The sequence below is a fragment of the Microtus pennsylvanicus genome, chromosome X (assembly GCF_037038515.1).
Source record: "Microtus pennsylvanicus isolate mMicPen1 chromosome X, mMicPen1.hap1, whole genome shotgun sequence".
Taxonomy (NCBI): Eukaryota; Metazoa; Chordata; class Mammalia; order Rodentia; family Cricetidae; genus Microtus; species Microtus pennsylvanicus.
The window spans coordinates 83470408-83733718 of NC_134601.1; the positions used below are offsets into that span (position 1 = coordinate 83470408).

A 263311-nucleotide genomic window follows, 5' to 3' on the forward strand; every position below is an offset into this window, starting at 1 on the left:
GCAGGTCAAATTTAATATCCAATCCTCTATTTGTTATATCAGATTCCTGCATAAGTAGCAAACATTTGGAAAATTTGTGGAGAAATTTGCTAAAATAATTGTCCTATTGGTAGTGCCCTCCCCACAATATATACCTCTGGCCATGTACCAGATATAGTGTCTAGTGGGAGCAGATAATACAGGCTAAACTTGGGTGAAATACAGATTCTATTTGTTGAGGTAACAACCAGACATCGGTATCTAATTAACAGTCTAAAAGAGAAATATAGTGCCATTGGATCTTTCTTCATAGGATTGCCACAATGTTCTAAGTACATCACTCAAGTATTCTGAATAATCTTTCCAATCATATGACTACACTATCAGGAAGCCCCCTTTAAACATGGAATATAGACAGTTAGGGTGCAGAAGGATAAAATACTGCTGTGAGAAGTTCTCTTCTAGAGAGAGTGTTCTATACTTGGTAATACAATTTTGTTTTCTTTTGTGTTTTTAGATTTGGCCTCAATATAAAGAAGATAAACCTGTTTTTCTAACTTATAGATAGACACTGCAGGGCTGAAGGAGCCAAGATCTTGTCCTATATTTGGACAATGCATAATTTTAAAGAGATGTTTTAAACCCTTTCAATGTCCTAAAAGACTACTTTTGGTATCTAACTGATTTGACTCTCACTTTGGAAACATGTTTCTTTGTTCTTGGTACCTACAGGTCAGTCTCAGAGCCTAGTTCTGGCTAGCCTGGAACTCACTCTGCAGACCAGGCTGGTCTCAAACTCACAGAAATCCACCTGCCTCTGCTTCCCAAATGTTGGGATTAAAGGTATGTGGGGCCACACCCAGCTTTGAAATCCTCTTGAAAATGAGTCTCTTGTGGAGAACATGCAATTGAATCTATTCAGACCATGACTATCTTTAATTGAAGTTTAATACATTAATAAGTAAAGTAATTAATAACAGGAAAGGATTTATTATTGCCAATTTGTTGTTTTTAAATATACATTATAACTTGTATCTACCCTCTTTCCTTTTGTTAAAGAAGGTTTTTTATTTGTATTTTTATTGATTCTTTGGGAATTTTACATTATACACCTGGATCACACTTATTTTCCAGTTATTCCACGTCCATAACTCCACCCTTGTGACCTCGCCCCCCCAAAAAAATTTAAATTTAGAAAAAGAAAGATAAAAAGAACAACAAAGTCTAATTTGTATTATTTATACACTAACTGAAGCATCTTCAAACTCTCGTCAGCCTGTCCCTTAAATAGAAGTGAGTTATTCCTCTATAGTACCCCCACCAGAAGCCATCAGTTGTGGAGAACTAACTTCAGCATCCTTATCACGCTTTTTAAGAGTTATCTCTTAATTATCTGTAGTTTTCTTAATTATCTTAGTTATTTGTAAATGGAGGTGGAGCTTTTCTGTCCAGACCACCTGGCCCTAAATAAATACACAGAATATTAAATTAATTACAAATGCTTGACCTATAGCTCAGTCTTATTACTAACTAAATCTTACAACTTAAATTAACCCATTTCTTTTAATTTGCCACATGGCTCATGTCCTCTAGCATGTCTTGTTTCACTGGCAGCTGGATCACATTTCCCCTAACTCGGCCCTTCTTCCTCTGTGTATTTTTAGTTTGGTTTTCCCACCTAGTCTTATTCTGCCTTGCTATAGGCCAAATCAGCTTTTTTATTAACCAATGAGGGTAAAACATATTTGCAGTGTACAGAAGGATTATCTCACAGCAAGAACCATGGGCCAAGACAAGGCCCTTGGAGGCAACCTGGATGATGGTTCCATAGTGTAGTGAGGAGCTGCGGGCTGCGGTCCAGGGCCCGGCCGCCCTCATGGCTAGCTTATGCCCCGAAATAATTACACGGAAACTGTATTCTTTTTTTTTTTAGTATTTGTTCTTTTTTTAAGATTTATTTATTTATTATGTACACAACATTCCTTCCATCTATGCTTGCATGCCAGAAGATGGCACCAGATCTCACCATAGACAGCCGCAAGCCACCATGTGGTTGCTGGGAATTGAACTCAGGACCTCTAGAAGAGCAGTCAGTGCTCTTATACTCTGAACCATCTCTCCAGCCCGGAAACTGTATTCTTTTAAACACTGCTTGGCCCATTAGTTTTAACCTCTTATTGGCTAGCTCTTACACATTGATCTAACCCATTTCTAATATTCTGTGTAGCACCACGAGCTGGCTTACCAGGAAAGATCTTAACTTGCATCTGTCTGGAGTGGGAGAATCATGGCGACTGACTTGACTCGGCTTCTTTCTCCCAGCATTCTGTTCTGTTTTCTCTGCCTACCTAAGTTTCTGTCCTATCAAAGGTCAACCAGTTTCTTTGTTAATTAACCAATGAAAGCAACAGATAGATAAAGACCCACCTCCATCACCATAGCAACAGCTTGGTCTATGGATGTCAACATAGCTTCAGGCTGCAGTACAGATCACAAGGCCTTCTGTGGTAGCATAGGCTACAGACACCAACACAGACCCTAGTTGCAGTTGAACTATGGTCACAGACACAGACCTGGGCAGCAGTAGAAATCTGGACATCCATGGACTCAGGTGGCAGTATTTATTGCCCATGGACATCAATATGGATTCCCGCTGCAGCACAGATCATGGACAACCAAATGGCCTTAGGTGTTATCACAGTCCATTGATATCAGCACAGATCCCAGCTGCAGCAGGACGTCAGTTCCAGAAATATCCCTTGGAGGCAGCTCAGACCTGGACATAACCAGGGGCTCAGGTGGCAGCCCAGGCCACTCACACTAGCCTGGAACCACTCTGCTTCCCTGTCGCTCCCAGCTCTCCACCATATACTTGCTCATCATAGGTGGCCTGGCTCTCTTCCCTTCTTTCTTCTTTCATTGCTCTCCTTTGTGATACACTAAATTTTCTTTATAAGTTACAGACTTTGTTTCCTTTTATGTTTTATAAATCCAACAGAATAAATTTACATCTTGACATTTAAATTCTATACACCAAAATTATAATAATAGATGTGTCAGAACATGGTCCAAAAATGTAGTTGTGTGAGGAGATTTCTGAGTGCTTGTGAGAAAATTCCAAGAAATCAAGACAGGAGTCTTTTGACCTCAGTTTCTTCAAAAAGTTGGAACTTTTCTCAGTCTATGTTTTCTTGCCCCTCCCAGATGTAGCAGATAGAAGCAAGTTTACTACAGATAATTCATTACAACTGGCTCTTGCTATTTGTTTATATACCTCTATGGAAAAACATGGTTTTGCCCCATGTGGCTTACCTTTGTGAATGGACACTTTACTCATGTGACTCCTCTTAACCTCAGAGAATAAATTGTTTGATGCTCTGAATAAAGATGGCTGTTGCATGGGACCTTATTCCACCTCATTAATAAGGCTTCATTTACCAATGTACCATCACCTCTAAAACAGAAAACATAGGTGTTGATCTATTTGTCCATGTATTTGACTTTCCCAAGGAACTTTATGTTTTGTACTGTAGTAACTTCTACCTAGTATGTGGGTTGTTTTTTATTGTATTGAGGTTAAGTTGTTTCAGTGCCTGTTTTTCTGTAGCATGTTGACAAGCCTCTTCTCGCTATGTCTTTTGGTAGTCTTCCTTTACTATGTAACTGTGACCTAAAATATCCTCTTTCTTTAAAAGTACTAGTCATTTTGGATTAGGTTACTGCCCAACGATGTCATCTGAACTTAACTACCTTGTAACTACTGTTTTCAAATGCCGTCACATATTGAGATGCTGGAAGTTAGTACTTCTTCTATTTTTCTTTTTGATTTAAAAAAATATTCTTTGAGAATTTCATATAGTATATCTTTTTAGTTATTTTTAAATTCTAGATACTAACATTCTATCAGGTATATAACTGATAAAGACTTTTTTCCTCATTCTAGAGTTGCCTGTTTTCTCAGTTGATGGTGTTTTTTTGCTGTACAGAAGCTTTTTAATTTCATGAGGTCTCATTTATTTATTGTTATCTTAATCTCCATACTACTGGGGTACTGTTCAGAAAGTCAATATCATTCTATATGGAGAGAAACTCAAAGTACTTCTACTGAAATCAGAATGTCTACTCTCTGATATCTATTCAATATAGTACTTGAAATTCTAGAACAATAAGGCAATCAAAGGAGATCAAGGATATACAAATAAAAAAAAAAAGAAATCAAAGTATTCTTATTTGTATTTGAAATTACTTTATACATAAAATACCCTAAAGACTTCCCCAGGAAACATCTACAACTAATAAATACTTTCAGCAAAGTCACTGGATGCAAAAATTAACACACACACACACACAATCAGTAGCCATTCTATACATAAATGACAAATAGACTGAGAAAGAAATTAGGAAAACAATACCTTTCACAAGAGCCTCAAAAATAATCTTTGGATAACTCTAACCAAGCAAGTGAAAGACTTGTATGATAAAAATTTAAGATATTGAAGAAATAAGTTGAAGAAGACACCAGAAGATGGAATAGCCACCCATGCTCGTAGATCAGGAGAATAAATATTGTGAAAGTGACCGTCCTACTAAAAGTAACATACAGCTTCAAGACAGTTCCCATAAAAATTCCAACATAATTCTTCACAGCAAATGAAGAGCAATTTCCAGATTCGTATGGAAATACAGAGAGAGGGAGAGACTGGAGAGAGGGGGAGGGAGGAAGGGAGGGAGGGAAAGAGGGAGGGAGGGAGAGAGAGAGAAAGAGAGAGAGATAAAATACATAAAACAATCATTAATAATAAAAAAAAACTGCTGGAGGTATCACCATCCATATCTCAAATCGAAGACCCAGGCATAAATCCACACACATATGGACACCTGATTTTTGATAAAGAGCCCAGAAATACACATTGGAAAACAAGATGGTATCTTCAACAAATGGTGCTGGTCAAACTCAATAACTTTATGTAGAAGAATGCAAATAGTTCATATCTACCACCCTGCACAAAACTCAACTCCAAATGGATCAAAGACCTCAGCATAAAATGGGTGCATTCAGAACACTGCTTACTGCTGTGACTATATAATTGGATTGATATTTACAGTATTTGTTTCTCTTTTCTATTTCTTACTCTTGTTCTTTTTTGTTTCCTTTTTCACTATATTTCTGACTTGATTCATTTCATCATATCCTCTCTCACTCTCCCCTGCACATGCCACAGTACACACATGGAAGAGGAAAACATTTGTTTAGGATTCAGTTATTGCCTTCTACCACGGATTTCCGTGACCATACTTTAGTGGCAGGCTTGCTTGGCAAGTTCATTTATCTGATGAGCCATTCTGACATTCCTCAATCAATATTTTGTGATTCTGTTCATATTCCTTTCTTAGCATAGCTTCCCTCCACCCTCCATTTTAATGGTTTCTCTAGGGGAAGCTATCAGTGACATGTTAAGGTGTACTAAGGACTATAATAGGAAAAAGTAGTTTTGCCAAAAAGAAGTCTAATTCAAGCAAAAGGATGGAAATTTTTTAAAAGCTAGAAACATGCTGTAATAAAAATGAATGATGTGTTTAATGAGCTCAATAGTAGACTGTACATGAATGAAAAGAGTCAGTAGCCTGAAGGTACATCACCAGAAGTTTCCCAAGCTTAAAACTGAAGAGAAATTTACTTAAAAAAAAATAGAATGGATTAACTGTGAAGTGTGGGACACTTACATACTTATATATTCATAATGGGGACCCTAGAAGAAGAACAAAAGGAAAGTTACCAAGAGAAATAATAATGACTGGAAAACTCCCCTAAATGTATACCATCAAACCACAGACCCAGGAAGCTCAGAGAATACCAATTCAGATCAATAGCACAGGTTAGCGCCATTTTCAAACTCGACCAGAGACACTTCTTCTGCAGTTCACAGCAGTTAATGCAGCCACTCATAACTGACCAGAGTGCTGAGAATACCTGACTGTTGAGTACTTGGCCTTAAATGGAACATCTATATCAACTTCCCTCTGCAAAGCTCAGGAAACATTATGGAAGATGGGGGAGGGGGGAAGATGTAAGGGTCAGAGGATTGGAAGAAGTGCTGTGAAATGCTGTCTTCTAGACATGAAATGGCCACTGTATTCATTAACTCACTGTAGCTGTGGATGCCCACACAGACCTGCACATGATCCAGTCAACAAGATCAGTCAACATTCCATCAGGCATCAGTAATTACACTACATGGATTTCAAAAAAATGAAGGAATATATGAAAGTGAGAGGGGGATGTGTAGAGGTCTGTTGGGGGTAAGTGGGAGAGAGGAACTGGGTTGGTCAGGATCAAGATATATTATATATGTATGTATAAAATTGACTAAGAATAAATAAATATAGTATGTGTCAATAAAGAAAATATCTGGGAAAAAAGTAAAAAAGAAAAACCTGAATCTTTATACCTACAGAAGAGCAAAGACAATAACTACATCAGATTTTCCTTTAGGAACTATATAAGCAATAAGAGTGGGGTTAAAATGGGGATGTTCTATCAGGAACTCACCAAGGCCAGCTGGCTTGGGTCTGAAAAAGCCTGGGATAAAACCGGACTCTCTGAACGTAGCGGACAATGAGGACTGCTGAGAAGTCAAGAACAATGGCACTGGGTTTTGATCCTACTGAACGTACTGGCTTTGGGGGAGCCTAGGCAGTTTGGATGCTCACCTTACTAGACCTGGATGGAGGTGGGTGGTCCTTGGACTTCCCACAGGTCGGGGAACCCTGATTGCTCTTCGGGTTGATGAGGGAGGGGGAGTTGGCTGGGGGAGGGAGAGGGAAATGGGTGACGGTGGTGGGGAGGAGGCATAAATCTTTAATAAAAAAGAGTGGGGTTAAATATTTTGTGTTCCTGTAAGAAAAAAATTCAGAGCCTCAAATTCTGTATGTAGTAAAATCATCCTTCAAACGTGAAAAAAAGGAGAAATGAAAAATTTCTCTGACAAACAAAACTTGGGAAATTTTATTTCAAATAGACTTTATTGAGAAAGAGAATAATATGAGTTAGAAGCCTGGATCTATTTTTTTAAAGGAATAACATTAAAGAGGTAATGAGCAAGACTAAAATAAAAACAGTTCTTTTTCTTAATTAATGTAATATAGAAGGGTGCTTAAGATAATAATAAATAAATATTCAGTGTTTATATCCTTTGCATAAGTAAGATGAGTGACAAAGATGTAGAAGAAACTCTAAGTGACAGAACTGATGTTATAAAGGACTTACCAATAGATTTGCTTAGATGACATTGAGTCAAATAAGTGGAATTTAGCTGAAGAACCAGTGCCTCTGAAATACCCCAAGGAAAACTAGTCTTCTAAGTGTGGAAGGAGCTGCAGGCAGGCCTGCTTTTCATTCTGCCCGGCTCCCGCATGGTTAGCTTTATACCTGAAATAACAACACACAAACTGTATTCATATAAATACTGCCTGGCCCATTATATCTAGCCTCTTCTTGGCTAACTCTCATATCTTGCTTAACCCATTTCTAATAATCTGTGTAGCACCACGAGGTGGTGTCTTACCGGGAAATATTCAGCATGTTTGACCTGCATCCATCTTGGGCCGGAGCTTCATCGCATCTGGCTCAGAGAGGAGAGGCATGGCAATTGCTTCACTTCCTCCCAGCATTTTGTTCTGTTTACTCTGCCTACCTAATTTTCTGTCCTATCAAGGGCCAAGGCAGTTTCTTTATTAACCAATGAAATCAACTCAAAACAGAAGAACCTCCCACATCAGCTAAGGAGGCCTGTTAGAGACAAGGAAAATTGAGTCTAGGATGTTGTGGTGGTTTGAATGATAATGGACCCACAAGGGAAGTGGCACTATTAGGGGGTATGACTTTATTGGAGGAGGTGTAGCCTTTTTGGAAGAAGTGTCACTGTGGAGATGGGCTTTGAGTTCTATGCTCAAGATACTCCTAATGTCTTAGTCCACTCTCCGTTGCCTTCTGATCAAGATGTAGCCAGCATCATGTCTGCCTTCTAGCTACCATACTCCCTGCCATGATGATAACAGACTGAACCTCTGAAACTGTAAGTGAACCACCCCAATTAAATGTTTTCCTTATAAGAGTTGCCATGGTCATGGTGTCTCTTCACAACAATAGAAACACTAGCTAAAACAAAAGCAAATATCTATTCACCAGGATTGATCAGCCATGACGCTCCATTGCCCTGACAAAGGAGACAGCCCTAACTTGCAACCAGTCATTAGGCCATAACTCCCAACCCTAGGGACATAGTTCCAGTGGGCAGTCCTGCGTGGCAGCATAGAGTCACAATCATCATTTAAGTCTGGTTTGGCTTTAAGTCTCCTGTGCTCTTACCAGAAAAATTTAATTCTGCCACGTGGGTAGGATAAATCTGGGTAGCAACTATGTGAAAAAGAACAATACTGATGTCCTCAAAAATAATTCTTGTAATATCTATTTTCTTTGCCATGAACATCTATCTGCCTAAGTAGTGAGATTTATGGTCTCTGTTTAAATTGTTCAAAGTGTAACCTGGAGCTGGGACCTAAAATAGATTTAGGGATGACAGCGTATATAAAATGCATTCACCTAACATTCAGATAAGCTTAAGAAATCTTGTGTCAGAAGTTGATTCTGATTTGGGCATTAGCCGTGGTTGGGCAGGAGCTTAAGTAAAGAGTTTTTCTTTTATCTCCACGTATGTGGGGTGACTTCTCACAGAGAAGGCATGCTATTTCTATAACAATGGCATCATAACTCTGCCTTAGCTTTCATATCCTACATATATGGAGCCTACAAGCTAGATAGTAGCTTTGGATGGTCTTAGAGCCTTCTACGAATGTATTCTGTGCTACGAGTGCATATAACTATATTGCTTCCCAGAATCCACAAGAGATTTTAAAATCATTTCTACACATATCTCCTATCCCATCCTCTTTTATGGGTATCTATGGCTGTCTAATTTTTTATCTTCATTGCTGTCTTTTCTATCATTGTGCCCAAAGCTGTAGCAGCCTTTAAACACTGTTAAGAACAACCTCCCTCAAGGCCACTCAAGGCCTATAAATATCTGAGTCACACACACAAAAAGAAAGCCTTTGTGCCAGTTCTTGAGGGAGCCTGCAGGCAGGTTGAGGCCCATACCATAATTTTTTGACAGTAAGGTCTGAATTACTCAGGCACGAGCAATTTGAGCAATTTGTGGCAGTAAAAATTTAGGGCACCATGACATAGGTGATTGAAACAGCAAAAACACTGGCTTAGCAGAAAGCAATGTTTATTTTCTTCATCATCTTTCCCTCGCTGCAAGATTTTTTTATTAGTTAATTTTTTTCTTTTTTTATTGATTTTTATTGAGCTCTACATTTTTCTCTGCTCCCCTCCCTGCCCCTTCCCTCCCTTTCAACCCTCTCCCAAGGTCCCCATGCTCTCAATTTACTCAGGAGATCTTGTCTTTTTTAATTCCCATGTAGGTTAGATCTATGTAAGTCTCTCTTAGAGTCCTCATTGTTGTCTAGGTTCTCTGGGATTGTGATTTGTAGGCTGGTTTTCTTTGCTTTATATTTAAAAACTACTTATGAGTGAGTAGATGTGATAACTGTCGTTTTGTGTCTGGGTTACCTCACTCAAAATAATGTTTTCTAGCTCCATCCATTTGTCTGCAAAATTCAAGCTGCCATTATTTTTTTTTCTGCTGTGTAGTACTCCATTGTGTAAATGTACCATATTTTCCTTATCCATTCTTTGGTCAAGGGGCATTTAGATTGTTTCCAGGTTCTGGATATGACAAATAATCCTGCTATAAACATAGTTGTGTACATGTCCTTATGGCACGATTGAGCATCCGTTGGATATATACCCAAAAGTGCTATTACTGGGTCTTTCACTGCAAGCTTCTTAGCACAGTCCATAGTTCTTCAAATGCCGGTTCTAACAGTTTTGCTAGTTCATCAGCTCATGGAGAAATGTAGATCTATCTCATTATTTTCAGTGACCAACGCATCCTAATTTTAAAAACATTACATTCTCCTGGTGATGGTGGCACACACCTTTAATCCCAGCACTCGGGAGGCAGAGGCAGGCGGATCTCTGTGAGTTCGAGGCCAGCCTGGTCTAAAAGAGCTAGTTCCAGGACAGGCTCCAAAGCTACAGAGAAACCCTGTCTCGAAAAACCAAACAAAACAACAACAGAAAAAAAAAACCATTATATTCACCCAATTACATGAAAGTCTTGTTGTTCTTTTGCGGAACTACAGTTCCCAGCGTCCTCCTGGATACGGACATATTCCCAGAAGCCTTTGTATTCCTCGTTAAAAAGCAAGGGTCCTACGACCCCGCTCTCTCTCTCTCCTCTTCTCCTCTCTTCCCCCGCCTTTCCTACTGTATTGGCACGCCCTTACCTGCCTGTTACCCCTCCCCCACTAAAGTGCACCCACGTGGGACCGCCGCGTGTCTGTGTCTTTTTCTCGCGTAACGTCTTTACCCTCTAACCTGCAGCCAGCCAGAAATTAAGAACAAGTCTGAAGGTTAAGATGGCTTCAGAATACATAGGGAGACTGGTTGAAAAGGACTGGGGGATTCCTTTTCAAGCTTCATTTGCAAACATATTACATAAACTTGAGAAAATGCCAACTGTTAATACCATGGATGTGTGAGAATGGATGGAAGTTTTGAGAGGAGGTGGTAAAACCTTCCTGGGATCCTTTCAGACACTGTGTCTAAGACTGTATGGGAAGATGAACTTTACGGACAATCTTTACTCCCCTCTCCTTTCTTTTCTTTTTGTCAGAGACAATTGAGTAGGGGACTTGCACATACTAGCCAAGAGCTCTATCTTTGAATTACATCCTTGGTCCCCAAAAGTCCCATCTAGAGAGGACTTGCAAGTGAAAATGAAAAGAAAATACTGGTCTGAATTTTGGGTGAAGCTAAGGTTTGCCGAACTCTTTTCTCTCATTCTGCTATTGGGATAAAGAAAGTACCTAGCTGAGTTAGTGTAAAGACCAAATTTAAACAGTGTTCTTAGGCAGGGCATAGTGGCACACACCTTTTGTTCCAGTACTTGGGAGTTGGAAGCAGGCAGGTCTCTATGAGTTTGAGGTCCACATGGTCTACATAATGAGTCCCAAGGCAGCCAGGGATGTGTAGTGAGATCCGTGTTCCCATGGTCTCCCCTTCTCCCAGCCTCCAACATCAGGAAACATTCCCCCTTGAGCACATCAACCAAACAGGCCAGTAAAAGAGGCAACACACAGACAACACACTCTGAAAATCCAGAGCAGAAACAGAAACTAAGGAACAAAAAACCAACCCAACAAAGACAAACCCAGAAATCAGCACCTAGACCTCTTATCACTCCAAACCCAGATGCCTAGATATCAGCATGACATGAGAACACAGTCAATAATAGTCAGGGCAATGTGACTCCATCAGAGTCCAGCTATTATATCACAGTGGGCCCTGAATATCCCAGCATAGCTGAAGCACAAAAAAGACCTCAAAACAGCTATAGGAAGATGACAGACATCCTTGAAGAGGAAATTAATAAATCCCTTAAAGAAAGCCAAGAGAAAACAAAGTTAAAGGAAATGAATAAAACTGTTTGAGACTTGAAAGTGGAAACAAAAGCAATAAAGAAACCAGAAGCAGAGAGAATTCTGAAAATGAACATTTTAGAAATTTGAACAGGAACTAGAGAGGCAAACTTCACCAACAGAATGCAAAAGAAGAAAGAGAGAATCAGATATAACGATAGAAGCAATAGATACATTAATCAAAGAAAACCTTAAATGGAAAAATTCCTGGCACAGAACACCCAGGAAATCTGGGGCACTATGAAAAGACCAAACCTAAGAATAACAAGACTAGAGGAAGAAGAAAAATTCCAACTTAAATCCCAGAAAATATTTTCAACAAAATCATAGAAGGAAATTTTCCTAATCTAAAGAAAGAGATACCTATCAATATACAAGAAGCATACAGACAACCAAATAAATTGGACAATAAAAGAAAACACCCTTTCCACATAATAATCAAAACACTAAACATACAAAGCAAAGAAAAAATTATAAGGAGAAAAGAGTAAGTAACATATTAAATCCAGACCTATTAGAATTGCACCTGACTTCTCAATGGAGAGTCTACAAGCCAGAATGACCTGGAAAGATGTGCTTCCTACTGTAAGAGACCAAAGTTGCCAGGCCATATTACTATGTCCAGCAAATTTCTCAATAACTATAGGTAGAGAAAATAAGATATTTTGTGATAAAGTCAAATTTAAACATCTATAAATCAAGTCTTACAGAATGTGTTAACCAAACAGGTTAACTACACCCATGAAAACACATGAAACCACCTCACACCAGCAATACAAGGCAGAAATAAAGATATTAAAGACTTCCCAGAATTTAGTGAAAATGAATGCACAACATACCCAAACTTACGGAATACAAGGAAAGTGGTGCTAAGAGGAAAATTTATAGCACTATGTGTCTACACAAAAGAAATTGGAGAGATCTCACACTAACAACTTAAGAGCCTACCTGAAAGCTTAGAACAAAAAGAAGCAAACACATCCAAAAGGGGTAGATGGCAGGAAATATTCAAATTGAGGGCTAGAATCTATAAGATGGAAACAAAGAGAACATTACAAAGAACTAATAAAACAAAGAATTGGCTATTTGAGAAAATCAACAAGATACACAACCCCTTATCCAAGCTAACTAAAAAGCAGAAAGAAAACATTCAAATTAATAAAATCAGAAATGAAAAGAGGGACATAACAATAGACACTGAGGAAATTCAGAGAATCATAAGAACATACTTTAAAAACCTGTACTCCACAAAATTGGAAAATCTAAAATATATGTACAATTTTCTCAATAACTTACCAAAGTTGAATCAAGATCAGATAAACAATTTAAATAGATTTATAATCCCCAAGGAAATAGAAGCAGTCATTTAGAACAAAACAGCATAGGGGCCCTAGAATTTCCACACAGACTTCTACCAGGCTTTCAAAGAGCTAATGCCAATACTCTTCAAATTATTCCACAAAATAGAAGCAGAAAGAACATGACCAAATCATTTTTATGAGGCTGCAGTTGCCCTGATACCTATATCACACAAGAACACATCAAAGAAATAGGATTACAGACCAGCTTCCATTATGAACATATATGCAAAAATCCTCAATGAAATATTCACAAACTGAATTCAAGAACACATCAAAAATATCATCCACCATAATCAAGTAGGCTTCATCCCAGAGATTCAGGGATGGCTCACCATATGAAAATCAGTAAATGCAATTCACCATAAAATTAAACTGAAAGAAAAAAACCACATGATCATTTCATTAGATGTCTAAAAACCCCTTGAAAAAAATCCAATACCAGAACCTCTACTGGAGCAGGCCCAAGGCAATGACCACCACAGGAGCAGGCACAAGGGAGTGAGCACCAATGGAGCAGGCCTGAGCCAGAGACCCCTGTGGAACAGGCCCAAGAAAGGAACCTCTGTGGGAGTAAGTCAGAACAAGGGAGATCAGCAAGGAGAGGCCTAAGTCAGCAAGCTCTGCCTGAGCAGGCCTGAGCAAGTGACCTCCATCAGAGCAGGCCCAAGCCAGGAACATCTGCGGGAACAGGCAGAAGCCAATGACCTCTGCTAGAGCAGGCCTGTGTTAGTGACCTCTGCAGGAGCAGGCCCAAGCAAGTGATCTCCACAGGAGCATACCTCATGCAGCCACCTCTGTGGGATCAGAGCAGAGCCAGTGGCCTCAACAAGAGCAGGCCCAAGAAAGCAACCTTTGTGGGAGCAGGCCCGAACCACCTTTGGGATTGCAGAGCAACCCTCAGGAGTGCTGAGCGACCTCCAGGAACACTGAGTGACCTCTGGGGTGACTGGAACTGTAGCCCCAACTGCACCATGAGAAGCAACTATCTGAGCCTTGGATCCACTGGCACCTGAAAGATTGATCACCAGAGATATGGCCCCAACTACATCAATCAGAGAAAAAGATGGGTAGACAAGATAAGAGGACATGCAACACCACAAAGAACAACACAGCACTAAAAAACTAGTGGCTCTACAACAGCAAGACTTGAACACCCTAATATAGATGAAGTAGAAGAAAATTACATAAAAATAACTTTAGGAGAATATTTGAGGCCATTAAAGAGGAAATTAAAAATTCCCTCAAAGAAATAGAGGAAAAGAAAAACAAAAAAAATTAGAAGAAATCAACAAATCCCTTAAAGAAAACCAAGAAAAAGCAAACAGATGAAAGAAACAATTCAAGACTTAAAAACCTAAATATAGACAATAAAGAAAACACAAACCAAGGTAATTCTGGACATGGAAAATATGGGAAAATAATCAGAAACCACAAATGTAAGCATAAACATCAGAAGACAAGAGATAGATGAGAAAATCTCAAGCACTGAAGATACAATAGAGAAAACAGACTCACCAGTCAAAGAAAACATTAAATCTAACAAAAGCTTAACACAAAATATTCAGGAAATAAGGGACACCATAGAAAAATCAAGCTTAGGAATAATAGGGATAGAAGTCCAACTCAAAAACACATCAAAATATATTCAACGAAATCATAGAAGAAAACTTTCCCAAAGTAAAAAGAATGCATATGAAGATACAAGAAGCTTACAGAACACCATATAGACTGGATCAAAAAAAATCCCCTCACCACATGCATAATAATCAAACACTAAGCATACAGAATAAAGAAAGAATATTAAGAGCTGGAAGAAAACAGGCCAGGTAACACATAAAGGCAGACTTTCAGAACTACACCTGACTTCTTAATGAAAATGATGAAAGCCAGAAGGTCCTGGTCAAGCATTATGCAGACATTAAGAGACTACGGATGCCGGCCCAGACTACTATATATAGCAAAGCTTTCAATCACCATGGGCGAACAGAACAAGATATTCTATGACAGAACCATATTTAACCAATATCTAGCCACAAACACAGCCCTACACAAAGTAGTAGAAGGAAAACTCCAACCCAAGGAAGTTAGCTATATCAACAAAAACACAGACAATTGATGGTCTCATAGCAGCAAATCCCAAAGAAGGGAAAAACACACAAATTAACATCACCAACAACAAAAACTAAATTAACAGGAAACAGCAATCACTGGTCATTAATATCCCTTAGTATAAACGGATTCAACACACCTATAAAAAGACACAGGCTAACAGATTGATTACAAAAACAGAGTCCATCCTTCTGCTGAATACAAGAAACATACCTCAACCTCAAAGACAGATATCACCTCACAGTTAAGGGTTAGGAAAGGATTTTCCAATCAAATGGACCTAAGAAACAATCTGGTGTAGCTGTCCTAATATCTAACAAAATAGACTTCAAACTAAAATCAATCAAAAGAGACAAAGAAGGACATTTTGTATTAGTCACAGGAAAAATCCATCAAGAGAAAGTCTCAATGCTGAACATCTATGCCCCAAATACAAGTACACCCTCAAATGTAAAAGAAACACTTCTAAAGCTTAAATCATCTATTAAACCCCAGACACTAATAGTGGGAGACTTCAATACTCCCCTATCACCACTGGACAGGTCAATCAGACCAAAAATTAACAGAGAAATAAGGGAACAAACAAACGTTATGACTCAAATGGACTTAATAGACATCTATAGAATATTCCATCCAAACATAAACAAATAGACCTTCTTCTCAGAACCTTATGAAACCTTCTCAAAAACTGACCACATACTCGGATACAAAACCAACCTCAACAGATACAAAAAAAGGGGGGGGGAATATTCCATGTATCTTATTGGATCACCATGGCTTAAAATTAGAATTCAATGGCAGCAGTAATTTCAGAAAGCCCACAAACACATGGAAATTAAACAGTGCTCACCTGAATCACAAATGGGTCAAGGAAGAAACAAAGGAAGAAATTAAGGACATCCTAAAATTCAATGACAATGATGACACAATATATCAAAATTTATGAGACACAATGAAAGCAGTGTTTTGGGGGGTTCTTTTGGATTTTTTGAGACAGGGTTTCTCTGTAGCTTTAGAGCCTGTCCTAGAACTAGCTCTTGTAGAGCAGGCTGGCCTCGAACTCATAGAGATCCACAGAGCTCTGCCTCCGAAGTGCTGGGATTAAAGGCATGCGCCACCACTGCTCAGCGAAAGCAGTGTTAAGAGGAAGGTTTGCAGCACTAAATGTCTGCATTGAAAAAATTGCAAAAATCCCATGCTACTGAGTTAACAAAACACCTGAAAACTCTAGAATATATATGCATTAGAGTACTACTCAACGGTAAAATACAATGACATCTTGAATTTTGCATGCAAATGGATGGAAATAGAAAACACTATCCTGAGTGAGGCAACCCAGACCCAAAAAGATGAATATGGTATGTACTCACTCATAAGTGGAGTCTAGCCATAAATAAAGGCTATTGAGCCTATAATTCATGATCCTAGAGAAGCTAATTAAGGTGAACCCAAAGAAAAACATATAGTTATCCTCCTGGATATTGGAAGTAGACAAGATTGCCAGGCAAAAATTGGGAGCTTGAGGGTGGGGGTGGGGTGGGGATAAGGAGAGATGGGGAGAGAGAAGTGAGAAGGGGAAGATGGGGAGAGCTTGGGGTAATGGGAGGGTTGGGAATGGAGGAAGGGTGGATATGGGAGCAGGGAAGTGTATATCTTAATTAAGGGAGCCATTTTAGGTTTGGCAAGAGACTTGACTCTAGAGTGGTTCCCAGGTGTCCAAGATGTTCCCAGCTAGTTCCTTGGGCAGTTGAGGAGAGGGCACCTGAACTGACCCTATTCTATAGCCACACTGATGAATATCTTGCATATCACCATAGAACCATCTGGCGATGATTGGAGATAAAGACGGAGACCCACATTGGAGCATCGGAATGAGCTCCCAAGGTCCAAATGAGGAACAGAAACAGGGAGAACATGAGCAAGGAAGTCAGGACCGTGAGGGGTGCACCCACCCACTGTGATGGTGGAGCTGATCTAATGGGAGATCACCAAGGCCAGCTGGACTGGGACTGACAGAGCATGTGATCAAACCGGACTCTCTGTATGTGACTGACAATGAGGGCTGACTGAGAAGCCAAGGACAATGGCACTGGATTTTTATTCTACTGCATGTACTGGCTTTGTGGGAGCCTAGTCTGTTTGGATGTTCACCTTACTAGACCTAGATGGAGGGGGGTGGACCTTGGACTTCCCACAGGGCAGGGAACCCTGACTGCTTTTTGGACTGGAGAGGGAGGGGGAGGGGAGAGGGAAGGGGGGAAATGGGAGGAGGGGAGGAGATGAAAATTTTTAATAATAAATAAATAAGAAAGAAAGAAAGAAAGAAAAGAAAGAAATCAATGAAATGATTCCTAATGATATTCTGTTATACTCCTAGATCCATGCCTTGTTTAGTCATCATCAGAGAGACTTTCTTCAACAGAGATGGGAATGCATGCAGAGACCAGACATTATGCAGATAGAGATAGTCTAAATGGTAGTTCTTTATCAGGTCCCTCCTCTCAGAGATCAGAGAACCCTACAGAAAAGGGGGTGAAAAGATTGTAGAAGTCAGAGGAGATGGAGGACACCAGGAGAATATGGCCTACTGAATCAACTAAGCAGGGCTCACGTGGGCTCACAGAGACTGAAGGGGCAAGCATGGGACCTACATGGGTCTGCACCCAGTGATGTGGGATGTCCTTCTGTATATGTGTTCCTTTTATTGATTGATGAATAAAGCTGTTTTGGCCAATGGCTTAGCAGAGTAAAACCAGGTTGGAAATCTGAACAGAAATATATAGAGAGAAAGTAGGCAGAGTCAAAAAGATGCCATGTAGCTGCCAAAGGAGAAAGATGCCAGAACATTACTGGTAAGCCACCATCTTGTGGTGATATACAGATTAATAGAAATGGTCTAATTTAAGATGTAAGAGCTAGCTAGGAATATGCCTGAACCATTGCCCAAACAGTGTTTTAATTAATATAGTTTCTGTGTGGTTATGCAGGTCTGGGAGGCGGGGATATGAAAGTGCAGTCTCCTTTTATAGTCCTCTGTGTATGTTATGATTGTCAGTTTAGAGTGTTTATGGGACTCCTAACAGAGGGAGTTGGGGTGTCTCTGACTCTTTTGTCTGTTCTTGGTACTCCTTTTGTCCTACTGGGTTGCCTAGACTGGCCTTAATATGAGGTCTTTTACCTTCTCTTATTTTATCGTGTTTTTTGTCATGTTTAGTTGTCTCTTGGAGGCCTGCTCTTTTCTGAAGGGAAATGGAAGGGGATTGGACATGGGGGAGAGGGAAAGTTGGGGGAGCTTGGTGGAGTGGAGTGAAATTGTGGTCGGGATGTTATTGTATGAGAGAAGAATCTATTTTCAATTTTAAAAAAGCAACAACAATGACAAAAGCAAAAACAAATAAACAGAAGTCTGTTCTTAGGTTCATCTACATCTTTTTCCCTCATGCCTCATCCATACTCTCTGAGCCATGTTGAGAACAATGTCCTTTGTAACAGGAAGCCCTGCATGGATGCCAACCCATGACAAAAAGAACATTCTATCCAAGCCCATTAATGCCCATGACCACCAGGTGGCAGCTAGACTCTGGAGACTATTACCCCAGGCACAGCTCTTAGACTAATTTTGAGAGAAAGTTTTTTAATTTCTCTTTATAACATTGTCCTGGAACTTGGAGTGTGCTACAGAAGAAGAAGAAGCAGTTTTTCAAATTGACTGACTAAACAGAATCATGAAGTTGTCTCTTAAGCCAAAGGAACAGCCAATAGCTTCAGGGTTTGTTTCCTAGGTGAGAGGAGGGTGAGGGTCATACTGTATCACTTTGGATCCCAGGTTAGACTTAAGATAATCATCCTCTTTTCTTGTCTTTTGGATGCTAAGGTTACAAATTTAATCACCACAGCCAATGGGATCTAGTAGTTTTGATATAAAGGGATCTTGGAAATTATTTAGGGGAATCTTTAAGTTATATTTTGTGTTATATGGAAGGGGGCTATTAAGATTGTTTTCTTCATATTAAAAGTACAACCCTAGGTCATGCACCAGCCCAGCCTGGTGTTTTCCTCAGAACCTTGTCTAGCTGAGCCATCTCCACACTTCCAGGCAGTCTAAGAACAGCAAGTACTCTCGACGGTTGAGCCATCTCTCCAGCCACAACCAGTGTCTTTTAATTAAAAAGATAAGGCTGTTAATATTTAAGGTTCTTTTTGAAAGGAAGGTGTTGATTGCTATCTTTTTTGTTTTGCTGCTTTTATACTTAGTGCCAATTTGTGTTTTAGTAATAGTAGTCTTTTGTATTTTCTTTCTGTTGCCTCTTCGCTATTCCCATTCCTCTCTTCAGTGTGAAGTATTGCTTTTAGTACTCTCTGTAGAGCTGGTTTGATGGGCATGAATTCTTTTAGACTACTTGTGTCATGGAAAGTTTTTCTTTCTCCTTCTACTATGACAGAAAGTTTTGCAGAATGCAGTAGTCTGGGTTGGCATCTGTGCTCTTTTAGAAATTGGAGTACATTGTTCCAGGTTCTCCTGGTTTTATGTTTCCATAGAGAAGTCAGCTGTTATTTGGATGAATTTTCCTTTGTCTGTGAATTGTGATTTTTATTTTGCAGCTTTCAATACTCACTCCTGGTTCTGTATACTTAGTATTTTAACAATAGTACACCATGAGAACTGTCATTTAGGGTCCTGTCTAATTGGTGTCCACGGTCTTTCTTGTATCTCTCTTGTATCACATCATGGGTATTGTCTTTGTTGGGGTTTCTATTGCTGTGATGAAACACCTTGATCAAAAGCAACTCTGGAAGGAAAGGGTTTATTTGGCCTACACCTGCACATCAAAGAAGTCAGGACAGGACTCAAACAGGGCAAAACTTGGAGACAGAAGCTAATTCAGAGACCACAGAGGTGTGTTGCTTACACAGCTTCTTCAGCCTGCTTTCTTCTAGACCTTCAGAATATGCCATTTAAAATGCTTAAGAACTTAGGACTTTTCATGACAATGAGATACATCTTCTCCTGGCAGCACTAATCTGCTTCAAGAGGAAGATGGGCATTGAAGAGGCCCCTTATAGAATTTATAGCCATTTAGGCAAGAAACTGCTCTTTCCTGAAATGCTTGATGCTATGCTATATGAACTTGACATGCAGGACCCATGGAGAAATGACTGCTGAACTTGCTAGATATTCTGCAGGACACAGAAGAAAACAACTGATGGACTTTGACATTACAAGGCAGAACAGATCTTCAAATTTCCTGCTTCATGGGAAATTCTTCTGGATACTATGGGCCTATAGGCTGAAGATAGATGCTCCAAAGATACAGAAAAACTTTGGATGACTGTCCAGGCAGCAAGATGTCTCTGTCAATTCTAGAGTTTTGGAAGTTGCTTACAATGCATTTCCTGTTTACTTAGGTAATATTATATTCTTCTGGTGTCTTTGATGCAGTTGAAGAATATATAGTTATAATAATAGTTTGCCTTAGTTATGATAAAAGATAAAGTAGATATAAATATTGTAACTGTAATTATTGCTTGATACCTGTTTTGTTATATGTAATTTTGCTATGTTAAATTTAAAGCCTTTCTTTTTATTTAAATAGAAAATGGGAGGTAATGTGGGATTCCATTCTGTATGCTGTGAATGCCATTGGTTAACAAATAAACTTCTTGAGCCTATGACAGGGTAAAATAGAGTTAGGTGGGGAAAAATAAACTGAACACTGGGAGAAAGAAGGTGGAGTCAGGAGAAACCATTGAACCACCAGAGGAGAAAGACGCAAGCCACCAGCCAGAACCTTGTCAGTAGGCCATTAGCCTTGTGGTAAAATATAAAATAATAGAGATGGGTTAACTTAATATGTAAGAGCTTTCTGGGAACATGCTATAGTGATTGGCCAAGCAGTGATTTAAATAATACAGTTTCTGTGTTGTTATTTCAGGTCTGAGCATCCAGGAACAAGTAAGCAGCCTCCTACAACAGATGATGGTACATGTAAGCCAAGTTCTGAGGAACTCACAAGGCTGGGTTTGTGCACAGACTACATGATCCCTGCTAGGTCTGGGAATGTGGAGTTAGCATGGGTATGTGAGGTTCTATGTGACTTGTCATACTGGGACAGTACACAGGTTGCATGGACCCAGGTAGGTCCAGGAATGTGAGAATGGCCTGGGCTGGTACAGTTCTTGGGAACTCACCAGGATTGACTATTGTGCAAGCCACATGATCTGAATTAGGTTGAAGAATATAGTGACAATGTGGCCAAGCGAGAGTCTGGAGAACTCACCCAGGTTCAGTTCCCAGCACCCATGTTGTGGTTCACAACCGCCTGTTACACCAGCTCAAAGCGATCCAATGCCCTTAAGAGCTCTGACTGCTCCTCTAGAGGACCCAGATTTAGTGCCCAGCATCTATATGGCTGTTCAAAACTGTTTGTCTCTCCAGTTTAATGGGAATCAACACCCTCGTTGAGCCTCTGAGCATACGAGACATGCCTGTGGTACAGAGACATTGATTCAGGCAAAATACTCAGACATATAAAATAAAAAATTACAAGAAATAAATGCTTTTAAAGGCACAAGTTAGTTGAATGGATTAAGAAGCATCTTTTTAATGTTTAGAAGAAACTCATCTAACCTTCAAGGATAGGCATCTCTGTAGAGTAGAAAAATAGATTCTAAGCAAATGAGATCAAGAAAGAAGCATGTGTTGCTATTCTAATATCTGACAAAAAATAGGCTTCAAACTAAAACTAATAGGAAGGGATAAAGAAGGAAACTTCACTCTGTTCATGGGAATAATTAAGAAAGAAGACATTACAATTCTAAACATTTGTGCACCAAACTCTGGTGTACCTCATTTCATATAAAACATACTACTAAACTTAAAGGAACATATTAATCACAACTAAGTAGCAGTAGGTGATTTATTCTGCTTTCTCCAATAAACGTCATTTAGATTAAAATGTCAACAAAGAAACAATGAGCATTAAGTGATATCATAAATCAGATGAACCTAATAGATATCTACAGAATATTCCACCCAAACATGAAGAAATGTGCATTCTACTCAGCAACCCATTGATGCTTCTGTAAAATAGACCACATATTGGATACAGAACAAATCCCCCCCCAAAAAAACCCTGAAATCACCCCATGTATCCTATATGATCACAATCTTCGTTGTTGTTCTATTGCTGTGAGAAGACACATTTAATTTAGGTCAGATTTAGGAGGTCAGTCCGTAACCCTCATGGCAGGAAGAAGATGAGCATGGAGCTGAAGCTGCAGTAGTCACTGATAGTTTTACATTCTGATTCACAGGTGGCAGACAGACACTGAACTTGATGTGGACTTTTGAAACCTTAAAGGCCACCCCAATGACACACTTCCTTCACCAAGGGCATATCTACTTCAACAAGGCCACACCTCCTAATCTTTCTAATCCTTCCCAAACAGATCCACTTCCTGGGGACTAAATGTTCAAATATATAACCCTATAGAGAACATTCTCTTTCTAACACCACTGCAATAAAGTTTAAAATAAACAGTAAATAAATCTCTAATAAGTACACAAACTCATCGAGGTTAAAGAACACACTACTAAATGATGAATGAATCATAAAAGAAATCAAGAAAGAAATTTTAAAATTCCTGTAACTGCCCAAGGAACTAGCTGGGGACATCTCCTTGGACACCTGGGAACCCCTCTAGAGTCAAGTCTCTTGCCAAACCTAAAATGGCTCCCTTAATTAAGATATACAATTCCCTGCTCCAATATCTACCCTTCCTCCATCCCAACCCTCCCATTCCCCCAAGCTCTCCCCATCCTCCCCTTCTCACTTCTCTCTCCCCATTTCCCCTTACCCCCACCCCACCCCACCCTCAAGCTCCCAATTTTTGCCTGGCAATCTTGTCTACTTCCAATATCCAGGAGGATAACTATATGTTTTTCTTTGGGTTCACCTTCTGATTTAGATTCTCTAGGATCATGAATTATAGGCTCAATGTCCTTTATTTATGGCTAGAATCCACTTATGAGTGAGTACATACCATATTCATCTTTTTGGGTCTGGGTTACCTCACTCAGAATAGTGTTTTCTATTTCCATCCATTTGCATGCAAAGTTCAAGATATCATTGTTTTTTACCACTGAGTAGTACTCTAACTAGAGGGAGCCTGCAATGGCCCTATCCTATTGCCATACTTGCATAATCTTGCATATTACCTTAAAACCTTCATCTGGCGATGGATGGAGATAGAGAAAGAGACCCACATTGGAGCACTGGACTGAGCTCCCAAGGTCCAAATGAGGAGCAGAAGGAGGGAGAACATGAGCAAGGAAGTCAGGACCACGAGGGGTGCACCCACCCACTGAGACAGTGGAGGTGATCTATTGGGAGCTCACCAAGGCCAGCTGGACTGTGACTGAAAAAGCATGGGATAAAACCAGACTCGCTGAACATAGCGGACAATGAGGACTACTGAAAACTCAAGAACAATGGCAATGGGTTTTTGATCCTACTGCACGTACTGGCTTTGTGGGAGCCTAGGCAGTTTGGATGTTCACCTTACTATACCTGGATGGAGGTGGGTGGTCTTTGAACTTACCACAGGGCAAGGAACCCTGATTGCTCTTTGGGCTGACGAGGGAGGGGGACTTGATTAGGGGAGGGGGAGGGAAATGGGAAGCGGTGGCGGGGAGGAGGCAGAAATCTTTAATCAATAATTAATAAATAAATAAATAAAAAGAAATAAAAATCAGAGCAGGCACTACTAAAATTTAAATGAAGAAGATAGCATAAAGAATCAACAAATCTAAGAGCTGGTTCTTTGAGAAGATAAACAAGGTAAGACCCTTGGCCCAACTAAGTAACTAATGAACTAAAGAGATGATTCAAATTAACAGAATGATAAATGAACAGCAAAACCAAGTTTGGTGGTTAGGGAGGCAGGGACAAGCAGATCTCTTAGTCTAGTCTGTAGAGTGAGTACCAGGACACTCAGAACTACTCAAAGAGATGCTGCCTCAAAATAAAATGAAATGAAATAAGCAACAACAACAAGAAGAAATGAACAGAGGGTTCCTTACAATGGACAGAAAGAAATCCAGACTATTGTAAGGGAATGTTTTGAAAACTTGTACTCCATTAAGTTAGAAAGCCTAAAAGAAATGGATGAATTTCAGATTCATCTGAATCACTAAAAGTAAACCCAAATAGATCAACAACTTATACAGACCCATGACAAATAAGGACATTAAAAGAATACTACTAAGCCCCTGACCACCCCTCCTCTCCCCCCAAAGAAAATTGCAGGTCCAGGTGGATTCACTGCAAAATTCTGAAATTATTTTAATTCATTAATTTTTTATCTATTTTACATTCCAAAGACAATCACCCCTCCCTCCTTTCCTCCCCTCTCCTCCCCCATCTCCCCTCTGCTCTCCCATCCACTTCTCTGTTTCTGTTCAGAAGGGGGAAAGCCTCCCATGGGGGTCAACAGAGTATGTCATATGAAGTTGCAGTAAACCAAGCACCTCTCTTGTGTTAAGACTGGGCAAGGTGACCCAGTACAAGGAACAGAGTCCCAAAAGCTGGCAAAAGAGTTGGGGACAGCCCCTGTTCCACTCTTGAGTGCCACTGGAAAACCAAACTACACAACTGTCACACATATGTAGAGGGCCTAGATCGGTCCTATGCAGGTCCCTAGGTGTCTTCCAGAGTCTGTCAGCTCCTAAAAGCCCAGGTTAGATGTATCTGTGGGGTCACTTATGCTAACCTTAAACCCCCACCCTCCCAACTCCTACCATCCTTCCTCTCTTCAACAGGTCTCCGGAGCTCAGCCCAGTGCTTGACTGAGGATGTCTGTATTTCTTCCTGTCAGTTACTGCATGAAGGCTCGCTGTTGACAACTAGTGTGGTCATCATTCTGACTACTGGGAAAGGCACCCTCTTCACTACTGCTAGAAGTCTTAGCTGGACTCATCCTTGTATATTCCTAGGAGTTTCCCTTGCACCAAGTTTCTCCCTAACCCTGAAATGTCAGCCCTCAAGATATCTCTTTCATTATTCTCTACCTCCATCCCACCCACTCCAACCCATCCAATGTGATCCCTCATGCTCCCATCCTCCACCTCTTTCCCCAACCCCCAGTTTACACAGGAGATCTCTTCTACTCCACCTTCCAAAGGCAATCTATGCATCCCTCTTTGTGACCTCCTTGTACCCTAGCCTCTCTGGGGCTATGGATTGCAACCTGGTTATCCTTTATTATACAACTAATATCCACTTATGAGTGAATATATAGCATGTGTGTCTTTCTGGGTCTGGGTTACCTCACTCAGAGTGATTTTTTTTCTAGTTTCATCCATTTGGCTGCAAATTTGTCGATGTCATTTTTTTTTTATAGCTGAGCAATACTCCATTGTGTAAATGTACCACATTTTCTTTATCCATTCTTCAGTTGATGGGTTGTTTCCAGGGTCTGGTTATTACAAATAATGCTTCTATAAACATGGTTGAGCAAGTGTCCTTGTGGTATGATTGAGCATCCTTTAGGTATATGCCCAAGATTGATATAGTTGGGTCTTGAGGTATATTGATTCCCAATTTTCTGAAAAACTGCCATATTTGTTTTTAAAGTGGCTATCCAAGTTTGCACTCCACCAGCAGTAGAGGAGTATTGCCCTTGCTCCACATCTTCTCTAACATAAGCTGTCATTAATGGTTTTTAATCTTAGATAGTCTGACAGGCATAGATGGTATCTCAGAGTTGTTTTGATTTGCATTTCCCTCACGGCTAAGGATGCTGAACATTTTTTAAGTGCATCTCAACCATTTGAGATTCTTCTGTTGATAATTCTGTTTAAATCAGTATTCCATTTTAAAATTGGATATTTTTTTGGATGTCTAGTTTCTTGAGTTCTCCATATATTTTGGAAATCAGTTCTCTGTCAGATGTGGGGTTTATGAAGATCTTTTCCCATTCTATAGGCTGTCATTTTGTCTTATCAACAGTGTCCTTTGCTTCATAGAAGCTTTTCAGTTTCATGAGGTTCTATTTATTAATTATTGATTGAGTGTCTATGTTTCTGGTTTTCAATTCAAGAAGTTGTCTCCTGTGCCAATGTGTTCAAGACTACATCCTACTTTCTCTTTTATCAGGTTCAGTGTAACTGTATTTATGTTGAGGTCTCTGACCAACTTGGACTTGAGTTTTGTGCAGGAAGATGGACATGGATCTACTTGCATTCTTCCACGTTCCAATATCCAGTTATGCCAGCAGTATCAATTGTTGAATATGCTTTCTTTTTTCCACTGTGTAATTTGGTTTCTTTGTCAAAAATTGGGTGTTCATAGGTTAGATTTATGTCAGGATCTTTGATTAAATTCCATTGATCCACCTGTCTTTATGGCAATATGATGCTGTTTTTATTACTATAGCTTTATAGTAGAGATTGAAAATCAGGGATGATGATACCTCCAGAAGTCCTTTTATTGTACAGGATAATTTTAGCTATCCTGGGTTTTTTGTTTTTCCATATGAAGTTGAGTATTGTTCTTTCAAGGTCTGTGAAGAATTGTGTTGGAATTTTGAAGGGTATTGCATTGAATCTATAGATAGCTTTCAATAAGGTTGTCATTCTTACTATACTAATCCTGCCAATCCATGAGCATTGGAATCTTTCCATTTTATGATATCTTATCCAATTTCTTTCTTCAAAGACTTAAAATTCTTGTCTTGCAGGTGTAACATGAGGGCCTGCTTATGGGGTTTCTGTCCTGCCCAGTTCCCACAGCCAGTAAGCCCCAAAGAAAATCACACAGAGAGTCTATATTAATGATAAACTGATTGACCCATTAGCTTAGGCTTCTTATTAACTCTTATAACTTGTATTAACCCATTATTCTTGTCTATGTTAGCCACATGGCTGAGTACCTTTATCAGTGGGGTACGTCACATCTTGCTTCTTCCGTGATCTGGGCAGGACTTACTTCTTCCCAGAATACTCCTGTTCTCCTTGCCCCACCTCTAGTTCCTGTCTGGTTGTCCCACCTATACTTCTTGCCTGGCGACTAACCAATCAGTGTTTATTTAAAACATAATTGACAGAATACAGAAGTGTCCCATATCATGCAGGTCTTTCACTTGTTTGATTAGAATTTCCCCCAAGATATTTTACAGTATTTGTGGCTATTGTAAAGGGTATTATTCATTGGGGTCCTCTGAGTACCAGCCATAGTGCTCCCTCAGGGTTCAGACTGGATGCTTAGAGCAAGCTCAAAGGAGTCTGAGGGTGAATGAATCAGCTTATACACATCTCCTCATGTCTTTTTAGTCTTCAAAAAATGTCCTCTCTCAATGTTCCTCTTCCAATGTTCTCCCTTCGTCCCACAAGGTTTTCAATTTATACACACACAAACACACACACACACAAAATTAGCAATTCTTTGGCAATAACAAGGATACATAGGCATGAATGTTTCAGGGCCAAGAAGACAAATAAGTCTGACAAAGCAGGCATCTGTTATCTTATTTATATGTCAGAGGGGTGTGGCTGTGAAGCACCCAGGCATATCTGAAAAGGGTAAATAGAGGAAGGTGCTTTGATTTCTAAGAGGGGGGAGGGAGTTTGTGTGTTAACTACATTTGTGTGGTTAGGTAAGATTGAAGGTTGTAATTGATAAATGTAGGACAAAAGGAGAAGATGTAGTAGTGCTGTGTGCCCTCTGAGCATTTCCATTCCTGTGGTACCTGGGAATATAGCATTGTGGTAGTCATGGCAACCAGAATAAGCTGTGAAAGGAAAACGAATGGTGCTTGGTCCACGTTAGTATTTTTGCCGAATGTTAGCTGATTCAAGGGAATCTCTTAGCAGTAGGTTAACGTGAAAAGCTGTGACTATGTAAAATCTAGAGACTGCTGCTTCCAGTCCCGGGCTAAGTGGTGGGGTGCTCATACCTGCTAATGCTCAGATGAGAAGGAATTCCTTTCTCTGGGACTTGTTTCATGTAGATTTGACTATGAGAACAAAGTTTTCTTTGACTGAGTGAATACTTGCACACCAGGGCCTCACAGTGTGGGAGAAAGGCTATCACGTTACCAGTACAGAAGGAAGTTTTGCCCAATAATTGATTAATACACTGCTGGGTTTTTGGTATGAATCCCACTATAGAAATGGAGAGCACTATGGTTTCACAAAGATTTTACAGAAATGACAATGACTATTCAAAAGGCAGGTATCCCCAGTGCTTTGCAAATTGGGTTTCCTGCAATGGAATACTTGCAATTCCTGTGGGTCAGCCTAGAGACTTTGTCAACTGCACTCTCACTGTATACTGTTGTGGACTGCAGCAGCTGTTTCCTGATTTCTTTCTCAGCCCATGTTTATCATTAGTATATAGGAAGATTACTGATTTTTTGAGCTAATTTTATATCCTGTCACATTACTGAAGGTGTTTATCAGCTGTTGGAGTTCCCTGGTAGAACTTTTTGGGTCACTTATGTGTACTATCATATCATCTTCAAATAGTGAAAGTTTGACTTCTTCCCTTCCAATTTGAATCCCGTTGATCTTCTTTTACTGTCTTATTGCTCTAGCTAGAACTTCAGGTACTATACTGAATAGATATGGAAAGAATGAACAGCCTTGTCTTGTTCTTGATTTTAATGGAATTACTTTGAGTGTCTCTTTAATTTGGTATTGGATATAGGCTTGTTGTAAATTTCCTTAACCATGTTTAGATATGTTCCTTGTATCCCTGATCTCTCCAAGACCTCTATCATGAAGGGGTGTTGAATTTTGTTGAAGGCTTACTTTTTCAGCATCTAATGAGATGATCGTGTGGTTGTCTTCTTTCAGTTTATTTATAAGGTGGATTACATTGATAGATTTTGTATGTTGAACCAGCCCTGCATCTCTGGGATGAAGCCTACTTGCTCATGGTGGATTTTTTAATGTGTTCTTGGATTCAATTTGCCAGTATTTAATGAGTATTTTTGCATCAATGTTCATGAGGGAAATTGATCTGTAGTTCTCTTTCTTTGTTGCATCTTTGTGTGGTTGGGTATCAGGGTAACTATAGTCTCATAAAAAGAAATTGGCAATATTCCTTCTGCTTCTATTTTGTGGAACAATTTGAGAAGTATTGGTATTAACTCTTCTTTTAAAGTCTGGTAGAATTCCTCACTGAAACCATTTGGCCCTGGACTTTTATTGGTTGGGAGACTTTTAATGTCTGCTTCTATTTCCTTAGGGGTTATAGGTCTATTTAAATTGTTTATCTGGTATAGGTCTAATTTTGGTATGGGTTACCTATCAAGAAAATTGTACATTTCTTTTAGATTTTCTAATTTGATGGAGTAAAGATTTTTGAAGTATGACCTAATGACTGTCTGCATTTCCTGAATGTCTGTTGTTATGTCCCCCCTTTCATTTCATTTCATTTTGTTAATTTAGATACTCTTTTTCTGACTTTTAGTAAATTTGGATAAGGGTTTGTCTAGCTTGTTAATTTTCTCAAAAAAAAACTCTTTGTTTCCTTGATTCTTTGTATCATTCTGTTTTTTCTATTTTATTGATTTCAGCCCTGAGTTTGATTATATTCCTCCTGAGTGTGTTTGTTTCTTTTTGTTATAGAATTTTCAGGTGTGCTGTTAAGTTACTAGTATGAGATTTCTCCAAATTCTTTATGTAGGCACTTAGTGCTATGAACTTTCCTTTTAGCTCTGTTTTCATAGTGTCCCATAAATTCAAGTATGTTGTGCATTCATTTTCTTTGAATTCTAGGAAGTCTTTAATTTCTTTACTTATTTCTTTCTTTACTCAGTGGTAATTTAGTTGAGAGTTGTTCAGTTTCCATGAATTTATAGCCTTTCTATAGTTTGTGTTGTTGTTGAACTCTAACTTTAACCCACGGTGATCTGATAAGATACAAGGGGTTATACCAATTTTTTGTATCTGTTGAGATTTGCTTTTGTGACCAAGAATGTGGTCAGTTTTAGAGAAGGTTCCATGAGGTGCAGAGAAGAAAGTATGCTCTTTTGTGTTTGGATGGAATGTTCTATAGATGTCTGTTAAGTCCACTTGAGTCATAACTTCTCTTACTCCTATCATTTCTCTGTTTAGCCTCTGACCACACCTCCCTCCCCAAAACATTGCAAGTCCAGATGGATTCACAGCAGAATTCTTAATTCTTGGTTTTGGTTTAATCCCAGAACTCCGGAGGCAGAAGCAGGTGGATCTTTGTGAGTTCAAGGCCTGCAGAGCAAGTTCCAGGACAGGTTCCAAAGCTACACAGAGAAACTCTGTCTAAAAACAAACAAACAAACACTTCCCATCTTTTGAACAGCATTCTAGCCTTCCTGGGTCCTAATAACAATGCCTTAATTTCAGATAAGAAGCAGTTACAGGAGAGATTAAGTTGGTTCCACATCATTAACAACAACTACTCAGATGTAAAGTAATCAATAGACCTACTCAGATGTAAAGCCTATGACCCACAACAATGACTGGCCTGGCAAGCTGTCACTAATGGTGAAATAGTGGCACTTTTATATGCCTAGTTTACCTTATGGTTCACTCAATAAGAGACTTGTCCAGCTACTCATGACCAAAGAGATCATAAATACTAGAGGAAACCCTAATATTGCCATTTTCCTAAACCAGTCTAATTTCTGTTTTCTAAATACTTAACCTTTTTACCTGTAAATATAGTTTTCACACCTCATCAAAGAAGCTTCTTTTTGCAGCAGATGGAGATTATTACTTAGATCCACAACTGGTCAAAATGCAGAGAAGTGATCATGGGCTCCACAACCCCAATTGGTGCATCTACCAATGAAATTCCTACAGTTAAGGCTCAAGGGAAATTGTGAAAGAGGGGGTAGAAAGATTTGAAGAGCCAGAGGACCAGGATACTTGCTGCTACATAGTGTCTTCTGGACATGGTAAGGAAGCTGTACCCCATGAAATATTAATAATATAGCTGCATAAACAAGACCTGCAAAATGATAACACCAATTCACATACCAAGGTGTATGGGGGAAATTTTACAAGGCTCCACTCCTGATGAGGAACAATAGGCAATCAATGGCTGCTAAAAGAAGGAGAATCAGTTTTCTCCAGGGATGTGTCCACTGATAGTTTGTCCAGTCCCAAGTGGTCAGCCTTAAATGCACATGTACATGCATGAGGAACACTAACTGAACTCACTATAAATATATACTTAATAAATACATAATATGTGTAAATAACAATAATTAAAGAAAACGAGGCCATAAATTTAAGAGGAAGTTGGTGGAGATATGGGAGGGGATGGAGGGTGTAAAAGGAAGGATGGTAATGATGTAAATGCAGTACTTGTGAATGAAGTTCTCTAAAACATAAAAAATCTGCAACTTTTGGTTAAAGGGTGAAAGTGGTCATTTCAGTGGAAAGTCCTGGTCTCAGCTCTGTTCTTAATAGTGCCTTAGAGTTCTGGGGCAGTGTTCAACCTTCGGTATGACTCATAGATACCATATAATTTTCACCATATTAGGAAACCACTGTGATGATATTATTTAATACACATCCTTAAATTGTCCTACTTTTTTATTAAGAATTCAGTCACATTCTTTATTGTAGGTGGAGTTTTCCATCTAGACTGCCGATCAGCTCTGTCCCACCAACTATTCCCCAAATAACAAAGACTTATTATTAATTCTAAATGCCTAGTTGAAAGCTTAGGCTTGTCTCCAGCCAGATCTTACAACTTAAATTTACCTATTTCTATTAATCTATGTGTTGCCCCAAGGCTCATTTACCTTATCTATGAATTTCCCATGTTACTTCTTCAGAAGTCTGGCTTGCAACTCCTCCAACTCCATCCCACTTCTTCCCAGCATTCTCTCTACCCCAAAAATCCTGCCTAGCTATCTGCCATTTAGCTTTTTATTAACAATGGGAGTAAGACATCTTCATAGTACACAGAATGATTAATCTACAGCATTTATCCCGTTTTGTCTAATTAAAAGCAAGGTTTTAACTTTAACATAATTAAAGTATATATAACAAAAACAGTTATGAAGTAAGAATTACAGTTACAATATCCAGTCCATTTGTATTTGACAAAATTAGAGAAAATACTCAATTATTTATCTTATCTTTGTGAGTCTAAAGTTTTATACCCATTTTATCTTTTATTGAAACAAAAGAAAACTATAAGTTTAACTATTTAGTCTTCAACTCTATCAAAGACCCCAGAAGGATATAATATTAGCTGATGACAGTGACATTAGGCTGCCTGGACAGTCACCCAAAGTTCTTATGTAATGTTAGAGCATCCATCATTGGCCCACAGACCTAGTATATATGACAGACATTTTTGAGACACAGGAAACTTTAAAGGACTGTCCTACCTTGTCTTCATGATGTTTGACAGTTGTTTTTTTTCTGGCTTGCTGGTCCAGTTTGGACAGTATTCTGTCAGCAGTTGAGGCAAGGGCAGTTTCTTTGCTCAAATGGCTAGCTTCTGCCTTAAAGAAAACAAAGTCCATACAGAGGTTCTTTGATATTCATCATCCTTTTTTGAAGTAGATAAGTGCTGTCAGGAGTAGACATGTCTCACTGTAACAAAAAGCTTTAGGTTAATAAAAATATTAAATCCTATAGTCTGTAGGTCTTTAAAGTGTTTGAAGACCATCGAACTATCTAAATAATTTGCTTAAACTTGAAAACATACCTAATACGACAAGTTTGATTATTATAGATGACTAATTACAAATCTGTATTTTTAATTATATATGTTTTTATGTGATCTGCACAAGCACAATACCCCAAACAGGAGTACAAACATACACATAGCATAATAAAATTAACCTTAAATTTGTATCAATTAACCAAAATCTATACCACTGTAAAATATTTTGAGATTAGTAGTTGTTTTCTTGGATTAAAGTAGATTCAATAATCTACCCTTTTATCTCATCATTTTCATATAATATCACCCTTTTTTTCCTTTAGAAGAAAATTTTTGAATTTAACTATTTTGTCTAGTTTTTTTCCAGACTATGATCAATATCAACAACAACTAACTCCCCTTAAATGATTACAAACACCAATAACGCAACTTTTGGGAATATGGGCATTGTTTTTTCTAAACTGCTTCCTGTTGCTTGGGGGTACTGGCATCTATGGGGAAGACTTAAGAACATCAGGATAATTAAGTCTTGGCTGGTGTATTCTGTGAGGCTGGACCATCTCAATTAGTATCCCTGAAGCTGTTTTGGATGCTGGATCACCTGAACCATCTGTTTTTATTGGTGTCTTGTCCACTTGCTCTGAAAATACATAAACTTTAAAGGTAACATACATTAACGTATTAATACAAGTATAGACTGTGTGTTGTACACAAGTTAGTCAAAGATGATATTTTGTTTTATGTTTGAGTATGTAAAATATACATTATGTGTTTTGTAGGTTTTCTGGGTTTATTTCTTTATGTCTATAACCAGAATTTTCAAGGCATCTTCCTTGATCAAACCTGATTCATATCAACCTAGAATGAATCCATAGCCTCTCATTTCCTGTGGAAATAAAAGCATAATCTCTACCCCAAAACAATACACCTTTCTACTTCTATTTTGAAGTATATTTTAAATATATAAATTGGCTTCATCTAGCAACTTTCATAATCCAGTCTCTTAGCAGCTACCACTCATTCATCAGCAGTCAAAAAGTTCAAAGACAGCACAATAACATGCAGAATCCAGACTCTCTGTGTATTTCCCATCTATGTGGCTTATTATAATTTTTATTATTTTATTACTTTTTAATGCTTTATTTTATTTTATTATTTTAAAACTATGTACATTTTTAAGTACACTGTAATCTGTTTAGAGGCTTTTTCCATCTGGATCTGTCTTTTCTTTTTTTTTTCCTTTTTGTTTTTTGAAACAGGGTTTTTATGTGTAGCTTTGGAGCCTGTCCTGGAATGCACTCTGTAGACCAGGCTGGCCTCAAACTCACAGAGATCCGCCTGCCTCTGCCTTCTGAGTGCTGAGATTAAAGGTGTGTGCCACCACTGCCCAGCTTGAATCTGTCCTTTCTGTGTATCTGTAACCTTTTATGTCTCCATGAGCAAAACTTAAACATGCCATAGGGCTTAGTTCATGGTGTTCTGGCAGGGCTCACTCTGGTGGCTCAAGCCAGCAGGCAGCAGCTAGGAGATGCCTCTCAGCACCATAGCCCATGTGAGAGATTGTGGGACTAGGAAACTATGTTTGGCTCTGCTTTTGTGTGTTTGGAAACTTTTCTTAAGCTTTTTTAGGTTTTATGTAGATATACATGGCCTCACCCCATGTTGGAACACCATTTGTAGGTGGACTTTTCTGTATCACCAACAAGTTCCCAAATAACCACATGGAGATTTATTATAAATGCTTACCAATAGTCTTCTTTTTATCTAGCTCTTACAACTTAGATTAACCCATAATTCTTATCTATGTTCTACCACCTAGTGGTACCTTTTTATCAGCAAGACGTGTTCATCTCCTTTTTTGTTTACATCTCCTGGTGACTCCACCCTTCTTCTTCCCAGAGTTCTCCTATTCTGGATCTCCCACCCAATCTCTTCCTACCCAGCTATAGGCCAGTCAGCTCTTTATCAACCAATGAGAGTAATATTTACAGTGTACAAAGATTGTTCTACAACATCATAGATTTGATGCCCTATGTTTGTTTCTCTAATTAATATTAATATATATCTGCAGCTATTAAAATTGAAGATTTACTTATGACAATGCCTAAAATTGCCTCATACCCTTATATTAAAAAATTATACTCCATTGAACTAAATAACTTGGAAAGTATTCATACTTATTCATTCTACTGTAAAGTGAAGCTATTAAGAAAACCAAAAGAGATAAAAGTTGCCATTCAACGGTGACAGCACTGGGACATATACCCTTGTTAACTGATTCTGAGTCCTTTAGTTCTTTCCAGAATCTCCTACTGAAAGGGAAGAAAAAGGGAATGGGAGGTGGGGAAAAAGAACTGTTTACTGAGCTGGGATTGGCACTGAAGCTGTAGCTCAGGAGGACCAGAGCTTATTGGGTGGAATGATTTCCCTTGTCTCTTTGGGCCAAAATCCATGTGATGCTCATCTTTCAAAGCCCAAAACCTTTTGTTCTTACATTCAACAGGAACTTAGAGAGTGTTTATCATGTCCTCAGAGACACAGAAAGGAGCTCCTGTCCAGTGGAACAAATAGGTCAATATATAGTTGATGATAGTGCTTCTAGAACACAGAAGAGGGCTTGTTTCGGTTGAAGATGGAGAGGAGAATAGGCACAAACTCTGCCCTATAAAAGTTCATCAAAACTCATTGCAAGTTTACTGCTCTCTTCTCCCAGTCATGGGATATGATGTTAAATACTTTTCAAAGTCTAGAGCTGGCAACTCACTGCCATTCAGAGGCCATGATGATGGTCAAGAACTCCACTTAAAAAAAAAAACACTGGCAAGATGGGTGGTAGTGGTACACACCTTTAGTCCCAACACTCAGGAAACAGAGGCAGATCTCTGAGTTTGAGGCCAGGCAGGTCTACAGAGTTCCAGCACAGCCAGGGCTACACAAAGAAGCCCTATCTTGGAAAACAAAAACAAAAAAATCATTGGCAATTGTAACTAATTTTATCTAATTGTAACTAATGTATCCTCTTTTTTCTCAATCCTTCCGCTCACAAGCAAACATTGAACCTTCTATAAAAAGGAGAAAGGCTACAATTTAGCTCAGTTGGTAGAGGGCTTTTTCCTGGTGAGCATGAAGCCCTGGTCTCAATGACCAGCACATTATAAATCAGAAAGCGGCATGTAACAATAGACTGTAATTCCAGCACTTGGGAGGTAAGGGCAATCTGGGCTACATGAGACCCAGTCTCAAAAGAAAAAAAGGAAGAAAATGAGGAAGGAAGGAAGGAAGGAAGGAAGGAAGGAAGGAAGGAAGGAAGGAAGGAAGGAAGGAGGGAGGGAGGGAGGGAGAGACGGAGGAAGGAAGGAAGGAAGGAAGGAAGGAAGGAAGGAAGGAAGGAAGGAAGGAAGGGAGGGAGGGAGGGAGGGAGGGAGGGAGGGAGGGAGGGAGGGAGGGAGGAAGGAAGGAAGGAAGGAAGGAAGGAAGGAAGGAAGGAAGGAAGGAAGGAAGGAAGGAGAGATTTGGTCAGAAGAGACTTAATTCCAACAATATTGGGTTGTGAGCTGCATTCCTTCCAACCTCCTCCTTGATGAACTTATTCATTCTTTAAATACTTTTTAAAGGAAGTGTTGCATAAGGGTCTTAGCACCACTAATTGCCATTCCATTTGACTTTTCTTAGTTGGGTGAGAAGTTGGTGACCTGATTCCATTTCCTTATTTGTGATTTTTCCTTAGAAATTGTGGCCACAGGGATCATGTTGTTGGTTTGCTGCTGTTTGTAAGGTCCTGAAAGCCCCCTTTTTATTCCCATCCCCGACTGAAAACACCAAACAATCAAAAATTTACAAGCCTTTCAAAGTAAACTTTAGAATAGAAATACGCCCTTAAATATTGTTTCTTTCCCAACTACTCCTTGGATTGGACTTCTCCAGAAAGTGTTTACCCTAAGGCAACTTGACTGACTTAGGTACAAGGTTTGCCCTCCACCTGCCCAAACTGAAACTCCTGAGTCAATGACCATGGGAAGAAATCAACAAGCCATAGAACCAGACCCACCTTCAACTCTTCGCATAGTCCTACTTGCTTTTAATATTCTTTATTAATGCTCCATCTCCATTCTCAGGATTCTCAAGTACACCTTGCCCTCGCCAATGCAATAAATTTATTTGTAAGGGTAAAAGTTCTAGAAGGAGGAAAGAAAATCAAGGTTTACAACTTGACTTCTCCCATGGTCCGTGCTGCAACTGAGGGCCATGTGGATGTCCATGACTGTGCTCCCACAGGAGGCATTGTTGATGTCCATGGTCGTGTTGCCACCAAGGGCCTTGATGGTGTCTATGATCCATGCTACAGCCAAGGACCATGTTAATATCCATGGTCTGTACCATACTGCTGCCATAGGCCATGTGCAAGTCCATGATCCATGCTGCAACTGACTATAAAGAGCAAGGAAGCTTCTTTTGCAGTGGTAGCAATGACTACAGATTCGCAGGTGAGATTGAAAGATACAAAAGACTTCTGTGACAACCTCCCCCATCCCCAAAAATCAAACAATCTTGACAGGAAGCCGTTGAAGAGAACTCTTAAAAAATTGTGATAGGGAGCCAGCCAGTGGTGGGACACGCCTTTAATCCCAGCACTCAGGAGGCAGAAGCAGGTGTATCTCTGTGAGTTCAAGGCTAACCTGGTCTACAGAGATAGTACCAGGACAGCTGGGTCTATACAGAGAAACCCTGTCTCGAAAAAGCAAGACAAAAAACAAAATGTGTAATAGTGTAGCTCATCATTTTTCTTTAAGAAGATGGCCACTCAAAAACTAGGAACTTGGGGGTGAGATGGCATGGGGCTAAGGGGAAATGGGGTGAGAAATGTGAGAAGGGGAGGATGGGAGGAGCTTGGGGGAATGGGATGGTTGGGATAAAGGAAGCGTGGATACAGGAGCAGAGAAATATATATCCTAATTAAGGGAGCCATCTTAGGGTTGGCAAGAGACTTGACTCTAGAGGGGCTCACGGGTGTCCAGGGAGATGTCCCCAGCTAGTACCTTGGGCAACTGAGGAGAGGGAACCTGAAATGACCCTATCCTATAGCCATACTGATGAATATCTTACATATCACCTTAGAACCTTCATCTGGCGATGGATCAAGATAGAGACAGAGACCCAAATTGGAGCACCGGATTGAGCTCTTAAGATCCAAATGAGGAGCAAAAGGAGGGAGAACATGAGCAAGGAAGTCAGGACCACGAGGGGTGCACCCACCCACTGTGACAGTGGAACTGATCTATTGGGAGCTCACCAAGGCCAGCGGTACTGGGACTGAATAAGCATGGCATGAAACCGGACTTTCTGAACATGGCGGACAATGAAGGCTGATGAGAAGCCAAGGATAATGGCACTAGGTTTCGATCCTAATACATGAACTGGCATTGTGGGAGCCTAGCCTGTTTGGATGCTCGCCTTCCTGGTCCTGGATAGAAGTGGGAGGACCTTGGACTTCCCGCAGGGCAGAGAATATGGACTGCTCTTCATTCTCGAGAGGGAGGGGGAATGGAGTGGGGGGAGGGGGAAAGGGGGAGGGTAGTGGGGGAGGGGGCGATGTGTGGAAGGAGAGGGAGGGAAATGGGAAACGGGGAGTAGGCAGAAATTTTTTTTCAACAACTAAAAAAAATAAAAAAAAGAAGATGGCCACTGGGAGTTTGATCATGCTCCAGTGAGTATAAAGGCAACACAAATTAAACTTAATATATATTTTTCTTCTTTTTTTAAGGGGAGGTTACAAGGGTGGAGGGTGGGCCTGGAAAGGCTAGGAAGTGAGTGTGATCAAGGTGCTTGATGTGAAATCCCAAAATCAATACAAAAATGTGTGAAAAAAAGATAAAACAAATTGAAAATATGTGTATGTAGTACCTTTGTTTCTCTGAATGAAGGAGGCAGATTTAAGTTACTTTTAAAATAATTAATTTTTCTAGTGTAAAGGATGGGGGCCGCGTGCATGGGACTGACCTAGGCACTCTGCGTGCATGTTACAGTTCTGTAGATTGGTCCTATTGTGGAACTCATAACAGTGTAGCAGGGGCTGACACTGGCTCATTTTACAGGCTTTTGGGACCCTATTCCTCATACTGGGTTGCCTTGCCCAGCCTTGATACGTGGGGAGGTGCTTAGTCTCACTGAACTTGATATGCCATGTTTTATTGATATCTCTGGGATATGTGCCCTTTCCTGAACAGAAACAGAGGAAGAGTGGATTGGGGGTGGGAACAGAGTGTGTGTGGGGGGGACTTAAGGAGAGGAGGGAGGGGAGACTTCAGCCACGATGTGAAAAAAAGAAAGAAAGAAAGAAAGAAAGAATAGAGGTTGTGAACTATTTTCCCCCATGCTTGGTAATTTGCATATAGAACAAATATGAATAAAAGTGCACAATGTTTTTTTGTTAAAAAAAACTTGGCTTCTCCACTCACTAGTTGAGCAACTTGGAGAAAATAATTTTACTTTTTTGATATTCAATTGAAGAATGGGGATGATAATTCCTAACCTAATAGCCTTAGAAAACTGATGTAGAAATAAAATAAGATACCTACTATGAAGCTATTTTGTGAAGAGTCACTCGTAACGCACATGTGAATAGTGAGTTTTACCTCTCATTGGATACTGGTATTCTGAAAGCACATCTCTTAAAAGAAGGCCATAACAAGCTGGCCTTGGTGGGAAAACAATGGGGAGAGCACAAAGGTGTATAGGAAGGGAAGAGTTTGAGTACAGGAAGAGTTGTGGAAGGGAGGGTGAATATGATATAATAATAATAATAATAATAAGAAGAAGAAGAAGAAGAAGAAGAAGAAGAAGAAGAAGAAGAAGAAGAAGAAGAAGAAAGCTGTGTGATGAGAGTTCTGGGGAAGCATTTATGTGGCTTAGGGTGTGAAGAAAGCTTCACTACTGGGGCAACATTCGAGCTACACCTTGAAGAGATGTGATATTTTTATGACGTAAAAAGGGAGATGAATCATCTGTCAGAATGGCCACAAGTAAAAGATAACAGTTCTTAAAGGATAATGAAATGTTTGGTAAACCTGAGAAAAAGTAATCAATCTTTTAATCAGGAAATGAACTAGAAGCACAGTGTCCTTTGCTCCATGTATCAGTTTCTTTTCTTGTTGCTGGGATTACACCTGGCAAAAGCAACTCAATAAGTGTTTCTTTCCTGCTCCTAGTTTGGAGGTGTAGTCGGTGATGCCAGGGAAGTCATGCGGCAAGAGTGTAAGGAAACTAGTCATATTGTATCTTCAGGAAGGAAGCAAAAAGAGACATAGTGCTGCTTGATTCCCTTTCTCCCCTTATTCAGTCTGGGGCTCCAACCTGTGGGGTGATGCCTCTGAAATTAGAGTGGGTTACCCCTCTTCAAGTGAACCTTTTTAGGAACACCTATATAGACAGACTCGGAGGTGTTTCTATAGTGATCTATCCAGTCGAGATGGCAATGGAAATTAACTATCACAACTCCATCCTTGATACAAGTGCATGACTTTAAATTATAGAATTTCACCTTTAATCCCTGAAATATCATTTTCACTTTATAATGCAAAATGCATTTAGTCTTTCTTCCATAGTCTTTAACAGTCTCACATAGTTCAAAAGTCCAATGTCTCTTTTAAGACTTGGGGCAATCTTTTTGACTGTGAGGTTCTGTAAAATAAAAAAGTTACATGTTTCCAACAAATAGTGGTACTGAATAAATATTGCCATTGCAAAAAAAGGAAATGGAAGGGTGGCATGGGAAGACCATGCTACTATATGACCATTATAGTCATTATAACTCTGATGGAGGAGGGTCTTCTGTCTATGTGTTACTTTCATTGGTTAATAAAGAAACTGCCTTGGCCTTTTGATAGGCCAGCCCTTATGTGGGTGGAGTAGGCAGAACAGAATTCTGGGAGGAAGAAAGCAGAGTCAGGCAGACGCCATGCTTCTCCTACCCAAGACGGACAGTGGTTAGAATCTTTCTGGTAAGCCACCACTTCGTGGTGGTACACAGATTATTAGAAATGGGTTAATCAAGATGTGAGAGTTAGCCAATAAGAGGCTAGAACTAATGGGCCAGGCAGTGTTTAAATGAATACAGTTTTGATGTAATTATTTCGGGTGTAAACTAGCCAGAGAGCTGGGTGGTGGGATGCAGCTCCTCGCTCCAATCACTATATAGCTCCATTACAACTATTTTTATGTATGCATGTGTACATAATTTCAAGCGGATTCTATAAGTAGTTTTCCATGTAGCATATTTCAAAGTCTTTAATGTCAGTTAACTCTCCCTATATTTCCTCTTCTAACTACCCTTCCATTCTCCCAGCCCCATTTAATTATTCCTATTTCATTAATCTACTTTTCCCACTTATATCATTGTATTCTATTTTCCATCCCTGAAAAGATCCCATTGTTCCCCTTAGCCCCTTATTAGTTTCCTAATCTCTATGAATATTCCAAATGAAATACACATATCTGAGTATTGAAAGCTAACACCCACATAGGAGGGAGGAAATATGTGTTGATTTTCTGGGAATAGGTTGCCTCACTTATGGTGATAGTTTCCAGTTTCATCCATTTTTCTGTGAATTTCATAATTTTATTCTTCTCAATTGCTGAATAGAATTTTGTCATATAAATGTACAGCATTTACTTTGTCCATTAGTCATTGGATGGACATCTAGGCTGTTTCTATTTCATGACTAATATGAGAATATCAGCAGTAAACATGGTAAAACAAATGGAATCCATACCTGGCACTGTTAATGGGGTCAACAACCTATAGCTAGACATGTCATAGGCCCTAGGGAAGAACCTAATATTGTTATTCTGCAAAATGTATATATATATATATATATGTATATAGTATTAAAATGACTTCTATTGACTTCTTCCTATACCCATAAATTGAGACACAGGCTGGCTTAATGAATCAAGAAACAAAACCATCTATTTACCATCTACCAGAAATTCAGCTTTAAAGATAGGCACTGCCTTTGATGGAAAGAATGAACAAAATATTACAATCAAATGGGACCAGGAAATAAGCAGATGTTACTGTCTTAATATATGACAAAGTAGACTTCAAATGAAAACCAAGCAGATGGATAAATAAGGAAATCCCACTCTAATCAAGGGAACAGTTAAATAAGAATAAATTACAATTTTAAACATATATGCATTAAACTCTGATGGATCTATTTTCACAAAAAGTGAACTTAGTAGAATTAAAGATAAAGAGTAGCATCAACCTATTAATGTTAGTTGATTTCAATATCCTACTTTCTCCAATAAACAGATCATATGTACATAAAAACAGGCAGAGAGACATCAGAATGATGTCATATATCAGATGATATCATACATCAAGTGGACTTAACAGATACATACAGAATATTCCACCAAAACCCCAAGGAATTCACATTCTACTCAAAATCCATGGAAGTTTCTGTAAAATAGAACACATCCTGTAACACAAAACAAATATTTACAAAATCAGAAAGATTGAAATAACTCCACGAATCCTATCTGACAATAATGCAATAAAACTTAAAATTAGCAACAAATAAATATCTAGTAAATATACAAACACGTAAAGATTGAACAACTTGTTATGGAATGGATCAAAAAAACTTCAAGAAATAAATTAAAATTTCCTGAAACTAAATGAAAATGAAGCACAACACAGGAAAAAGAAACCTATGACACATTAAAAGCAGTTCTATGGGAAAAAATATAAAGCTTTAAGTGACTACAATTTTTATTAAGAATTTTTTAATACAATCTTTTCTCATTTTACATAGCTATCCCCGATCCCACTCCCTCCCCTTCTCCTGCCCCACCCTTCCCCATAGCCCCCATCCACTCCTCAGAAAGAAGTCAACAAAGTCTGGCATTACATGCCTACATTTAAAAATCAGAAAGAACCCAAATAAAAGACTTAATGGTGAAAGAAAACTTTTGGAACAACAAAAACAAGTAAAACCCAAGCACAGTAGATTGCAAGAATTAAGTAAAAATTAGAGTAGAAATGAATGAAATAGAAGCAATACAAAGAATCAATGAATCAAAGAGCTGGTTGTTTGAGAACATAAACAAAATTGATAGATCCTTGATTCAACTAACCAACAGAAAAAAAGAGAGGACCCAAATCAACAGATTCGAAAATAAATAGGGAAACATTTTTACCAATGAATTTTTAAATTAATTCAAACTACAAAAGTTAAAGCAAGAAGAGATCAGCCACCTAAACAGACTCATAGCAAATGAGGAGATTGAAACAATAATAAAAAGGCTTCCAACTAAAGAGTCCAAGCTCTTAGATTCGTAGTCGAATTCTATCAGACTTTTGAAGAAGATCTCCAGCCAATTCTTTTAAAATTATACAAACAAAACAGAAGGAATCAGTCTAGTAGCAAACCCAGGTAAGGATATAACAAAAAAGAAAACTACAGGCCAGTATCCCTTATTGAGTATGGATTTAAAATAATAGAAGACAGGGTGGTATAGAGGCATGTCCTTGGATAGAAACTAAGAGACTAAGAACTAAACTGGGTCCCATTCACACTATGACCTTGGGCAAGCGGATTAACATCTCAGGAAGTTTCAACAAAATACTCCCTTTGACTCCTCCTCCATCCAGAAAGAGGCCCCAGGAAAAGTGCATTTAATCAGGAACAGAGGGAACTCTGTAAATATGTACTGAAGGAGAAAAATAAACCAACTCTTCTATGTCCTTCCACTCTAGCCAACTCCCTCACCTCTGCCCCTTGTACCCTTGCCCCTGCTCCATTTGAGTGATTTTTTTTCACAGTCCTTTTAACTAGCTTCCCTTATCTGCAGGGTCAGCAAGTTGCACTTGAAACTTGGCCCCTGGGCCAGAGCATACTGGTCACTGTCTTCCAACTTGGCTGCTGACACCTGATTCTGGTCCAAAGCCCAACACTCTCACTTCTCTATCTTATGCTATGTAGAATCTTCCTTGGGCAGCAGACGTTGAGGCTTTTATGAGCCTGGGATTGTGGCTATCTTGGAGTCTGGGAACTCCTTCTCAAGGTAATACATGCACTGTTGGAGAATACAAACAACAAAAACTCTACCCCAGCCCTCTCTCTGCTACCCTGAGCCTCACCCAGCACTAACTACTCCTAGGTCTCCCTCATTGCCCTCCTGAGCCTTTGTAGCAGTATGTTCACTAGCTAGTGCTAGAAGAATTCACCTTCTAGATGTGTGTGAGTCATCTTTTTATCTAGACTGAGAACACTTAATCCCTAAAGGGCTAAATTTAAGAGAACCAGGTAAAGAGATACTATAAGGGAAAATATTTCCTAAATTGACCAAAACAAAATAAAAATCTATCAAGTACAATGCTCCCAAAGCCTCAGTTAAAGGAAGCTCCAGCAGGCGGTGAGGAGCATTTCTCTCCTCCTGTCTCTGACACTTCACTTGCTTCACAAGGTTTGCCATTTTTTCATTATCATTGTATAGCCCAACCACTGTAAAACAATGGTCCTACCTCAGACGTTTGCGTGTTACTTTATGTTACTTTCTATAGCTATTTGCGGTAATTAGAATGGAAACTGGGTAATTTAGATGTCCCTTAAGTAAATCTTTTATTCTCCTCAGGCTTTAGTTTTCTTTATAAAATAAGGAGCTTGGAGCTAGGTGTGCTGTTAAGTGGCTATAATCCCAACACTTGGGAGGCTAAGGCAGAAGCATCATGAGTTCAAAGCTAGCCTGGGCTATACAGCAAGTTCTAGACCAACCTGAGCTACAGCGTGAAACTCCAGTAGATGTCCCCACATCTCTGAAGAAAACTGATTCTCCCTTCACCAGGAACCAATAGGGGTGCAACTTCATGAGTCCCTCCCACATCCACGCTGATCTTGTGCCAGTCTTGTGCATCCAGTCCCACCTACTGGGAGTTTATGTGTGCAACTATACTGTTGTGTCTGGCAAACACTGGTTTGCTACTGATATCTGCTTTCTTGGAGTCTTACAATCTGCCTACTCCTTCTTGCATGATGACCCCCAAGTCGGCTGTGGGGGGCGGGGTGATATAGATATCTCATTTAGAGGCAAGATTCTCAGTCAGTACCAACTTGTTTTTTCTATATCTTACGGCTCAGGTATGTGTTGTCTTCAGCAATAGGGTCTTACCATCAAGTTATAGAGGGTAACCAAAAGTAATAATGGCAATATTCCATAATGTTTGGGGGCCCCTATAGGACTCCATTGATCAACAACTCAAAAAGAGGTAACTCGTATGTGGTACCAGGAATTTTATTCATGGTGGGAATGCCAAACAGGTGCAACCCACTGTGAAAGCCAGTGTAACAATTTCTCAAAAAGCTATAAATAAAACTACATATGATCCAGCTATATCACTCTTTGGTCTAAAGCCAAATGTCTCTATCTTCTGCTACAGAGATACTTACTCATTCATGCTCATTGCTGCTCTGTTTACAATAGCCGGGAAATGTAAACAGTCTAGATGTCCATCGATACATGAATGGTTAATGAAAATGTGCTTTATATACACACTGGAATAGTCTTCCACTGTGAATAAAATGGAACTATGAAATTCACAAGTAAATGGATGGAACTAGAAAGAATTCTAAGTGAGTTAACCCAGACCCAGAAAGAAAAACACCACATGTTCTCTCTCATGTATGGATGCTAGTTTTGAATCTTTAGAAATGTATTTAAGTTAAAATATCTATAGAGAGCAGGAAACCAGAAAGGAGCCAAGGAAGTGTTCAGTGAAAGGGGATAGAATGAAGGTACTATGAAGGGGAAAGAGAAGTAACAGAACAGAAAGGGCTAGGTAGGGGTGGAAGGGGAAAGTAGAGGAAGAAATACGGTAAATGATAGCTAGCACTAAAGACTTGAAAACCTACTACTGTAGAAGCTTCCTGAAACATATGCTTATATAGGGTCTAAACAGAGATAATAATTATTTTTTTAGTGAATAGAAGACATAAGTTAGCAAAAGGTTAAAGAACCCCATCTTTCCATTTCTTCCTCAATCAATAAATTAGTCCACCATTTCACTCTTTCACTTCAGGCTTTGCTCATGCTAGCCCTGATGGGGTTAAGTATTTCCTACTTCTTTCTTCTCATAATGCCCCTGCTGCTTCTGCTTCTATTATCTTTTCCCCTCCATAGCTACTCTAATAATAGCCTCACTATTGAGCAGACTGCCTCTCCTTGGCATTCAGGAAGCAGGCTCCGTGCATATGGTCAATTGATTCGTTTTTAATGCACCTATTATTATGAATTGCCTTCTGGCTCGAACTGAAACCAAACTATGCCCAGTATCTTTTCTCTTCCATACTTCCACTTTGGCCATCAGAAGGTGTCAACATTCAAATTCATTTCCCAGTAATATGGGTTCCCATCAATACCCTTCTTGATTATGGACAATGAAACCAAAGCCTTTGGATGTGTTGTTGTTGTTGTTGTTACTGACACTACTAAAGAACCCAAGCTCCTTTTCACAATCGATCCTATTTGGCTATTAGACCCAAGGTAGTGCGGCATCATCAGAACACTCAGAGCCTTAAGTTATCCTTACAAAGATGAATACGGAAGAGTGAAGGAGGGAAAGACAATGCGCTTGCCTTCTTGAGAATAATCTCAATGTACCATCCGCTCTCAAGTACTTAGTACGATGACTTGGACACGGGGCACAGGGATGATATGAAAGGCCCACTGAGTTCTATTTTAGCCAGAAAAACTCTGTTGGAGAATAAAAAAAACTTAAGGCAAAGGGGTGTCTTTGACCAAAATAAAAAGCTTGAGCAACAGAAAGGTTTCTCGGGAGCTGTTATTTAGTCCAGGGATCCAAAACATCCATCTCCATGCCCATGACAGTCTGACATTCTGTACTTACTGGTGCACAGAACAAAAATGCTATCAACTGACTTCTTTTAAGACTTCTCTCATTAAAGACTATGCTTTTTGTACAGTGCTATATTCTGATGCTAAAATATCATTTCATTAATGTCATACTAGTGATGATATGTGTTTCCATGTGACATTAAAAGTTGGCATTATGTTGGGGACTTAGACATTAGACAGAATTTTACTAGTCTTTACGATCTAAATGTTGGGGGACCATTGTTTTGGTTCTGTGGTTTCTATACTTGACAGTACATCAGTATTACTAGAAGCCTTGGTAAAACCATCTGTTTGTAAGCTCCATGTCTAGATATTATGTTCAGAAGCTATTGACTGCAGGGGATTTAGAAGTCAATATTTTACAAAGCCTTCTAAGTGATTCTAATGTAGCTCTGACTTAGGAAAACACCACTCTGTTTTTTCCTCTCTTAAAGGAATGAAAGGCGTAACTGTTTGGAATGATTCCATTGTGGGCTTGAATCTGTTAAGAACAGAAGGGAAACGTGTTGTCTCACTTGGAATAACACTGAAAACCTTCCCTTAGGCTTTTCCATGGTCCATAGCTAGACAAGTCAAATAAAGAGCTCCAAGGGCTATTGGCTACTTACTCATGAACCTGGGCAAAAGAGATGATTCTACAAATAGTAAATATTCATTGAAGATCTGTTACCCTGATGTTTGTTAGTCAGGTCTGATTTAGAGATTTGCAGGAAAAATCACATGCATTTGATGCTTGTTTTCTATACCTCTAACCAATCCAAACCACTTTATAGACATACTATCACCACAGTTTTCTCTCAGAATTGCACCTGTGATGTTACTCACGGACTCAAAAATCTTCACTGGCATTCTTGGGTTAACTTTCTGTTATGCATGGTGAATATTCAAGGATCATCAACTCTTAAGGAAGGAAGGGTTCCTGCAGCCCAAAGTTTCTGAGATTTTACTTCATAGTCATGTGATCCCACTGCCTTTGGCCTGTGTCATTATAGTAGATCCTAGAATAAGCACATGGCAGAAAAGATGTTTACAGTAGCCAGAAAGCAAAAAGACAAGGAGAAGTCACAGTCCCAATATCCACCTCAAGGGCATGCTCCCAATGACTTAAATAGTGCCACAAGCTGGCAACCAGGTCTTTAGCATACTTGCTTTTAGAGGATACTAATCATAGCACTTACATATCCCAAGTAAAATCTATAATTCCCAGGATGACGTTTACTAATTCTGTAGAGTAGATAGAACTTCATATTGAAGATAAAGAAACAAATTGTTTAAGGTCACACATGCTGGAATAGTATAACCATCATTAGAATCCAGGTCTCCACATACCAGTGCTCTAGCCGTTAAAAAAAATACCTGTGACTTCTAAAGAGGGGAGGACTGCTTTGCACCTCATGTATTGCTAGAATGATAGGTTACATAACCCTGTCTCCTGGGTGGGGCACATACTTTGAAATCACACAAATGGGCAAAGATACCTGTTCTACCTCTTACTGGCTTTGTAAACTTAACTGACTTAACCTCTTGGGCCCTGTTTCCTCATTGCTGTGAATATTATATGAGATCATGTATGTAAAGGGCCTAGCATGGTGCTAGGCTTACAGGAGATTCTCGGTGAGTGTCACCACCTCCTCCACCCACCACATTCTATTGTAGTAACCTGAAGAAGCCATTAAAACTAAAAGGGACAGAATTTAGACACCGGGAATGGAGATGAGGGGCAGAACTCTAGGTTTTACTCCATCCTGGGATTGGAAACTCCTTTCAGGGTCTCAGTCAGGTTCTTTCCAAGTGGATCCCAAGTCTAGATCTCTCCTGGGGGAGCAGCTGGCAATGTGAGCGGTAAGCCCTCCCTGGCTGTAAAGCAGACCTTAAGACCCAGTGCTCAGCATGTCTATCATTTCTCATTCTTCATGGCTGAAGCCTTGTGGGGTTTTATTAAAATGCAAGTGTTCCCTGGGAGAAGCATCATACATATTAACTTTTTGGCCTGATTAACTTTCACTTTCCTCTTTCTATGAGTAGATTCTGTGTCCCTGTACCTTGGGGTCAGGGCATGCTCTAAGGAAACCACCTCCATGCCACTTGTTAAAAATCCCACTGAATGTTCAAGGCCCATGTCGTACATAGCCTTCCCCCAGAACCCTTCAATAGTTTGGTTAGCTCATTTCTCTTCCCCATCCCAGCAACAAGTTCTAGATCCCTGTGCTGAATCATAGGGAACCCCTGACTTTTCTATGTGAAGACTCACTTTAAATTTTACCTTGTATTTGCCTTGTCCCATGACCTTAGGGCAATAAATGGCTGACCTTAGTTTTGCTTCAGTTTGGAGGCCACAAGAAGCAGGTAATAATATTTGCTACCCGTCAATAGGGGACCTGCTTTACTCATTTGCAAAACGATATTCCGCAGGCTGGCATGACCCCGTGATCTGTGAGTTTGGTTGATTCCTTCATGGAACCACAAGCCACAGGACATCTCTATCCTGACACCCAATTGCGCCTCTCTCATGTGCTTAAAGACTGCATTCATTAGCATCAGAGGAAGCCCAGGAGCCCTGAGCTGCGTTTCCACCTAACAGACAGTTTTTCATCTAGCAGAAAGGTTAATCAGATGCAAGGTAAAAAGGGATTGGCGTTCACCTCTTGCTAGTGCAAGTGAACACCCTTAGAAAAAGAGAGTTGCTTGGAATTACCGCGTGGATGAGAGTTGAGCTGGGCACCACTGCTCACCAGCAAGACAGAGTCCCCTTTCCCTTTTTTAGGACTCAGGCCCTCCCTTGAGAACAAACCCTCCCTTCCAAGGTAGGGCTGAGGTCTGAGTCTTGGACATTAAGTGGGACTCAGAGGTTTGTGCCTGAAGTGTGGTGGGAAAGGGAACTGGGTGGTTAGCAGACATCCCTTTGCATTGGGGGCTTTTCAGAGTACAAGGCACTCGAAAAGCGAAAAGCGGAGGTCCAGGCCCCCTGAACAGGATGTCAGGGGCCGAAAAGCCCTTGACCAAACTAGCAGCTCCATCTGGACCTCATTTCTTGCTCCTGAGTATGGAACAGAGAGCCAAGAGGAACCTGAACTGAGCTCTGTGTCCTGCAGGGGGCCTGAGCTGGGCCCCCTCGGGTGCCACTGTACTTCCCTCCTTTCCTGGCCCGGCCCCTGGCCCAGAGTCTGCCCTGGCCAAGCCTAGACCCGGCCCTCTGTGGCTCCTCTGGGCTCCAGGTTGGCGCAAACAAAGCCCTGATTGACTGCCCGGAGGGGCGGGCCTCGCTGCGGGGCCGCCTCCTCCCCTCAGTCCCGCCAGGGATTTGCCGGGAAGCGCGGGGGTAGGGGGCCCGACTCTGAGGGGTGCGCAGGTCAGTGGAGTGTCTGAGTTCCAGGCTCGAGAAGATTATGTGCACCCTCTGTCCTAAGTCCAGGCTGTACCCTCTAGGTCACCCGTCTCGAGTCCAAGTGGGAACACAAGGACTCCCGAGGACAGGGTGGGGTCTGTCACTGACTAGCTCTTGTCTTGGGGTTCCCAGGACCAGTCTAGTTGCAGGTTGCTTGTAAGCAAGGAGGACGTGAACTCGAAGAACAGACAGGGTCTTCCTTTTGAGGCTGGAGCTTGATCAATGTGGGTTCTGGGACCTGCGGGGAGAAGAGGGCAAGGTTGTTTCTGCTCTTTTTGCTAATTTAACTCTTCTTCTAAGCATCTAAACAAGAATAGGATTCAGTAATTTGAAAGAGGAGTTTGGGGGTGGCAGCAGCGCCTAGAGTAGGTAGGCGAGTAAGAAGAGGAGGAAGGGCCGGGAGAAGAGCGAGGTTGTAGCGGCTGCCTGTTGAGGAAGAGGTGGGAGGGAGGAGGAGGGGGAGGAGAGAGAGATGACGTGGGGAGAGGAGGAGGGGGGTTGGACGGGGGAGGAGAAGGAGAGGGCTCGAGGGACCGTCTGTCGCGGGACGGGCTGGCCAGCTTAGGCGCTGGGAGGAGGAGGAGGTAGGGGCTGAGGCAGCGGCGGCAGCAGTGCTCGGAGCGGCAGCAGCAGCAGTAGCGGCAGAAACAAGTACCAGACAGACAACAGCTCCTCCGGCTCCAGCAAGCCACAGTCAGTCCCCTGGCCGCGATGGCGCTGCCAAGCCCGGCGAGCGAGGAAGCTGAGGGGCCCTGTCAGGAGGCAAACCAGGAATATCAGGAGCCTGTGTGTAGTCCGGTGCCCGAGCCGGAGCCAGAGCCGGAGCCAGAGCCTGAGCCCGAGCCGGTGCCTGTGCCCCCGCCCGAGCCTCAGCCTGAGCCTGAGCCTCAGCCCCTACCCGATCCTGCACCCCTGCCTGAGCTGGGGTTTGAGGCTGAGCCCGTGCAAGAACCCGAGCCCACGCCCACAGTGGAGACCCGAGGCACTGCGCGTGGCTTCCAGCCTCCCGAAGGTGGCTTCGGCTGGATAGTGGTGTTTGCAGCCACCTGGTGCAACGGCTCCATCTTCGGCATCCATAACTCTGTTGGGATCCTCTACTCCATGCTACTAGAAGAGGAAAAAGAGAAAAATCGCCAAGTGGAGTTCCAAGCAGGTGAGTGGTCCCACGTGCCCCACCTGGCATTGTGGGCAAGGATGTCTGCCCCCATCGTCACCCCCATACCTCTTGGTCTAAGGCGCCCTTTCAAAGCGCCTTTCTTATTCCTTACCCATGTCCTGCTAGGGCATGAATTGCAGGGCTCTGGGCAGCCTGGGCAGTGGAGGGTTCAAGCAGTACCAAGGGTGAGAGCTGGGGCATTCATTGGTTACAGGCAAAGTAATGAACTTTTTGCCCTGGGACAAATCCAGACTCACCTTTTAGATTGTTTAAAGTACTTTGCCCATGTGTGCTGGGGAAAATATTTGCAGGATTTGGGGGCGGAGGTGGGGAGCGAAGTCGTGTAGACACTAGAGAGTAAGAAGATTGAAGAATTCCAAGAGAAGCACGGAACAGCGGGTCTCTGCAGCAGCCCCTGTTCCTTCCGGGGACCAGAGCGGGTTTTCTGTGAAAACCACTTCAGGAATCCTGATGACTCTTCGCTCAGAGTCAAACACATGGTAGGCGTGTGTGTCTGCAGAAGAGAAAGGGAGGAGTGCGAGGAGGAGGGGGGGCGTGTGCGCGCGTCTCTGCCTGCTGTGGGTATGGCCCAGCCAGGCCAGGCGGTCGCCTGCTGTTCCCAGGCAGCAAGCAGCTCGCTGTTCACTGGAAGTCGAGCCCCAAAAGAGGCAGGGAGGCGGCAGGAAGAATGGGTCTTGTGGCTCTCTCCACACCTCAGCTGCGCGGTCTCTGGTGCCCCAGCACCTCTGTTATCCGATGGGGGCCTCTTTCCTTCCGAAGTTAGAATTTTTTTTGGCCCCGCCACTCCAGTTTTGGCTTGGGAATGACTTGGTCATCCCTAAGATTGGGCAGGGTTGGAGACAGAGCCCTCGCTTTCCAGGCACTTGGGTATGGGACCCTGTGTGTGCAGACTCCTTAGCAGGGAGACCCTTCAGCGATCTGGGGAAACAGACTCATTCTCTCTGCAGAAGCCCCTCGGCCGTTGTGATGAGAGTGTTTCTGGAGCTGGCTGGGGCTTGCCATACCCTTTCATGAAAATCCGTCCCTCTCTTTGGGCTGTCAGGACAGCCAGAAGTGCCCTCACCACCTCCTCAAGTTCCCTACTTGGAAAAAAAAGTCGAAAACACAGTGTTCTCCTGGAGCTGCGAGGGTCCTCTCTTGCCAACCTCAAAAAGAGGGGACGTGAGGATTATCAAGTGAAATGGAAACCTTGAATTCCGGGATGCCCACTTGAGGGTTGCTTTTAGCCACGCCTCTCCCACAGCCTTCAGTTGAGGCCGTGTATTGTTTGCTGCTTTGCTAGACTGTCTGGCAGAAGGGGCTTTGGGACTCTTGTGCCTCAGACCTTGTGACCCATTGGCACAGCTGCAGTGTACAGGCCCCACTTGAGGAGATCTCGAGTGTGCTCAGCGACTGTAAATGGCAGTCTCACAACAGCCTAGGAAATTCCATAGCGGAGTGGAGGGGTCCCCGGATTCCATGGAACAACTCCTGCTTGGAAGGCTGTGTCTACACTCCCTGGGACCACCTTTGTCCTGCGTTGATGCAGATCAGGGGCTCTTGGGAAAGCAGCCAAGTTAGGCCCACAGGCTGTTGCCTAGGTTACTGGGGGGGGCACCTGCTGAGAGTTGCCTTGTGGTTGAAGGGAGGCTAGTGGCCTTCAGGGTCAGTGGCAAAGTTTAGGCGAAACTTAAAGGGAAGCAGTGGAGGCTGAGCTGAAGTTAAGCCCCTGCATTTATGTGATGTGATCTAGAGCTGGGGCCTTAGGAATACGCAATAAAACTTGGAAAACCCACTATTTTACCAGGAAGAGGTTCTCTGCTGCGGAACAGACTTCAAAGTAGGTGATCATAGGAGACTCAGGGGGAGGGCTGCTAGGGACTTTCCGGTCAATACCTCACAGTGCAGCTGGAGGGGGTGGTGGTTCTGTGGTCTTCCCAGAGGTGTGGCTAGCATGTATGCTAACACAGACTAGGTCCTCTGAGGAGCTGGAGTTATTGGTTTAAACTATAGAGAGTATAGGTCAGGAAGAGACAGAAAGGAATTTGGTATGTCCCAAGGGTCTGAGAATACTTTGGCGTGGGTCCTTGCTGTCGTATATTGTGATTTCACTGAGGTTCTTTTTGATACTGGGCCTCTCAGGAAAGCCTCGGTTTTATTTTGGAAGTCAGTAACACCCTACTACATTCTGTATTTTACAAGTGCTAGGATTATAGGCAAGTGCCACCATGTCTGTCCCAAGCCACTGTTTAAACCTTGAGATTCCAATTGTCTTTGCCTTTATACACTTTCTTCAGTCTTTCAAAATTCCCTGGCCACCTATGTCACTCACAGCCCTGGTGTTTCAAATAAATAGGGAAAGCTTAATATTTTGCTACTATCTTTATTAGCAATTATTTGCCCAATAACCAGTCGGGGGGGGAGCACTTAAGGAAATTGATGCATTGTCCGGTTCTACAACTGGAGGTATTCTGCAATCCAAACTGTTTTTGCTTAGGCCTGACACTGACTTCGCCATGAAGCTGTGTTGAATGGCTTAATAGGTCCAAGGTTCTGCAGTGCTGAAAGTCCCAGAAAAAGGTAATTTTGATGTCTGATAGAAAATTCCAAACACGGGTTCTCTGGGCACAGGCCAATGAATAGGTAGAAGGAAAGTGGAATTTAGGTTGTCCTAGAGCAGGTAATATACAATCTGTGGATTCTGTGGTTTTGAGGTTCTGGTGTGCCTCCAGCTATATATTTTGTGTATTGCTTCAGCTCATTTAAGGGATGCCAGCTCTCCCTAGGACCTAGGCCTGGGATTCTGGCAGATAAAGGGTTCCTGGAATCTACTAATGAGTGAGTACATACCATATTCATATTTTTGGGTCTGGATTATCTCACTCAGGATATTGTTTTCTACTTCCAACCATTTGCATGCAAAATTCAAGATGTCATTGTTTTTTACCACTGAGTAATACTCTAATGTATATATGTGCCACACCTTTATCCATTCTTCCATTGAGGGGCATCTAGGTTGGTTCCAAGTTCTGGCTATTAAAAATAATGAACATAGTTGAACAAATGCTTTTGTAGTATGGTTGAGCACCTTGTGGGTATATTCCTAAGAGTGGTATTGCTGGATCCTGAAGTAGGTTGACTGCCAATTTTCTGAGAAACCGCCACATTGATTTCCAAAGTGGTTGCACAAGTTTGCATTCCCACCAGCAATGGATGAGTGTTCCCCTTACTCCACATCCTCTCCAGCACAAGCTATCATTGGTGTTTTTATGGCACTGGGATCTGTCTCTACTACATGTATTAACTTTTTGGGATCCTTTTTTCTTTGGATGCATACCTTCCTAAGCCTGGATGTAGCGGGGAGGGCCTTGGACTTCCCACAGGGTAGGGTGCTTTGCCCTCTCTTAGGACTGGAGGGGGTGGGGGTGAGGGGGTGAGGGAGAGTGGGAGGAAAGTGGGAGGAGGGGAGGAAGCGGGAATTTTGATTGGTATTATTTATAAAGTAATTTTTAAAAAGAGGGGGAAAGGGTTTCTGGGAGCATTACAAATAACCGAGATTGGTTTAGGGGTAAAAAGGGAAAAAGATTAAGAGAGACAGGAGCATAGGCTTTTGTAGAAGTAATGGAAACTAGGGCTTTCTCCTGCCCAGAAAATGCATCAGATAGGCCAGGAAGTAGCCAGACATTTGGGGTGGAATATATAGAGCAAACATGGTTTCTTGTGACAATAGCTGAGTTTTATGATGAGAAAGAAAAGAGATTATTGGTTCCTAGTCCCAACTCACTCTTGAAATCCTAAGTAGAGGCAAGGTTGGGGTTTAAGTTCAACAGATAAGGCAGAATTATCCAGAGTTGCTCACTGAAGTCAAACTGAAGTCTGTTTTAAAGTGCTTCAGAGTAGCCCAGACCTTGCCCTTTCAACCTTGACTTCCAGTCTACCACAAAGATATGCATGATGAGAAACACTTTTATTGGAGAGTTTATAAGCATAGTCCTTGAAAATTTCTGTGAGAGGCAAGGGCCAGGGCTCTCACTACTAAAGAAGGTGGCAATAGTAAGGAAGGCTCACTACTGGTACAAGTTGGTTTGGGTTGGTGGTCTACCCTGACGGAGACAGAACTTTCTAGGCATAAGAAAGATTAGTTTACTATGGAAACTAGGGATTTCTCCTACCCAGAAAATGCACCAGATAGGACAGTGGTTCCGAATCCCCCAAATGAGTGGGGACAGAGGCCGAGCACGCTGTCATTCTCCTCATTGTAGGGTTTCTAACTCCTTCCTTCAGTGTCTCACTGGGTTTCCTGGGAAGTAGTTAACTTTGAGATTGAGGTATCTTTTAAATAAATCTGTCAATCTTCTGATTTTGCGTGAAGATTTGTGCCTACTGTCCAGAAGAACAAGATCCTGTAGGCTCAGCAATGACCATGGTGCTTCAGGCCACAGGTCCATTGGCTAGACGTCTTTCAAATCCTTCCTCTGCCTCCTCCCCAAACAAAGTAGTTCCCAATTTGTGACTTTGATTCATGCTGTGAAGAATGAAGATGAGAGGCTAGGACACTGGAAAACCGAACAAGAAAATGCTCGTTGGAGCTGCTAGCTGAGAGAATCCAGAGCCTTGGTTCACTGTCCAGTGGCCTCAAGTGATCATTGTAAACAACTTCTCCTACTCCTCTCCTCTCCTCTCCTCTCCTCTCCTCTCCTCTCCTCTCCTCTCCTCTCCTCTCCTCTCCTCTCCTCTCCTCCTCCTAGTGGTGTTGGGGAGCGAAACTTATTCTAAGTCTAAAAAAAGCAATACCTCAAGCCAAATCTGAACCCCCTCAAAGCTGGGGTTCCCAATGATAGCAGTGGCAATAACTAGGAGTTACATAACCTGTGTTCCCAGCCTGCTCGGTAATTCAGTTATCTATGTATAAAACGAGAAAAGTCAGCTATGTGAACTTTGTAACCCCAACATTATATCCTTCTAGAATTATGGGATGGCTTATGCTTTACTATTCACCTAGCATATGTTTCGACACATTCAGGCAGACAGAACTTTGTTAAGCTTCCTGAAAGATCTGTTAGGTAGGGTTGGGAGTATATTAGGAAAGCCAAGAAAACCACACAGACATCATTCTCCTATCTTGTTTGTTTTTAAGGACTATTGGACTACCCGTGTACCATTAAAAAGACCCACTTCTTTTTTGTTCAGTGTGCAAAAGCTACTTGGAGCCTACATATATTTTTCCTAAAATGTCCTGCTCAGCAGAGAACTGAGTTTCCAAAAGAATTCTCTCAACTTGGCCTGCTGTTAGCAGGGTAGATCTGTATGATGCTCTTTCCAAGTAATTGACTCTGTTCCTCAAAGGCATTGTGCTGAAAGCACTCCCCCAGGCCTCAGCTTGGACCCCTCTCTTTTAAAAAAAATAGATTTATTTTTATTATTTTATGTGTATGAGTGTTTTGCCTGCATGCATGTCTAAGCATCATATGTGTGCCTGATGCCCTGATGCCCAAAGGGGTATTTGGCCTTATGCGGGTGCTGGTAATAGAACCTGGGTCTTTGCAACAAGCAGAAGCGCTCTCAGCCACTGGGCTCACTCTCCAGCCCCAGATCCCTTTCTTAAAATTTAATTTCCTACAGCTCATTTCTCAGAAATGCTTGGTCAGTGTGACCTTGGTTTGCTGTTACTTCAGGCTAGAAGTGGAAAACAAGATTTCTGAATGTGATACAGAGCTTTCCATTAGGGGGCTTCAGACAGGGCGTCTTTGTAGCTGGCTTGGGGCTCCCCTAGCAGAGAGTGGCTGCTGCTTAAGATCATAGAGAAGGCTGTGATTGCATTCATGTCATTCCTGGTTACCGGTAGCTTTGCTCTGGGTTTGGCTGAGAGTGTGCCTAATGAGGCAGCAGGCATGGAGTGTTCACAAAATTTTTATTTTCTTGGCATTTGGCAATGTTTCTGTGAAGAATAAGCAAGCAGCCAGATTACCAACATTTGCAGAAGTATGTAAGGGATGCTACCTCAACCTTTTGAGAAGACCAGTTTCTCAGGAGGGTGCCCTGCTCCTTCCATCAACATCTTTGGAGTTTACTTTGTTTTGTTGTCTGTTAAAAGGAAAGAATTGCTTGATGGATTTGTTTGTTTGTTTGTTTTCGATTGTGTGCATGGTGGAATGGGTTCTTTTGTCTTGAAAGGAACTCTCACTTGGGATTGGATGTATAAACCCTAGAGAAAATGACTTGTTTTGTTTGTTTGCTTGCTTGCTTGTTTGATCGATTGTCTTTTGAGACAAGATCTCACTACACAGAGAAGGCTGCCCACAAACTTGCAGTAATCCTCCTGTCTCTACCTCCTGAGTACTCAGATTACAAGCATGCATAACCATATGTGGCATCCAGGCCTTGTTCTTAAAACATGAATGTGTGTGTACATGTATACCCTCAGGCAGGCATTTGTGAGCGTTCTATCTGAAAGAAGTCTTTCCCCATCTTTCTACAGGGTTGAACTCATTGTGAAAGAGATGCGAAGTATCCAGCCTAGAAAACATGCTAGGAAAAGGTGGGGAGTATGGTCAGCCTTCTCATGGCTCATACTTCTTGGCTAAGACCCATTTGCTACTCCCCAATTGTGAAACTATGAGACATTTATTTCAGGTTCCACTCTGAATTCGCATTTGCCCTTTTTCTGCATGCCACCTAGTATTCAGATATTGCGGAGAAGGGAGTTTTGGCCATTCCAGACATCTCTGGCTTCAGGGATGATAAAAGACCTAAGGGACATGTAGCCACCTGCTGTGAAAGTGGGTACATTAGCTGCTTATTTGAAATCACTTAGCATCCACGTGTGGGTGGAGACCTTGTACCATTTGGGTTGCCTTGAAAGCATGAAGCCTCTTCATCTCAGCAGTCATGTCCTCCTCTATTCTCCACTTTGTTCTGGGCTTGATAAGGGAGAGAAGTGTGAGATTAGCTGCCCCGACCACAGTGGCTCAGCTCCCCTCACTTTTCATCATGTACTTTTATCACATTTCCTAGATATGTCGTCTTCCTCCCTCCCCCATATTGTTTTCTCTCTGCTTTTGTTCTCCATGGCTTAGGTCGAAAAGCAGTTGGGGTTTGAGGTGTTACACAAGCTCAACTGCAACTGGGGAGTCTCAAGACCACCAATACAGATCCTACAGAGAGCCCTCTTTCCTTCTTCTTTTCTCCCCGCTCTTCTTTTCCACTCTGAGTGAAGAGTGACATTCTACAGAGTGCTCAGGGGTACAGAAACCATCACCTCTGGAATTTTGTGGTAGAATAGCTGCTATGAAACACTTTTGGTCATTTCCATGCCTTCTCTTTTCACAAGCCTAGGCGCCTAGCCCAGGAGGTAATGTAATTGAGTCTTAATAAAATTCATGGAATCTCTCCACTTTTTGCTTTAAATCCTCAACATCATTGTTCTCCATCTTCTAGGACTCCAGAACTCCAGATTGCGTTTAGCTTCAGGGTTCTGGTTCATATTATATTAAACTCCCACCATCTCTCCTTTTGTCAGCAAAATATAGATGATTTTAGAGAGATTATAGAATGGAGAAAACAAATACTCAAACCCTCAAGAATAAAAGAACACAGGCACTTTAGGAAGGGCAGAAAGAGGAGAGGGTAGTTCCTGAGTTAGTTTTCTACCTGTTTCTACGAGGCTGAAGAGAAACAGGGAAAGGAGAGGTTGCTAAATAAGCAGTCCCCAGAAAGACTGTTGCCTAGCGTATCCTGTGGATCTGCCCACCTACCATTTTACCTCCACTGCAATGGTATGCACATGCGCCCGTGTGCTCAGACCTGTGTGTATGTGTGTACAGCTAGGTGGATGATGTCCATCTGGGCCAATTAGCCAAGTTCCTTTTGACAAGGTGTCTATGTGATGGATGTCACGGGTTCAGCCACTTCTTCGAGTTACTGAACACACAAGCAAAAGAATTCTTCTGTTAATGGCCCATGTCCTTCCTTCGAGTGTGAAAGAACTGGGTAGAAGATAGAAAATGATGTCTTACCAGCCCTCCTCTACTACTAGGGGAAAATATGAAGCACAGAGCCTATGTAGTTGCCCGCCTTTGCTGCATTTCACCATTGGATTTGTCTTTTAGCTCCGTACTTATGCTGAGCACGCTAATAAGGGTAGTAACATAGCAGTGATAATAAGCAATGTTTATTTAACAGCAATTATTTCTATGTAAAGTGCCATCTTGAACACTTGAATAGACCAATGCATTTAATTCTCAACAGTTTGATCATGTAGATACCACCACTCCCTCCAATTTGTAGATAAATCAAGGCACAGCGATATCATTTTCAAGTTCATGTGGCAAAAGCCAGGGTTTTTATATCAAAAGTCTAAGTCCAGAAATCCTGCCTTTTTTTTTTTTACCGTGACTTAACACATAGTACAGCTGTGGGAGCAGCTACCGCAGGACGCTACTGTGGAGTTTTCTCATTCTTGCATCTTCTGGGCATCCTTATGACTAGGGAAGCTAGGGCTTAGTAAACAAAGGATGGACAGTCTTGGGATGCAGGGCACCATTTTCTCACTACGCATGTCACCCTACCCAGAGTCTATGTGCAAAAATTCATAATTCTTGAGCCCAAAAAAGTGTCAGAGAAACTGTCATGTCTTTGTCTTTTAGTCCTGAGCAAACCAGATAACCTTTCTAGGATTCAGCAGTCCCCACGTACAAAGGCCTCAAAGCTACCCTCAGAAATTAATATTTAATTTGCTAGTTCTGTCAGGGTGGGATGTGACTGTATGTTTGTAAAAGGTCTTTGTCAATCGTGGTCATTGTTGTTATGATCCCTGTCTAGGTCCTGAAAACGGAGTCATTGTGCTTTTGTCTAAATGTTTCTCTAAATATCTCTTCCTTCCCTCTCACTCTCCACCCCGGTTTTGCACCATCTTTCCTCCATATTCTTCTGCAGTTTGATCTGACATCCAAAAGCTAAGGACTGGACTCGTTGTGTGTGTTTTTTTTTGTTCCTCAGCTCTAGGAGACCTGGGGGGGGGGCAGTTCCCAGGTCCTATACATTCAAGGAAAACAAAGGCATGTGGAAATATTTACAGCACTTGGCAGGAGCTCACAAAGCTCACTCTGTCAAGGGCTGAGTTTTTCAGTAGGAATTGCTAGGGGTGGGGTGTTAGATGGTGGGTGGAATTAGAGCGTCACTTCCTCCCGAGGGTACCTCATGGAGCCTCCTCGTATTCTTGCAGGTAGTAAGGAAGAAGGAAAGGGATATTTAAGGTCAGAAGGTCCGGGCAAGGGGACATTAAGTTTAGAAGGAGCCTTGCTCTTTTGTAATCAGCTTTTGAGTGGGCCAGTTTCCTTATGTTTTAAACAGGATAGTGCTAGGAGAACAGAGGCCACAGGATTGTGGCCTTCACAAGAAAGGACTGCAGTAGTAGTTTTGAGCTTGCATTTCAGTGGCCACTGAGGAAGCCCTCTCTAAGGCCACTTAGTTGTCTAAGGAAATGGCTTTTGCTTTATTGTTATTTTGTTTTAAGACAGGGCCTTACTCTGTAGCCCAGGCTATCTTCAAACTCATGATGATTCTCCTGCCTCAGACTTTAAATGCTGGAATTATATGCATCTGCCACCATTTTCTTTCAGAGCTGGTAACAAAATGCAATCCACAAGCCCTTCGTTAAAATAAGAATTTTAAATACACTGCAAGTAAACATCTTGATTTTCTGTTATTCAAATGTCTGAACTGAATGAAGGCCTAAAGTTATAGGTCAATGGCCTAGCGTAACAATGGTCCTGAGGTCTGTCCCCAATCTGCCCCCAACCAAGTAATGGTGGAAGTATGGAAAGACACACACACACACACACACAGAGAGAGAGAGAGAGAGAGAGAGAGAGAGAGAGAGAGAGAGAGAGTAATCAACCCATTTGTAGTGGAGGTTAGTGTGCAAAGAGGTTGAGCAGTGAGTGAAATGAATGAGTTGCTACACACGTCTCAATCACTGGCTACTTTGTGAAAACAGACTGGGATAAAATTCAAAAGGTACAAAAGTGGAAAGTCTTTCCCTCCTGTCTCCCTGCTACCCTGTTTCTCTCCCCGAGGCTGCCAGTGCTTCCTAGGGTGTCCTTGCAGAATTCTGTGTCTCTACTGGCATTTGAGCATATAGCCTACTTTCAAAGTGCAAATGATGGACCATAGTCCACATTATCTTCTAACTTGCCTTCAAACTTGAAAGTGTACCATTAAGTCCATAAAGCAAACCCTCATTCTTTGCTGCAGCAATATCATATTCTATTAAATGGGTATATCATAATTTATTTAATCAATGTCCTACTGATGGACATTCAGCTGTCTCCTTTTTTTTTTACTATGGGCTTTATAATAAAGCAGCATTAGAACCAGATGCCTTACCATATGGTTCCTGGACAAATTTTCCAATATCTTAGATAATTTATTAGTTTTCTAATACCTAAAGTAACATCATCACTGATGTGGAGGTTAAGCGAGACAATGCATGTTCAGCATCTAACATACAGTTTGGCACCTACTAAGTAAGTATGGGTTCTTTCCTGGCTCACAAGACCTCCCCATCCATTCCCTTCCAATTGCATAATTGTGTGTTTAATCCAAGTGAATAGGTCTTTACTGTGTGCCGGGCTGACCTCCAGATGAGCCAGAGAAGTGTCCCTTAAGAAGTTTACAATTTCTTTGAAAAGATACAATATTCAAAATAGCTATGGTTATTGCCAAGTAGAAAAACATAAACTATGTGTGCACTGAACTGAATGTTGTTGACATTTTCTTGTGGTGATATGGGCAAAGAGAGAAGAATGTGGACTGAGGGGGAAACTTGACATAGGATTTAGCTGTGTGGGGACTTGGCAAAGGGAACAGTATAGGAGTTGAGAATTAGACAATTTTTCAAAACCAGGTTGGGCTACATAGCACTACTCTGTCTCAAACAAAGCAAAACAAAAACTAGAACAAAAATTAAACAATTTGGTTGTGTCTCAAACTCTGGGTTTGTTTGTTTGTTTCTATTTTTTTGTGGGGGGTTACTCTCTGGAAGCCTAGGGAGTCATTGTTCCCCATTATGCCCTACCCAGCAGGTAGAATGGGGTGGGGGAGAAGGATGGGGGAAGAAAAACTACTGAGGACATTTAGAAAGTAGGGCACAGGGTGGGGGGATGTCTGGGCATCGGGTCACAAAAAGAGATGTCTGAAAACGGCTTGTGGCACAGCAGTCTGGCCACACCACCTGCTTTTCTGTGTCAGCGGCCCAGACATTTTTTCCTAAACACTCTGGGGCCAAGAAGAGCACAGTGGCAGAAGCTCTCAGCCGCTCAGTCCAGGTCCCAAATGGTCTCCAGATCCTGTGAGTCCCAGGAGAAAAGAATCTTATTGAGTTACAATAGTCATCTCTTACTGGGCACATTGTAGGTTAACATCTCACTTTTTCTTTCTTTTTTTTAAATTATTGATTAAAGATTTCTGCCTCCTCCCCGCCACCGCCTTCCATTTCCCTCCCCCTCCCCCGGTCAAGTCCCCCTCCCTCATCAGCCCAAAGAGCAATCAGGGTTCCCTGCCCTGTGGGAAATCCAAGGACCACCCACCTCCATCCAGGTCTAGTAAGTTGAGCATCCAAACTGCCTAGGCTCCCACAAAGCCAGTACGTGCAGTAGGATCAAAACCCCATTGCCATTGTTCTTGAGTTCTCAGTAGTCCTCATTGTCCGCTATGTTCAGCGAGTCTGGTTTTATCCCATGCTTTTTCAGACCCAGTCCAGCTGGCCTTGGTGAGTTCCCGATAGAACATCCCCATTGTCTCAGTGACATCTCACTTTTTCTACATCCTTGGACCAGACAGTTACATGAAATCGTTTAAGCTCATCATGTAACAGCGTCTTTGGTCACATCAAGCACTACATTGATGGGATCTAGTAAATAACAACTTAATAGGATTCACATCTATTAGGGGGAAATTCATTGTATGGAAGGGCTGGAGAGAATTTGTTACCCTTTTCTAGGGGCAAAAAAATAGCAGACTGGGGGCAAATATTTAACAGAGCTGAGAGTAGACAGTCTCCCAATTGCATGTTCCACAGGAGTAAAAATGCAGGATTTTTCAGAAAGCTGTGACAGAAATTTTGCTAAACTTGGTAACAGTATAAAGTTTAATTGTATGGTTAAGGGGCTGGAGAGTTGGCTCAGTGGTTAGGAGCATGTGTTCTTTTAAAAAAAAAACCCCAGTTTGATTCCCAGCACCCGCATGGAGTCTCGCCTCTTCCTTGGGCACTGGGCATGCATGTAGTGCACAGACATGGGTGCAGGCAAAGCAAATTACAAAAACTGTAAATAAACAAATAAATCTTTTTGAAAAGTGTATGAGTAAGAAGCAATATATGTAGTATGACAAAAGAAGCAATCAGGAGTCGTGCCATTAAAGGCATAGAAACAAGATTCAGGCATAATTGAGATCTTGTGGCTGGGATCCAGAAAGGTACTGCCACCAGTGAGGAGAGAGGGGGAAGGGGAGGGAAAAGGAAAAAGTGGTTGAAGGGAAGGAGAGGAGAGGAGAAGAGAGGAGAGGAGAGGAGCGGAGAAGGGAGGGGAGGGGAGGAGAGGAGAGGAGAGGGGAGGAGTTCTGTTAGTGAGTGCTTTGTGACATTGCTAAGCCGCTTTTCCTTTCCGGACTTCAAATTTCTCTCCTTGTGAAATGAGAAACATGGAGCAATGCACAGCTTCCCAAGGAGCCCTTGGGCATGATGATGATGGGCATGGTGAAGTGGTAAACAAGAGAACTACTCTGATGAAAATGGAAAGTTGGTCTCACAGATTTGAGTAACTATCACATAGTCTCAGTCTTATATCCTTGAAGAATTCCATCAAGTAAAGTAAAGAGGGATTGCAAGATGGTTTGGTATGTAAAAACACTTGCCACCAAGCCCAGCAGTCTTTTAGTGAGAAAAGAACAATTTTTATTAACATTTGTTAGCACCCACATGGTGGCTCACAACCACTTGCCAGTCCATCCTTAGTGGATCCGAATCCCTTTTATGACATCCACAGGCACTGCGTGTAACAGGTGCTAAACACAAATAAAATAAAGTATGTTTATTATTTCTTTGAGAACTTTTTGCAATGTGTTCTGATCATATTAAACCTTCCCCAAAGGCTTTTGAGACTCAATTTCTTTCAACCAACCCCAATTTATGGCTTCTTTTCTTCCTTCCTTCCTTTTTTTAAAAAATTTATTTTTGTTATTATTATTAAATTTATTTTCTAAAAACAATCTTTTCTCATTTTACATACCTAACCCAGTTCCCACTCCCTTTGCTTCTTCTGCTCCCCCCATCTTTCCCCCACCCTAGCACCCTAAGCGTAACAGTCTTAAGTTCCACCCTCAAGACCTACATGGTGGAAGGAGAGAAGTTATTTCCTGTGTTATCCTTTGATTTCCACACATAGCATGGCGTGACAGCAAATTCATGTGCACACATGCACACACACACACACACACAAATAAATAAATAAATAAATGTCATAATTTTAAAAGAGCAACCAGAGAAGCCTGTACATGTGCATGCATGTGTGGATACTCGTGCAAGTGAAAAAATACCTCAATGCATAGTTGGCATTTGCTAGAATCAATTATGACATACTGACTTAGCATTGTAGGAAATATTTCCTGAATAACCTCTGCTCTAAGACCACTTTTCACGGGCTAGAGAAATGGCTCAGTGGTTGAGAGCACTTGTTACTCTTACAGAGGATTCGGGTTCAGTTTCCAGCTTCCACATGGTAGTTCACAACCATCCGTAACTCCAGTTACAAGGCAGTGCCCTCTTCTGCCCCTTAAGATATACTCATGGTGAACAGACATATGTGTAAGCAAAACACATAAAACAAAATCAATAAATCTAAACAAACAAACAAACAAGAATATTGCTTTCCAGATATCAAGACAGTTTTATTATTTAAAAGAAGTTTGTGTTATGGGGGGGGGCTTTAATGGAGCCAGCTTAAATCAGTATTGACATGCAGCCAAACTGTTTGGATAAACCCTGAATTCACTATTCACTATCTGTTTGTCATTGCACACTGTATTTAACTTCTCTGCACTGCTATTTTCCTGTTTGTAAAAGGACAATAACAAAATCACTCACTACATATGGTTGTGACAAGCATTTTTAAACTGGTTTAGAAAAGCATCTGACATATTGCAGGAGTATATACATGTTTCTTGTTCTTGTCATCTAATAGTCTATGATTCGTGAATCTACACAGTGTGGCCTAAAAGAGTAAATGTGGAGCCTGGCAGTGATGGCACACATATTTAATCCCAGCACTTGGGAGGCAGAGGCAGGCAGATCTCTGTGAGTTCAAGGCCAGCCCGGTCTACAAGTGCTAGTTCCAGGGCAGGCTCCAAAGCTACAGAGAAACCCTGTCTCAAAAAACCAAAGGAAAGAAAGAAAAAAAGAAAGAAAGAAAGAAAGAGATCACCAAAGCAGCAGGATGTGATCTGCTCCACTGAAAAAAAGTGTTTGCTTCAGAATGTACACAGAAGGAGAAGCTAAGAAAATAGGAGTGGTTGGCTGAGTGAAGAACACAAGCAAAGGCACCGTGATGGGTCAAGTGCAGGGTCCCAAAGAAAGGGTGAATTCCATACACAGCACAGACGTGGCGGAAACGTGGCGCAGAGACACGATCTTATATTTCTTGATGGTCCAAGCTTGAAACAGTGAAGCCCACACTGAGAGCAGATCGTCCCACTACAACTAAATCAAGTAGGTTTTTTGGTGGCTGGCCCGCAGAGTGGTAGGTCTTTTGTTGGCGAGGTCCCTGGAGAACAGGGAGCCTGGTCCTGTCCCTGAAGACTCTCCTGTGCGGTGAGAGGGATCTTGACCGGCTGTGGGACCCAGGAAACGGAGTGGGGGGCATTTTGTAAGCGGGGCCCCTGGCCAGCAGGGAAATCTGATCCTGTTTTAGAAGATCCATTAGATAGCATTAGTAGGAGGAGATGGGCAGGTGCCAAGGCAAGAATTCACCCAACAATCTGAAAAACAACATGAAAACACCAGAACCCAATGATCTTACAACAGAAGGACTTGAACACCCTAGCACAGAAGAAGTGGAAAAAATTGACTTTATGAAAGCAATAGAGTCCCTTAAACAACAAGAAAGAAAGAAAGAAAGAGAGAGAGAGAGAGAGAGAGAGAGAGAGAGAGAGAGAGAGAAAGAAAGAAAAAATGTGTCCCAGGTTGCCCCAATTATGGTCAACAATTGGAAACTGGGTGCATTGTTAAAGGACCAGCTGGACTGCTCTCATGTTGCCCAAGCCCAGTACTAGATAAGGACCTTCAGAGTCCCTAAGGCTTATTTTTAGACTATTAATTGCTGGAGGTGGGCAGAGTAGATCTATACCTTTTCAATTTAGACTGTTAAATGCTGAAAGTGCAATTGATAAATGTCTACTTTTCTTATTTGGATATGGACAACTCATTGACACCTCAAATTATGCTTGCCTCTCATGTGGCATCATCCCACACCAGTTTTGCTAGTTCTGGAAAGAATCAATGATCATGAGTGGCCTACACACAGCAGTTCCCCACCCAAGCAGTTCCATCCACAGCAGGGTACTCTGTATCCTGCTCCCATGGGCTTATCCTGCCAAGCCTCATGAATTCTTTGCCAGCTGGGACCTCCCATATAGTACTTGGAAGGATGATTATCTTCTGGGAGCAGTGGAGAACATATAACTGGACGTCTCAATAAAAAACCAGGCAGGAAACTCTAACTATTACCAAGAGAAAATCCTGGTGTAGAGTTGGGATGCGAGAGAAGAATGATGAGGATCCTCTGCCTCCAGATAACTGGTAGACCAAACTCTCACAGCTCTGACTATCCCAGGGGCTTCAAGTCAGTGATTGTAGAAAGACTGATGTTGTTATCAGCCTCTGTGTTGCTCTGCACATCATCAGGTTCTAACAACCCAAGTGGTGAACAATAAGATAGGTGCATGCTTCAAGGGTCAAAATGGTTTGGCTTGTGGGGGGGGGGTTGTTGTTGTTATGTTTTTGTTTTTTTGTTTTGTTTTGGTTTTTTGCTTTGACCTACATTCTGCTTATGGGAAGAATAGCTCAAACAAAAACTAGAATTTCCATAGGCCTGCTAACTAAACAGATGGAGAGATACGGTATCACAGGTAAGGGAGGTATAGAGACCTTCATTTGCTGCCTTCCCTGGTGATGGCACCACTCACATTTAGGCCTGTGCTATCTGCCCTTTTCATAAAATGTCTCAAACATGGAAGACTCAGGTGGAACCGGTCAGACCGGATGTTGTGAGCCTACGCCTTGTAGAAAGGGAAAGATAGATATACACGCAGTCACAGGAGAGAATAAGGAGGAAACAAATCTATTGTTCCAGTCTCTAACCTGAAGAAACCACCCATAGCTTCCAGGATATCACCAATGAACACGGCTGAAGAAAGTTGTGGCTCACCTATGTCCCATGCATGGACTTGGCTGGTACCCCAGGCAGGAATAGAAACCTCAAGGCTACATTCCAGGCCATGGCTCAACGGAGATTAGCACTGGCCTTTTTTTTATGGTCTAAGTCTGACATTGAAATAAAAGATGCCTTGGGATGGGAGCTTACAATGACATTCCCAGAGCTGAACTCTTCTTTGTCTTACTTCTCTACATTCTATGTGGCATAAGATCAAGTAGTCTTTGTTGAAGCCCTGACTTTACTGTTTACCAGATCCACAATCTTGGCGAAGCCTGAGTCTCACTTTCCTTCTCTGTAGAAAAAGGGAGCAGTAGAAGTTGTAATCCCTGCCTCTCAGCTGTGTGATAAAGTTCAACTGATAGAATAAATATGATAACCCTTTGGAAAGTTCTTCCTACCTTCTACATGAATTATCATCATGGTCATATTAGTAAATTAATCTGCATATTTACATATGTACTCATGTGGGTAAGTGGACTGAGACTTTACCCACAATGCATGCATGTATAAGCAGCCCCATCTATGTATAAAATTATACATACATATCTGATTTCAAGCTTGAATTCATGACATTGACCATTAAAAGTGCATAGTTCCTCCCCCCCGCCCAAAAAATACTGTGCACGTATGTCCAGCCTCATAGCTGTGAAATGAGCAGCTCAAAGCATTGCACTTCTCTCCAGACTTGACTTCTAGGAGTCCAAAAAAGACGCTCCTCCTAAACTCCTCAACTTCGTCCTGATAGTTCCTCTTTTGCCCTTGCTGGGACTTCTTCCTGGCCTCCATCTTGTTTGCACGTTAGCACAGCTGCTGCTAAAACTCAGACTGCACTGTGTGGATCCACATGGCTGGAGAGCATGGGTCCTGCCCAGTTGCTCTGGGAATAGCTCTGCAACTCCTTCCCGCACAATGTATTTATAGCCATGTTTGCAAATAGCTGACAACATTTTCAGAGGTTTTTCAAAACACAGTTAATCCAGCCACAGGAATAGTCACTGGCCCAAACGCCCTAAAGCTAAAAAAAATTTTAGGCAGTAATCCTAATGAAAATTAGTCACAGAACCTAAAGGTAATTGAATCTCACTCACTCCATGCTTTCCTCTTTCTCTCCTGCCCATTTTCCCCCCTGTAACCCCTTTGGTCACTTCTGGTTCCAAAGATCTCTGAGAATAAGGTATCGGGATGTGGAACTATAGAGTAGATTTGCTTCAGAGAGAGCCTGAAGCATATCATCAGAGCAGAAAGCTTTAAGAGGAAGAAGGGAAAGGAAAAGGAAGGGGAAGGGAGAACATTGGGGAAGTGAGAGTATTGGGGATGAAGGGCAGAAATCACATAACTGGAGAATTAGTAATGAGCAGATCAAAAGGAAGAAGCCTAGTACCCACTTTGAACAAAAATTCAGTGGCTGGATACCTTTCAAGTCAAATGGTAGAACATCCCACCCTTCTCTCAGTCTATGCGATGTGGATCCACAAATTGCTTTGCTTATTTGCTTGGTTGAAACACTAAAGCAAATCCATCGTGGTGGAGTTGAAGAGGTAAACATGATTAGAGAATAAGGTAGTCTTTCATGAAGGGAATGGGCCTGAGGCTGTAGTGATAGGGGTATAAGTAGGGTTATTAGATCCTTACTATCAAAACTGGGGTGCTATTTTTATGGAAAAATAGGAATAAAAAAGGATTGTCACAGGCAGCCCAAAATGTGCATTCATTCTAGAATTAGGATGTGTTTGTTACAGTTTTCTGAGAAAGAGAACACTACAAGGGCTCCTCACAAGGTGCCTTGAGAATGTGAGTGTATGTTTGGGTGAATATCTATATGTGTGTGTGTGTGTGTGTGTGTGTGTGGTTTTCGCATTATATGTCCAGGCTAAATTTGTATGAATGTGAGTAAGAATGTAAGCATATCTCTGTGTGTATGTGTATGTATGTGTGTGAACACGGATGTAGTAAGAGTGGATAAGTATTTGTGCATGTGTGCACATGAAAGATAGCTAATCCTTTACTGAATTGCCGACTCAGTTTAAAGACAACAGCCACATAGTCCACTGCCATCTTATGTGTGAGGAAGCCAAAGCATGGGAAATAAGATTTATACACTTGTATCACTTGCTTGGCAATGGTAAAGGGTTGACTGGCAACAGTCACAGTAATCCTGATTGGGTGTCAGATGTCAGTCCTTATGCATTGAAGGGAAAGCCCAGTTATTTCTTAAAGGTTTTGCAAACAATGGGTACTTGGCAAGTGCAAAAAGAAGCTTCTTAAGTCACTTCGAAGTGCATGAAAGACAAAGCTTGGGTGCCAGGGGAATATTTAACTGATGGCTGCTTCCCTTGGACCTGTTTCTCTGAAGGATACTGTTAAGCAATGAAAGCTTTGAATATCATTTGATGTCATCCTTCTCATCCCTCAACAGTTGTCATTTGCCTTAGAGACAACCCTTGGTCTCCAAGAGAGAGACACTGAAAGTCTTCACAGGATTCTGGCTAGACAATTGCCCAGTCCGTCATTGGAGACAGGCCAGTCTTTCTCCCCTAGACCCTGATCTTACTCCTCTACTTTCACGCTATAGAGAAATGCTATAGATTTGCCAACAGGGTTAGGGATGGGAGCTAATAATGTATGCTCCAAGGACTGGGTGGGTAACCGCCTCATTAGTCCTGAATTGTTTGATCTGTATCTGAGAAAGAAATTGGCCATGCGAGTGAGGATAGCCCCATAATAAAGAAGCCAAACCACCAAGCCGTGGATCAGTTCTCATCTGAGCAAATTGAGCCTGCTTGCGTTTTCAGTCTCCTGCACAAAGGATGAGGCAAGACTATAGGATACTGCAGCAAAGGTCTGGAAAAACTGTTCAAGTTTTATGTCCTAGAGATACTCCAGTTCAGAGTTGGCCGGCAGGCCCTGGGCATTTACTGTGTCCCTAACATTAAGCTAGATGTTTACATATATGAATTAATCACTGCAGACTTACCGTAACCTTATAAAGACACTCTAAGAAATAATTACCACTGATGTGGTTAAAGTAAAATCACTAATAAAGGCAGAGTAAGAATTCAACTGCAACTTTCTTGACTAGAAAAAAAAATATTGATAGCCTACTGCTTGCCAGGCATTATGTTAAAATTTTTTCCAAGGATTATCTCACTTAATCCTCAAATTAACTCTGTGGGGGATGCTTCTCACTCCAATATTTTCCACATAAGGGTATTGAGGAGCAGAAATGTTAGGCCATTTATCCAAGGTCCGGTGCTAGCACTTACAGTAAAGCCAGGATTCAGACACAGTCCTGCTGCCTCTCGCGAGTTGCCTCTTCCTGCTTCTCTGTGGATACTAGTATATGCTTCTAGACAGTGTTCTCTGTCTTTCTCTCTCCCGCCTTCCCTCCCTTCATTACTTACTCCCTCCCTCTCTCCCCCTCCCTCTCTTTCCATTTCTCTCTAGTACTGGGTATTAAAACCTGGGGTTTTGAGCATGCTGGGCACATTCTTTACCACTGAGCCACAGCCCCCAGCTTTCAAATGACTCTTAAAGCAGCTCTGACAGCGTAGAGGTCAGCCAGCTCTATAGCAATCCTTGCCTTTTAACCCCAGCAGCTTGAGTCACTTGACTGTCTTCTCCTGTCACCCTTCTCTGCCCCGTTGGGTCTCCCGATGTGCCTGTACACCAGTAGACTGGGGAATGTCTCCTATCTAGCTTATTCGGAATTGCTCTGGGGCTCTAACTCAGCTCCCTCACTTCTCCATGTCCCAGGAGATTCCCTGGGACAAGCTGGCAAGCTAGACTAGGCAAAATTGGGGAGGCCCAGGTTCAGCTAGAGTCCCTGACTCAATAAATAAGCGGAGAGCAATAGAGAAGACCTGTATCTACCTCAGGTCTCCATATACATGCGGACACATGTGCATGCATGTCCACATATGCATGCAAAAACCCGAGTCCTGCCCCTCTTCTGCATGCTCCTCCCTGTGCGCTTTACTACCCTGCACATCAACTCCCTCACTGGTACAAATTAGTCTTTTTCACATTTTTTGTGGGGAGTAGGCACATGTCTGAAGGTTAGAGGACAACTTTCAGGAGTTTGGGGTTTTTTTTTCTTCCACTATGTGAGCCCTGGAAATCTCACTTGGGTCATCAGGCTTAGCAGAAAGTGCCTTTATCCACTGAGCCATCTCACAGGCCCAAATAGCAGCCTGCACTTAAAGGCATGAAACATTTAGATCTGTGTTACATGGTTTGAGGATCAGGTGAGAGAATGGCTCGGGAGTGTTTGGTGAGCCCTGCCATATTCCTCTCTTGGGAGGCTGTGGCTGCGAATATGTTCTGCTACCTGCCTGCCCTTCTGTACACACAAAAATTCAAATTTGCCCAGCCTAGCTAATATCCTGTCTCCCTGCCCTGTTTGTTCTGTGAACTAGGTGTCCATCTGCTTCCGAAATCTCTGTGACCAAGTCACAAGATCCTTTTACCTTTCCCAGAAGCAAATTTTGACAGGTTTTTATGTACAGAAGGGCTTTCTTGTTCCACCTATAAGAATAGTGCCAACCCTTTGTCCATGCAAATCAGTAGGACAGACATGTTTGGAAAATGGGGCTTGTCTTATGATGTTATTATTAATCCGTTATTGTGGATAAGGAAACAGGCCTCAGAGAAGTGACATAGATAATAAATAGTGAGCTCTAAGTTGTGTGTGCACATGGTAGGAAGTGTGTGCACTTGTAAGAAATTCATCTGAATGCCTGTGAGAGGTGAACAATCTGGATTTGCTTTTCAGATAACCATCAGTCTCCGGGAACAAAATAAAACTAGGCAGTAAATCTAATAAAAGTGTTAGACCAAAAAGATACTGACTATACAGTGCACTTCTTCATGTGAGTGTGTGCAGATACCTGTGTGTAGACATACATGTGAAGACCAGAGGTCAGCCTAAGGTGCCAATACTCAGAAGCTGTCTCCTTGCTTTTTGGCACAGGGTCTGTCACTGAAACCTGGGGCTCACTGTTTGGGCTAGGCCAGCTGGCATGAGAACTCCAGAGATCTATCTGTCTTCACCTCCTCACTGCCGGAATTGCAAGTGTGTACCACTGCACTTGGCTTTCAAACTTACTAGGTCCTCACTTTGCCAACTGAGCTTTTACCCCAGTGTGTGTTAACCTTTCTGCCTCCTTCGATTGCTTTGATTTTCTTCGGGAAGACTCATGTCATTTTGCTAAATACAGCATATTTTGCTGGGTGTTGTGATGAAAGAGGATTGAGGGGAGACACAGAATTAAGTTATGCACCTGTTTGAACAGAGAACTGTAAGAGCATCCGTGCTAGCAAGAAGAGCTAACAGTTGATGTAAGTTTTCATAAAGGCGAATCGGGGGAATTTTAGCACCTGTCTATGAAGTCTTGTTGGAACTGTGGAGCCCAAGCATTCTTTCTTCCTTTCTTTCCCTTGGGGCCGATCAGGTTTCTGGGCTCCAGGGAAGAGCTGCATGCTCGCTCGTCCTCTGACCAAGTCTGGAATTCCCAAAGCCCTCTCTGCCCCCTCTGTTTTCCAGGTGCACGAATATATGTGTGTGTGTGTGTATGTATATATATATATATATATATATATATATATATATATATGATTTATATCACTATAAATCATAAGTACTTGCTAAGTGCATTTTCAAATGAAGTGAGGGGCAAAGATGGGGCAATGCTTGAAGAAAGAATGTCCTGTCTTTCCTTTCAGGCATGTTAATCAAACCCAGATCCATACTGTCCTTTCAGGCCTTATATGCAAGGCTACATTAAAGGTATGATATGTTTAGACTTGTTTTCTAAATCATTCTTAGCAACCAAGGTCAGAATTTTTGGCTTTTGCTCTCACTAATGGCCATACCCCTAAGAAGGCCCACAGGAAGCCCCAAGCTTTACTTTGCTCCTGGACACCTGGCAAATGACGGTCCTATTTCCTTGTCCTGACTATGAATTCTCATGGGAACTGTGGAGGCCAAGCATTCTTTCTTCCTTTCTTTCCCTTGGGACCGATCAGGTTTCTGGGCTCCAGGGAAGAGCTGCATACTCGCTCGTCCTCTGACCAAGTCTGGAATTCCCAAAGCCCTCTCTGCGCCCTCTGTTTTCCAGGTGCAGCTGGACAGGACAGAGTTCCCACACATCTGTCCTGTCCTTCCGTTGGCAGCCTGGCCTCCCCACCTCCAGTTTCCAGATCCAACCTAAAGCAGTTCTCTTCAGGAAAAAAAGCAAACAAGTTCCTCTCTCGTCAGCCAATAATACTCTGAGTAGGGCCGGCAGATAGTGTCCTGAGTTCTACTGGATTCTGCCACATAACTATCCAGGAAATGGCGGCTGAAACTTGCTTACCTCATACACAGAAACGCTACCTAGGTGGTGAAGGAAACTCATATGTGTGTATGTATATTTGCATGAGTGTGCGTATATATACATAATATATATATATAAAATGTTTGAGGAAAAAACTTTTAACTTGGAATTCTAAGACACTTAGACGGATCCAGCTCTTCCTCAGCCTCTGGGCTCAGCCTCCTGTTCCAGCCGTGCCCCTAAGAAGAACTCAGTCTATTTTCTTGCTGTCGGAAGTGCAGATTTTGGCCCAAGGCCCAGGTGAGGATGAGGATGACAGGATGGCAGAGTTACCTAACTGTTTGCAACAAAGAATACATTCCTCCCCACCCGGTCCTGCCCTAACATGCCACTGAATGTCTCTCCCTGTGCCACCCCTCAATCAGCTTTTGCCCTTCTCTTCCTACACGAGGCTGTTATTGCTTATTCCGATAAAAGGTTATCCAATATGCAAGAGACCTTAGTTGTCCTTTGGGCCTGACCACATGGTCCTTTTCAGTCTTTGTGAGTTTTCAGAGGGGCCTGATAGCTTCTTTTAGGAAATATTCAGACCTGAGTCATATGCACGTAGTTACATAGAAAAATTGGAACCATGAGTAGTGGCGCACGCCTTTAATCCTTGCACTCAGGAGGCAGAGGCAGGCGGATCCCCGTGAATTAGAGGCCAGCCTGGTCTGCAGAGCAAGTTCCAGGACAGACTCAGTCTTGAAAGAAAAAAGAAAAGAAAGAAAAAAGGAAATGATAATGCTCCTTACCATGGCTAAGTACATATTCCAAACTTTACTCACATTCATAGAGGGGAGGGGCTGGATAGTTCCTTGTAGCAACCTCAGCTGACCAGTAGAATCACCCAGGAATTGTACTTAAAATAGTTTTTATGGTTAAAGATGAACTCACTGAATCAGAACTGCTGAAGTAAAGCCTTCAACTCATTATTTTAAGTAATTTCATTTGGCATTGGAGCTGGTGCCACAGGTCTTTAATCCCAGCTATCTGGGAGGCTGAAGCAGAAAGGTCACAAATTCAAAGACTTGCCTGGACAACTTAGACCCTGTATCAAATTTTTTAAATTGCAAAACTTGCTGAGGATGTGACTCAGAGCATGACACTTGCTTAACATGTGTAAGATTTTGGGGTTTGATCCCAAATATATATCACACATACACATGCGCACGCATGCGCACACACACACACTCCACTGGGTAATTCTGATATTAGGGGTTCATCTGTCAAGTTGAGAAGTTGAGTGTTTTGGTTGCTTCCTAGTTGAAGAAACTGAGGCTCAGGGAGGCCGTGACCTATGACAAAGTGGTTAGACAGGAAAATAAGAGCAAGGCACACCGGCTTGCATTCTCTTCAGCCCCCTCTTTACATAGAATACTCGTATTACATTTCCTCATCTTGCCTGATCAATTACTTGCCTTCCCATGCTTTCATAACTGGGTATCGTAACGGTGAAACCACATCAAACAATATCTTTGGACTCCAAGTCCTTGAGTTTGATCCCTGGAGCTGGGCTCTTCCTAGGCAGGTGGACATCCCTAGACCATTTGCCTCCGTTTTTCCAAAAGCAAAGGGTTTAAGCAGGAGAGATATGGTGGCCCTTTTTTACAAAGCAGAGCAGGCTGCAGGGTTCCAAGTGTGTGTACTGGTAGAGATCTGTTCAAAGCTCCGAATCCTAGGTCTTGGCTCAGGCGCTGAGAAAGCTGGAATGCCTAGTGGCAGCAGGTTACCCAAAGCTCAGGCTGACACTGGGTGTCTGTTTGTTTATCTCAGGGAATTTTGGCCTCATTCCTACTATTTTATTGCCGGCAGCCTCCTTAAGTACAAGGATAATGACATGTTTGAAAAATGCCTCAAACGTCAATTAGCCGGTATTGAGACAACCCCCGGGAGTTGTTTCTTCATGTCCTTATGTTAGCTGTGCTTATCACTCTCCAAATACTGCGCTTTATCCTGCTTAAGTCTGTAGAACTTCCCAGATCCCTGGCCTGCTTTCTTTAGGGGCGAGGGAGTAGAATGGAAAGAAGGCTAGTGGGAAGCAAGGCACGATTGACTTGTTGGCAATTTTCATTTGTGTGCATTGAGAGGAGCTTGGTGTCAAAGAAAAGACAGGACTGTGGACAAAGCACTGATAGTCATTAGACCTGGGTTCTAGCTTCATCAGTGTCGTGTTCACTTGCCATGTGGTTATAGACTAAGCCCTTACTCCACTATGCTTCCGTTTCCTCGCCTACACAAGGAGCAGGTTAGACTGGGAGCCTTTCACTTCTCACTGAGTGATGGTAATTCAGTTACTCAAGTTGTAGAATTGGGGTGGGAATCTAATGAGGGATGCTCATTCCCTACATTCATGGTTTTCCATTCATCTCATTATGAATCTATTCTTAGAGAAAGTCCTTACTTACCTCCAAAGGCTCACGAGATTACCTCCAGAGCAATTAGAAATGTTCTTCCCCCGTTGTGTTGACTTTAGTGGGCCACATCTCAGCTCAAGCTGGCTCCACCACACTCTGAATACTTCAGACACAACTAGCAGCTACTTTTCTTGCCATATGTGTGTTTCCAGGGACGTTGATAGTTCTACTTTCCATGACCTCCTCCGTGGTTCTCTCGTGTTCTGCTCTGCAACATCTGTTGGGTTTTTCAGAACATCGACTTCTTCAGCAACACACCCCTCTAACTAGGTCACCTGCTGGCACCGGCTCAGTGCCAGAAGCCTGTGGTTTCTATGACTGGAAAGGTCTTGATTCATCCTGTTGTGGGGAACTCTTTAGCTTGGCAGCTGTTTTGCTCGGAGGATTTCTTCTTTGCCTAACCCTTCTGTTGCCCACAACCATCCCCGTTCCTCCCAGCCCACTCCTCCACGCCTCGTCCCTCAGCCCTCAGGGATAAAGAGATGATCTTTGTCTTACAACAGGTCACTATAGACTACCAGGAAGGTCTAACCTTCTTCCATCAATGGTGTCATCAAAATCTAGTTTAGGAAACTTTAGCATCTCCCAAAACCACAACTAATGAGTACATGATCTGAGTAAAACTCATGTGCTTGCTGTGCCAGCAAGCATTAAAACAGGACCTCTAATCACCTCCATCCAACCAACTTCCTTCCCTAAGCCATTACTATTGAAAAACTATGTACTTCCCCATTATAAGCCCCAAAGCCTAGCACTGAGCCTACCTAGGACATAAGCAATACTAAGTAAATATTTGTTAAATGAATAATAATAGAATAAATGAAGGCTTAACAGACCCAAAAGCCAATGGAAATAGTACTGGCTGATCTAGGGGGCCCAAGTCTGCCATTACCACATACCACAACTTTGGATATTTCCTTTCTGTCACTTCTCTGGGTCTGAGTCCCGACATGCTGAACTGAATGGTCCCTTATGAAACTCCCATATTTGTAGTTCACGAATTAGATCTGTACTCCTGTGCCAAATACCACTCTAGCCCTGTCCCCAGAAAAAAACAGAAACCGTTGTCAGACAATATTGGGCTCATGCTGATGGAATAAATGGGAATGACTCTTAATTTGGGATCAACCTAATTTCAGAGAAGCCAGGGCCTCCAACCATGCCGCTGGGGTGGCTGATAGGGTGTCACGCTCATAGCTTAAAGGCAAAAACACCCAGGTTCCCATCTTGTACCCTCTTTTTCGATGCCTTGTGCAAAGCATGTTGATCAAACACAACTGTAATGCCAGCACTGCAGAGATTGAGGTAAAAGGATTGCGAATTTGAAGCCAACCTGGGCTACGTAGTGAAACTGTTTCTCAAGAAGTGCTTACTGGGCTCTGGTAGTGGTTGAGTGAGTAGGCTTCTGCAGATGTGGGAATTCCCTGGTCATGACAGAAAAAAATCCTTGTCCCCTAAAGTAAGCACATAAATCTCGATTTTAAAGTCTCACCCATAAGAATATTAGTTGACACGGGCCAGCCCTGCCTTGGGTGAAAAAGAGAACTTATATAGAAAACCAGAGATGATAGATTCACTCTTACTTGGCCATTCCTCTTTTGTTCCTCTGGATTGAGTTGCTGTGGGCTCTGTGGTTAAAGCACATGAACTTTGAAGGCTTAAAAAAATCTTGCTAAGAGAACTTCCAGTCCTGAAAATTTATGATCCTCTAATTCCAAATATGTAACAAAAAGAAAGATTTGTTCTGTGTGTGTTCTTGCAGGATTCTGAGCCAGGCTGCAGCTGGGCTTTGGATAATGGCTACATGGATATGTGCTGAGTTTCTAGGGGAGACAGGAGCTGCTTTGTAAGGAAAGGAAGAACATATTTATCTATCTGGCGAAAAAAAAAAGAAGAAGAAGAAGAACGCAGCCTAAAATGTTTTAATCAATCATTTGGAAGTGAATCACCCATACCTCTTTCCCTCACACAGCCCGGCTCCATGTTCCAACTTCAGATTTAGACTAGTCTGTGAAGTTTCTTCGGCATCAGATGCTCTTTCTCTGCATCTGAGATTACTCAGACTTACAATTGCTTCTCCAGTGACTCCTCTGTGGTGGCTTTCAGTGTTTGATTCGAAGCAAGGAACAAATGACTGAAAAGTGGCTAGACCTTGCTATGCCTGACTATACAGTGGCATAGGAGGGTGACAGAAACCTTTGGATCCCTAGGGCCAAGTAGCTCAAGAATGGACCATAAAAGAAGCATGTGGAAATTTATGAAGCAGAATTGCTTCTATAGCCGTACCTATTTGCATTGAAATGTCATCCCCTCAAGGGTCCTTCCCACCTGTTTATGGGACAATTGTCTCCTAGAAGGATGTTGACAGTAAATTGCCGCTCTGATCCAATAACTTTGGCCTACTTTAAGCTTTGCTGCTGTTATAAATAGGAGGGAATGCGCCTGGATTCAAATGCCTTATGCTGTTACACGGTAAAGAAATGTGCTGCCATTAGTAAAGGGCTTGAAGAATCCCGGAGTTGGGAAAAGGCCCAAAGGAGACCCTTTCCTTCAAGAAGGGAAAGACTCAGTATCCCTGTCTGCTGTCAGAACACTATCTTAGCTTGACCTCCTTAGATCGTGGTGTAATAATGAGAATACAGCTGACAAACCCCCTGGGCACCCTCCAGACTAGACATGCATTGAGGTGGGGTCAAGCAGTTCTCAACCCTTTTACAACTATCATTATACATTTTCCCTAAAGCATCATCTCTGCACTGGCCGGGAGAATGGTAGACCTTCCTTCTTTTCCTATGGGAAGTAGTCTTGTGAACGCCTAGTCTAGCAAAGTAAGATGGGATTGCCCTCAATTTTGAATTATGGAATGACAGGAATCAGTTCAGATGGGTGAAAGCCTATGACATGTTGGGACTTCAAAGGTTCTTTAGGACAATGGCTCTCCAAAATGTTCATTATAAGAGCCAAACATGATGGAAACCACCTTGTAATCCAATCTCTTGAGAGGCTGAGGCAGTTGAACCTCAACTTTGAGACCAGCCTGAGCTATGCAATAAGACTGTCTCAAAAAAAACTTCAGTTCATCATAACCCCTCATCTATCCTTCCTCTGTCTTGCTACCATGATGCCACCACTGCAACCAAGCCCATGTCAGTACAATTTTTCTCCCTAGAATCTTAGACATAATTCTATCTCTAGGCTTTTGACTATGTTAAGACCTCATCTATGATCTTTCACGTTTTAATACATCATTTATAGCACATTTTTAGTGATATTTTATCTGACAACTCTAGATCATCTTGGTCTATCTTGTTGAATGTCTGTTAAATTCCTTTCATGTTGTATCAGACTTTTTTTTATGTAAGAATATACATATGCCTCCAGTCAGACTGACAGTCAATCACCCAGAAAACAACTCAAATAATGATAAATTCTGATATTATTGTGGCCAAAATTGTATCCTTATACACTATTGCTGAGAATGTAAATTAGTCTAGCCACCATGAAAATCATTATGGAAGTTTCTTTAAAAACTAAGGACAGATCTACCATATAAACCAGCTATAACACTACTGGGTATTTACCCAGAGAATTCAAGTCAACATGTCACAGAGACCCTTACACAACACTGTAACACTATTATTTGCAGTAAAAAATTATGGAACCAACCTAGGTGCCCAACATCAGAAAACTTGAGAATGAAAATATGGTATATGTATACAATAGATTTTTTATCCATAAAGAATGGAGTTATATCATTCCTAGGAAAATTGAAGTATTTTGGAGATAATCTTATTTAGTGATTATTAATCAAATGATTAAAAGTCTTGGAAAGACAAATAGAGTGTTTTCTTTCATTTATGGATCCTGTACTTTATACAGATAAATAAGATCATGTGTATATGATATAAAAATAAAAGCGAGACTGTGTAAGGAAGCAAAGAAGACTAATAGGAGAGGGCAGGGTAAGAAAAGAAGGTGAGAGGATGTGTGTGATGGCCTATATGCTCAAAGTTTATGAAACCCAGTACCATGTGTAATGAACACACACAGCACACACACACATATAAATATCTTACTACATATATTACAGATATATATAAATATACACGTATCATACAAACAATCCAAAGTCTGAGTTCAAATCACACTCTACAGTTCTCTAACTTAGTAAGCTGTACGTCCTTGGAGGAAATTACTCAGTCTAATCAAGATCAAGATAATAATAGTATTACCGCATAGGGTTGCTGGTGGTTTCCGTGAATCAATATGTAGGAAGTATTTAAATTGCCTTCACATATAAATATTTGATAAGTCTTAACTATCATCATGATTATATGCTTCATATGCTATATACTTTAACATGTTTTGTCTCATTTTATCTGGGAGAAAACTAAAGAGAGAATTTTCTTTTCTTTTCTTTTAAGACGGTATCTTGGCCAGACTCTGAAACTCACTATGTAGCCCAAACTGTCGTTGAATTTATGATCCTCCTGCTCAAGCCTCCCACGCAGCTGAAATTCCAGGCCTCACTCCAGAGAAAGAATTGCCATCCTTATTTTAAAGATGAGTAATAAGCTTGAGGGGTTAGGTACCTTGTGTAAGGTCATACAAGTGAGATTTTTTTAATTATTACAGAATTGACTGTAATGTGGAGTAGAAAATTCTAATACTCCTGGCACTCTTCTGGCTGAGGAGAAGAGGGAGGTTTGCTGACAGTGATGAGGAAGCAATGAGAATGGGAAAGCATCTGACTGGCTGTGGTAAGGGTCTGTCCAGCCATTCCAGGCCAAGGATTAATGAACAAGATAAAGTGTACCTCCTACATGTTCCTTCTAGGGTCAAGAGCAGGAGGAGAAGGAAGTTGAAGAGGAAAATACCAGGACATGGGATCCATGTGAGATGCAACCAAGAGTAGTTCTGTGACATATGCAGGAGTGTGCTATATGGAAAAAGGAGGCAAGCCTACTCACAACACCACAAGATTAGGGGCCAGGGATGGTGGAACACACCTTTAATCCCAGCACGTGGGAGACAGAGGCCGGTGGATTTCTGTTGAGTTCAAGACCAGCCTGGTCTAGATTGTAATATGGAGCGAGGCCTGTTTGTTTGTGTTTTCTGTCCTCCCACCAGGTCCCCCACAACTGTTTATCCCCAAAGAAAATGACACATAGGTTTCCATAAATTATAAGCTGATTGGCCCATTAGCTCTATCCTGTCACTGGCTAACTCTTACATCTTGATTAACCCATTTTTCTGATCTATGTTAGCCATGTGGCTCAGTACCTTTTTTCAGGGGGGCAGATCACATCCAGCTGCTTCAGTGGTGTAGGCAGGAGTGGGAGGAATCAGCTTCCTCCTTTCCAGAATTCTCCCGTTCTCATTACATCATTTCTACTTCTTGTGTGGTTTTCCCGCCTATACCTCCTGCCTGGCCAATCAGCGTTTATTTATAACATGATTGACAGAATACAGACAATTCTCCTGCACCATTCCAGGACAGTCATAGATACATAGTAAGACCTGCCTCAAAATTAACTAATGAATAGATTCATGACTAGGGCAGGAGATATGACTCTTCATTTAAGAGCACTTGATGCTCTTGCAGAGAACCCAAGTTCCCTCCCATCACCCACATCTGTAACTTCCATTCTAGGTGAGCCAATAAACTGTTGTAACGTCCAAGAGCCCCAGGCATGAAGGTGGTACATAGGCAAACAAACACTCATCTTTTTCTTAATTTCACAACTGTTTAGGTACTACGCTGAACTTTTTATTTATTAGCCCTAGAAGCGTCATCAAATGAGCCAAATGGCCTCCTTGACACCAACTGGGTGCTCAGTCCAGTGGTAGGCTGTAGGGCACCACATCTTTTCCAGTAAGTTTCCCAGTTTAAGTAAGTGACCATACTGGGTCATGTGTGAATTGTGGGAACTGCATGATGACGTTGTTTTAAGTGAATTGTATCCTGTAATTCATAAGTAGGATGGGGCAGGGAACAGTAAAAGAGTGGCAAAGCAGGTGACAAAATTGTCATGTCACACAAGGACACTGATTGGGGAAGACAATGCAGAGAAGGGAGGTGAAGAGTTGGATTAGAAGTGGAGAAGACACTCTACTCCTTCCCCACTGGGCGGCAAGCTGGCCTTCGTGTGGAACGTGGTGGGCAAGAATCTTGGCCAGGCCTAAGCTTGGAAAAACAGTGAATTGAAATACAAGCCTTCCTCTTCCCAGAGAGAGAGAGAAAGGGAAGAAAAGAGAGAACAGCTGAGGAGCTTTCAGCTCAGATACTCTAGATACTCTTGAGATGTTCTTATATGGGATAGGAGGGCTGTATTTCAAATTAAAACCATTATTGCTCCTGCTGCTGCTGTTGCTGCTGCTGCACAGATGTGGCGCTGCCAATGCTACCACCATTATAAAGAGCCTACACTTGAGCCCTGACCTTTCCTGCTGGAGTCACAACTGAGGAGGACCTGAAGACTCCTACAGAACCTTCCATTCTGATATCTGGATAGGCAATTCCCTGGACCAGCCCTTCCCAATGGAGGTGGGAATTCATTTGCACCTCCCTGTAGGCCAAGCCTTGCCGCTTGTGCAGCAGGAACAACGGCTTTCATTGGTCCTTCTCCTACCTGGCAAATTCCGGAATGTTGAGAAATTCAAAAGGACCTTTCACTGAACTGGAAAAATGGCTCAGTGGTTAAGAGCACTGGCTGCTCTTCCAGAAGACCCAGGTTCAATTCCCAACAAGCACATGGCAGCTCACAGCTATCTATAAACTCCAGTTCCAGGGATCCAACACCCTCACACAGACAGACATGCAGGCCAAACACCAGTACACCTAAAAATTAAATCAATAAATAAACAAACAAATAAATAAAATAAATTCATAAAACAGAACATTTTTTTAAAAAAAAGAACCTTCACAGGCATTGAGTCTGATACTTCATCGTACTGGTAGAGGCATGGTGACTCCAAGAGAGACATGGGACCTGACAAGGATCACACAGCAGAGCAGTGGCAGAAATGTCCCAAATCCATTTCACCTAGTTTAGAGGCCAGTGTGCATTCCCCACCCCTTTACCTCCAAAAACATCCAGTCACTTGACCTGTGGCCCAAATGGCGTCACATTGAGCCTGCAGGCCTCCTCCAGAGCAGCAGGCCTCAACCTTAGCAGCCCATCAGAATTCCCTAGGGAGCATTAAAATTACTGGCATCCTGGCCCTATCTTACCAAGTGAGTCATCATCTTCAAAGGAGGGGCGCTATTTTTTTAAAGCTCCCTAGGTGATTCTAATATATAGTCAAGACAGAGAATCGTTGCTCTGGGAAAAGAAGCCTGACTCTAAGACAACTTGAAGGACAGACTCCCAGGCTTTCCAGACATGGCTCCTTTTGATCCAGAAAATCCTACACCTCAGCGTGTTCCTAAACTCCGGTATGTGGAAGGCCTATATGCTAAGGTCACATCTTCTTGTTATCTTTGTTATTCTTGTTGGTCTTGTTATTGTTCTCCCATCATTCCGTCTAAGAAATATTTTACTTCCAGACTTCTTTTTCTTCCTTTTTAACATCATAAAGGCTTCTTAAGAGATGCCTGCCTCTAGTGGGAATCCCATAAATAATTTGGCCTAATTTCTGGCTTTTCTCAGAGGTTCACTCACAAGGCATATCTCCCTAGTTCCCTTTAAGGGGCTAGTGTTGGGTACTTATAACTGCCAGTCGGCCCACACTCCCAATTACTTGCCATTCCCATACATAGAAACTGCTTACTAAGCACCAGACTGTTGGGGGGAACCAGTGAAAAGCAGAGAAAAGAAAGACCTTGAGCGTTTGGACCCCTCCCCCGCCCAAGCCTACCCAGCTCTCTCTACCTGATAATCATATTGGCTTCGAGATATAGTAATATGCAATGACTTGCCTAGGAAGAGAAAGCAGAGGTGTGTACTTTTTCCCACATCCACACAAAAGAAAGTAGCCTTTATTTTTTTAGAATCATTAGGTGAAGAATATACTGAGTGAGCGTACTTGCCTAGTATGTGTGAACACCTAGTTTCAATCTCCCAACAGTTAAAAAAAATAATTTTAGAAGAAAGAAAAGAAAAAAGATACATGCCACTAGTAAACCCAATCATTGGTGACAATAAGCAAGCAAAACAAAATAAAAAACTCACAGTGCACACACCTAGATGAAGAACTACAAGCAATTAATGACTGCTGACAGAGAATCAGTTTTATCCAGGGAGGAGCCTGTCCTTGAATCAGAAGGCAACACAAAATGAGCTTCTTTTCTGTAAATTTTTTTCTTCCATTTTGTTTTGTTGAGCATCTTTTGACTTACTGGTCTTTTGCATGTTTGTTTGATTTTGATTTTTGTTTTTTGTTTTTTGATTTGGTATCTGTTTTGGTATATGGACTTTTTTGAGAGAGCAAGGGTACATAAAGGTGGGTGGGTAGAGATGTGGGGAGGCTCTGGGAGGATTTGTGGGAGAGAAAAATGTGATCAAAATGTATTATATAATTTAATTAAATAAGGTTAAAAGCAAAAAAACTGGAAGGTATCGTTAATAATGTCTGACAACTTACAGTCACTTTATTTTTTTAAGTCTTTTATTCTCAGTTTTATTGATGATTAATTGACAAATAAAAACTGTAAATATGTGGGCTTTACAATGTGACGATACAAAGTATTTTTACATTGTGAAATGATTACCACAATCAACATAATTAGCACATCCATTACTTCACAGAGTTACTTTTGTCTGTGGTGAGATCAGTTAAGATTTATGTTCTTAGCAATTTTAAGTATATATTAAACTGTTATTAACTACATTCACCATGTATACATTAGGTCTCTAAAACTTACTCACCTTATAACAAGTTTTTACTGTTTGATCAACATCTCTCTATTTCTCCTACATGTTAGTCCCAGGAAACCACTATCCTACTCTTTGAATCAATGTTTCTAGATTTTACAGAGATATGAGAGCATATGGTAATTTGTCTTTTTGTGTCTGACTTATTTCTGTTAGTAGAATGTCCTCCATGATTATTCATGCTCTTGCCAATAGCAATATTTTCTTCATTTGTAAGGTTAAATAACATTCCATTGTGTATGCATACCATATATACACCCTCTGTTGTCTATCTTTTCTCTATCTGTTGACAGACAGCTTGATTCTGTGTCTTGGCTGTTATGAATAATTCTGCAGTGAGCATTGGAGTGTAGATAGCTCTTTGCATATATACTCAAAAGTAAGATTGCTGAATTATATGACAATTCCATTTGTATTTTTCTTTTTAGTTATAAACTGATTGCCCTAGTAGATCAGGCTTCTTATTAACTCTTATAACTTATATTAGCCCATTACTCTTATCTATGTTAGCCACGTGGCTTGATACCTTTTTCGGCAGGGCAGTCACATCTTGCTTGCTCTGTGTATGGATCATGACTGCAGACTGCAGAATCCTCTTCCCAGAATTCTCCTGTCCTCATTCCCCCACCGCTACTTTCTGCATGATATCCCTGCCTATTCTTCCTGCCTGTCTACTGGCAAATCAGCATTTTATTAAACAAGTAAAAGAAACAAATGTTTACAGGGTAAAGCCATTGTCCCACAGCAATCGCCCCCCTTTTTTTTAAGAACAAGAACGAACTCTAAATCTGGTATCCTTTGTTTAGCTTTTCTCCTGACCATTATCCATAACAACTTGTAACCAACATTTTAAACAAAGGAAAATATCCATAGTCCAACTTTTAGGAATGTGGTCATAGTTTTCCAGGCTACTTCCTGCTAAATTGGGGTGCTGATAATCTTATGGGGACCGAAAGAAAATTTAGAATTATGATAAAGTCATGACTGGAGTATACTGTGAGGCTTGATCATCTTAACCAGCAGTCTTGATGCTGTTCTGAATATAGAACTCAGACATCTGGTCCATCCACTCTTATTGGAGATTTCTCAGGGGGGTCTTTCTTGATCAAACCTTTTTTTTCTTACCCCAGAATAAATCCATAGCCTCTCATTTCCTGTGGAAACAGAAACAAAACCTCTTATCCAAAGTAATATATCTTTTGACTTCAATTTTGAAGTCAGGGCATTTATAAAATATTTATGTTTTATTAATTCAGCAGCATTTATATGTAAATGTCTTTTAACAACTGTCGCTCCTCCCTCAGCTGTCAAGCAATTCAAAGACAACATAATAATATACAGTATTCAGACTCTCTGTGTATTTTTCATCTCTATGTGGCTTTACTTTAAATACTATTCCTTTTATTTTTACTTTTAATTTTTGGCTTTTTGGGGCAGGGTTTCTCTGTGTATATTTGGCTGTTCTGGAATTCTCTCTGTAACATGAGGGCCTGCTTTTTGGAATTTCTGTCCTGCCTGGTTCTCGCAGCCTTTTAGCCCCAAAGAAAATCACACAGAGGTCTACATAAGTTATAAAGTGATAGGTCCATTAGCTCAGGCTTCTTATATTAACCCATTATTCTTATCTATGTTAGCCACATGGCTCAGTACCGTTTTCAATGGGATAAGTCACACCCTGCTTCTTCGGTGTCTGGACAGGACTAGGAAAAGAGCTTCCTTCTTCCCAGAATACTCCTGTTCTCATTGCCCCACCTCTACTTCCTGTCTGGTTGTCCTGCCTATACTTCCTACCTGGCTACTGGCCAATCAGCATTTATTTAAAACATAATTGATGGAAAAAAGAATTGTCCTGCACCATCCCTTTGTAGACCAGGCTGTCCTTGAACTCACAAAGATCTGCCTGCCTTTGCCTCCCAAGTGCTGGGATTAAAGGTATGTACCACCACATCTTGAGGTCACAGAAATCTGTCTGCCTCTGTCTCCCAAGTGTTGGGATTAATGTGTCTGCCACCACACCTTGAACTCATAGAAATCCATCTGCCTCTGCCTCCCAAGTGTTAGGATTAAAGGTGTGTGCAACTACACCCAACTACTCTCTTTTTTTTCTTTTTTCTTTTAAGTACTTTTTTTTTTCTCCCAAGCCTACATATATTTTTAAATACACAGTAAACCATTTAAAGATTTTTTCATCTTTGAATCTATCTTTACTGTATATCTCTTTTTCTGACCACATGAGTCTTTAATTTGCTAAGCAATATGGCTAGGATTAAAGCCATGGCTTTGATGGCTGGATTCAGCTCCATTCTTTAGCTTTCCGAGATTCCAGTCTCATGGCAGAGGTACCAGCCAGAACCATGTTATTGCCACAACTCTATGATGTTTAAAGGTCCTTGCCACCTCCAAAAAGCATGCAGTCAGCTTTTCATCGACACCATTTAAGTGTTTTGTGGTAGGACCTCTTAATGAGCTGCATGGTTTTGCAGCTAAAGCTGAGTCAAGAAGCCTCTCTTAAATGAGAGTGCTTGCCTCAAGCAAGCAGAGCCCATCCGAAAAAGTGCTGCTATCAATAAACTGTGCTTCACTCTATTTTTTGTCTAGAATTACTTCCCAAGCTCTCTCAGGCTTTATATGGATGTAGTTGTCCACATGGGTGCCATTCTGTTGACTGAGGTTTCTGTCCTGCCTGGTTCCTACAGTCGTTAAGTCCCAAAGAAATCACACAGAGATCGACATTAGTTACAAGCTGATTGGACTAGTAGCTCAGACTTCTTATTAACTCTTTTAACCTATATTACCCCATTATTCTTGTCTATGTCAGCCACGTGGCTCAATATCTTTTTTTAGCAAGGCAGTCACATCTTGCTTGCTCTGTGTCTGGATCACAACTCTATTTGTAATTTTTAAAATAAATTTCATACTGATTTACATAATGGTTGCAGTCATTTGCATACCCATCAGCAATGTACAAGTGTTTCCTTTTCTCCACACCTTCACCAGAGCTTGCTTTGTTTTTTAAAAGGCCATCCTAACAAATGTTAGCTTCATTGTGACTTAGCTTTTATTGGTCTTCTCTGTTGGTTTATGATGTTGAGCATGTTTTCTTAAACCTGTTGGCTATTTGTATAACTTCTTTGAAAATAGGTCTCTTCAAAATGACAGCCTACAGAATGGGAAAAGCTCTTCACTAATCCCATATCAGACAGAGGGCTGATCTCCAAAATATAGAAAAAAGCGCAAGAAATTGGTCATCAAAAGAAAAATAATCCAACAAAAAAAAATGGAGTACAGACTTAAACAGAGAACTCTCAGCAGAAGAATGTAAAATGGCTGAAGGACACTTAAGAAAATGCTCAACATCCTTAGTCATCAGAGAAATGCAAATCAAAACAACTCTGAGATTCCATCTTACACCTGTAAGAATGGCCAAAATCAAAAACACTGATGACAATTTATGCTGGAGAGGTTGTGGGGAAAAGGGAACACTTCTGCATTGCTGGTGGGAATGCAAGCTGGTACCACCCCTTTGGATATCATTGTTGCAATTTCTCAGAAAATTAGGAAACAACCTTCCTCAAGACCCAGTAATATCACTTGTGAATATATATCCAAAGGATGCTCAATTGTGCCACAAGGACATGTGCTCAACTATGTTCATAGCAGCATTGTTTGTCATAGCCAGAACCTGGAAACAACATAAATGCCCCTTGACCAAAGAATGGATAAGGAAAATGTGGTACATTTACACAATGGAGTACTACACAGTAGGAAAAAAAAGTAACGACAGCTTGAATTTTGCAGGAAAATGGATGGAGCTAGAAAACATTATTTTGAGTGAGGTAACCCAGACACAAAAAGACAAATATCACATGTACTCACACGTAAGTGGTTTTTAAACATAAAGCAAAGAAAACCAGCCTACAAATCACAATCCCAGAGAACCTAGACAACAATGAGGACCCTAAGAGAGACATACATGGATCTCATCTACATGGAAAGTAGAAAAAGAAAAGATATCCTGAGTAAATTGGGAGCATGGGGACCTTGGGAGACGGTTGAAGGGGAGGGGAGAGGTAGGGAGGGGAGCAGAGAAAAATGTAGAGCTCAATAAAAAATCAATAACATTTTAAAAAAGAAGAAAAAAACTAGATCTCTTGAGTTCCTTTGCCGGTTTTTAAATCCGATAATTTCTATTTTGCTATTGAATTATATGAAATCAGTTACAATAGTCACACATGCTTGTTTTTGCTTTTGTACTTTTTGCCAAGACCAACATTAAAGATCTTCCCCCTCCCCATCCTTTCTCTTAGAGTCTTCAGGCTTTATAGTTAATGCTTTAATCTATTTCAAGTTAATGTTGTATATGGTGTAAGTTGATGATCAAATTTCCTTTTCTTTCTCAGTGTTTGAGATTGAATACATGGTGGGCGAGTTCTCTGTCATTAAGCTATGCCCCCAGCCCTAATTTTATTCTCTTGCTGGTGCATTTCCAGCTTTCTCAGTATCATTTATCGAAGAGATTTTCATTTTCTTATTATGTATTCTTAGTATTATTGTCAGACTAGTTGACCGTGTGTGTATGTGTATCTGTGTGTGTGTGTGTGTGTGTGTGTGTGTTTGTAGTTTCTCTATTCTGTTCCATTATCTGGTTTTATTATATTATTTTACTACTTTGGTTACTATAGAATGTACTATGATTTGGAGACAAAAAGTGTAATGCCTCCAAGCTTGTTCCTTCTTGAAATTCCTTTAACTATTCAAAATCTTTTGCGACCTATTTTCTGTGACAAGTATCATTGGAATTTTCAAAACAATTTTGTTAAATATGAATATTACTTTGGGCAGTGTGAACTTTTTGACTATCAATTCTTCTATCCAATGAGCATAAAATGCTATTTATTTGTGTCTTTGATTTCTTTCATCAATGTCATAACAGCATACTGATCTCTCACATTCATGGCCAAATTATGCCTAGTAATTTTATGTTTTCATGTTATTGCTATTTATTTATTTAGTGTGCATTCATAATATATGTGTGTACATCCATGCTATGATGCATGTATGATTGTTAGACAATAACTTTACAGAGTTGATTTTCTCCTTCAACCTATGTGTGGATTCTGGAGACCAAACTGAGCTATCTCATTGACCCAGTTTTTGTTTTATTTTAAATGATATTTCTACAGCCTCTCTTCATCAGATTTCTACTCCTTCCTCTACCCCTTTCACCTAGAAATATACTTATTAAATCTGGACTGATACCCTGTGGGCATTTAAAATGTAAAATAAAATGTAGAGTAATAATGAAACCTCTTTGAAGTATTACTATAGAAAAAGAGTTTATTATATGCAGTGGTGATGGCTGCTGGGGAGAAAGTTTGACTGCCTCGCCATGCTCCTCCCAGTAGTCCTTTGTTGAACAATTGTTAAGCAGTTCTGGCCCTCTATCCTGCCTTCCACTTGTAATTGTTTCTTGACTTCTCTCAGGGCCTCAACTGAGAGATGTCCTTGAAGCGGTGGTGTGGGGGTGGATGAGGGAGGCTAAAGTAGGATTCACCCAGTTCTGTGGGCTGGAGCTGAGTCACTGGCATGTCAAGTCAGGGGCCAGGTGGTGATGGCCTCTAGTGGACAAGCTTGCAGAGAAACGCCAATCCTGCCCAGCCTCTGAGGTTTTGGAAGAGGAAGCACTCACTATGGGTGAAGTCCACCCTTCCCTCACCGAATTTCTGGCTCACTGTGAAATCTGCTCTTCTGCCCCCTTAAAGTTGAGTCACTGTGGACACGTGGCTTGTATGTAGTCTTAGTTTTCCCATCCAGCAAGCAGGTAGTCTACTACCTCTCCCTGCAATTGCGTAGATTAAAGCAGGTAAAAATACAGAGAAGAGGATTGTCTCTGAAAAGTCAGGATCTTTCTCTATCCAGGTCCCAATAGTAGTAGCCATTGTTGTAAGAGTTAAAGGCTTTATCTCACACTCTTAGCCCCTCCACTGACTCCACCTCCCAGATCCATGTTTTCCTGGCCTTGGTGGCTAAGATAATGCAGGAGTAAAGTTAAGGAGTCTGGTGCAGAGAAGATTTATACATTCACGATACCAAGAAGGACCATGGGAATGAGGTCATAGGATGAGGAATCTGTAAGGAAAGAGACAATGCTCAACCTAACCAATGTTAAAACTTAGATTTTAAGTAGAGGCTTTCTGTCCCCCTCTTTCTGAATTCTTCCCCTCTAAAAATTTTGGGTTCCAGGTGGGCCTGGGGGTACAGGGACACTGAAAACCGTCGCTGGAGGAAGAAAGGACATAGTACGCACTAAAAGCAGAGCTCTGTAGTAGAAGTCCAACTACAGAAAGCAGAACTGGCTCGAGACCTTGGCCCCAACACTATGAAATCTAGCTCTGCATTTGTGCTGAGGTCACAGTTGCTACATGGCAGAGTCACTAATATCAATCTATTCCTAGGAGACACAGAACTCCTCTGACTGCTGGCTGACCTTGGCTTCATAAAACCTTGGTGCCCCTGCCAAATCTTCCTTGGAGTACAGGGGAGGCCTAATTCTTCCATCCAGACTCTTCCCCCATCCCTCCACCCCTCTTGCGAGCTTTCACTCACTCTCAGGCTTACATTACAGTCCCTTGTCTCTCCCAGCATTCCTCTCTGTCTGATCTCATCTCTCTTAATAAATTCTCATTTACAATCCATTTGATTATATGCTTCTCTCAAGCCCAGACTACTACAAACTCTGATCAAGTTGAAATTAAGTATATTGGTTGGAGTCTGGGCCTGTACCTAGGGTTTTGTGTCATGAGAAGCCTTAGGCCAACTTTAGAAAGCAGTGGGTTTCTAGACATTGGAGAAGTAGTTTCTAATGTCATTTACTCCAAATTACTATCTCAGACAAATGAGTTTTATTTTTTAATATTTCTGACAAATTTTTTTACATGTATGGTTGTCTTGTCTGTGTGCACATCTCTACATACTGTGCGTGCCTGGGTCCTCAGAGGCCAGAAGAATGTGTCTGATTTCCCTGGGACTAGAGTTACAAGATGGTTGAGAGCCTACCTCACCTGGAAAAGCATCCAGTGTTCTTAACACCCGAGATATCTCTCCAGCCCCCATTTTTTAATGTCCCAATTTATTGTCTTATTGACTTCTTGTGGAAGAAGATTTTTTATAATTTAATTTTTCTTATACAGAAATAGCTTTGTTATAAAGAAATGACTTCACACATAAAGTTCTCATGTCAATTGCATTTAGAATTGCTCCTTTTAAAAGTTTAAATGTGACAGTATAGATATGCAGAAGGTATTTAAACAGGTAGCAGATGTCACAACTCATCTTGAAATAGACAGAACAACAGTGTTACTGATACTGAATCCCAAGTAAGTGCTCGCCAGCTGCTCCTTTATCTCCAGGAGCAAAGGACATCTTAACACAGGCATTACTGAGCCAGAGGTTCATAACTGGTCCTCGTTCTAACTGCTAAAGTTAGGTTCACATTGTTTACTTAGTGAGGAAACTGATGGCCATTGCCCTCCTTCTGTTGAGAGCTGTCATTCAAGGTACTCACATCATATCCACTTGATTCCAAAGAGATGAGGATTTCATCCTCCACAAAGCAAGCCACCTGGAACTTATGGATGCAATCCAAAGTTGCTCTCTAGTTAAGCTCAGATAATAGGAAAACATTTTCTTGGAACATAAATTTGTTGCTCCCACAAGAAACAACAGGATAAGAAAACCTATCGTCAAAGGTCAGCATCCTGGTTACAGACTGTTATTTCCCAGTTGTATGTCACCAATTCTAATTTCTGTGTTGTTACAAAGGATCTTTGCATTCTCACTATTAGCCAATCATCAAAACACACTGACATCATTGCTGGCTCAAGTCCAGAATTCCAAAACAATAGAAAAACAAGGGAAACCTGTCTAATAGCACAGTTAACTTCATTATGCCAAACTCAAAGATGCAGCAGCCACAGGGAATGGGAAATGGCCCTCCTTTCTTTCTTTCTTTCTTTCTTTCTTTCTTTCTTTCTTTCTCTCTTTCTTTCTTTTTTGAGGCAGGGTCTTCTGTATCTAAGACTCCTGGGTTCTTAGATTACAAGCATGCACCATCACACCTGGCCAAAAAAAAAATCTTTCTTTAATCCCTTTGTCATATTGTCTGAGAAATATTCATTTTCTCTTGTTTTCCACTTTAGATCAAAACTCAGAGAAATCGAGCTCTTGTTTTGCCACTAACAAACCCCATCATCTTTAAGGTTTATGATTTTCCCTACCTGGGCCTCAGGGTTGTTACTGTTTTTCTCTATAACTTCTTTGTGTTACCTTAGCTATCATCTTTCAAACTTGTGGGCTCAAGGGTTGCTAAAGAACAGTCAGAAAGAGGGGGGGAGAGAAAGAAATAGAGAAGAGAAGAGGGAAGTGGAGGGGAAGGGATAAGAGGGGAGGGGAGGGGAGGGGAGGGGAGGGGAGGAGAGGAGAGGAGAGGAGAGGAGAGGAGAGGAGAGGAGAGGAGAGGAGAGGAGAGGAGAGGAGAGGAGAGGAGAGGAGAGGAGAGGAGAGGAGAGGGCTCTGAAAAGACAGCCACCCTGTCTGGGTGTCTGGGTACCCTGCCTCCAGCTTCGCCAGGCCGTTCCCTCGCATGCAGTGCTAGGCAACACACATGGTGACCTACTTTTGCAAGAAAGCTCTTTCTGGAGTTGTGGTCTCCTTTACCTTGCTGCTCTGCGCATGACAGCTCTGGGATTGGATACCAGATACAGGTATAGGGAACAGATGATCTGTGGCTCCAGCATAGTGAGCCAAACCAAAGCGCTCGTACGATTGAAAGGCATTCTGATCCATGGCTTTGTATTTCCAGAAACCACCCCCAGAAATTTGAAAGTTAATCTGTTACAAGTCCTCCTAGAAGGGATTCCAGCTTAATTCCATTTTGAGGGAGATCAGGATGCTTTATTCCAAACCCCAACTCTTCTAAATCTAACTCTGTCCCCTACTGTAGCCTTCATTCTTTCCTATTTGCTCTTACGAAAGAGTGCCCCATCCTAAGCCTGTGAGCCTCACACACCCCCAACGTCCTTTCTGCCTCCTATAAGGAGCTCTCTAAAGATGGTTCTGAGATAACTTCCAAGCTTGAGCGAAAACCTTTCAGGCATCCAACAGTGAATAGGCATCATTGTTGGTTGAGCTTTCTAGTTCCCAGGCTCCTTTGGGGCTTTGGGTTTCTCTTCACAGAGGTGGCTCTGAGGTTTCTGTTTCTTGTTTTCACCTCCCAAGTGCTAACATTTCATCCAGAGTTTTTCAATCTGGTTTGGTATACTGATTCCAACATATTAAAACTCTTACTGAAACTTCTGCAGTCTCTGCACAACGAGAAAGTCTCACAGGCCTTGAAGACCACAACCAAAGAGAAACAGGATTGAGCAGGGGACAGAGAAGTGGTTGTGCTTAGAATTGCTGTGTGGTAGGGATCCCTTAGAGATTCAAAACACCCATGAAGAAACTAGAGCAAAGCTCCCATCAAAATAAAAAGCTATAAGAAATACCACCTACAGGCTCAGCAAGGGGATCTGACCTAGGACATCCAAAATACTTGGGTCAATTTTTCTTCTGCCATGTAAAGCAACAAGTGACAGTGTGGCAGGAGAGAGAAACCAGAACTGGTGTCAGTAGATAGCCTGAGGAGTTCCCTTCTCCTTTAAAGACCTCTACTTAGGTAAAGTGGGATCCTTGGCTTCACCATGGGGTGGGGAGAGTTTTAGGACAAGCCAGTATGAAGCAGTTAGAGTGTATTAAAAGATAAGAGAGGAACTCACGCATGGAATAAGATATACCCAAATGTGGGTATAGGCTTCTCACAGAGAATCATGATTGTCTTCATAGTAGCCATATGTATTGTCTTTTTTTTTTTAATGACTTCTAAGGCTACATCTCAAAAGGTTGCTAAGGAATGGTTTTGCTTTTGATAAATGAAGTCATACATTAGTTCTGATGTACACTGAATAGCATTGCAGCTGATAAAGTAAAACCCCAAGTCACAAGGTTTGTGAGGAAAGTCAAATATTTTTACACCTTAAACATCTTTATTTACCTTTGTAAGCAAAAGTTTAGCCTTATTTGTAAAATCCTAGAAAATATCTGGGAGAAAAGTAAAGCCATATTTGAAGATCATATTAGCTTAGGCTTTGTAGTAGCTTGCATGATAAATGTCTCCCATAGTCTTGAGCATTTGAATACTCGGTTTCCAGTTGTGGTATCATTTGGGTAGGTTTAGGAGTGTGACCTGGCTGGAAGACTGTGTTACTGGAGGGGAGGTGGCATAAGAGATTTCAAAGACTCCACCACTCACAGTTTGCACTCTCTCTACTTTATGCCTGTGGTTCAAGATGTGAACTTTAGCTGCTATACTCGCTGCTTGCTGCCACACTCCCCATCCTGACAGACTCTTAACCCTCTGGAATCACAAGTCCACAGAAACTCCTTCTACAAGTTGCCTTGGTCTTGGTGTTTTGTCACAGCAATAGAAAAATAACTAATACAAGCCTAAAGTATGGTTCATTGTCATTTTAACAGAAAACATCTCTTCATAAAGAAATGCTAGTTTTATGTCAGAAACTTTCACAGCAAATGTTGTTAGTTGTACTGAAATTCTTTGTGTGTATATGGATGTGTGTACATCTGTGTGTGCACACAAAGTTGTGCACATTTGTTTAGAGGGTAGAGGTTGACCTTAAATGTCTTCCTTTATAATTCTCCATCTTATTAGTTTGAGACAGAGTTGCTCACTGGCCTGGAACATGCCAATTTAGCTAGACTGGCCAGTGATTTCCCCCAGTAGCTCTCTGTCTCCATCTCCCCAAAACTGAGGTTATAAATGTGCTGCTACGTGTGTTACATGGATGTTGAAGATCTAACATCTTCATATTTATGAAGCATTTATGCCTACTGAGCCATTTCCCTGCCCACCCCCACAAAAATGCTTGATTCCTTTTCTCTTTTCATGTTCCCTTAGTTTTCCCTGTGTTTCTATTCTTCCTCAAAATGAGATGTAGGTCCCTTCATTTCTTTGTGGCACAATTCCCCCATATATAAAATGAGAGTTAGACTCTATCATCTCTTAGGATAGAAGCAAAACAGTTGTTATCCTGAAAAAGATAACTTGAAATTGTTCCGCATTTATGAGGGACCAATGTAGATGGGTAAGAAAAATACAAATGCAAAAAGTCAGCGGAGGTTCCACTAGACTGACAGCCCTCTCCCTCACACCAGAGTGTTCTTATTTTTCTATGATTTTTTTACTGAGAATTTCAGAGTGCAATTGGAAAGGGAAGGAGGTTCCACAGGTTTGAAAATGTTTAACCTTCCAACTTCCAGCTGTAAGGGAGGCTGAAAAGGTGTGCATTCACCTTTCCAGCTTTGGTAATAGTGTCAGGGGAGAAAAGAATTGGAACGACATGTCAAGTTACTTCAGCGTCACCTACTAGAATACTTTTGCTCTAAATCCAATTTTTTACAGTTCATTAAGATATAATTGATATGTAATAAGCAACACATCATATTTCTGTAATTTGGTAAATTTTGAAAACTATATTTACCCACTAATTCAATCCAGTAATACCTCCAAAAGATTCTCCATGCTCTCTGGCAGTCAGTCTTCCTGTGACTGCCATCCCATCCCGAAGCAACCACTGATTTGCTTCCATCACTATAGCTTAGCTGACTTCTTTAAGAATCTGATGTTTAAAAGAATCTTATTTATGTAAATGGAATAATATGGTATTTACTCTTTTATTTGGAGACTCACTTGACATAATTATTTTGAGATTCAGAATGTATATGGCAATGTTTTGTTTAGTTTTCTTGCTTGTTTGTTTTAAGTTTTAGAGAGAAGGCCTTGCTGTATAACCCAGGTTGGCCTAGAACTCACAATCCTTCTGCCTCAGATTTCCAAATGCTGGCATTACAGGAGTGTGTCACTATGTCCAGCTCTCAGGTTATTACAGAGGAACAGCCTCCGTTGTATGGCTAGCTCACAGTTTGTTTCGTATTCATCTGTCCATATGCATTTGTGCTGTTTCAAGTTCAGTGCTAGTAAAAATAAGGCTGCCTGGTCCATTTGCTTGCAGGTCACTTGCAGGCCTTTTTTTTTCCCAAAATGTTTTTAACAGAAACTGACTTGGCAAATGTTACCTTGCTGTTTCTCTTTTGTATTGAAGACTATTTTTGGCAGTTTTTGTTGTTGTTGATATTTTATTTCCTTTGATGTTGTTACGCATTGTTGTACCTCCCTGAACATTGTGAATGGATTTTTGAAAACCCATGGAAAAAGACGTTCACTTGAAAATTTAAGACTGTGTTTAAAGATTTTTTTCCAGGATGAAAATGAGAGAAAAAAAATTCTCTTTGCAAACATTTTATATTTCTTAAAATAAATCAGTAAATATAATGCCAAACTCAGAAGATAGTAATTTTTTTTCTCTTTAAGAACACTTTAAAACTATATTATTTACAGGAAACTCTGGCGTAAATTTAATGGAAGTTGGTGGCAAGTTGGCCTTTGCCTTTTCATCTTGCAATGAAAGCCATAGGTTTAGACCCAGAATGCTGTCTCCCCAGTGGCAACAGAGCTCATCATATCTATCACTGTAATTGGTCCTCCTAGCTTCCATCGGCTTAGCCAGAGCACCCTTGTCTTCCAAGTTAACCTGTGTGAAGGCAGCAGCAGTGAGTGTCTTCATGCATATCAGCCACCCCAGCCTGGCCTTCCCCTTGACGATGCTGTAGGGACCCCCATCAGTGACACAGAGCAGACAGGAAGAGCACCAGCTCAATAGGGTCTACACTGTGTGTGATAATCAGTCGCCAGCAGTCTTCATGTTCTCCGTGAAGGTAGTGACAATATTTGCCCCTGTGCAAGGGATAGGTGGTCTCTTCCCCTTTGCCAAAAGCTTTCTTCTCAGCACAGACCGACAGCCTCTGCTTCTCCTCCTGCTTTGTCTCTGGCCTACAGCTGTGAGAAAGCTTACAGAACTAGGCTTGCTGATTGACTGACCGGTGCCTAGATGAACATAGGAGGCAATTTCGGCTACTTATAATAGAGGAAGGCCCATTGCTGCTGCAGCCAGATGTAAGGCAATCATTTGACAAAGCAAGCGAGGTCTCTTTTGGCCTAGGTGTCTTGTCCAATGCCAAATTCTTAGGCCTTTTCTCAAACAGGATTTACCACCTTTTTGACCTCCTACTTCTGCACAACAGCAGAGGTGGGAGCCATCTTCTTCCATCTGACTTTCTTCCCACATCTTGCTTCAGTGGAGAAGAGCACTAGTAATTTCCTTTTAATGCCTTGACTTTGATAAAGAAACGGGACTTCACCTAACCCCAGAGACCGCAGAAGACCGTGAGTAGATGAGTGGCAATCTTAAGGCAGTTTTAGACCTATTATAAGGGGGAATATGGCGGTATGGAGAACTCTGGCCTGGGGCCAACAAAATGTTTTGTTTTAGGAAAATGGTTCAGACAAATTTTATACTGTAAAAACCGTTAACAGGATATGTGATCTATCTCATGTCTTCCTTCCAGGCTTCCCTGCGGAAATGGTCATACTTTTGTTCCACTCTCATTTCCTTAATAGATTTTAAAATGGCAACATGGGAGATTTGGAGATCAAAGGCGACTCTTTAGACCATGAGGCGAATGTGTCTCAAGATTTTGTCTCAGTGTGGGAAAAGGCAGCCTCAAATAGGGAATCCCAACAAAAAAAAAATCTTTGCCCTACCCTCTGGAGTCCCTACATAAATCCTTAAGAAATAGTTACTTAGAGAGAAAGTAGAGAAAGGCAAGAGTAGATACCATTAAGATTCATTGACCCATGAGCTTCTGTACCACCACAGGTTCTGGGTCCTTGCCCATCTTACAGACACTTGGCCTGGGCCTCAAGGCTGGCCTAAAATATATGTGTGTGTGTTGTGTGTGTGTGTGTGTGTGTGTGTGTAATAGTATATATACATATAATATATAATATTATATATTAGGACTGCCAGGGAAGGTGGAGGTGGAGCTCGGCCTGTTTGGTAGGTCCTAGACAACATTTATAGGGCAGTACAACCCCCTCTGGAAGGCAGGAGAGAGCTAGATGGTCAGAGGGAGGCCTAGTGAGAAGCACACTGTAGTTTTCTTCCTCAGCGAACCCTCGCATTAGGAAGATCTTTCTCCGCTTGCTGCAAGTTTCTAGGCGATGTACAAAGTAACCAAGTGGTCAATGAAGGAGCAAGATAAAGGTGGGGAGGGGAAAGAAGGCGATGGTGGTGGAGGATATGGGGACCAGGAGCCCCTGGAGCTGCCCAGGCCTCTAACTGATCTGCTTACAATCATCAGAACTTCCCCTCTCTGGGCCCTCCCAGCCTCCGGGGATTGCGAACTGCTTTGCTCTCCTGGATCAGGAAGAACAAGACTTCCTTATCTGGTGGGAGAGGACTGGTGAATACCACCTCCAAGTAGAGGGGAGAAGGGAGAGCAAGGAGCCAAGAGAACCATAGACCCAGCAGGCAGCACCATTCCTGGGGAAAGCCTAGGAAGAAGCGGGCAAACTCCATCCAAGGACCCCAGGGTTCCAGGAGCCCGGATGGGCGGTGGATCCAGAGTCCATACCCTCCCACCAATGCTTCAAAGCCCTGGTGCTTGTGGCTGGTGTGAAGTTTTTGCTTTCATTGTCCGCATGAGATTTTTCTAGACCTGCCTCCTACGGAGTAATGAAAGTCAATAGCTGCTCAAGTTAGAACCCAACTCCCTACTCGTACTCTCTCCTGGGTGTATTTTTAAACTTTTGGTACATTTTTGTTTATTTACTTATTTGTATGTGTTGCATGCGCGTGGATACACAAGTGCGACAGCATGCTCACAAAGGTCAGATGACAGCCTGCAGGAGTTGATGCCACCATGTGGGTCCCAGTAATTCAACTCAGGTGCTCAAGATTAGCGGCAAGTGCCTTAGTCTACTGAGTGAGCACACTGGCCCCCAAGTCTTTGTTTTGCTTACTCTTTTATTTATTTTACATAGGGTTTCAAGTAGCCAAAATTGACCTTGCATTCCTGATCCTTCGGCTCTGCCCCCTGAGTGGGGGAATTGCGGGCATGCACCACCACGCCTGTTTTTCCTGGACGTATTTTGTTTGGTGTCTCCAGCTGCTTTCGGTGCTCTCATTCCGTATGGCTTTCCTCACCACAGATCAGTTGCCCTCTTGTGCCCCACCAAAGTAAAGTTGCTGTTTCTCGAGATTCTTTGCAGAGCTCCACTTCTGCAACAAATACTCAGAGATTCCAGTTCAGAGATGCTAGAGGCGTGATAAAACACTTACCTAATCAAAGAGTTCTGGTTCATGTTAAAGCAGGATGTTATTCTAATGTGAGCGCTGTCATGGATTTAGCATGATCCAGAAGCCCAGCCTCTCTCATAGTAGTAGTCAGTGGTTCATAGCACAGGTGTGTTTCAGTCAAGGACCAGTATTTGAATATGGTTTATCCCTTTCAAAATTTGCATTGAACTTTGATTCCTGTGGTGCTGAATATTGCCAATTTGACAGATTCTAGACTCTAGGAGAGGCTAGTCCCTGGGCATGCCTGTGAGGGATTATCTAGATTAGGTAAATTAATTGGGGTGGGAAGTTACACTTTAATTGTGGGCAGAACACTTGCATGGACTCAAGTCCTTGGCTGAATGAAAAGGAGAAAGCAAGCAGAGCACTAACTAGCCTTCATCTCCTTTGGCCTCCTGACTGTAGTAGATGCAATGTGACCAACCACCTCGGGCTCCTGCCACCATGCCTTCACTATCACAGTAGACAATACACTGTAACAGTGAATCAAAGGAAACTTTCTCCCTTAAATTGTTCTTGTCCAGGTAATTCATTGTAATTCATTATATCAGCAAGGCCAGCAAATACTACAAGTCCCGATGTGGTATGCAGAGGTAATGGGGGAGATTGATGATGCTCTTGCGGAGCTGTGTTAATTCTCATGAACTGGATTGGCTACCATGACAGTAGTTGTTATAAAGTATGGCTCTATGCCTTTGATCTCTTTCAGACATGCTCATTTGCCCTTCTACCTTTCAGTTATGACACAAAGCAATACGAAATCCTCATCAAATGTTACTGCCATCTTCATGGGCTTTCCAGCCTCAGAACTATGAGCCCACATAAGTTTCTTTCCTTCATAAATTAGTCTTTCAGACATCTTGCTATACCAACAGAAAACAGGGATGCCCATTCTGCCAACCTACATCAGTTTATGGCCATGGAACCAGGCAACCAGACACGTCCTGGGCAAAACTCTGATGTATTTCATCCATTTCAACAGACTGTGCTCAAGAACCTACTTTCTTGGAGGAAAGTGGGCAATGCCAGGGCAGAGTGGAATATAGATAGAGGGAAACATCTGGCTGATGGGGCAAGTGATCTGAGTTCCAGCTTGAAAGGGAGCACCCAGTCACTCTGCGGCTTTAGACAAGCTACCTCTTGAGTCTTTGTTTCTTCCTGGGTAAAATACAAGCAATTTTTAAACTTTTCACTCCAGTATTTTCCCTCCTAGGTCCTATATTTTTTCATGAGTTTGTCCACTAATAAATACACCAATAGAAGGTTAATTCATTTCCTAGCTTTACTAACCAATGATAATTACAGCCATTCAGAATGCCTGGCTGTAAAAGATGATGACTAATATAGCCAGAAAGATGCTGCAATGTACTGAGCCTGTGCTGCTTCTCCTTAACCTGGCCTCTCGGTTTCCGCGGCATTGCCATGGCTGACGTCTAAGCTGTGGCTCCCTATTAGGCCTTCTTCTCTACAGTATGTCTGTAGTCACAGGAACTTACTGAAGTATGGACAGGAATTCAGAAGCCCTTTAAAGGCAGGCAAGAGAGACCAAGGTAACCATGCCCTGTATGGTTGAGTCAAGGCCCATCTCCAGCACCTTTTGGTCTTCTTGTCATTCATTGTTCAATGCTTGTTCAGTTGTTAATGAGGGACATACTTCCTATAGGTTCCTAGCTTACCCAAAACAACATGCTCTCCTGAGCAATAATCTCTTGGGAGATTTAGAGACACAGAAAACAAAGGAAAAAATGAAGCGCATTTTGGATTTGACAGTGGAAACTGTGAGTGGGATGCCAGTTTCAATGGTAAGCTTGTTTGACTCGATAACAACACTCACTCTTCCAGGCTGAATTAGGGTGCCATATACCCAGACAGCTCCCAGTGAGAGGGGTTAAAGACTCCTAAGAGTATGACACCCTCTCTTCCATCTTCCTAACTTTTTCCATTCTTCTGCCTTTCCACAACCTACGTAGGCTCAACTGCATCTAGAGAAAGCCAAGCTGGAAGGTGGCAAGAGATCTTAGAAATAATCTTTTCAGAACACCTCATTATATAAATAGAGAAGCCAAGACCCAGAAGACTAAGGAACTTGACTTTAGCTATATAGAAGATTAGTGGTAAAAATTCACCACTAGACTAGAAACGGAAGAGGAGCTTCTAAAACAAACAAGAAGGGTTGTATCCATGTAGCTCAGTAGTATGGTGTTTTCCTACTATGTGTGAAGCATGACTTCCATCTCCAGTACTGGAATAAATACGTAGATAAACCAATAAATCAAATATTATGGCCTTGGGTAACCACAACCTGGAATTTGCTACACCATCTAAAATAGTTCTGATGGCTCCCCCACTGACATTCAAAGTATCTCCCAATGCTACCTCTGAGGAACTGTTTTGCAACTTGAAGTCTGTTTGTATTTAATTTTCCAAAAATAAAATCCTACACTGGGTAAGGACCTGTGGGAAAAAGGCTCAGGGCAAGCCCTGAGGGAGGTAACTCGGAGATGACAGTTAAAAAGGCCCCCAACCACAGGCTTTGGAAACTCCACAGTTTATAAAACAGGCCGGTTTACACAAATCATTCTTCATTCTTTCCCAATGTTCTACATATGTTGTCATCCATATTCCATGGCATGGAAGTCTGGCTTTGTGGCTTCCCATCCCAGGAAACACTCACAAATCTCCATAGAGTTGCTAAGATTAGATTCAAGCTCCAAGCACACCATTCAAGTTCCCAGGTGACCATCCCAGCTTCACTTTTTTTCTACCCAGCCCTACCTAAACCACGCACAAGTGCTGAATTGACTCCCGTTGTATGGTTCACACCCCATGCTTCCAAGTCATTGTCTGTGCTATTCAATCAGCTTGGAATACCTTTCCGCTCTGATGGTAATTATGATGAACACTTGAAGAAATTGTTTCAAATGTTTTCTGTAACGGTTAAACCACCAGCAGTGCCTGTGGCTTTCAATTTCTCTACTTCTTCACCAATACTTGTTACTGTTTTCTTTATTTGCTATCCTAGTGAATGTGATGTGTTATCCCCCCCCTTTTTTTTTTCAATTTTCAACTTCTTAATGACTTGGCCATTTATATATTTTCTTTGGAGAAATGTCTATTGAAAGTATTTGGGTAGTATTGGTGCTGATGCTTTGAAGTTCTGTCTGTACTAAATACCTCTGGTTTTGCTTTGGCTTTTTTCTTAATTGGGAGATTTTTTTTGTTACTGTTTGAATTTCATTGCTAGTTACGGGTATGTTTAAATCATTTATTTGTTCTTGTGTGAACTTTGGTATATCTTAAGAATCTAGAAATGTATTCATTTCTTTTAGATTTTCTAATTTAGTAGAAAAAGGGGGGTTTTAAAGATATGTCCACATGATTTTATGAATTTCTTTGGTATCTGTTATAATGTTTCCCATTTTCCTCTAATTTTATTAATTTGGTTTGGCTGTCTTTTTCTTTTTGATTAACTTGGCTAAGAATTTGTCAGTCTTGTTTATATTTTCAATGAACCAGCTTTTTGTTTCGTTAGCTCTTGTATTGTTTTCATTTTTTTCTGTTTCATTAATTCTGTCCTGGTTCTGATGATTTATTCCCATCTACTGCTTTAGGGGTTGTTTTGTTCTTGTTCTGCAACCATTAAGTATTCATTTTGATGTAGGCTATAAAGTTTCCTCTTAGAACTGCCTTCACTGTGCCCCTTAAATTTTGATAAGTTGTTTGCTCATTTTGATTGTTGCTTGTTCATTCAATTCTAGGATTTGTTTTTTAAAGAAATTCCTTCTTTATTTTTTGAGTAATGCAATCGTCATTTGATAGTGTGTTGTTTAGTCTCCAGGTATTTGCATATTTTCTGGAGTTTCTATTGCTATTGATATTTTAACTTTATTCCATTGTGGTCAGATACAATAGAGGGAGTTATTTTAATTTTCCTGCATTTGTTGAGAGTTGCCTTGTGAGCAGTCAATTTTGGAGAAAGATCATGGGCTACTGAGAAGAATGTGCATACTTTAATGTTTGAAAGGTTCTGTAGATATCTATTAGCTCCATTTGGCTTGCTTTATTTTCATTTATAAAGTTATCTTCTTTATCGAAAATAGAGTCTTCTCTCATGCAATACATCCTGCCCGCAGCTTCCCCTCCCTCCTCTCCTCTCAGATCCCTCTCCTCACCTCACCTCCCCCCAGATCCATTCTCCCTTCAGAAGAGAGCAGCCTCCAAGAGACAACAAGCAAACATGACATAACAAAATGCAATAAGACAAGGCAAAAGCCCTCACACCAAGGCTGGACAAGGTGACCCAACAGGAGGGAAAGAGTCCCAAGAGAGGCAAACAAGTCAAAGACACACCAGCTCCCATAATTAGAAGTCCCACAAAAAAAAAAAACATCACGCTAACAGCCAAACATATAGGCAGAGGACCTGGTGCAGACCCATGCAGGCCCCATGTTTACTAGTTGTGTTGGTTCATGCTGGGATTTGCTGAAGGAGGTGGAGACAGGAGGGTTGTGAGTTTGAGGCCAGCCTGGGATGTACATAGGTATATTTGTTTTATGACATTTTTTATCTCTCTGTCTGCCTAGTTTATGTCTGGATGACCTGTCCATTGGCAAAAGTGAAATATCGCATTTACCCACTACCACTGTGCTGGGGGTTAATCTGTGATTTTAGATCTAATAGTGTTTCTTTTATGAAATTGGGTGCACCTATGTCTGGTGGGTAAATGTTTGGAACTGTAATATCTTGGTAGATTTCTCCTTTAATGAGTATTTAATGTCCCTCCCTGTCTCTTCTGATTAGTTTTGATTCATAGTCTATCTTGTCAGGTATTAAGACCTGCTTGATTCTTGGTTCCATTTGCTTGGAATATCTTTTTCCCATCCTTTTCTTTAAGATGGTGTCTGTACTTGATGGTAACATGTGTTTCCAGGAGGCAGCAAAAAGATGAATTCTGTTTTATTTTTTTTATAAATAAATCTTTTTTATATTTATTTATTTATTATGTATACAGTGTTCTGTCTGTGTGTATGTCTGCAGGCCAGAAATGGGCACCAGACCTTATTACAGATGGTTGTGAGCCACCATGTGGTTGCCGGGAATTGAACTCAGTACCTTTGGAAGAGCAGGCAATGCTCTTAACCACTGAGCCATCTCTCCAGCCCCCTGAATTCTGTTTTCTTTTTTTTTTTTCCTCTTATTGTCTTTATTTTTTTTTTATTTTTTATTAAGGATTTCTGCCTCCTCCCCGCAACCGCCTCCCATTTCCCTCCCCCTCCCCTGATCAAGTCACCCTCCCTAATCTGCTCGAAGAGCAATCAGGGTTCCCTGACCTGTGGGAAGCCCAAGGACCGCCCACCTCTATCCAGGAAGAGGCTTTGGGAGACCAGCGCGGCAGCAGACGCAAGCAGCAGAGTCAGGCTGAATTCTGTTTTCTAATTGAATCTGTTAGTCTATATCTTTTTTTGTTTGGTTGGGTTTCTTGTTTTGTTTTTTGAGACAAGGTTTCTCTGTGTATTTTTGGCTGTGCTGGAACTCACTCTGTAGACCAGACTGGCCTCGAACTCACAAAGACCTGCCTGCCCCTGCATTCCAAGTGCTGGAATTAAAGGCATGCGCCAACACTGTCTGTCAGTCTGTATCCTTTTATCGGGAAATTGAGACCACTAATATGGAGTTACTATTGAACAAACAATGTTTGCTAATTCATGTTATTTTGTTGTTGCGCTGTTATTTCCTTTGACTTCTTTGGGTTAACTGTTCTAGGATTGTTTATTCCTTATGTCCCCTTGGGTGTGGTTAATCTTCTCATTAGACTGAGGTGTTCTTTTTAGTATGCTCTGTAAGGCTGGATTGATGAGCAGATAAGGATTAGATGTTGTTTTCTTCTGTCATTTTTTTAGTCTCCTACAGTCTGTACTAATATGCAAACATCAGCACACCTCTCGCTGGTCTTCTCCTCCACTAGCTTCTAGTGTGGGTCTCTGGACCTGACTGCACTATCTTGAATTAGCTCCAGTTAACTGTAGGTAGCCCAGACTGGCCTCTAATTCACAGTAAAACTCTTGTTTCAGCCTCTCAATTTTGGGCACTATAGATGTGCCAGTAAGGTAAACACCTGGGTCCACAGTTTCTAGTTTATCTCTGGTGTGGATTTGGGGCAGACTTTGAATGATCTCTTTTCTTTTAAATCTGTTAAGGTATATTTTATGTTTCAGAATGTGGCTGATTTTGATTCATGTTTCATGTGAGCCTGAAAAGCAGCAATATCCTGTTGCTGCTGCTGTTGATTCCTTTGCTAATATGAGAACCAGCACTTCAGGCTCCACCTGTAGACTAGACTAAGGACCAGAGACTCTCCAGGAAACTTCCAACTTTTTTGGCACCAAATTGGAATTGCTGAGGCACCCAACCTTGCACTAAGCAACTAGTGGGTTGTTGGCTTCTCTGGTGTGAAACAATCACTGTGGGACTCCTTTAGCTGCTGAGACACCCAGCCTCAAGGCCAAGAACACCCAAGTCCTCAGCTTCTCAAGTGTGATACAGCTGTTGTTACTATTTTAAGTTATGTTAATAGCACGTGCGCACACACACACACCTACCCACCCCCCCACACACACAATTGTATTTATGTCAGCTCTGTTTCTTTAGAGAATCCCAATCAATACAGATAGAAACTCAAGGTAATTTTATTTTCTATGTTTACTGTCAGTTTGTATTTCATCTCTTACTAACTGTTCATTTCATTAGCTTATTCATCGGTTTGGTTATTAGATGTGGGGGGTTGGTCTTTTGTTTTGTTTTTTGTTATTTTTACATTCTAAATATTAATTCTTTGCCAGATACGTAGTTTTTCCCATTCTACAGACTATCACCACTCTATTAACTGTTTCTGCTGTTGTGTAGAACCCTTTTAATTTCATAATTCTCATTTATTAAATGTTGGCATTTTTCTGAGAGACTAGAATATTATTTAGAAAGTCCTTGCCAGTACCTATATCTTGAAGTATTTTTCCCTGATGCTTTCAGTTTTAAGGTTTACATTAAGGCCTTTATCTGTTTGGAGTTGTTTTTGTGCAGTGGGAACTAGTTTCAATCTTCTACGTGTAGCTAGCCAGCTTTCCCAGCAGCATTTGTTTAAGAGGTTGTCCTTTGTTCAATGTATATCTTTGACTGTGGCTGTGTAAACATATATCTGGGTCTTCTGTTCCACTATATTGATCTACATGTCTATTTTATGCCGACATCTGTGCTCGTTTTGTTACTATGGAAATCAGACATGGTGATGCTGTAGTTATTATGTTATTATGCTTTCTGCTAAGGATTGCCTTGGCTGGCCAAGGTCTCTTGTGTTTCCAGACAAATTTTGTTTCTTTTTCCTATTCATGTGTAGAATATTATTGGAATTTTTGTGAGTATTACATTGAATATTCAGGAGTTTTTTTGTAATATAGCCACTTTTACAAGTTTTCTAATCGGTAAGTTGGGAAGTTTTCCATTTTCTACTATCTTCAGTGTCTTACGGTTTTCACTGTGCATGTCTTTGACCTTCTTTGTAAGGTTTATTTTAAAGTGTTTTTAAGACAATTGTGAATGGAATTGTTTCTCAGGTTTCTTTCTCAGCATGTTATCACTGGTTAGGGAAACTACTGGGTTTGTATGTTTATTTTGTATCCTGCCACTTTGCTGATAATGTTTATCAGATCTAAGAATTTTCTAGTGGAGTCATTAGACTCTATTATAGAGAGAATCATATCATCTGAAAATAGCATTTTGACTTCCTTTTTATTTTTTTCTAGTATAAAAACTATGTGTACATTATTTCCACCCCTTTCTTTACCTCTACCAATTCCTCCAATGCCAACTTCCTCACAAATTCATAAAATCTTCTTTATTATTGCTACACAGAGACACAGACAGACAAGACAAGCAGGCAAGAAGACACACAGTTTTGTGGCCTACATAGCACCTCTGGCAATATACAAAAGCTAGCCTAACCAGCAAGGAGAGTTTTCTGACCAATTCTACCTTTATTTTTTAATGTCTCTCTTTCTTTTGGTTAGTTTAACTAAGGATTTGTCAACAAATCTTTGTTCTGTTGATTCTAGACAAATTCTCTACTACCAACTCAGCCACGTCTCCAGCTCTGTATTTTTACTTTAATACAGTCTGATAAGCCAGGCGATGGTGGCACACGCCTTTAATCCCAGCACTCGGGAGGCAGAGGCAGGAGGATCTCTGTGAGTTCAAGACCAGCCTGGTCTACAAGAGCTAGTTCCAGGGCAGGCTCCAAAACCACAGAGAAACCCTGTCTAGAAAAACCAATAATAATAATAATAATAATACAGTCTGATAGTTTGGGTCTTTTGACTGGGACATTGACACCATTAATATTTAGGATTATCATTAAAATGTATGTATTAATTATTGCCATTTTATTTATTTTGCCGTGCTTGAATTTTTTCCCTGTTTTTCATTTTTAAAACTACTGTTCTAGCATGATTTATTCTTTTCTATAACCTCATGGATGTGTTTATCTTTCTCTTTAATCTAAACACCTTCAGCTATCTTTTGTAGAACTGGTTTAGTGGTCATGATTTACTTTAGCTTCTTTGTGTTATGGACTGTTGTCTCTCCTCCAATTAGGACAGATGGCTTTCCTAGGCACAATAGTCTGGATTGACAGTTGCCTTTTGGAAATTAAAACACACCGTTTCAAACATTCCTGCATTTTAAAGTTCCTATTGAAAAATCTGTTATTCTGATGGGCTGCCTTCATATATGACTCGTTATTTCTCTCTTGTTTCAACATGCTTTTGTTGTTGTTCTATATATTCAGTGTTTTGATTATAGTATGACATTGGGAGTTTCCTTTCTGATCTTATCTGTCTGGTGTTCTAAATTTCTTCTGTCTATGGACAGGCATTTCTTTCCCTAGGCTTTGGAAATTTTCTATACTTTATTGTAAAAGCTTTCCATAGCATTGGTATGAATTCTTCTATATTCATAATGTGTAGGGTTTTTATAATGTTTGAATAGATCTTGTGTGTTCTATTTGTATTTTTAAAAATCTGTCTTTTCCATTATCTGAATATTTTAACTTCTCTACCTTTGTCTTCTCTCTGTTAGTCTGTCTTGCCCTTACTACATTCTATTGGCATCACTTTCCATGAGGTTTTCCATTCAATTTATTGAATTTTTTGTTCCCAATATTTCAGCTAGTTTTATTATCAGTATATCTGTTTCTTATTGAATTTCCCTCTCATATCTTGTACAGATTGCCTTATTTCATTCACCTGAATGTTTTTCAATATAAAATTCTTCCAAGAGTTTGTGTACTCTTTGATTTCTTTAAGCATATTTATAATGAGTCTCTTGAATCCTTTATCTGAGATTTAATCTAATTTTCTCTTGTTGAAGACCATTACTATGAGACTAGTAATTTTTGGAGGAGTCATGCTGCCTTAGGTTTTGTTGCTTGTTTTTCATGTTTCTTGTGGTTTTGTGTTGGGACTTGCACAACTGGGATTAGATCAGTGGTTGGGCTTTTATATATCTTACTGTTTCAGTGGAAATGTTTGCTGTTTTTGAGAGCGTGGGATGTAGTAAGTTTGAATGCCATTTTCCTCTGGAAGATTAATATTTGAGTGAGGCCCCAGCCTAAACCCCCAGCAATCAACAACAACAACAATAATAATAATAATAATAACAATAATAATAATCTGCTACAGCCAGCATGGCTTTGGGGTTGACCTGGCTAGGGAAACAGACACATGAGCAGAAAAGCTGGAATGAGATGGGCTTGCACTCTGATGGAAATGCACCAGCAGCCTGGAGACTCAGTGCATGTCTTGTATATGGCTGAAGAAGTAGGTCAGCTCTCTCAGTAGGGAGTCTCTGTAGGAGCACAGCTTCAGGCTTCAGTAGTCCAAGGGGAGGAAGCTGTAGTTGATATATTGTGTACACACTGTCAGCATCTGTACTCAGGCCAGGGGAAGAACTTGCCTTTCATATGGGTCTGAGGCACTGGTGTTCTTGACATGGCCATGTCATGAACGCTCATTCATACAGGGGTACACTATCTCTCCGTATCTCACTAATTTTATTTCTTATATGAGCCTAATGCAACTTGACATCTAGTTCTGCACAGTTTTGTGTAGTATCCGGGACCCAAGATGAGAAAGAATACAAAACACCATAGCCTCTGGCCTGAGTCATCCTGCTCAAAAACTGGAAAAAAAATTAAAAATTAGTAAGGTCCTCCCTCGGTCCCCCACTACATGCCTTTCTCAGGACTGCTTGTAATGGACTGATTGCTAGGGTGAATAGTCTTTGTTTAAGAGAAGTCTTAAATTGTAAGTCCTGCATTGCTGAAACTAATGCACGCAACTAAGACAAACGCACTTACCTCGAAATCTGTATCAGCCCTGGGACCCTCAGAGTCCACTCAGGTTGATAGATTCTGTGAGGGAAACTGAGCTCACAAAGGAGTGCAGAAAGGCCTGGATGCCACTCAGATGAAGTTACGCTTTTAGGTGCTAGTCTCTCCTATCCTTCAGACAGGGGCTTACACTGAGCCCTGTGACCTGGTTCTGAAGCAGACGAAGTATAATTTTTCTTATGAATAGGACATGGGCCAAGGCGATCTCAGATCATCAACCACGTTTTTTCTAGGCCTTCTGTCATGTACTAACCTCTCATTCTTTCTCCGACCTATCCCAGGTACTTAGATTTACCATCCTCTCTTTAGGAAACCATGGACAAGTCTCTTGTATGAAGAAGTCTAGGAAATGAGTAAGTGGCACATTTTTAACCTTGTTGCCCTGAGTTTTAAGTACAGCCTTTGGAGTCTGTGTATGCAAATACATTTCTCTAGACTCTATTTACCCCATGTCTGATGCCCATTAAATAAAATTCAGTCTCCCTTGGTTTATTTTTACACTTTTTACAGGAGCATTCACTTGCCTAACCAATGTGATTTCCTGTAGTCAGATTTCTTATTGAGACACCACTTGCCCCAACCTGCACAGCTTTGGGATTGACCTGACTGGAGCAACAGAGAGTAAAAAAAAGCAACAGGCATATGTACAGAAAAGCTGAGATTAGGCAGGACATGTGCTCTGATGGAAATACGCCAGCAGCCTGAAAGCTCTCCTACTCTTGAAAATGTTTGTTACTGAAAGTATTCCGTAGATTTTCTGGGGCTCTCTGACTCAAGCCATGACTCCCACTGTTGTTAATGCTCCATCTCACTAAACTAAACCAAACCACCAGGATGAACCTGCTCTCTTGCTTTATAAAGTTGTCTATTTTACTTTACTATAACTAGAGATACCCACATGTTGTTTACACTGTCTGATAGCTAATACCAAATTTTCCCTGTCAACTCCCTCGAGATTCTAGAAGACTTCACCTGTGTATCATCCACCAGCTTAGATCATGTTAGTGTTTCTTGCTTACTTCATATATTCTGATGCTTTGCTGTAAGGCAGAGACGTACTAAGAATGCTGTTTTCTTGGAGTATTGGTCCCTTTACCATTATATGGTGACCTTCACTGTAACATGGAGGGCCTGCTTGTTGGGGTTTCTGTCCCTCCCGATATCCCACAGCCAGCAAGCCCCAAAGAAAATCACACAGAGATCTCCATAAGTTATTAAACTGATTGGCCCATTAGCTCAGGCTTCTTGCTAACTCTTATAACGTATATTACCCCATTATTCTTAACTATGTTAGCCACATGGCTTGGTACCTTTCTCAGCCAGGCAGGTTACATCTTGCTTCTCGGTGGTCTGGGCAGGAATGGGAGAAATGGGCTTCCTCCTTCCTAGCATTCTCCTGTTCTCCTCGCCCTGCCTCTACTTCCTGTCTGGTTGACCCACCTATACTTCCTGCCTGGCCAATCAGCATTTATTTAAAACATGACTGACAGAATACAGACAATTCTCCCGCACCACTTCACTATCTCTTATAAATTTTCCTGTTCTGAAGATGACTCTTTCTAAGATTTTTAAATTCTTAATTAAAACATAGTAGCTGTACATATTTATGTGATACACTGTGTCATTTCCATACATGTATACAGTATGCGATGATCAGATCAGAGTAATTAGCCTGTTTTTCTCAAGTGTGTATTATTTCCTTGTGTTAGCTACATTCAAAATCCTCTACTATTTTGAGATAGTCATTTAATTTTTAATCATCATTATCCTATCATTGCATTCAGAAGTTATTCTTTGTATGAAGCTGCACACAAAGTACCCTCTTTCCACCATTACTGACACTCTTCTCAAGTGCTGTTAATTTTTACTCTATTATCTACCCCTTTTTGATCAACATTTTTGCTCCCAAATATAAGAACACGCAGTGTTTGTCTTTCCTTTCTTGACAAATTTCATTTCACATAATGCCATCCCATTCACCCATGTTGCTGAAAATGACAGAATTTTGTTCTGTGTATAACTAAATGAGCTATTACAAATATGTGTCTATCAGCCCTTGTTTGCTTCTCTGTTGCTGTGATAAGCACTGACCAAAAGCAACTTGGGGAGGAAGTGGTTTATTTAATTTTCAGCTTACAGTCTATCATGAAGGAAAGTTGGAAGAGGAACCCCAACAAGAGCAGAGATAGAAACCATGGAGGAGTGCTGCTTACTACCTTGCTCTCTGTGGTTTGCTCGGCCTGCTTTGTTACACAATCCAGGTTCCTCCTCTCCCTATATAGACTTAAAGGTTTCCCTTTTGCTTTGCAGTTTTGAGTACTGAAGCCAAGGACTCACACAGGGTAGGCGAGTGCACCCCTAACCACTTTATAAAAATGTATTTTGTTGACACAAATTATCATGCCCAGGATGGTCTCCAGTTTACACTCCTCCTGCCGCAGTCCTTAAGAGTAACCGGAATTTTGGGTTTACACCACTAAACACAACTTACACTCAAAATCTCTGATTTATATAATTTTTCTTTTCCCTGAAAAACTGTAATTGCCTGGCATTTGTACTGGCAACAAATTTCTTCCATTTTGATTTGGTCTAAGACAGTCTCTCTCCTTTTCTTGTTTGTAATGAATTGTATCACGTGGATAAAACGTTCTAGATTGGTAAGGTTTTCCTTTTGATGCCTTCAATATTCTACCCCACTCTCTTCTTGCTTTCATGGTTTCTGAAGAAAAAGTAGGCGTAATTCTTACCTCTGCTTTTTTACAGGTTATGTGGTTTCCTGCTTTGTCTTAATCATTTTCCCCTTATTTTTGATTTTTCTCCAGTTTGAATATGATATGCCTAAATGTAATTTTGTGCATTGAACCTGCTTGATTTTTTGTTGAGTTTTCTGGTTCTATTGTTTGGTGTCTGACATTAATTTGAGAAAATTCTTAAGTATCAGTTTTTCAGATCTTTTCTGTTTTTTTTCCCTTTTTATCCTTTTGTTTCTATTATTCGTTATACCTTTAGTGACTATCCTACAGTTCTTGGCCATTCTCCATCTTTCAAATTTAATCTTTAAATTAGCATACACAGAGTTAGATATCATGATATTTCAAACAAAGTGTGTTTTCATATATTCTCCTCATCCCTTCATCTCCCACCTTCCCATGTCCCCACTTGAACCCCTTTTTGGAAACACAGTCTTGTGATGTAGACCAGGAACTAACAGAGATCCACCTGCCTCTACCTTCAGAGTGCTGGGACTAAAAGCATGCAACCACAATTGGCCCCCTCCCCTTTTGTAGCCTCCTTGAACAGTGTCTTTTCCTCTTTCACGCCACATGTGTCCTTCTGCCCTCCCCAGCACCTAATTTCACCCCTCATGATCTATCAACAGATGGAGTAGATAAAGAAAATGTGTTACATAAACATAATGGAATTTTATTCCGCTGTACATAAAAAATAAACAATCAATTTGCGGTAAATGAGTGAATCTGGAAAGTATGATATTATGTGAGGTAATCCAAACACAGAAAGACAAACCTGCATGTTCTCTCTCACATGTGAATTCTAACCTGTAATGTATATGTATGTGGATAAAATCTGCTTCAATCTTTTATCTTTTCCTTTGCTTTTCCATTTTGGAAGTTTCTATTAGCTTTTCCTCAAGCTGGGACATTTTCTTTTTTTTTTCTTTTTTAAAGTTTATTTTTTTATTGGTTTTATTGAGCTCTACATTTTTCTCTGCTCCCCTCCCTGCCTCTCCCCTCCCCTTCAAGCCTCTCCCAAGGTCCGCATGCTCCCAATTTACTCCGGAGATCTTGTCTTTTTCTACTTCCTATGTAGAATAGATCCATGTATGTCTCTCTTAGTGTCCTCATTGTTGTCTAAAATCGCTGGGATTGTGGTTTGTACTTTCTTTTTCACCCATATCTGGTTTGCTTAGGAGCCCATCAAAGGCATCTTTCATTTCTGTTACATAGGGCTGTCATTTTGTTTTGTTTTTAGAGCTGGAGATCAAATCCCGTGCATTTCATATGCTAGACAAGTGCACACGCATGTACGCGCGCACACACACACACACACACAAGTAAAAATTGAAATAGTTCAAATTTTAAAGTTTAAAAATTGAAATAGTTCCTCTTGGTGAGCTGAGGAGATGGCTCAGTCAATAAAGCGCCTGCTGCACAAGCACAAGGAAGAACCTGAGTTCAGATCCCCAGCATCCATGTAAAAGCCTGGCATGATAATGAGTTCGGAACTGTGGGTGGATGATGCAATAGGAGACAGTAGATTCCTACAGCTTGCTAGCTAGCCAGCCGAAACAAATAGTAAGCTTGGAGTCAGTGAGACACCTTGTATCAGAATAAAAACAAAAACAAAACAAATGAATAAACAAAAACCAAAGTCGAAAACGATAGAGTAAGACGCACAGTGGGATTAGTAATAGGTGTTAGGTTGTTATATTGAAAGTAGAAATGAGAGACAAACTCTAACTTCTGACCTCCACACAAACATGCACGCCCAAGCACACTTGAACTCATAAACACAAAAAGTTTCTTTGTCATTCTTTCCTAAAGAAGCCCATACCCATTATTTAAGATGTCTTTCGCCTTGAATGCACCTTAACCCTCATGCCTAAGCTTATATTAAAACATCTTTATCAAACTCCAACTCAGCTTCAAAATCTTAGCTATGTTGGGAGCATACACTTAGTATTGAAACAGATGGATTACTGGAAGTTCAAAACCAGCCCAGGCAAAGTTCCACAGCAAGATCCTCTATTTAAAAACAAATGAGAGGGTAGTGATTAGTTGATTGTGTCTTTTGAATGTAGGCAGGCTTTGTAAGAACAAAATTCTCCAGTCTGATTTTTTTAATACAATTTTTTATTGATTTTTATTGATCTCCACATTTTTCTCTGCTTCCCTCCCTGCTTCTCCCCCGCCTCTTCAACCCTCTCCCAAGGTCTCCATGCTCCCAATTTACTCTGGAGATCTTTTCTTTTTCTACTTCCCATGTAGACTATATCCATGTATGTCTCTCTTACGGTCCTCATTGTTGTCTAGGTTCTCTGGGATTGTGATTTGTGGGCTGGTTTTCTTCGCTTTATGTTTAAAAACCACTTATGAGCGATTTCATTATGGTTAGTGCTAATTTCTTCTGATGGAGATACGAGGTTATTCTTTTCAGTCTTCACCATGAGAACCTGGTAGATCTCCGTGGTGTAGTTCGCATAAACACCGGGGTGCTCCTATGATTAGCAACCCCTTGGAGACTTTAAGTCTCTGATGATGTGCCATGAACTTCCAGCAATTTGTCAGTTATAGTTTGGGCTTTCCTGTTGGTTCTTACAGCGTTTTCTCCTGGTGGTGTGCTCCTCTGTGTTAGCTTGTCCATTTCTGTAACTGGTTTACCTGTGGACTTATTTCTGTTTGGTCGTTGCTTCTATGAACAGTTAGTTGTTGATGATTAAATTTTGTTTACATTTTTGTTGGTTGTTAGAACAGAGTGATGACTTCCAAACTCCATACCATACTTTTGCTTTTTTGTTTTGTTTTTAACGGTCCTGAAGGCTGATTCAAGGGCCTTATGAATGCTGGGCAAGCAGTCTACCACGGAGCTACATCCCCAGCCTCTTTTTCTTTCTTTTTTTTTGTGGTGCCATTTGTCTTTTTATTATTGAATTGTAAGAGGTTTTTTATTGTTTCGATATATGTGTGTGTTGTTGTTTTGCTTTTTAACAAATAGTCTTTCTGTGAAATTCAGAATGGCCTCAAGCTCACTATTTTTCTGCTTTTTTTTTTTTTGGCATCTTTTGTGCTGGGATCCCAGGCATGTGCCGCAACACCCAACTAGTTCTGTATATCTAGTTCTTAGCAATAAATGATTTACAAATATTTTGTCCCATTTTGTGGGTTGTCCTTTCTCTTTCTATTTTACTTTTTAATGTATATGTCTGTGTGTGCATGCGTGCATTCATGCCAGCGTCAGAGACTACATGAAGGCATCAGATCCCCTGGACCCTGGAATTAGGATTTCAGGCATTTTTAAACTGCCTGCTGTAGGTACTGGGAACAAAACTTGGATCCTCTGCAAGAGCAACACACATTTTTAACTGGCTAGCAGCTTTTAAAGCACAAAAATATGTAAGTTGTTTTGTTGTGGTAAGATACACATATCATAACGTTTAGAACTTCAGCCATTTTTAACATTTAATTTCCACGTGTGTGCACTTTTCTGTGCATGTCACAACATGTGTGTAGAACAATTTGGAGGAGTTCTCATTTTCCATCCTAGCAGTTGAGTTCAAGCCTTCAAGCTTGGTGGCTACCTTGTCCTTGCATGGCTTGGTCCTGCATCCTGACTAGGGGTAGTGAGAAAATGAAGAAAGGACATGGACGCAGAGATACAGAAAGGCTGGGAGTAGGGGGTCTAGGCTCTCAGATGGAGAAACTGCAGCACCCCAGACACTCAACGTGTTTGCTATATGCAATAGAACATGAAGGCAAGGCTACTGTATACAATGAACAAGGAGGTGGGGTTTATTGTATACAATGAATAAGGAGGCAGGGTTTGTAGACACAGCTGAATCAAGGAGGCAGCTTTAGCTCATCTTGGTCAGAGCAGTCTCTGTACAGGGGCAGTCTTCAATCCATAAACACCAAAGAGGGAAAAGCTACAGTGGACATTTTCTGCTCACAATATCAGCATTTAAGCTTGGACCTGAGGAAGGCTTTGCCACATTCATAGAACTGAGGCATTGGGGTCCTTGACTTCACTGGCTCCCTGAGGTGGTCAATGCCTTTACTCACTGAGCCATCTTGCCAATCCTATTTTCGCCATTTCAAGTGGACATTTCAGCAGCAGTCAATTCATTTGCATTGTTGTGCAAACATCACCATTAATCTATCTCCAGAACTTTTCATCTTCCCAAACTAAAACTGTGTACCCATTAAGTAATACCTGTTTACTTTCTCTTCCTCTCAACTCATGACTGCCAACATTTTAATGGACTGCCAATTGTATCTCGTTTGTCAATATGTACATTTTTATGCAAGTACCATGCTGTCTTGATGGCTGTAACTTGGTGATAGACAATAAATCAGGAACTGTAAACCTACATTGTTTGTCTATTCTCATTCTCTTACATTTGGAATAATTTCTGAAAAGAAAATTCAGCTAAGATTTTGATAAAAGTATTGATGAGTCTCTAGTAAGTTTAGCATGTGCCACTTTGCCAACAGGGAGTCTTCTTATTCATGATGGCAGGATGTTCCTATTTTACTAGATTTTCATTTCTTCCAGCAATATATTGTAGCTTTTAGAGTATCAGAATTGTTTCTTTGTTTGTTTTTTGATGACCTAGAATTCACATAAGTGAACTGTAATTTTTTGTACATTATGATATGATTATAGCTGAATTATTTTCTCAATTTCATTTTAAAATTGTTTATTGCTAGTGTATATAGAAATAATTGATCTTTGTATATTGAGATTAGTATTTGTTGCCTTCCTGGACTAATTGAATAGTTCTAACGGGTTTTTTTTGTGGCGTTCTTAGGGTTTTCTACATGATCTTAGCCTTGAGATTTAAAATCTTATTTATTTTTATTATTAATGTGCGTATATGCAGGCAAAGGCCTACCATGGCACACAGGTGAAGGTTAGAGGACAACTCTCTGGAGCCGATTCCAGAAAGTTGTTTGAGGCAAGATGTTGGTTATTGTTTCTGTCGATCTGCATAGTCTAAGCTAGTTGGCCTATATGCTCCCAGGCAATACTCCTATTTTCACCTCCCATCTTCCCAGAGGTGTGCTAGGGTTATAGGTACATGCTAACGCATCCAGCTTTTGCACACATAGTCTGAGGATAGAACTCAGGTGGTCAGCTTACATGGCAAATAAATATTATTCCTGGTTTATTGTGTTTTTTAAAACAAACAATGTTTTGCTAATTTCGTGCCTCTTATTGCTATACTACACTATATTAGTTTATTATCAGACATAGCCAATGTTGGTATCCCTAGAAAAGATCCGCATAGTCATATATATAATCTTTTACATATATAACCAGATTCAATTTGTCAGGGTTTGTTGAGTTTTTCATCAATACCCAAAAGAGATATGCCTGTGCTTCTCTTTTCTTGTTATATCTTTGATAGGTTTGGGATCTGGAAAAGTTTATGAAAATTGCTATTAATCTTTCTTTTAATTTTTTTTAAAAGTCACCAATGATATGAAGTTTAACGGCGAGCAGTGAAGTATTTAACTAATATTATTACATCTCTTACTATAATTCTATTCAGATTCTCTGGGTCTTGCATGGATTTTGGTTGTTTGTGACTTTCTAGAAATGTTTCCATTTCATCTAAGTAATTGAATTTAATGGCATTCCTTTATTTCCTTTTGTTTCTGTAAGGCCAATACTTATGTCTTCTCATTATTCTTAATTTTATTAATTTGTGTCTTCTCTCTTATTTCCTTAGTAAGTCTAGTTAAGTTTGTCCATTTTGTATGTAGAGCTTTTCAAAGAACTAATTTGTGGTTTCATTGATTTTTTTCCATTGTTTTTATTCTCTTATTTCTTTTGTGTCGACTGCTTGCTTCAGTTTACTCTGATCTTTTTGTATTTTTCTAGGCTTTTTTAGGTAGAAATTTATATTGTTGATTTAAGATTTAAAAGTTTTATGACAGCTTCTCACTATGTAGCCCAGGCCACCCTGAATCTAACAAAGTGGCCCTAGTCTGGCCTCAAGATCATGATTTTCCTGTCTCAGTCTCCAAATTACTGGAATTACAGACATGGACTTAAAAATTTATTCATCTTAAATTCCCAGACCAAGGAATTTATTCCTTTAAAGGATGTGATTCATTGTTTTTAATATATTTCTAATGAGATAGAACCATTACCACTATCTACTTCTCCAGGCCATAGTGACTCGCAATCTAGGTTGTGCCTCTACGTATTTACTCATGTAAATACGTAAAATTTAGTGTTGGCAGTTTTCTTTGCATATGTCACCCCACTGCCTTTGGCCTTTATTATTTATTAATCATAATGAATCATTTTCTCTTGCTTCTTTTCAGATGCCTCTTTGTGGCTTTCATCGTTTGTGGCATATCTGGGATGCCCCCTCTTGTGTTCACTCGTTTTGTTATTTGTAGAGCTTCTTAGCTATGTTGATTAATACTGCCTTTGAAATTTGGGGCATCCTTACTATTTTAAAATATTTAGTTTTTATCCCTGCCTCTCTGCTTTCCAGAGTTCCACTGGATGCACATATATGTGCTTCTAGTGGCCCATATTTCTCTAAGCTCTGCCCATTTTTCCATCATAGAGTTTGCTGAGTTTTCTTCTGCTGCCTCAAATGTACTGCTGAGCCCCGCAACCAATTTTTTGTTTCAGTTTTTATATTCTTCAGTATAGAATTTTTATTAGTTTTTTCTGTACCTCATATTTCTTTATTGGTGGTCTATTTGGAATGACATTGTCATCACACATTCTGTGGCTCCTTAGGCATAGTTTCCTTTAGTTCTTGAAACATTTATAACAACTGCTTTGTCTTCTGTGTGCACCATCTCCCCCCGTGAGACACTATTGCTTGCTATTTTCCTGTTTATCTGCCAACTTCCTGTTTCTTTGCATGTCTCATAAATGTTTTGAAAACTGGATATTTCAAATATCACACTGTAGCAACTACTGGTATTATTACTGGCTTTGCTACATGAGTACAGAGAAGTCTACTTCCCTGCATTGCGCAGCCTTTGTGCTGCCCTTTGGAGATCCCAATCTTAGTCATGTGTGAAGCTTCTGCCACCCCTGTTACTGTGATTTTAGTGGGTTCTGCCTCTTTCCCTGAGATTCCTTTTTAGCTTCTGGATAATCTATCTCTAGTGATATCACACCCACCTATTAGCCTGCACTAATTGCTTCATAATTCCACTATTGCATTTTTAACAATGCCCTAGAGTATAAATTATTCTACAATCTCATCCAATTAAAGTCGAGGCCATTACAAGGGCAGGACTTCATCTGTCTCTGAGGCTTATTCAGACCGTAAGAAGGCTTTTCTTAGCTTTTGCTCTGGTTCTTTCTATTAAACTTATATCTTGTCTAAGCATTCTGTAATTGCTACTAGACGCCTCTTAATTATTCAACAATGACCGCCTTAGGTAACAATTTCACCACTTTTTTCTTTTAGAAAAAAAAAAGCCAAGCTGACCTTGTTTTTTTCCCCCTACAAGTGGCACTAGAAGTCAGTCCTCAGGTTTTGAAGATGTGGCAAATGCTGTACCACCATTATCCAGAAACTCTCTAGTCTTTCTTTTCTTTTTGTTGTTGTTTTTCATTTTGTTATTGTTGTTTGTTTTTTGTTTTTTGAGACAGGGTTTCTCTGTAGCTTTGGAGCCTGTCCTGGAACTAGCTCTTGTAGATCAGGCTGGCCTCGAACTCACAGAGATCTGCCTGCCTCTGCCTCCCGAGTGCTGGGTTTAAAGGCGTACACCACCGCCGCCTGGTGAAACTGTCTATTCTTAAAGTTTGTATCTCCTTCTGGACACAGCCTCTGCTCTGGTACATTAAATCTGGAAGCAGGGCAAGAGTGACACTTGTGTTGTGAACAGGCTGCTGCACAAGAGTGGAAGGCACCTTTTTCCTCCACATTTCTCTTTTAGCATAGACCCCTCTTCCAATGAGTGAGCTGGAGTAGAGATGATCTGAACACAGTACTACTGGCCTGTCATTTTTGAAGTAGAGAGTTCCACCCTTACTAATGGAAGCTCAGAGGGAAAGGGACTCCCTAGACCTCATGCCCCACCCCTAGAAGTAGCATAAAGCTTCAGAGATTTAAAAAAAATGGAAGAGAATTCCCACACCCTAGTCCTTCTGAATCAAACTGCTGCCCTTTAGCAAGAGCTACAAGAAAAAGAAACACCATGTACTGACTATACCCAACTCCAGAATAAAACTTCCATAGATAATGAGCTGGGGGTTAGGAATGTGTCTTAGAAAGGGTGTTGATTGCTTTAATTAAAACCATGACCAAAAGCTTAGTTTCATATCACAGTCCATCACAGAAGGAAGTAAAGAAAACCTCAAGGCAGGAATCTGGAGGCAGAAACTGTCGAAGATACCATGGAGGAGCGCTCCTTACGGGCTTGCTCAGTCTGCCTTCTAAAGGCACCCAGAACCACAAGCCCAAAGGCAGCACCACCCACAGTGAACTACACCCTCCCACAAAAATCACCAATCAAGAACATGTATCACAGGCTTGCCCACAGGCCAATCCAGTGGCATCATTTTCTCCTTAACAGTCCCTCTTTCAAAATTACACTAATTTGTACTAATTTGAATGGGAGTAGATGGGGGCACAAGTACCATAGACTAGTGTGATTCTTACCAAGATTTACTACAGTTTTGTTGTAGACAATTGAGGTAATTTTCAGAGATCTTCGGTGAACTTTTCTCTTGAAACAGGGTCTCAAACTCACTATGTAGCTAAAGATGACCTTGAATTTCTGATACTCCTGTCTCTGCCTCTCCAGTGCTGGGATTTACAAGCATGTTCCACCATGCCCAGTTTATGCAGTAAGGGGATCGAATCCAGGGCCTTGTACATGCTAGAAAGGCACTCTACTGAGTACATCTCCAACCTCCTTAAGTAGGTGATCTTTAGACGAAACTTCAGCAGACAGACTTGCTTCTCTAGGATTCTCAAGCTTTTCACACATCTAATTCTTGAACAGAGATCTTCTATGTAAGTCTGTGATGCTCATGCACATACATGTTTTTTCCCTATGACCCACACCTTTGGTCTAGGCCAAGAGGTCCTCATCTAAGTAGTACAACAGGAGAAGCCTAGAAATTGAGAAAGGAATTGGATGCTGGATACAGCCAATGGATGCACCCAAAGGACTCATCCTTTGAGAAGACTATATAAAATGGGAATTGGAAGATAAAAATAGAACAATTGAGACCACCTCCTCGTAGTCTCTAACCCTAGCCTGTCCCCTAAAAAATGAATAAGAGTGGAGGAAGAAGTTCAAAGAATAGAGGGCTATAGGCCTCTACAGAGAAGGGGATTGGAATTTCTTAAACCTCACAGGAAAGAGCCACAGAAACAATGACACGGTCCAGAGGACAGAGATTTGCTTAATGAGAAAAAGAGCATCTTATCCTCATTGAGATTTGTTTGGTTTGATTTTTAAATTTTTAAAGTTTATTTTATGTGTTCTGCCTAAATATATGTATTTGCACCACGTGCATGCCTGGTGCCCGCAGAGGTCAAAAGAGGGTGCAAGATGCCCTAAAATTAGAGATAAAAATGATCGTGGCTTACCATGTGGGTTCTAGGAACGAAACCCAGGTTCTCTACAAGAACAAATTCTCTGAATTACCAAGCCGTGTCTCCAGCCCCTTCACTAGGATTATTATCTCAGCAAATGGCAGACAGATATATGCTCAACGGTTCCTGCCATGCACCTGGACTTTAATTCCAGGACTATTGAGAACATGTAGACCCTAAATAGCTCCAATCTCTTCTTTAGAAGAAAATCTATGTTCAGTCCAAGCTGGACCAATCAGATCATGAAGACCTGAGGGACTGGTAGCCTTCCCTAGAGGCTCACAGAGGAGCAGCGGGAGCACCCATTAGTGCTCTAATCAGCGCCTTCATTGCCAGAATCTTTCTAGGCCTTGGTACTGGGTGCTTGTGTGGGGCACAGTCACCCTCCTCATCTTCCAGCAAGGATACCAGGCAGCAAAGATCTTCCCCAAGGCATCTGCATTCCATCTTCTCTCCCTCCCCCTTTCAGTGAGCTCAGGAAATTGATTTTAATCCGCCAGCCTCCTGTTGCTTAGCAACAGAAGCGCCTGCTCCTAGCAACCAGGAGCCACAAGGATGCTGCAGAAAGAGGGGGCTGTCTGGGCCCTAATCTCACTCAGCTATCAACTGCTTCCCCAGTGCTTTTGTTGTCAAGCCATTACACCCTTCCTCTCTCACATGCTGAAGCTTGAAAGGCTGATTGCTGGACTGCTCAATGACCTCACCCACCACCAGAGTGCCTACCAGAAGGCCCTTTCAATCAAATTGCCCAGGACAGTGGGAAGCAAATCATGATGAAAAAGAGTGGCTCTAGCTATGAAAAAACCTTCCCTGAGAGGGACAGAAGTCACTGACAATGTGTTGATTCTTCCACTGTGACATTGCAGGTGGGAATAGGCCCTTGTAACCCTGAGAACAATTCCTGCCCAAAGTGTGTATGAGACACTCACAGCCCATTGGGGCTAAAACGAAACTGGAACTCCACAAAAAAAAAATCACTACTAGAGATCACCAAGCTGATTTTCTAGAATGGCCTAGGCTCACACCGTTAAAATTGTATCAGTGACACAACACAGGATCCCTGAGATGTTTAGACTCCTTGAGACTGATAAGCCAACAGATAACACAAGAGGCTTCGACTTTCTCACCTAAACAATAGCAAGAAAAAGTTGCCCACCGTTGAAGGAGTCTCCTGCCTTATGAGAAGGTCTTGGCACAGGTGGTCACCTAGGAAGAATTACTACTTGGTGAACAGCTTCCCCAGAATGAGAGGCACCAGGAGTGGCCTTTCCAGACAGACATTTTCCCAGAGTTCCCATATCTTCAGAGAATCAGCAGTTGAAGGCAGCCCCAGGAGTGGAGAGGGTCCCGGCAGCAACAACAACAAAGGAGACACAGGAAGCTAACATCAGGAGACTGATAGCCACCTCTTCCCCCAGGTTCAGCTCAGGCTCCTTCCTGCCTCTCAGCACCTTTCTTGCTTCTCTCCCTCCCTCTCTCCTGAGGGAAGGGCTTTGACCTCTCTCTTCCACTGCCCGGCACACCAGCCTACCTCCACGGGCTGGGAGAGTCAACATGGATGCCACCAGAATGAGGGGACTGAAGTGAGGGGCAGGCCAGTGCTCTCCAGGCACGAGCTGTTGCCTGCGCACCCACAGTGCTGTTAGTGCACACAGACACACAGAGAGCTCTGGTCACCTCTGTGGAGGCTAATCGCCATACCAAATGCCTGCTCAAGGGGCTGAGGTAAGTCACACTTGGGTAAACACCTTCCTTGAGAACTTTCTGTATTCCACATGTAAAGCTGGCTGTTATGGAAAACGGCAAACCTAACACAAGAACTTTGTGATGAGCGCTCCTGTACACATCACCCAGCCTTAGAGATGGTCAGCTCCCAACCATTTATCTGAGCAGTGGATCCCTAGGAAGTTCAGGATGCAGTTCAGAACTCCTGCCACTCAGCTTTGCTGTCATTATATGGCCTAAGATGAGTGTGACTTTATAACACCATCAAATACTGTGTCAAATGTCTGACATCTCATCAATATGGCCTACGATGAGTGTGACCCTATAGCATCATCAAATACTGTGTCAAATGTCCGACATCTCATCAATGTCATAAAATGCACTGCTGTGCTTTTTCCAGTGGGCAGCACTAGAAGACTCTGTCTCCACCCCCAAGCAACACCAAGAAAACATGGCACAGCCTGGAAGTACATACCTTTAATCCCAGCACTCTGGAGGCAGAGGCAGGTGGATCTCTATGAGTTCGAGGCCATCCTGGCCTATGTAGTGAATTCCAGGACAGCCAGGACTATATAATAGAGAAACCAACTCTTTAAAAAAAGAAAAAGAAGTGCGGGTCCCAGAACAGGATAGCCACCTGTGGAGAATTTCCACAGTGCACACATTTTTCCATAGGTGTCCCCCCAGAATACACTGAGTGACAGGAACCACTGATCCACTCCTCCTGAGACCTGCAGAAGCTTGAATAGACTGAATGACAGGAACCATTGGTTGACAGGCTCCTCCCGAGACCTGTGGGAGCTGTGCCTTGTACTACTTAAGGCCATGCTTCCTCCTCAGTTCCAAGACGGCACTGAGAGTCAAAGCTGTGAAATGAAGAGCTGCATGTCCTGACAGATGCTAGAGTTGGGGTAACTTATGTCGACCTTAAAAGAAGCCTTTGAGAAAGAGTAGGGAAGGCCTCTACCCCACCTAGGCCTCTCTGGGTCTTCCCTAGTATACATCAAAGATCAACATTGTCCCCTTTCCTCTGACCTCATGTCTGGTTCACCTCTCTCCTCCTAGGGGTTTGTCCTTGGGTACATATGCCTTACTCTCCCCTGAAGACTACGGGGACCTTGACTCTTAGGTAGCTGTGCCCCCAGTCCAGTGAGAACCCCAGAGGCATTAGGAAGATGTTTCCCAAATGAGGGCCAACAGCATGTTTGCCTGAGTGAGGGGTCCCCTTGGGAGAGAGGTGGCTGCAATCACAAGCCAGCTTTGGGGAGAAAATCCAGTCTTTATGCAAGACTAACCATCAGACACTCCAGAGTGATCGACAATGGTCTCTCTTATTCCCAGAAGAGGCCAGGAGAGTCCATTGAACAGCCTGGACCTAGGTGTCTTGGAGAAAATACCTTTGGCTTCCTCTGAGGGCCACAGGAAGTCATTACTCATTCCGGAAGACACTGTCAAGTCAGCTCTCTATCCCGGGGGTGAGGGACTTTCTCAGCTTGGAGGACAGGAGTCTGCTCTGGCTGAAGAGGCCCAGCAACAGGTCCTGATCTCTGCTCTAACAGTATGCTGCTTTGGGACCCTGGATGGGCCGCCTCCCCTCCCAGGGTCTGTTTCCTTATCTTTACAGTAAAGAGATCAGAGAATCTCTAAAACCCTTATTGGAGCTTTAAAGTCTCTGCAATCTCAGCCAAAAAGCCATACACCGTCTCTGGTGTATAAATGGTGCCTGGGTTTCAATCCCACCTTCCTGCCTGGGAGGCTCTTCCTGCCTGCTTTCTACTGTCTCTGAGCCTTGTTTCCTCTGGCCAAGTCGTGTGTCTAGATAAGGATATTGATGGTCTGCAAAATGGCTGCATTGGTCACAGGCATTTTCTCCAGCACAACAGTCCCTTGCTCTTGAGCCCCATGTTTCGGGAGAAGCAGCCTCCAGGAAGCATGTAGGTGAGTCATCATGGGGCAGGCTGGCTACTTGCCATTCAACTAGAAGGTGAAGGCAGGAAAATAGAGTTCGCAGTCATCCGCAGATACATAGCTAGTTTGTGACAGCCTGGGATATATGAGAAGCTGTCTCAAAATCAAGAACAAAAATTGTAAAACCCACCTCAGGAATCTCCAGATGCAAGAAAGGAGTCACACACACACACACACACACACACACACACACGGGGGGGGGGGGGAGCACACAAACACAGGCATACATACACAGCACAGCAGGAGAACAGGCTATCAGCATATGAGATACGGATACCAGGTGCCTGAGCTGGAACTCTAGCTTGACTCTGGCAGCTTCATTTATTCATCAGGGACTGAGTTGCTGGGCAGTGCACAGTGGGCAAGAGGTAGGCCTTCTCAGAGCCTGAGGCCGCCTAGGGAGGAGCCTGCAAACCAAGTTGCTCCCCAGGCTTAAGAAAGGCACCAGGCAGTGGGAACCCAGAAGAGCCCGTCTCAGGGCTCTGGGACAGTCCTGTGCTGTGGACACCACCCAGGATATGGCCATCTCTGGAAGAGTCAGTTCTGAATTAATTGTCAGGAAATTAGTCTTGGGGAGCATTTGGTCTCCCGTATCCAGGTCAGACAAGAGAAGCCAAGGATGTGGGTGATCTTCAGAGACTGACATGTCTGTGAGAACTGGGCTGCTTCTGGGTCTTGGGGGACAAGGCAAATATCCTCATATTTGTGCCTGCACTTTTCCAAGTAGTAGGTTTGTGCCCTCTAAGGTCACTTTTGAGGTCTCTGTGGTTTTTGGAAGCAGAAATAACCCCTTCTCTTCTTTACCCCCTCCCCTTTCTTCCCCTTCTCTTACATCCTCTCCTGCCTTCTTTCCTCGCCTTCCCCCTTCCCTCCCTTCTTGGATACACTCTAGAGCCTTCTGTGTGCTAGTCAAGTGCCCCCCAATGCCTGTACTTCCAGTCCTACTAGTTTTCTGTGAACTTGATCCCCCCCCCCACTCTCTTTCTCTCTAGTTGTGTAATGTGAACTCAGGAGCCAAATAAACGGCAAAAGTTCAGTGAGTGGTTCGATACTGAGGCCGAGAATTTTTTCTCCCTCACACCTGTGTCTGTGGTTTAGCTTCCATTGATCTAGGCATCTAACCTACAGGTGTTCAGGCACTGGGTTGTGTTGCCCCTCCCTGGACTCTTTGCCCGCGTGGGTTATGGAAAGTTTGTCTTGCAGATTCTGTTTTTACTAAACCCTGTGACACAGAGGTGTTTTACTGAATCTTTCATTGAAATAAAACCCTAAACAACTGTCTCCTTTCAACTGCCAGGTGACTGCCGGTACTCGGCCTCTGAGTCGTTTTTATCAGGCTGCTTTGTAAACACTTCGATGTGACATTGTGTTTTCTTGGGAGAAGGCACTGGATCTGCCCTGTCCCCATCTACCCCATTGCCGAACTTCGCTGCTGACCCTAGCAAAAACCCCTCTTTTGTGGAGCAAAGTGATCCCGCCACATCTCTAGAGCTTCAGGACCTGGGTTTCAACTTCTCACATGACAAGCCTACCTCTGTCACATCTTGAGCGATGGAGAGTTCTGAATGAGCCTCCAGCTTCTTCTTTCTCATTGCATGAAGCTGAGGACCAGAGAATACCAGGCTCTTGTCCTTGTTCTAGGTACTCGGGGACTGGAAACCCTTATTGTACCCAGTCACCAGTAATTGAAAACAGTGCTCATTGGAATAAATTCAAGTCCTAATGAACCTTAATGAACCAACTATCAACTTTTATGCCTTTGTGTGTGCTCCTAGGGAGTGCACCCAGCACCTCTTCCCAACTGAGAGAAATAGTCCTCTGGGCTTTGTCTCCAGTCCTTTAAACACTTTGGCTGTTGTTTCAAGCCAGAATCTAAGTTGCCCATGCTGACCTTGAATTCAAGATCTTCCTGCCTCAGCCTCCACAGCAGCTAAAATTGCAGGCCTGTGCCAAGAGGTCTGGCTTAAACCCCATTCAATTCCCAGCCTATTCCTTGCATTCTATTTCCTCTTTAGTGAAGATGGACAAAATGAGCTCCAGGGGAGGCATTTGTACCAAGTTCCGTAGAAATCTATTGCAGAAATCAAATCTATGTTTCCTCAAGGGGAAAAACAAACGTGTAAATAGAGGGACTGGATTTTCCACTTTATGGCCCTTGTCCTGTTCAAATTGTTAAAATTAAAATTTCCTATCAAAACTGGCAGACTTTGGATGATAAATTATGTGGTCCTGCCACTAACTCCATCCTGTGATGTGACTATTTCTCTTATTTTTTCACAGCAGAAAAGTAAGTGTAAAGGGGTTAAGTTACTCAGCTGAAGGGATGTAGATGGTTGGTGGTGGAGCTAGCCTTCAGGTTCAGTTTGTGTGGACCTTCATCTGGGTACGCAATTGTCATAGTGTTCTTCAGTGTCTCCATGCCCATCTCTCACCAGAGTGGCCAGGGTAGCGCACTAAACAGTTTGCTTGGTCTTCAATGATGCCATTTTGCTGGGCTTGGCAGGCAATTGCAGAGAGCAAGCAGCCCAGGGCGAGGGGACAGAGGAATTCTTTTCCTAGGACTCATAGTGAAGAGTGCTGTCGTGGGAGCTGAAGATAACAATACAAGCCAGTGGAGTGGAGAAGTTGGGGGTCAGCTTTAGCCCTTGAATAAGTAGGTGCACGGGCAAGACTCAGTGCTGCTGCTATCATCTCTGATGAGCCCCACCCCTAGTCTGAAGCAGCTCAGCTTTTGTAAAATGGACTCCTTCTAAGTAGAAGGTGGTGCTGGAGGTACTGACAGCTACTTCTGATCCTGAAGTGCCATTCCTCCATCTCATTCATTCCCTTCTATAGCCTGATATTACCGACTGCAAAACTTCATCCAGAATAGCTCCATATTCTTTTCTTTCGGACCTCAAACTCAAATGCATAGTTAATTTGTTGTGCAAAATATTATTTTTCTGAAAGTTTTTCTTGCCCCAGAGTCCAGTCCTTCCAAAGAACATGCATTCCAACAAACAGCTTCTATTTTCCTTCACCCTGGAGCTTGTTCACACCCTCCATTACCACCACTCTGGCCCCTGGGGAGGCCAACCATATAGATGAAGGCAACAGCTTGCAGTGAGAGCCAGAAAGGTGGTACAGATGGGATAGCTAAGCATTATCCACAATCTGATATTTGGGATCACTGACAAAGTTCCTTTCATATGCACATCAGCTTCTTGCTTGCACTGGCCAGACCCTTTGTCTTTCATCACTCCATAGCCACGGTAACTCTGAGCATCAGGGTAGCCCTGAACCTCAGGCCCAAAGCCTGGCTGGTTCTTACCCAGTGTTGGCTTCATGACTGTGGGCTAGGATGGGAATGTGTTTATGGCTCTGTCTGTGCTATAGCCCTCATTCTACCCCCACTCCCAGAACCCCACAGAGGCTCTACAGAAATACACTTCTAGCCTTCAAAACCCTGATATTATCTGCCCTCAATTTACCCAAGGGATATAATTTTTCAAGCGTCTTATCCCTGGGGGCTCGTAACCTTCTCTTTAGCCACCACACTTCTGTGTCAGTTCCCTTTACCCCTGCCAGTAGGACTCCATAGATCCAATTTAAAAGAACCTGGGAGCAGACTAGGGTTCTTTTGTCTGAATTCTTTGGACCCATATTGCTTTCATTGCTGCTTTGTGGGCACATGCTTAGATACACAAGTGAAACAAGTCCAGACTTGAAAGTTAAGAACTTCGAGGAATTTCTCTGATCCTGGTACAGCAGGGATCTGGGATTAAGCCTTCTTTCCACCTTGGCTAGGCTTGTACAGAGTGGACCTCATAATCATAAAAAAATTGACTCTGACCTTGTCTGAATACGGCATTCTAACGTCTTAGTGACCACAGGTGTGTGGAACACAGTTTCCATGGATGCAAAGGCACACCATGGATGATATAGTTGAGAATAAGGGGGATAAGCATGAGGTAGGGTTGGAAAATGCAAAGTTAGGCCCACTAGTACTGGGCAAGCCACTTAACCTATTTGAATTCTTCCTTTGCATAATCCAAAGTACTTTTTCAGAGTAGATGCAGCATAATCACTAAGAGCATGGACTTTAATGTCAATCTGAACCAGATTGGAAGTCAAGCTCTATCACTAAGAGCCATGTGCAATATAATGTTTTAGCCAGTTTGCTGCTACTATTAAAAAAAAGATTCCTGATACATACTTTTACAGAGAAAGGGGTTAATTTGGTTCATAGATTTGAAACTTCCTGACTATGCATTGGCCCCACTGATTTCAGATATGTGGTGATAGTTCATACCATAATGTGTGACACAGCAAAACCACTTACTCTGTGAACAGGAGTGAAAGACAGAGCGCAGGGGGGAAGAAGGGCCTAGGATCCCGTTGTTCCTTTCAAGAATATACACTCAGTGACTTGAAGTCCTGTCAGGCCATATCTCTTAAGGGTTCTGCCACTTCTTAGGAGCTCCACTCTGCAGATCATGCCTCTATCATATGAGCCTTTTGGGGTTCCAAGGCAATCACAAAAGATCTTAATCACAGCACTAGGAAAACTGAGGTCCAAGAATTGCCAGTTCAAGGCTAGCATGGGCTACATAGTGAGTTCTGGGCCATTCTAGGCTACACATACCAAGATCCTGACTCGAAAACCAAACAACTCTCCCTCCACAATATTCAGGACTGCAGCACTTGTGTAGCGTGTACTAGGCTTAGGTTTCATCCCCCAGAACTACCAGAAATACATCTAAATTACAGCATCTACTGGTCAAACCTCAGTCTATTTAGGAGTGTATGAAACACTCATTGCCTACCTTATGAAGCTGTTGTGAGGATTAGATGAGACAACATGATTACCATGGGAAGAACTGGACAGGGTGCCTGTGCTATAGCAAGTACTTCTCCAAAGAAGGAGCAGCACCCAGGAAATAGACTGCCTGCATCTCTTACGCGTGTGCTATGAGACAATCTACTGAAATAAGTACTGGCAAGTTATCTCAGAAGACAAAAGGACTATTCAAAGGAGAGCTGAAATTAACATTAAAATACAACGGTGTCAGGACCTTTCTTCACACTGACAAGAGGTTTTTCTTGAGTCTCTGGACTCTGGCTTCCCCAGTGCTGGTGTCAATGGCTGCTGCCTTCCTCTGCGACTGCTCCTCCATCCTCGTGATGGAGCGGAGTCAAACTTTCACCCTAACCCTCTGCCCACCCTACCACTACTGCCAAGGCACTTCTCAGACCAATAGCCAGTGTTCAGCCTGGGCCCGGTTCACTTTTGTTGACCCTAAGAAGCCAGGCTCCTAGTTGTCAATGGTCAGACTTGGCACTGACACACTTCAGATTTGGGAGAGTACTGAAACCTATGTCATAGGCCCGTGAGGGCCTGCTGCTCTGAGAAATCATTAATCCTATTTCATAACAGCTGCTCGACAAACCTTGGATAGCTAATGGACGGCTGTCACGGTGGGAGAGGGAATGGGTTTTCCTTCATTTACTGCCTCGGACGCGCTACAGTCATCTGTTTATCCCAGGGTAGTTTTTAATTTCTAATTGCCAGAAGGTTCTTGTGTGGCTAAATCTTTGGTGAGGCTGGGTTTCCAGATGCAGAAACTGGTACACAGAGATGTGAAGTAAATTGCTCAAGGTGAAATAGTCAGGAAATGGGTTAAACCCATATCTGTGACTGTCCCTCAATGGCAGAGGGTGAGCTTCGTGTCAGCAAGGTTCCATCTCTAGCACTCAGACTTAACAAAATGACAAATAAAAGCCAAATCCATGTCTGTCTGACTCCAGAGCTCACAGCCTTATCATTACAGAAACACAGAAGGATGAATTCAACCCCAAACCCTCCCGTATTGGTTCAAGTCCAGCCGGCTCCAGGACGGCACATGAGAAGCTTAAGGAAACAGCTCAGTAGGGTAATGGGTTGATAACTACTGCAATGTCCTCTAGTCCAGGAGAAATTTTTATTAATTCCATCATTCTCTTCATTTCCCTCCGAAAACACTCAACTTGGCGCTGGGGATGTGGCTCAGTTGATTGAGTACAACAGCATACACAATGTCTTGGGCTCAATCTTTGGTGCCATTTAAACCAGGCAGCATACTGTGCCTGCCTTTAATCCCAGATTTTGGGAGGCAAAAGCAGGAGGGATCAGAAGTTCAAGGTCATCTTTCACTAAATAATGAATTTGAGGCTAGCCTGATCTGTATGAGACCTTGTCTCAAAAAAAAAAAAGTCTAAAGAAAACACTTAAAAGAAAGGGGCAGTATCCTTTGAACTCAGCTCATCATCTTTCCAACTCCTCTCTCTTCTTTCCCCTAACCTCATCCCTCTGCTCTAACAAGGAGACCAGGGGTGTTAGCCATTATCTTCAGACTCCTGATCAGAGGCAAGAATATGGCCTAAGTGATTTCTTGGAATTTTCTCTGGGCTTTGATGCTTCATGAAATCACAACAGCAGGCCGTAACTGTGCAGTCATTGTGAGTTCTTGACTCGTTCTAAAGATCAAAGTCATATCGATCCTGGCAGCTGGTCTTCCTAGACAGATTACCTTGTCATCTGCCGCAGGCATACTATTCCAGGTTTCCTTCCTAACACTGAACTACAAATGTAGAGAAAGCTGCTTCTGGAAGCAGAAAGATCACCCTGCCCATGGGGGTTAAGTGCTAGAATCAGCTAACCAAAGCTGGCAGCTTCTGGAGCTTAGACGTGTATGCAAAGGTTAGGGCAGGACCCAATGACTTACAGTCTAAGGCTAGATGGGCTTGTCATCGTGACATTTACTTCTCATCTGGAGTTCTACAGAGGCATTGGTACATCCTGGCAGCAGTAGAGACCTTGACATACAACCAGACTGGGAAACATTGCCCTAGAGTACCAAGGCCATGGAGTCATCACCTAATTGAGCACTGGAAGAACGCCCCAAGAAGCAAGCGAGCGCCCGGCAGTGGTGGCGCACGCCTTTAATCCCAGCACTTGGGAGGCAGAGGCAAGCGGATCTCTGTGAGTTCGAGACCAGCCTGGTCTACAAGAACTAGTTCCAGGACAGGCTCCAAAACAGAGAAACCCTGTCTCAAAAAACAAAAAACAAAAAAAAAAAAAAAGAAGACGAAGAAGAAGCAAGCAAGCTTGCAGGAAAAGCAATTTAGGATTTACTTACCATCTTAGGAAAAAAAGAAGTCATAATAAATGGCCAAGTGGGTGGAAAGAGAAAAACAGGTCTGGAGCAGAGGTAGGGAAATGCCAGTGACTTCCCACAAGCTCCAGGTGAGAGACTCAGATGGATGGGACAGAAGAAAAGAAGATCCAAGGAGAGCAGTCTTAGCAGAAGCCCATCAGACGCTGTCGTGTAGGAAAAGCAACCTCGGACTGGGCGTCCAAAAATGAGGTTTTTAGTCCTGGCGCAGCAAAGGACTCGTTGTGTGTCCTTGAATCGTTTGTGCCCTCTCTAACCCTCAATTTCCTCGTTTGTAATTTTGTGGTTTTCTTCAACCCATTATTGAGGAAATATTAACATGCAACAAACCACACATTTTTCAAATGTACAATTTGATGAGTTTTGACATCTGTACAAACCAGAAAATTACCACCATAAGCAAGGTCATGGGCATAGGCTTCACCCCTCAAATTTTCCTTTTTTTTTCAGTAATGTCTTGTTTTTACCCAACTCTCTGCTCCTCCTTCCCTCCAGAGATGATAGTCTTTCAGTGTTCATGTGTTTGTTTATTTGCTTGTGAGTGCCTGTGGGTGCCATGCCCTATGAATAGAAGGCAGAGGACTTTCTAGAGTTGGTTGACCTGCTACCTTGTGGGCAAGGGTCCCTGTTGTTTCTGCTGCTGTGTATTCCAAGCTAGCTAGTCCAGCGCCCTCAAAGCAGCTCTCTTGTCTCTGCCTCCCATCTCACTGTAGGAGTCCTGGGTTACTTAGTGCTGAGGCTGCAAATGTGTAAGTGTGGCATTGGCTAACACTCAGAACCCTCTCTCCACTCCCAACCACGGAGGTTCTTCTTACCACTTGGTGCTTCTGTATTTCCTAGAGGTTTCATAACTGGAATCATACAATACAATATGCATTTTAGGCAGCAGTTGGCTTCTATCATGGAATACGGTTTTGATATCCATCTGTGTTCCAACATGTTTTAATAGTTCCCCCTTTCCTCCTTCCCTGCCTCCCTCTTTCCTTCCATTCCTCTCTTCCTTCCCTCCCTCCCTCCTTCCTTCCTTCTGTTCTTCCTTCCAGCTTCATTTTGAAGAAGTGGTATTGAATTTTATTATGGAAATGTCTCTAAGACATCCATAAAGTTTGAAAGTTTTATAAATAGCATGTACCTCCCATATATATATATATGTATATATATATATATATGTATGTATATATATATACTGTCTTTAACAAAATGATACAGATGCATGAAGAAACATCTAAAAGAATACCTATCAAGTTACACTGTTTGCTATCAAGTGATTGGAATTACTTGATAAAGAAAGATGTACTTTCTTTGCTTCTCAGTTTCCTAGTTTTTTAATTGTGAAAATACATAGTAGGAAAGTGTCACATCTTAAAAACAGTTTTACTGAAGCATAATTGACATAAAGAGCCATATTTAAAGAACACAGGATGTTAAGGGTTTACACATACATGTATGTGAAGCCATCACTATAATCAAGATGGCAAGTATATACATCACTGCCAAAAGACCTCTCTCCAGCCACTCTACTTCTTTCTGTCACCACAGATAAGTTTGCATTTTCTACAGTTATATAAATAGAATTCAACAGTAGATGTACATACTGAGATTCCAGTATGAGCTACCCACAGCCACTTCGTGTACATGTCCCCCTCCTCTCCCTCCACTCTCTTCTCTCCCTTTTTGGAAACAGACTGTCATCCTGTAGTCCAGGCTTAAATTCATAGCAGTTTTAATTCTCCAAAGGTGTCTTTAAAGAGTAAATGCTTAAACTTAGATGAAGTAAATTCCATGTTTTATATTCTTTACTTCTTGTTTTGTTTTGTTTTTCTTTCTTTTGTATTATGCTTTTTTTTAATTTATTTATTTATTAAGGATTTCTGCCTCCTCCCCGCAACCGCCTCCCATTTCCCTCCCCCTCCCCCGATCAAGTCCCCCTCCCTCATCTGCTCGAAGAACAATCAGGGTTCCCTGACCTGTGGGAAGCCCAAAGACCGCCCACCTCTATCCAGGTCTAGTAAGGTGAGCATCCAAACTGCCTAGGCTCCCACAAAGCCAGTACATGCAGTAGGATCAAAAACCCACTGCGATTGTTCTTGAGTTCTCAGTATTCCTCATTGTCCGCTATGTTCAGCTAGTCCGGATTTATCCCATGCTTTTTCAGACCCAGGCCAGCTGGCCTTGGTGAGTTCCCGATAGAACATCCCCATTGTCTCAGCATGTGGGTGCACCCCTCGCGGTCCTGAGTTCCTTGCTCGTGCTCCCTCTCCTTCTGCTCCTGATTTGGACCTTGAGATTTCTGTCCGGTGCTCCAATGTGGGTCTCTGTCTCTGTCTCCTTTTATCGCCTGATGAAGGTTAATATTCAGGAGGATGCCTATGTGTTTGTCTTTGGATTCACCTTCTTATTTAGATTCTCTAGGAACATGAATTATAAGCTCAATGTCCTTTATTTATGGCTAGAAACCAAATATGAGTGAGTACATCCCATGTTCCTCTTTTTGGGTCTGGCTTACCTCACTCAGGATAGTGTTTTCTATTTCCATCCATTTGTATGCAAAATTCAAGAAGTCCTTGTTTTTTACTGCTGAGTAGTACTCTAATATTCCATACTTTCTTCATCCATTCTTCCATTGAAGGACATCTAGGTTGTTTCCAGGTTCTGGCTATTACAAACAATGCTGCTATGAACATAGTTGAGCAAATACTTTTGTTGTATGATAGGGCATCTCTTGGGTATATTCCCAAGAGTGGTATTGCTGGGTCCAGGGGTAGGTTGATCCCAATTTCCTGAGAAACCGCCACACTGCTTTCCAAAGTGGTTGCACAAGTTTGCATTCCCACCAGCAATGGATGAGTGTACCCCTTTCTCCACAACCTCTCCAGCAAAGGCAATCATTTGTGTTTTTTATTTTAGCCATTCTGACAGGTGTAAGATGGTATCTTAAAGTTGTCTTGATTTGCATTTCCCTGATCGCTAAGGAAGTTGAGCATGATCTTAAGTGTGTTTTGGCCATTTGAACTTCTTCTGTTGAGAATTCTTTGTTCAGCTCAGTGCCCCATTTTATAATTGGGTTGATTAGCCTTTTACGGTCTAGTTTCTTGAGTTCTTTATATATTTTGGAGATCAGACCTTTGTCAGTTGCGGGGTTGGTGAAGATCTTCTCCCAGTCAGTGGGTTGCCTTTTTGTCTTAGTGACAGTGTCTTTTGCTTTACAGAAGCTTCTCAGTCTCAGGAGGTCCCATTTATTCAATGATGCCCATAGTGTCTGTGCTGCTGGGGTTATACGTAGGAAGTGGCCTCCTGTGCCCATGTGCTGTAGAGTACTTCCCACTTTCTTTTCTATCAGGTTCAGTGTGTTCAGACTGATATTGAGGTCTTTAATCCATTTGGACTTGAGTTTTGTGCATGGTGATAGATATATATCTTTTTTCATTCTTCTACAGATTGACATCCAGTTTTGCCAGCACCATTTGTTGAAGATGCTCTCTTTTTTCCATTGTATACTTTTAGCTCCTTTATCGAAAATCAGGTGTTCATAGGTTTGTGGGTTAAAGTCAGGGTCTTCTATTCAATTCCATTGGTCGATTTCTCTGTTTTTATGCCAATACCAAGCTGTTTTCAATACTGTAGCTCTGTAATAGAGTTTGAAGTCAGGGATGGTAATGCCTCCAGAAGTTCCATTATTGTATAAGAATGTTTTGGCTATCCTGGGTTTTTTGTTTTTCATATAAAGTTGATTATTTTCCTCTCAAGATCTGTGAAGAATTTTGATGTGACATTGATGGGGATTGCATTGAATCTATAGATTGCCTTTGGTAGAATTGCCATTTTTACTATGTTGATCCTCCCAATCCAAGAGCAAGGGAGATAGTTCCATTTTCTGGTATCCTCCTCAATTTCTTTCTTCAAAGACTTAAAGTTCTTGTCAAATAGATCTTTCACTTCCTTGGTCAGAGTTACCCCAAGATATTTTATGCTATTTGTGGCTATCATCAAAGGTGATGCTTCTCTGATTTCCCTATCTGCTTCCTTATCCTTAGTGTATAGGAAGGCAACTGATTTTTTGGAGTTGATCTTGTATCCTGCCACATTACCAAAGGTGTTTATCAGGGGTAGGAGTTCTTTGGTAGAGTTTTTGGGGTCGCTATGTATACTATCATATCATATGCAAATAACGAAAGCTTAACTTCTTCCTTTCCAATACGAATCACCTTGATCCCTTATGTTGTCTTATTGCTATTGCTAGAACTTCAAGCACTATATTGAAGAAGTATGGAGAGAGTGGACAGCCTTGTCGTGTTCCTGATTTTAGTGGGATGGCTTTGAGTTTTTCTGTATTTAATTTAATGTTAGCTGTCTGCTTGCTGTAAATAGCTTTTATTATATTTAGGTATGACCCTTGTATCCCTAATCTCTCCAAGACCTTTATCATAAAGGGGTGTTGAATTTTGTCTAATGCTTTTTCAGCATCTAATGAAATGATCATATGGTTTTTTCTTTCAGTTTATTTATATGATCGATTACATTGTCTTGTTTTCTCCATTGATAGTGAACGATAGCTTGGCTGGGTATAGTAGTTTGGGTTTGCATCTATGGTCTCTTAGCTTCTGCAGTACCTCTATCCAGGACCTTCTGGCTTTCATGGTTTCCATAGAGAAGTCAGGTGTAAGTCTGATTGGTTTACCTTTATAATTTACTTGCCCTTTTTCCTTTGCAGCTCTTAATATTCTTTCTTTAAACTGTATATTTTGTGTTTTGATTATTATATGGCGAGGGGATGATTTTTTTTTTGATCCAGTCTGTTTGGTGTTCTGTATGCTTCTTGAATATTCAAAGGTATATCTTTCTTTATGTTGGGAAAGTTTTCTTCCATAATTTTGTTCAAAATATTTTCTGGGCCTTTGAGCTATGACTCTTCTCCTTCTTCTATCCCTATTATTCTTAGGTTTGGTCTTTTTATTGTGTCCCATATTTCCTGAATGTTTTGTGATGAGAATTTGTTGGCTTTGCTGTTTTCTTTGATCAATGCGTTTATTTTCTCTATGGTGTCTTCAGAATCTGAGATACTTTCTTCTATCTCTTGTATTCTATTAATTATGCTTGTTTCTATAGTCTCTGCTCATTGACCTAGATTTTCCACATCCAGCTGGTCCTCAGTTTGTGTTTTCTTCCTTGCTTCCATTTCAGTTTTCAATTCTTGAACTGTTTCCATTACCTGTTTGATCGTTGTTTTTTTTTTTTTTTTTTTGGTTTCCCAGGGTATCATTTACGTATTTACTCATTTCTTCAAACTTTTTGTTATACTTCTCATCCATTTCTATATGGGCGTTTTTTTACATGTTGTTTAAGGGCCTTATTGCTTTCATAAAGTCAATTTTTTCCTCTTTTTCTGTGTTAGGGTGTTCAAGTCCTTCTGTTGTAAGATCATTGGGTTCTGGTGTTTTCATGTTGTTTTTCAGATTGTTGGGTGAATTCTTGCCTTGGCATCTGCCCATCTCCCCCTGTCGATGCTATCTAATGGGTCTTTTAAAACAGGATCAGGTTTCCCTGCTGGCCAGGGGCCCCACTTACAAAATGCCCCTCGCTCCGTTTCCTGGGTTCCTGACAGAGTGGGGCAAGATCCCTCTCACCACTCAGAAGGGTCTTCAGGACCAGGACCAGGCTCCCCGTTCTCCAGGGACCTTGCCAACAAAAGGTCTACCACTCTGCAGGCCAGCCACCAAAACAGAGAAACTCCCGCTGCTCTCTGCCCCGAGCTCCCGACCCAGTGCCCAAACAGGCTAAACTGGGTGATCCTGTGTCCCCACGGTAGGGAGGGGGAGTGAAGGAGGCCCCTGGGTGCAAGCTGGGATGGGTCAGGGAGAGAGAGGTCTCAGCAGAGGAGGAGCAGCCCCAGCAGAGGGTACCAGCCCTCGCAGACTAACCAGGGAGTCAAGGGGGTCGGGGAATACCCCCGCTCCGTTTCCTGTGTCCTGCCGCAGGCCAATAACACTCTCCCCACTCAGGAGGGTCTTTAGGGACAGGACCAGGCTCCCCGTTCGCCCGTGGACCGTGCCAATAAAAGGTCTACCAGTCTGGAGGCCTGGCCCCACAAAACCTACTTGGTTTAATTGTAGTGGGGCGATCTACTCTCAGTGTGGGCTTCACTGTTTCATGTTTGGACTATCCCGCATCCACCGCGTCTGCACGCCGGTGTCTCCGCCGCACCTGCATGCTCCCCTCTATGAATCTTAAGAGTTTTTTTCATCTTTAGCATTCTGAAGTTCTAGTAAGACCCCTTCTGCTTTGGATATGCCTCTCCTTCTGTTTGCTTATTACTTGTCTGCCTGCCTATGTCCTTCCGTTTTCTTATACCCTCTATCAGAGGAATGTCTGACAGCCAGAGTCCATACGGGCTAAGCCAGCTTCCTCAGAAGAAAACTGAGGAAACTGCTTCAATTCACAGTTTGCCCAAAGAAGGTAAATCTCAGTTAAATAATCACTTTTGTATTACCTCAGCTGCTAGAGTGGATACCTGGCCACTGTATGAAGCCTTGGGTGCAAAAGCATTATACCATAGACTGTTAAGTACATCCCAGTGACGCTTAAGGTCTGAGGCTGGTCCTGTTGTTTCAGACGAGGCATGAATAGGCCTAAATGTGAGTCTCTCTGGGTCTCGGTGTGGAAAATTAGGAAGTAACCTCCTTACATTCTTTACTCTAAAACTGGAAGTAGATTGCAGCAAGGGGCGACAAAAGCTCAATAACCAGATAAGGGTATATCAGATTAATACACTTTCAGTGGTGGTGTTGACTTGAAAGGCTTTGGGACTATAAAATTTGTAGCCCATTCAAGTTTGCTGTGTTGAGACAAAGTGTAGAAGGATAAAAATGCATTTGTTTAAATATTCAATGTTCAGGAAAAGCTATTTTCCAGTATATTATGCCACATCAGAAAGAACTCAATGCATTCTGAAAACAAAACAAACAAAATCGCCAACGCAGAAACCACTGGGAAGATCAAATTAAAAGATCAAATATGAAAGTACTTTGGGGCTTTTGAAATACAGGCTCACTGCAAATCTGGAGCTGAGTTCTGGACACAATGAATAGATGCAGATTAAATGGACTTTGAGAAACTGAGTTGGAGAAAGAGCTTTTCCATACAGTGTCAGAAAATATAAAGGGGCCAAGAATAGAACTCAGAAATAGAGTGCTTGCTGAACATGCAGACAGCCCTAGATTCTACCACAAACACTGCCAAAAGAAGCAAAGATAAGAAACAACAGAAAGACGGAAGGGAAGGGAAGGGTGGGAAAGGAGGTAGTGGGAGGGGAGAGGAAGGGAGAGGAGGTGAATGAACAAGATTTAGAGCCATCTTCCCTGAGCAAGAAATTTTCATTTATTCACTGGGCAAATGATTACATAGCTCTTAACAGTGGGTCCTGCACAAGGCTTGAGAGACAATATGGAGCTCTGAGGGAGGTCACCCTCCTGGTCAAACAGAGAGAATTGAGGGCAGGGCTTGGTCCAGAAGAAAATCATTGTGTTTCTCCCCTCTGGAGCTCCAGCTGATCCCAGATGTGCCTTCACTGACTTCTTCAGAATGTGCCTTACCAATGCTTTCAGCTATCTGATTAATAATGACTGCTGACCAGCTAGCCAGTGATGTGGGATTCCCTTCTGTATTCTGTGAATATATTTTATTACCATTGGATAATAAAGAAGCTGATTTGGCCAATAGCCAGGCAGAACAGAGCCAGGCAGGAAATCCAAGCAAAGATATGGGGAAAAAGAAGGCAGAGTTGATAGGCACAAGAGTCCTTCCTAGGGGAAGTGTTCCCAGAGTAGGATCATTTAGACTTAAGGAAGAATGGAGAAGAGAGCAGGCCCGAGGCAGCTATTCCACAATAGCAGGATTGAGCTAGCAACCTGGGTCGGAGCCGGCCTGGGACAGTAAACTCCACAGGAACAGGAGCAGATCCAGACCAGGGACATTTGTAGAAGCAAGACTGAGCCAGTGAAATAGGCTGGAGCAAGCCTGAGATGGCAAGCTCCCCCGGAGCAGGAGTGGATCCAGACCAGGGACATTTGTGAAGGCAGGACTGAGCCAATGACCTGGGCCGGAGCAGACCTGACACAGCAAACTCCACAGGAGCAGGTACAGGGGAGCAACTGCTGAGCAAGTGGGCCAGAGTCAAAGACCACTGCAGGTCAGGGCATGAATCTGGGACCTTCAAGGGAGAAGACTGAGCCAGGACCCCTGCGGGTCTGGGCATGAGTCTGGGACTTCTGAGGGAGTAAGCAGGAACCAGAGATCTCTGCAGGTCCAGGTGTGAATTTGGGACCTCTGAGGGAGTACACCTGAATCAGGACCCATATTGGTCTAGGCCTAAGTCTTGGACCCCCTGAGGGACTAGGCCTGAGCCAGATAAGTTGTAATGGTAGGAATTTAGGGATATTAGGTTGCTGTCCTAAAAGTCCTTCAGTTATTGGTTCTTATTTAGAATCAACTTTCCTACTATTCATTTTTCTTCTTGTCTTGTGGATTTTTTATTAAATGGGAAAACAAACAACAGCAAAATAACAATAAAAATCCTATCATATTTCTACCTCAAAAAAAAAAGACAGAGGCTAACAGATTAGATATGAAAACAGAATCCATCCTTCTGCTCCATACAAGAAACACACCTCTTAGTGTCCTCATTCTAATCTACATGGGATGTAGAAAAAGACAAGATTTCCTGCATAAATTGGGAGCCTGGGGACCTTGGGGGAGGGTTGAAGGGGAGGGGAGAGTCAGGGAGGGGAGCAGAGAAAATGTAGACTCAATAAAAATAAAAAAAAACCAAGAAACACACCTCAACCTCAAAGACAGACATCATCTCAGAGTAAAGGGTTGATAAAAAAAATTTCCAGTCAAATGGACCTAAGAAACAAGCTAGTATAGCTGTCCTAATATCTAACAAAATAGACTTCAAACTAAAATCAATCAAAAGAGACAAAGAAGGACATTCCATATTAGTCACAGGAAAAATCCATCAAGAGGAAATCTCAATACTGAATGCCTATGTCCCAAATACAAGGACACTTTCTCTTTTTTTTTTTCTTTTTTTTGGTTTTTCAAGACAGGGTTTCTCTGTGGCTTTGGAGCCTGTCCTGGAACTAGCAGCTCTGTAGACCAGGCTGGTCTCGAACTCACAGAGATCCGCCTGCCTCTGCCTCCCGAGTGCTGGGATCAAAGGTGTGCGCCACCATCACCCGGCCCAAGGACACTTTCATATGTAAAAGAAACACTTCTAAAGCTTAAATCATACATTAAACCCCACACACTAATAGTGGGAGACTTCAACACTCCACTCTCATGACTGGACAGGTCAGTCAGACAAAAAATGAACAGAGAAATAAGGGAACCAACAGATGTTATGACTCAAATGGACTTAACAGACATCTATAGAATATTCCATCAAACAGAAAAGAATATATCTTCTTAGCAGCTCATAGAACCTTCTCAAAAATTGACCACATACTTGGTAACAAAACAAACCTCAACAGATACAAAAAAATTGGAATAATCCCATGTATCTTATCAGATCACCATGGCTTAAAACTAGAATTCAATAGCAATACTAATTCCAGAAAGCCTACAAATACATGGAAATTAAACAACGCTCACCTGAATCATGGTCAAGGAATAAATAAAGGGAGAAATTAAAGACTTCCTAAAATTCAATGAAAATGACCACACAACATACTGAAATTTATGGGACACAATGAAAGCAGTGTTAAGAGGAAAGTTCATAGCACTAAATGCCTACATAAATAATCTGGGAAAATTAGTGAATTAACAGAACATTTGAAAACTTTAGAACAAAAAGAAGCAAACTCACCTAAGAGAACTAGATGGCAGGAAACAATCAAATTGAGAGCTGAAATCAACAAAATAAAAAAGAAAACAATACAAAGAATCAATGAAACAAAGAGTTGGTTCTTCGAGAAAATCAACAAAATTGGCAAACTTTTATCCAAACTAACCAAATAGCAGAGAGAGAATATCCAAATTAACAAAATCAGAAATGAATAGAGGACATAACAACAGACACTGAGGAAATTCAGAGAATCAACAGGTCATATTTCGAAAACCTGTACTACACAAAATTGAAAAACTTAAAGGAAATGGACAACTTTCTGGATAAATATCACTTGCCAAAATTAAATCAAGACCAGATAAGTAAATTAAACAGACCTATAACTGCTGAAGAAATAGAAAAATGGCAACCTACAGAATGGGAAAATGGAGTACAGACCTAAACAGAGAATTCTTAACAGAAGAATCTAAAATGGCTGAAAGACACTTAAGGAAATGATCAACATCTTTAGCCATCAGAAAGATGCAAAAAAAAAACTCTGAGATTCCATTTTACACATGTAAGAATGGCCAAGATCAAAAACACTGATGACAACTTATGCTGGAGAGGCTGTGAGGTAAATGAAACATTCCTATATTGTTGGTGAGAGTGCAAGCTGGTACAGCCCCTTTGGATATCAGTGTGGTGATTTCTCAGAAAGTTATGAAGCAATCTTCCTCAAGATCCATCAATACTGCTTTTGGGTATATATGCAAAGAATGCTCAACCATGCCACAAGGACATGTGCTCAACTATGTTCATAGCAGCACTGTTTGTCATAGCCAGAATCTGGAAACAACCTAAATGCCCCTCGACCAAAGAATGGATAAGGAAAATGTGGTACATTTACACAATGGAGTACTACACAGCAGAGAAAAAAATAATGACATCTTGAAATTTGCAGGCAAATGTATGGAGCTAGAAAACATAATATTGAGTGAGGTAACCCAGACCTAGAAAGACAATTATCATATGTACTCACTGATAAGTGGTTTTTAAACATAAAGCAAAGAAAACCAGCCTACAAATCACAATCCCAGAGAACCTAGTCAATAGTGAGGACTCTAAGAGAGACATACATGGATCTAACCTACATGGGAAGTATAATAATACAAGATCTCCTGCATAAATTGGGATCATGGGGACCTTGGAAGAGGGTTGAAGTGGAAGGGAGAGGGAGAGAGGGGACCAGAGAAAAATGTAGGAGCTCAATAAAAATCAATTTTAAAAAAGAAAGAAAGAAAGGAGGAGCTGCATACAACCCCAAAAAAAGAAAAGATAAAGAAGGCAGAGTCAGGGGGATGCCAGCAGTTGCTGGAGAAGCAAAATATGAGGCCATGTGGCAGCACACAGATTAATAGAAATGGGTTAATTTAAGTTGTAAGAGCTAGTTAATAATAAACCTTGAGCTAATAGGCCAAACACTTTGTCATTGCATTTAGACTCTTCAAAGTGCTGGGAACTTGACGAGGTAGAGAGATAAAACAGAAGTGGCAACATATAAATAATAACACAGACTCTAATCCATGGTGACATTCTCTTCATTTAGCAGTGACTCTAACTAAGCCTTATGAAGCCGGTAACCCTATTTGTTATACTTTCATTATACTGTGAACCTTCTCAGGAGGCACAGGGGCTCTTGAATAGGCCACCTTTATCTCCATGTCACCTCCTTTTACCTTTTCCTTCCATCTCCCACTTGCCCTGCTTTGGTCCTTTTTAAGCCCTGATTAGTTTATCACAGTAGCAGGAATTCGCAAAAGCCTACAGTCTACAAAGTCTGACTCTTGAATATCTCTTGCTCTATTTTCACTCCTGGAGTAGGAGAAGTTGAAAAGCTTGTTTTGTCAAGCAAGGAATGAAGAATCAGCTCCCACATTTGAGTTCTTTTCTGAGTGGTCCTCCTGGACTTCAAAGACATTTGCTTGAGAGCCCGGGTAAGGATCCAAAATTGGGTAGTTAAGTGAAAAAATAATGGAGGATAAAGAATTTTGAGGGCCACTTGGTCCAGAATGGAGCTAAAAAGGGCAAGGTTCTGACTTTGTGCTGCCCAGGCCCAACAGAGGCCCAAGGGTGTTAGGCAGAGAAAAGGAAAGAGCTGGTTGCTGAATACAGACATTGTGTTCACTTCAAGTATGAGCTTGGGGGGGGGGGGGGGGTAAACTCTCACTAACCTGGGGGGGTAGTTCAGGTTGAAAAGAGCTTTGGAACTTCTGGGTGAAAAGAGTAGATGGTAGGTTTAAATATAGTTCGTCTTCAAAGGCTGGGGCTCTGTTGGACAGAACATTTATTTTAGTAATTAGGCATTTGCTTAGCAATGCAGCTGTGGGTTGAAAATAATGCTTTGTGCCTCATGGAAAGTTATAGGCTCCACCCCTAATTTTTCCAAGTCTCTTTTGAAAGATGGCACATTTGTTTTACCCTTCCCAAGTCTCCCACAAGCTCAACTGCTTTGTCAAAATTTCTTTGTGTTCCCCATATAAAAGCAGAGGTAATTATGGGGAACAATAGCGAGACACTCCCAAGCTCTGACTGTCAGAATTCTAAAAACTGTTTGCCACCCCTTGCATTTTAAAAATAAAGGAAACTGAGTGCCATAACATCAAAGGACAAACAATACCCATTTATTGTCAATATGGTCGTAACTGTCATCATCATCATCATGACTCTTGTCCTTAAGTCTTTTGTCATACTGTGCTATTCTTCAGGTATTGACCTAGCAGGCTATATTTCTTTCCTTTAACTTAACTATTTTTTTTCCACTTGAAATGTCTGACTTCTTTGAAAATCTTTAAATAGAAATTTTACCTGGGTACAGTGACACACATCTGCAGTTTCAGCACTTGGGAGGTAGAGGCAGAAAGGTCAGGAGCTAAAAGCTCAGCCTTAGCAACACAGCAAGCTCAAGGCCAGTGTAAGGACTACATGAAACCTGTCTCAAGGAACAAGGAAGGAAACTTTATTCTGGCCATGTACATGCATTGTATAGACTTTATTGCCCAATTTATTTCTTTTTTAATTTTATTGTTTTTAATATTTTTTATTAAAATACAATTATATTACTTCCCTCTTTTCTTTCTTCTCTTCCCTACCCATGTCCCCTCCTTAAAACCCCTCCTATGTTTTCCCATACACTTGCGCATGCATGCGTGTGTGCACACACACACATATATATGTATATTTTAAATATATTAGAGAGAGAGAAATATATAAATGTAGCCTACTGAGTTTTAGTTGTTTGTATGTATATGGATTCAAGGTTGAATAGTCTTTCCCAGGGATGAGTCCTCTGACTGATTATCCAATATTGCTCAGGTTTTTAACGTATTATTGGATGGAGGAATAGTTTAGGGGTGGAACACTTACCTAACATGAACAAAGCCTTTGATTCAGTTCTGAAAGAACAAGTATGCGCCTTATTGTACCACCAGGTACTTGAAGACAAAGACTGTGTTTCTATGTCATTCGTCATTAGTGTCTGTGGGATGACCATCTGAATATGTTAAATCACTGTTCAATAAAGTAATATCATATATGGCTGAGTTGTTTTGAAATACAGTTAACATTAATAAGTATGTCAAGACACGTTCCTCTTTTCCTCCCATGGAACAGAGCTGGAGGGACTTCAGAACTGGAGTAATGGCATGGAATTGTCATATATTTTAAATGTGGTGCTATGAAGCCAGCAACGTAAAAAGGCCAATGACAGCAGACAAAGCTCTCTGAGAAGTACAGTTTCTCCCTAAACGACCAGGAAAGGCCCATCTTAGTCCGACAGTGACCCCGCTACTCCAGCTGAATGCCACAGGGAAAAAAAAATGTACCGCACACATCCTTTATGAACAAAAATCTAACCAGGAGCCTAGACTTTTATACTCTCAGCTGTAACATAGTCATAGTGTCCCTAAAATGCTTGCCTTGCATGGTAAGGCAGGGTCAGAGAAAACTTGGGTAGTGAGCTAGGAATTTTGTCCTCTTTCAGCAGGAATAAGACCCACTCCTCCCCTACAAAGCTAGAGAAGACCATGTAGAAAGCGTGGACTTTCACCATTGCCAAACTGTAACCTCTGATCACACCTCCCTGGTTTCTGGCAAGTACCAAGGTGGTATCAATGAAGGTCAAGCAAGACATTAGGGCTTTAACCATCACTTAGTGTAACGTCAGTTGAAGTCACACAGGAAACAGTACCAAGGAACCTCTGTCCTTTCCAGAAAAGTACCAGATGAAGCCTAGTGGTGATGTTGAAACATACACCGTCCCCTCAGCAATAACAAGGCACCTTTCTTCCCCAAGATATCTAATAATGGCAGCTGAGAAAAGCACATGGACTTCTATCCCCATTTGGCAGTAATGGAATAGGATTTGACTGGCTAGTTGTCAAACGTGTTCTGCTTTTAATAAGAGCTGGAGACTTATCATATCCAAAAATATCCAGGATAAAACAAAAAATCATTTGCCAGAGCAAGGGCAGGAAAATTTTGCCTTTAGTGGAAAACAACCCGTTAACTGACAATACCAAGGCGACACAAAAGTGGCGCATAGCTGGCAAGGATGTTAAAGCACCTGCTAAAAAAGTACTTAACAAGCCGTAACAATAACTCTTGAGTGAAATAAGAAATACACAATATCAACAAACAAATAGAAACCTAAACACAAACAATGGAAAGTTCTAGAATTGAAAAGTCTGATAGCCAAAATCAAATAAGTCTTACTGGAGGGACTCCATAGCAGAATAAAGAGGACAGAGGAAATGGTCAGTGAACCTGAAGGTAGAACACTAAGAATTATGCATCATGATCAACAGAAAGAAAACAGACTAGAAGAAAAAAAGAACAGAGTCCTACAAGCTTATGGGACTATAACAAAAGATCTAACATTATTGTCATCAGATAATTCCCGAGAGAGAGAGAGACAGTGTGGGTGAGAAAAATAAAAAAGATGGCTTAAATTTTCCCAAAATGTAACAAAAAGACTTACATCCACAGTTTCAAAAAGATGGGTAAATCCCAAAGAGGATAGACTCCAAGCAATCTATCCTAAGCCACATTGTAGGCAAACTTCTTAAAACTGAGCACACACACATTTAAACAAGCTTCCATCTAAATTCTTTTTAAGAGAGGAGAAAACATGAGATATTTTGTTCGGAGATGAGAAACCCTGAGTGAATGTGCAAAGAATCGATGATGTCCTGAGTATTGTTGACATGAGGACAGCCATGTCAAGGACCAATGCCTCTTTCCCGTGGGAATGGCAAAGCTATCCCAGTACAGTTGAAGCTCAGAGCGATGGCAACGCCTACTTCAGGTCTGAGTGAGAACTTTAACAGTGCATGCTGGTAGTAGTATTTACAAATAATTGAGCAGTTCGTGCAAAACGCAGCAACTGCAGCTTCCTCTTCCCAGACTTTTACACTCTGAGCCTGCTCACCTACTGAGACCTTGTACCGAAAGTAGTTAATTCCTTCCTGCTCTGTTGTCCATAGTAAACAGGATGAGGCTCTAGGTTGCTGCCAACAGTTGGTGTTCTCCATCAAAATGCAGATGGCCCACCTGACCCCAGCTCTTCTGTACAGGAATCTCTGCTTGTGTTCTTTCTTCATTTCCTCGCCGCCCTAGTCAGGCCAAGGCACCAACCTGGCGGTGGGGGCTGCGAGGGTGGCACCTGAGTCAGACATGGAGGGACCATCAGAAATTCGCGTCAGTCTGGCAAGGGGAGAAGCACACAAATAAAGACAAAGGAAAGACTAAAAATAGAAAGAGGAGCACAATTGTAAACATCAGAGTGAAAATGGGACAAGAAGCATCTAGAGATCGGTAGATAGATGCTAGCACTCTCAAATTTTATGTACGTTCATGGAGATTTTAAGGAACTACGGAAGTAGGGTAAAAGCATCATAGCTTCATCATTTTAGACTACGCTCAAGACATATAATTGCCTTTGGTTTCCTGAAGGATGGGCAGTCAGTTTGACTGCTTGAGAGGAAATGTGAGAAGGATTGAGGAATAGATCTATTACCAAAGGACCAAGTGCATCCCCATTTTTTCTTTGTGTTTGTAGAGTCTTGTGATTCCTTAGACTCCTGTGGTTTCCTCACAGGAAGGCAAGTTCCGTGAAATTGGATCCCTGGGGAGTCCAGCTTCTAGACACTTCTAGACATTGCCCCTTGGGTTGTGAAGGGACTGGCAACCAATTACATTACTCTTTGCAAGTTTACCAACTAATTAACATAGCTGTCTTGAGAGTAAGGGGGAAAAAATGTTCAGCAAGGAGGAGGGGGTCCCTTGTTGCTGAAATTCACCCTTCCAGAAAAAAATTGTGCCTAGTTTTGTGGCCCGACTCCTTCCAGACCTCAGCAGCGGTGCCCTTGGCTGTAACCTGGCAGTGAATGCCCTTTTGGGTGGGGACTTCTTGGCTGAAGCATGCAGACCACTGCCTTGGTAAGCTGGGCAGCTTGCTGTGGCAAGTTCTTAAAAGCAGCCCTGAGAGAGGTGCATTTGAAGGAGGAGAACTTACTGGTTTTCAGTTTTTTTCTAGTTTTTGACTTCAAATAACCCTGGGCCAGAGACCACATGTTTTGTTTCTCTCTCTTCGGTAGGGTGCCAAACATTGCAGTGAACCACCCCCAAACTAAATGAAGACCCATTGTGAACATCTAAGAAGTAGAAAGGGGAGGTGTGGGGAGCAGAGGAATCCCTGAGTGAATGTGTATTGTTGCCTTAGGCACGGTCAAGTCAAGGACCAATGCCTCTTTCCCATGAGAACGGCGAAGTTCTTATCACCTGGGAGTGAGATTCAGAGACATGGGTCTGAGTATGAATGTGAGCAGCGAGCCACAGGTACTAGTGTTTACAAATGATTGACCATGTGTGCAAAAGCTAGCAACTGCAGCTCCCTCCTTATTGGAACAGTCCAAGGATGGAGTCGTGTGCGGGATGCTCTGAGTGCTTGTGAGAAAACAAGAGTCTTGTGACCTCAGTTTCTTCAAAACACAGACTTGTTCTCTGAATGTGTTTTCATCCTTCTCCCATATCAGATATAGTGACTAGCAGAGAGTTGACTCCAGCTGTCGTTATTCATATGCCTCTATGAAAAAAAAACAGCTTTTTACCATGTTCGTCTTGTCCTTGTGATTGATTGAACACCTTACTCGTGTGATTCATCTTAACCCTCTGAGCATAAATTGCCTGATGCCCTGAATAAAATTAGCTATTGTATGAGACTTTAGTCCACCTCATTTCTGCACACCTCCCCCAGGTTCAAACCACCAACTAGAGTGGTAAACACCTCCTCCCAGGTGTTTACAATACCTAAAGAGGCATCCTAAGAGGCTAGCTAACTCCTTCTCTCTGTGTTACATAGAATCAACACGCTGAGGTTCTGGATTTCTGTGATAGTTGGTGCATCTCCATCATAGTGCACACAGGCCAGCTGACCCCAGCTTTTCTATATGCATGTCTGTCTGAATATCTTTTCTTCATTTCCTAAGCACTCCTAATCAAGTCAAGTCCCAGCCATGCCTGTCATGATGGTATTTGTTTTTATTTTTTATTTATTTATTTATTGGTATTTGTTTTTCTGTATCTGGCTATTTCACTTAGCACAAACATTTTCAGTTCCATCCTTTTTTAAGACTGAATAAAATTTCATTGTATAGATGTATCACATATTTTATCTATTCATGTGCTAATGGACATCTATGCTGCTTCCATTTCCTAGGTTTTGTGACTATTAGAACACTAAACATGGATGTGCAAGTCTGTCTATGGTATGTTAACTTAGAGTCATTTGAGCCTATTCCCAGGAACTGGGTCATATGGTAGATCAATTTTTAGGTTTTGAAAAATCTTCATAGGAATTCCCATGTTATCCACGGCAGTTTACATTCTCACCAGCGGTGTATAGGAGCTCCTTTCCCCCATATCCTCGCCTGCATTTGTTTGCTTTCATGATGATAGACATTCGGATTAGGGTGAAATGAAATCTCAAAGTAATTTGAATGTGCATTCCCTTGATGGCAAAGGATCATGACCACTTTTTCAAGTTTGTTTTTGTTGCTATTGTTGGTAAGAGGTTCTTATGTAGGTCTCAGGTTCCCTCTAACTCACTAAGTACCTGAGAATGACTTTGAACTGCTGATCCTCAAGCCTCCACATCCCAAGTGCAGGGATTACAGGCTTGTGCCACCCTATCTTATTTTCAAGTATTTATTGGCTGTTTATACTTCTTCTTTTGAGAACTGTTAAGCTCATTGGTCCATTTATAGATTGAATGTTGGCATTTAGTTTTTGTGGTTCTTTATATGTTTGGGATAGCAATCCTCTGTCTGAATTTATAGAATATACATTATACATATAATATATCTATAGTACATGTTCTGTCTCATTCTGTGGTTTTATCTTCACCCTGGTCATTGTTCTCTTTGTTATGCAGAAGTCTTAAAAGCAAATTTCAAAGGACCACATACTACATTTATATAACTTTTTAGTATTTTTTTTTCTAAAGAGAGTCTCATGGATTCCAGGCAGAACTTGGATTCAATATGTAACTTAGGCTGGCCTTGAACTCCTGATTCCCTGTTTCAGAATCTCAAGTACTAGGATGACAAGTATGTGTTATCATGCTCAGTTTATATAACTTTTATGAAATAAAAATATTATGAAGATGCAAAATAAGTTAGTGGGTATCATTAGGAGTCAGGGACAGTGGCAGGAACTTCTGGCATGCCTATAAATGGATGGGAAAAAGGAGATCTTTGTGATGTTGAAATAGTTGTACACCTTAATTTGTGATAGGAATCTTTACATAATAAGAGGATATAGAACTATACGTATGTATCATACCACTGTCAATTTCCTCATTTTAATATTGTACTAAAGTTACATAAAGGAAATTTGGGTGAATAATTCATGAAACCCTCCGAGCTGTCTTGACTGTTTTCTGTAAATCAATTGGTATTTCAATTTTTTAAGTTTTTAAAAGTTATATTAATTTTAAAAGCTATGTCAAATAAAGTGTAAGCTTTTTTGTACAACACAAAAGATATTTTATGAACTTAGTTATCAGTTTTCATTGTACTGTAGATATTCAGAAGAGCTCAAATAGTTTTTTTCCTCTTTCACAATACAACTGAGGCATTTTTAAATTAGGTTAGAACAAAATATATATGTACCCCAAGTAAAACCTCAAAATGCTACACCCTACTTTCCTGCCTTGCCACTTTTAGTGTCAGGAACTGAATCTAAGGTCTCATACATGCTAACCAAGCGCTCTTTCCCCTGAACCTCTGTCCCTGTTAAAAGCAATGTAAGATTCAGAGATCTATTTTACATGTGGTAATAGTCACACTTTTTTGTGCTCACATGTGTTAAGACATGCCACACACTACCACTGAAACATTGTTGCTAAAATTCCTTCCCAGGGTGAGACATAAGCAATGTCTACCCTTCTCCTAAGTTCCTGATGACAAACCAAGACACAATCCTACCAAAGTTCACTGTGGGGAACCAATGAGTTTATTGGACTTCCTTACAGAGAATAGGTAAGGGGTTACTTACAGGGGTTTGGGTCTTTTCCCCAGCAGGAAAAGCCTTACCCAGCAGGGATAAGAGCTTTTCTACAGCCACATAAATGGAGCCATCATCTAGTCCTCTCCATATATTTTTTTTCCTTTTCCAGGCATGGACAATTAAGGTAGCATTTCATACACCAGGTAGTATGAAGCAGGATAATGGGAATCTCATGGCTGTCTCTGTCCTCCCTGCCCCTCTCTGTTGGGGTATAAACCATCAACAACCACAGCTGGGGTGGTCATTCTCAAAGGGGTGCAGCTGAATGCCCCAAGATGTCAGTTGCTTCACTCAGAGAACAGTCACTCACAGCAAACACACACTCTCAAAAAAGGACCACCATGGGCACTCCAAAATGTTCCTTGTGCCTCTCATTGATAAATCTCACCTTCATCTCCTCTTTTTCTGTCTCCATAATTTTGTTCTTTTCTAGAATTTCCTGAGTAGGGTCATTTGAGTTTGTCTTCTTTCACTTAGCATAACACCTTTGAGAATTATCCAAGTGGCTGTGTATATTACTAGTTTATACTATTTGTGGGCGTTCTGTATTGATGCATACCCATTTGTTTATTCCTTGTCCGTATGTTTGAACTCTTGCCAGGTTTCAGCAGTTATGAAAAGAAGCTTCTGTAATTATTGAGAACTAGGGTTGTTGGACTGCTTGGCGGTTTGCTTTCCCCACCTTGATAATATAAGCAGGATGTAGTGCATGCTAGGCACCAACTACTGTCTCTAGGTGCTCCCTCATCCCCCGGTATAGGGTTTGTATGGACACAAATATTAAGAGTGAGATTTCACTGGAACATGTTAAGAGCATGATTGACTTCACAAGAAATTGTCAAACAGAGTGTGAGATTTCCAGCTCCTATACGTCCTTCCAGTACTAGGTATTAACATTTCTTAAGTCGTCTTCTTTGTAGATGTGTAAGGGATGTCTCATTGTAATGTTTCCTACGTATTTGTTTGGTTGGTTTTGGTGTTCTGAGACAAGGTCTTACCATGTGTCCCAGACTGGCTTTAAATTCTTAATCTTTGAATTCCTACCTCAGCCTTCCAAGTTCTAGGATTACAGGTATGTGCCAGCCAATTCCTGACTCTCATTGTAATTTTAGTATGCACTTAACAAATGATTAAAGATATTTATCAACTTCTTATGTGCTTAATTGATAATCAGTGTGTGTGTGTGTGTGTGTGTGTGTGTGTGTGTGTGTATGATTCATGTTCAAGTCTTTTATCTGGTTAAATTGAAGTATTCGCATTCTTGTTGAGTTGTGATAATCAGCTCAGACTTCTGTGCTGGATGTATCTTTTATCAGATATATATGTTGCAATCTGTTATCTGCGTTTTTGTTTTCATAACTTTTAATATTTATTTTGCATATGTGTGATGTGTGTATATATGTTTGTGTGTGAAGTTATGTAGAGGTCTCTGTCCTCACCTTCCACCTTGTTTAAGGCAGGGTCTCTCTTGTGGTTTGTGGCTATGCTGCATACTCCAAGCTAGCTGGCCCATGAGCTTCAGGGTGCTCTCCTGTTCCCGTCTCTAGTATTGTAGGAGTACTAGAATTACAGGCACAAGACACGATGTCCATTTTTTAACATGGGTTCTGGGAATTGAAGTCATCAGGCTTGTGCAGCAAATGTTTTTCCTGGCTGAGCCATGTCTCTGGACTTCATAACTATTTCTTTTTCCTTAAAGCATGGAAGTTTTAAGCTGAATGTGGTGATCCAAATCTGTAATCCCATGTTGCTAAATTTCCTTCCCTGGAAGAGGAGTAAACAATGTCTATCCCTTTTCCTAAGGTCCCACTGACAAACCGAGTCCACCTAAGTCCACCCTGGGGAACAAACAAGTTTATTAGGCTTACTTCAGAGCAGTGGCTGAGGGATTCAATAGGAGCATAGGTGACCTTAAAGTGGCCACACTGAAGGCTGTACCTAGCAGGGATGATGGCTTCCTAGTGGCTGTGCAGGTAAACCCCCCTCCCTTTATCCTCTCCCACCGATGTCCTCTAACTCCTCCCCCAAGACCAAGGGCAATCAGGGAAGAATTGTAAACAACTAGTTGGGAGAGATGGCTAGTTTGAGACCACCCTGGGCTCCATCAGATCTTGGTTGGTTTTTTAAGCAGGAATTTTAAGCTATGGTAAAGTCTAGAGCATCAATGTTTCACTTATGGACCATAGTTCACATGAGCATTCTATGAGACCTTTGTTTAAATGAAAATTAAAAAGATTTTCTCCTATATATTTTCTCCTGGAAGTTTTATACTTTTACATTTAAGTCTAAGGTCAGAGTTCCGTTGATTTTTATGTACAGTATAGCTCTTCACATTTCCAAAGCTCTCTTCTATATATGATTACATCTTATCATTATTTTATTTGAAAACACTTTGAGGGCTGAGCTAGTGCTGTGGCTGAGTGGTAGAACACTTCCCTAGCACGTATGAGTCCTTGTGTTCTGTCCCCAACACTGCTAAGGGAAAGGGGGGCACTTTAAGAAAAGCACAAGAATTTTAATCAGCACCCCACAAGTGGGAAATTCGATTAGCAAAGCTTCGTGTGATTTCCCAAGGTCCCACATATCATAATGGTTGAAACAGAAATGCATGTCCAGATCCCCGGCTATCCTGGGCCAGGAGTTTAGAAGCTGGGCAGCTAGAACTCAGAACACCAGCCTAGCGAAATGAAGACGATTTCTGAGAACAGTTACTCTTTGGCGCTGAAGGAAGAGGCCCAGCCAGGCACAGGCAGTGGAGTGGCCCTTCCCTCTGGCCCACTTGGGGTTGTTCACTTGGAAGGAGAAAGAAACCGGCCCAGCGCCTTTGCTCAGGTGACACTGGTTGAATGCTTTTTGATGATGATGATGATGAAGTCTTGGAATGAGTTCAGAGGAGGACTCTGAAAATAATTACAGAGTTACAAAAGTAAATTAAAGCTGAAAAGAAAAGTTTAAAGGAACTAAGATTATTTAACCTAGAAGAGAGAGGCTCAAGATGAAACCCGATAACAGCTTTTAAACAAACAAAAAACTTGGGCGCTCCTTCTGAGAGCTAAGCAAGGGGAAATGGGCTGGAAGAACGTGAGTAAAAGGGCAACGTTCCTCCTTGGTGAGGGCTGTTACAGGCACGCCGCCTCTGGAAATAAGATCAACTCCTTGTGAGTTTGGAGATCAGAGATTTGCCAGACGTGGGCTTCGGTGATGGGTGGCAGCATGTGGCTTCTTTGCCTGTCTCTCATAGAGTCCCTGGAAATCTTCAGATGGTCCCCGAAATCTGCTCTATATTCTAGCACAATTCCGGGAGGCATTTTTGGCTGTGATCTTCCCTGCTCCTTAATCGTCACATTTAGATTTGTATCCCAAGGACTGAAACAAGCCTGACCCAATCCTAAAGCTTACTCTAACTCTCCTCACCCCTGAATTGAAGCATTTGAATTCCTAAAAGTGCATATCTGGCCTAGCATCCCTGCCTTCTGTTGCAGAATTGACTAGTCCAAATCCAGCACCCGCACTTCAAATCTGTTTCATATCTCATCTCTTTTTGCATACCACTCGGAATATCAGCGTCACCTTGGAAAGGCCAGAGAAGACCTGATGTGGCGGCGGCGGCGGCGGCATTAGACATCACAGTAACGCCAGTGTCTCTGTGCTCCTTTTCTCTACAGCATGGGTTGCAGCCCTCGCCATGGGCATGATCTTCTTCTGTTCTCCCATTGTGAGTATATTCACGGACCGTCTGGGCTGCCGGATCACAGCCACCACCGGGGCTGCTGTGGCTTTCATTGGCCTCCACACCAGTTCCTTCACCAGGTAAGGCCTGGAGTTGCTGGCCACTTTTTCAAGGGTGAGAATTGGCTTCTTTCTTGGGACTTCAGCTAGGAACACTGTTCTCATTGCAGAATCCCCTGTGGTTCTGTCCATGGAGAGCCCTCAAAGACCTTGCTCCCAGGACTCAGGATCAACTGCAACTCACTTTATGTGGAGTCTGAAGGATATATCTGCCAGGAATACCCACCCCCCAAAAGACCCAAAGTTCTAAAATATTGTGAGGAACCAAAGCCCGGTAGTTCACAGAGCGGGTCAAGTCCTGATTTGACCACTGAATAGCTATGGAGTAATTGATGAGTATCCTTCTCCTGTCTGGACCTCACTTTCTAAATCTTTCAGAGATCATGTGGTTGCTTCAGATCTCTCCAAGCTCCCCACTAATGTGGCACACACCTCAAAACCCTGCCTTTCCTCCCAGAAGACTCCTTAAGTGAGCTAACGTGAAGCCCTAGCACTCCCAAATCAATCTTCAGCTGAAAAACAGATACTCTGAGCACACAGCTGGTTAGCATGTCTGGCCCTGTTCTGGGTGGCTCGGGCTCTGGAAAGATGGGTGGATGACACAGATAGGGACTCTCATGTCTCAGGCATGGGAAGGATGTTTAGCAACATCCTCCCACTGAAGTACAGCTCCAAACCCCAGCCACCCAGATGAAACTCAAGTCCTAGGTTCATCAGTCGCACTCATAGAACTTGTTCATGCTAGGTGAGAAGGCTCCATCCACATGGATTTCTGCCTTCTCTCTTGGCAGCCCTGCACAAGCGTGTGTACAGAGGAGGCAAGGATAAAAACCCTATCCTACAGCAAGAGAAGTATGAGATTCCCAAACAAGGTTGAGAACTTTCTGCCATACACTTCGCAAGCTGTGGTACCCCCTACTTCCAGTCTGCCTGGGTCTATGTAAGAGCATAATGACCTGGACCCATAAACATGGCCACAATGACATGTGCGGAATGGAGAGTGAGCTAACTTGAAAGAGACTTGCTTTCTGAGTATGACTCCCAAGAGAAAACCATGGCTTTCTGGACTTAAGTTTCCATCCACAGTGGAGAATGAGACTCATGTTCTGTCTCAGCTAGGCCCTATGGGAGTGAGCCAACTGTCTTAATGACTTGAGCATTTCCGGCTGCCCAGACTACCCTCCAGCAAAGCTTAGATTTGGCATGCAGTGTGGTGTGTTGGTTCCGACCCATCCAACTAGGACAAGGGAGAGGAGGAACCCATATTCTGCCTGGAACCTTCTCGGCCCTCTCAACACAACAGCTCTAAACTTTCTGAGGACCCTTCTGATGGTCAGCCTCATTATCCCCACCCCCAGCAAGCTGGTACCAGATTCTTGTGGAGATGAGCTAGGCCTCTGAAGTATCTCTAATCTCAATGCTACATAGCAGAGGCCTGTTTCTTGAGGCAGAGCACAGCAAAGTGTAAACAAATTAGCACCATAAGGATCTCATTTCCTCCACAGCCCACATGGGCTGGGGCACAGGGTGGGGGAATGCACTTAGATGTGTTTTTTTTTCTCCTGGCACTCTTATCTCAGCCCACTGGAGGAGGCATTTTTCTCTCTAGCCAATGGCCCCCTATTCTGTTCGCTCTTTCTTGTAAGAACATTTTCAGAGCCAAGAAACTCTGGATAGTTTAATGTTCAGGGAGAACAACATGATTCTGCTTGTGGCTAGAACTTCAAGTCATTCTTCCCATCGTCTCACATCAGAGCTCTGAGTCCTTTTGGATGACTGGAACAGGGCACAGCACAGGCAGCCCTGAGGGGCCTTTTGCAGGCCCAACTCAAGGGTCTCCCATTCTGGAAGCCAGTTAGAAACACTCACCACACAGTACCCTAAACTGAATCCCATGTTTTCCCCCAAGATCCCTTTCCTCAAGGCTAACTCAAGACTCCTTTGGATAAGGGCCCAACCCAGCCAATCCCATAGGATACCTACAATCTAAGGGGAGAAGACCCCAAGAAGTCTGACAGAAGAGCAGCAGTCAACTTAGCTACAAGTTCAAAGTAGAGACAACCCCTATTTAGTTAACTAAACCCCCTACTGATGGCCAGTGACTATGAGCAGATGGGAGGCCATAATAATGATAGTTTTCTTGGAATCAAGGGGCCACTGGTAGTGAGTATAAAAGCTGGGTCTGTGTCTGAAGAACAAGAAGAGTATTGGTTAATTTAATGGTCAGATAAGAACTATTGCAAAATATACAGAAGCATCCAAAAGAAAACAACTGTTCACTAGGTTGGGCCAGTATTATGTGAGGGTAGATGCCAGCCAAACTGACCTGCCCATGCATGGCCTTTCCCCTTCTCACATTTTACCTTCTGTTACAGACGCTTGTGGCAGAGCAGGGCCCATGGGTTTTAAGCAACAGCCTTTCTCAGTCGGGCCCGTAACTTGAGGCTTCACTTCTCTGTCAATCAAGCAGGCTACTTACTCGAAGGGAACTAATCCATGTTTCATGCAGCAACAGAGACAGAATTCTGAAAATTAAAGGGACTTCCTAACTCACAGTTCCTATATACATTACCTGGAGCTCGAGATAAAAGGCTTGGGCTATCTGGACCTTGGGCAAGGATGCAGAGAAATGAAGTTCTTCTGAGATAATTGACCAGCCTTTGAAATATTACAGGTCCTGAGAATAATGATACACCAAAGAACCCTAAAGAACAGTGCAACCTTAAGACCAGAATCTTGACTCCTTGCAAGCCTTTGTTGTTACTTGGTATAAAACTGGTCCCCCAGTCTACTCATAGTGTCTAGGTAGGAAGTAAGGGGAAACTATTCTTCTGAAGGCACAGACTGACTCCTGTAGCCCCTCCCCTGACCTCTACAAAGGCCAATTCTGCTTTTCTTTCTTTTTCTTTTTGTTTAATCCTCTTTTATTGAATGCTATAATCACATAGATCTGGATTAAAGTCCAATCTTTTTCTAAAAAAAAAATAAGACAGAGTCTTGCTGTGTAGACCAGGCTGCCCTTGAACACCTGATAATCTTGTTTTAGGCTCCTGAGTGCTGGGATTACAGGTGCATGCCACCATATGTGTCCCAAGGCCAAGCTTTTTATTAAGTGCCTGGACAAGGCACATTTTATTCTTGATCAAGAGGGTGCATTCGGAAGAGCTGGCATACATCAACAGAATATGCACTTGTTTTTCAGTCTAACTATGTCTTTTCCCCATTGGCTGGGGTCTGGTCTCACAGTCTTAGTTGGCTAGTCTTAAAAACTGCAGTGGTTTAAAAAACTGCACCTTTAATCCCAACACTTGGGAGGCAGAGGAAGGCAGATCTCTCAGTTCAAGGCCAGCTTGGTCTAGAGAGTGAGTTCTAGGACAGCCAAGACTACACAGAGGAACTCTGTCTTTAAAAAAAGAAGAAAGAAAAAAGAATAGAACACCAAGAACTTTTTTTAATCTAGAGTTACTTTAGGTAAATTCCCTCTCAGGACCTCTGAATCCCCATCTGCAAAGAGTTCAGAGGTTCTCTATCTGCTCTGCAGATTAATGGCAAATAGGACTGTGGGTAAAGCTGGAGGAATGCCAAGGACACGAGAGGGAGGCAGATAAATTGCTACCAGGCTACTGAGGATAGCTCTTGCTGTTTCTCCCACAGCTCCCTAAGCCTGCGCTACTTCACCTACGGGATTCTCTTTGGTTGCGGCTGCTCCTTCGCCTTTCAACCATCACTCGTCATCCTGGGCCACTACTTTCAACGTCGCCTGGGTCTAGCCAATGGCGTGGTGTCTGCAGGAAGTAGCATCTTCTCCATGTCATTCCCCTTACTCATAAAAATGCTGGGGGATAAAATCAAGCTGGCCCAAACCTTCCAGGTGCTCAGCACCTTCATGTTTCTCCTTACACTGCTCTCACTCACCTACCGACCCCTCCTGCCCAGCTCCCAGGACACCCCCAGCAAGAGAGGTGCCCACACCCTGCGACAGCGCTTTGTGGCTCAGTTCAGGAAGTACTTCAACATGCGTGTGTTCCGCCAACGCACCTACCGCATCTGGGCCTTTGGGATCGCTGCTGCCGCTCTTGGTTACTTCGTCCCCTATGTACACCTGGTGAGGAAGAAGCTGACCTCAACCTATATGGAGGCCAAAGGGTGGGGATGGAGGACATTGGAAGGGCAGAGCTTTGGGGAGGGGGGAGACAGAGCCAAGCATGGTTAGCTCAGACCTGTAGACTCAGCAATTGGGAGACTGAGGTAGGGGGATTGCTGTGAGTTTGATGCCAGCCTAGGCTACATACACAGCAAGACACTTTCTCAAAACAAATAAACAGAAAGGGAACAAAGACTAAAGAAACAAAACAGTAGTTGGCGATTGGCAGAGCAGTAAAGAGCACGGTTCAAAGAGAGCCTCAGTGGGAAATGAGGGTAGTTCCTTAAGGGCAAGGCCCATGATCCATAGCTTCTCCCATGATAACAGTCCAGATGGAAACCAGGCCTGATGGTACAGGCCTGAAATCCCAACTACGCAGGAGGCTGGCAAGAGGATTGCAAGTTCCAGGTCTGTCTGCACTACAGTATGAATTCAATCCATTCTGAGAAATTATCAACAGTGTGTCTCGAAATTTTTTTTTAAAAAGAAAGGCTAAAAGAGGGTTAGGGCAGCAAATAAATCAGTGATGGAGTGTTCGCCTAGCATGCACAGGGTCCTAGTTTCATCCCTAGTACTGAAAACAAAATGTTTAATTGGAGAGATGGGTTTAGGAGGCTAAGCATCACTGAAAGAGTGGCTCAAATGACCCAAGACGTGCTTTGTAAAGACTGTGCTGAGAAATTCTGCTGTCTGTGGTCAAGTGATTCTGTTCAGGAGAAAGCATGTATGGGAACTCTCTAGATCCATAGTATGTAGTAATCTCTTAGTGACAAATCCTGCAATTTAAAAGCCCATTCAGCTGTTTAACCAGCACCTACCAAACTTACTTGGCCACAGAACTGCTGGTTGTAGAGAAGTTGTTATTCTACAGACTATGAGGTTTTGTGTGTCCATGCATGCGCACTAAGGATGGACCACAGGCCCTTGTCCCTACTAAGCATGTGATCTACTACAGAGCTATATCCCTAGCCTGTAGACCCTGTGTTTTGTAAAGCACTTTTTTTTTTTTGGTTTTTCGAGACAGGGTTTCTCTGTGGCTTTGGAGCCTGTCCTGGAACTTGCTCTGTAGACCAGGCTGGTCTCGAACTCACAGAGATCCGCCTGCCTCTGCCTCCCGAGTGCTGGGATTAAAGGCGTGCGCCACCATTGCCCGGCTGTAAAGCACATTTTTAAAGAGTTGCCTAAGGTAATGACCCTCATCTTCTAGTGACCTGGTATTTCGGCCTGTCAGTTTGAAGTCATTGTATGGAGACAGTATAGAAGAACACCTAGGTTTTCTAGGTAATTTGTCTTGGCAGGGCTTAGAAGGCTTGGAAGTGCCTAGCCCTGTCAACTGTTTCTCAAAAGTTCAAATTCCAGAGAGTCTAGGATAAGTAGCCTTTGTGATTGCTAGAAGTAGCCAGGGGGCTTTTCCAGGAGCTGGGAGGTACTACTCCGAACGGAGACTCCTGTCCTGGTCCAGGGAAGGGAATAGTAGAAAACCCTGGATACTTCTGCATTTAACCAGTCAGTTCCTCTTTCTCCTCCTGTTCTGGGAATCCTGGTGTTATTCTTTTCAGACGAAATATGTGGAAGATGAGTTCAAGGAAATCAAGGAGACCTGGGTGCTCTTGGTGTGTATTGGGGCTACCTCAGGCCTCGGACGTCTTGTGTCAGGCCACATCAGTGACTCCATTCCTGGACTGAAGAAGATATACTTGCAGGTGAGTAGCCACTTGTGCACAGTCTATCGCAGGTTACCCCTCGGCTCTGCAACAGGCTGTAAGGTGAGCCACTGCAGTTTTCTGGGCCCCAACGTTGCACATGAGAGATTCTCTGTGACTTGGTTTCCCCTGTTCCTCCTTCACTAAAATGGAGTCAAGCTTCCATGAGAGTTTGTGTGTATGGAACCTTGCAAAATATTTGACAGGTAGTTTTATATTAATAAGAGCCCAACAAATGAATATGGAAAACTCAGGCCACGAGTTAGATGTGTCCCCCAAGCAAGATTTGTTCATGGGTTCCTTATACTATGTTGAAATCTGAAACACTCTCCAGCCCAGTGCCTCTCTCTTCCAGGCCCAAGTCCACCACCTTGCACATTTCCAGAGCTACCTTGTTAGCATCAGGCAGTAGCTCTGAAATGCCATCCTTGGCAGAGACAGGCAGATCTCTGTGTGTTCAAGACCAGTTTGATCTACATAGCAAGTCCCAGGACAGCCAGAGCTATGTCGAGATACCCTTTTTCAAACAAACAAACTTGAAATTCCATCCTACTGATGGACACCAAAATCATGCCAGAAAAAGCCAAACCTCACTCCTTCTCTCTAGCCCTCACTGTCCTATTTGTGCAGCAAGAATAATTCTCCCCCTTCCTAACTTAGCATAAAAGCAAGCATCAAAACAAATAGAGAGATGGTCCAGTTTAGTCCTCTGACAGTGATACAGGTTTCCTCCCACTGTGGGCAGTGACCGCCCAGGTATTCTAGTGACGTCTTTTTCTGTGACCTGGGTTCTGTCTGGTTTGAATATAGGCAATTTTTTGTCTCTCTAACAGCAGTAGTACCCTTCCTGGCCTGGCTCATGGTTCTGATCCTGCAATCAAGCTTGCCAGGAGATGCCAGATTGTAAAGGCCTGTAAAAGACCAAAAGCAGCCACAGAACACAAACAATCACAAATTACCCACCAGGAAGAGGTTGAGTTTGAACTCCCTTCTCTCCTGGGAAAACCCTAAAATTACTTCTGTGAGGCCCTGACTAATTGTAGTGGGAATTCCATGGTCATTGGCAGTGCCAAATTAGTTCCTAAATGTCATCAGGTGTCATAGATAGGGATATGATTCATCTTTCTGTGGAATTTGATTCTTCTGGTTGCAATAGCTGGTGACTGCTTCCCCAGAGTTATGGGTCCCCTTGTAGCCCACCCAGGCCAATCTAGCATCACACTGCAAGAGAAACCGAGGGACCAGCATCTTCCACAGAAATGGCAGACCTGTGCTCCTGCACAGCGTGCTTCTCATATCCTATTGTCCTAGTTGGCTTTCTACGGATAAGGTAAACACCATACAGAAGCAAACACCATATATAACCAAAAGCAACTTGGGGAGGAAAGGGTTCATTTTATTCTACATCTTACATACTCCATCATGACCAGAAGTCAGGGCAGGACCTTGGAGGCAGGAACGGAAACAGAGGCCATGAAAGAATGCTTGCTTGCTAACTGGCTTGCTCAGCCTGCTTTATTATAGAACCAAGAACCATCTGCCCAGATATGACACTACACACAGTGGCCTGGACCCTTCTACATCAATCATCAGTGAATAAAGTGTCTCATAGTCAGCAGGGTAGAGTTGGCTCATGCCTTTAATCCCAGCACTCAGAAGGCAGAGGCAGGTGGGTCTCTGAGTTTGAGGCCAGCCTGGTCTACAGAGCGAGTTCCAGGACAACCAGAACTGTTACACAGAGAAACCCTGTCTTAAACAGCCCTCCCAAAGAAATGTCCCATGGTCTTGCCTAAAAGCCAATCTGATGGGAACATTTTCTCAATTGAGGTTCCCTCTTCTTTAGATAACCCTAGCTTGTGTCAAGTTGATAAAAAAATAAAAATAAAAAACACCTAACTAGCATACCTGTATTTCTCTAAATTATGGATAGCAGGCCCAAGTCTGAGAGATACGTGAACTGGCCAAGGTCAAACCAAGGGTTTATGACTAGGATAAAGAAATTATGAAATGTTTAATTCTGGTGCAAATATCAGCAAGTCCTTTATCGGAGTGGCTTTTTGGATAGGAGAATATGTGTGCTTCCAGCCCCTTTTACATGTCCCCCACCATGGGCCCTCCCTGCCAGTGTTAGCAGCTTCAAGATGCCAGAGAGAGAAGAAAATAAGGCAAGCTGGCACTGAGCCAGAACGTTCTTCTTCACTGAGGCAGCAGCCCCTGCCTGGTACTGTACCTCACACGCTTCTCTCAGCACGGTTCCCAGCAGATAGCCAAGGCCTAGATTGCTTTTGCTTTCTCTTGTGCAGTTAGAGCTCCAAGGGACAAGGAGGCACAGCTAGTTAAGGGCTGAGCTAGGTAGAATCCGGGACTTCTGTTGGCTTCCCCCATTTTCCTTTCTCATACTTGACCCAGTTTCACCACTTAGAATAATATAAAATAACGTTAGAACGTAGCTGAGAAATCATCATCACCATATAGCCTAACTCCCTCGTGTTATGAATTTTGAGAGCGTGGGCCTGGGGCGGGCGTGCTTCAGACAGTAAACTGGTTTCCTTGTAAGTATAGGTGCCTGAATTTGATCATCTGATCCCATGGGTCTGTTGTTGTTTTGTTTTTGTTTTTTTATTTTTTTATTGATTTTATTGAGCTCTACATTTTTCTCTGCTCCCCTTCCTTCCTCTCCCCTCCCCTTCAACCTTCTCCCAAGGTCCCCATGCTCCCAATTTACTCAGGAGATCTTGTCTTTTTTTACTTCCCATGTAGATTAGATCTATGTATGTCTCTCTTAGGATTCTCATTGTTGTCCAGGTTCTCTGGGATTGTGGTTTGTAGGCTGGTTTTTCTTTGCTTTATGTTTAAAAACCACTTATGAGTGAGTACATGTGATACTTGTCTTTCTGGGCAGACCCCATGTTTTTAAAAGCTTGACAATAACAAAAGAGGGGACAGCAAGATGGCTCAGTGCGTAGAGGTGTTTGCCACACAAGCCTCACGACCTGAGTTCAATTCTCAGTTCTCAGAGTCAACATAAAGGTGGAAGGAGAGAATCCACACTACAAAGTTGTCCTCTGACCTCCACATGCACACTGTCTCACACACACACACACACACACACACACACACACACACACTCACACACACGGTTGTGCTCTCTTGGAATCCCCAGGGAGGGAAAGATAAGAGGGTCTCTGAAGCCTGATAGCGAGCTATTGTAGCTTAATTGTTGATCTTCAGGCCAGTGAGGGACTCTTTCTCCAAAGAGGTAAACAGTCTTCCTGAGTGAAGCTGACACCTGGAGTTTTCCTCTGGCCTCCACACATGTGTTTACACATGCGCATGCATCTGGATCCACAAATGTACACACACACTTCTTCAAAAAGAAAACTGAGCATTTTAGGACCAAAGCACAAGACAATGAATGAGCTTCTTTCTTTTAAGTTTTTTGGATTTTGGTTTTTCAAGGCAGGACTTCTCTGTGTAATAGCTCTAGCTGTTCTGGAATTCACTCTGTAGACCGGGCTGGCCTCTAACTCTCAGAGATTCGCCTGCCTCTGCCTCCCAAGTGCTGGGATTAAAGGTGTGCACCACTGGCTTCTTTTCAGTTTTTCAAGATGCTCCATCCAGGGAACTGGTGACCTCCTTTGCTCTCAGTGTCAGCTGCAGAAATTAGGCATGGGTAAGGAGAGGAGGGCATGAGGCTTCAGATTCTCAAGAGCCACCCACCCTGTAGACCCTGTGGTTCCCTAAAGTTGGTAAAACCAACAGCCATGCCAGGTATCTAGCCCTCGAATGACTATTAAAAAGTCTGTTAGAAAGGAAATAGAAACAGCATGCCAAATGACCTCATTGGAGACCATTTTTGAAGCCTGTGCTCCAGTTTGAGGAGGGATTATAAATTTCCAAGCCTTGACTAGGCCTCATGGAGGATAAGAGATAGCTAGATACAACAGTTAGCAATTTCAGCTGATGAAGGTCAGCTAATGGGCTCCTTTGTCGTATATAATAATACTAACTCTTAACTGCCATAATCGGCTCAATTGCTAGGGGGGGTTGATTTTAGCTCATGGTTGCATGTGATGTTCCTACAGGAGAAGCTGGGGTGGCTCAGTTCTTATTACTAACTTCTATGTAACTACCTCAAAATGGCATGAACCAAGTTCAAAGTCTCCCAATAAAAACATTCTAAGATGCCATTATCTTTTCCAGAAATCGGCTCCTAACCTAACAAAGCCATTGTCAGCAACAACACAGAAAAGCTGGAGGGCATAAAACAGATTTGACATGTGTTTCTTCTGTGTTCCTGGGTTTGTTTCCCTGCCTATTGGTCAATTGTAGGCTTTTGGAAAATCTGCGGGCATCTTAAAGTCTTAGTAAACAGATCAGGTCTTAGATCTGGCCCTGAGATGACCTCGCTCAACCAGCTGCAGTGGGCTGGGAATGGGGTCTCCTCTCTATGCCCACAGTCCCAGGCTTCAAAAGTCTGGCTCACAGACACAGATTGCAAATGGCCTTAATTAAAAACCAGAGAGAGGATGGGGGTTCCAGAAGAAAAAAATAAAACCTAGTCTCTAGAAAGACGGGTTCTTCCGTTTGGAGTCATTTTGCTCAGCCTGAAGAAATCACAGTGACTAGTTAGTGCTCCTGGGCTGCTTTTGGGCGCTGCAGATACCTTTATGTTGGCTTAGCACCCTTGCACAGCCTCTCTGTTGCCTTCTCAGAGTATCTTGCCCGGTTCAAAGGTTCTCAAAGCCACGATGTCTGAAATATCTGAGAGAGAGGATGTGGCCCATATTCTAAAGCATAAGAAAACCCGAGAGAACCTCCCCATGGCATCTCTCAGGCCCAGGTATTTCCTAAATTCTACCCCAACAAAGATTGACACTGGCTCCTTGTTCATTTTTAAAAAACTGCACTTTGCATTGAACCCCCTGTGTAATCATCAGCAAGCCTTCCTTGCCTCTTCCCTTCCTCCTCCCAAGCCTTACTTGATCTTTAAACACCAACATAGCTTGATCCCAAATCCTGTCTCAGGATCAGAAAACAGAAATAGTGATTCCTCCCTTGGCTCAGGATCCATTGCAAAGGCCAACTTCTTTGGCTATGGGCAAGGCAAACTCTCACAAGGTTTTTTGTTTTGTTTTGTTTTTTTAATCCTGTTAGATTCAACTACACAGAGGCTCTCTTAAAGGCCAAACCCTTCAGGGAAGGAAAGAATTAGACAGGGCTTCAGTACATAGTAAACATACTCCAACTGCTCTCTCTGCTGACACTCCACACAGTCCCGTTTTCAGATGATGGCAACAAAGATCTCAGCAAAGAAATGTGATTTCGGGTTCTTGTTTCTCTAGGTCCTCTCATTCCTGCTCCTGGGCCTGATGTCTATGATGATTCCTCTGTGCCGGGACTTCTGGGGCCTTATCGTTGTCTGCCTCTTCCTGGGTCTATGTGATGGCTTCTTCATCACCATCATGGCTCCGATTGCATTTGAGCTGGTGGGACCAATGCAGGCTTCACAGGCCATTGGCTACCTCCTGGGCATGATGGCCCTGCCAATGATCGCTGGGCCTCCCATTGCAGGTGAGGCTGATCTCTGAGGAAGGTGTGAGTCCTGTTTTCGAAGGGGAGGGCCTAGCTCTTTGGAGCCCCTCTGCTTGAGACCTCTGCCCCTCCCTCCAATTTTCTGTATAAACACCCTTGTCAGAGTGCATGAAACCCCTGATGGAAGAGATTAACCATACAAGGGCATAGGTTGTCCAGGGCTATCTGTTTCACTCGCATTTCACTGTAGACAGCGAGGCTCCTAGAGAGTAGAGAGAAAAGTAAAGTTAGCCTGCTCGATCACTGTGCAGCCTAGGCTGACCTGGTAGACGAAGCTGGCCTCCAACTCTTCCTCTTCATGATTCAGCCATCCAAGTTGTAATACTTTTTTAGGTATGCACATCACACTGACTTTGGTCCAAGTTTCTCTTTACTCTCTCCACAGCGGCGTGATTCATTTCAAGGCAATTGAGTAAAGGAAGAGGTAAAAGAGAAAGCTGGCCCTGGTTTTACTAAAACTATAGACACCCTCCCCCTCTTCCTGCTCTTCCTCTACTGGCTTTGGAACTGAACCCATAGTGAAGATTTAATGAAGGAAATAGTCCAGGACTGGCCAAATGCTGGTGTTGACATCTCAGTGTGCAAATTTCTCCCTCCACCCCCCTCCCAAAAGAGCATAGTGAGTACTAACGGGACACACGAAACCAAAAAACCAGTGAAGAGAGAACTCCGTCTCCTTTCCAGGGAGTTACTGCAGACTGTCAGCTTGTTTGGTCACTTCCCCTAAGCTTGTTAGATGAGCTAATTCAAAAGAATCCTCCCGACTACTGAGAACTCAAGAACAATGGCAATGGGTTTTTGATCCTACTGCACGTACTGGCTTTGGGAAAGCCTAGGCAGTTTGGATGCTCACCTTACTAGACCTGGATGGAGGTGGGTAGTCCTTGGACTTCCCACAGGGCAGGGAACCCTGATTGCTCTTCCAGCGGATGAGAGAGAGGGACTTGATGGGGGGAGGGGGAGGGAAATGGGAGGCGGTGGCGGGGAGGAGGCAGAAATCCTTAATAAATAAATAAATTTCAAAAAATAAAAATAAAAAAAATAAGTAGTATTAAAAAAAAAAAAAAGAATCCTCCCGGAACAGCATTTTATGCGTGAGGCATTGTGAGAGGTCTGTGCAACCGTGGCAAATCTTCCCTCAAAGCTCTTGTGCAGTGGGAACACTGTCCTGCCTACCAGGAAAGGAGCCTCTACTCATCCAAAGAGTGCCAGGGGAATCACAATTCTGTCCACTTGGCTTATTTCCTGAGCAAACAAAGGGACAGGGTCTTCTCACCTTTCTTAGGTAGTATTTCTGGACTCATCTTTTCAGTGCAGTCCCTCCTTTAGCTTCCAACGTAAGCTTTTCAAATCAAACACACCCCATAGTATTGGCAGCCTGAAGAACCCATAGGACTTGTGCATAGAGGAGCCAGAAGAAGATACACATATTCAGCTCAGCTTCCGCCTAGGGCAACTGGAACTTCAGGGAAAAGGACAACAAGAAGGCTAGAAAGTGCTTGCCATGCGAGCCTCCTGATCTAAGTGTTACCCCTGAAATATATGTAAAAGTGGAAGGAGAGACAACTCCTCCAACTTCTGCGTGATCACCGTGTAATGCATGTGCCCACACACACATCATACACAGGCAGGAATAATAAATAAATGTAAAATAAAATAGGAATTCAGCTGAATTGCTGCACAAGAACAATATGAGGGTAGGAGGGAGGGGGGTTGGGGACTTCCACTATGAACCATTCTCTTCAGTCTTTTGAACTCAATTCCTTTGTAACTCTAGCCCTAGGAGTGACTGAAAGGTGGCTAGTAGCTTAATGAAAGACAACCACAGAAACTTTAAAAGAAGCTTCATTAGCATCTTTGCTGATGAATATTCACCTCAGGGGCATTTAGCCTTGAAGTTGAGGGAGCTCCTGAATCAGGGCAGCACAGTCCAACACTCTTGATTGGCACTGGGCTGGCCCTAGAAGAAGAGAGAGAGAGCATTTCTGGGTTGCAGGGAAAACCTAAACTAAGCTCATGTCTCTTGACCCTTTCAGGCCTCCTTCGAAACTGCTTTGGTGACTACCATGTGGCCTTCTACTTTGCGGGTGTGCCCCCCATCATTGGGGCTATAATCCTCTTCTTCGTCCCTCTGATGCATCAAAAGATGTTCAAGAAAGAGCAGAGAGATTCCAGCAAGGATAAGATGTTGTCCCACGATCCGGACCCCAACGGAGAACTGCTGCCAGGCTCCCCTGCTCCTGAAGAGCCCATTTAATCCCTCTGGCTTGCCATCATGTGCTCCTCCCCCACCCCACCCCTCCATCCCACCCTGCTCAGCATTTACATTTTTGCCACCAGCACACTTGTTCCTAAACCTGTGCACACAGCATTTCAGCCACCTGACCATCTCCTCTGAGCCAATGCTCTCAGTGTTCCAAACTCATTAAGCAAATTCTCCCCCATGAATGCCTTGAAACTTGCCAGGCCCTTCTCCCAGGATCTGGGAAAATGTGGGATCACCCCCTGGCCTTTGGATCCTCTCCATACACTTTCTAGCCCCTGGGGAGAGGGAGGAGGAGGAGGAGGGGACCTCTGGCCCCAGCTTGTTAGTTACCCACTACAATCAACTGCCAAAGGTGCTACTGTGTCCCCAGAACCCAGTGAGAGGGACCCAAGCCTCTGCTGAGGGATTTGTTGCCATCCATCCTTGGGAGCCATTTGGGGGTTATGGGAAGGAAAGCTGAAAGAGACAAGGACCTTGCTTTGCACCAGCGTTCCTAAGGGCTCTGCGGCACCCCATGGTATGGTTGGTTAACCATCTGCTTCCCTTTTCCCTTCCTTCTGTTTTCTCTCTACTGCCTCCTCTCCATTTTCTTCCCCTCTATTTCTTATTACTGTCATAGCCACATAGGTGCTTGAAGAAAGGAGGGACCCAGAGCTTGGGCCAATCAGCTTCATTTCGGCCCAGACCATCCCTAACCCTAGCATTAATCCTGCTCATCTCAGGCAGAGCTACATCTCACTTTGGGGCTCAAACTGATACAATCATAGACTGGAAGAGCAGGCTATCACATAGGGAAGGGGTCTTAAACACTACGGAGTTCCACGTACCACTCACTGACTCTGACAAATCAACCAAGAGGCTTTCCCAGTGTCCCATCCTTGCAGCCACCTGTCAAATGTGAAGAAACTCCTTTCATCTCATCAGACACAGGGGGAATGATGACAGCACGCTGGCATGATGGGGGAGGGGCGTTGCTGTGGTTACCAACTTGTCAAAGGACCAACTCCTCCATCTCTCACTTTTCATAACAGATCAATCTTTTCACCTGGGCCAGGCCGGGAACTGAACTGATTTAGGAAAAAAGAAAACCTTGCTGTGTTCCTAGATCCCCAAAAGACATAAGCAACAACTGCACGTAGGGTCGGACAATTTCTTTTAGGAGGGGAAATCTACCTTAGCCTTTATCACCCTGTCTGTCCCCCATTCTGGGCATCCTGGACCACTCTACTGAGTGAGCATTACAGGTGCCGGAGAAAGTAGGCTCTGGACCACCATTATCCCTTTGAAGTTGGTGCCAGATACTTCCCTACAGCCAGGCTCTGGGTAACAGTCTTACTGAAGAGCATTCCAAGTACCCCTAGCCAGAGGCAAAGGGCACTGTCAGCCTTGTCCGGTTGCACAGCTCACCTCATTAGGAACTCAGCCTCTCTCCTCCCTGTCTTTGGGTGTCTCTCTCTCCTCTCTAGGCCTTTGTTTATTGTGTTCCTGTACCCAACCTTTCATCATCTTTTGCCAGGCATCCCTGGCTGTTACTTGGACCCAACGATAACTTGCCACCCCAAGCCAGGGTCATCCCAAGGCCAGGAGGATGAGGTTGCTCTGAGGGGCTCCAAAGAATACAATGGTCCCCACACATGAGATTTTCCGTTACTAACAGGCAGCTGGGGCATAGTTGGCCTCTGATGTTTCATTCAAGGCCAAAGTCCTGAGCCCCCCTCCGCTGGTCCCTGTCCAGCTCTTATCAACTCCCCAAAGGAAAACTTATTGGTTCTTGGCTCTGAGGACAGGAAGGGGTGGAGTTACTGTCCTGTCAGCTCGAGCATCTGTGGAACAGGAGAAGCTGGGCCCCAGGAGCCCTGTGACTCCCATGAGAGGTCATTGAAAATACTGGAGCAACAGTGCCTCTGCTTCCATTCCTCCTTGCCCCACCCCCTCCAGGCCACTTTGGGGGCAGGGGAATGAGTGTGCAGGGCCTCCTTTGTTGCTCCTGGCCCGGATGGCTCTTAAGAGTCAGGCTGTCACTCACTTCTCTCCAGATGAAGGAAAGACATTCACAGGTCCCAGATCTGCCCATTCATGTGTCACCTAACATTGGCAGGGTGTCAATTTACTTTTTTCACGCATGTGTGTGTGCACGTGTGGACTTGTGTGCTTTCCGAGAGACTGTTGTTTGGCTCAAGCATCACAGTATTAATATTTAGAGCAGGAAGCAGCCTCTTAGGCACCACAGTTAAAACTAAAAGAATGAACAAAATTTCAGAGCTTGAGATCTGGGACATTTAAATCCTCAAGGGGTTTGGAACAAAATAAACAGATCTAAACGTTTGGTTTGAGTACGTATGCTGCCTACAAGGGCGTCATAGTTTTAACCTGCTTAACAGCAGGAGATTTGGCTTCACAATTGAAGTCTCATTCCAAACAGTATTTCTGCCTGGTTCTCTGCACTCCGGGAAAGCTGACCGGTGGGAGAGAGAAGCTGGGAGAAAACTGTTTCCGGTTGAAATGTTTCATGGTACTCTTTAATGGGGAAAGTGGTTACTTCACAAAACGAGAACATAATTACTGAGTTGGAATGGAGGCCCTGTCAGGGCTGGGCCACCACCTCGATAGAAAAGTGCCAGGCCGTAAATCCGCAAATACACTGAACCTCCATCTGTCTCCCTTTATTTTATTGCAGAGGTACTTAAAGAGGTTACTGTAGCTCAGTTACACTAGGCCACAGTCACAACATCTGGAATGGAAAGTGACAGATGAGAGACAAGATTGTAAAGCTAAGAGCAAACTTAGTCTTCCTCCATTTTACCTTGATTTTAAATGGGGAAAGTGAGGCCTAGCGCTAGGGGTTCTTCTTACAGATTCATCAGGGACAGAGAAAGCTGAGGGCATGCCTACCTCCTTCGCTGTGTGACAAGCTCCTTTCTAAAGCACTGGCAACAGACTAGCTCAGAGCAAAACTAAAAGTTGAGTAAAATTTCCCTTTCAGCATACCCCATCCCTTCAGCATCATCCTTGCTCCCATCCAACACACAGCCCTAGTATTGGCTCGCCCTCCCAGCCACCTTTATGCAGCCAAGCGTCCTTCCGCTCCCAACAACCCAAGAGGTACTAAGAGGATCTAGCTCCTTTTGTCCCTATACTGAACAGAGCAGGAACAAAGAGCAGGAATTGGTTTCCTTTGAGAGAAGATGGTTTACCACCCAGCGCTTGGCCTTACCACCCAGCGCTTGGCCGTTGCTTCTCCCTGCTCAGTACAGATGCCCTTGGGCTGCTGGCCTCCTCACCTCCTCCCACTAAGGCTAATTACTCTGTCCCGATGCCAGGCCCCAAGCTTTCTCACCCAAGATCTTCTGCCCCCTCAGTGCCTCCTCCAGACCCCCCAGGGCTCAGTCTGTGTTTGATCACTAAGGATCATTAGATTTCAAAGCTGTAGAATCCTATAATTTTTTTATGAGCATATGCTCTCCCCCAGGGCCTTTTCATGTCTGAAAAGGCAGCCAGCAGCTCCCTACCACTTCTCCACAGAAACAGAGCAGGCCAGCTGACAGGATTACAAATCCCCAGCTTCTGACAGCTGGTACCAGGAGAGGGTGGGTGCTACTTAGAACAAGAAGCTTGAAGCAAGTTGTGAAACTCTAATAAACTGAAACGTAGCAAAGACCCCAGAAAAACAAAACGAGGGGGCAGGGGGTCGGATACCTACCTCCCCTAAGAACTGAAGAGGCTGTATTTCAAAGGCCTTGAGATGCTTGCCTTTCAGCTCTCTCTAGTGGTCACCAGACACACAGCTCCACGCCTGGTTTTTCTAGTCATATCAGTATCAGCAATGTTTCCTGGGGACCTGCTGTCTGTCTGGCACGCTGCAGAGCCCAAGAACTTGAGGTATGAAAGGAACAGAATTGAACACAATGATTAAGATGCAAGGAATTTGTACTATCTTCCTCGCAAAATATCGTTTCCTCCTCTGGGCCTAAGTGACCTGTTGCATACCAACCTCGGCTCCAACTTAGGTCCTCTTGGGAACAGGACAGGGACCACCACGCCCCCACCGGGACCGAGACTCCCACGCCCTCCCCTTCTGCTCCCCACCCCAGGCCTCCCTGGCTGTTCGCCCGGAAGAACTACCCGCGCCTTAGCGTCGGTTTCCTGCTGAGCCCCAGTCGGATAAAATTAGCCCTTTGCTCTCATCCTAAAGTGTCAGGGCCACGTACAGCGGGGGAGGGGGAGTGTCGAGCGGGAAGCTGGCTGCTAGGCGCCCTCCCCGCTGCCCACCCGCAGCACCTGTCGCGCGGGTGCTCTCGTGCCGCCGCCTCCCTGCTGCCCGGATGCTGCCCCAGATCAGAGACTGTAGAACCGCGGGGCGACTCGCCCTCCCCTCCTTTCCCACCACACGCACCCCTTCGGCCCCTGCAGTGACTGGGCGCATAAACCGGGACTGCACGTCGCTCTGTGACATTGCCCCTGAGTCCCGCACTCTGGGACCACCTGGGGGTGCAGGCAGCGCTCCGGCTGCGGCCAGGGCTGAGTCCTGGTCACGCCCCCACACACACACACACACACGTGGAGGGGGCGGGGACAGGTGTCCTGGCTGTTTGGCGGGCCTGGATCCTTTCCCCAGTCTGGGAAGGATGACAACCCTTTAGCCGTGCCAGGGAACGAAACGGCCGCATCTGCTCCCGCTCCTGTGGAAGAGAGACCGGGAGCAGCCTCGCACTCGTCCAGCTGTGCCCCAGCCCGATGGACACACTACAGCTGCTATTGCTCCTAGCTCAGCTTCACCAAGATGCCCTGTATCCTCCACCCAGGGATGCCAATGCCCCTGCTACCGCCACCAGTGGCTGTGGTGACCACGGTCGCACACCCTATGTCTCCAGCCTACAGCATGGTCTCAAAGGTCCTAGGAGTGACTTATAGACACTGCTAGCAAAGGGCCTGAATGAGGCCCGGCTGAAAGCGCAAAGGGCATTTAAGGGGTCTGTGCACTGAAGGGCCTCCTGGACCAAATCTCCTGCCACAGTCAGTCACCATCCTCCATGAGCTCCTCTCACTTAACTCCAATCTAGGCAGCTACACCCACCTTTTCCACTCAGGGTCAGGGCAGCGGCTTGCTTCTGCCGAAGACCAGAAGACCTAACCTTCAGCCTCCCCACTACAGCCTCCTCAACTGTCCCCTCTGGGAACCTCAGTGTTAGAGCATGGCTTCCCATGCACCGTACCCTGGGTTGAAGCCTCCAACACATCACACACACACACACACACACACACACACACACACGTGCGTGCCCCAGAATTCTGGGAGCTCAGGCCAGGTCCTCCAACACACAGATCCTCCCTAGATCCCACTCAGAACAGCTGCTCTGAGATCCCTCAAGGGAGCAAACAGGATTTGCCTGGTTGGAGAATACAAAAGCAGTATATGCTTTGGCAATAGGGGGAAGTCCCATGTTGTCCCAAAGACACCACATGCTCCCCCACAAAATCACTACTGACCGGCTCCCTTCAGCCAGTTGCCTAGTAGAGGAGGCCCCTCAGACACTCCAGCTGTCCCCACACTTGCCAACACTATCTCGGCCAGGGTTTTGGCTGTCCTGGGAGCCCAGCTTTCCAGGTTGCCTCTGTCTCTGTCTTGGGCTTGGGCAAAGCCAGGATTGCCTCCCAGATTGTTCAGCCAGCTGCTTGCTGGTTTGTCAGTGCTCAGGCACGTGCTCCTTTGCTCCCCAGTGGCTGAATGCATGGATCCCTCTACCCTGTGTAAACATGGGGGCTCCCTTTCACGACAGCCAAGGCTCCTTCTCCTGTAGACAAGCATTCACAGCTCCCACTGTCCCCCCCCACACTACACTGGATCCTTCCTCTACCTTGGGAGGCAACAACTATTGGACCCAATTTACAGATGGGAAAACTGAGGCCTGGAAAAGGGTGGGTGAATTCCAGGTTCTGGACCTCTTCTCTGAAGTCCTTCTGACCCACCTCACAGAACAGAAGTGCCACGCACCGCGCCCCCGTGTCTGTGCTCTGTGCGCTAGAACCCAGTTTGCGAGCTTCAGGCAAGGGGCTGGAGGTTGAGAATACAGACGCAGAGACAGACCGACATGCAGACCTTTTAACACTGATACCAAAAGCCCCAAGAATGCTCCTCTTTAGTAACACCATGTAGACTTAAATACACCGCAGTCAATGGTCAATCCCATCCTCTGATCCTCTCTAACTAGGCACAGCTCCTAGTAACTTATATTAGAAGGTTCTAGGAGGGAAAAGCAGCTGAAGGCCAGGAATCATTAATACCAACACCGAAGCAAACCCCCTAGCTTCCCAGAAAGTCTACCTCCTGCTTCTGGAGTCAGCACCTGCTCCTCCTCTGCCTGCCTGCTCTGTGCCCCAAAGAAGACTCAGAACCAGTTCAGTAGTGTAGAACTATGGAAGCATGGAAGTGACCGGAGCTAAGCTAGGCACTGTGTCCTACATGGCTTGGTCCTGGACACCTGAACAGATATACATACAGAAAAGCTGTAATGAGGTGGGCTGTGTGTTCACTCTGATGAAGGGCAGCTATGAAAGTACTGGGAAATTAAGCCAATTCACTACGTACAGCACAAGGAAGGGGGGTTAGTATGGAGCACACAGCCAATGGTCTGTGAGGTGCTCTGCAATGAGGAGGCACACAAGATTTGTCTTTCAAATATGCTTTTTTTTATTCACATAAGCATACATTTATAATACCATGCTAATATAAAAACTAAACATCTCACCAAGCAGGGAACACTTAGTTGCTCAGAAAATGCTGCTGCAGAGTTCCACTGGGGAGTCTTCTCTGGTGAGAATGCCTTTGAAGCCTTGCAGGCTCAATCCATGACTGCAATGAACTCCTTGAGCTGTGGCAAGCCAGAAGGATGACACTGGGGAAGGTCCAGAAGGTCCTTGAAAGTGTCAGCCAGCAGTAGTGATGACAGGCAGGCATGTGTGAGCTCGACAATGGTGCCAGAAGTTCAACAGTCACTGAAGCCAGAGCCACAGACTCCAGTCTCAAATGGACTTGCTGATGGGTATCAATGCAGAGACTAGAGAAGCCACATCTCAGGAGCACAGCAGTGCTATCCTAAGGGCACTTGCAAAGATCCAATTTTTGTATCATTTCACTGGGCAGTAGCTTTGCTCGATTGAGGCTCACAGCTTAGGGCTGGTTTTCTAACATATTAAGAATGCATTTCCTTTTAACGTTTATTATATAATAAAATTCAGGGGAAAATATAAGGCTATGCAAGACAAGTCACAATGACTGCGAGGCACACTGTCACCATCTGCTTCCCATTTCGAAAGGGATCTCACAACCTTCCGCCCCTCCTCCTCTTTGCTGGAGGCCTTTCTCAAGTTCACTGGGGAGCTCTCTGATCCATTCCAACCAGCTGAATATGAACCCCACCTCTCGAACTAATGCCTGACTTCACTGAACATCAGACCACAGCACAGACAATATTCCTGCAACTTATTAATGCCACCCTGGGGTTAGTTCATTAGCATAATCAATGCCTGTCTTGGATTTGGTTGCTAGCTGCCTTGTGGACAGTCCATAACACATCAGATATTACCTTGATGCTGAGGGATGCGTTCCGATTTGAGTTCCTGATGGCAAGCTCCTATGTTACAGGCAGCATGTGTAGGAGGAGGCTGCTTGTTCATCCCAGCTGCCCAGAACCAAAATAATCACACAGAAACTATATAATTTAAAACACTGCTCGGCCCATTAGCTCTAACTTCTTATTGGCTAACTCTTACATCGTAATTTAACCCATTTCTAGTAATCTATGTATGGCCTCATGGCTGTAGCTTACTGGCAAGATTCCAACCAGCATCTGTCTCTGGCAGGGCTACATGGCTTCTCCCTAACTCCATCTCCTTTCTCCCAGCATTCCGTTTAGTTTTCCCCACCTAGCTCTGTTCCCTTATAGCTCTGCTATAGGCCCAAAGCAGTTTCTTTATTCATTAATGATAATCACAGCATATAAAGGGGGAATCCCACATCAAGCATATTATTTCTAAATATATATTCTAAACATGCAAGATGGTTTCATAACAGTTGGCTAATCTAGGTGTGAGGTTTCTGTAGGGGAGAAGTCTCAGGCTATAAGTATCTGGGAGAAGGAGACTGAGGTCCATATTTTCTGTACATTGGTTGTATTAGTCAGGATTCTCTAGAGGAACAGAACTGATAGGATTAATATATGTGAGATTTATTTTGATGGCTTACAGAATTGGTCCAGCTGATCTAACAATGGCTGTCTTTCCAGTGGAAAAGCTACGAATCTGATAGTTGTTCAGTCCATGAGGCTGGGTGTCTCAGTTCGTCTTTGATGTACATTAGAATCCTGAAGGAAGGGGTTCTAATTCCAGCAAAGGAGTGCCTCCGCAGGAGGGTAGATGAACTTGCCAGTGAGGAATGAGGACCAGCAGGCAAATGCAAAATCTTCCTTCTTCCTGTCATTTTATATAGGCTGCCACCAAAAGATGTGGCTCAGATTTAAGATGGATCTTCCCTACCTCAAATGATCCAGTCAAGAAAAATCCCTTACAGGTGTACCCAGCTGCTTGGGTTTTAGCTGATTCCAGATATAGTCAAGTCCATTAGCAAAGATTAGCCATCACACTGGTCCTAGCTAAAGCTAAAACTTTATCATTTCTCAACACTTGTACTTGAACCAGAACCTTTGCTACTCCTCTGAGCCTAGCCTTAGGAAGACCTTATGATTTCCATGGCTCTGAGGGACTGAGGTCCTTGACTTGGCTGTGCCCATGTCAATAATACACATTCACTCTGGACTTCAGTCACTCCCCACAGCTACGGTCTTTTGTGGACCACACTGCACCCATACAGGAGCTTCCCCTATAGAGTACAAAAGCAGAGCTGCTAAGGATCTTGAGCCGCCTTTCGCACGACGTCCTCATCACTGTCTGTCTTCATCTGTGTTCTATTGCTGTAGAGACACTATGATCATGACAACTCTTATAAAGGAAAGCATTTAATTGGGGCTTGCTTACAGTTTAAGCTATTGTCATCATGGTGAGAAGCATGGTGGCCTGGAACAGAGGACAGAAATTCAGAACTCTGATGCCATGCAGGGTCGTTCTACAGAGGTTGTAGGGTCTGCTGTGGCTATTAGGAAGGCACTCACTAAATACACATATGGGAGAGCCGGGTGGTTTCACTGAAATGGTCAGACGAGCCCATCACTGCCCTTAAAGCTCTTGGTTCTGCCGGCTATATCAGCACATGCTGCTAGCCTGGCCAGCTTGACTGACCTCCTAGTAAATGAACTGCTTCCTGACTTGATACTTTGGAATGCTCCGGGCTATCTCTAGGACTTTCTATCTCCCCTTCCTGTCATCTAAGTACCTTATCCCTCCACTTCTCTGAATTTCCATGTGTTACATTGCCTTTCTTACTTGCCTGCACTATTCTTTATCTCTTTCTTTGTCTTCCTCTCCCTGCCTAAAAAACAAATCCAAGCACCATAAAGCAGTTCGAATTTCAAAGACCTAGCCAAGAGTTCCTGGCTCTACCCTCGCTGAGCTCCCTGACTGAGATTTTGCAGGTTGCCTAGTAAATATGTTTCTTTCACCCACTACGTTGAATCTGGAACTCTGCCTTTCCACTTTATCTATGACAGCCTTCCAACTCATCTGAAATACATATATAAATCACCCACTGCCACAGAATGGGAATGAATACATACACTAACTACTGGCACTGACTTGTGACTTGGCCTCAGCTCAATCCCTGAGGCGCTGGCAGCAGTAACTAAACGAACAACAGCTTGTTGGCCAGTGGAAAGAAAGGGCTTGAAGCAGTATAAAGGGCTTAACTGGACATTGTCTGAAAAGAATAAGAAATACAAATTAAAGAAATTTGTCCAAAGACCAATGTAGGCATGATGGTCGTCCTAAGATGGCCATACCATCACTCTCCCGCTATAAGCATAGCAGAAGTCAATGTATAACCTCATGAAAAATAATGAGTTCTTGTTTGCTTGTTTTGTTTCATCTTACTTTGTTTTCTGGCTGTGTGTTCTAGATTGCCTTTAAACACACTATGTAGCCCAGGATTACCTCAAGTGCTGGGATTACAGGCATGCACAACCACACTGAACTTAAAAGATGGTACTTTACAAGTGAGAGATGCCTCGTAAAACCGAAGCTTAAGCATGTTGCTAGACCTCAGGAATGGACTATAACAGGAGATTGCAATGTTTTCAGAAGCTCAAACAAGAGACAGCCTCACTCATTGTCTTTATTGTGTTGGGTTTTTTCTATTTTTTTTCTTCCTTCTCCATGGTGAGCACCTTTTGTCTACTCCTGAGAACACACAGGGAAATCAGCTTCCTTATACTCCAGGCACTGCCTTCACTACTGTTTACCACCTGAAGCTCAGCCACAGCACGGAATCTTCCCAAGGAAACTGCTGCTAGAAAAGCTGCTAAAGAAGATGTGTGCTAGCCTGGTCTACAGAGTGAGTTCCCAGCCAGGGCTACACAGAGAGACCCTATCTCAAAACAGAAACAACAAAGAGGCTTCTTTTTTTTTTTTCAAGACAGGGTTTCTTTGTGTAACAGTCCTAGCTGTCCTGAAACTCAATTTGTAGACCAGGCTTCCCTCAAACTCACAGAGATCCACCTGCCTCTGCCTCCCGAGTGCTGGGATTAAAGGCGTGCGCCACCACCACCCAGTAAGAAGAAACTTCTAAATAATCATTCAAAGGCTTAATATTAATTACAAAATGCTTGGCCGAAAAGCTCAGGCTTATTGCTAACTAGTCTAGTTCTTACTTTTAAATTAACCCATTTCTATTAATCTATGTTTTGTCGCATATCCCGTGGCTTTACCTGTGCTCTAATACACCTTGTTCCTCGGGGCGCTGGCTGGTATCTTTCTCGATTCCACCCTTCTTTCTCCCTGTATTCAGCTTGGCTTTCCTGCCTAGTTATATTCTGCCTTGCTACAGGCCAAAGCAGCTTTTATTATCAACCAGTGAGTGCAACACATATTCCCGGCATACAGGAGGGTTTCGCACAGCAAAGAGATGTAAGGAGGAATAGCAACTGGAAGCCACATTCACAACGTGAGTGGGAGTGCCCATCTTTAAAGGCAAGATGATCAGGAGTTTCAGGCCAGCTTGAACTACATAGTGACCCTTTCTCAAAAGACTACAAAGACCCTCCCCTTAGAAGAAAAGCAATGGAAAATGCGAGACAGTTTAATGAGCTATGTGAAGTGCAGTCACTCCAAAATGGATTCACCCAATGGCCAAACAATTATTCTTCAGAACCAGAGGGCGTGAATCTTAGGACAAGTCCCAAAGGGCTCTGCCTTCTCGCTGAATGCTCTTAGTTTTCAATCCCTTAAGAGTGAGAACGAAGCCGGGCGGTGGTGGTGCACGCCTTTAATCCCAGCACTCGGGAGGCAGAGGCAGGCGGATCTCTGTGAGTTCGAGACCAGCCTGGTCTACAAGAGCTAGTTCCAGGACAGGCTCCAAAACCACAGAGAAACGCTGTCTCGAAAAACCAAAAAAAAAAAAAGAGTGAGAACGAATAGATTAAAAACAAAATGAAGAAGCAGTGAAATAAAGTGGTTATCCACCCAGCTAATGTGTTGGATCAAAACAAAATACAATTACGTCTATCACATAGTACATACACATAAACTGTTAGCTATTACTATGGACACCAGGAAAGGCTGACCGCAGTTAGAGTCCAAGTTATGGAGTCTGAATAATCTTTGCAAATAGTTTCTGAAAACATAAAGGGACTTGGGCAAGGATCCCAGTTTGTAGCAGAATATGTATCCCTAGGAACCAAGACTTAGGTCGACTGCATACAATACTCCCCTGTGACACAGCAAATGAACACTAACGCATTCTTGGGTGTGGGCCCTACTTCTTAAAGATTCTGTGCAAACTTTCTTTTTGTTATGACAACACAACAATTACTTCATCCTTATTACAGCTGAACTGAGATAGCTCCCCCTGCCCCCGATGAATTGATGAATCCCATTCCAGTTGTTTCCACGTCAGTATCGACCTGGTTGAACTTGGGAGAACCCTGTTATCCCTGTGCTGAGAAGACATACAGTCTTTATAGAACTGCAGGGAAGTGCTTGAGTAACATTCCTGTTTTTAAAACATACTCATTTTTATTTTGTGTCTTTGGGTGTTTTGCCTGCATGTGTGTATGGGTGCTATGTGTATCTGGTCCTCAAGGAGGCCAGAAGAAGGTGTCAGATTCCCTGGAACTGAAGTTGCAGATGGTTGTGAGCCATCATATGGGTACTTTGAACTGAATTTGGATCCTCTGCAAAAGCATCAATTGCTCTTAACCACAGAGTCATTGTGCCAGCTGCTCAACAATATTATTACAACACATATTACAAATTGGCAGGGTTGTTGCTACTTTTTTATTTTTTCATAATCTCCAGAATAAGGGGTAACAATTATTTTCCTCTGGATGTTTTGAGACAGGTTCTCGCTGTATAGCCTTGGATAGCCAGGAACTCACTACATACCCTAAGCCTGGCCTTGATTTGTAGAAATCCTGCTGTCTCAGCCTCTGAGTGTTAGGGTGGTGGGCATGAGCCATGGGGCACAACCCCTCCTGACTCCTAATCATTTTAACATAGGAACTGCCTCCTAAACATGTTCCTAAATATGCCTTTTTGAGGCCTTGTGATTTTCTCTGGGGCTGTACAGTCATATTAGACATGCACATGAAAAGTAAACACATAAATAATGTAGGAGAATCTGCCTGCCATTCCCCTAAGCAAGTGTGTGTCCCACAATGAGTGAGAGTGGGAAGACCTGAAGCTACTGCTCACTTAGGTGATCTCAGTTCCTGAGTGCTTCTCACAGTGTATTTCGACAGCCTATACGCGTTTCTAGCCTTTGCATACATGGATTTTTCATGCTACAGGAGTGCTAAACAAAACCAGTTGTTTAATCTGCAACAAGGTTGAAAAAATGGGGATCTTTCCAAACACTTGCCAATCATAGAGTATTATATAGATTGTCAATGTGGAACTTTGGGAAATGACCCTCCCTAGGCAGTGGTCATGCACACCTTTAGTCCCAGCACTCAGGAAGCAGAGACAGGCAGATCCCTGAGTTCAAGACCAGGGGCTGCACAGAGAAACCTTGTCTTATTTTTTTAAAAAAAAAAAAAAGGAAAAAGGACCCTCAAGGATAAATTCAACTGATTTCCCTTTGTTTTATCAGTACTGTGACCAAATACCCCAGAAAGCAACTTAAAATGGGTAATATTTATATTGGCTCAGAGTTTAATATGTTCAGTACATTATAGTGTTGTAGTGGGGAGGGTGTGGCGGAGCAGTTCCCATCATGGCAGACAAGAAACAGAGAAAAGAGGTGTGTCAGGATATGTTACCTTAGTATATAGCTCCCCGAGCCATGATTGATCCTCATGACCAAAGAGAAGGTTATTAAATTCCTACTTGATCAGTAAAAGTGGGAGAGTTCTAGTTTAAGTGAACAACATCTAACATGAATCACCAAAACAGACTCACTGACTAATCAACTCTCAAACTTGAACCATTTGTGATATCTAGATTCCTTCAACAAAGGAGAGGTTAAGTATCTTTGAGAATGTTCTTACTATACAACCAAAACTGTATAATGTTAACTCCGTGCATGCATGTGTGTGTGTGTGTGTTTCTGTGTTTATACAGAGACCTGTTGTATACACATGACCTCTCTTGCTTTCTACCTTTTGGAGGGGAAAAGGGAACTACGGCCTATCACCGAACCTGGAGCTCAGCATTTCAGCTGGCCAGTAAGCCCCATTTCTACCTTTCTCTCCGCCCCCTTCAGTGATGGGGTTATAAAAGTACACCTACACATCTGCCTTTTTTATGTAGGTGATGTGGATCCAAAGTCAGATCCTCATGTTTGACACAACAGTCACATTACCCACTGGTCCATCTCCCTACCCTCTAGAATATTAATTTTTCCAAAATTTTCTCAAAGGAAAGGTGTGTTTGTTACTGATATTAGTGACATTATAGCCAGGCATGGTAAGGCCCACCTTTAATCCCAGCACTCAGGAGGCAGTGGCAGGTAGACTTCTGTGAGTTTGAAGCCAGCCAAGTCTACATATCAAGTTCCAGGACAGCCAGAAGTACATAATGCAGAGACCCTGTGTCAAACCAACAGAGAGAGAGATTAGTGACTTTAGAAAGAAATCAGGATGAGCATCTTGGCACATGCTGAGAGGCAAGCGGCGAAGAGGATGAGACAGGAAGATCACCAGCTGGAGACCAGGCAGGGCGACATCTTTCTGTTTGTTTTTTGTTTGAAATAGGATTCAGATACCCTGTGACTTGTGAGTTGCCATTGTGGGTGCTGGAAAACTTGGGTCCTCTGAAAGAGCAACAAGTGCTCTTAACTGCTGAGCCAAGGCTATGTTTAAATTTATATGAAAACTTTTTCCCTAATAACTCCAACTTCGCTTCAAAAAGAAAGAAGAGAAAAAGAGAGATCCCATGGTTTTTCCTAGGGCAAAGTGAAAGATGTCCCAAGGGTATCTCAGGGATTGGAGAGACTCCAGCTGTCACAGGTTCCAGAATTTTGTAAAAGTGAATACCCACTTGAAAGATATTTATTTGAGAAGAGAATATCGCTCTCATTACATGTGTTGCCTAGAAAGTTGTTTCCCAGCATGCATTTCACCATGCCCTGCTGACCAGGCACTCACAGGCTGTCTTCTCCATGATCAAATGGATCTAGTGACTACTTCTGCTAACAGCAGGCCTTCATATCATGATATGGGAAGTCCTTCTGTATATGTCTTGCTTTTATTGGCTAATGAATAAAGCTGCTTTGGCGTATGACAGGACAGAATATAGTCAGGCTGGAAGATATATATATATATATATATATATATATATATATATATATATATATATATATATAGAGAGAGAGAGAGAGAGAGAGAGAGAGAGACAGAGACAGAGACAGAGACAGAGAGACAGAGAGACAGAGAGAGAGACAGAGAGAGACAGAGAGACAGAGAGAGAGTAGGCAGAGTCAGAGAGGTGCCATGTAGTTGCCAAAGGAGATAAGATAGACACTGGAACCTTACCAGCAGGCCACAGTTTTGTGGTGATACATAGATTAATAGAAATGGGTTAATTTAAGATGTAAAAGTTAGTTAATAAGAAGCGTTAACTAAACTGATCGACAAGAGCTAGTTCCAAGATAGGCTCCAAAGCTACAGAGAAACCCTGTCTCAAAAAGCCTAAAAAAAAAAGAAGAAGAAGAAGGCTGGAGAGATGGCTCAGAGGTAAAGAACACTGGATACTCTTCCAGAGGTCCTGAGTTCAATTCCCAGCAACCACATGGTGGCTCACAACCATCCATAATGAGATCTGGTGCCCTCTTCTGTACTGTAGGTAGGATACATGCAGGAAGAACCCTGTATACATAAAAATAAAATTCTTTAAAAAAAAAAGAAAAGAAGGAGGAGGAGGAGAAAAAGGAAGAGAAGGAGAAGGAGGAGAAGAAGGAGAAGAAGGAGAAGAAAGAGAAGAAGAAGAAGAAGAAGAAGAAGAAGAAGAAGAAGAAGAAGAAGAAGAAGAAGAAGAAGAAGAAGAAGAAGAAGAAGAAGAAGAAGCCTTAACTAATAGGCCAAACAGCAGTGCTATAATTAATATAGTTTTGTGGGTCTGGGCAGCCGGAAACAAAAGAGCAATCTCTGCTTACAGCATCATCCATGCAATGGTGGATTAACAGGCTTACAGAATGTGAGTGTTACACAGTCACAGAGGCCTCCACCCTCATTTTGAAAGATAGCCTGAGAGACCAAGCAATGTGTAACAAGATCAGAATCGCTGTGAGCAGTTCTTGAGAGAACAACTTGTGCAGCTATGAGTGAAACTGAAGATGCAGTAGAGCCTCCAGGACATTGGAGATGCCAGGAATGTGCAATGTCTGCTGAGGAAAGCCGCAGACAGCCACCAGAGCCAGCCCAGGAGAAAGACCATATGAGCTGCAACTGGCCATAGAGGCAGGACTACCGAGCTCTAAGAAGCTCATATTATGCCAATGAGCTCCTAGCTGTGGGACAGAAAGCTATAGGGGTCTGCTGGGCTTTGACCTTTAGTTTTGCTTTGGTCCTTTCTACATTTCTGCTTCTTTACTTTTATTTTTATTTATTTATTTATTTATTTTGAATTTTTTCAGACAGGGTTTCTCTGTGTTGCTTTGGAGCCTGTCCTGGAACTAGCTCTTATAGACCAGGCTGGCCTCTAACTCACAGTGATCCACCTGCCTCTGCCTCCCAAGTGCTGAGATTAAAAGCATGTGGCACCACCACCTGGTTAGACACGGTTTCTCTGTGTAACAGCTCTAGCTACTAGCTCTGTAGACCTGGTTGACCTCGAACTCACAAAGATCCTCCTGCTTCTGCCTCCTGAGTGCTGGGATTAAAGGAAGACATGCACTACCACTTGCCCGACTTTCTTTTAAACAGACTTAACCAATTTTATTTTTCATATAGAAAAACTTTTATATGAGCTGGGCGTGGTGGTGCATGTCTTTAATGCCAATACTAAGAAGGCAGAGGTAGGCAGATTTCTGTAAGTTCAAGGTCAGCCTAGTCTACTTAGTGAGTTCCAGGACAGCCAGAGCTACATAATAAGACCCTGTATCAAAAAGCAAAAATCACAAAATAAAACAAAAAAAAAACTTGCATCATGGAAACATCTGAAACCTGGATACTCTGACTAGAGTCTCTAGTATGGGTTTTCACAAGATGGTCAGTGAATTCCTGATGAAAAGACTTGGTGAACACAGGCTCTTGGCAGAGGTCAGGGGTCAAGTAACTGCGGGTCTTGGAGATGGCATCAAAGGTGCCCTTGGCAAAATTGAGCAGGGTGACAGTACACTCCCTGGCTGATGTACAGCAGTCAACAACACCAGCCAGCCGCAGCAGCAGTTTCTTGGGCACAGGAGCAGAGACTATGCCACTGCCTCTGGGGGCAGGGATGAGACGCACCAACACAGAGGCACAGCGGCCTATCTATCGCCCTACAAGAAATAGTGTGGGACTTGCCAATCTTGTTGCCCCAGCAGCCTCTCAGCACAGGGACAATGGGAAGCTTGGCTTAGATGACTGCCCCTAGGATGGCAGTGGCTACATCCTTGGAGCACTTAACACCAAGATCAACATGACCATTGTAGTCCCCAAAAGCCTTGAACCTGGTCCGCTGGCCAGCCTGAGGTCTGCTTCTGCATTGGCATGATCTTTAGAATTTCATCCTTTAGGGAAGCTCCCAGGAAAAAGTCAATAATCTCAAATTCCTTAATGGGCAAGGAGAACGGGTAAATCTCCTCCAGGGACTTGATCTTCATATCCCTGGACCAGGCAGCCCAGCTTGATGATGGGGATCCACTCCTTGTCTTTGGCTTTATTTCCGCAAGCCCCGTGCCCTTGAACACGTCTGAGGCACCTAAGACTGTTGCTGAATCCATTAGAAAGAAGAAATTTTCTTTTGAATTTTATAGGGGCTCACACGTAAGGATTTGCCTTGAGTCTCAGAAACTCTGGACCTGGAGGGCTTTTGAATAGTGTTGGAGTTGTGAGTTGTGAAACTTTGGGTGAGCTTGAAAATGGCCCAAGTGCATTTTGTATTATGAGAAGGATAGACAGCAGTCTTTGACGGTCCAAGAAGGACTCTGGTGCAATCAGTGGGGCAATCTACTAATAGAGTCAAAGTCTGATGGCATTATCAGGAGGTGTCAGAAAGTACAGGAAAAGAGACCTACCCAGAGGAAGTAGATCACTGTAGGCACATGAGGAAAGTGTTGCCCCTCTTTTCTGTCTGCTTCCTGCTCACCATGAGCGAGTCAACTAAGTTCCACACGTACTCCTCTACGATGAACCAATGCCTCACTTTGGACCCAGCCAAGCATGGACTGAAACTTCTGAACCCTTGATCCTAAATAAATCTGCCCTCTGTTTAAGTTGTTTGGTTTAAGCTTTCGCAGTTCTGACAAAGTGATTAGCACAGAGTCTTTGACAGGCCCCTGAAGGTGAATCCCAGGGCAGGTCCTTAGGACCTCACAACACTCCTTCCAACAATGTGGGAAATGACTTTCTTTTTGCTAAGCAGCTTTCCCTCCTTGGATATGATGGCTGAAGCCAGGGCTTCGCACATGCTCAGGAAATACTTCTGAGCTATTGCTCCAGCCCTCTTTTTACTATTTGAGTTAGGGTCTTACCAAATTGCCTAGGCTGGCCTTGAACTTGTTCTGTAGCACAGGAAGACCTTAAACTGGTAATCCTCCTGATTCTCTTCCCAAGAAGCTGAAATTAAAGGCCCATGCCACCAAGTTTGGCTTGCAAACAGCTTTATAGTGTGTGTGTGTGTGTGTGTGTGTGTGTGTGTGTGTGTGTGTGTTAACCCAGCTTAGCCTAAAACTCATTATGTAGCCCAACTTAGCCTTGAACTAGCAGCAGTTTTTAACTTCAGCCTCCCAGATACTGCAAATATTAGGATTACAGGTACAAACCACCATGCCTAACAAGAACAGCTGTTTGTTTATTTTTCGAGACAGGGTTTCTCTGTATAACATCCCTGGCTGTCCTGAAACTCTCTCTGTAAATTAGCCTGGCCTTGAATTCACAGAGATCCATCTGCCTTTGCCTCCCAAGTGCTGGAATCAAAGGCAGGCACCACCACCAGCCCAGCCAATGAACAGTTTTTAATAAGCTATTTGGATCTTACTAGAGACTGAATATTGAGCCACAGACCACCAGTGTAACCTGTAACATAAGCTACTCATCATGAACTCAGTGTTATTTGGCCCATCTGGCTGTAAGTGTTCATACACAGAAGCCTTCCATTGTCAAAAAGTGACAGTACACCCACTTGCCAGTGTACTTCACAGACAAACCCAGACAGTTTCCTCACCCTCTCCTAAATGATTCTAAATTCAGTCAAGTTGACAATGATTAATCATTACAAATCTGTTTTTTGGCAACTTGACACCCAAACATACCATTTTAAAGCATATCCTTCTACCCTGCCCACCCCAAGAACTTCGTGTCCATCTCCAATATAAAGGGCCTTTAGTAAATCTCCATGAGTTTCTATAGTTTTAACGGTGTTGTTCAGAGACCAAGTTCAAGGCAGGTGTGGTGTCTCATGCCTGTAACTCCAGCAAGCAGGTGGTTGAAACAAAGGGCTACTGTGAGTCCAAGGCTAACCTGGGCTACATAGTGAGTTCCTGGTCAGTCAGAGAGAGACCTTCTATTAAATAAAAATAAAAGTTAAAAAAAACTTAAAAAAAAATCATCTGATACTTGAGGCAACTTGAACTGTGAACCACTGTAAAAATAAAAATTAAAAAGTAGCATGTTCTTACTGGATGTGGAGGCACACATCTTAATTCCCAGCACTTGGGAGGCAGAGGCACACAGATCCCTGCCTTCAAGGCCAGCCTGGTCTATCAATCGAGTTCCAGGACAGCCAGGGCTACATAGAGAAAATTTGTCTTGAAAAGCAAAACAGCAAAAGCAGCAACAACAAAAAAGTGACATTCTCTTGGACCAAGCATGGTGGTGTACACCTTTAATCCCAGCACTCGGGAAGAAGAGGTAGGCGGATCTCTGTGAGTTCGAGGCCAGCCTGGTCTACAAGAGCTAGTTCCAGGACAGGCTCCAAAGTTACAGAGAAACCCTGTCTCAAACTCCCCCCACCCCCAAAAAAATGTTCTAATAATTTTCTGAATTTCATTGGTATCTGTTGCAATGTCTTCCTTTTTCATCTCTAATTGTATTACTTTAGGTTGTTATAGTCAATTTCTTTTTGCTGTTGATGTTTTTGTTTTGTCAATACAGGATTTTTCCATGCATAGCCTTGGCTGTCCTGGAACTCGCTCTGTAAACCAGGGTGGCCTCAAACTCACAGAGATCCATCTGCCTCTGCCTCCTGAGTGCTGGGATCAGAGGTGTGCACCACCACTACCCAGCATCGTCATCATCATCATCAACAACAACAACGACATTATTATTATGTTTTTTAGACATTACTATGCAGCCCTAGCTAGACTGGAATGTACTATACAGACCAGATAGGATTAAAGGCATGCGTTCTTCTGCTCAGTTTGGAGCAGGTTTTGTAGATCTTGTTTATCATTCCAAAGAACCAACTTGGCTTAAATTTCTATTTCATTGATTTGTGCCCTCAATTATTTCTTTCCATCTACTATTTTGGGTTTGGATTATTCTAGTTTTTCCAAGGCTCTAAACAACATTGTTAATTATTTATATAAGATCTCTATGCTTTTTAATTTTGTGTGTGTATATGTGTGTTAGGGGTGGTGGATTAACTGGCTGGTGAGTTTCTGGATGATTCTCCTGTCCCCACTTCCCAACCCCTCCTGTCTCACCATAAGAGTGCCTTCACAACATAAGTTTATATTTTAAAAAAGAAGCACATTTTCTTCTTTGTCCATCATTTTCCATAATTTCTGCTTAGTTTTCTGTCTGGATGACCAGTGTATTGATAAGTATAATTAATTGAAGTCACCTACAGTTACTATGTCAGTGTTAATCTGTGTTGTTTTGTCTCATGGTGCTAGTTTTATATAACTAGGTACATCTGTGCTTGGTGGGTATAAGCTTTAAACTGTACTGTCCTCTTGACGAATTGGTCCCTTGATTAGTATGAAGTGACCACCCTCTTATGACTAGTTTTGCTTTGAAATCTATTTTATCAGATACTAGAATAGTGACACTTGCTTGGTTTTTGCTTCCATTTCTTGACCCTAAGGTTGCATCTGTCTTTGATGGTGAGACTCATTTTTTTATAGGCAACCAAATGGATCTTGTTTCATCTCATTTTGTGGATATGAGTGCTTTGCCTGTATGTATGACTATGGCACCATATTTGTGCCTGGTGCCCAAGGACGTTCGAAGAAGGCATCTGATCCCCTGGAACTGAAGTTACAGATGATTGTCAGCGCCATATGGGTACAGAGAATTGAACTCCATACTCTCTCCAGACCTGGACTCTTGTATCTTCTTTATTTTCTTCTTTCCTTTCTTTCTATTTTTATTTTACTTATTTATTTGGTTTTTCAAGATAGAGTCTCTCTATGTAACCCTGGCTGCCCTGGAACTTGCTTTCTTGCTTTGTAGACCAGGCTGGCATTGAACTCAAGAGATCTGCCTGTGTCTGCCTCCTGAGTGCTAAGACTAAAGGGACATGCCACCACACCTGGCTTTCCATCCCTTCTTCAATTGACTTATTTGCAATGTTCTAGAGAGACGAGGCTGTAGTAGCATTGAAATGCCGTTTTTCTCTGCTAGACTGTTGTTAGGGCACCAGGCTCAGTCTCTAGTACTCCCCTTAGTGTAGACTAGTGTCTTTAAGAACAATCACTAGAAGCCGGGCGGTGGTGGCGCACGCCTTTAATCCCAGCACTCGGGAGGCAGAGACAGGTGAATCTCTGTGAGTTCGAGACCAGCCTGGTCTACAAGAGCTAGTGCCAGGACAGGCACCAAAGCTAACAGAGAAACCCTGTCTCGAAAAACCAAAAAAAAAAAAAAAGAACAATCACTAGAAAAGGATAATGTGAACACATAAGAACTGTCAAAGCAAGCATAATCACTGGGTGGTGGAACACCCTTCAATGCCAGCACTCAGGAGGCAGAGACAGGTAGATGGAGGTATAGAATCTGCTGACTGTAGTCTGAACTCAGACTGCATTCCTTCCGAGGATCACAGATAGCTCCCACCAGCCTTGAATGCTTCTTTGTGAAGTCTCATCACAGAGAGTTCCATCGCTGTATTGGGTCGCAGATGCCGGTCACATCTGTCAACATCCTTCAGGAGTCTGGTTGTGAATACTGGCACCACCTCTGGAGTTGCGTCTCGGTAACAGGTACTCCATTTTGAAGACTGATCAGGTTTCCGCCTCATTGAAACACTATTTGGATTGACAAAGTTTTCCGCCACAGTCTAGTGGAATTCTGCTGGCCAGGTTTCTTTACGTGGTGCCATGCTATTTGCTCTGAGTTTCCAGAGTGAGGTTCACTGTGGATCTGGGGCCGCCAGATTCCTGGTTTAGAAAGGAGCTGTGTAAAACGGCATCCTGTGACTGCTCCAGTCAAGTGCCAAGAAAAGAAAATCCCTCAGAATCTCCATCCTCAGCTGCAGCTGTGTACAGCGTTGTCTCCTTTTCTCCCTCTTTTTATTTATTTAAAATGTTAGTGAGAGCACAGTACTGATTTTCTGAGGCTCTCTACCTCTCTTGAGGAGTGTAGACCTCCCCAGACCATACCAATCGCTCCCTGACAGACCCTGGATTCCCCGTTCTCCTTTGTTCAGATGGGCTGGCTTTTAGAAGGTACCAGGTACTCCTTAAAGCTTTCCGTATATTTTCTCCATTCTCCACTTCTGCTATTTGAACTATGATAGGATGAGGAGAGGTTCTTTTGTGCCCATGACTGCTCTTCTGAATACCTTCTGTGCCTGGATGTCCATGTCTTTTCCAAAGTATTGGAATCTTTTTGCTGTCGTTTTACCAAATAGATGTTCTTCTCCATAGGTTCAGTTTCTTCATAATGTCCCATGTGTCATATACATTCTGTTCACAATTTTTTTCTTTAAGTGTCCGAATGTGTCTTCAAGCCCTGATATTCTCTCTTGTGTTTGATCTAGTCTACTAGATCTAGGGCTTTCAAGTAAGTTTGTTATTTGATTTATTGAGGTTTACATTTTAAAGTTTTTTTTCAGAATCCTTACCTGTTTATTAAATTTTTCTTTCATATCCTAGATTATCTCCCCAAATTCATTCATCTATTTATTGCCTGTTTTCCTTTTTACTATTATTATTATTTTGTGTAAGAGAGACAGATCGATAGACAGACAGAGACAGAGACAGAAAGAGTACCCATGTGGAGACCAGAGGACAACTTCTCAGAGTCACTTCTCTCCTTCCACCATGGGATTCAAGGACTGAATTCAGGTTGTCAGGTTTGAGCAATAAGTGCTTTTCTGTTCTAAACCATCTCACCAGTATTGTTTATTTTTATTTTGTTGTGCTCTTATCTGCTTTCAGCATCAGGGTAATGCTGGTCTTATTAGGTAAGTATAGACTAATTCTCACTTTCAGATCTTTGCAATAAATTCATAATTGTTAGCTCTTTAAACATTTGTTAGAATTCAGAAGTGGAGTCATGTTATAGTTCCTAATCTTTTCTTTGCTGAAAGATTTTTAATACAAATTCAGTGTATTTGTTTATCATTGTTCTATTTAAGTTTTCCCCCATCATTTCCAAGATTTGGGGAAATTTCTAATCTTATGTTATTTCCTGGAACAGAACTGAACATTCTCCATCAGTTTATGGTCACTTTATAGTCCCATCTTTTATCCATTATTGTAGGTAATGGTTTTCTGAATGTGCTTAATACTTGTAGGCATATGTTCATGTCTATGCATTGAAAGATTAGGTTCCATTAAAAAAATTCCTTACTTGCAGTGTGGCTTTGTTTTTTAGTGTCCTTCCATAGATTCTAATCAAGCCTTACGATGCTCTTTAAGCCTGTGGTTATTGTCACTCTTTCTTCACTAGATGGCAACCTAAGCCCAGATTTACTGTGAGTCAGGCAGTTTGGTCAGATGTGTCCAGAGGTATACCTCACTCTGCTTACTCAGAATTCAACCCAAAGGCAATCAATCTCTTGCACGAATTTACCTCTCTTTCTTCAGAGAGGACGATTACTCTCTTTATGTGCACTACCGGGGGTTGGGGAAGAAATGAAGATGCCCCGAAAAGACTGTGGTGGATATTAAAAGCCTATAGCCACCAAGACTAGCATGAAAAGAAGACCCATGCCACCTGCTAAGTTGTTTGTGACATGAGGATCGTCCATAATCACACCAGGGCTAAGAATCATTTCTTGATACCAGGGTGGGGTCCAGAGGTTACGTCCATAGATGACAACATAGAATCCTGGGGGCCAATCTCTGTTGTTGGATTTCACCATGACTACTTATTCCCTCATGTTTTGCTAACCAGCAGAAAGAATCTGTCTCCATGACACGTTGACTAAGGTTAGGGGAAGGATAGTTTCTTGGTTGTCAGACTGACAATAAAGTGGATCTCACCTGAAACTTAAAGCCACTAAGACCAATGCAGGCCTGAGTCATACGCCAAGGCCATCCTTCAACCAATCCATCCTCTTGGGGTTTCGGGATCTGCTGCAAGTGTGGAGGCAGAGACCCCATCAATGGCCACAAGTCTGGAGTCAGAGGCCGTGAGGTTCTGCCCTGTACTGGCTTTACTGTAGTGAGCACATACACCTCCACCTCCCAAGTGCATACTTCTCCATCCTGAACTGCTTGGAGAAGGAAGGCCACTGTCGAGGCAACTGTTTCCTTTTTTCTATTTTCTTCTTATTTCATTCCTACTTTATTCAATGTTTTTTCTTATAATTAGGTTAAAACCAATATTATGATCTCTTAGCTGCCTTGGGTCTTCAGACTATGCTGTTATGTTTTAAAAGGTGTTCAACTTGATGTTTTTGTGAGGAACTTATCACTAGATCACTAGAAGATATGATTCTAACATCTTGCTCTATCCTTCAGCAAAAACAAACTTTTCAACCAGAATTGTATTTAAGGTGTCTGTTTGTCTACGTGGGAGTGCATGCATCTGTCTGCCTGTCTGTCTGTCTGTCTGTCTGGGAGTGCTCCTGAGCCTGTGCTGCATGAATTTGCAACAGGTCTCTCACTGAAACTGGAGCTCACTGATTCAGCTAGGTTGAGGGGGCCAGTAAGGATCAGGACTCCCCCTGTCAGTGTCTCCCCAGCACTGGACTTGCTCGTGCATGCCACCTCACCCAGCTTTCTTTGTTTCCATTCATTTATTTATTCATTCATTCATTTATTTTTGAGGCAGGGTTTCTCTGTGTAGTTACCTGGTTTTTTTGTTTGTTTGTTTTGTTTTGTTTTTTTAACAAATGATGAGAATTGAATTCAGGTCCTTGTGCTTGAATGGCAAGCACTTTACAGACTGGATCATCTCCCCAGCCAGTTATACTTTTTTAATTTGTCTACCTAAGCCTAGGAGTGTAGCTTACTGGTAGAAGACATGCTAAGCCTATTAAAGGCCCTGGACTCAATTTTCAGCACCAAACACAAATAATGCAGTTCTGCTGAAAAATAGCTTCTCAATTGTGGTGAAAACAGAAACTTGGGGCTGGAGAGATGGCTCAGCAGTTAAGATCACTGTTTTTTTTTCCAGAGGTCCTGAATTCAGTTCCCAGCCACCACATGGTGGCTCACAACCATTAGTAATGAGATCTGGTGCCCTTTTCTGTCCTGCAGACGTACAAGCAGACAGAACACTGTATACATAATAAATGAATAAATAAATCTTAAAAAAGAAAAGAAGAAAGAAAGAAAGAAAGAAAGAAAGAAAGAAAGAAAGAAAGAAAGAAAACAGACACTCAAGACTGCCCAAGATGCAGAAAATGAACAAAGGATGTGAGCTCAACCCTAAGCAAGTTGCTTATGCCTCTCCAGCTAAGCTTCAGGGAACGTTGCATTGTGTGTAATGATGTGTACTGTATGGTAAGCAAGTGCTCTGCTCTTGCACTACACCTACCCCCCGCCCTCACCACCTACCACCTACCACCCCTATCTTCTGTTTTTTGTTTTCTTTCTTTTTTTTTAATTTTGAGACTGGGTCTCTCCACATAGCCCAGGCTGTCCTGGAAGTCACTATGTAGAACAAGCTAGGCTGAACTCATAGAGATCTTACTGCCTCTGCCTCCCTTGTGCTGTGATTAAAAGCATGTGCAACTATGTCTGGCTGTTTGTTTGGGTTATTATTATTATTAGAAATATAATTACTTCATTTCCCCCTTTCCTTTCTTCCTCTAACCCCTCCCATATTCTCTTGCTTCCTCCAAATTCACATCATCTTTTTCTTTGTACCCGGTAAAGATCTGTCACTCATGTTGGTTTAATAAAGCCAGCAGCCAGGCAGGAAGTATAGGTCGAGCAACCAGAATAGGAGAATTCTGGGAAGAAAAAGGCTTAGTCTGCAGTCACCATCCAGCCAGACACAGAAGAAGCAAGATGAGAATGCCGTACTTAGAAAAGATATCAAGCCTAAGGCTGTGCTAAGGCTAAACATAGACAGGAATTATGGCTTAATTTAAGTTGTAAAAACTGGTTAATAATAAGTCTGAGCTAATAAGCCATACAGTTTATGATTAATATAACCCATTGTGTGTTTTTTGTGGGTTTCCATCTACAGATTATTATGGTTTTATACACACATGCATATATATACATATATATGCACAACTATAAAAGTATATTTTAAATATGGGTGGGATAAAAGATGACATGTGAAAAAAATCAAAAACAGCTAAAAGTCAAGTCACAAAATTCTGAGTGAGTTGTACAAAGTTTATGGAAGTAAGACTTAAGGATGACATATGTTTTATTGATGAAACATAATTAAAATTCCTGATATATATTGATCTACTCACAGTAAAATCTACAATAACATGCTTTAAAAATCAGCCAGGTATGTCTAATCAAGAAAATTTGTGGAACTGGAGGACTCAGCAGTAAAGAGCACTTGCTGTTCTTCCCAGAAGACCCAGGTTCAATTCTCAGCATTCACATGGCGGCTAACAATAATTGTATCTAAAAAGATAATTACTTGTGTTTTCGCTAATTTTGTTAGGCTTTGATGACTTGAGGAAACCGAGTCTTAGCAAAATCATGTTTATTTTAAACTGATTTTGTTTGTTTGGTTGGTTTTTTTTAAAAAAAAAAAATTCCCATTAGTTAAAATACTGGTAAAGCTGTCCACAGCTTGGAAGCCTACACTAATTGGGATGACAGAATCAAAAAAGAGGGCCAATATTTGAACTCTGGCCCTCCAAAATCTTCCAGGATCCAGGGGATGCTAGGGCCCTTCTTGAAAGTCACTTATCTCTGCTTGCTGCTACTACAGGACCAGGCCAAACCACAGAGTCACTTTCATGTGCTCTGTTGATGAATCTGGCCCAGTTGCTAAATTTGTACTGCTGTCTTGGCCCAGGCCCAGGCTGGAGATTCTCTTACATTCTCAGGCACAACGGGGAGCTGTGCCATGGGACTTTCTTTCTTTTTTTTTTTAAGATTTTATTTTTTTATTTTTTTTTAATTTATTTATTTATTAAGGATTTCTGCCTCCTCCCCGCAACCGCTTCCCATTTCCCTCCCCCTCCCCAGATCAAGTCCCCCTCCCTCATCTGCTCGAAGAGCAATCAGGGTTCCCTGACCTGTGGGAAGCCCAAGGACTGCCCACCTCTATCCAGGTCTAGTAAGGTGAGCATCCAAACTGCCTAGGCTCCCACAAAGCCAGTACGTGCAGTAGGATCAAAAAACCCACTGCGATTGTTCTTGAGATCTCAGTATTCCTCATTGTCCTCTATGTTCAGCTAGTCCGGGTTTATCCCATGCTTTTTCAGACCTAGGCCAGCTGGCCTTGGTGAGTTCCCGATAGAACATCCCCATTGTCTCAGTGTGTGGGTGCACCCCTCGTGGTCCTGAGTTCCTTGCTCGTGCTCCGTCTCATTCTGCTCCTGATTTGGACCTTGAGATTTCTGTCCGGTGCTCCCATGTGGGTCTCTGTCTCTGTCTCCTTTCATCGCCTGATGAAGGTTAATATTCAGGAGGATGCCTATGTGTTTGTCTTTGGATTCACCTTCTTATTTAGCTTCTCTAGGAACATGAATTATAAGCTCAATGTCCTTTATTTATGGCTAGAAACCAAATATGAGTGAGTACATCCCATGTTCCTCTTTTTGGGTCTGGCTTACCTCACTCAGGATAGTGTTTTCTATTTCCATCCATTTGTATGCAAAATTCAGGAAGTCCTTGTTTTTTACTGCTGAGTAATACTCTAATATGTATATATTCCATACTTTCTTCATCCATTCTTCCATTGAAGGGCATCTAGGTTGTTTCCAGGTTCTGGCTATTACAAACAATGCTGGCCATGGGACTTTCTTAGACGTTAGCCAACCAATTCCACACTACCCCTAGGACTCCATCACACTAGCTATCACTGAATTGCAATCACTCCAGTCTCTCCAATCACTAACCAACCCACTGAGTATCTGAAGGACTGACCTGATTACTCCCCCAGCCTGACCTAAAATCAACCAACAGCTGAAAAAGAAACAAACTTCCAATCAACATAACACAGCTGGAATCTCATAGCAGACACCCAACCAACAAAATAAATCCACGTACCAGGACCCCTCCTCACAAAACTCAAACAATGTGAAAGTTCAAGACAGCATACCCCATTAAAAGACCACCAGTCTAATAGAAACACTCTCTAGTTGGAATTTTATGAATAAACTTCAAGACACAGAATTCAAGAAGAACAAATAAACATGATCAAAGAATTCAAGGAACTCAAAGAGAACATAAACAAACACCAGAATGAACTTAAAGATGACAGAAATAAACTCCTGATTGAAGTTTAAGAAAGCACAAATGGGTTGGAGGAATCACTCAGTGGTTAATAATATTTGTTGTTCTTGCAAAGGTCCTGGGTTCAGTTCCCAACACCAACACGATGGCTCACAACCAGCTGTAACTTCAGTTCCATGAGATCTTACCCCTTCTCTGAACTCCACAAGTAGCAGGCATGAACACAAGAGGCAAACACTCATATACTTACAAATTAGATAAATAAACACATAAAAATATTTTAAGGAAAGGCTGGAGAGATGGCTCAGATGCTAAGAGCACTGGTTGCTCTTCTAGAGGTCCTGAGTTCAATTCCCAGCAACCACGTGGTGGTTCACAACCATCTCTAATGAGATCAGCTATCCTGGCATGCATGCAGGTAGAACACTGTATACATAAGAAATGAATAAAATCTTTTTTAAAAAAGTTTAAAAGAAAACACAAATAGACGAATTGAATTCTAAAAACAACCCAGAATTTGAAACTGTTTCAGTAAAGGCATAGAAATTCTAAAGAAATTCAAGCTAAGTCACGTGTGGTGTCACTCACCTTTAATCCCAGTACTCTGGAGGCAGAAGTAGCAGATCTTTGTGAGTTCGAGGCCAACCTAGTATACAGAGCGAGTTCAGGGTGAGCCAGGGATATACACAGAAACACGGTCTCATAAAAACATTTTTAAAAAAAGAAAGAAGGAAATTCAAGCTGAAAAGAAAATGGGATTGAAAAATTCAAAAATAAATGATAAAACTCAAAGAAAAGCCTAACCAGCAGAATGCACCAAGTAGAAGAAAGAAAGGACCTGGAGATAAAGTAGAGGAATTGAATCACTCAATCAAGAATATGAAAAAATTTTAAGACAAATAGTATACAGGAACTTTGCAACACCATGAAAAAACCAAATCTACAAACTATAAGGTGACGAAGAAGAGGAGAAACAGAAGCAGGACCATCATCATCATCACAGAAAGGCAGGCAGAAAGGTTGTAAGAGACTGGGGACCAGGACAACTGATGTTAGATAGCATCTTCTAGACACAACAGGAATATTGTACCCATGAACTCTCAACAAGACCTCTTACACAAGAACTATAAAGGTCATACCAACTCACATGCTAATACAGATAGGGCAAGTATCCCATAAGACCCCACCCCTAGATGAAGAGGTACAGGCAGTGTCTCAGTTACTGTTCTATTGCTATGAAAAGACACCATGACCAAGATAGCTCTTAGAAAGTGTTTAATTGGGGCCTTGCTTACAGTTTTAGGTGACTAGTCCATGATCATCATGGTGGGAAGCAGACAGGCATAGCACTTGATCAATAGCTGAGAATTTTACATCCTGATCCATGGGGCAGGTAGAGAGAGAAGGAGAAACACTGGGTCTGGTGTGAGCTTTCAAAACCTCAAAGCCCACTCCAGGGACAAACTTCCTCCAACAAGGCCATGCCTCCTAATCGTTCTCAAATAGTTCCACTAACCAGGGACCAAGCATTCAAACATATAAGCCTATGAGGGTCATTTTCATTTGATTCAGCACAGTCGGTGGCCACTAAAAGAGAAGGGAAAATCAATTTTGTTTTGTAGAGATAAACCCCGGTTCTAGGTCAGCCCTAAACACATGCAAATAAGGGCAACACTAATTGGATTCATATTGTGTGTGTGCACAGATGTGCTCGTGTGTGTGTGTGTGTGTGTGTGTGTGTGTGTGTGTGTGTGTGTGTGTATGTGTAAGAGGGGGTCTAAAAAAATAAACATAGAAGAAGAGGTCATGAATTCCAGATGGGATAGGTGGAGGAATAGGGGAGTGAGGGGGACACTGGAAATGATGCAAATATGGTCCACTCACATATAAAATCCTCGAATAAGTAAAACAGAAAACATAGAGAATGCACAATTGGAAGAAAGGAACTATGGAAAATTTAGAATGTCAAATGGACAATATAGATATCAACAGAATAAAGATTTATCAACAATTATTTAAAGGTCATGTTGGACCAGGCTGTGGTGGTACATGTCTTTAATCCTAGCACTCAGGATACAGAGGCAAATGGACTTCTGAGTTTGAGGCCAGCCTGGTATACAGAGCAAATTCCAGGACAGCCAAGGCTACATAGAGAAACCCTGTATCAAATAAGCAAAAAAAAAAAATCGTGTTGGGTAATTAACTCTTAGGACAAATATAATTTAGTGTTCATGTCTCATTTGATACATAGTAGGAGTTATTTGTATTTTTTTAATTTTTTAAAATTATTTTATTTATTTTTGAGACAGGGTTTCTCTGTATATCCCTGGTTGTCCTAGAACTCACTCTACAGACCAGGTTGGCCTCAAACTCACAGAGATCCACTCGCCTCTGCCTCCCAAGTACTAGTCCTAAAGATGTGTGCCACCATCGCCTTGGTTTTTATTTGTTTGTTTGAGATGCAGTGTCTCTGTAGTCTTGGCTGTCCTGGAACTCACTTTGTAGACCAAAATGACCTCAGCTTACAGAGATCCTCCTGCCTCTGCCGCCCAACTGCTGGAATTAATTAAAAGTGTGTGCCACCATGACTGCTCTACATAGCAAGCTCCAGGACAGTCAAGGCTACTATATATATATATATATATATATGTGTGTGTGTGTGTGTGTGTGTGTGTGTGTGTGTGTATACATATATATATGGTCGAAGGCAAAACATTAAAAATAAATTTAATTCATAAACTAAAAATTTAGAATCTAAATGAATTTTTTACTAACACCCTAAATTTAAGTTGTATTATAAAATCTGTTAAGTACAGCTATGTTTGGCATAGCTTTCTTATATTTGGAAGCTTCTTTGGTGAGGAGCAAAGTGAGCCTGGCTGACTGTGTTTTCTTAACACGAATATGGCCCCCATCAAGGACCACAGTGGCTCAAACACATGACAGTGGCAAAGCCTTCCCTGGGTGAGACTTACAGGGATGGCAAAGCCTTCCCCTGGTCTGAGTATTTACAACGTATTTACCAGTGTGTGCACAGGTGAGCACAGCTCCCTTCTCTTCCAGGATGACTGTGGTCTGAGACCAACCTTTTTTTTTTAATATTTATTTATTTATTATGTATACAATATTCTGTCTGTGTGTATGCCTGCAGGCCAGAAGAGGGCACCAGACCTCATTACAGATGGTTGTGAGCCACCATGTGGTTGCTGGGAATTGAACTCAGGACCTTTGGGAGAGCAGGCAATGCTCTAAACCTCTGAGCCATCTCTCCAGCCCCTGAGACCAACCTTTTCCAGAGAGACCTCCTCTAGAGATCAGCTAACCCGGTCTCCTTCTTTAGCTGTGTAGAGCAAACGTGCGCCCCTATTTCCCATGTAAAAATAAATGTACTGAGGCTCCTGGCAGTGGTCTTCCTCAGAGCACACACAGGCCACCCAAATCCAGCTTTCCTGTGCATGTGCCTGTCCTTCCTTCATTGCCCTGGTTACGTCAATCACTAAAGCTGTAAAGGTCCTGGCATACTTTAATTGGTTATTTGAGGATTTGTATCTTTCACCTTCTTGTATTTTAAACATGTTGTAAAATTCTTACATTGAAGCTTGATAAGACAGAATTAAGAAACGGGTCTGTAACAGGCCTCTAGACCATAGTAGATCCTCCAGACTTTAGCTCAACTGACTCCATGATGGAAGTTTCATTCAGGTCATAAAACTCAGTATGTAGACAGTACCAGATGCCAACACTAAAACAAAGACCCAATTCATCACAATTCACAGTTCTGAGAATGTCTTAAATGTACTAACCCCGCTTTTTGACTTCTATAGTTCCTTTTCTGGCTAACTTTTTGTTAACTGAAGTATGTCAAGACAGGATATGGTAATTTTGCTTAAAAATTCACTCTGAGAAAACCTACATTAACATGGCTCGAAAGAAAAAAACAAAAAAGGAGGCTGAGCATGGTGAAACACAACTTTAATCCCAATACTCAGGGTGCAGAGGCAGGAGGATCTCTGTGAGTTTGAGGCCAGTCTGGTCTACAGAGCTAGTTCCAGGACAACTAGGGCTACACAAAGAAACCCTGTCTTGAGAAACAAACAAACAAACCAAATCACACACACAAAGAGCTAATTAAATAGTAAAATTATTGTGGACTCATATTTTCCTTTCTAAAGTGACCCCGCAGGTCAATTTCAGATATCAAAGTGTTTCATGAACACTTATGTCCTTAAATCAGGCTTGTTTATTACAGAATTCAACAAATTGTTCCTGAGATGACAATTGATATTACTGCTATAAATTATTGATATTACTACTATGAAAATTGATATTATTGCTATAAATTATCTTTATGTCTTTGGTCCTTGTTCATTTATAATTGATGTATTTCCAATTCCAGACCCTAGAATGTCACATAATGCTGACAAGGGATGCCATGCCATCATGAGGACCTCCCTTGACCATCATGACTACCTCCTTCTAGGGATAACTGCTAGATCACACCACATAAAACAACAACATATGTACCACCTCTCCTTATTGTAAGGACTTTCGGATGGAAAACCCAGCTGACTGTCTTGAAGAGAATTTTTCAGTCAATTTCTGCTAGATTTTTTTTGGAAGTTTTATAATTATATTTATGTACAGAAAACTCAGCAGTACATTTAACCCAGTTTAATGGCGAGTTCTTTGGCCTTTGCCTTTTCCAGCTTGGCAATTCAAGCCACAGATTTAGGACCCAGGACGTTGCCTCCCCAGTGGCGGTGGATCTCATCATATCTGTCGTTGTAATTGGTCCTAATAGCTTCCACCAGCTTGGCCAGAGCACCCTTGTCTTCCGAGTTAACCTGTGTGAAGGCAACAGTGGTGCACGTCTTCCTATGGACCAGCCGCCCCAGCCTGGCCTTTCCCTTGATGATGCAGTAGGGGACCCCCATCTTGCGACAGAGAGCAGGCAGGAAGACCACCAGCTCAATGGGGTCTACGTCGTGGGCAATCACCACCAGCTGAGCCTTCTTGTTCTCTACCAAAGTGGTGACTGTATTGACGCCCGCTCGAAGGACAGGTGGTCTCTTAGTCGGGACATCCCCTTTGCCGGCAGCTTTCTTCTCAGCACGGGCCAGCAGCCTCTGCTTCTTTTCCTGCTTGGTCTCTGGCCTGTACTTGTGGGCAAGTTTAAGCAACTGGGTAGCTGTTTGCCGGTCCAGGGCCTGGGTGAACTGGTTAATGGCAGGAGGAACTTTGAGCCGCTTATAGAGGATGGCCCTCTGCCGCTGCAGCCTGATGTAGCGGGGCCATTTGACGAAGCGCGTGAGATCTCTCTTGGGCTGGATGTCCTGCCCAATGCCGAAGTTCTTAGGCCTCTTCTCAAACAAAGGATTCACCACCTTCTTTGCCTCCTGCTTCTTCACAACGGCGGGGGCAGGGGCCACCTTCTTCCCCTTGGCCTTCTTTCCCTTGGGCACCTTGCCGGGCTGGAGGAGAGAGCTCTGCTGGATGTTTTAAGTGACCAACTTGATAAGCATTTTACTATCTATCATATTTTTTTGTTGTTGTTAGTTTTTTTGTTTGGTTTTGTTTTGGTTTAGTTTGGTTTATTTTTGTTTGTTTGTTTGTTTGTTTGTTTTACCTTTTTTTTTTTTGATTGGTTGGTTGGTTTTGAGACAGAGTCTCTTTATATAGTTGTCCTGTAACTCACTATACACATACCAGATTGGCTTTGAACTCACAGAGGTCTGCCTACATTTGCCTTCCAAATGCTGGGATTAAAGGCATGCACCAAAATTAATTAATTAATTAATTAAAAATTAAAATAAAAGATAAATAAATAAAGGCATGCACCACCATGCCAGGCTTGGTATTTATTTGTTTGCTTTGGTTTGCTGTGTATGTAATAAACTCACTCTTTAAAAACCAAAAATGTATATGATGTCTGTGTTGACATCTGTGACCCATGTTGCTACCAAAGGCCACAAGGATGTCCAGGGTCTGGGCCACCACCTGTGGCCATGTTGGTATCTGACAGTCATGCTGCTGTCAGGGCCATGCTAATCTGAGTGGCCTGTGCTGCCACCTGTGGCCATAAAAACATTCAGGCCTGAGTTGCTGCCAAGGGCCATGTCTGGGTCCGTGGTCTTACAGCAGTTAGCATCAGTGTTGATGTCCATGGTTTCAGTAACCACTGAAGGCCGTGCAGATGCCCGGGTTCAGTGACCCACCCGAGTCCATGTGGGCATCAGACAGGCCATGCCGAACTGATTGGCCTGTGCTACCATACAGGCCCAGGCTGTGGCCTAAGGCCATGTCTGGATCTATGGTCACACTGCAGCCAGGGTCAGTATTTATATCCTTGACTCTTATTATCACCAAACACCATGCAAATACCCGGGGTCTGGGCTACCACCTGAGGGCATGTTGGCGCCTGAGGGTCATACTGCAGCTGGGGCCACACAGATCTGAGTGGCTTGCACTGCCACAGGTGTCATGGTGACATCCAGGCCTAGGCTGCAGCTGAGGACCATGGTTGGGTTCGTGGCTTTACCACAGCTAGTGTCTGTTTCTTGTTATCTATGGTTCCAGCTACCACAAAGGGCCATGCAGGTGCGCAGGTTTCAGTCAGCCACCTGAGACCATGAGACCATGTTGGTGTCCAAGGGCCATGATGATGCCAGCGTCATACTGATCAGTGTGTCCTGTGTTGCCACCAGGTTCATAGTGACACCCAGGCCTGAGTTGCTGCTGAGGGCCATGTCTGGGTCCATGGTCCTGCTGCATCTAGGGTCTGTGTTGATGTTGATGGTCTTGTGTTACTATAGGGGATCATAGAAACCATAAGTGTTGAAATACAAGGGCCATGCTGAGCCAACCCTGCCTTTCACTGGGCCCGGGAGATCTGGTCCTGCCCCTACCTAGACACTGCAGCAGAAGAGTTGGTCCTGCCCCTCATGAGAGAACTGGCCCCCGCACTAGAAAGATATGACCCTACCTCTCACTGCAGGCATGGGAAAGTTGGTCCTGATGGCATGGGCATAGGTGAGCTGCCTCCAGCAGGGTATCAGAGAGGGTTTGGGGGAGGGTCCAGTGATGATGATAAGCGAGATGCCAGAGCCTTGAACCAGACCAATGACCCATTGCAATGAACATTTACAGGTGGGGAGGGGAGGGCGCCGTGTCTTAGTTAGGGTTTCTATTGCTGTGATGAAACACCATGACCAAAAAGCAATTGGGAATTTCCAGGTTTATTCAGTTACACTTCCACTGAAAGAATTCAGGACAGGAACTCAAACAGGGCAAGATCCTGGAGGCAGCAGCTGATGCAGAGTCCTTGGAAGGGTGCTGCTTACTGGCTTGCTCCCCCTGGCTTGCTCAGCCAGCTTTCTTATAGAATGCAGAACCACCAGCCCAGGGATGGCACCACCCACCATGGGCTGGGCCCTCTCTCGTTGATCACTGATTGAGAAAATGCCTTACAGCCAGATCTTATGGAGACATTTCCTCAACAGAGGTGCCTTCCTTTCTGATGACTGTAGCTTGTGTCCAGTTGACACACAAAACCAGCCAGTACAGGCTGATTGGACAAAAGGGTATACTTCATGCCACTAGGACAAATGAAGAAGTATTGGAGAGGTGGAAAAGATGGAGGAGTAAGGTACTTTTTTGGTTTTTTGTTTTGTTTTGTTTTTAATTAATTTGTGGGTGCCGCATGAGTGAGGGCTGGATATGGAGGAACTGAGAAGTGAACAAAATTGGGATGCATGATGTGAAATTTCCAAAGAATCAATAATGAATTATGTTATAAAAAATTTTGAAAAATAAAATGTGACAACCATAGATCATTCTCTGGACCATTCAATATAACCAGCAATGGTTACTAATTTTCTTGTTTCTGTTTGGTTTCTTATTTTTTAGGATGTAACTAGGGCTTGCCTCAAACTCAAAATCCTTCTTCCTTGGCCTCTCAAGTGCTGGGACGAGAGACATGTAATTTGTTTTGTTTTTTTTAAAAATATTTATTTATTATGTATACAATATTCTGTCAGTGCATATGCCCACAGGCCAGAAGAGGGCACCAGACCCCATTACAGATGGCTGTGAGCCACCATGTGGTTGCTGGGAATTGAACTCAGGCCCTTTGGAAGAGCAGGCAATGCTCTTAACCTCTGAGCCATCTCTCCAGCCCTGTAATTTGTTTTTTAAAAAACACTGTGTGAGTGCTCTTTTGGATATTAGCTCTAAGATAACCAAAAAAAGAACAGTTGTGCCAAAAAGAGCAACATTCATGTACAGAACCACAAAAACTATGCTGGGTGTGTGCCCCATGACAAGACTATTAGGTTCATCATTTGGGAGCTGGAGAGATGGCTCAGTGGTTAAGAGCACTGACTGCTCTTCCAGAGGACTCAGGTTCAATTCCTAGCACCCACATGGCAGCTTATAACTGTCTCTAACTTCTGTCCAGGAGATCTGACACCTTCACACCAATGCACATAAAATAAAGAAGAAGTTCATCATTCAGGATAAATAAAGAAGAAGTTCATCATTCAGGATAAATAAAGAAGAAGTTCATCATTCAGGGTATTATAGATGCCCTGCACTTCTAAATCAAGTTTCTTAAGTGTTTATGTGTTTCCCAAGCTTTATGTCAAGCTGGATTAGTAAATGAGCTGTGCCATTCATAGCAAGGTGGTCAGAAATTGAAACATCCCCACTACAGTTCAGACCTGCTGCTGCTGCTGCTTACCTCTACCAAAGCCCGTGGAAAAGCCTGGTTTCATGAAGACAGAAGAAAAAAATACATATGGAAAAATAAAATGGGAATTATTCTTTTCTTAAAAAGTGTGTGGTTAGGGGGCTGGAGAGATGGCTCAGAGGTTAAGAGCATTGCCTCCTCTTCCAAAGGTCCTGAGTTCAATTCCCAGCAACCACATGGTGGCTCACAACCATCTGTAATGGGGTCTGGTGCCTTCTTCTGGCCTGCAGACATACACACAGACAGAATATTGTATACATAATAAATAAATAAATATTAAAAAAAAGTGTGTGGTTATATGTTTGTGTACACATGTGAAAGACAGAAGTCAACTTCAGGTGTCATTCTTCTGGAACTTTCGCCTTTTTGTTTTTTTTAGTTTTGTTATGAGATTAAGTCTCACTTTGTAGACCAAGCTGGCCTATAACTCATAAGGATCCACTTACCTCTGCCTCTCGAGTCCTAAATGATCAAAAACCACCCATTCCACATCTTGGGAATGTGGGCATTGTGTTCCCTAGACTGCTTCCCAAGAAAAAGGGAGAGTGGGTGGTCTTTGGTTATTCTGTGGATTATGGATATTTGTTATATCTAGGGGAATATAGCAATATAGGATTAAAAAACAACTATTAATCTCAAATATTTTGCATTGGCATGAATTTTGGCATATTGATAAAAATTCAAAGTCAATTTTGTTGCACTGTATATGTTTCTATTCTTGTTTAAAGAATTTTTGTTCATTGATACAAATTTAAGGTTATTTTTGGGTTTTTTTTTGTTTTTTTGTAAAAATATTTATTTATTTATTTATTTATTATGTATACAATATACTGTCTGTGTGCATGTCTGCAGGCCGGAAGAGGGCACCAGACCTCATTACAGATGGCTGTGAGCCACCATGTGGTTGCTGGGAATTGAACTCAGGACCTTTGGAAGAGCAGGCAATGCTCTTAACCACTGAGCCATCTCTCTAGCCTTAAGGTTATTTTTGTCACTACACACTGTATATATGTTTTTACTCTTGTTTGACGTATTGTACCTTTGCAGTTCTTTTTTTTTTTTTTTTTGGTTTTTCGAGACAGGGTTTCTCTGTGGCTTTGGAGCCTGTCCTAGAACTAGCTCTGTAGACCAGGCTGCAGTTCATTTTAAAACGTACGGTAAAATTCTAGTTTTTGAAAGTTATTATGGCCAGGCGATGGTGGCACACGCCTTTAATCCCAGCACTCAGGAGGCAGAGGCAGGTGGATCTCTGTGAGTTCGAGACCAGCCTGGTCTACAGAGCTAGTTCCAGGACAGGCTCCAAAGCCACAGAGAAACCCTGTCCCGAAAAAAACAAAAAAAAAAAAAGAAGAAAAAAAAAAGAAAGAGAGAAAGTTATTATCATGAACTGTTTTTTTGTTTTGTTTTGTTTCATTTTGTTTTTAAAGACAGGCTTTCTCTGTGTAGCTTTGGATTAGAGCATGTTCTGGAACTCTGTCTGAGACCAAACAGGCCTCAAACTCACAGAGATCTGCCGGCCTCTGCTTCCCAAGTGCTGGGATTAAAGGTGTGCACCACTACTGCTCAACTATGAATTATTTAGGATAGTCAAGGAACGCAAGTCAGCAGTGAGTCATCTATAACAATCAAATTTGTAGATATGCTAGGTATGCTTTTCAGATCATATAGAGAGATATTTTTGATAGATAACCTTTCAAAGACCTAGAGAATATGGCATTTAAAATGTTTAAATTTAAAATGTTTAAATTTTAAATTTAAAATTTAGGGCTTTTCATGACAATGAGACACATCTGCTCCTGGCTGCACCAATTTACTTCAGAGATGATAGGCATTGAAGAAACTCCTGAGGGAGTTTGCTGTCCTTGTGGCAAGGCTAGCCATTTGGCAAGCAGCTGCTCTTGTCTGGGCTGCTTAACAGTATGTTATATAACTGGGCATGCAGGACCCATGGGAAAGGGACTGCTAAATTTTGCCAAAACAAAGTGGGTGGTCCTTCAGTGTTCCTGCTTCCCAGAAGAAACTGCCAGACATTCTGCCGGAAACAGAGAAAAGTAACTGACAAACAGCTAATATAGGCAGGACAGTCTTTCAAATTTCCTGTTTCACTGAAAAGTCTGCCAGATACTATGGGCTTTCCAAAGAGTCAAAAAGAGCAAAGTGTAAAATATCGATACAACACACCTTCGGTGACACGCTTCCTCTAACAAGGCCACACTTAATCCTCAAGTAGTGCCACTTCCTGGTGACTAAGGACTCAAATATATGAACCTATGGGGGCCATTTATTATTCAAGCCACCACACCGTCTTTGCCTTGTCAAGGTAGGCCATTCTTTCAGATTCCTCACTCACAGAAGATCTCCCCTGATCTTCTGGGGCAGACAACAGAAGATTGATACTGCCCTATGTGGCAATCAAAGAGTTAATGTTGTCCTGTGTCATAGCTGAAGAATGATGCTGCCCTTGTGCCACCTTGGGGACTCTGCCCCCAATGAAACCATCAAGAGCTCCATGGAAAAACCTAGGATAGCTATCTAGGAAGCAGGTAAGTCTATATAATCTATATAATTTTAACTGATACACGGGCTCCTTGGGCTATACTTTTTGCTCTAATTTATTCTTCTTAGATCTATGATGATGTTGATTGCTAACTGTAGCTTTATCAGTTTAGCAGCCGCTTCCTGGTCAGTCCATCTCATATGTGAAAATAAGGCCTTGCTTTTTCTCAGGCTACTAGGTCACCTGGAGAGAAAGACACACTCCCAGACAGGTTTACCGTGTTGGCAGGCTTCACATTCAAAAGGAGAATACATGATGTTGAGATTTTGAAGGTTCAGTCAGGCAGTGGTAGTGCACACCTTTCTTTGATCCCAGCACTCAGAAGGTGGCACTCTGTGAGTTCAAGGCTAGCCTGGTCTACAGAGCACTTTCCAGGACAGACAGGGCTGTTACACAGAGAAACCTTGCCTCAAAAAGAAGACCCCATAGACTCATATTTGAATTCTTGATTACCAAAGAGCGGCTCTATCTGAGAAGGATTAGGAGGTATGGTATTACTGGAATAGGTTTGGCCTTGTTGGAGGAAGCGTGTCACTGGGGATGGGTTTTGAGGTCCACACCAGGCCCAGTCTCTCTCCCTCTGCTTGTGGATAAGAATGTAGCTCTCAGCTACTACTCTCAAGCATCATGCATGCCTGCTGCTGGGCTCCCTGCCATGATGAGAAGGAACTAAGCCTCTGAAACTGTAAACAAACCTCCAATTAAACCCTTTATTTTATAAGAGTTGTCTTGGTTGTGGTGTCTCCACAACAATAGAACAGTGTCTAAGACAGCATATTCATGCATTGCCTTTTTATAATGTTAGGGGTCAAATCCCGTGTCTCATACATGTTATGCAAGTGTTCTGCTACTGAGCCATCTCAGATCTTTCTTTTTATTTATTTATTTAAAACAAAATGTCACATTGCACCCAAGGCTATCCTAGAATTCACTATGCAATGCAGGCTTGCATCCTCCTGCCTTGGCTTTATGTGTGTTGCTGGGATTACAAGTGTGAGGCACCAAACCAGATGTGTGTATATATGTGTGTGTGCGCGCCCTCACACACATGTGCATAGATGTTAGGGATTAAAGAAAGGGCCATAGCCACTGGACACATTGTTCTTCTGTGTATCATTCCTAGGACCAACACATATTTTTGAATACAAACTAGGGTCTATGCTTATTCTACATCATGAAATACACCAATAAATAGAAAAATCTCAACCCTCACAAACGCTATATTGTAGTGGAGAGAAACAGAAAAATAAAATAGATGGGTAAAACAGGCTGGAAACATTGTTTGGGTAAATCACGTGCTCTTGGTTTAATTTCCCACACCAAACATTACATTAGAGAAAGTGTTGCCGAGGAATACAAAACGCTTATTCACCCAAGCTGAATGTGATGTTTATCACTAAGGGGCATCAGTACAAAAACGGTGATTTTTAGGCTAAGCCATACTTGTCACAGCCCAAGCAAACTCGACAGTTAAGAAGAGCCTTTCCCAGAAAAGCAACATGCAGACAACAGTGTCCAATAACCTTCCGAGGTCTTCCTTCTCTGAGGGATGTTAACGGTGAGCAAGTCCAAAACATCCAATAGTCATGGGCGTCTGAAAATGAGCACAGGTGATCTGGTTAAGACAGCCACTGTGTTTTGCTCAGAGAACCACATTTTAGAAGAACAATTTAGGCAGACCTTGTATCAACATAAAATTTAAAGTGAACTGGCAATATAGACCATGAAGAAAGCATTTGCCTGGCATGTGTGTAGCCCTGGGTTCCAAACTCAATACGATAGCAAGAACAAACAAGCAAAAATTGTTCGTGAGAAGTAGTGGCTCAGGCTTTCAAGAAACAGATCAGTAAAACCAAGGAGAGAGTGCAACATGAGAAGTCAGAAAGTCATAGCAAAGGTACTCCTGTCTTAAAGCATGCCCCCTGAGGTCCCTAGAGATGGGAAGTGGTGTTTGAAAGAGAGATAGACACCTGTCTACTGTAGGACAGACTAGATCCCTAGGCCTCACCAGAAAGGCACTAAATGGAGACAGACTTGAGTAGAATGGGGTAAAGTTCTTTTTATGGGTGACAGTCAGGGCTGGTTTAGAAGGAAGTGAGCAACCTTCCTGTCACTGCTGACACTATCCAGGCAAAAACAGATGCGTTCCAAAACACTCTGACCTTATCTTTGGAGTATAGCCCCTGACCAATCCTATGTGGAGTGGCTAGGTGATTCAGAGAGACCTGAGGGACTGGTAGCCTTCCCTAGAGGCTCACAGAGGAGCAGCGGGAGCACCCATTAGTGCTCTAATCAGCGCCTTCATTGCCAGAATCTTTCTAGGCCTCTGTACTGGGGGCTTGTGTGGGGCACAGTCACCCTCCTCATCTTCCAGCAAGGATACCAGGCAGCAAAGATCTTCCCCAAGGCATCTGCATTCCATCTTCTCTCCCTCCCCCTTTCAACTGAGCACAGGAAATTGATTTTAATCTGAAGCCTCCCGTTGCTTAGCAACAGAAGTGCCAGATCCTAGCAACCAGGAACCACAAAGGACATTGCCAAAAGTGGGGGCTGTCTGGGCCCTGCTCTTGCTCAACCACTGAATGCTGCATCCTCAGTGTTTCTTCTCTCGCATCGTGGGTATTAAGAGGCTGATTGCTCAGGAAGCTGAATGACCTTACCCAACACCCACCTGTCATCCCAGAGCTGCTTCAAAGCAAATTACCCAGAACAGTGGAATACAACTCGCCATGGCTAATACAGGGTGGCTGCCCCTATGAATCACTTCAACGGAAATGTACAGAACTTGGTAGTTGTGTGTTGTAGGGATTCTGTTGGCTGACTGGGTGGGAGAGGGCTCCTGATACCCTATGTGACAGCAACTCCCGCCTGGGGTAGGTGGGGCAGGATAATCCTAGATCATTCAAGTTGGAAGGGACCAGGTAGCATACAAGATAAATCACTACCAAAGATTTGTAACTGAGATTCTGGAATACTTTGGGCCTACATACCTAGGCCCAAAGGAATACCCCAACATAGAATCAACCAACATTATCAGCTTCCCTATTAGGTCAATGGGAAGGGCCAGAGGCACTGCCTCTCCCTGCTGCAACACAAAGATTGCCAAGCCTTGAAGGAGGCCTTGCCTCAAGCTTTCTGAGATAGTTCCAGGACAAGAGGGTGGTCACCTAAGGAGAATTAGTACTTGGTGAACAACTTCCCCAGAATGAGAGGCACCAGGATTGGCCTTTCCAGAATTGACTGTTGTGCTAACAGACATTTTCCCAGAGTTCCCATATCTTCAGAGAATAAGCAGTTGAGGCAGCCCCAGGAGTGGAGAGGGTCCCGGCAGCAACAACAACAAAGGAGACACAGGAAGCTAACATCAGGAGACTGATAGCCACCTCTTTCCCCAGGTTCAGCTCAGGCTCCTTCCTGCCTCTCAGCGCCTTTCTTGCTTCTCTCCCTCCCTCTCTCCTGAGGGAAGGGCTTTGACCTCTCTCTTCCACTGCCCGGCACACCAGCCTACCTCCACGGGCTGGGAGAGTCAGCATGGATGCCACCAGAATGAGGGACTGAAGTGAGGGGCAGGCCAGTGCTCTCCAGGCACGAGCTGTTGCCTGCGCACCCACCGTACTGCTAGTGCACACAGACACACAGAGAGCTCTGGTCACCTCTGTGGAGGCTAATCGCCATACCAAATGCCTGCTCAAGGGGCTGAGGTAAGTCACACTTGGGTAAACACCTTCCTTGAGAACTTTCTGTATTCCACATGTAAAGCTGGCTGTTATGGAAAACGGCAAACCTAACACAAGAACTTTGTGATGAGCGCTCCTGTACACATCACCCAGCCTTAGAGATGGTCAGCTCCCAACCATTTATCTGAGCAGTGGATCCCTAGGAAGTTCAGGATGCAGTTCAGAACTCCTGCCACTCAGCTTTGCTGTCATTATATGGCCTAAGATGAGTGTGACTTTATAACACCATCAAATACTGTGTCAAATGTCTGACATCTCATCAATATGGCCTACGATGAGTGTGACCCTATAGCATCATCAAATACTGAGTCAAGAGTTCCTTGCTCGTGCTCTCTCTCCTTCTGCTCCTGATTTGGACCTTGAGATTTCTGTCCGGTGCTCCAATGTGGGTCTCTGTCTCTGTCTCCTTTTATCGCCTGATGAAGGTTAATATTCAGGAGGATGCCTATGTGTTTGTCTTTGGATTCACCTTATTGAGCTTCTCCAGGATCACTAATTATAGGTTCAATGTCCTTTGTTTATGGCTAGAAACCAAATATGAGTGAGTACATCCCATGTTCCTCTTTTTGGGTCACGAGCAAGGAACTCAGGACGGCGAGGGGTGCACCCACACACTGAGACAATGGGGATGTTCTATGGGAAACTCACCAAGGCCAGCTGGCCTGGGTCTGAAAAAGCCTGGGATAAAACCAGACTCGCTGAACATAGCAAACAATGAGGACTACTGAGAACTCAAAAACAATGGCACTGGGTTTTTATCCTACTGCATGTACTGGCTTTGTGGGAGCCTAGGCAGTTTGGATGCTCACCTTACTAGACCTGGATGAAGGTGGGTGGTCCTTGGACTTCCCACAGGTCAGGGAACCCTGATTGCTCTTTGGGCTGATGAGGGAGGGGGACTTGATTGGGGGAGGGGGAGGGAAATGGGAGGCGGTGGCGGGGAGGAGGCAGAAATCTTTAATAAATAAATAAATTTTAAAAAAAACAAAAAAACAAATACTGTGTCAAATGTCCGACATCTCATTAATGTCATAAAATGCACTGCTGTGCTTTTTCCAGTGGGCAGCACTAGAAGACTCTGTCTCCACCCCCAAGCAACACCAAGAAAACATGGCACAGCCTGGAAGTACACGCCTGTAATCCCAGCACTCTGGAGGTTTTCTATGAGTTCGAGGCCATCCTGGTTTATGTAGTGAATTCCAGGACAGCCAGGACTATATAATAGAGAAACCATCTCTTTAAAAAAGAAAAAGAAGGGGCTGGAGAGATGGCTCAGAGGTTAATTTAAGAGCATTGAATGCTCTTCCAGAGGTCCTGAGTTCAATTCCCAGCAACCACATGGTGGCTCACAACCATCTGTAATGATATCTGGTTCCCTCTTCTGACCTGCAAATATACATGAAAGCAGAACACTGTATATGTAATAAATAAATAAAGATTTATTAAAAAAAATAAGAAGTGCCTGCCTCGCGCCCTCTGAAAGGGTCCCAGAACAGGATAGTCACCTGTGGAGAATTTCCACAGTGCACACATTTTTCCATAGGTGTCCCCTCCAGAATACACTGAGTGACAGGAACCACTGATCCACTCCTCCTGAGACCTGCAGAAGCTTCAATAGACTGAATGACAGGAACCATTGGTTGACAGGCTCCTCCCGAGACCTGTGGGAGCTGTGCCTTGTGCTACTTAAGGCCGTGCTTCATCCTCAGTTCCAAGACGGCACTGAGAGTCAAAGCTGTGAAATGAAGAGCTGCATGTCCTGACAGATGCTAGAGTTGGGGTAACTTACGTCGACCTTAAAAGAAGCCTTTGAGAAAGAGTAGGGAAGGCCTCTACCCCACTAACGCCTAGGCCTCTCTGGGTCTTCCCTAGTATACATCAAAGATCAACATTGTCCCCTTTCCTCTGACCTCATGTATGGTTCACCTCTCTCCTCCTAGGGGTTTGTCCTTGGGTACATATGCCTTACTCTCCCCTGAAGACTACGGGGACCTTGACTCTTAAGTAGCTGTGCCCCCAGTCCAGTGAGAACCCCAGAGGCATTAGGAAGATGTTTCCCAAATGAGGGCCAACAGCATGTTTGCCTGAGTGAGGGGTCCCCTTGGGAGAGAGGTGGCTGCAATCACAAGCCAGCTTTGGGGAGAAAATCCAGTCTTTATGCAAGACTAACCATCAGACACTCCAGAGTGATCGACAATGGTCTCTCTTATTCCCAGAAGTGGCCAGGAGAGTCCATTGAACAGCGTGGACCTAGGTGTCTTGGAGAAAATACCTTTGGCTTCCTCTGAGGGCCACAGGAAGTCATTACTCATTCCAAAAGACACTGTCAAGTCAGCTCTCTATCCTGGGGGTGAGGGACTTTCTCAGCTTGGAGGACAGGAGCCTGCTCTGGCTGAAGAGGCCCAGCAACAGGTCCTGATCTCTGCTCTAACAGTATGCTGCTTTGGGACCCTGGATGGGCCGCCTCCCCTCCCAGGGTCTGTTTCCTTATCTTTACAGTAAAGAGATCAGAGAATCTCTAAAACCCTTATTGGAGCTTTGAAGTCTCTGCAATCTCAGCCAAAAAGCCATACACCATCTCTGGTGTATAAATGGTGCCTGGGTTTCAATCCCACCTTCCTGCCTGGGAGGCTCTTCCTGCCTGCTTCCTACTGTCTCTGAGCCTTGTTTCCTCTGGCCAAGTCGTGTGTCTAGATAAGGATATTGATTGTCTGCAAAATGGCTGCATTGGTCACAGGCATTTTCTCCAGCACAACAGCCCCTTGCTCTTGAGCCCCATGTTTCAGGAGAAGCGACCTCCAGGAAGCATGTAGATGAGTCATCGTGGGGCAGGCTGGCTACTTGACATTCAACTAGAAGGTGAAGGCAGGAAGATAGAGTTTGTAGTCATCCTCAGACACAGAGCGAGTTTGTGACAGCCTGGGATATATGAGAAGCTGTCTCAAAACCAAGAACAAAAATTGTAAAACCCACCTCAGGAATCTCCATAAGCGAGAAAGGAGTCACACACACACACACACATACACACTCATACACATTTAAAATGTAATAATAGATTAATTAGTAACGATATGACAGGAGTTCAGTCGTTCTGAAAAGGCTGTTTTCTCATCCTGCTGAAGCTGAGGCTCAAAGGTTTTCTTCCTCAAACCTGTGTGATTTGACTTTTATTGCCGTTACCATTAACATGCAGGTGTTCAGAGGCTGGAATGCTGGCTCAGCAGTTATAAAGCACTGGCTGCTTTTCTAGAGGACCCAGGTTCAAGTCCCAGCACGCACATGGGGGCTCACAACTCCCTCTAACTCCAGTTCAAGAGGGCCCAAAGCCCTCTCCTGGCCTCCCTTGAAGCCTTTCTCTGGTCTCTCTAGGCAGGGAAATACAGGCATGGTGTCTGAGTGTATTATAGGATTCTGTATTCACTGTGGATTCTGTATTCACTGAGCCCTGTGGCACACCCCCTACTCTGGATACCAATCTCATTTTATCAATTTAGGCAGATTTTCTCTATTCTTTTTTTTTTTTAAGATTTTATTTATTACGTATACAATAGAGTGTGCTGCCTCCATGTATGACTGCAGGCCAGAAGAGGGGACCAGATCTCATTACAGATGGCTGTGAGCCACCATGTGGTTGCTGGGAATTGAACTCAGGACCTCTGGAAGAACAGTCAGCGTCCTTAACCTCTGAGCCATCTCTCCAGCCCCAATTTTCTCTATTCTTGATGTCTTAGTAGTTTTCCATCCAGCACCCCCACACCATGCCCTCCCCCACAACCTTGGCCTCTTGGAAAGATCTCCTCAGCTTGATTTGTCGTGAACTTCAAACTGTAAACAAGGGGATGAAAGCTGCTAATTATCACCATCTATTGTTGCCATGGAGAAAGAGTCTTCAGGCCTGGAAGTGAGGCAGTTCTTAAATACTCTCTTACTTGTGCCACAAGCTTCGAAACTTTGAAATAATCCCCAAACTTTAAAAAAAAAAATAAAAAAAACCAGAAAAGAATATTTAACTGAAACTCTGTCACACATTACAGAAAAGTTTCACTTGTTTTAGATAAGGTATTACTTATCTAAAGTAATATAAGGTAACCTAGATTGTCATAGAACTCAGAATTTTCCAGTCTCGGTTTCCCAAAGTGCTGAATTATAGGCATCCACCACACCAGTCAAATTAACTGCCAAAATACAAGTATATCTGAGCTACATACATAAATATGTCATTATGAAAATAGTCTTTTAAAAATATTAGAAAACAGAGCCAGGCGGTGGTGGCACATGCCTTTAATCCCAGCACTTGGGAGACAGAAGCAGGTGAATCTCTATGAGTTCGAGCCTGGTCTACAAGAGCTAGTTCCAGGACAGGCTCCAAAACTACAGAGAAACCCTGTCTCGGAAAAAAAAAAAATAGGAAACAGGACACATTATGGCACGTCAATAAAAATACTGGGGGAGGGGGAGGAAACTGTGGTGTAATCTTAGCCCTTGAGAGGTGAAGAATCAGGAGAATCAGGAATTTATGGTCAATTTTGGCAATATAACAAGTTCCGGGCCAGGTTATAGTACATGAAAAAGGAAAAGTGCAGAAAAAGGAAGTGGAGGAAAGAAAGGGAGGGAGAGGAGGCTTTGAGAAGGCTTGGCTGGTAAAGGGTTATCATCATGGACAAGTACACACATGCAGGCAAAACATTTATACCTATCAAATAAGCCTAAAAGGCAATTTAAAGAAAGAACAACAGCAAAAGATATAATGGCCTACATCTAGAATCCTAGACCCCCCTATATCGAGTTTGAAAGCAGAGACAGGAAAACCACCTAGAAGCTCAGGGGCTGGCCAGCCTGGAGCACACTGTGTGAGACAGAGCAAGAGAGATCCTGCTTCAGCAAGGTGGGAGAGAAGCTGACACCTGAAAACTGTCTTCCGACCTCCACATGGGCTGTCATGGCACATGGATGGACGGACACACGGACACACACACATGAAGACTGGCAGTGCTCTATCTAGTTATTGCCAAGCTCAGTGTTTCCTTGCAGTGTGCTCCAGAAATCTGTTAAAACAAAAAACAAAAACAAACCCAGAAGGAAAAAAATAGAAACTGGAAAACTTTTAATCTGCAGAAAACTTCAAAATCTCAGATCCCCATTAATTGGGACCTCAGCAAAACATAACAAAAGCCAAACATAGCTTACTTTGCTTAATCAACACAAGTCTGTTGCTTACTATTTTTGCTTTTCTTTTGCAAGACAAGGCTTCTCAATGTAGCCAGCTGGCTGTCCTGGAACTCCCAGAGATTCGCCTGCCTCTGCCTCCTGTGTGCTGGGACTGAAGGCATGTGCCACTACACCCAGCAGCTACAGAATTGAATATGATCTTGGCAGCAAAGCTGCAACTGAGCTGATCTTGGCTGCACTCACAGAGTGGTGAGGAACAGCGGGTATACCTTTGTTTCTGGCAATCAACCTGACATCTTTGCCATAATCCATACTGAAGAAAAAATTATGCAGTGACACTTGTCAAAGCCTGGTAAGGAATACTTTTAGATTTAGGGACTTGCTAAAATGTGGTGGTGAAAGGCTGAGGATCAACTGTGAATGAAGCACATACAAGCTGGAATTCACAGACAAGAAATAGAATGAGAGTCAATAGACAGAAAACCACTAAATCGAATTTCTCAGGGCTAAGGAGGTTCTGCGACCTAACAAGAGTCTAGCTGAATCAGCTATAGAGCCTTTAGGAAGGAATGTGCTCAGCTAGCTAGTGTTCGGGGTGGGTAGCCTTGCTAAACTGACTTAGCAGATCTTTTAAGGAAGTAAACAGGTTTAGGAGTTTGACGAGAAAGATTAGCCAAGCAAAGAACCTTTGCCAGGCCTAAAGGGTCCAGTTTTAGCAGGAATCCCGCTACACCAGTTTAGGAAGAATTTTCTAGCTTTGGTAACTGATCACTTGATAGATGATCTAATACCTTCTCTCCTACTCTTGATATCTGATGAGTGGCTCAGGCTTGGTCTCAGAAGGCGGCGACGGGCGGATCTCTCTGAGTTCGAGGCCAGCCTGGTCTACAGAGTGAGTTACAAAGAGAAACCCCCCTGTCTTGGAAAACCAGAGGGGGGAGGGAGAATAGGAGGGAGGGAGGGAGGGAAGGAGGGAGGGAAGGAAGGAAGGAAGGAAGGAAGGAAGGAAGGAAGGAAGGAAGGAAGGAAGGAAGGAAGGAAAGAAGGAAGAGAAATCTATCTGGTCAGTTTAGCAAGACCAGAAAAAAGTATATTTGGTGTGCTTTCTCACTAATTTTCCATCCATTCAATATTACCACCATCCTACCTCCCATAGCTCCTTAACTGTAAATTCCTGGGTCTTTCCCTCATTTGCCATTGAGCCCAGTTCCATACTGAGGTCTCTTTCGTTCTACTGCAAATTGCTCAACAAAATTTATCTCTATCATCCCAATGTCTGACTCGGTTTTGTTTTATTTTTGACAAAAATCCAGACTCTTCTTTATTATTCCTGAGCAGGACCCACAGAAAACTTATTCCAAGAAAACAAGGCAATTTTGCACGGTGGGCAGGTTGAACCCAGGGCCTCGTGGGTGCTCCATTACTGAACTATGCCCCAGCCCCAAGGCAATTCTTAGTGGGTTTTAAAGACAACATGAACATTTCAAAAATGCTACAAGATAATGGCAGACCACTGGAGTGAGTCAGCTTGTTTCCTTGCAGCTGGAGTAGAGACTATGATTTTTATTCGCCATAAAATGTGCAGCCATTACAGAATTTCTAGAAATGAGGGAAACTATTTGATCATATCATTAACTGAAGTACTCTGGCAATAATGCCAGTCAGGAGTGGACTGATTATAGGCAAAGTTTGAAGTTAATAAGGCCACTCAGAACATGTAGCTGTAAGATTCTTGTTGGGGACTTCCGGCCATGAGTGATACATTGGGAAACTGCAATTTCTGGCTAATTCAATCCTCTACACTTGTCATAGCATCTAGGCCAGCACTGGAATTTGGTTTACAGCTCCAAGAGCTGTGTTTTTCCCATCGGCCTACATTACATTTCATTGTTATTTGCCAATAAGAAGGATGAAAATGATGAAATTGGCACCAGAGAAATGGTTCAGTGAATGCAGCACCAAACCTGACAATCTGAATTCAGACCACGTCAGGAAGAGAGAACTAGCTCTCAAAAACTGTCCTCTGATCTCCACACAGGCACCATGGTGCACCACACACACACACACACACACACACACACATACACATGCACAGATCTGTTTTTGTTTCTTTTTCGAGACAGGGTTTCACTATGTAGCCTTGGCTATTCCAGAACTCACTCTGTAGACCAGGCTGGCCTCGAAATCACAGAGATTAACCTGTCTCTGCCTCCCAAGTACTGGAATTAAAGGAGTGTGCCACAACTGCCCAACCAAAGATATTTCTTAAATGATGGACCAAGAGAATATTAAAGGACTAGATCTGAGGACAATACAGAAATGATACAAAAGTGGGGGGGGGAGTGAGATAGAAGGTAAAACTAGAGGAGGAGAAAGCCTTTTTAAATGGTGCCAATCTACTGATTAATGACATTCCTAAAGACTTATTATCTATGTATGGTATCATTAAGAAATTTGGGGAAGGGGCTACAGAGGTTATCTCAGCGGTTAAGAATACTTGTTCTTGCACAAGACCCAGGTTCAATTCCCAGCACCCATATGATGGTTAACAATCATCTGTAACTCCAGTCTCAGGGGATCCATCAGAGAACTTCTTCTGACCCCCTTGGCATGCAAAACACCCATGCACATAAAATAACATTTAAAAATCTAAAAAAAATAAAGTTTTAAAGACTTGGGAAATCATCTAATCATCTTGAAGAGTAGAGAAGCCCTGGTCTGGAAACCAAAGGATCTTCTAGCAGCTCGCTTTTGTAGTTCAAAGTCGGAAATCAGAAAGAGCCAAGAACAAAAGTTATACACTGTACCGGGTCTAGTAAGAAAAAAAAAAATCTCTCAATTGTTGTTGTAAAAGGCACAATTGGTCAATTCAAAACATTTTTTTGTATTGTAGTATGAAAAATGTTTATTTTCATGGAAGACTAGCTCAAAGAAGAGGAAGAGGTGCAGAATTTTATAGAGGTCAGCAAGTCAGGCAACCACAAGGAACATGAACAGCAAATTTTATTAAGCTATGAGGAAGCGTGAAAAGAAATGTAGGTGTGACAAAAGTCAAGATTTCTATGGCATTTTTATTTTCCAGGAGTCCAAGACTTCCGCAGAGATAAACATTGTCATGTGTTTCCTATCATCTTGAATTAGGAGAATTTTCAGAATGTATTGTTTTTGAGATGTTGCTCCAGGGGAAAAAAGATATCTTTTATTCTATTAATTTAAATTCATGGCTTAGAGCACCATAATAAAAGACAAATTAAGAGCCAGGCTTGGGGCTGGAGAGTACTGGCTCTTTTTCCAGAGGACCCAGGTTCAATTTCCAGCACCCACATGGCAGTTCACAACTGTCTATAGCTCAAGTTCCATGGGACTCTGACGCCCTCACAACAAAGACATAAAATAAAATAAGATAGAATAGAATAGAATAAAAAAAGCCAGGCTTTATGACTCAAGCCTGTTACAGCAGCAGTTGGGAAGCTGAGGCAGGAGGATTCAAGTTGAAGGCCAGCCTGGATACATTAGTAAGCCCCTGTCCCAAAATTGAAAAAGTTACAAGGGGCTGAGATGTTGTTCAGTTAATAGAGTACTAGCCACAGCTTACACACCCACAATTCACACAAAGCCCTAAAAGTGACCCCCAGAACCCTATAATCTGGCATGTGATAGCCAGGCAAAACTACATGAGACATTGTCTCAAAAGCAAACCAATCAACTGAGCAGTGGTGGCAAACACCTTTGATCCCAGCACTCTGGAGGCAGAAGGGAGCAGATCTGAGTTCAAGGCCAGCCTGGTCTATAGATTGAGTTCTAAAACAGCTAAAACTACACAGAGAAAACCTATCTCAAAAAAAAAAAAAAAAAGCAGAAACAAACGAACAACAACAACAAAAAACATTTAAGTATATAACAAACATAATTTGTGTAGGTAGATTTAAAATATAATTATATATGTAGTGGCACACCAGTATAAGTTATTCCCAATAATATATTATAACATAATTTATAATCATAATATGCAATGAACTTATATATTATAATACTTACTTGCTACATAATACATGTACCATTGGGTAATTACATACTATGCAATGTAAAATATAGCAGTATTACAGAAATAAATATCATACACAGCATATTAGATAGTATGCATTTTATATTTCTATACATAGAAAACCATATAATTTCTTACTTATAAGGTTATATTTTTATATTCAATCATTTTTTAAAATACATGTTTTTATAGGGCTGGGAATGTAGTTCAGATGGTAGAGTGTTTGCCTAGTATATGTGATGCTCTGGATTTTATCCCCAGCACTAGGCACGGTGGCACACACCTGCAATACCATCACTTACTAGGTAATGGCAGGAGGATCAGAAGTTTAATGTTATGCTTGACTTCAGAGCAAGTTCTGTGCCAGCCTGGGACACATGAAACTCTATTTCAAAAAAAAAAGTTTGCAAATGAAGCAACTACATTTTAAAAGGTAAGAGAGCTGAGAACCTGGCTCAGAAGTAAGAGCACCAGCTCTCTAAAATTGTTCTCTTACTGGACAGTGGTGACACACGCCTTTAATTCTGGCACTCTGGAGACAGAGGCAGGGGGATCTGTGAGTTTGAGGCCAGCCTGGTCTACAGGGTGAGTTTTTGCATAGCCAAGGCAACACAGAGAAACCCTTTCTCAAAAGCAGGGTGTCTTTTGACCTCCACTATAGCACTATAACACCATAGCGCGCACACACACACACACACAAACCAACATAAATAACAGAGGCAAAATACTGTCCTAGGAGGTCAGGCATATGGCACACAGCTGTAATCAGGACATTGAGGCTGGAATCAACACAAGTTCAAAGCCAACTAAGGCTACATAGCAACACTGTGTCTCAAAAACAAACAAGGCTGGGGATGTGAGTCAGTGGTTGGGAATTTGCCTAGCATGTATTAGCCCCTGACTTTAACCCCTAGCACCGCAAAAACAAATAACAATACCAAAAAATAGTGTCATTAGGAGTTAATGGTGAACAGTTAATTATCTGAGCCATTCATTGTAGGTTTTATTCTTTACATTTTTTCTACTATTTCAAAACTTAATATACAGTTTCAAATTCATGGTTTATTTCTAAAAACTGTCATTAAAAAAAATTTAACTTTTATCAGTGTATATCAATTTTACGTAATGATAGTTTCATTATTACTTCATACGCATACATAATATATTTCAATCAAGATCATACACACACAGAAAGACTTGAAGGTAGGAGTGGGGTGGAAGAGACAACACTGACCACCACCTCACTTCTACCTTCATGTCTTTCTGTGCGTGTATAAGACAAAAATGTCATTTCTTCAGAGCAGTATGACGCAAATGTTTCTGTAAGCTTGATCTGTTCAAAGGCATCCCAGGAAAGAAAGAAACCGCTGGGCAAAATTCACTGGAATGCATTAGAGATACTTAAAGGCAATTACTGTACAGGGAGGAAAAAATTGTTAGCATAGAACTGGCCTCTATCTCACAAATAGCAAGGACAGGAGGGACTCTCAAGAGCAAGGTAGGATTCAGCAAGGAGAGAATGACTAAGGCAAAAAGACTTGGGATAAAAGGGATCCTGACTCAAGTAAGAATACCTTTGCTGAAGGCAGGCCAGGGTGATAAGGTAAACAGGCTAGGGGAATCTTGCTGAACCAACCCAGAAGGCTTCATCTTATAACTATACTAAGAGGGGCAAGGATAAAGCCTACAAGAAAAATTTAATCAAAAAGAGAAATCAACAGAGGCGTCTAAGTAGAGACTTTGTCAACTGGTTCTTGAATGCTTTTTCTTGTTTTCCTTAAAGGAACAAAAAGTTGTTAAGATGCCAAAGCTTTCAGGTTCCTCCTTCTCTCCCAAGGAAACAAAGCAGTTTCCAGCTCAGCAGTTCTTCCCCCAAGCTGGATGCCTCTACCCTAGCAGGTGGTTTCTTGGCACTTTTGTCATGCGAAAATGGAAAGAGAACTGAAGAAGACTATATGCTAGAGGTGTGAAAAAAACATGCTAATGAAGAAAGAAAGTAAGCCAATCTACATAATAAGCAGTGAAAAGGAAAATTAATTCAGTGGCCAGGCATTTGCCTAACACCTGTGAAGCCCTGGTTCCTATCCCCAGTATCAGAAAAGCAGTTAAATAAATAGTAAATGTATAAATCAGTAGGGTGTTTATTAGTAATAAATAAAATAAAAATTAAAAACAAACAAGCAAACAAACAATAAAGAAAGATATTCCTACAAAGGTACAAGAAGCTTACAGAACACTAAATAGACTAACCCCCCCCAAAAAAAGGCCCCTCGCCACATAATAATCAAAACACTAAACATACAGAATGAAGAAAGAATATTAAGAGCTGCAAAAGGAAAAAGGTCAAGTAACATATAAAGGTAGATCTATCAGAATTACACCTGACTTTTCAGTGGAAGCAATGAAAGCCAGAGGGTCCTGGACAGATGTGCTACAGACCCTAAGAGACCACAGAAGTCAGCCCAGACTACTATGCTCAGCAAAATTTTCAATTACCACAAACAGAGAAAACAAGATATTCCCTGACAATAAGATTTAAACAATGCCTATCCACAAACCTAGCCATACACAAAGTACTAGAATAAAAACTCCAACCCAAGGAAATCAGCTACACCACAAAAATGCAGACAATAGATGATCTCACAGCAGCAAGCCCCAAAGAAGGGAAAAGCACACAGAATAACATCACCTATAACAAATCTAAAATGACAGCAACTAGCAATCACTGGTTATTAATATCACTTAATATAATTCAACTCACCTATAAAAAGACAAAGGCTAACAGATTGAATATAAAAACAGAATCCATCCTTCCTCTGCATACAAGAAATATACCTCAACCTCAGAGACTGACATCACCTCAGAGTAAAGAGTTCAGAAAAAATACACCAATCAAACAGACCTAAGAAACAAGCTGGTGTCGCTATCCTAATATCTAACAAAATAGGCTTCAAGCTAAAATCAGTCAAAAGAAACAAAGAAGGACATTTCATATTAGTAACAGGAAAAATCCAACAAGAGAAAATCTTAATACTGAATGTCTATGCCCCAAATAAAAGGGCACCCTCATATGTAAAAGAAACACTTCTAAAGCTTAAATCATACATTAAACCCCACACCCTAATAGTGGGAGACTCCAACACTCCACTCTCACTACAGGACCGGTTTACAGACAGAAACTTGACAGAGAAATAAGGGAACTAACAGGTTTTATGACTCAAATTAACTTAACAGACATCTATAGAACATTTCATTCAAACATAAAAAAATATATGTTCGGCCGGGCGATGGTGGCGCACGCCTTTAATCCCAGCACTCGGGAGGCAGAGGCAGGCGGATCTCTGTGAGATCGAGACCAGCCTGGTCTACAGAGCTAGTTCCAGGACAGGCTCCAAAGCCACAGAGAAACCCTGTCTCGAAAAACCAAAAAAAAAAATATATATATATATATATGTTCTTCTTAGCACCCCATGGAACTTTCTTAAAAATTGACCACATACTTGGTAACAAAGCAAACGTCAACAGATACAAAAAAAAATTGAAATAACCCAATATATCTTATAGGATCACCATAACTTAAAGTTAGAATTCAACAGCAATACTAATTCCAGAAAGCCTACAAACACATGGAAATTGAACAATGCTCACTGAACCACCAATGAATGGGTCAAGGAAAGAATAAAGAAATTAAAGACTTTCTAAAATTCAATAAAAATTGCTGCACAACATACCCAAACTTATGGGATACAATGAAATTAATGTTAAGAGAAAAGTTCATAGTACTAAATGCCTACATAAAGAAGCTGGAAAAATTACCACACTAGTGTGTTAACAGAATACCTGAAAGCTCTAGAACAAAAAGAAGCAAACTTACCCAGGAGGTCTAGACAGCAAGAAATAATCAAACTGAGAACTGAAATCAACAAAATAGAAACAACAACAAGAAAATACAAAGAATCAATGAGACAAAGAGTTGGCTCTTAGAGAAAAATCGACAAAATAGACAAATCTTTATCCAAACTAAACAAAAGGCAGAGAGAGCTATCCAAATTAACAAAATCAGAAATGAAAAGGTGGACAAAATAACAGGCACGAAGGAAATCCAGAGAACCACCAGGTCATATTTTGAAAACCTGCACTCCACAAAACTGGAAAACTTAAAGGAAAAGGACAATTTTCTGGATACATATACTTAACAAAATTAAATCAAGACCAGATTAGAAAATTAAATTAAATAGATCTATAACCACAAAGGAAATAAAAACAGTCTTCAAAAGTCTCCGCCCCCCAAAAAAACAGCAAGATTATTTCAGCACAGAATTCCATAAGATTTTCAAAGAAGAGCTAATATCCATACTCCCTAAATTGTTCCACACAATACAAACAGAAGGAACATTGACAAACTCTTTTTACATGGCTACAATTACCCTGATACCCAAACTACACAAAAATACTACTAAGAAAGAGAATTACAGACCAGTCTCTCTCATGAGCATTGGTGCAAAAATTCTCAATAAAATACTGGCAAACCAAATCCAAGAACACATCAGAAAAATCATCCACTATGACCAAGTAGGTTTTATCCCAGGGATGCAGGGATGGTTCAACATATGAAAATCTACCAGTGTAATCCACCATATGAACAAACTGAAAGAAAAAAACACATGATCATCTCATTAGATGCTGAAAAATTCTTTGACAAAATTCAACACCCTGTCATGATAAAAGTCTTGGAGATAATAGGGATACAAGGAACATACCTAAACATAATAAAGGCAATATACAACAAGCCAACAGCCAACATCAAACTAAATGGAGAGAAATTCAAAGCAATTCCACTGAAATCAGGAACAAAACAAGGTTTCCACTCTCCCCATATCTACTCAATATAGTACTTGAAGTTCTAACTAGAGCAATAAGACAACAAAAGAAGATCAAAAGGATACAAATCAGAAAAGAAGAAATCAAACTCTCACTAATTGCTGACAATAAGTGGCCCCAAAAATTCTACCAGGGAACTCCTACAACTCATAAATGCCTTTAGTCATGTAGCAGGATTCAAGATTAACTCAAAAAAAATTAGTAGCCCTCCTTTGTAGAGATGATAAACGGACTGAAAAAGAAATCAGAGGGGCTGGAGAGATGGCTCAGCGGTTAAGAGCATTGCCTGCTCTTCCAAAGGTCCTGAGTTCAATTCCCAGAAACCACATGGTGGCTCACAAGCATCTGGAATGAGGTCTGGTGCTCTCTTCTGGCACCAGAATATTGTATACTAAATAGATAGATAGATAGATAGATAGATAGATAGATAGATAGATAGATAGATAGATAGATAGATAGATATTTTAAAAAAAAGAAATCAGAGAAACATCATCCTCAACAACAACCACAAATAACACAAAATATATTGGGGTAATTCTAACCAAACAAGTGAAAGACCAATAAGAACTTTAAAACTTTGAAGAAATTGAAGAAGACACCAGAAAAGAGAAAGATCTCCCATGCTTTTGTGTAGGTAGAATTAACATAGTAAAAATGGCAATCTTACCAAAGCAATCCACAGATTCATTGCAATGCCCACCAAAATTCCAACAAAAATTTTCACAGACCTTAGAAGAACCATATTCAACTTCATATGGCAAAACGAAAAACCCAGGATAGCCAAAACAATCCTATATAACAAAAGAACATCTGGAGGCATCACAATCCCCGACTTCAAACTCTACTGTAGAGCTACAGTAATGAAAACAGCCTGGTATTAGCATAAAAACAGAGAGGAGGGCCAATGGAATCGAATCAAAGACCCGGATGTCAATCCAAACACCTATGAACATCTGATTTTTGACAAAGAAGCTAAAAATATAAAATGGAAAAAAAAGCATATTCAACAAATGGTGGTGGTATGATTGGATATCAACATGTAGAAGTATGCAAATAGATTCATATCTACTACCATGCACAAAACTCATATCCAAATGGATCAAAGACTTCAACATAAAACCAAACACAGTGACCCTCACAGAAGTTAAAGTGGGAAGTGCACTTGAATGTATTGGCACAGGAGATCACTTCCTAAATATAGCCTCAGTATCACAGACACTAAAAGCAACAACTAATAAATGAGACCTCCTGAGCAAAGGAAATGTTCGACAAGGCAAAACAGCAACCTACAGAATGGGAAAAGATCTTAACCAACCCCACATGGGACAGAGGACAGATCTCTGAAATATACAAAGAACTCAAGAAACTTGACGTCAAAGAACAAATAATTCAATTGAAAAAAATGGGGTATAGACCTAAACAGAGAACTCTCAACAGACGAATTTCAAATGGCTAGAAGACACTTAAGGAAATGTTCAACATCCTTAGCCATCAGAGAAAAGCAAATCAAAATAACTCTGGTATTCCATCTTAAACCTGTCAGAATGGCCAAGATCAAAAACACTGATGACAGCTTATGCTGGAGAGGATGTGGGGTAAGGGGCATGCTCCTCCATTGCTGGTGGGAGTGCAAATTGTACACCCACTTTGAAATCAATATGGTGATTTCTCAGAAAATGACAATCTACCTCAAGACCCAGCAATGCCACTGTTGGGTATATACCCAAAAGATGTTCAATCATACCAAAAAGTCATGTGCTCAACTATGTTCATAGCAGCATTATTTGCAATAGCCAGAACCTGGAAACAACCTACATGCCCCTCAACCAAAGAATGGATAAAGAAAATGTGGTATATTTACACAATGGAGCACTACACAGGGGTAAAAAATAATATCTTGAAATTTTCAGGCAAATGGATGGATCTAGAAAAAGTCATATTGAGTGAGGTAACACAGACCCAGAAAGACAAACATAATATACTCACTCTTAAGTGGCTTCTAGACATAAAACAAAGGAAAAAAAAATCAACCTATAGTCTACAACCTCAGACAACCTAGACAACCTCAGACAACCTAAACCTCAAAGAGGACCCTAAGAGAGACATACATGGATTTACATAAGAAGGGAAAAAAGGCAAGATCTCCTGAGTAAATTGGGAGCATAAGGGTCATAGGAGAGGTAGAAGGGGAGGAGGCAGAAGGGAGGGGAGTGGAAAAAATATATCGCTCAATAAAAACAATTAAAAACAAACAAACAAAATTAATGAGCAAACAAATATATAAGGAAAAAAACAAATAAAGAGAGAGCAAGAAATAGAGAGAGAGAGAGAGGGGAAGGAAGGAAGGAAGGAAGGAAGGAAGGAAGGAAGGAAGGAAGGAAGGAAGGAAGGAAAAGTATAAGGAATCTCCTTAATAGAGACATGTAGGAAGGACCACTTATTTTTCTCCTTTTCTCACTGGTGCTACGATATTTTTAAAAAATATGTCTGTTCAATGGGGATGGTCTATCGGGAACTCACCAAGGTCAGCTGGCCTGGGTCTGAAAAAGCCTGGAATAAAACCGGACTCGCTGAACATAGCAGACAATGAGGACTACTGAGAACTCAAGAACAATGGCAATGGGTTTTTGATCCTACTGCACGTACTGGCTTTGTGGGAGCCTAGGCAGTTTGGATGCTCACTTTACTAGACCTGGATGGAGGTGGGTGGTCCTTGGACTTCCCACAGGGCAGGGAACCCTGATTGCTCTTTGGGCTGACGAGGGAGGGGGACTTGACTGGGGGAGGGGGAGGGAAATGGGAGGCCGTGGCGGGGAAGAGACAGAAATCTTTAATAAATAACTAAATAAATGTCTATTGTGGTGGGTAGTGGTGGCACCCACGTTTAATTCCAGCACTGGAGAGGAAGAGGAATGCGGATCTCTGTGAGTTTGAGGCCAGCCTGGTCTACAAGAGCTAGTTCCAGGACAGGCTCCAAAGTTACAGAGAAACCCTGTCTCGAAAAACCATAACAAAATAAAATAAATATTTCTATTGTAAGTATATGAATGTTTTGCCTACAAGCATAGGTGTGTACCACATATGAGACTGGTATCTGAAGCCTGAAGGGGTATCAGATCCTTTGGGACTGGAGTTACATACAGTTGTGAGCCACCATGGATGTACTGAGACTTGAACCTGGGTCCTCTGGAAGAGCAGCAGCAAGTGCACTTAACTACTGAGTCATCTCCCCAGAATGTTTCAGCTGGAGATGTGGCTCAATTATAGAGTGCTTGCCAGTTGGCACAGACTCTGATCCCCAGATTCTCCCTGCCTTTCTCACCCCCAAAAAAGACAGAGCAAGAACGAATATTTCAAGTGAAAAGTTGGACCCATGGTTGCCAAGCAGTTTGTGGCTAAGATCAATTGCACACAAATAAAAAAAAAATGCCCAAGGGAATTGTTCACAAAGACCTGTGCTTTTTAATTTTCTCTGTAGGAAATCAAACTCAGGGCCGTGCTAGGCATGTGTGTCACTCCCACTCTATGCTGGCTAGTTTTAGTCATCTTGCCACAAGCTAGAGTCAGCAGAGAGGACAAAGCCTCTATAAGATCAGGCTGTAGGCACATAGGCATTTTCTAAATCAGTGATTAAAGAGGGAAGACCCAGCCCATTTTGGGTTGTTCCATCTCTGGGCTAGTGGTCCTAGGTTCTAAAAGAAATCAGGCAAAACAGGTCAGTGTACACAGCACTCCTCCATAGCCTCTGCCTCCAGGTTCCTGCCATGTTTGACTTCCTATCCTGACTTCCTTCAAACTTTATAGTCCTATAAAGTGGAAGTATATATAAGCCAAATAATCCCTTTCCTCCCCAATTTGTTTTTATTTGGGGGGGGGGGGTTGTTGTTGTTGTTTTTCCAAGACAGAGTTTCTCTGTATAACCACCCTAGAACTTACTCTGTAGACCAGACTGACCTCGAACTCACAGCAATCCCCACCCCTCCCCCCCACCCCCCCACACACACCTCGCCTCTGCCTCCTGAGTGCACTATCACTGCCTGCCCAATTTGCTTTTGGTCCTGGTGTTTCATCACAGCAATAGTAACCCTAACAAAGATACGCCGCTAGCCCAAATTGATTTATAAATTTCAAATTCATTAGTAGGTTTTTCCATTTTTATTCATGAGCCTGCGAGTTGGATGGCTCAGTGAAAAGAACTAGCCTAGCCCTCGGAGATCCCATGGATCTGTGTCTTGCTTCAACACTGTTTGGACAGAACAGACCCGGGCCTCCCTTTGTTAGCTTCCACTGTTCCTTATCCTCTTCAGTCGCAGCCTCTGGGACCATCTTCTTGCCTCCCTCAGCTCCTAGAACCAGCCAGCACCGTCGTCTCTTTGCATAGCCGCCAGAGTGCGTCTCAGCCATCACCGCCCAGGTTCGTCAGAATTAGTCCACCGAAATGGAGGTTGCATTAAACTGCCTGGTCAACTTGCACCTGCGGGCCTCCTACACCTACCTCTCTCTGGGCTATGATTTTGATCTGGATGACTTGGCCCTGAAGGGTGTAGGGCACTTCTTCCGCGAACTGGCCGAGGAGAAGCGTGAGGGTGCTGAGCGTCTCCTCAAGCTGCAGAATGATCTCTGTGGCCGTGCACTCTTTCAAGATGTGCAGAAGCCATCTCCAGATGAGTGGGGTAAAACCCAGGAGGCCATGGAGGCTGCCTTGACCTTGGAGAAGAACTTGAACCAGGCCCTCTTGGGTGTTCATTTCCTGGGTTCTCCTCGCACTGATCCTTATCTCTGTGAATTCTTTGAATACCACTTCCTAGATGAGGAGGTGAAGGTCATCAAGAAGATGGGTTACCACCTAACCAACCTCTGAAGGTTGACTGGGCTCCAGGCATCTCTGGACAAGTCCCTCTTTGAGCGGTTCACTCTCAAGCATGACTAGGAGGCCTCTCCTTCGAAAGGGCTCCCGCCTCTGCTCTGCCCTAGCGGCCTCAGGACCTTCACCCGAACCTCTCAAGAAGCCTCTAGGCAACTTTGTAATTCCCTGGAGCCCCTCTCAATTCTTGGATCAAGTAAAAATAAAGCCCTTTGAAGCAGCAAAAATCAAAATAATAATAATAATAATGAAACAGCAAAAAAAGAAAGGAAGGAAGGAGAGAAAAAGAAAGAAAGAAAGAAAGAAGGAAGGAAGGAAGGAAGGAAGGAAGGAAGGAAGGAAGGAAGGAAGAAAGAAAAGAACTAGCCTATCAACCTGAAGTTGGTCCCTAGAACCCACAGTGGGACAAGAGAATTAACACCCCTTCCCAGCCCCCGTGCAAGAATAAATTGTCCTCTGACAACTCCTACCAATACTCAAACATGTATATCACACACATATGCAATTACACACTAATAAAGTAGAATTTAACAATTTTTAAAGTTTAATTATCACTAGAGATGTAGTAGTCCAGTCGGTAGAGCGCTCGTCTGGCATGCAGGAAGCCCTGGGTTCAGTACCCAGTACTGCATAAAACAGGGCATGGTGGCATCTGCCTCTAATCCCAACACATAGGAACTAGGGGCAGGAGGACCAGAAGTTCAAAGTCATCCTCAGCCACATATTAATTTCAAGGCCAGACAAGGACTCTCAAAAGAAAAAAAAATCTTTAGAAACAAGGTATAGTGGCTTTTCCATGTAATTCCAACACCAGGGTGTCAGGAGCCAATTTCCTCCTAAAATCATTACAGGAACCATCACCCTGGGGAGTCTGCAGAGAACCCCACACCCCTAATTGTGTTAAGAATGGTTCTATTGACAGAGCCTACCCCACACCCAAATTGGCTTGTTAATGAGAGCTATCTGTTAGCGGAACCCACCCCCCATTCCAAACTATCTAGAGAACTAGGTGTGTCATCTCCTAGTTGCAACTTCCAGGCCTACTGTGACTTGACCGAAGATAACCTCCTGCCTACGTGACCAACGAGGACCATGTGACCAACGTGAACCACGCGGCAAGAGCCCAGAACCCTGTGCCCCATCCCCCCAACTCCTTACCCTATAAAAGGTTGTATCTCGTCCCTAATAAACGGAGGCTTTGACAAACCTTGCATAGCCTTCTTCCTGTCTCCTAGCCCATATCTTCCAGGTAGTGCCTCTCCGTGACCCTGGAATAACTGACCTGCCAGGCGGGCTACTAACCCTAGACTGAGTAGCCTGCCAAAGGCAATCTACAGTGGCGCCCGAACCAGCGACTCGGAGCACGGTCAACTATCGGACGACAACGCGCAGTCCCGGGACAACAAGAAGAAAAGAGAAGGTTCTGCGGCTGTAGGACTCGGACAGATCTGCAGGACAAGGTAGGCGCAGGCTCACCGTCGTCCAAAAAGATATGGGACTTTCAAGGGAAGAGAAATTTATATAGGAATTTAATCAATCACTCAGGGAGAGAGGAGTAAGAGTCAAAAACAGAGATTCATGTGTTTGATTCATGTGTTTGCTTTATATGTTTGCTTAATGTGTTTGCTTGCGGACTCAAAAGGGAGTCCCTCGAGATGCGAGAAGTTAGGGTACAATCCACACAGCTACGCCTGCCAAGCAGGCTGGCTGCTAGGGCTAGAGAGCCTATGTCTTTAACCCCCTGCCATATGGAGCAAAAGCTGACAGGCAGGTTTGCTATACAGGAATCTAGACTCAAAAAGCTGCAGCTTCATTTAGGACAGTAAATATGCTTCTTTTCCATTTTAAAAATCTTGCTTCTTGGTCAAAAATCTTTAGTTTGTAGGTGTATAAGTTTATATCTAAGGTAGATTAATTTCAGTACTTTGTTTCTGTAGGAAAGTTTTAAAATCAAAGATTGTGATATATTCAGAGGATTTTTAGAATTGTTTAGGCTATCCTGAGTTTTTATTTCTTTCGTATAAGGTTGGAGATTGTTCTTTTGAGTTCTATATTGTTCTTTCGAGTTCTGTAAAAAGTTTTGCTATAATTTTAATGAACATTTACATTAAATCTGTGAGTTCTGTGAGGAATGTTGCTATAATTTTTAATGGACATTTACACTGAATCTGTAAACTGCTTTCAGTGAAATTGTCATTTTTGCTGTGTTTCTTCTGCTTTCGCAAGAAAGTAGGGGATCTTTCAAGATTTAAAGTTCTTATCCTACAAGTTTTTCCATTTGTACGGCCCACTCTTGGGTGGGAGTTGTATTATTTCAACTTGAGGTCCTTTCCTGCTGCCAGGTGTGGCTTCAAGATGGTCTGCTGAGACTCAGGCCTCTTAATTAACTTTATCAAGGGCCAGAGTTATACTCTAACAAATGATAATGGTTAAAAATAAAAAACATTTCCGCCTTCACAGGCAGAGATGACAGGACCCAAAACTTCTGTCCTGCTTGCTTGGAATTACTCCAAGATATTTTGTGGTATTCATGGATATTTAAAAGGATGATGTCTCATTTATCCTAGGTGTAAAAGAGGTACATCTGGGTTATTTTCAGATTCTAGGCTAAGATAAAATGGTTCTGCTTTGGGCATGGCTGAACACGTGTCCTTGTGGTTTGGTCAAACATCTTTGTATTTAGGCCCAAAAGGGGTATTGCTAAGTTTTGAGGTAGATATTTGCCTAATTTTAAAAAATAGACAGAATGAGGGTCCCTCAGTGCTGGGGAGACTCTCACTTGGGTCTCTGGATGGCAAGGGCCCGGAGACCATCCTTGCTGAGGTCGCACATGTGGCCTTGGTTGGTGGGGGAGGAGTTTGACCCCCAGTGACCAGGAGAAAGAATTTTTTGAGGAAAGGGGCCACACCCCAGTGGTCCAGGAGGGTCGTAAATTTCAAAAATCCTGTGGTGGTTGCAGGAGGACAGCTCTCCTGCCTCGGGACCACTCCCAAGGTTGTAATCCCCTAGTTCCTAAAACAGTGCTGTGATAATCGCAGCTGGAAAACCTGTTTTTCCGAGGTCAAGGCTTTGTCTTCAGCTGGTTCCTAGGGCAATGTCGCTGAAGCGGCTGGCCCTGGATTTTTGATTCTTCTCTTCCTGCTGGGAGAGTCTGGGTTTATCCAGGATTTTCAATACTATGTGTGATCCAAAGGTGACTGTCGGTTTGCACTTCCAGCAATAAAGTTTTTTCTTTACCCACATTTTCTTAAGCATAAATTGTTAACAATAATTTTTAATCTTGGTCATTTCTACAAGGATAAGATAAAATCTCGGAGTTTTGGTTTGCATTTCTCTGATGGCTAAAGGATGTTATGTTTGAGCATTTTTAAGTGTCTCAGTCATTTTTAAGTTCGTCTGAGAGTTTTCAGTTTAGGTCTATAACAAATATTTTTTGGGATTAAAATTTTTAATAACTAATTTCCTGAGTTCTTCATATATTTTTGGAATGGATTTATGATAAGTAAAGATCTTTTCCCACTATATAGTCTTGTTATACAAAAGTTTCTCAGTTCAGGAGATTTATGGTTTCTTCAAATGTTTATGCCACTGAGGCTGTGTTTGAAATGTGGCAAAGTGTGCTTCAAAAATTTTTTCCGTGAGATTCAAAATAATTTTTATATGCTGAGGCCTTTGGCTCATTTAAACTTAAAAAGTTTTGTACATGGAGATGGATATAGATTTATTTTCATTTTTCTACATGTTGGTGTCTAATGAGGCCAGCATTATTAGTTAAAAAATGCTTCCTTTTTCCATTTTCCTATCTGCAAGGCAGACTTAAAACTCAAGAGGAGGATAGCTTAAAAACTTTTAATTAGATATACAATGGTTAAAGCCCTAGTTATAATATTCTTATGGAAGACCTTGAGCCGCTAGGTAAAATTCTTACAAAAAACAGTTTCCAATAGAGAGCTTAAAGCTGCCTAACAGGTATTCAAGCAGGTAAAAAATATAAATCAACAGGTAAAGTATACAATAATCAACAGATACAGTATATTAATTATAATTCAGCTATGGAGAATGTGTATATTAAATGTAAAACTTATTCTACAACAGTTTTATAAAAAAAATGCTGTTTATGGCTAAACCTTCTCAGTTTTGCCAGTTAAGATATTAAACTCTTAATTTAAAACAATAGCCTGTCTAATATAAAAGGACAGGATAAAAGCTAAAAAATAGCTTGACAAAATATTGACTATGATCAATGTTTCTTATACTAAACAATAGATTCATTGATAATTTTAAGACTGATTCCTGGACAATTATGTTTGCTCAATTCAAAGGCAAAAACAATAATCTTTTCCCAGATCATTGCTACAATTCACACAACTATATTTTGCTAATGTTATAGCAAAAAAAATCCCTTAAAGGATTTTATGCTAAATTTTACAAATGGCTTTTCCAATGGAAGAGCTGCATATATGGCTAATAAAAAAAAAAATTGTGGAGCGTAACAAGGCTCCTTGAAAGCAACTCATAAAAAGTTGCAAGCAGATCCTAACGCAAACGGATCTGGCGTGATAACACCAAGCTGACCTTTGCTAAGGCAAGGTGGAAAAGCCCTTACAATGCATTATAAAAAAAAACCCGACCTATTTATATTTGGGGTCGAGGATATGTTTATGCTTTTTTCACAGAAAGAAAATAAAAGCTGGATCTGATGCTGTCGAGGCTGCGGACATCCCACAGAGGAGTTCCAGAGGAGACTGGGGAGAGGTCCTTGGTCCGGCCTTTCCTGCCCCCAAGGAGAGGAGTGCCTGATAACAGAACCTGCTACACCACTCTGCAGGGTGTCAATTCTGCCCCTAGAGAGTCCAGAGAGACCTGCCTGAGATAAGTGCCAGGATGTGCTTCAGATAGCTAAATCCAGCTCGCCTCACTCGGGAATCCCACCTGCCCTAAAAGCTGCTTCTGATGCGTACTAAACATCAGACAGTTTTAATGTTTGGGACACAAAACTCATTTTAATTAAAATATTAATGCTTCTTCACTTAAGAAGGGGAAAGATTAGGGTTCCTGTCACTGTTGCTCAGAGACTGGAACTGGTGGTATTTGGTAACAACAATGTATATCATTGTGCTCTTACTGCAATTGACCTAATGATACTTATAACTGCTTATAGATTTTGAAAAAAGTTTGACACACGCTGTAAAATGTTTGGGTTTAATGCATATGCTAAAAAAATTTAGATTTAGATCCCTTTTACACTGCCCTAATTGTTGGCAGGCAGCACTCATAATCTTATTGTGGAGTAGGCATTTAGGAAGGAGGATACCTAAGGCCAGATAAAAAGGTAAATACTGGGTTTGGAAAATGCCCTTTCTTCTTGTCTGGAAGATGGAGTTATTGGTGCCCAAAATTATATCATTATATTTTGTTTGAGGAGCTCCTCACAGCCTTTTCATTAGTGATAGACACAGGGGCCCAATGACGGGAGTTAGTGTGGATCCTCGCCTGAACAGCACACCATACAGAGGTTGTAGAAACCGGCTCAACATGGCATGGTGCCAGGCACGAGGAGTGCCCTCCACATGGCCTAAGACAGGGTGACCTGTGATCTGTTTATTTTAAATCTCGCTAGATACCTTTCATTTGAGGAGCTCCAAGGACGGGTGACTTGTGGTAGGAAATCCCCCAACCTAAGACAGGATACTGGGAATCCTAAGACGGGTAAGGGGGATAAAGATCTGGTCCCCACTAGACCTAAGAATCATAAGGCACCCCTCTGTTCCCAGGAGAGGTAAATTGCTTCACCATTCGAGAGGAGGGTTTCTCCTTGTCCCAGTCACTTCTCTTTTAGATCTGACACCTTGGTTGGACTCTGACCTGATGCCCTTCACTTAATAGCTACCTGTCTTTATAAAAGAAAGGGGGATCTGTCAGGAGCCAATTTCCTCCTAAAATCATTACAGGAACCATCACCCTGGGGAGTCTGCAGAGAACCCCACACCCCTAATTGTGTTAAGAATGGTTCTATTGACAGAGCCTACCCCACACCCAAATTGGCTTGTTAATGAGAGCTATCTGTTAGCGGAACCCACCCCCCATTCCAAACTATCTAGAGAACTAGGTGTGTCATCTCCTAGTTGCAACTTCCAGGCCTACTGTGACTTGACCGAAGATAACCTCCTGCCTACGTGACCAACGAGGACCATGTGACCAACGTGAACCACGCGGCAAGAGCCCAGAACCCTGTGCCCCATCCCCCCAACTCCTTACCCTATAAAAGGTTGTATCTCGTCCCTAATAAACGGAGGCTTTGACAAACCTTGCATAGCCTTCTTCCTGTCTCCTAGCCCATATCTTCCAGGTAGTGCCTCTCCGTGACCCTGGAATAACTGACCTGCCAGGCGGGCTACTAACCCTAGACTGAGTAGCCTGCCAAAGGCAATCAACACCAGGGAGGGTGGAAGATGAGGCGGGTGGATTGTGATGAATGGAGGGGCTAATCTGGACTAGAGTGAGACCTTACCTCATACCACCAAAAGAATAAAATCAAAAACAATAATAATATTAGTAATTATTAGTTCGGGATGTACCTCTCTGTTAGAGCACATGCCTTGTATATACGGGGCCCTGAGTTCCACACATAAAACTGTCAAGTAAAGAATTCTTCCAAGTATTGCTGGACTGCGCAGTGTTTGCATGAGGCTCTGGGTTCAACTTCCCAATACTGGAGGAAGGGAGGCGAAGTCATTTACTTTGACTAATATTCTTGGCTTATTTGTTTATTCATCTTTGGTTTTTCTTTTTTTATATAATTCCTTTTTATTTTTAATGTGCATTTGTGTCTTGCCTGCATGTATGTCTGTATGAGGTTGGCAGATCCCCTAGAACTGGAGTTACAGACAATTGTGAGCTGCCATGTGGGTGCTAGGAATTGAATCAGGGTCCCCTGGAAGAGCAGCCAGTGCTCTTTACCTCTGAGCATCTATCCTCTTCAGCATCCATCTTTGGTTTTCCAAGACAGGGTTTCTCTGGATAGCCCTGGCTGTCCTGAAACTTACTCTATAGACCAGGCTAGCCCCAAGCTCAAAGAATTGTTTGCCTCTGCCTCCTGAGTGTTGGGATTAAAGGTGTGTATCACCACAATGCTTGGGAAACTAATATTCTTATTTTAGAAAGTACAATATATTCTCAAAAGAGACCAAATTATGCTTAATTTTGTATTTTTTTAGATTTTGTAATTTTTGTCCATTTTGTGTGCATTTGCATATAAAGGAGTTGGGGTACACATGCCATGACATTTGGAGGACAAATTTCAAGAGAGTCATTTCTTTTCTTCTACCACATGGAAAGTTAGGCTTTAATCACTGGGCCATCTCACCAGCCCTTCATTTAGCAACATGGCTTTCCTTCCTTCCTCCCTCCCTCCCTCCCTCCCTCCCTCCCTCCCTCCCTCCCTCCCTCCCTCCTTTCTTTCTTTCTTTCTTGTTTGTTTGAGACAGGATTTCTCTGTCCAGGAGGTTCAGGAATTCACTCTGTAGACCAGGTTGGCCTCAAAGTCAGAGAATGCCCTGCCTCTGCCTCTGAGTGCTGAGATTAAAGCAGTGTGACACCACCACGCTTCCTCTCAACCCTTTTTCTTTGGTGATTCAGGGGATAAAATGTGAAACCACAACAGAAACATGTTGTTACGGAGCCATATTGTTGTTAAGTCTCCATACCTTACAAGAAAAGGATTCAATTTCTAGTTAAAAATAAACCTTCCAGCCGGTGGTGTCACATGCCTTTAATCCCAGCACTTGAGAGACAGAGGTATAGGCAGGAAGATTTCTATGAGTTCAAGGCTAACCTGGTCTACAGAGAAAATTCCAGGATAGCCAAAGCTACACGAGAAATCCTGTTTTCAAAATCCAAAAACCAAATATAGGGGGGGGCTCTTTCTGATTCTTAAACCTAATGCACCCTGAAAACCATGGTTTTCAGCTTACACTGAACTTGTGATGTCATTGTGTATGACTACCCTGTAAACACAGTCACAACTATTTTCTGTTAACCTTAGCTTTTCCCCATAAAAGCCGGTAAGGGGCTTGCTCTCTCAAATCCCGATTTAGGGTGAGAAGGCCAGTTTGTGAGACCTGGGCACATCTCTAAAATAAAACTTGCTTTAGTCAGACAGTCATGAATTTGGTCTTCTGCCTCAAATATTCAGGTTTTAAGAAAAACCCAGAACTTCTCACACAATAGGCAAGTGTTCTACCCTTGAGTTATATTATCCCTAGGCCTTGATCTGATCCATTCTTGGGGCTTCTGTTGTTGTTGGCTATTAAGATCTAACAGTGAGGGTGAGTCTGAATTCAGAAAAGGAAGAAAACATAGGCTTAATAACAATAAGCTCCCCAAACTGGCAAGGGTCCTGAACTCCAGCCTCTAACAGGAAGCCAAAAGTCCCAGGAGTTTCCTGGATCCAGGCTACTAAAATGGCCCATGGTTACTGGATCCAAAAGGAAGTTTCAAGCCAGGCATAGTGGTGCATACCTTCCCAGAACTTGGAAGGCAGAGATATGAGGATCTCTGAGTTTGAAGCCATCCTGATCCATATAGTGAGTTTTAGGAGCCAGAGCTATGTAGAGAAACCCTGTCTCAAAAAAGAAAGGATGGGAGGGGGGATGGGGGACAACAAAAGGAAATTTCATTGACAGCATTGGCTGTCTTCTTGGGAGATATGAGGGAGTCTCCAAGAACCAGTGGAAGGACCAGGTAGGTGTTGGTGGCCACCTGGGTGATCTGGTCAGATCTGTATGACAAAAAGCAATCTGAGAATCTGGGGTGACTAATTTCTACTGGTAACAAGGTGGTGTTGTTTTGGGGCTTTTTTGTTGTTGTTTGATTCTGGTTGGTTTTTTGTTGTTGTTGGTTTTTGGTTTTTGGTTTGTTTGGTTTTTGGTTTTTTGTTTTTTTTTTTTTTTTTTTTTTGGTTTTCTGTTTAGTCCTTCTCCTGGAACTCACTTTGTCTACTAGGCTGGCCAGCACCACAATGTTCTATCTTACTTTTGTTTTCGTGTCTGTCTTGTTTGTCTTTGGGCCAGGGTTTCACTCTGAAGACCAAGCTGGCCTCAATTTTGTGGCAATCCCCCTGCCTCAGCTCTCCCTCCTTAGGACTAGAATTACCAGTAAGCACCACCATGCTTGGCACATCTAACTTAGAGATGTGTCATAATTTAAATAATTTCCTACTGACTGACAATAAACACTTCTCATTTATCACTGTAATGAGTAATACAGGAATGAACACGATTTTAATTATGTTTTGAGTACTTGGACATGAATTCTTCCATAGCATAAATTTCCAGCACATAACTACTGTTTCAAAAGATAAGCACCTTTTAAATACCTTTCATCTATAATGCCAATTTGCCTTCTAGAAATGTCATATGCGCGTCTGCTTGCAATGGTAATCTATGGATGTTCACGTTTATCTTTTCCCTAGAGAACATTAAATGTATCATTCTTTTTTATCTTTGACAGTTTGATACTTAAAAAAATAGTATCTTAGGGCTATGGATATAACTCAGCGGAAGAGCACTTGCTTTGGATGTTCAAAGTCCTAGATTTAATCTCCAGTAACAAAAAAAGGTGTGTGTATATTTTCCAAGCTAGTAGATGGCAGATTGTGGTATCTCTAGTTCCTTAGGCCATCTCCCTAGTCAGCTAAATGTCACAGTGACCCAACAATAGCTCAGAGTAATTACTGGGCAGGAAGATGGTTGTTGCACACTTGTAGGACATCAACATCTCTGGAAACCTTTACAGAAACAAGTTAAAGTACCTGCCCTTTCTTTCAATGCAGGTGAACAAACACCAACTCTCAGCCATGTCTTTTAGTACTGTGCCAGGTATGCGCAACAGCAGGCAAAGCCAGGCTGCCCTGAACTGTCTCAAGGGGTCTGATGGAACCCTTTCTCACCATGACAAGGAAAAGCCGACCATGGTCTCTGCCACCCTTTGTAACAGGTCCTCAGACTTTAGCACAACTGATTCCATGATGGAAATGCCATTCAGGCCTTAAAATTCAGCACAGACACAGCACCACCTGCCAAAACAAAAAGAAAGACCTAATCCACCAAAGACCACAGTTCTAAGAACATCTCGAAATGTACTAACCTTGCCTTTTGGCTTCTGTAGTTCCTCTTCTGGCTGACTGTTCTTGTTAACTGAAGTATGTCAACCCAGGATATGATTTTTGGACTTAAAAGCTCACCCTGAGACTGGGTGGTGATGGTGTATATCTTTAATCCCAGCACTTGGGAGGCAGCGACAGGCAGATCTCTGTGAGCTCGAGGCCAGCCTGGTCTACAAAGTGAGTTTCAGGACAGACAAGCCAGGGCTACACAGAGAATCCCTGTCAAAAAACAAAAACAACAACAAAAAAAACTCACCCTAAGAAAAGCTCAGGGCTAAACTGGGATCCTGAAATCAGTGTAGTCTTTGGCTGACTAATAAAGAGTTTCTGTTGGCTTAAGCTCACATCAGAGCAGCCTCCTCTGGTGGACTCTCCACAATACCTCAAGGTTGTATGCTGAAGCCTACTGGAAAGTCTGCTTACCTGGACTGTCTGTCACTTCACGAAGTCACCTGGACAAAACAGGTGGTGAGGGCCACCCTGGAAGGAAATTGGCAGCAGGCCAAGGTCTACTACTAGAAGCAGCAGCTGGCAAGACTACAGAAACGGGCAGAAAAGAATGTGAAGAAGACAGAACCGCTGCTGTTATGAGCCCAATAAAGACTGTGTTTAAAAGAAGAAAAGGACATTTTTATGCAGCGTGGTGGCAGGATGCTTCCTCTGAGACAAGGTCTCACTGTGCATTCTTGGCTAACTTGAACTCATGATATGGCCCAGGCTGGCCTCAAACTTATCCTCCTGCCTCAGTTCCCAACCACTTTCGTACACACACATGTGCAGTGCACTCACACACACACACATGTGCAGTGCACTCACACACACACACACACATGTGCAGTGCACTCACACACACACACACACACACACCCATGTGCAGTACACTCACACACACACACACACACCCATGTGCAGTGTACTCACACACACACACACACACACACCCATGTGCAGTGTACTCACACACACACACACACACACACCCATGTGCAGTGCACTCACACACACACACACCCATGTGCAGTGCACTCACACACACACACACACACCCATGTGCAGTGCACTCACACACACACACACCCATGTGCAGTGCACTCACACACACACACACCCATGTGCAGTGCACTCACACACACACACACACACACACATGTGCAGTGCACTCACACACACACACACACACACCCATGTGCAGTGCACTCACACACACACACACCCATGTGCAGTGCACTCACACACACACACACCCATGTGCAGTGCACTCACACACACACACACATGTGCAGTGCACTCACACACACACACATGTGCAGTGCACTCACACACACACACACACACACACCCATGTGCAGTGCACTCACACACACACACACCCATGTGCAGTGCACTCACACACACACACACCCATGTGCAGTGCACTCACACACACACACACACACATGTGCAGTGCACTCACACACACACACACATGTGCAGTGCACTCACACACACACACACACACATGTGCAGTGCACTCACACACACACACACATGTGCAGTGCACTCACACACACACACACATGTGCAGTGCACTCACACACACACACACATGTGCAGTGCACTCACACACACACACACACACACACCCATGTGCAGTGCACTCACACACACACACCCATGTGCAGTGCACTCACACACACACACACATGTGCAGTGCACTCACACACACACACACACACACCCATGTGCAGTGCACTCACACACACACACACCCATGTGCAGTGCACTCACACACACACACACACACACATGTGCAGTGCACTCACACACACACACACACACACCCATGTGCAGTGCACTCACACACACACACACCCATGTGCAGTGCACTCACACACACACACACCCATGTGCAGTGCACTCACACACACACACACATGTGCAGTGCACTCACACACACACACATGTGCAGTGCACTCACACACACACACACACACACACACCCATGTGCAGTGCACTCACACACACACACACCCATGTGCAGTGCACTCACACACACACACACACACACACATGTGCAGTGCACTCACACACACACACATGTGCAGTGCACTCACACACACACACACACACACACACCCATGTGCAGTGCACTCACACACACACACACCCATGTGCAGTGCACTCACACACACACACACCCATGTGCAGTGCACTCACACACACACACACATGTGCAGTGCACTCACACACACACACACATGTGCAGTGCACTCACACACACACACACACACACACCCCCATGTGCAGTGCACTCACACACACACACCCATGTGCAGTGCACTCACACACACACACACATGTGCAGTGCACTCACACACACACACACACACACACACACACCCATGTGCAGTACACTCACTCACACACACACACACACACACACGTGCAGTGCACTCAAACAGACACACACAACTGCTGAGATTGTAGGCATGAGTTACCATCCCCAGCTAATGAATATCTTTTCAATGTTATGTAGTTTCCTTTCTTTCTTTTCATTTTCTCAAGTTTTTTTAAACCTAGGCTGCTAAGGCTGACACCACAGTCCCCCCCTTAATTCAATCTGTCCCTTTGTCCTTTAATGAATTGTTACGTAAGTTGGGACAACTTGATGGCAAGGGGCAGAACCTCCACTTATCCAAGAATATTAGTTAATAAAATAAGATTTTAAAATAAAATAAGTGCATTTAATCAGGTAAAACAAGAATAACGACCCAAGAGACAGCTGGCATTAAGAAGTGAATACAGTGGGATCCTATGCAGGCCTTATCTCTGCTTACCTCACATCCATCAAACAATGGAAGAATTCCTTGTTCTCTAATGGCTGATAGTTCCAAAGCTTTGTTGAGACTGGTTACAAACCTAGGTTAGATAAAAAGTTAGTGACCAGTTTAAAATGTCCTTTGTCGGTTAAGCAATCCTTGTGTGGGATCAGGCAAGCAGGGTGAAGCCATGCTGTTTTGAAGACCGAGGTAGAACCTCAAATTTGTTACCAGCCTGGGCAATTTAGAGAGATATCACCTAAAAAAAAAAACAAATTAAGGGGACCTGTGAGCGTAGATCAGTGATAAATCACTTGTTTAGCATGTGGGAGTCATGGACTGGTTACAAACCTCAGCACTCACCAGTTGAATCAACACTTATTTATTTATTTAAATCAATTTCCTTATTGTCCTTGAAACCGAAGCTAGGACCTGATTCTCAACATGCTCTCCCACTGAGCTACACCATCAGATCTATTTTGTGACTACGTTTCACTGTTTGGTTGCCTCTTTGAGACCGGGTCCTGCTGTAAAGCTCAGTCTGACCTCTGACCCTGAAACACAAGTGCTGCAATTACAGGTGTGCTCCACTAGCCATACATTTTAGATTTACAAAACAGTTGAGAGATGGAATAGGAAGTTTTACCATCCATTTGTTTGCTCTTTCTATTATTATTATCTAGTTCTACTGCTGTGGTACACTTGTCTCAACTAATGAACCCAATATTTATGTTCATTTACATTGTCTTGGTTTTTTATCTATTGTTCTTTTCCTTTTCTTTTCTCTTTCTTTCTTTTTTTTTTTCTTTTCTGAGACAGGGTCTCTCTATGTAGCCTTGGCTGTCCTGGATCCTGGAACTCTCTCTGTAGGCTGGCCTCCTCAAACTAACAGAGATTCACCTACCTCTGGCCTCCAGAGTGCTGGGATTAAAGTCATGAGCCACCAGGCCAGACCTTTTCTGCCCTTAGGAATATATGGTTTCATTTATTTATTTGTTTGTTTATATAGCTTGGTTTTGGAACTAGGTTCTCACTCTTGGACCCAGGGAGGGCCTGGAAAACCCCGTCTGGCCTCCAACTCCCAGCAATACTCCTGTACCAGTCTCCCAAGTGCTGAGTTGATGGACATGAACGACCATACCCAACTATTACAATACATTTAGTTGCCATGCCTTTTTAGGCTGCTCTTGGCTGGGAGAGTTTGGAGGCTTCTCTTATTTTGGATGGCCTTGACAGTTTAGAAGTGTTCTGGTCAGGTAATTTCTATGACAGTGGTTCTCAGCCTTTCTAATGCTATAGCCCTTTAACAGTTCCCCATGTTGTGGTGACCCCCACACCATAAAATTATTTCACTTTATAACTGTAGTTCTGCTACTGTTATGAATCATAATGTAAATATTTTTGGAGATAGAGGTTTGTCAAAGGAGTTACAGCTCACAGAGAGAGAACCAGTGCTCTAGGATGTCTGTTAGAATTGGTGCTTTTCTCAGGATTAGACTAGGATTTTAGTTTGGATGGGGGAGAGAACCAGAGGGAAATTCACATCATCTCATAAATGCTTCCAATCGGCCTTCTGCATTCTTAGTCTCTACATCTAGAGACTCAAGTAAATTGAAAACACTTCAAGAAAAATTGCATTTGGATTGATCAGGGACACTTTTAAAAAACTGTAACTGTCCCTAAATAATATGGTGAAACAATCATTTACACATAATTTATATTGTGCTAGTTATTAGAAATAACCTATAAATGATTGAAATATATGGAAGGAAGCTGGGCACGGTAGCATATACCTGTTATTCTAGCGATTAGAAGACAGAAGCAGGAGAATCAGGAGTTTAAGGCCAGGCTCAGCTATGTTTCCAGTTCCAGGCCATCTTGGGGTACATGAGACCCTCAGCAAAGAGAACAAAACAAAACAAAAAACAAATACATACAAAATGTAGACTGATTTCTTCTTCGAACTCCCCAGAAATGGTCCAATTGAACTGTAAATGTAAGTGATGGAAAGAGCAGAAGGAGAACTTACCTAGCCTGTGTGAGGTCCTGGGTTTAACCATCCACAGAACTAAACATAAAGATGAGACAGAGGAAGAAGCGTTGCTTCTGAGTTGCAGGCCAGCCTAGGCTACATGGGTTTTCCAGATGACTGTGTGGCACAAAGTTAGACAAAGTTATTTAGAAATAAATAAGTAAACAAATAGATAAATAACAAATAAATAAATACTGATCAATCTCATTTCACATTTTAAAAGGACATAAGAAATCTTTGGCAAGAATTTTAAATTTTCTAGTCTCTTTTGAGTACATCTCTTTGAATATAAATCTTTATAATAATTTGAATTCAGTGGATTCAGCTACTCCTGATGGTTAGGAATTGGAAAACATTTCATGTTTATTCAACAAGGACTCATGTTCCACTCAACATATGTCTTGATGTGCCATGTGTATTAAGCCAAAAAAAAAATCCACCTCTGCCACCTAGATAGTTCGGAAAATCTTGGAAAGAAATTAACAAAAGAATGTGAGAGGGGGCTGGAGAGATGGCTCAGTGGTTAAGAGCACTGACTGCTCTTCCAGAGGACCCGGGTTCAATTCCCAGCACCCACATGGCAGCTCACAACTGTCTGTAACTCTAAGATCTGACACTTCACACCAATGCACATGAAATAAAGTTAAATCAACCATAAAAATATTTAAAAAAAAAAAAAAAGAATATGAGAGGGACTGAAATTTGAAATAGCTTGCCCTGGCTGTGATGGTGACACTGTCCTAGGACAAAAGCTGGCTTGAGGGTTTCTAACAAGTCAGATCCAATCACTTGTGCAAAGAAAACAAACCAAAATAATGGTGAAAAAGCAGGGCAGGATTTTAATTAAAATAGCCATTTTGGCAAGACAGAAATTAAACATGGGGTCCTTTGTGGTTTGGTCACATTGTGGCCTGGCTGATCACTACACTAGTTCTGGTTCTGCCAGGGAGCCATGGAGAAAGAAGTCCTTGTCTCCTTAACACTTGAGGGACAATATAATTTCCATGGAATGATTGCTTCGGCTTAGGGAGTGATTTTATCATAGGGTGATCTGTGCTTTTCCTGGAATCCAAGGCAATTGCAGGTTTAGGACAATGACTGGACACTTTGAGGGCATGCCTTTCGGAGGATCTGATAGTATGGTATCTCAGCTATGACCTTTGTGCCTTGAAAGGAAATGAGTAGGTTAGGTATTTACCACTTTTTAAACAGGCTTTGAATGATTGACTGCCCCTGTGCTTCCTTAAGCAAGAGACTGACCAAAATGAAAGCAAGCAGATTGGGAGGCGGGGGTGGGGGTGGGGGTGGAGGTGGGGTGGAGGGCTGGGAGGCAGAGATATCCAGGTGAGGAATTTAGTGCTATTTTGCACAAGGTGTTTTTAATTATTTGTTCTACTAGAACTAAAGCTTATGAATAAACGTTTAGAAAATGTATACATGCTGAGTGGTTTTCTCCTAAGTCTAGATGACCTAGAATCATACTGAAAGTATAAAACTGTTGAAATAGGAGCAGCGGAGCTGTGTCCCTAGCACCAGACCGCCCACATGCCTAGCTTATGCCCGAAATAATTACACGGAAACTGTATTCTTTTAACATTGCCTGGCACATTAGTTTTAGCCTCTTAACCCATTTTTAATAATCTATGTAGCACCATGAGGTGCGCTTACCAGGAAAGATCTTAACCTGCATCTGTCTGGAGTGGGAGAACCATGGTGACTCTCTGACTCAGCTTCTTTCTCCCAGCATTCTGTTCTGTTTACTCCACCCACCTAAGGGTTGGCCTATCAAATGGGCCTAGGCAGTTTCTTTATTAATTAACCAACGAAAGCGACAGATTAGGAAGAAATCACTCCCTCAGAGGTGGTCAAATTAATGTTCAAATTTGGGTGGGGAAAACAGATGAAGGAAACCCCAAAGGAGCCATGAGTGTAGTTCCACCTTATCTATCTCCTACTCTCTTCTGTGGCTTCCTCCCAGCCTCAGGAAGGTTTGGTCTAAATCCCTAGTGTCCAATGGGGCTCTAGTAGCACCTAGACCCAAGACAAGAATGGGGAGTCAAAGAAGCCCACCTCCAGGTTTTTACAGACCAGAGTAGGAGCTGGAAATTCCCTGTGCGGCCTGCAGTCCACGGTCCACCGGCTTTGCGTTCTCCCTGACAAGACAGACCGTAGGGCCTTCTTATCTCCACACCACTGCTTTCTTTCCCCAAACCACCAGATTTTCCTGTGTGCAGGTACATACTTGTCACAGGAAGACGTCTCTAGAGTGGGACAGGAGACCCTTGCCTGCTATACACACACTGGGAGAGTGGCAGCAATAAAAAATAAAGGGCCCCTTAGGAGACTGTCTCATTTGTATCCCCAGAATTCACATGTCAGAGCCAACACTTGGTCCTGTGCCTGGCCAGTGTGTGTGTGTGTGTGTGTGTGTGTGTGTGTGTGTGTGCTCTGTTTCTCCAGTGGCTGCTTTCCTGAACCTCCTAAGCACACAAATTCAGTTTAGAAGTTTAGAATGGACACAAGAATTCCAGGGAGAGGGAGCAACTGATCGACAAGACTGGAGATGGGCCCCTTGTCCCCAAGGGGGTGGCCAGGGCTCTACAGCGGGACGTCCATGGATAAAGGCTTAGGGAGAGTTACCCAGGCAAGTGCCCTGGTTATTTAAGAAACAATCCCCAGACTTCAAAGCGAGCTCTCCAGCCTTCTTGGCGCGGGCCCCTCCATCACCTGCTTTTTTGAGGCTCTGCTTCCCTACTGGGGTCCACACTTGCAAACTGGCCTAAGCTCAGAGCAGCAGCTGCATATCCTGTTTCTTCCCTGCACTGGGCTCAAGGTAATTCACTGTTTTGTTTATTGGTTGAGCAGGAGTTGGGGGTGATGTCTGTCACATAGCCCAGAACCGGATGGCAAACCATCCTCCTGCCTCAAGTGCTAATGATTACAAGAGTTGGTGTCACCCAGGCAATTAATTCACTTTTGCTTTAGAAATTAATGCTGATGTCTTGTTTTAGTCTTTTTCTAGTCTCATTGTTATAGCCTGCCCCCTGACCCATGCCACCCCAGTTTTGGATGGATTCGAGAAGTGTTGACGGGGAAAAACTGCTTTCATTTTTTTAAAAATTGTTAGTTGTTTTGTGTTTAACCTTTTAAATCTGCAGTTGCTAAACACAATGACTTCTACTGTGAAAATAGAGGGTCCTTAAAACTCTGCAAGTACATTCTAACTTGTGTGAGGCCTTGGGTTTCATACTCAACACCATCGAAAAGCGAGGCCTTCGAATTAACCCCAAAAAGAATAGCATGTATGTCTACAAAGACAAACCTCCAGCCTGTGTTTTCATCCATTACTGTGATGATAATATACAATGTGTCCAAGCTACTTTATGTAAATATGTAAAGAAGATAGGAAGAGTGTGACCGGATGGTTCTGCAGGTAAAGATGCCACCAAGATTGATGACCTGAGTTTGATCCCCAGGACAGACAGGCAAGGTAAGTAGAAGAACCAACACCTACAAGATTTTCTGCCTTCCACAGGAGAGTTGTGGCATTCATTCTCTCTCTCTCTCTCTCTCTCTCTCTCTCTCTCTCTCTCTCTCTCTCCAAACAATAAATGTATAATACTCATCAATGGCTGTGGCATACATAAACTCAAGGCAGCTGTCATCGCCTGCACAAGACCAAGCCAATCAAAATTCCACCATGGGAAGAGTGACTGTTGAGAACCCACCCGTAGGGAAATAGCTGTTGACAGTTGATTAGTTGATTAACTGTTGAGGATGGAGAGTCATTTTTCTTTGGGCTTGTGGCTGTTGGTAGGCTGCCTGAGCCCTAGTGAATGGTCCTACATCCATTCATGTATGGTTGGCATTTACCTAATACAGGTGGTTTTTAATAATGAAAATATAAAGAAGACATAAATTTGGAGGGAGACTGGAGGGTCCTGGGGGATGGACATGATCAGAATACATTGTATCCATGTATGAAGATTTAAAACAATAAAACATTGCTTAATAGGTAAAAAACTCTTTTAAATTTTGCCTGCGACTCTTGTGAGTCGTAGGGATAGGGATTGCTAAAGGATCCTGTGAATTTGTAAAAGTACAGCACTCCACATTTGCATCTTCATGCTTCTCCAGAGGAATGTGTGTTTGTAGTTTCTCATCTTTACCTTTTTCCCTGAGAGACTGACTAAAAATAAGTATTTTATGAGAAATGGCCTACTTTCTTTTGTTTGTTTGTTTCATTGTTTACGGTAGGGTCTCATGTAGCCCAGACTGACCTACAGCTCACTATGTAGCCCAGTTTGGTTTTAAATTCCTAGTCTTGATTCTGCCTCCAAAGCATGGAGATTACAGGCCTGCACCACAATACCCTCCTTCCCCCAGTTCTAGGGATTAAACCCAGGGCCTCAAGAATGCTAAGCAAGCTCTCTACCCTCCATAGAGCTACATCCTAGGCTCTCCACTTTGTAAATGTTGGCATCTAATTCACAAACACTGCAAAACAATGTGCAGGTGAAAAAGCTTGTTTGGGAAGCTGCTTCTCTGTTTTCTGGCATAGGAATACTAATGAGCCAAAATAAGGTGTGCTTCCTCTGAGTAGAAGAAATTACCTAAGTGAAGAAATAAAGACTCAAATATTGAATATGCCTTAATAAAAGGCAAGATCTGTTTTTCCTGTTCAACTTTGAGACTCTCCATCCCTCAACAGTTAATCAACTAATCAACTGTCAACAGCCACTCTTCCCATGATGGAATTTTGATTGGCTTGGTCTTGTACAGGCAACCACAGCTGCTTTGAGTTTGTGTATGCCACAGCCATTGATGAGTATTTATTTATTTGTTTGTTTGTTTAGAGAGAGACAGGCAGAGAGAAGGAGGAAATTCCAGATGATTTGGAGGGATGCAAATGCAGAATTCAGGGCTGGGCAGAAAGTTCAGTGATAATATCCTGTATGTCTAGACCCTGGGTTTGATTCCATACTTGGGAGAACGATGAGAGAAGCAGAATAATGTTTCCACCTTTTTAGATACAGTCATTCCAAGTGAGACATCTAAAGGCGTTTGTATCAGTGTGATGTAGGAGTTTCATGTGTTTTGGCAGAATGGACTGAGATTGTCTTATTTAGGGGCAGGACTACGCCACTGTGCCTGAATTTATCTTATTGAGACAACGAAGAGTGACAAAAATCAAGTCTAGAAGCCAAGAGAGCCACAGAAGTGGAATGATACTCAGTTGAGACGAAAGGGTCCTTCAGTTGAGAGTGATCATGTTTGTCTCTGTGAGTTTCACAAAAGATAAAATTGTGGTTTCCACTGTAAAAATGAGTTGCATTTTCCTGAGAACTTGGGTTTATGAAACAAAAAGCTATAAAAGCTCACTACTTTCTATTACAAACTCAGTCTTAGCTAAGGTTTGACATAAAATATTGCCTTTATTGTTTTCTGATCAGTTCCCATTGCAACTTCCACTTTGTCTTGTCACAGTTAACTCTCCATTCTGGGTCATGTAGTTGCTGTTGTTTGTTTTGTAACACTGGGGGTGGAATCCAGTACCTTGCACAAACAGGCTAGGCAAAACTCTACCATTGAGCTACACTCCCAGTCCCAAATTCTACATTTTCAGGTCTGTGAAAGTATGTTTTTCAGGAACTCCTAATTGTAAGTAGTATTTGATTTCTGAAGTATATTTTTGGAAGCACAGAGATAATTTTATCAGAGGGGAAACAAACAACAAGAGCCAACCAAAACCTCAGGGCAGGCAAGCTGGGAAACCTTAGTGGGCGCCTGGTGAATGGAGGAGAGAAAAGGGGTGACTTGGGGAACCGATCTGCTAAAGCTGTCTATGGAGACCGATCAGACAAGAGGACAAACAGCTACAAGATGGAGGATGGGGCATGAAGGCACTATAAGACAGTGTTAAGAAAAGCATGCGTTACCAGCCTGGTCTACAGAGCTAGTTCCAGGACAGGCTCCAAAGCCACAGAGAAACCCTATCTCGAAAAACCAAAAAAAAAAAAAAAAAAAAAAAAAAAAAAAAAAAAAAAAGCATGCGTTAAAAAGACATAGAAGTAAGGGAAAAGTTACACTTAAAGTGGGTAGGCTCGTGTGACCCTGACTGGCTGTGATTCATTAGACTGCCTTCAGAAGAATAGTTTTGATATTACAGAAGCTTCAAACTATACTTCCTCTTAATGATTATATTTTCATTTATATGCAAAGATATGTAAATCCAAACTGCGTTATCAATTTCTGCAAGTCCATAATATGCTCTTAAAGGTTTTTGCTGAGGAACTGGACAGATGACTTCGCAGTTAAAACCACTGTCGAAGGAGTCCCTATCACCCTTGTTGGGCACGTCAAAGCCATCTATATTGGCGCTCCAGGGCCTCTGAGGGCACCGGCACTCTTGTGGACCACATCCATCTGCATAATTCAAATTTTAAGAAATATCAAAAAAAAAAGAGCTGGAGAGATGAATCGGTGGTTAGGAATACTGGCTGCTTTTCTAGAGGACCCATGTTCAATTCTCAGCACCCACATCAATGGCAGCTCACAGTCTGAAACTCTAATCCTAGGGGATCAGATGTCCTTTTCTGGCTTCCATGGGTACCTTATGCATGTGGTACAACTATACACACAGGTAAAACACCTGTTACATATAGAATAAATAAATGCATTAAAACTATATTAAATAGATAAATAAAATGTTTCTTTTGCTTTTATCTTTTTCAAAATGTCCCATACATATTATACATATTTTCTGGGTTATATCTGTACATACACTGCTATACACTGCGTGAAAGGTAAGAGGTGTCTTTTTTTTTGAGACAGGGTTTCTCTGAGCAACAACTCTGGCTGTCCTAGAACTCGCTTTGTAGAACAGGCTGGCCTCAAACTCACTGAGACTCACCTGCCTCTTCCTCCCAAGTATTGGGATTAAAGGCGTGAGCCACCACTACCTGGCAAGGGGTGTCTTTTTACAATTTCTAGTTCCTCCTGGGCTTGGTGGCATATACCTTCAAACGTAGAACTTAGGAGGCAGAGGCAGGAGGATTACTAAGTTCAAGGCCAGCCTGGTCTACATAGCAAGATCCAAGATAGGCAGGGCTACATAAAAAGACTCTGTCTCAAAAAAAATTAAAAGGAAATGTTTAGTTCTTATTATTAGCATTGTGTGTGTGTCTTTCAGTCTGTCTGTCTGTCTGTCTGTCTGTGTATGCCTGTGTGCCTTGTGTGTCTAAAGAAGACAGCTTTGTGGAACCGGCTCTCTACTTTCTTCTTTATGCGTGTATCAGGTGGTCAAGTTTGCACCATCAAGTGGCAAGCACCTTTACCTGCTGAGCCAGTTCACTGGCCCAAGATGTCTTTGAATATTAATTGAAAGCTAAACAAGATCAAAGCTGGGTGGGGTGGCTCACATCAATAATCTCAGCACTTGGAAGCTAAGGAAGAACAAGTGTATGTTTGGGGGCCAAACCTGGGATACTTAAGCTCTTGACTAAAAACACACACACACACACACACACAAAAATCCCTTTAGAATAAAAGCAAACGACCAAAAAGCTTACAAAGAGCAATTGTTCAAAGTTATCAATATAATAAAATTAAATTTAAAAACTTGTCAAAGTCATAGATATTTTCAAGAAGTTTTATTTGCAATAAAGAGCAAATTCTGAGGGAATGCTAGTTCTCAAGCTATTCTACCCCCCCCCCCCACCTCCAAATGAGTACAGTTTTTCTTCTCGTCCGTTTAGTTGGTTTTCTCTTGCTTCATGGCAGTTTACCTTCATCTAACACACAGACATACTATTTGTTCGTAAATTCCAACACGATGTTCCAAACCTGCTCTGATTTTTTTTCACTATCAATTCCTAATTAAGTGTGTCAAAACGAAACATACTCAAAGAGTCCACCAGCTGTCTCCCATTCAAAATGACTGTGCCCTATCTGAACAAAACAGCACATCGATGATAATATTTTTAAAGGGTTCCCCCCTCCCCCATGTCTTTTCCTACTTTAAAATGGTAATTATGGTGGCTTATGGGTAGCTTCCATCTATCACCCTTCTGCTTATTAAGGAAATTTTAGAAACAACATAACTAAGTAGTAAAGAAGAGGGGCCTAGGGGAGAATACTAAGCGGTAGCCTCAATGGGGCATTCCCGGGCTAAATGTCCAGACTCGCCACAGCGGTAGCAGTTGACTTCGTTTGCCTTGCTGCAATTCACCGCCATGTGGCCATTCTCACCACATCTGTAGCACTTGATTTGGGTGCAGTCTTTTTGGATGTGCCCAAGTTCGCCGCAATTGTAGCATTTTTGCTCTTCCTGCCGGTCGCACTCACGAGCCAGATGACCAGGTCGGCTGCAGATGTAACAGCACTGCTCCCTCTCTCGTTTCGGCTGGGTACAGTCTTTAGCGATGTGACCTCTTTTCCCGCAGTTGTAGCAGGTGTCCTGGAGAAGATCGCAGTCCTTGGCGTAATGACCAGTCTCGCCACAGCGATAGCAGATGTCGGACTGGCTGGTGGAGCTGCATTGAGGACCTTTGCCACGACTTCTTGGTATTCTCCCTCGAGTTCCACCTTTAGGACAATCCCGGGCCCAGTGACCAGGGCGTCCACACTTGAAGCAGCTTTTACTGCTCATGGCTACGGTGAGATCTTCCGGTGAGCAGGCCCTCACACCGCTGCCACGGAGCCCCGAGGCTACCCCCCTAGATGGCTTAGATGGAAATGGCGGGTTTTCCTAGTTGGCTTCTATGACGTTGCATGAGCTTTGCACACGACTTCAATGGCCTGGCGTCAGAGGCATTTTGGTGTCTGTGCGTGCGTGCGTTCATGCGTGCGTGCGTGTGTGTGTGTGTGTGTGTGTGTGTGTGTGTGCGTGCGCGCTCGCGCGCATGTGTGTGTGTGTGTTTACTTTTATTTTAATTTAGTTTAGTTTTAGTTTTCCCAGACATCCTAACATCATCCCATCACCTACTCCAGTTTGGTCTTAAACTCAAGATCCTTTTGCCTTGGCCTCAGGAGCACTGAGACTTTAGATAAGTACCACTGACTACATGGCCCTAACCTTTTTTGTTGGTAGTGATGGTTTTTAACACTTGTGTTGTTAAATTTGAGTCTGAATCCCTTTCTGTTCAGAAATTCGATCTGTAGAATGTTTCATAATTTAGTTATTCTCTCTTTATGTGATGGTACAGGCCTGTGATCCCAGGCTCAGGAGGTCTGCACAACATTGTGAGTTTTACACCAGCCTTGGGTACATAAGAAAACTTGATTACTTACTGGATCACAGAGAAAGTTATCTCCTTACTTCCTGTGTTATTTTAATTAATTAATTATTTCTTTTTTTATTTTTAAATCTTTTTTTTATTGAGAAAATGAGAAATAAAAACAACTTTCCATCTCCTCCCAGCCTCCCATTTCCCTCCCCCTCCTCCCACCCTTCTCCCCCTCCTCCCACCCTTCTCCCCCTCCCCCCACTCCTTTCCCCCTCCCTCTCCAGTCCAAAGAGCTGTCAGGGTTCCCTGCCCTGTGGTAAGTCCTAGGTCCTCCCCCCCTCCGTCCATATCTAGGAAGGTGAACATCCAAACTGGGTAGGCTCCCACAAAGCCAGCACATTACGTAGGATCAAAACCCCTTGCCATTGTCCTTGGCGTCTCATCAGCTCTCATTGTTCGCAATGTTCAGAGAGTCCAGTTTTATCCCATTCTTTTTCAGTCACAGTCCAGCTGGCCTTGGTGAGCTCTCAATAGATCAGCTCCACTGTCTCAGTGGGTGGGTGAACCCCTCGTGGTCCCGACTTCTTTGCTCTTGTTCTCCCTCCTTCTGCTCCTCATTGGGACCTTGGGAGCTCAGTCCAGTGCTCTAGTTTAATTAATTATTTCGAGGCAGTGTCTTGCTGTGTAGCTCTGGATTACCTGGAACTCACTATTTTCCACAAACAGGCCTCAAAATTGGTGGAACCCTCCTGCCTTAGCCTCCTGAGTACTGTGTTTACTCATGTGTGCTATATCCAGCTTCGATCACTAGTGTATGTTTTTAAATAAATTATGTTTATAAAAATAATAGGCCCACTTGCCTTGCATATACAGATCTTATATTCCATCTCCAGTGCTGAAAACAACAAATCAGAGAGATAGGTATTTTTCACTTCTTTATTTGGTTTTATTTTTCAAGACAGGGTTTCTCTGTGTAACCCTGGTCATCCTGAAACTAACTCTGTAGACCAGCTTGGCCTCAGACTCACAGAGATCCTCTTGCCTCTGCCTCCTGAGTGCTGGGATTAAAAACCTACAGTGAGATTTGCTCACAATTTAGCACGTTTTATTGTTTTGATGGTGCAAACTTAACTTTCCATTTGGTAGGAATGGGGGGCAGTTTCAAGTAGCCCAGCTTGCCTTGAGATAATTCAGAATAAATTTCTGATCCACCCGCCTATACCTATAAAGTACTAGGATTATACAAGTGGGCTGCCATTGTTGATTTAATCTTAACTTTTTACCATAAAAGCACTATTTATATTATTAAAGAACAAAATTGAATATTTTGCATTCAATATAAAAACAATGCTATTGCTTGGAAAATAAATGCAATTAAGAAAAGTTGGGTATACAGCTGACCTGTATAGCACTTTCTTAGGCCATGGGTCTGATCCCAACCAGAACGAAATGTTTATAAATGCATTCAGCTATTGGATTCATTTTCACATAGGTGTTTTCCAAATTGTTTATACGTTGTACATGTCAACAAATACAGAATTGTTAGGGCTAAGAATTGTTAGCTGTCTTTCTTTCTTTCTTTTCTTTTTTTTTTTTTTTGGAGACAGGGTTTCTCTGTGGCTTTGGAGCCTGTCCTGGAACTAGCTCTGTAGACCAGACTGGCCTCGAACTCACAGAGATCTGCCTGCCCCTGCCTCCCAAGTGCTGGGATTAAAGGCGTGTGCCTCCACCACCCAGCAAATATAGCTGTAGCTGTCTTATTTTTCTCTTTTATTGTTTGTTTTTTTGAAGGGTCTCGTGTAGCTGAAGGTGGCCTTCAACTTTATCCTCCTGTTGGTGCCTCCCAGTGCTGGAATTATAGGCATGTGATACCACACTCACTTTTACTTTTAATGTGTGTGTGTGTGTGTGTGTGTGTGTGTGTGTGTGTGTGTGTGTGTGTGAGAGAGAGAGAGAGAGAGAGAGAGAGAGAGAGAGAGAGAGAGAGATGCAGGGGGTCTAACTTGGGCTCTCACACATGTTAGGAAAGCACTCTACCACTGGGCTATATCCAGCCCTTATGGTCTCTCTCTTCTTTGGTGTTTTACTAGATTGTGTGGCTAGAGCTAGTTTCAAATGATATTTCTGCCCCAGCCTCTCCAATAGCTAAACTATAAGCACATGCCACTCTGCCCTCTTGACCTTCTTTATTTTATGGATAGATGTATAAATGCATGAATGCATGTATGTGTGAGAAATAATATCTGATGGGTCATTTTCAAAGACAACATGCTAAGTGAGTCAGTTTAGGTAGAACTAGGAAGGAACAGGAAACACTGGGCCTCTAGGAGTTGGAACCTGCTAAACTATCTACCCTCCTCCAATTTCTACTAGTCTAGCACTCTCTCCCCAGCTAAAAGTTTAAAATGGAAATTGCTAACAGTCAAGTTTACCTGCAAGGTCATACAACTGATAAGTTTAAAATAACTCGACTGTAAATCAGAGATGAACATATTCATGTTTTGTTGAGAAAAAGACAAATGTAAGTGATGGGCAGTGGTGGCCCAGCCTTTAGTCCCAGCACTTAGGAGGCAGAGGCAGAGGGATTTCTGTGAGTTTGAGGTGGGCCTGGGCTACAGCTATTCCAAGACAGCCAGAGATACACACAGAGAAACTCTGTCTTGAAAAACCAAAAAGAGGATGGCTCAGTGGTTAAGAGAATTGCCTACTCTTCCAAAGGTCCTGAGTTCAATTCCCAGCAACCACATGGTGGCTCACAACCATCTGTAATGAGGTCTGATGCCCTCTTCTGGCCTGCAGGCATACACACAGACAGAATATTGTATGTGTAATAAATAAATAAATATTTAAAAATAAAAAAAAGAAATTCTAAAAAAAAAAAAAACAAAAAGAGGGCTGGAGAGATGGCTCAGAGGTTAAGAGCACTGACTGCTCTTCCAGAGGTCCTGAATTCAATTCCCAGCAACCACATGGATGGTGGCTCACAACCATCTGTAATGAGATCTGGCGCCCTCTTCTGGTCTGCAGCATATATGTAGGGAAAATGCTGTATACACAATTAATAAATAAATCTTCAAAAAAAAAAAGAAAGAAAGAAAAACCAAAAAGAGAGAAAAAGAGGAAGGGGCTTGCTGCACTATGGTTATAAAAATTGTTCTCCCTGGAAACAACCTAGGTTCCCCTCAATAGAAGAATGGATAAAGAAGGTGTGGCACATATACACTTTAGAGTTCTACTCAGCGGTAAAAAACAATGACATCTTGAATGCTGCATGCAAACGGATGCAAATAGGAAACACCATATTGAGTGAGATAACCCAGACCCAAAAAGATGAATATGGTATGTACTCACTCATAAGTGGATTCTACTCATAAATGAAGGACATTGAGCCTATAATTCGTGCTCCTAGAGAAGCTAAATAAGAAGATGAACCCAAAGAAAAACATATAGTTATCCTCCTGGATATTGGAAGTGGACAAGATTGCTGGGCAGGGGTTGGGATCATGGGGGTGGGGGTAAGGGGAGATGGGGAGGGAGAACGGGAGGATGGGGAGAGCTTGGGGAAATGGGATGGTTGGGATGTTGGAGGAGTGGATGTGGGAGCAGGGAAGTTAATATCTTAATTAAGGGAGACATTTTAGGGTTGGCAAGAGACTTGACTCTAGAGGGGTTCCCAGGTGTCCAAGGAGATGTCCCCAGCTTGTTCCTTGGGCAGCAGAGGAGAGGGAGCCTGAACTGGCCTTCTCCTATAGCCACACTGATGAATATCTTGCATATCACCATAGAACCTTCATCTGGCGATGGATGGAGATAGAGACAGAGACCCACATTGGAGCACTGGACTGAGCTCCCAAGGTCCAAATAAGGAGCAGAAGGAGGGAGAACATGAGCAAGGAAGTCAGGACCACGAGGGGTGTGTCCACCCACTGAGACGGTGGGGATGATCTATTGGGAGCTCACCAAGGCCAGTTAGACTGGGTCTGATGGAGCACGTGATCAAACTGGACTCTCTGAACGTGTAGGACAAGGAGGACTGACTGAGAAGCCAAGAACAATGGCACTGGGTTTTGATTCTACTGCATGGGCTGTCTTTGTGGGAGCCTAGTCTGTTTGGATATTCACCTTACTAGACCTGGGGGGAGAGGGGCAGACCTTGGACTTCCCATAGAGTAGGGAACCCTGACTGCTCTTTGAACTGGAGATGGAGGGTGAGGGAGGGTGGGGGGAGGGAGGGAAATGGGAGGAGGGGAGGAGATGGAAATTTTTAATAAAAAAATATAAAATAAAAATTGTTCTCTGCACTCAATCAGCATGCTCAAATGGCTACAGATTTCTGATGATTATCAAGCATTTATCCTTTCAATTTGGTTATTGTCTCCTTTTCAAGGAACTTATTATGGCACTTGAAACACTTAATTTACCATTAAACTATTTGCTATAAAAAGACAGACAGACAGAAAGGAAGGAAGGAAGGAAGGAAGGAAGGAAGGAAGGAAGGAAGGAAGGAAGGAAGGCAGGCAAGGGAAAAAGAAGAGAATGCCTGTAATCCAACACTGGCAAAGGGTGGGGACTAAGATGAGAAGATTCCTGGGGACTCAATAGATAGGCAGCCTAGGGGAATCAATAAGTTTTAGGTTACTAAGTGACCCTATCTGAAAAAATAGTGGAGAGCTTAATAGGAAGATACTTAAAGTCAAAGTCTGGTCTACACACACACACACACAAACCTTTGCACATACACATGCATGTCCCACCCCACATGTACACCTGTACAGACATATATACACACAAATTATATTTTAAATACATTTGCAGATTCTGGCGATAGAACACTGGTTTAGTGTACATAAGGCCCTGTGTTTGATCCCAACCAGAGAAAAAGGAAGGGGTAATGCTAAAAGTATTTGCTGAAAACCTTATAAAATGTTAAAACAAAACCTTCATGTTTTCTCTTCCAAGACCTGCTGCAATTTTAATGAATGTGCTTCTATCTGTACATGGTACAATTTGTCTGAAGTACAGATATTAATTAGTCACAAATGTTGACAATCTACAGATGTCATATCTGAAAACAAACTTTTTTCTTTTCCTTTTCTTTTTTTGGGGGGGAGGGGGGACAGGATCTTATGTAGCCTCAACTGGCCTCGATGTAGACCAGGCTAACCTGTAACCCACAGAGCTACATCTGCCTCTGCTCCTGAGTGCTGAGTGCATATGCCATTAGGCATAGCTTCTTTTTTCTTTTTGAAACAGGGTTCTGCTGGGCAGTGGTGGAGCAGGCCTCTGTGAGT

The 263311-nt window shown here is 42.4% G+C and overlaps 3 protein-coding genes and 3 pseudogenes across 3 annotated transcripts; 2 read left to right on the forward strand and 4 right to left on the reverse strand.

The window, feature by feature from the left end:
• Positions 1-49931: 49931 nt before the first annotated feature.
• Positions 49932-173611, forward strand: Slc16a2 (solute carrier family 16 member 2). The gene is made up of 6 exons (XM_075957595.1): positions 49932-51183; positions 157455-157599; positions 161233-161683; positions 163282-163425; positions 168771-168999; positions 171057-173611. Exons 1-6 carry the CDS (start codon positions 50742-50744, stop codon positions 171275-171277), a joined length of 1632 nt encoding a protein of 543 aa, XP_075813710.1. The 5' UTR covers positions 49932-50741; the 3' UTR covers positions 171278-173611.
• On the reverse strand, positions 92974-95199 carry LOC142841405 (oocyte-secreted protein 4B-like; annotated as a pseudogene).
• Positions 173612-180730: 7119 nt separating the features above from the next.
• LOC142840386 (small ribosomal subunit protein uS5 pseudogene) lies at positions 180731-188705 on the reverse strand (annotated as a pseudogene).
• A 15794-nt stretch (positions 188706-204499) lies between these two features.
• LOC142840387 (large ribosomal subunit protein eL8 pseudogene) lies at positions 204500-206317 on the reverse strand (annotated as a pseudogene).
• A 27055-nt stretch (positions 206318-233372) lies between these two features.
• LOC142841409 (ferritin light chain 1-like) lies at positions 233373-233795 on the forward strand. The gene has a single exon (XM_075958238.1). The coding sequence runs from the start codon at positions 233373-233375 to the stop codon at positions 233793-233795; it is 423 nt and encodes a 140-aa protein (XP_075814353.1).
• A 23135-nt stretch (positions 233796-256930) lies between these two features.
• Zcchc13 (zinc finger CCHC-type containing 13) lies at positions 256931-257443 on the reverse strand. The gene has a single exon (XM_075958358.1). The coding sequence runs from the start codon at positions 257441-257443 to the stop codon at positions 256931-256933; it is 513 nt and encodes a 170-aa protein (XP_075814473.1).
• Between the last annotated feature and the right edge of the window lie 5868 nt (positions 257444-263311).

Coding starts and splice junctions, on each gene's coding strand:
- Slc16a2 (XM_075957595.1), top strand. CDS start 50,742: ATGGCGCTGCCAAGCCCGGCGAGCGAGGAAGCTGAGGGGCCCTGTCAG. Junction 163,426..168,770: donor TGAAGAAGATATACTTGCAG/GTGAGTAGCCAC, acceptor TTGTTTCTCTAG/GTCCTCTCATTCCTGCTCCT. Junction 169,000..171,056: donor CGCTGGGCCTCCCATTGCAG/GTGAGGCTGATC, acceptor TGACCCTTTCAG/GCCTCCTTCGAAACTGCTTT.
- Zcchc13 (XM_075958358.1), bottom strand. CDS start 257,443: ATGAGCAGTAAAAGCTGCTTCAAGTGTGGACGCCCTGGTCACTGGGCC.
- LOC142841409 (XM_075958238.1), top strand. CDS start 233,373: ATGGAGGTTGCATTAAACTGCCTGGTCAACTTGCACCTGCGGGCCTCC.